This window comes from Lissotriton vulgaris, chromosome 7, assembly GCF_964263255.1.
Source record: "Lissotriton vulgaris chromosome 7, aLisVul1.2, whole genome shotgun sequence".
Classification (NCBI taxonomy): domain Eukaryota; kingdom Metazoa; phylum Chordata; class Amphibia; order Caudata; family Salamandridae; genus Lissotriton; species Lissotriton vulgaris.
Window position 1 is genome coordinate 1,290,389,432 of NC_141695.1, and position 278,652 is coordinate 1,290,668,083.

A 278,652-nucleotide genomic window follows, 5' to 3' on the forward strand; every position below is an offset into this window, starting at 1 on the left:
GCCACACTTCTCCACTAGAATACAGACCAAATGGAGATAGGTATGGGGATATTTGTAATGGCACTGCAGACAGAAATGGAATGGAGTGCGGTCCATTAGCAGCTTATTTTCTTAGTGAGCTGACAGAGTGGAAACTATGGAGTCAGGCGTGGCCCTTAGGGCGAGAGGTTATTTTTTAGATCCAACCTGTTGAAGATATTCGAGACGTAGAATAAACTACTCGATAGAAACAATATCGTTGAATGTAGATAACTAGCTAACGGAACGGAGGCCAAAAGGACTTTGTCGAACCGGAGCGAGAGGGAGTACATCCGAACCGCTTGGCGGAAAAAAAACTATCTAATGCTGGAGTCGATGCACATTGCAATGATGGCAAAGGGAGAAGTCACATTGCCTTGTGACTCGAAAATAATTCTTCAAAGAAAAACAACTTGCAATCATCCGAGCCCAACACTAGATGGTGGTCTTATGCAAAGCATGTTTATCTACAGCCACTCATGCCTCGAACATGTTGTTTCCCATTTTGGAAAACATTGGGGGGAGCATGGAGTGTTTTCCTGGAGGCCACCCTACACTTTTTCCAAATGGGAAGCTGACCCCACTGCAAATCTGATAGAAGTGCATTTGAGGTGTTATTATCTCAGTGGTTGTGACCACAACTGTTTCTGCAGAGCATCGATACACCCCATTGTAACTCTAAAATAGGAGATGCACACCCCTTTCATGCCCAAATGGGTTGCAAACTCCTTGCACGAGTCAGAAAAACGTTTACAACTTTTAAAATGGATATATTATATACCAATATATTCTTTGGTGGTCACAAAGCCTTTCTTTGCTATTAGGAGACTTTGCAACTGCAAAACGTTTTGTACATGATGCCCATGTTTCTTTTGTTATTGTTTCCTCTTTTTAAGAAGATTCATTCAATGCAATGTTAAAAACATGTAGTGGTAGACCTGTAAGTGTATACAATAACTAGCTCCCCCGCTTTAATGAAACATAGTCTGGGCATACTGAAAGTATCCTGCTTTGAAAGATTACATTTTATTTGTGTTACACATACAATTGTATATTATCTTTTGAAGAATTGCATTGGCTCTCTTTCCTCAGAACCATAAAACTGGAGCATCTCGCGAATCTTCAGGGCTCTGAATGGTTGTGTGTAGACCAAGAGGTCGCTCTTCCGGTGATACTTCCGACCCGGAGGGGCCCAAGACCAGTATTAAATTCAATAGTCAGGTGTCTGTGTTCGTGGTCCGCACTACGAACACAGACACCCGGGAGATACGAAGCGAACTAGACGTCTGCAGACGGTCACTTGCACGAGGCGATAGAGCGACCTCTTTCAGCCCTCGCTTAAGAATACTTGGATACGGAACGATCTAAATATTTTCTGACCATTATACCATTTCCCGGGTGACCTATAAGAGCGCATTACGCTTGTCAGCCAATTAATTCAACCCGACTATTGAATTTAATACTGGTCTTGGGCCCCTCTGGGTCGGAAGTATCACCGGAAGAGCGACCTCTTGGTCTACACACAACCATTCAGAGCCCTGAAGATTCGCGAAATGCGATGAAACACGTGTCGGCTGGTTGTTCTCAAGCTGTGATAAATTAAACCAAGACAACAAGACTTTTTTTGCCTATATATGTTCATTCTTTCGCATTAACTGCTTAATATTGTATGTATTACTGTTGTTCCTCTGCATCTAACTGCTAAATTGTTCAGGGCCACATTGTGACCTTCTTATACTCATTGAGTGTGTGCATAGGGTATGCCTCTCATTTTAACGTTGGATTAGTACAGCTAGCTGACTTCTCCTTTGGGTGGTTATATGGTTGTCCACTCACCCAGTTGCACCACCGTTCACTCTATCCTATAGTGCTTCTATTCTGGCAGTGCGCCCATTCTCTGACCTCTAAAAACCATTTTTTTCCCCATAAAACTGGAGCAGTCAGGGAAAGCAGGAATGCATAATGGAATAAAAATTTGTTGAGAGATGTGACAAATAGTGTAAGTCTGTAGCAATTGACCTGTTGACTCAAACAGAGCTCTCGCACACATGCAAAAGCCGAACCTGAAATTTTGAAACCATCGCTACAGTGTGGAACTGTTTCCTCAAACGCTTGTCAGAAAGCTGTTATAGTTAGGTCTCTGATGTTATTGTGTAATAATCATAGCTACGAATTGAGTATACTGACTAATCAGTACTATTTAATTCTGTGACACCATTACTCTTCCAGTTAAGACACTTGAACGCTGGACTTACATTTCTGTGGTGTGTGCTATCCTCTGGAAATCATACTCATTTACTTACTTGAATGGGCCTGTCTGTTGGCCTAATGTCTAACTGTTGTTCTACCACATTTTCCTTCTAATATTCTGATTACAAATATATGAAACACCAGGGGGAATTTAGTGCACTCAGTACATACCATTACTTTGAGGTGTGGAATTTACTGAGTGCCACAAATTCTTCTTATAGCGTGTTTATGCCCTCAAACTGAGGCATAATATGTGGATGCAACATTCAACACACCACAATATGCATGTCCGCCCTCTTTTCCTGGCTTTCCAACACCCCAGATATATTTTGCTTGATTTTTTCTGGTCAAAATATTTTAGGGGGATGGTGGGAAGGGACTGCAGGTTTGAAATAATTATTACACAACTCATAATTTCGATCCCTTTGTAAACTCCTGTTTCCCTGGAGACCGGAATTTACAATCTGAGTCATAATCAAGCTCTAAGACTCACAAATTATGGAACACTACTGTATTGCATGTGTAGCAAGTGGACCTGCTTTCTGGTCTATTTACCAATTAAGTTGAAATTCTGCATGCAGTGCTTAGTTCTCCAGTGCCTGTAAATATTAAGGCCATTTTGTTCTGCAATACTGCTTTTCCCTCTTGTACATTGTTTCCCATAAATCATGTTTTGAGGTAGAAGATAATACGGTGCTACTGCTTTTTGGTTGTGTTGTGATATTATAATCAGAAGCCTCTGTTGCCATGTAGTACAGTCTTGCGTCATACTTTTTGCTCTTTAGTACAGTTGCATAGTTTATACAGTTTTATATTATTTTACCATTAATCAGAAGTTTTCTAATGAGTGGGGCCATGTCAAAGCTGGTGTCTCTTTTGATGAGAATTCAGATCACATTTCCAAGTGAAGCGTTTGTCACACTGAGTACATTTATATGGTTTTTCTCCTGTGTGTATTCTCATATGCCCATTCAGATTATCTTTTCGACTGAACATTTTGTGACAGAATAAACATTCATATGGTTTGATTCCTGTATGTATTCGTTGATGCATAATAAGCTTTGCCTTACGAAAGAAGCTTTTTCCACACTCAGTACATACATATGGCTCAGCTCCCGAATGTGATCTCATATGCTGGACAAGCTCTTCCTTTAGACTGTAGCTTGTACCACACTCCGTGCATTGATATGGTGCCTGATTTTGATGTGCATCTGGGAGAACATTTTGAAAAACGAAACTGTTCATATTTCCCTCACATTCATTATCTTTGTTTGATATTTCTGCTTGCGGTTGTTCCCATGGTGAATCAACATGTTCTGAATTACTGAACTCACTTCTGCATTCAGTAGTTTTTTCCTTTTTCATTTCCTGTACATTTTCAGACCAAGGCTTGCTTCTAGAATGTATCCCCCTGTCAAATATCTGTGGTAGCTTCTTGCTTTTAGGCCCTGTACTAGCTCTTTGGAGTGCAGGTGGTCTGGCATACTGTAATAACTCTAAATCTTTCTTTTGTCTCTTCATTCGTCTGTCACCTGTTGGGTTGAAAAAAGAGTTGGTTATTAGCTTTCGTCATATACGTAAATGTCATTACAGAAAACACAGCATTTTAAAATGAGTCTCAGTCATGTGTGTGGAAATTAATTAGATTCCTAATTGATCATTATTAGTATCACCATACCTTAGTTTATAATAGTACATTCTGTTGAGTCTTGGTTTTAAATATTCTTATTAAGATTGTTTAACTTTGTTTTTGATGCTTGGGGACACCACAGGCACAATGTGTCAGTAGACAAACACCAGCTCCAAAGTCAAATAGGTGGGCTTGAACCTCCACAGAACGTCGTTCTTGCACCATAGCTAGGAGAGAGGTGGGCACAATCTGATCACCAAGTGATACAGTTAATCTATAACAAAATGGGTGGTGACTGGACAGGAAAATCACTTCTCTGAAAACAACAGGGATCTGTCAAAGCACCTATGCTGATGCAGGGGGCAAGATACTGCTGGAGAACCTAGCAGAGCTCCCAATATGTTGCCTACCAGACCTGAGAAATTATATCAAATACAGACAGAGCAAACTGGGCGGAGGCAGAGGTGCAAAGATGGAGAGACTTATACACACATTTGCCATGCAAAACACTGATTCTGTATCAGCACGGCAATTCCTTTTTTTGTTTTAGTTCAAATAAATTGCACAACGTTTTATAAGACAAAACATTGGAACTCCATGATAAATGTCTAACAGGCAAATTACCAGAACCATCGCGTACACATCCGGGGATCACAGGATAAATAAATCTTACGACTGTAAGGGAACTTCACGGGGAGGGGGTGGGTGTCAAAAGAAGAATTCGGCGGTGGGGGTACAAATATCTCCTCTGTAGCTGTTCCAGGGACCCCAAACCATTTATTTATTTATGTCATTTGTAAAGCGCCTGAATCACCCCAGGTGGGGTATCTCCGCGCTAAACCGAGACTAGGAGGGAGGCAGTGAATAGCAGGCAAGTGGGGCAGAGATTAGAAAAGCAGGGTTTTTAGTTTTTTTCTGAAAATCAGATAGTTGGTAGAAGTGTGAAGGTCCAGGGGAGTTTGTTCCAGAGTTTGAGGGCAAGGTAGGAGAAGGATCTGCCTCCCATTCTGGTTTGTTTGATGCGGGGTACAACAAGAAGGCCTTTCCCCTCCGAGCGGAGAGTGCGAGAAGGAGTGTATTTGGACAGTTTGTTGGTGAGATAGACCGGTCCCATTTATTTTAGACTTTTAAATACTATACAACAGATTTTAAAGTGTATTCTTTTGCGAATGGGAAGCCAATGGAGTTTACGTAGGAGTGGGAGAGAGGGGGTTCGGTGCGGGGAGCTCGTGACCAGACGGGCCGCCGTGTTCAGCACAACCTGCAGGCTCTGAAGGGCAGATTCTTTGGTGGAGATCAGCAAGGCATTGCTGAAATCCAGGCGGCTGAGTACTAGTGTGTGGATAAGAGTCTTTCGTGTGGAGGGGGGGGAGGAAATGGAAGACTTTGCGCAGCAAGCTGAGGGCGTGAAAGCATGCTGGTTTGGTAGCGCCATGTTCATCCATATTCAGGTTGTTATTAAGGAGAACTCCTAGGTTTTTACCACTAACTTGGGCGATGGGGCTGCCCGAGTTCTTCAGGCCACCAGCTGGGGGCCCAGCAAGTAGTGGCATCTTTGAAAAGCATGATATCTGTTCTATCTGTGTTAAGCTGCAAAAAATTGCAGCTCATCCAGGAAGAAATTTCTTTCATGCCATTACCAAATATTTCTTGAATGTTGGGGGTATTTTTGTCAAAGGACAGAAGAAGTTGGGAATCGGGGTAAACCCGATGTTCCTAAGGAGTGACGCTAGGGGGGCAATGTACCCATTGAATAGGGTGGGGCTGAGACACGAGCCCTGGGGCACCCCTTTGGTCACCATTGTGGTGTTGGACTTGAAGGGTCCGAGATTTACTGTTTGTGTTCTGTCTTTAAGGAAGTCCTTCAACCATTCAAGGGCAGCGTCCTGGACGCCTAATGAATGTAGTCTGTCTAGCAGGATCTGATGGGAGATAGTGTCGAATGCGGCGGACAGGTCGGGCAGTATGAGAATTACCGCACTATCTGCGCCGCCTGCATACGAATGTCATCTGCTACGTGAACCAAGGCCAGTTCGGTGCTATGCCGAGGACGGAACCCTGATTGAGATATATCGAGACAGTTAGAGGACTCCACAAAGGCTGAGAGGTGCTTGTTGATGTGTTTTTCCAGTAGTTTTCTATACAGGGGAAGCAGTGAGATGGGTCGGTAATTGGTAACAACGTTCGGTGGCAGTTTAGCGTTTCTCTTGATTGGCATAATCTGTGCAGCTTTCCATTTTTTAGGAAGTGTGCCTTGGCTAATGGAGTGATTGAGGATGGGACAAAGGGGCTCCGCAATTCGATTGTGCTTTTGGCGGGTATAAGATCTGTAGGGGAGCCAGATTTTAGTAGATTCTCTGTGTCTTGTGTGGTGAGAAGAGGGAAGTCTTTCAATGTGCACATACTGTGGGGATGGGGGGTTCCTTGTGTTGGGAGTGGTCTGGGGTTGGTGTTAGGAGAGGATATTTTGTTGTAAATTTCTTCGATTTTTTGTGTAAAATGGTCGGCAATATTGTTGCATAAAGATTGGGAAAGTTCTTCATCAGGGTTGCATGCTTTGGGATTGATCAGTGTATTGAGAATGTGGAACAAGGTTTTTGATGTGTTGTCCGCTTGCTCGATTTGGGTGGCTATGTAGTTTTTCCGAGCTTTCCTAAGATTTTTGTGATATTTATCAAGGGCAGATTTGAACTTTTCTTTGTCCAGCATGTTTTTAGAACGGCGCCAGAGTCGTTCAAGGTTTTTACACTTGCTCTTCTCTGCTCTAAGATCTGACGAATACCAGGGAGTCTGGAGACGGATGAGGGGCGCCACTGTTTTTTTTTTATGGGAATCAGGGTGTCTATAGTGTGTCTGACAGAGTCTTGGAAAGTCCTTAGGCGTCCCTCAACAGTGTCCGTGGAAGAGTAGTGGGGATGGGTAAAAGTTTCATTAACAAGCATTTGCAATGCAGTAGGTCTCGCGTTAGGAAAGTTTGAGTTATTTGTCTTGTACATGACAAATTTGTTATTTTTGAAAATTGTGAAATAGCTTTGTCATTTACAATGCTAATACTTTTATTTTTTGACAATGTGACACCTATAGTATTTTTAATGCAACATGTTTTGTATTTACGTGACTTAGAAGTATTGATTTTACAAATAACAATATTTTTCTTATTTTTAAATAATTAATACTTAAATAAAAGTTAGGTGGAGTTGGATTTGGATGGTGGAGTTGGATTTGGAGGGTGGAGTTGGAGGGTGGAGTTGTAGTTCGATGGTGTATTTAGAGGGTGTATTTAGAGGGTGGAGTTGGAGGGTGGATTTGGAGGTTGGAGTTGGATGGTGGAGTTGTAGGGTGGAGTTGGATTTTAAGGGAGGAGTTGGAGTCTGTAGTTGTAGTTTGCGGTTGGATTTGGAGGGTGTATTTGGATGTTGGAGTTGGAGGGTGGAGTTGGATGTTGGAGTTGGAGGGTGGAGGTAGACGGAGTTGGAGGGTGGAGTTGGATGGTGTTTTTGGAGGGTGGTGTTGGAGGGCGGATTTGTAGTTGGAGGGTGTAGTTGGGTGGTGGAGTTAGAGGGTGTAGTCGGAGGGTGGATTTGGAGGGTGTAGTAGTATTTGGATGGTGGTGGATTTGGAGGGTGGATTTGGAGGGTGAAGTTGGAGGGTAGAGTGGTGGGACGAAGAGAGGACGCTAGAGTGTGGGTGCTAGAGTGGCGGTGCATAGGGTGGTGGATAGGATGGTGGATAGGGTGGTGGCGGATAGGGTGATAGAGTGTTGGTGGAGATAGTGGTAGAGTGGTGACGGTAGAAGGCTGTACTGTGTGTGAGAGAGAGAGAGAGAGAGAGAGAGAGAGAGAGAGTGAGAGAGAGAGTGTGTGTGTGTGAGCGAGAAAGTGTGTGTGAGTGTGTGTGTGTGTGAGAGAGAGTGTGTGTGTGAGAGAGAGAGTGTGTGTGTGTGTGTGTGTGAGAGAGAGAGAGAGAGAGTGTGAGAGAGAGCGTGTGTGTGTGTGTGTGTGTGAGAGAGTGTGTGTGTGTGTGTGTGAAAGAGAGTGTGTGTGAGAGAGAGTGTGTGTGTGAGAGAGAGTGTGTGTGTGTGTGAGAGAGAGTGTGTGAGAGAGAGTGTGTGTGTGAGAGAGAGTGTGTGTGTGTGTGAGAGTGTGTGTGTGTGTGTGTGAGAGAGAGTGTGTGTGGGTGTGTGAGAGAGTGTGTGTGTGTGAGAGAGAGTGTGTGTGAGAGAGAGAGAGAGTGTGTGTAGAATGAGAATGAGGAAAAGGGCGAAAGAGAGCAGGAAACAAAGAAAGACAGTGATTAAGAAGTGGAGAAACGGAGACCAAAGGAAAGGGAGATGAAGGGTGAGGAGAAAAAGCGTAGAGACAAGCATTGGCCGTGAAAGTGCGTAAAAACACGAGCAGGAGATGATGGTGGCAGTGCAAAGCTGCAAGTAACACGAGAACGTTATTGTAAACAAGCTTTTGGCATTGCTGTCGGGGACGGGGCGGGAGCACATTGCTTTGAAGGCTGATGGTGGGGGGCGGGGGAGCAGCTTGGGAGGCATTCCATTGAAGTCTGGTGCGAGGCTGATGGGTTTGACGTGCACGCGTGTTTCACACGACTGGATCACATGAACTGCCTGTAATCTGCGCTTGGTCAAGAGTTTGTTTCGCCTACTATATACTCGCCTATTAATCCCTGCGGGATATAACAGCGAGACCTAAAAAGAGTGGGTGTGAGTTTGTGACATTGTCTGTGGCTATGGGTTACTGGAGAATTTTTATGTACATGCTCCCGAGGACCCATCAGGCCAAATGAGACTATCAAGTAGTCTGACCAAGTTAGGGGATTGGTGGATTTGTAGATAGTCTCGGAGGAGTTGGATAGTACCTCGTCCAAGGTGTGACCGGCAGTATGTGAGGGGGCATTATTCTTTTTTGTATGGCCGAGTGTTGCCATTTCCTTAAGGAAGGTGGTCGCTTCTGGGTCCTGAGTGTCCTCACTATGGACATTAAAGTCACCAAGGAGAAGGAATTTATTTGATGAAATTACGTGGGGAGCAATCAAGTCCATGAGAGTGGTAATGGAGCTTGAAAGAGGTCCAGGGGAGTGGTAAACAAGAGAGCCCTTCCAGCTCAGTTTGCGTGGAGGTCCAACCTGAATATGAGAATTTCTATTTTGTCACAGAGATGTTGAACTATTATGGTGGCTTTTATGGGGTCCTTATAAATGACAGCCGTCCCTCCACCAGTCTTGTGGGATCTGTCCAGTTTTATGATGCGGTAGCCCTCAAGAAGTGCCAAAGCAATGGCTGGTGTGGAAGAGGATTTTAACCATGTTTCTGTCAAAAATCCTATATCAGGGCGAGAGGTGGCTAAAATATCCCAGATATTTGTGGCATGTTTGGGAAGCGAGCGGACATTGACTAGGAAGCAGTCCCAGCTGGCTTTGATGAAGGTGTTGTTGTCCGTACGGTTAGTGTAGGGCTTACTGGATCCTGTGGAAAGGCTTTGGAAGCCGCAGTGGATGCATGAGAGGGGGCCTTCCAAAGTCAGGGGGAAGTTGTGAGGGTAGGCATGGGATCCACTGGCCAGGGTGGGGATAGGTGACCGGTCCCTAATTAGTACGAGGTCTGAGTTGGAATAGGTTATCCTAGCTTTTGAGTCAGAGGCATGAGCGGCATGGAAACTGGCAGAGTTTCTGGCTCCTGGCGATGGTCTGGCGCGAACAGGCGCAGACAGGCTTGCCTTTGGCTGCGCATCGGCCAGGGCATGGGTATTTGACATTTTCGGCAGAGGCCAGCTGAACTTTCCGTGGTGGAACGGGGAGGCGCTGGCAAACAGTGAAATTTATATTTTAAAAGAACAGTGACTCAGTTCGGCAGCACGATTCCAGAGCGCGCAACAATTAAAAAAATGGCAGTGGCGAGCATCGGAGGGGAGGTCAGGAGGGATTTAAGGCAACAAGTGGTAATAGGAGCGGATTACTTCCCAAACACTGACTACAAACCTCTAGTGCGTCCGCTGCGTGTCGGCCAGGGCATGGGTATTTGACGTTTTCGGCAGAGGCCAGCTGATCTGGGCTCTGACGTCACTTCCGGGTTGTGCGACACTCCCTCCACGCAATCAGAACTTTCCGTGGTGGAACGGGGAGGCGCTGGCAATCAACACAAGGCAGGTAAGTACAGAGTCTTAGCAGCGCAGTGTGAGGATTAAAACATGTGAAAACAGTGAAATTTGTATTTTAAAAGAACAGTGACTCAGTTCGGCAGCGCGATTCCAGAGCGCGCAACAATTAAAAAAATGGTAGTGGCGAGCATGCGAGCATTGGAGGGGAGGTAAGGAGGGATTTAAGGCAACAAGTTGCAATAGGAGCTGATTGCTTCCTAAACACTGACTACAAACCTCTAGCATGTCTGCTGCGCGTCGGCCAGGGCATGGGTATTTGACGTTTTTGGCAGAGGCCAGCTGATCTGGGCTCTGACGTCACTTCCTGGTTGTGCGACACTCCCTCCACGCAATCGGAACTTTCTGTGGTGGAACGGGGAGGCGCTGGCAATCAACACAAGGCAGGCCAGTACAGAGTCTTAGCGGCGCAGTGTGAGGATTAAAACATGGGAAAACAGTGAAATTCGTATTTTAAAAGAACCGTGACTCAGTTCGGCAGCGCGATTCCAGAGCACGCAACAATTTAAAAAATGGCAGTGGCGAGCGTGCGAGCATTGGAGGGGAGATCAGGAGGGATTTAAGGCAACAAGTGGTAATAGGAGCAGATTGCTTCCCAAACACTGACTGCAAACCTCTAGCGTGTCCGCTGTGCGTCGGCCAGGGCATGTGTATTTGATGTTTTTGGCAGAGGACAGCTGATCTGGGCTCTGACGTCACTTCCTAGTTGTGCGACACTCCCTCCACGCAATCAGAACTTTCCATGGTGGAACGGGGAGGGGCTGGCAATCAACACAAGGCAGGCAAGTACAGAGTCTTAGCGGAGCAGTGTGAGGATTAAAACATGTGAGAACAGTGAAATTCGTATTTTAAAAGAACAGTGACTCCGTTCGGCAGTGCGATTCCAGAGCGCGCAACAATCAAAAAAATGGCAGTGGCGAGCATTAGAGGGGAGGTCAGGAGGGATTTAAGGCAACAAGTGGTAATAGGAGCTGATTGCTTCCCAAACACTGACAACAAACCTCTAGCGCACTGACCACTTTCGAGGACATCCCCTTGCAAGATATACAGTTTTCTCCCTAAACATGCACCAATCTAAATTGTTTTCCCACACTTCCAGAGTGGGAGGTTGTTCAGCTCCACACAGTTGGGCTATATTACGTTTAGCAATCATAAAAGCAAGTGAAGCCCATTGCTTCTGTGAGGTAGTTAAGTCAGTCGGCTCCTAAATGTTAGGCAAACACCTCCTCGCCTCTGGCGAAAGGGAGATCCCCAGGACTCTATGCATTGTGTCATGAATGCTGCGCCAATATGTGGTGATGTGTTCGCACTCCCAAATGATATGTATAAAGGTACCAAGGAGACCACACTGTTGCTTGCATAACCCCCGTCAGAAAGTCCCATATGTACTAATCGTGGACCCGTGAGGTAGATCCTATGTAAAATTTTTAGTTGAACTAGTCTCAGGCGAGCTGGGATAGCGACTTCTCTTGTAGAGGACACTGCAGTCTGCCAATCTTTCTCGTCTAGCTCTATCCCATCCTGCATCCATTTGTCCCTAAGTGCCTCAAGGGGGTCAGATCTGTGGTTGATCAATTTTTCGTATATCAAGGAGATCGTTCTGTCGGGAAGGTGTCAGTCGAGTATCCTATCCTCCTGAGGAGAGGCCTCTGGGGGCCCTGTCTCCCCGGGAAGCGCTGAGAGAAGAGAGTGACGAACCTGCCCATAGCGGAAGTATTCGGCATTTGCTAGATCGTATTCCACCTGCATTTCCTCAAACTATTTAATTCTCCCCTTCCCCCAGATATCTTTGATCGTGGAGATCCCTATAAGATCCCACCTATCATACCCTTTTGTGTTCCAAAGTATGGCAAGTCTTTCGGAGTACCACAGCGGTGTGGCCATAGTCAGTTTATTCTTCCAGCCCAGCGAAGCTGTGGCATCATGCCAGATCTGAACCAAGTGTTTAGTTGGTCCTGTTAACGCTAGTTTATTTGGCCGAGAATATAGGGCTCTATTATATCTCCCCCGGGAAGAAGCCATTTATCCATTGCACAGCCAGGGTCATCCACCCGGCCGTAAGTGCAGTGGTTAATCGCCGCCAATTGGGAGGCCCAATAATATCTTTTGATATCTGGGAGGGCGATTCCTCCATCATACCAGGAAAGTGTTAGTTTGTGTAAAGCAATGTGGGGTATACCCTCCCACAATAAACTCCGCTGCAGGCTCTAATCTCACGGAAGTAAATCGGTGGCACCACATCTAAGGTGTTTTGCAGGGCGTAGAGAAAGCGCAGGAGAGCCATCATTTTAAAGAGGGCTGCTCTTCCCAACAACGAGAGGGGGAGCTTCCTCCAGCTAGAAATATCGCTCTAAGCCTCTGCAAGGGGGGGAAGGAGATTTCGGGAATACCTGACCGCGGGGTCCAGAGAGACGAATATTCCCAGATATTTGAACCCTTCTGTATTGATCTGTATGGGACAATTTCGTGGAGGGGTAGGTGGATCACCCCTCAAAACAAACAACAAGGATTTCTCCCAGTTGATTGAGAGTCTTGAGTTCCTCCCAAAGGAGGCCAGGACATCAAAAATCATGGTAAGGGACTTACGGGGAGAAGTCAAATAAAGCAATATATCATCTCCATACAGAGATATGCGGTCCTCTCATTCAGGGGACCACCGCATTCCCCTAATCGAAGGTTCCCAACAAATCCAGGCAGCAAGAGGCTCCAGCGCCAGTGAGAAGAGAAGTGGGGACAAGGGACACCCCTGGCGAGTGCCCCGTCCGAGCAAAAATGGAGCTGAAGCTCTATTGTTTACCACTACTTGAGCGAGCGGTTCTGTGTATAGCAGACGTATCCATCCGATGAACTCGGGGCAAAACCCAAACTTTGCCAAGACAGCCCAGTGATAAGGCCATTCAATTGTATCGAAAGCCATTGTTGCATCAAGAGACGCGATTATAGCTGGCTCCCAAAGAGTATGAGCTCTGGTCAAGACCCTGTGCAATCTACGTAGGTTCAGGGCCGTGTTTCTGTGAGGCATAAAGCCAGATTGATCAGGATGGACCAGATCGCTAATAACTTTTACCAGTCGATTTGCCAAGAGCTTAGCCAGAATCTTTGGCTCAGCATTTAAAAGAGAAATAGGCCTGTACGAGGCACAGTTCGTCTTGATCTTTCCCTCCTTTTGGAACATGACTATTGTGGCAAGTCTCTGGTCTCTAGGGAGGACTCCTACGTCTCTGGAGTCTACAAACATGTCTTTCAAGTAAGGTGCAAGTTTATCTGGCTTAAGTTTCTAAAGTTCGATAGGGAGTCCGTTGGGGGCCTAGCGCCTTACCAGAGTTTTACGAACGGATGGCCTAGGCGATCTCGTCCGCTGTCAGAGCACTATCCATGAATTTTTGATCTTCAGGTGAAAGACACGGGAGCTGTATGTCCCAGAGTTAGAGTTGGGAATCAGCTTCTGAGCGAGGGGAGACAGAGGTGTAAACCGCTTGAAAGTGGTCAGCGAAATTATCAACTATGTCCTGCGGTTCTGTAAGTCGTATCCCTTCCTGTGTTAGGAGCTCTGGGACTGGACGGCTGGCCCAGTCTCTCTTATCTAGCCAGGCGATAAGTTTCCCAGCCTTGTCCCCCAAGTCGCAGAGTCTGCCCTGTTGTTCCCTATCTGTGACTAACGCCTTATAGTCGTGTTGTTTCATGCTCAACTGATGAAGTTTAGCCCGTGTTACCCCCAGTTCCAATTCTCCCTCTAACCTGACTATTTCAGCCTCTAACTCCACCACCTCCCTCTCTCTCTCTCTCTCTCCCTTCTAGAACCCGCTATCAAAGACAGGGTTTGGCCTCTGATGACCGTTTTGAAGGCCTCCCATAATACCCAGAAGAGGACACAAATCCCACATTGTTAGTAAAATATTCATCTAGCGCTACGATGAAGTCTTTATGAATTTTAGGATTGCGTAGATACCACGGACTGATTGGGGCCACCCTTCCCACTCTGCCCCGAGTTGCAACTATGTGGATCCACAATGGGGAGTGATCAGAGATGCCTCTGGCCAAGTGTGTAACCTCTGTTATGTAGGAAGCTTGTACAGCAGGGACCAGACAGTAGTCTAATCGCGAGAGACTGTTTTGTGCTTCAGAGTGGAAAGTATATTGCTTTTGATCTGGGTGGAGTAGTCTCCAACTGTCGACTAGGCCCATTGTTTCGATAAAATCTGGCAACCACCTCATCGCCCGCCCAGTTTCCCGTGGGGGATGCCTATCCACCATACCAGAGACGACTGCGTTAAAGTCGCCCCCTAAAAGTAAAAGACCCTCAGGGAGTGAGAGTATGACCGTCCCTAAGTCTGCTAATGTTGTGCCCTGTAGCCCCGGAGGAACATAAATGGATAGGAAGATCACTTGTTGGCCCTCCAACGTGCCTGTGATTCCAATATATCTGCCACTCCCATCTTCCCACGTGGCAGTCACTTCCAATGGGAATGCCCTACGGATCAAGACGCCCACACCCCTGGAGCCTGACGTGAATCCTGAGTGTGCAACCAATTTGTACCCCATCCAGTGTAGAGCCTTGCATGAGTTTCCAACGAGATGCGCCTCCTGCAGTAGGACCTCGTCTGGCGCCTGTCTTTTGAGATACTGAAGGACCACACTCCGTTTATATTTGTACCCAACTCGATAACGTTCCAACTCAAAACCTTTATTTCTCTACCCCCATTGTCTACCCGGTACAGCCCGCAAAGCCCTGCATTACGTCTATTGGACCAAGTTACTGTGCTGATGCAACCAACAAACCACCCAACATGTAAAACAAACACCCCCCCCCCCGCCCATTGAGCTCCAAACTGCCCACTGAAAACCACAGAGTGCCTGTCGCCCCAAACATTTCAAAGAAAGAAGAAAACTTAGGGGGCCAGAGTTCCTGAGCTCCTGTCCGAGCCCCAGATCTATAAAATTGTCAGTCCTATTATTCATAATGTTAGCAAATTGTCAAATACCCTACAACCCCATCACCCTAGCCCCAGAGTCTCACCATCACCGTCCCCTTCAATAACCCATGTCCCAATTGTAGGCTAATTCAATGTTCAACAGGTCTCTGATTCAGGGAGTCCGATTGTCCGCATCACCACCTGCACCTCATTCCGTTGGGGCCCGAGCTTCCTGATAGTCAAGTCACACCGTCACTGCCTCCAGACGATCGAAGAACCATGCCAGACCATCCGATTTGATTCTTAGACGGACCGGGAACAACATTAAATATTTCAGGCCCCTTTCCCTTAAATCTCACTTCACCGCCAGAAAGGATCTCCTCTGTTTTTGCACTCTCTGTGTGAAGTCTAGGAAGAGTCAGATAGTCGCATTCTCATACTTGAGCGGGGAGTTGGCTTTCGAGTTCTGGAGGATCACATCCCTGTCGCTGTAGTTGAGGACTCGGGCCAGCATAGGCAGCGGGGGAGCGCCCGGTTTGAGACGGCCGCCCGGGATCCTGTGAGCCCGTTATATTAAAAAAAATGTGCTGAGGCCCTTCGGTTTGAGGTGATTGAGGATGAGGTCTTCTACAAATAGGTCAGGAGCCTGCCCCTCTGATCGTTCCAGCACACCCAGGATGCGAAGGGTGTTACGGCGGAGGCGGCCTTCATAATCATCCAGTTTAAGTTTGGTTGAGTTGCGGGAGGTTTGCAATTCATGGACTTCCTTTTGCAATTGGGACACATCTTCAACCAGGCTATTGGTAGTCAGTTCCACTTGCTTCACCTTCTCATTAAGTTTCCCCATATCTGCCCTTATAAGATTAATATCTATGGCCATGGAGTCCATTTTATGTTCCAGTGAGGTTTTAACGCCTGTGATAGCTTCCATGACATCCTTCAGAGAAAGCTCCGGCTTTTCTTCGCTCGGGTTCCCTCTCGCCGTTTCCTCTGATAATCTTCCCAGCTGCGCCTCTTTAGAGACCGTGTACCAATCCAACTTGTTGGCCTAGACCGCTTTCGAGTTCTTGGCACCAGGGCCTTTTCTGCAATCCATTTTATCAGAAATAGCAGGGTTAAGTTAGGAGCAGACAGTGAAGGTCGCCCCAGGCGTCTTCACGCGCTCTAACGCGCCTAGTACAGGGCCAATAGCCCAGTCCAGCACCCTGGGGGCGCTTAGTGGGTCAGCGTCAGAAGGGCCGTCTTCTATGCGCTACTCAGGCTTGAGGCATCCTCTCCACAGCACTCCTCACTACGCCCCCATCCAAGAAGAATCTTCTCCAATCCAGTGACAGTGAGTCCAGTCCACCAAAACAGTGCCTTTATCATCTCGAGGCTCACATCCGGGTCCACGTCCCCAGCCAGCTACATGCCACGATTCCCATTTAAGCAGTCATTCGTGAGACCAAGGCTGAAGGAGCTATCCCCAGCAGAGCAGTCAAGCCAACATTGCAATTGTCCCGGGACACATCACTCCACTCCCTTTGAGGGTGCGCTATAAGTTACTGACGTGGGAAGGAAGTCTCACCCTCTCACCTAATCTGTCACTTTCACCAGTTTCAGCCGCCACTGATCAGGGGGAAAAAATCAGGACGAAGCTCCTCGGTGTGTCCTGGATTTGCGCTGCTACCAGGGGGGGGGGAGGGGGAAACCGGGGCTGTAAAGCACCCCTCCCTGTCTTTTCGGGGCCCTCTGCCTCTGCACCAACACTCGCGGCCTTTTTGGCGGCCGCCGCCTCGGCAGCGTTGTCACTGCCCCCAAAGCTCACCTCCACATCACGCCCCCCCCTGCTGCAGCACTTAGCCCCGATCCGGGCTGCCGGAGTGCCAGCGAGTCGTCGGTCGGAGCGGCTGCAGTTTCGTTTTTGTGGCGGGCCGGAAGTCGCCTCGGCTGGGCCAGTGCCAGTACTTTGGGCCCAGGCTCTCAGGCCCCGACTAGGCCCTGGTTTTCTGATGGCTGTAACACCCCGATGGAGGGGGTCGGCCACGCCGGAGCCTGCGAGTTAGGTTGCTCGTTGGTTCCGGTGCAGGGAAATGTGCACTGGGCTGGCGGATAGGTATTCAGGATAGTCGTCAGGGCTTACACAGAGCGGAGCTCACATTCTACGCGGCCATTCCCGGTGCTGCTCGGCCACGCCCCCCAAATTACTAGTATTGAAGTGAAGTGTAAGGCAATTGACAGGTATGGCGATGGTACAGAGATTATGACATCAATGTGCCTAAAGAACAGATAAATAGCTGAGCGTACTTAGATGTTAAAGAAGAGAGTAAAGATTGGTGAAGAGAGAAAAGAGGAATGGAGTAGTTTCTGTCCTGTAACTCCAGTTCTGTAGTAGGGGTATCTCTGTTATAGTCATAATCTAGTGAATAGTCCGGCTCATGAGCGTGGACCCCGGAGCAATCAAAAATAATCTCTTAAATTGTCAAAAAACGCAGACCTGCACAGACACTTAAGAGAGAATTTAAAGACAGATAATGCAGCTATATCCACAGGCTACACTGTCCAGTACTTCAACTAGATATTCCACCAAAAAAACACAAACAGCACAGCCTGTCCAGTTTTTCCTCACAGAGAAAACTTCCCTTTTCTCACAAAAGCCTCTAGAATGATAGAGATGAAGGGGTGGACAGACAAGCCCCATAGGCTGCCATTATGTGGCTCAGACAGGGATACTGTGCCTTTAAGAAAACTTTCCAGAACTCTCTCAGTATCCCAAAATGCACAGCAGGTCCCTTTTACTTTCAGTTCTTTTTGAAGTCGTAACACGCCAGACCTGTAGCATTCCTCACATGAATATCTTTCTCCACCGGGGAGGAGGGCAGGCGCTTATGACTAGAACAGAGATACCCCATCTACAGAACTGGAGTTACAGGACAGAAACTACTCCTTCTGTAGTAGGGGATCGCTGTGTATAGTCATAATCTAGTGAATAGAATGACAAGCCCATCCCCACACCAAAGCGGCGGTGGAGAATAAGAAAAATAACACCACTACTGTGCGAACAGATTTCGCAGCGAAGCCTGCCCAACCTGAGCATCTGTACTGGCATCAGTGTCCAGGGTATGGACCGACTTCCAAGTGGCCGCCTTGCAAATTTCTGCAATGGGAACATTACGTAGCAAAGCAGTCGTAGCAGCTTTGCCCCTGGTGGAATGAGCCTTAGGTTTACCCCTTAAGGTCTTATTAGCTTTCTGGTAACACAATTGTATCCAGGACACAATCCACCTCGAAATGGACTGTTTAGAGGTATCAAGACCGGTCCTGACTGATCCATAATTGATAAACAATTGGTCTGACCTACAAATATCTTTGGTTTTATCCAGATAAAATGTCAACACCCTCCTAACATCCAGGGAATGTAGAGACCTTTCCGCTGGAGTTGAAGGATTCTGAAAAAACGTAGCTAAAGTTATGGTCTGGTTAACATGGAAATCAGAGATAACCTTTGGAAGAAATTTAGGGTGAGTACGCATTACAACCTTAGCAGCATGAAATACAGTATAAGGTTCTTGGCAACACAACGCCTGAATTTCATTCACTCTGCGTGCCGATGTAATGGCCACGAGGAACGCCGCCTTCCAGGACAGGTGCTGCAACGAAGCCTTATGAATCGGTTCAAAAGGCTCCTTCATCAATCTGGACAGCACCACATTCAATTCCCATGAAGGCGAAGGAAGCCGTACAGGAGGGAACACTTTCTTCAAGCCTTCCAAAAAAATCCTTGATCACAGGGATCTGGAAGGAGGTCTGTGAAGGGCATTTCCTGTAGGCAGTCAACGCAGCAAGATGAACCTTAATGGAATGAAAATTAAGGCCAGACTGCGCCAAATTTAACAGATATGGAAGGATGACATCTTCCTTACATGTTGTTGGATCATAGGCCCACATGCATCAAGAGTTTTTGCATTCGCAAACGGCGCAAATCGCAAAGATCGGCCGTTTGCGAATGCAAAAACCTTTTTTGGGTGCATCATTTTATTTTCATTTTTCGCAATTTAAGAAATCGCAATTTTTTGCGATTTCTCAAATTGCGATAGCATTTAAGAAATCGCAAATTTTGCGATTTCTTAAATGCTATGCATGATTTATTTTAATTTGCAAATTCGCAATTTGGAAGGGGAAAATATCCATGAAGTAAACCTTCATGGTAATTTGCGAAAAGTTTCAAAAATGCAAAAAAATGCCTTTTTTGAAACTTATATTTTACACACACACATGCCCTTGGGACATGTGTGTGAGTAAAATGTACTTACGTGACATTTCAGGGGTGCAGGGGGGGGTCCTTTGGACCCCCCCCTCTGCACCCTTGAAATTGCATTCTCATTTTGCGATTCCTTAATTGCAAATTCGCAAAATGAGAATGCCTTCCCATTGATTCCTATGGGCCTCTAGGCCCATAGGAATCAATGTAAAGCGATTCCTTATTTGCGATTCGCAATTAAGGAATCGCAAATAAGGAAAATTAAGAAATCACAAAAACTTTTGCGATTTCTTGATGCATAGGAATTTGCGATTCCTAAATTGCGATTCCTTAATTTTCGCAATTTAAGAATCGCAAATTCCTACAATGATGCATGTGGCTGATAGTTCTTGGACTTGCACCAGATGCAGAATCTCTTCCACTTGCAAGCATAAGAAGTCCTGGTGGGAGGACGTTTAGCCTCCTTCAGTATGTCCATAAAATCTTCAGCAAGATTCAAATGACCATATTGTACTATCTCAGGAGCCATACCGCCAAACTCAAAGACGAGAGGTTGGAGTGCACCATCTGCCCCCCGAACTTCGTGAGAAGGTCCGGCCGGCACGGCAGCCGTATGTGAGGAAGGAGAGACCGGTGAAGCAGGTCCGTGAACCACCACTGCCTGGGCCATTCCGGGGCAATCAGGATCATCCGTGCCCTGGACTGGGACAGCTTGATGAGCACCGCCGGAATCAGGGGAATGGGTGGAAAAGCATACAGAAAGCTGTTCGACCAGTTGATCCATAGCGCATTCCCCAGCGTCCCCTGCTGGCAGTACCTGGATGCGAAGTCTCGGCATTTAAGTTTTCAGCGGTGGCAAACAGATCTACGTCTGGAGCCCCCCACCTTGCGAAGACTTCTCCTAGTACTTCGTCGTTTATGGCCCATTCGTGGTTTTCCTGAATCAGTCTGCTCAGTGCGTCTGCCTGAACATTCTGCACACCTGGCAGATGGGTAGCCGTTATCGTCAGTCCTCTGGCTAGCAGCCAGTGCCAGATCGCCTGCGCCTCCTGCGACAGGGTGCGCGATCTCGAACCCCTTTGCTTGTTGAGGTAATACATTGTGGTCGTATTGTCCGTCTGTACAAGCAGAGAGTTGGTCTGGAAGGACGGATGAAAGGCCTTCAGTGCCAAGTGAACAGCTCTGAGTTCCAGGAAATTGATATGATACGTGGACTCCGTCGGGGACCACGTTCCTTGTATCTGTAAGTCTCAGGAATGCGCCCCCCAGCCGTGGAGAGAAGCATCCGTCACGATAGTCTGAGTGGGAATATTCTTGTGGAAGGGAACCCCCTTGAGGAGATTCTCCGCTGAACACCACCATTTCAGAGACTGTAGAGCATGCAGAGACAGTCGTATCTTGTCGTCCCAGTTGCCTCTCCTCTGGTCCCACTGATCCTCCAGACACTCCTGCAGCGGTCTCATGTGAAGCCGTGCGTGTGGCGTGAGGAAGATACAGGAGGCCATCGACCCCAGTAGAGAAGACACCGTCCTAATTGTTGTAGATGGAGCGGTCATAAGAGCCTGAGCCTTCCGAAGGAGTGATAATCGTCTTTCCTGCGAAGGAGACACGCTTGCCGACAGCGTGTTGGTGGAGGCTCCCAAGTACTGAATGCACTGGACCGGAGTCGGGACAGACTTGGACATGTTGATGTGCAACCCCAGTTTGTTCAAAAGAACGCACGTCCTCCGGAAGTGCGCTTGAGCTTCCGAGAAGGAGGAGGCTTTGATCAACCAATCGTTCAGGTACGGGTAGACAAACACCTTGTTCTACCTCAGGTGTGCCGCTACCACTGCCATGCACTTCGAAAACGTCCTGGGCGCAGACTTCAGCCCGAATGGCAGTACTGTGTACTGATAATGATTGGAGCCGACTTGGAATCGCAGGAACTTCCTGTGTTTCTGTGCAATGGGCACATGGAAGTACGCATCCTATAGGTCTATAGCACATAGTCAGTCTCCCCGTTGCAGCTGAGGGTAAATCTAATGTAACGAAGGCATGCGAAATTTCTCTCTGCGAATCCACTTGTTTGCTTGTCGCAAATCCAGAAGGGGCCTGAACTCGTTCTTGTCCTTCTTGCGAACCAGAAAGAACCGGGAGTACAGACCTCTTCCCCTTTGAGACAGAGGGACGTCTTCTATAGCCCTTTTCCTTAACAGGATATCGGCCTCTGCCTGGAGCTCGCGCAGCTGAAACTGCGAGCTGACCGGTGGAATTGCTGGAGGCGGGCTGGTGAACCGAAGACTGTATCCATTGCAAACAATATTCAGCACCCACTTGTCCTGAGTAATTTTTCTCCACTCTGCCAGAAAATATTGAACGCTTCCCCCCACCGGAGTGGGTAACGGATGACGGGGAAGTAACCCCTCAGGGCCAAGACCCGGCCGGGCCTTTGGACGCGGTGGCAGACTGCTGACCACCCTTGCCCTTCTGACGCTTCTGGAAGGGCTTCCTCTGGAACTGCTGCTGTTGTTGCTGTCCAGACTGCTGTCCTCGCCCTCTACCTTGCGCCCCATACCGTCTTTGGAACGGGCAGTAGTTTTTCTTCTGGTCCTTGGGCTTCTCCAAGCCCACCGCTGTCAGAGTCTCGGCCTCCGCCTTTATGCGGGCCATGTCGTCGTCAGCGTGCTTCCCTAAGAGGGTCTCTCCTGAGAAGGGCAGATTGGCCACCCTCTGCTGGGCTTCGGGCTTTAAAGATGCCAATTTAAGCCAAGCGTGGCGCCTCTGGTTGATACCATGGCAGTAACCATGGGCTGCCAGGAGCGACGAGTCCGCAGCTGCGCTGATGAGCTGATTCGACACCAGCAACCCCTCGTTCAGGATCTCCATAAAGTCCTCCTTCTTCTCCCGAGGGAGGAGGTCTGCGACCTGTTGGAGGGACTCCCACAGGGTCCGATCATAGCGCCCCAACAGTGCTGATGCACTGGCAGCCTTCATGGGGGTAGCGGCCATCCCGCATACCTTCCTGCCCGCTGAGTCCAACCAGCGACTCTCCTTGTCCGGAGGCACATTCGACGATGGAGTGGTGGCGTGCTGCTTTCTCGCCGCCGTCACTATTACGGAATCCGGAATGGGATCCGTCCGGAGGAAAGCCGGGTCCGTATCAGGTGCCTTGTACATCTTCTGCAGCCACGAGAGGACTGCCTACGTCACTGCCGGAGTGAGAAAGAGCTCCATTGCAGGTTCCACTAATCCTGGAACCAAGGGCAATAGAAGCCGAGACAGGTGCTTCTTGTGAAAAGTCTCAAAGATGACGGAGGTCGTGGGCGTGGGCTACGTCAGCTTGATGCCCAGCCTGTCAGCACCCCTCAGCAAGACCTCCTGAAAGGACACCACGTCGTCCACCGGGGATACCCTCGTCTGAGGGGATTCAGATAAGGTCGGAGAATAGTCCCTCGCACTGGACGATCCCATGCTGTATCGAGACCGACCCCTCCTATGGCGTCGTCTGGATCTCGTCGATGATCGACTGTGACTCCTGGATCTCCCTCTCTGTCCGGAGCAAGATCTGGGTCTTCTAGGCCTTGGGCGTTCCGCGGGTGCCTGAGGAGCAGCCAGTGTTGGAACCTGTGGCGGCGGCTTTACCGGGGACCTCAGCCGAGGTGCCCCCTCAGGCGGCGTTGGAAGGTGCGGCAGTGAAGTCGACCTCGGAGGCCTTGGTGGTGCACATGGTAGCACAGGAGAAGGGAACAGTGGCGGTGTACGTGGAGGCACCGGAGGTGGCAACTGTGGTGGTACACGTGGGGGAACCGGAAGAGGAGGAGGCGAAGGAGTGCGCGGCGGTGGCTCCTTTGGCAGTGGAGGAGGAGGACTAGGCGACCTCGGCTTAGGAGGCGAGTACACCTCAGAGTACACCCAACCCGGAATCCTCGTCTTCTTCTTCCTGGGCGTAGGCGATCGAGAGGCAGTGCCCACTGTCGGTGACGGACGTCGCCGTCTTGCCCCAGATGACCTGGAAGAACTCCTGGCTCCAGAACGCCTCCTGGAGGGAGATCTCTTCTTCTTATGCGCTGAGCGCCTCCTCGGCAGCGAAGAACGCCTCCGTGATGTCGACGAATGTCGTCTCGACGTCGACGACCTACGCCTCGATGACTGGCTTCGCCGTCTCGACACTGATCTCCTCGAGGTCGAACGTCTTCTCCGCTTCGACATCGGCGACCTCCTTCTCCACGCTGACCTTCGAGTCGACGGCGAACGGCGGTGTCGCCTCGAAGGCGAGGGGAATAGACCTCATCTCACCTGGACTCTGCTCAGGTTATAGGAGGCCCCGCACTTTCTGTCGGTGCCTCAAGCTTCCATCTGAGGCTTGGGGGTTGTAATGCGTACTCACCCCAAATTTCAGAGTCCAGGTGAGGTGAGGTCTATTCCCCTACCATTAAGGAATTCACAGTAGTCAAAGTGAGTCGGAGGGTGAAAGTCCATGGTTGCTACAGGTTGTACCGTATTCAACCAGTTTTATTATACTTTATTTTTCTGGTGATGGTGGTGATTTCTTTATTCCACTACTAGGAGTGCAACTATTATAAGAGCAGAGGCCCTGATGAATGCCAAGGGATTAAACACCCGTCAGGCAGAAACATGTTGGCCCATTTTTAGGCAGATATTTGTTACTGTCTTTTTTGCACTGTTCTGGTTTTTTAATTAGGAGGCGTGTCTTGTCCGTAGAATAAAGTTGTTACAAGGAGGACATTCCATCCTATTTTAAGTCACAAATTTTCCTGTTGCACTTGTCTACCTTACCATCAAAAGATCAGTCATCATGGACGGTTTATTTATTTTGGTGGACCAAATCCTAAAACAGCAATAAGGTGCGGTGTTGTTTGTCCCAATGATCAGGGGACCAGCGCTATATGCACCAGGGTTTGGCCAAATGATAGGACTGATCATTGAGTCTATTTGATGGAAACCCTATACTAATTGTTTTGGACTGGTCAGCCATATACGAATAACCTATGATGTACTGGTCTCTTCTATGCATGTAGTGCTCACCCTTCTTTTCTCCTTTTTTCAGAAATACACTGTCTCTATGTGATACATACACTCTGAGATCCTGTGCTCTAGAATTTAACTGGTAGACCCCCTGTGTTTGGTGTGTTGTACATTAAGTAGGAGCTGGGGATAAAATCAGGTGTGGGTCTTTGAACTATATATCCCTTGGACCCTCTTTCTAACTGTTGTGGTTTTTGTTTATACACAGAGATCCCCTACTACAGAAGTAGGAGGGCACAGTGAGAGTGACCAGAAGGCGGGGTAGCATCCAACTAGTTGGCAGAGTGAGTGACTTACAGCTATCAGGGGAGACCCATATAGTACGCAGTGCAACAGATATGGAGCTTTATGGTGGTTTAGTAGATTCAACATATTAATTTTTCCAAAGTTTCTTCTTTGGATAGAAGTTGGCAAAAAAGGAATTAATTGCGGTGTTTTCAACTATGCGGACGACACCCAGCCCATCCTCCGGATCGACAATTCCCCCCAAGCCAAAGATGTGGCACAAAACAGCATTAGATTCATAGTAAATTGGATGACCAGCAATGCACTGAAAATCAACCCTGATAAAGCAGAGGTTCTTGTGATCTCTACAAAGGGCAACCCCTGGAGCGCTCGTTTTTGGCCCCAGGAGCTGGGTGCTACCCCCACACCAGCCCACGCCGTGAAAAGCCTAGGCATTAAAATTGACTCAGAGCTCTCCATGGCTAACCAAGTCACCAGAGTGGCTGGTACTTGTACAGGGATCATGAGACAACTACGGAAACGTGTTCCCCCTCCTCTCAACTGCCTCCCTACAAACGATCGTATCGGCCACAATGGTCTCCAGACTGGATTACGACAATGCCTTATACTTCGGCCTTCCTCAAAAGCTTATCAATAAATTACAGGTGGTTCCAAACGACGCAGCCAAATTGATCTTCAGGCTGCCAAGACAGTCCCGTGCTTCCCCTCTGTTGTGCAAATTGCACTGGCTCCCCATCAAGCAAAGAGCTAAATTCAAGGGTCTCTGCATTGCCCACAAAGCGATCTACGGCAAAGCCCCGGCCTACGTTGAGGAACGCCTGAAGAACGATGTTCCGGGCCGTATGCTGAGGTCTTCAGAAGCCTGCCACGTTGCTACCCCAGGATGCAACACCGCATCGAAAGGGGGCAGAGCCATTTCGGTCTTGCTTCCGCAACTTTGGAACCAATTGCCAGACTACATGCGCAAGAAATCGTCTTTCCTCCCATTCAGGAAACAACTTAAAAGATTCCTGTTCAGGGAGGCCCTGGACACTGCGTACATGTACCTCACTGTGCAGCCATGCACCTGTTTCACAATCTATGGCAACTCTCTCAAAAGCGCTTAGAGACCCGTCCTGCTTAGCGCCATATAAAAATCAATTAACAAATTAACAAGAGTGTTGTCAGCACACCTTGTGAATGGGTTCGATACCCACCATGTATGGATTGATAGTTGGCTACAGTTTTCCCATAAATAAAGAATAAATTTCATTTCAATAGATAGTTAAATAGCTAGTAGGAGTATATCCTCTTAGAAGAGTGCTTGTAGTTTGTGGTAGAAAGCTCCCTAGTTTAGTGGATGCTAGTTTGGGTTTCCAAGTTGCATTTAGTATATGGGAGGTGAAGTTGCTTAAGTAATTCCAGAAACCTTTCAGTAAATAGCATTCGAAAGAGCCTGAGTTTGCGGTTGCCTTGCCTTTCACTCCAGCATCGGTTATGTTATGTTAAAATATTTATAAAGCTCATGGCTGTCCCAGCAACTGGGATGTCCCAGCGCTAGAGTTGACAAAGCAGAGTAGGCGAGAGAGAAAAGCTAATGGTCAGAAAATTGCCAGGTCTTTACGGTCCCTCTGAACACCCAGTGCTCCTGGATGTGTCGACTGGAAAGAGGCAGGGAGTTCCGAAGGGAGTGGGCTATTGCCCTAAATGAGCGTCTGCCTGCTCTAGCCCTACATACCTGTGGTACCCGGGCAAGATGTAGGTCCGCCGAATGCAAGGGATGGGCAGGGACATAGGGGAGACATAGCTCACGCAGGTTGCAGGGGCCATAGCCCATGAGAATACATAGGGTCTTAAAGTGAAATATTTGCTCCACTGGGAGCCAGTGCAGGCGGTGAATAAGGCCAGAGACAGAGCAATGCTTCAGAAGAGCGAAGAGAAGCCGAGACGCTGCGTTCTGGGCTTGCTGAAACCATTTAATCACTGTCTTTTTAGACCATCGTAGCAGCGAGTTGCAATTTTCTAGCCTTGAGAGTACGGTGGATTGAATTATCTGGCGCGTGCGGGAATCAAAAAGTCCTTAAATTCGCTCTAAGCAACATAAGAGTCCGAAGCAAGTGCCTGCCAATGATTTAGCCTGGGCATCAAAGGATAGAGCGCTGTCCACCAAGACACCTGAGTTCTTAACAGCTGTTTTAGCCTGCGGGGGCAGGCCTAGGGTGGAAGGCCACCAGTGATTGCCCCATATATGGGTATCCCTTCCTAGAAGGAGAATTTCTGATTTGTTTGAATTCAGTTGGCAGTCATGCGGAGATAGCCATCAAATCTTCTTGGAATTTTACAGGGTCCTGCATAGGGTCACTGGAAAGGGAGAACACCAGTTGCGTGTCGTCGGCATATGATACCAAGGTGATGTCGCACGATTTTGCTCAGTGCAAATTGCCAGATATAAACATTAAACAGAGTGGAGTTCAATGCAGAGCCCTGGGGGACCCCATAGCGTAGCAATTGAGTATTGGAGTGAACGGTCTGGGAAATGACTTGAAAAGTTCTATCAGCCAGGAAAAACGTAAACCAGGTCAGAGCTTTGCTTCCAATACCGATCTCCCGCAATCGGTGCAACAAGATCTTATGAGAGACCGTACTGAATGCTGCACTTAGATCCAGCAAAATCAGCTCCGAAGATCTGCCCTAGTCCAGTGAGAGTCATAGCAGATCAGTGACCGCTAGCAGAGCAGACTCCGTGCTATGCTGGGGTCTAAAGCCATTTTGGAGGGGTCCAGAATTGAGTTGGATCTAAAGCCATTTTGGAGGGGTCCAGAATTGAGTTGGATTCCAGGAATTTAAGGTAGCATTGACATGTGAATCCGTGGGACGGAAGTTTTCAGGCCTAGAGATGCCCAGCGTAGGTTTCTTAAGCAGTGGAATAACTTTTGCATGTTTCCAAGATTAAGGTTCTGAATCTGAAGACAGAACATAATAATTAGTTTCACTGATTGAATCATTAGGACTGTTTTAATCAGTCCTAATGTGCGTAATTTAAGAGAGCCACATATGCCGTCCAGTAACTACATTGAGCCATAGATAGGTATTTTATAAAATGTTAGATCAGATTATCTTTTCAGTTTAGTGGTCTAGTCTTGTGTAAATCATGGTCTTTGAGTAAGAGTTACAGCTTGGTTTAGAGCCCTTTTATAAACCTAGAATGATTGGGGGTAAGCAATACAACATTTTAAAGAAACTGTTTTCCTTTAGAAATGCTTTGTTAGATCAGGTTCATTTAGGGGTCTTGTTTTAGTTAGGGCACATTTTAATTTCAACAATTTGTCAAGGTTATTTAGACCAAATGAGCATTTACTTGACGAATAGGCTATGGTTTTGAACCTAACTCAAAATTACTTACTTTACAGTGCCAGTCTCTGTAGTGCAGAATTTTACCTTCTGTTTTGAGATTTGCGTTGTTCCGTAGAGAAGCTAATGAAGAGTGTTTCATTTTCCTTCCTAATATATAAACTACATATCGCACAGCCTGCACAGTCCTGATGAGGATCGACTATGAGTGTTCTGTGGTAATTGTATTCATTGTAATGAGGGAGGTTATAGTGAGTAAATGAATTCACTTTTGCTCTATTTCCAGACACACTGGAGAATTTGGAAGTGGTTGCAAAAGCCATTGTGTGCCCTGTCTTGCTAGAAAGCTGCCTGGTATCTGTGGACATCTTATTAAAGCAAATGGTTAGTGATAGAGTATCACAACCCTACCGATAGCCCAGCTATCTTATCTTCACTACTCTTCTGGTTTTGAAAAACTTTACTTTACTCTTTTCAAAATTTTGTTCATGAAATTTTCATGTTTATTCAGTTAATTTCATCTGATCTTTAGATCTCTATTCAGATTCAAATCATCAATCTTAATGTTCAGTTGTAATTTTTCAGCATTACATTTGATTATATAATTGTATTGTATGTCATACAAATATTATTAACATTTTACGGCGATTGTTGCTGAAGTTGGCCCGATGCATTTCGGAACCTGCGTCCCTTCTTCAGGGGCCTCTGTGAATTTTTTTTAGACATGCATCAATAACACATCCCGCTTATTCGCATGTTTACATTCAAAGCTACATAAGCCACTTTTAGGTTTTGAGTACACCACCTTGGTTATACCTTGATTTAAATTGTACATGATTTCATACTTTGGAATATGCCAAATTCATCAATGCGAATCACCTATATACATTCATCTCTAACAATGTGATTCATATGTACATTGTTATTTAGTTTGTACGATTATGTCTAATATTGAAAACCTTTGGTTTATTGACGATTGACACAATGAGATGCTACTGAGCAACGACTAAATTAATGGGGATACTTATTGTTACAGCGTTTTTCTAAAGAGAGCTACAAATGCCCAAAGTTTCCCGTGTACTTAATTGTTAACCTATAATGCCTGTTAGCATATGTTTATTATAGTGAAACACTCAGAAACCCGGAAACTAACTCACGGCGAGATACGCTGAGGCCAGAGATTCCTTTAAGGTGAGCGCAATGGCTTACATATGATCATGATATTAAACCGACTCGTATAAATGGATTTCCCTAAGTAATCAGTTGTTACACCACATTTTTCGTTTCAGACCACGAGCAATCTTCATGCTTATAAGGTATTTTTTTTTAATTAGCACTGCATGCTCACTCGCTTCGGTCGAGTTAGGCACAACGTTTTTCACGTTAGTCAGGCTCTAATAGCCTTTTCCTTTGTTCACAGAGTCACATTAGGCCTGAATAGTTTTGACTGTTTACGGCGAGATACGCGAGATACGCTGAGGCCATATATTCTTTTAAGGTGAGCTCAATGGTTTCCAAACAACCATTATATTAAACCGACTCGTAGATATGGAATTCCCTAAGTAATCCGCCGTTATACCACATTTCTCATTACAGACAACAATCTATTTTCCTGCCAAGAAGGTATTTTTTAAAATCAGCACTGCATGCTCACTAGCTTTGGTCCAGTTAGGCACAACGGTTTTCACGTTAGTTAGGCCCTAATAGCCTTTTTCTTTCGGTTACAGAGTCGCATTTGGTTTGAATAGTATTTACTGTTTGCAGCCAAGGCATACAGATTCTTCTTGTGAGTGTTTAACTATAATAAACATATGCTAACAGGCATTATAGGTTAAAAATTAAGTACACGGGAAACTTTGGGCATTTGTAGCTCTCTTTAGAAAAACGCTGTAACAATAAGTATCCCCATTAATTTAGTCATTGCTCAGTAGCATCTCATTGTGTCAATCGTCAATAAACCAAAGGTTTTCAATATTAGACATAATCGTACAAACTAAATAACAAAGTACGTATGAATCACATTGTTAGAGATGTATGTATATAGGTGATTCGCATTGATGAATTTGGTATATTCCAAAGTATGAAATCATGTACAATTTAAATCAAGGTATAACCAAGGTGGTGTACTCAAAACCTAAAAGTGGCTTATGTAGCTTTGAATGTAAACATGCGAATAAGCGGGTTGTGTTATTGATGCATGTCTAAACATTTTTTCACAGAGGCCCCTGAAGAAGGGACGCCGGTCCCGAAATGCATCGGGCCAACTTCAGCAACAATCGCCGTAAAATGTTAAAAATATGTGTATGACATACAATACAATTATATAATCAAATGTAATGTTGAAAAATTACAACTAAACATTAAGATTGAGGATTTGAATCTGAATAGAGATCTAAAGATCAGATGAAATTAACTGAATAAACATGAAAATTTAATGAACAAAATTTTGAAAAGAGTAAAGTAAAGTTTTCCAAAACTAGAAGAGTAGTGAAGATAAGATTGCTGTGCTATCGGTATGGTTGTGATACTCTATCACTAACCATTTGCTTTAATAACTATTATACCAAGGGGCAGGCAGCCCTATGATACCGAACAGCACGCCAAAGGAGAAAAACTCGGATAAAATTCATTTATAGATAACCACAAACTATATTCAAGAGGAGTGCCAGTGGCCACAATTTGTTGTTTTCACAAAAATCTGTGGACATCTGCCAGGTTTAAGCCCCTTAATCTCTTAGGCATCCTATGTTTCTTAAGAGTAATTCTAGGTGTTTTACAAGACTATACGAATATCATGTCAAAAGCATCAGTTTTATCAAAGGATACATCAGAGAGGAGAATAGGGGACATGCTTAAGAGGAAGTTAATAAGCAGTGATATCATAAGATTCATTAACTTGATACAACAACGCCATTTTATGAACTTTGGAGCCCAATATTCCAAGAGGTTCTTCATGTTATATAACAGTTTGTCTTTCTTGGTTTTATAGAAGGGTTAAAGTTAGCTCGAACCAGATACCAACCATATTTAAATCTGCTGTTTCCTCATATGAGACCAGTGTTGCTGTTGCAAAGGATATAAAGTGGAAGTAATTCCGTTTTTTTATTTTTTGAGTGTATAACCCAAGACTTTGCAAATCTCTTTATGGTACTCAGGATTGCTGGGATAACATTCTCTCCACCATAGTAGAAAATTAACACATCATCTTCGCAGGCTGACGCTGCCAGTATGCCAGATTTGAGAGGATGACAAATATTTCTTTGTTCTCCTTTATTGCATTAAGTAGACTAAGTAGGGGTTCAATTGCAAGTAGAAAGAGTAGGGGTGATAGGGGCAGCCTTGTCTTGTTGCTATTTAATAGGTGTGCATTAATATTGAGTCTTGCGGAGGGATTGTTGTAAAGTGCAAGGATCATGTTAGTGATGATGGCCCAGATTCAAACCATTGTCGCCGGCAGAAAGGTCCATGAAACCTTAACAAAGTCCTTTACTGCATTTAGAGCTAATGCGAATGATGAACCTGCTTTTTCTATAACACAACTAAACAATCTATTATTTTCTGAGTTTAGTCTGCCCTTAATGAAACCTGTCTGAGAAGGGTAAATACTTGATTTAAGGAAGGGTTTGAGGTAGGGGCAAGAATGTTAGCATATCTCTTGCAGTTAGTATTACTTAAGGATATGAGGCGATATATTTTTGGGTTGTCTGGGCCTTTGCATTCTTTTAGGAAGAAAATGATGGTTGCACTAGAGACAGTGCCATTAATTGAGCAAGTGTCTTTTTAAGGGGTTGAAGAGGGTTTTAAGTGTGTGTATTAGTGTATTGCACAAAGCGAGGTAGAAGGAAGTTGGTAAGCCATCAGGGCCTGGTGTCTTTCCGGGTTTTAGGTAATAGATGCTTTTCAAATTTGCAAGAGGGAAATTTGCTTATTAAGGGCATTCCTTGCTTGGGGTTTAGCATGGGTATAGGACATTTTATTGGGCATTGCATACATTCTTCATGAGTTGAACTGTAGTTTGTTTAATATAATGTAAGGTAGAACTCTTTAAATGTTGAAATAATGTCTTCTCCTTGGTAATTATAGTCCTTTTTTTATTTCTAATGGCTACTATTTTTTTTTGTATATTTGGTTTCTGGTAGGTGGCAAGAAGTCTTTCCAATAGGTTTTGTCCACCGAAAGAAAGCCCTTGGTTATTTGTAATAATACGGTAAGGTTTACTGGACATAATTTTGTTATGCTCATATTTTAGGACAGCTAATGTGCTCAGTTCACCTTTGTCATGTCGATTTATTAGGGATTTTCTAGCCTTCTAATGTAATTTTCAAGGGTTTTCATTTTTTGGTTATCTTACTTGTTTCTCCCTGCTATTAGGCTGATCATACTATCTCTTAGTGTGGCTGTAAGGGCCTCCCATTAGGTTTGTGGGTTGTAGCATGAGGGGAGTTATGTTCAAGATAATCCTTAATATTTTCTTTGATTAGCTCTGAGTAGTAAGTATGCATTAATTTTCCATAGTTTGACTTATACTGACATACGCGTTAAATTATACAAGACTGTAATGCATGCATGTCTTAAATTAGGATCGCAATACAAAATCATAGCTAGTACCCCACAGAGCCAACATTAAACAATAATTGAGGAAGCACAACATACACATCAATCTATGGTGCTAGAGAATCGATCTCATTTCATAATTTATAAATCTTCTTCATAGTTTTTCCGTTTTATGATAATCTAATCCATTTGGTACAAACATCATACAAACATTTTTTTTAATCCTCAAGGCACATGGCTTTGGGGATTTAAAAGACATACCACCTCCACATAAGCCCATAAATCATGTCTAGAAAGAATCCACACGTTTGATAAGAATTAGAAATAAGATTGGACTAGGCTGAGTGTAGTAATGTAAGATTGGTCAGATAACCCCATGCATTTCTTGTAAGGGGAAGAATACAGATTGATGCGAGTTACTCTGGACTTCTTGCCAGCAACTCACGTTCTGCTTAAATGTTTTGTTTCATGTTGTTTTTTTGATTTGTGTAGTCCTATGTAAATTTGTTTAATGTTCATACCAAATGGATTAGATTATCATAATATTGTATTACTATTCATCCCTTTCCATATATTAGGCAGCATTAGCTCAAACCCAATTGAGTTTTCATTAAATTAGGATCGCTTCACTGGTGGTTCTGAGGCCTTCCTCAAGTGGGAAATGTCTATCAGTACGTAATTGATTCTGGAAAACATATGATGCGGGTATCAACAGAATGTAAATTCCTTGCCCATTGGATTGGTAAGTCTCCAAATGTCTAGGTGTCGGTGTATTACATAGGTTTAACATTTGTTTGGGCAAAAGAAACATTTAGAGGTTCTATCTGCGTCACCATCCCATGAAAGGTTAACGTCTCCTCCTAGTATTAATCTGGTTTTGGTGGGATGTGAGATAGCTTTTTGTTGAAAAGGACCCAGGAATCAGGTCTGTCATAGGTTGGTGCGTATATGTTCATTACAGAGATTTTTGAGACTTGTTTTTGTAATGTAGTGAGTAGTCACCTAAGCTCATTATCTGATTCAATAGTCAAAATGTTTAGGCCCAACAATCTTGAAATGAGAGTTACCAGATTGTTCCTGTTCCTTTTCCTCTGTCCTTGGGCACAGGCAAAGTTATCAATCCAACCCTTGAGCATTCAGAGTGCTTCTTTGGTATCTATTTTTGTTTCTTGCAGTATTATTAGGTTTGCTTTCATCTCTAATAGTAGTCAAGAGTATTTTGCCATTTGAACGGATGGTTTAGACCTTTGTTATTCACTTACTTACTAATGCCCCTTATGCCTCCCGGCATGATTTGATTAGATTTTTTAGATTTGTTAGGCATACAAAGCATTCCCGAAGGATTCTCTCAGCAGCCACAAAGGATTGCAATTCTGTCTGTCTTAGGCAGGTTTCTGTACCGTGCCCCAGCAGTGGTTTAGGGCCTTAATTTCTGTTTCCACAGTTCGCTTCCAGGTGTTCTTTGGCCTGACGCTCTTCCATTTTCCCTATGGGGTCCAGTGGAGAACTGTTCTTGTAATGGACTCTTGACTGACAGGGGGTCATTTAATCGTAAGATGAGAGTGAGACAACCTGAGGTAAATCCAGAAGAAGAATAAGCATGTGGCTTTTGAGGGCTGGTTCAAAGGGAGTGACGAAGGGCTGTGAGGAGAGACAGGTGACTGAGCAGAGACCGTGTAGTGAGTGAGGAGAACCAATCAGAGACAAGCAGGGCAAAGAAAAGAAAATATGAGGAAAAATTAACATAAGCACACCCCTGATAATAATAAAATCCCATTCCTCGCCCCTGCTTTTTCTGACACTCCCTTCAGCCACTACTTAAATTTCAGTCACTCTCACACATAGGCCCCTAAAAGTCCTATGTTTGTGCACCGCATAAGCTGCAGAGATAGAGGCAAACAGCGCTTGTCTTTGAGAAGGCCCACTATTTCCTGGTACTTATTAATCTGCTGGTCTCTCTGCTCACAGGTTACAGATTTTCATTAGACGCGTGCAATGAAGAATTGGCTAACTTACAGAGCTTGGTTAATTGAGCAGAGCATCTCAAAAACACCAGTTTTGTCCGGAAGGCGTAAAACTGTGTAGATGGAGCAGAAGGCTGTGTATACAGTACACTGTCAATAAATATTTTTTGTTGGTTACCTTGAGGATATCTTTCTACTACAAGTATCCAAAATAAACACATCGTGTTAATATCACGTTCTCCCTTGGCTTGTGTGTTAGTAATCGGAAACCAAATTTACTTCATAAATAAGAGCACTGATGTTGCAATCCCTAAAATAAACAAAAACACAATATTGAGAATACCCCCAAGCCCCTTGCAGATTATTTAGTGAAAGGTAAAGCCTTTAGACCTGATGCAAATGCATAGTCTGGACTTAGACACATTCTACTCTATCCCACACATATTTACCTTCTTTGGTCCCACCAAATGCTCAGTGCGACACTAAACACATCAATATGTACTGTAAGCAAGAGATTGTCAGTCGGTGACACCTTTGTCACCTACTATTCCTAACTGGATACTTCTAATTAAAATATATATATTCATGGTCCAGTTGAAGACTAAGTATAGTCGAAACGCGAAGGCCGTCCTGTTGCTAATGCACATGGTGTTATAAAAGAATAAAATAATCTAAACTTACTGCTGCTGTGGTGCCTTGACTTCTGAACATAAGGTGGGAATCAGAAGATTCGAATATATATATATATATATATATATATATATATATATATATATATATATATATATATATATATATATATATATATATATATATATATATATATATATATATATATATTTTTTTTTTTTTTAAATGAGCGTAATTTAAAACAGGTTTAATATAAACTGAGAAGAGAGTAAATGATAGTGTAAATTAAAGCGATGTTCATGCCATTCTGCTTTCCATACAACGTGCAAAACACTTCTGTAGGTATATAAATACCAGGGCAAACCAGGCATCAGCGTATCTTTATACCTCTTAACTTTCGGATTATCCCACGAGTATCATTTCAAGAGGTTTTGGATCGTGAGCCCACTGAAAATAATGGAGAAGAAAATTGTGTTGTAGAGTGAAGGGTTTCTAGGTGTGTGCTCCCATTAATGTTGCTTGGTTGGATGGTGAAGATGAATATAATGACAGTGAAACCCTCCAAATGAGGGTGAGTTCAGAGGTTTGGTGTATTGCAGCAGTTCTCAACCGGAAGTCCATGGACCCCAGTCAGCGGGTATTAGCTTTCTAAATATTAGCAGATTTAAAAAGTATATATACATAAAAAAATGAAATTGTAAATTTGAGAATGCACTGCTAATGTGAAGGAATTTGAATTCCGATGTAAAAAATTAAGTCAGTATCTATAGCTTGATTTGCGTGAGCAGCACAAGACCTCATTTTACTACTAGGATCGCCCTAATCCATTTCTAGAGACTCTTCCCTCTTCCATCTCTCCCTAACTCATCCCAAACCTCCTCCAATCACTATGATCTCCAAATAAACGATTTCTAGAATCTTCCCTCTTTTAGTTCTCCAGTATTCTTTTCAATCCAACACACTCACATGTCCATCACTTAAATTAATTCATAGTTCCTTATACTAATTCACCACTAATCCCTTTTTGGGTTCTGGAGTAGCATGCTACTCGCCGAAAAGCACTTCGAAGCCTCGTCAGGGGTAGTAAGCGTTATAAAAGTACAATACAATACAATATATGTAAAGCAGTATATGCCGTGGGTGACCAACCCTCCCCACATGGTACGTCGGCCTCAGTAAATGCTTGATTTCCAGGTAACTCATATCTCACAAGTAGGCTGTAGAAGCAAGTTAGGTGTAGTGGCTAGAACAGTTAATGGGGAGTAGTTTTATAATATGAAATTCTAAATCCGACATGGATACATGTTTTCTCTGTATCATACGGTTTCAAGTTATGCCATGTTAAAACATAGTAAATGATTATGTCTCTTAAGCATAACAAATATTAGATATCCGAGTATCACAATGTGTTATGGCAGACATTATAAGTTGCAAAGTAGCATAAGCTTTGGTGACATTAACTTAACATGCGTATCTTATCTTGTCATAGTGTATCCTAAACGGATTCTGTAGAATTTGGGTGTAGTTTATATAGCGGACTTGCAGAAGAAATAATTTTGGGAATGATATTAATTGTAAAGGTTTAATTTAAGAAAATGTGAAGTTATAATGTGTTATAATGGTGAACTGTGTTAGACATGTGTTAGAGTTGTGGTATAGTTTTACTGAGAATGTGGAAATTTGAAAGGTTTTAGCTAAATGTTGAGTAGTGAAATTGACTAGCAGTGTTACTTGGGATTAGTGCCTTTTTGTGCTTTCTGTTGCAAATTATTTTGAGTTGGACTGGCCCTGCAAAGGAGAACTGGATCAAGAGTTCTTTAAGAGATTTTTTTTTGCGTGAAATGTTTTCAATTTTTTCACTGTTTTCTTTGAATGGTCGTGAAATATAACAATTTTGAAGCCTTTCCAATTGATCTGCTGGTGTTTCGTCATGTAAGAAATGATCAGAAACTCTTGTGCCGCATTTGTGAAACGGACTGTTTTGAGTATAGCGGGGGCCACGACTAGGAGGAGAACCATAATTCCCGTGATTGCAGCACTACTTGACTTTTGTCCACCTCTCACGTTTCCCGCTCCGCGGGAAACGCTTGCTGTTTGGGGGACTACTGGCCACAAGGGAGGCAAAACCACATCGCCCAGAAGACATCGGGGCCAGGAGGTACCTTCCCGCCACGCCCCCCCCCCCCCCAAGGTGCTTTAAATCCTGCACCATAGTACTAGAACAGAGCCACCCAATAGTCCCACCAGGACTGGGTAATGTAAATCATATAAGCTAAATGTCCGGGTAGGAATCATTCACAGTATAAATTTTACATTCAACAGTGTCATAACTATGATCACTCAATTAGAGAAGGTAACCGAGGGGTTTCAGCAACAACAAAAATGAATAGTATCAAAAATATATATTTATTTTTTGATTTTCAATCATAGAATTTTTTTGTATTTTTCAATTTTATCCAGAAATCAAAAGTCTGGCAACATTAAACCACCAAAACCATATATCACAAATCATATGGTGGCACATAAACACCTTTACCACATAGTGTGGACACAATAAAGGGACCACATGCACATTATTATATATGCAGCCTAATTCACAAAATATTGTTTCAAGTGAATTATACAGTATGGTTGTATAAAAGGTGTTAGGCGTCGACGTTTCGGTCCATGTTGGTCAAAAAGATCCGAAGGACCATCTTCAGGACAGAAAGAGTTGCACAGAGGTATCTAATACAAACATAACAACATGACAACATCAGTGAAACCCTAGGGTACACGGAGATTTTTTGCAGCTCAATACAAAGAACAAAGTGACAAAACACTTCACTAAGACATGACTAGTGAGGTTCCGTGACGATCGTAAGTGGTGTTTTCGACTCGTACGAATATGGTCGAGTCTGGTATCTACGAACCGCAAATGACGAGTTTAATGGGTGTGCGCAGTTTCGCTGTGCTAACCTAAACCGTTCGTTTGTTTCGTGGGCTTATACATCTGTACCCACGGGTTCCATCTTAGATATGGCATCCATTTTGTCTCTTGCCCTCAAGTAGCCAACGAACGGACGCTGTCCGCTTCGCGACCCTGGGATCCCCAAGACTCTTGCGGAAGACACGTTTCCTTTGAAAGTGTCTTTATGATGAGGGGGATGATACTGTAAGGCAGATGGCCCCGCTCGAGGCTCATCTTGCCGTGCCGGACTATTGTCTCAGCCGTGCATCTCATTAGGCACGTCTCTTTGATGCCTGTAGCTCGTGTTTCCCGATACCACCCTTTTACACCCTTTCCGATCTCCCCACTGTATCTGCCTTCCTCTACACCTGTTCTTGTTCCTTCTTCGATCTGTTTACTGCCGATTGGAATGTACTAATGGTGGGAAGATGGGTTTTTACAGTTGGGAACCGCCAAATGTTTCTGTACTTATGTTCCGGACATTGAATGCATCAAAGCGACCCCTCTCGGGGATAATTATGGGAACCAAGTTGTAAACCTTTGTGTACCATGTTAACCTATGAGAAAAATGTGTATAAAAAGGAGCGATCCACAGTAGCAAATGGAAGCAGTCTCTCAGAACCTACACCCGTTGTACTTCTTGTGACTTCTGTGTTTCCCTGCAGTAAATAAACCTCGAATCTTTGACGCCGAAGGAAGTGTCCCGTGTCTCTGTCATTTGTACGCCAGAACAGGTAACCCACGAAGGTTTCAGGTGTTGTCCCCTGGCACCGCTGGGTCTTAATAACCCAGTCCTTCAGTTGGCGCCCAACGTGGGGCTGCATCAGTGGTACCGGTCCAAGCCCGACGATCGTGAGGAACTTCGTGTGAAATCTCCGAGGGAAGGTGCACCCCGCTTCATCGATCCTGTTGTCGAAATAAGTGGCCCGAAGACTTTTCCCGCAAAGATTCCCGCCTCCTGACGGCTGCGACGGACTGCTGCCCTGACTGTTGACCTGTTTTGGCGCCTGGCGTAGACCTTGGTACAGCGAGACGATTGACGGGCCTTCCTGGTGACGCCATCGATCTTTGAGTTAAGTATTTGTGGGTCGCTCCCAGAGTCCTTAGTTGTGGTTGCTTAGTTGTTGCATGGTTCCATTGCATTTGTGGTTCTTAGTACTTGGTTCTTTGTTGTGTTATTTGACGTCTGCAGTCGCCAAAAACCGAGGGTTTTCGCTCTTTGCTGGGACTTGGTAAATCCCGTAACCCTTGACGTTTGTGAAACTCGGCTAGTGTGCAAGATGCCTGGTCGTAGTACTTTGTTCAGTTGTTTCAGACGTTGTGGTACGGATTCCCGACTGGAGGACTCGTGTCCGATACCTCCGGTTGGAACTCCAACTTATGAGCTTTACAGTAAGCATGGGTTAGGTCCGATCACCTTTAATGAATATTGGATTCGTTATACCAAAAAAGACGGTGTCCTTAGTTGGCCACCTCACGGTAGTTTCGAGACCCCCATTTTAGATAACCTCGAGGCTAAATTGTTCAAGAAAAAGTCAAGGCCGGCCATGTTTGATGCCTTTCGGTTGTGGCGTAAAGAAGCCCGACAGAAAGAGGTCAGACAGACTAAACGTAATCAGAGAGATGGTGTTGCTACTATTGTAAAGAGAGCAGAGCAGTTTCAGCGTGATAAGGAGGAAAAGGAAAAGGAAGTTTTTGACAGGCTTCAGCGTATGTCTATAGATAAATGTTATCCCGCTTTGCCAACGGAGTCGGATAAAAAGGAGGAATTAGTTGAGAATTCCTTAATGTCCTATCTTATGAAATAACCTCCTCCGTACGCACAGGGTACCGCAGCTCCTGTGATCCCACCTGCCCCTGCTCCTGTGCCTATTCCCCAACCTGTTCCTCAACCTGTACCCGTTCTTCCGACTGTTCCTGCTCCCTTGCCTGCTGCTGTTCCTACTGCTCCTCCGTTTGTGCTTCCACATACTCCTGCTCCCGCTACTGCTCCGGTTCTACTTACTCCTACTGCTTCTTCTGTTCCTACTCCTTCTCTTGTTTCTACTCTATCGTATATTTCTCCAACTACTCGACGTCGTACTCCTTCTGTTGCTGCTAGCTTCTTTAATTCTCTTGGACCTATTCTCGAGTCCGCTGGTTCGGACGGTCCTCAAAGACGTAGCCAACTTCCCGGTAATAGGGAACGTGCTGCGTTGTATAATATGGCGATGGGGTGGATGACGCACCCTTTTAGAAATCCTCCACGTGCTGTGCTTGATACGTTCTGTCAATTCAATATACCGACACAAAGATATGTTTTCGAAGAAATGTGCAAAGTTTTGCGTGACCAAATATCGGCTGATGCATCGGAAGATGTATTAACCGCTTTGACTAATCTACAGCTTCAGTTCTCGAGCGGAATGATAGTGGATACTAATGTTCGACGCGCTATTGAGCAATTGTTATCTCTTCGTCCCACTCCAATACCTCAAGCATTGTTTGTTGAGGATGTTGAGAGACAGTTAGATTCGTCTGGTCAGTTTCCTATGCGTGAAGTTCCGCCAGTGTGGATGCCAGATGATGCTAATGCTATTCCTATTGTCCTGCCACATTTCCAGAGAGTATGGATACATCTCCCATGGAAACGATCGGAAGTGTTACAGGTAAAGCAATCTTTGCCTGACCCTCGCAAAAATCCTGCAGGGTATTACAAGGAGTTGTCGCAGCTTGTAGACGCTACGATAATGAATCTTGCCGATATTGATATGCTGTTTGGCAATGTCGTACCGCAACCGGTTTGGGCTAAGATTCGTCAGGAAAACCATGCAAACGAATTAGGTGGTGATTGGGCTGCTCTTATTGCAGCAGACGCACGTCAAACTGGCGGGGCTAAACCTGAACAGCTCATCACGGCTTTGCCTCAGAGAATCATAGCCTTAATGAAAACGCTTATTCCAGCTATGAGGGTGAACTGGGACAAGTTGTCAGCTTGCCGACAGAAGAAAGATGAGAGTGTCTCCGATTTCTTTACGAGATTTGAGGAGGCATTCATTGACCACAGTGGTCAGGATATGAGTACCGAGGGTGGTCAGCGGTTGTTCGTGGATAAATTTGTTTCTAACTTATTGCCCGACTTGAGCAATAAACTAAAGAATTCTGAGAGTGCGTGGGCTGTCTCTACATCTGCTCAAATATTGGCTACGGCTCAGTATTATGAGAATAGGGAGAAAGAAGAGAATGACCGTGCTGATAAAAAGACGAAAGAACTTAAAACTAAAGTGTTGTTGCAGCAAGCGTATCCTCCGCGTTCGAATCAGAATGATTCGCAACAACGTAATCGATCGCAGCCGCAATCTAATAGGTTGCAATCTCGAAATGACTCCTCTTCGCAGAGATCATCGTTAGGGTACAATCAGTGTGCCTATTGTAGACAAGAGGGTCACTTAAAATTCAATTGTTCTGTTCTAAATGAGCGTAATAGTGGTAACACATCTAGAGGAGGTCGCGGTGGTTCTCAGCAGACATCACGTGGTAGAGGTCGTGGTGCTCCCAATGATCGTTCAGACAATTCGTCAAATTCTAACAATTGTTTTGATCAACGTGGATCATCGCAAGGACGATCTGCGCAGTACAATGTAGATGATTATTACGTCGATCAGGGAACTGACGACGGTAATTACTAGGACAGCCGTAGACAAGGAGAGGGAGTGGTATCAGTTCCGGTTGATCAGAGAGGGCCTTACGTCGCAGTTGCCACATCGGGCGTTGGTGAGCCTTTTCTGTTGGACACTGGTGCAGCGAAAAGTTCTATCATGCATTCGAAACTCCCTGGCGCACCTTTGTCTGGCTTAACAAATGTTTCCGTTGGATTTTCTGGCGCCCCTGTTAGCAATCCAGTTTCGTGCCCATTGCCACTCACAATTGGGCTACGTGAGCTTGAAGCTCCTCTGATTTTGTCCACTGGTTGTGGTGAAAATCTTTTGGGCCTGGATTTGCTAAAACGTCTGTATGCGACTTTGTATTGTTCTCCCGCGGGAGTAAAGCTTACGTTGGGTGAGAGAGTTGTCTCTCCTATGTATTTGTCTCTCGATAAGCTTCCACGGGAATTGAGTTCTCTTCCTGCATCTTTGTGGGCAGCAGGTCCCAATGACGTGGGCCTGCTCGACATCTCCCCTTATGTTGTTCACGTGAAATCTAATGTGCGATTGCCACGTATTCCCCAGTATCGTATCTCCCTTGATGGTGAACGAGCATTGTTGGCGATCATCTATGATTTGATCGAGAAAGATGTTATCGAGGAGACTCGGGGAAACGTGTGCAACAGCCCTGTACTGCCTATCCTGAAACGTACCGATCCTTCTAAACCACCTGTTTATCGTTTTGTTATCGATTTACGGGAGGTAAATAAAATTGTGATTCCTCAGTTCCCTGTTGTGCCTGACATCACGGCGCTACTGACTCTGATTCCAGCTTCTGCATCATGGTTCTCGGTGATCGATCTGAAGAATGCTTTCTTTAGCATTCCGATTGCCGAAGAAAGCAGAGACCTTTTCGGTTTCTCTCTTGGTGGTCGCAGCTTCCGGTTTAAACGTGCTCCTCAGGGCTACTGTGAAAGTCCATCTATTTACAGTCAAGCCTTGAAGGGTCAACTGGATGCGTTTGTGTTGCCGGCTGGTGCGGCTTTAATCCAATACGTCGATGACCTATTGGTGGCTGCCGATTGCCACTATATCGTTGTTGCAGCATCTCTGTGACTTGCATCACAAGGTGTCTCCTTCTAAGCTTCAATATTGTTGTCAAGAAGTAACCTACCTAGGTCACTTATTGTCAAAGGAGGGAAGAAGGTTGACCCCAGAAAGAATTGCAGCAATTGCGCGAATATCCGTGCCAACAACCCAAAGAGATGTGCGTGCCTTTTTAGGTATCACGTCATACTGCAGACAGTGGATTCCAAATTTTTCATTGTTAGCGAAACCATTGGTGGCTCTTACGTGCAAGGATGTTTCAACTCCTTTACCATGGACGGAAGAATGTCAGAAAAGTTTTTCTGAATTGCGTGATGCGTTGTGTTCGGCTCCTGTGTTAGGTACCCCTGACTACAGCAAGCCGTTTACACTATACGTTCACGAGAGGGAAGGTTGTGCGTTGAGTGTTTTAACGCAACCTTTCGGTGATAAGCAGCGTCCATGCGCATATTTTTCCTCGACCTTGGACCCGGTAGCTAGAGCATTGCCGAGTTGTTTAAGAGCAACGGCGGCAGCCGCGGTCTCCATCCGACAATCAGCAGGATTGGTCATGGATAATATGCTTACGGCGATGGTTCCGCATGCAGTTGACACTCTTTTGAATCGTACGAAAACTCAGCACTTGACGAGTGCGAGGTTGTCAGGGTACGAGTTGACGCTTTTGGCAAGTCACATTCAGATAAAACGATGTAATGTCCTGAACCCGGCGACTTTGTTGCCAATTAGTACAGAGTCAGATGAAGTAACAGCCCATGACTGTTACTTAAGGACAGAAGAGGAAACAAAAGGTCGAGTGGACCGTAAAAACACTACTTTGGAAGATCCCGATGGGACTTTGTATGTGGATGGTTCATGTTTTAAATTGCCGAATGGTGATGTGACGACCGCGTATGCTGTGGTAATGTTGAATACTGTCGTGGAAGCTGCAAGATTGAATCAGAACTCTGCCCAGGCTGCAGAGCTGATCGCTCTAACTAGAGCGTGCGTGTTGGCGAAAGGGAAACGGGTGAATGTGTTTACCGACAGCCAATATGCCTTTGGCGTCGCTCATAGCTTTGGACGATTGTGGAGAGAGAGAGGTTTTATGACGTCGCATGGTACGAAGATTCAGCATGGACAGCTTGTGAATGATCTTTTGGATGCACTTACGTTGCCTAAGCAGGTAGCGATTGTTAAATGTAGTGCACATCGTAAGGTGACGGATGATGTTGGTCGTGGTAATGCGTTCGCAGATGAGACTGCTAAGGAGACTGCCCGGAATCTTGGCACTAGAATGTATGTGACGAGTTCGGTTAGGTGGCCTACAGAGACTAGCATGTGTGAGGATACCATAGAGAGTGTGAGAAAGATTCAGAATGAAGCCACTGAAACTGAAAAGACGAAGTGGAAAGAGAGTACGGGAAAATTGGGTGTGAATGGTTGTTGGGTCGATTTGTCGGAGCACAAGAGGTGGATGTTGCCGGATGCATATGTGCTGGCTGTTGTGACAATGGCACATGGGTTAGCACATATTAGTGCGAAAGGTATTTGTAAGTTGTTGTCCCCTGTGTGGAAGAATGACGGTATTACGAAATGTGCTGAGAGATTGGTGAGGAATTGCATGATATGTATGTTGTACAATCCTGGTAAGGGAACTCCTACACCTCCTGGCCACTTTGCTCCCCCTTCATATCCCGTTGAAGTAATCCAGCTAGACTTCATCCATATGGAGAGATGCAATAACCTGAAATACGTTTTAGTTGTGGTTTGCGCATTCTCCCGATGGATTGAAGCCTACCCTCTTAAAGACAATACTGCCCTGTCTACTGCAAAAATCCTGCTGAAGGAATACTTTCCTCGCTATGGAATGCCTCGAATTGTATGGTCTGATAACGGAAGTGAGTTTGTAGGAAGTGTGATGAAGAGTGTGTGTAAGGGCCTTGGAATTAATCAAAAATTCCATAGCGCCAATCATCCCCAGTCAGCAGGTTTGGTTGAAGGGTATAATGGCACCCTTAAACTCAAACTGGCTAAGATTCAGGCTACGACTGGTCTTTCGTGGCCTGACGCTTTACCCCTTGCCTTGTTGTCAACAAGGGCGACAGTACACTCCCGAGTAGGGCTCAGTCCCTATGAAATAGTGTTCGGCCGTCCTGCGAATGTTTGGGGGGTTCCTAGACCGGGTGTATTTTCTAATCTTGAGTACCCAATGTTGATTGATTATCTTCATGATCTGACTGCTAAACTGAGGTTAATTCACCAACAGGTTTACGAAGCACTGCCGACGCAGACGGAGGGTCCAGGCCACCAGCTCCAACCCGGGGACTGGGTGGTTACCCGCAACTTTACCCGCAAAAAGAATTTGGAACCCCGCTTCACTGGACCCTACCAGGTCCTCCTTGCCATGAGAACTGCCGTCCGTTTGGAAGGGCGAAAAAATTGGGTGCATGCCACTCATACCAAGAAGGTTCCTATACCTTTACCGGCAGACTCGTGGGTGAGGAAGGGCATTGCTTCATCTGAAACCGAAGGACCACAGACTTTTGTACCATTTAGCGACGCACAGCCTGTCGGAGAATCCTCAGTGCAGCAGAAAGACATTGTTGAACATTTTTCATCACAAAACTCAAGATCAGAACAATCGACTGATCGGCAGAACTCTGTTCCCTCATCGGATTCTTTGTTTGACGAACAGACACGTCCTGGGAAAACTCGATACTTTTTGTGATCCAATACCAGAGACAAATAAAAACTCTCGTTCTGTCCCTTGACAACTGCATTTTCCCATTTTGCCACGATCAGTCTGAACACCCGTATTATTGTGATTATTTTGTAAAAATTGAGTTTCGTTCCATCTATGTGCTTTTACTTCCACAGCTAAGAGATTGTGAATAAGATACTTTTTTATCCAGGTGTACCGCAGGGCCGCGCGTGTACTTCCTTCTGGTTAGTAGGTCTTGGCGCTAGGCCAAAGACCGTCGGTTCCTGGGAACTCCTAGGGATTGACTACTGCTACACAGAACGAAGTGCGTCAAGAAACGTTGCGGGCGTTTGTAGGGGATGGCGTTTTCGAAGCTGATGGACTTGGAAGAAGCTCAGGCGCAAAGATTCAAACTTCAACAAATTATTTGTACCAAATGTTTTATGTTTCAAGTGTTCCTACTGTTTCTGACTGTTTCTTTGCTATTGGCGGGTGGGGTGTATTACATGATGTCGTACTTCTTACCTTCTGCCACACCTACTCCTACTTCTGAACCTAAATCTACCTCCACTGTATCCCCTCATTCTTTCTAGAGTGTTGTAAATTACTTGTAGAGCTTCAGCCTGGTGTATATTAGTGTAGAGACTTTCGATGTCAATTGTCGCCAAGATGTTATGATTTGGGCTAAAATGGACACCCTCCAATTTGACATTGGAGACTGCCAGTCTATTCTCCAACCCTTGGCAGAATACGTAGATCATTTCTTAAAACCATTTGTTACCACAACCAGGTCATTCACTCAAGATGGTAGAGATGTAATTGTCAGATTGGAGGGTGTCCATTTTAGCCCAAATCATAACATCTTGGCGACAATGGACATTGAAAGTCTCTACACTAATATACACCAGGCTGAAGCTCTACAAGTAATTTACAACACTCTAGATACTCGCACTCGGCCCCACCAAGTTCCTACTTGGTTTATTACTGAATGTGCAAGACTTGCTCTGGAAGAAAATTATTTTCTCTTCAACAATGACTTCTTTGCTCAACTGAAGGGTGTGGCAATGGGAGCAGTTTTTGCTCCCACAGTAGCGAATTTGTTTGTAGCAGATTTTGAGGAAAGAGTTATTTACAACAACAACCCCTTTGTATCGAATCTGGTTCACTACTTAAGATACATCGATGATGTCTGTATAGTCTGGGAGGGAAGTAAAGACAGGCTGGAAGAGTTCCACCGATGGCTCAATACGAAGGATGTGAACCTGCAATTCACCCTGGAAAGTAACTATGAGGCCTTGAACTTTCTTGATCTTAACATCATACATGTCGAAGGGATACTTGCCGTGAGGTTATATACTAAGCCCACGGCACGAAATACCCTTTTGAGGTATAATAGCCACCACCCCCGTAATCTACGGGATAATCTCCCCTTTGGTCAGTTCCTCCGAATCCGGAGGAATTGTACCAAGAGGGAAGATTATTTCAGGGAAGCAAAAATTTTGCAAGAAAAACTCGTGACCCGGTCATACCCATACCGGCTGGTAAAGCATGCGATGAAGCGTGCTTGGTTTTATGACCGTCAAGCCCTCCTACAAAAAAAGCAATTAACAAACCTTAATACCACATCAGATACAGTACCCTTAACTTGTGTCCTGACTTTTGGTACAGAATCCACAGAAATTACAAAAATCATCAAACGCAATTGGCATTTGATCAAAAAGGTTGAACCCCAACTAGCCATCCCTAGATTTGCCTTCAAAAGAGGAAAGAATCTACGTGACCATTTGGTCAAAGCCTATAGGGAACCCAAGATCAATACCCTAACTAGCATGTGGGGCCTGGCACCCATTGTCGGACATTTTCCCTGTGGTGGATGCACAGCTTGTGCGACCACACAAATAACGAAAACCTGCTGCATTAATGGGAGACAGATGACGTTGAAACATCATTCTAATTGCATGACCAAAAATGTGGTCTATTGTATCCAGTGTCCTTGTGGCCTTAATTACCTAGGAAAAACAACACAGGAAATAAGGAAACGGATAATACAACATCAGTCCCGCATTAGATGCAAAATTCAAACGGCGCCACTAGTTGAGCATTTTAATAACATGTCACATGCTCCCACTGATATGAAATGGTTTGTTATTGAGTGTGTAAAGGGTACAAGGAGACGACCTAATGTGGAAAAACTGCTTGCTCAAAGAGAGAACAAACTGATTTGGTTATGTGATACAGTAGAGAATGGGCTGAACACGCTTATCGAATGGCATTCATTGGCCACCTTAATGTAAGGGTCTTTCGAGTCTGGACTGTCACATACGGCTGTATGTGATAATGAATCATTAATCTAGATTATGAACCTGACTGGAGTAGAGGACGTTTTTGTATTTTGGTTTAGTTTTATAAGTTTTATTAGTCTGTTATTATTTCTTAAAATCTTCTCATTGTTTTGTTGTCACAAGACTAGTAAGCCTTCCAGACCACTCTGAGATGGCCGCCGAGTTCACTGTCTAAGTGACGTCATGGCGCCTAACGTTATTTACGTTGTATGCGGAAGTTGATGGTTTCCGCGATTGTACCCGGAGAAGACACACGGACTCCTTAGAGCCGGCGTCTCTTGGCCAGCAAAGTAAGTTTGAGGCATGATAGCACTGGATGTAAGGTAGTTCTGGCGTGTGCAGGTTCCTGATTATGGACTTGTCTGTTTTTCAGAGGTTCGGGCGGCCGCCAGAATGTAAGTGATCTTACGTGCACGTTTGGTTGTAGAACGAATTTTCCAGCTCACGCAGCGTTATTTATTTATTTATTTACTGATTTACAGAACGACCTGTGAGGCGTTTTGGCTTTATGTAAGTACTATACATTATACAGGTTAAACTTGGTAGTGCACGCTTGATATATGGGTCATCTCACTTTCAAGTGCATATATCTATAAGGTAGAACTTTGAACTTTCCTGGCATTGTAGTAATAAAGTCCTGTAGGCACTAGTCACGTGGTTCTTTCTGTGGCATTTTTCTTTGGCACATTTGTATAAGTGTGTTGGTTTACGTGCACTTGGTGGTTGTCTGAAGGTGCATGCCACACCTAGTCATGTCTTAGTGAAGTGTTTTGTCACTTTGTTCTTTGTATTGAGCTGCAAAAAATCTCCGTGTACCCTAGGGTTTCACTGATGTTGTCATGTTGTTATGTTTGTATTAGATACCTCTGTGCAACTCTTTCTGTCCTGAAGATGGTCCTTCGGATCTTTTTGACCAACATGGATCGAAACGTCAACGCCTACCACCTTTTATACAACCATACTGTATAATTCACTTGAAACAATATTTTGTGAATTAGGCTGCATATATAATAATGTGCATGTGGTCCCTTTATTGTGTCCACACTATGTGGTAAAGGTGTTTATGTGCCACCATATGATTTGTGATATATGGTTTTGGTGGTTTAATGTTGCCAGACTTTTGATTTCTGGATAAAATTGAAAAATACAAAAAATTCTATGATTGAAAAACAAAAAATAAATATATATTTTTGATACTATTCATTTTTGTTGTTGCTGAAACCCCTCGGTTACCTTCTCTAATTGAGTGATCATAGTTATGACACTGTTGAATGTAAAATTTATACTGTGAATGATTCCTACCCGGACATTTAGCTTATATGATTTAAATCCTGCACCAGCACCGTGTATCGAGGGACGAGCCGGGCGAAGCCCGGGCCAAGGGCGGGCCCATCTGAGCCCGTCAGAGACAGGAAGAGACTGGACTGGGCCATCCCTCTTGAGTTTTCCGTTCTTGTAAGACTTTCTTTGAAACGTGTTTAATCTTATTTTATTGTTTTTAAAATATCTGTTCTTTTTGTTCACATATTCTAGAACTTTGATACCGCCATAGGCTTAGGCTGACGGGATATGGCACCCAAAATCCAGAAAGGGATAAAGCTGGGGAATAGGGGGGGGGTCTAACCGGTACCCTAGATGCATTCATTACAAGGGCGGCTTCCGCATTGGAGAAGGAGATAGCCCTAACTGAACGCCGCTTATCCCTTGACCCTATGTTTTTGAGAAGATCTTCACTCGGGGGGATAGCTCTAGTACTGTCTCCTGATCAACCACCTTCCACCTGTGTTCAGCATGATACCATACCCCAGCAACAGCAAGATCTATCTACCATATTAGATATTAGTGGGCCAGAACCTAGTATTGACTCTTTTATGGTTTATCCAAGAGCTGTTTCTGGTCTTAGTAATAGCCCGCAAATGGCAACTAAGACAATGACTGAACATATTAATTCAGAACACACGTTTGACTCTGCCCCCAACCTAAAACGCAAACGCGGTGGAAAGCAACAGATAGGCGGAAGCTCTAAGAAGAAAAAAGTTGCTTCACCGAAAAGCAGGGACAGGATGATCGAGGATAGGACTAACAGATTATCGCAGGCTGAGGAATTTGATCTTAAACACCATAGCCCCCTTGATGACATAGTAGAAATATCATTTAACGATGACAGGAGTAAAGAGTGCTCGCTAGTAAACATCGAACACCTGGTTAAATCCCTTATTTTACCTTTAGTGGAACATTCTAAAAGGATAAGTGAACAGCTGGGATTATTGGAGAAAATCACCCAGGCTAACTCTGTTATGTTAAAGAAGTTGGTGGGAACTAAAACCTTACAAGATAGTACCACCATAACACTTACAGACGCGAAGTCCTCATTACCCAGTGAGAAGTCAGGTCAAAAAGTTAAGGTAGAACCTAAGATAGCTAGTGGGAACAACATAGGTAGGGTCACTCAGGCATTTAGACCCGTGGTAAAAGGAGGACATGCTGATAGTCAGAAAGATAGTTCCATGAAGGGGTTGGAGAAAACAGAATCGATAGTGGCAACGGATAAAGCGGTGTCACCCCTAAGTTTAGAGGCGTTTCCCTCCGCGCAACGGACACGCCTTGGGACGCGCCCATCCCGCGCCAAAGGAGCACCTAAGGAAAGCCCGTCTGCGCCCGTCAGCGTCCCGGATGCGGACGGGTGTGGACGTGGGTCTTCCTATTGGTGGTCTCTCCTCTTTCTTTTTCACTATGCGCTCCTATACTTCTGTGGAGCTCCTTTTTTCTTCGGGGCGAGGTGGCTACGTGTCGCTGCATTTTTCCTGGTAGGCGGGCTTTGAGAAAAGGCTGCCCTGGTTGCGGATGTTGTCTGGTCGGCTCTCATGTCGCATCCCCTGCGACCCTGCCAACTTACAATCCTTGCTCTCTTCTTAATACCAGATCTCTCAGCAGGCATTCTTTGGACATCCACAATTTGTTGACGGAGTCCAAGCCGCCCTGTCTTTTTTTAACTGAGACCTGGCTGGGAGAAAGTTCTGGCCCTGACCTAGCGAATGCCATTCCTACTGACTATGTTATTATCAGAAAGGACAGGGCCTTAGGAAGAGGCGGTGGGATCGCTTTTGTAGTTGACAAGCGCTTCCCCTGCGCCACTCTCCCCACTGATAATAATTCCGGCTGTGAGTCTCTTAGCTTTACCATTTCTCTATCCCCACACCAAGCCTGTGCTGGGCTTTTAATTTATAGACCTCCGGGTCCCATAGGCCTTTTTTCCGAGGAACTGCAGGCTGTCCTCTCTGTACTTTGTTTAAAATCCAATCATTGCATTTTATTGGGTGATTTTAATTTACACATGGATGATGGTAGTGATCTGGATGTTGTTAAGTTGTGGGACATTACAGCTCCTCTAGGGCTGTTACCGTATGCTTTTGTCCCCACACACAACAAAGGCCACATTTTAGACCAAATTTTTTCTACAGCTGCGATTTGCCAATCCCCCCCCCGATCCCTGTCCTATGGTCCGACCACTTTTTAATAAATTTTATTATTTCTCCTGTCATCACTACCTCCCCCAGACCATTGGAAGGCCCTAGAGGGACTGCTAGGGCTTTTCACCGGGTCTCCCCTGAAATACTGGCATCTGCACTCTCCATGCACCCTTGTCAAATGTCTGGTAGTTTAGAGGAAGATCTGGATCTGCTACATAGGTGGCTAGTGGACAGATTTGAGGAGTTTGCTCCCATGTCTACTCCTAGAAAATCCTGCAACCGCGCCTCGGCACCGTGGTTCACTCCTTTTCTTGGTGAGCTGCGCCAAGAGTGTAAAAAAGCTGAAAGGGCCTGGCGCCGCATGAATGATCCCAGTGACAAAAATAAATATAGGAAACTCATGAAGCTCTATCACTGCCATATTATGGCAGGGAAAAAAGCTTATTATGAGAAGAGAATTGAGGACGCGGCGAATAAGAGTAAAGACATTTTCCGCATTGTAAAAGATTTTATCTCCCCAACCTCGATATTGCCATCCCACTCCCACACGGAAGCATGGGTCCATCAACTTACAATCTTTTTCACCTCTAAAATTAAAGCTATTCAAGATACTTTTTCCCCTCTGAGTTCAGTATCTGTATCCGAGCACAGGCTCTCTCGGTTTCCATCCTTGGTAGTGGAAGGCCCCTCTCTTTCTGAGTTTCCTCCTCTGTCCCTACCTGCCTCTCTTGACCTTCTCACCCAGCTCAAGTCTGGCTCCCCGCAGGATCCCTGTCCCGCTAAATGCCTAGGAAAAGTAGCACCAGCCTTAAACTCCTTGTTTAACCCGGTGCTCAACATGTCTTTAAGCACAGGGGTGGTTCCTCAGGCCTGGAAGCATGCCTTGATCCTGCCGCTTGTCAAGAAGCCCAATTTGGATCATCTAATCCATGCTAACTATAGGCCGATCTCCCTTCTCCCGGCTCTGGCAAAGATGGTTGAGAAGCATGTTCACATCTCCCTCTCTGACTACATTGAGAGTAACGACATCCTTCACGATACTCAGTCGGGTTTTCGCACCAACATGAGTACGGAGACCGCTCTCCTTGAAGTTACTGATGCCATCCGGGAAGTTCTGGATTTAGGTGGAAAGGCCATATTAGTTATGCTGGATTTGTCGGCGGCCTTCGACACCGTTCCCCATGACGGTCTCCTTTTAAGACTCTGGGAGATCGGATTGCGTGGAGTGGTGTTGAAGTGGTTTGAGTCATTCTTGGCCGGCCGCCGGCAAACGGTCTGGGCGCCACCTTTCTCCGCCGACATGCCGCCATTGGAGGTGGGGGTGCCTCAGGGCTCTATCTTGAGCCCCACCCTTTTTAATATCTACATGGCCCCTCTGGCGGCAGTGGCGGAGTCGTTCGGTGCCCAGATCGTATCCTACGCTGATGACACCCAGGTCCTTTTCACCTGCACTAAAGGCTCTGACTTTGATGGTATGCGGATCAGGGACTGTCTGGGAGCGGTCTTTGACTGGTTTAAACAGCACAGTCTGAAATGTAATTCCGATAAATCGGAATTGCTTTTCTTGGGCTGCTCTCCTGATCAGAGATGGAAGGCCTGGTGGCCTCCTGACATGTACCCTCCGGCAGATGCCTCTTCCAAGGCGAAGAATCTTGGCTTCCAGATTGATGATGGCCTTTCCTTTGGGCCTCAGATTCGCGAGCTCACAGGGAAATGCTTTGGCATTTTAGAAATGCTAAGGAAATTCCTTCCAATCTTGTCCCTGGAGCACAGAAAGACCACAGTACAGGCTTTGATAGGCTCCCGCCTAGATTATGCGAATGTGCTCTGTCTGGGATTGCCAAAATTTCTTCTTGCTCGCCTTCAGCTAGTGCAGAACTTCGCTGCAAGGGCCATTTTCGGCCATCATCGAAGAGCGAGTGCATCGGAGCTGCTTAAAAGGCTTCACTGACTCCCTGTCGCAAGACGGATTACTTTTAAGGCGCTGACTCTTGCCTTTAAGGCACTACATCTTGCAGGGGCTAGATACATCAGAAGGCGTCTTGCCTTTTATCGGCCCTCCAGAACTCTGAGATCGGCCTCTTTGGCCATGGCTTCTGTTCTTCCCATCAGACGGGCTAGAATTGGAGGCCGCTCTTTTCGATACTTGGCTCCACAATGCTGGAACTCCTTGCCTGTCTCCCTTAGGAAAATCAGCAATCTACTGGTTTTCAGAAAGGAACTGAAGACCTGGCTTTTTACCCAGTAATTTTCTTCTGCTGCTCTGCATCTGCCCTGGATTGTCTCTCCTTCGGGTCTTTGTCAAAGCGCCGGATACTCCATGGAGTAGCCATGCGCTACAAAAGAGCCAAAATAACATAACATAACATAACATAACATAACATAACATAACAGAAGCAAGGGAACCAGGTAGAGTTTCAATCTCCCCCGGATTCATATCCATATGTCATTGTGTTGGCTGGTGTCCCTGAATGGAAGCATGATAGGGTTGAAACCTTTCATGAACTAAAAAATAAAGTCATGTTTTGGCTAGGAAGAAACCGTCCGCTCAGACCAGACCTACAAGGGGAAATCTTAAACGTAAGGAGAGTAAGCTGGTTGGGCTATCAAGCTACGGACATTGAAGGAGATTGTATCATAGTAAATTTTACAGATCCTAGAGTGGTACAGTTTATTGGCGGTTTTCCGAATTATAATACCTCTGGAGGTATTTTTTCCTTTGATTTAAGTTATTTTTATCCATCGGCTTCTGCCACATTATACGGGCAGAGGCCTTACAATCCACAGCATGGATTTAATAACCCCCTTCCAGGAAACTACCACGCTGCCCCTTTGGCCCCATTAATGAATAGAGGCTTTTCTCACCACTCTTATCAGGGTGGTAATCATCATTCGGCAGGAGGTGAATTTAATGTCCCAACTGGCAATTAATATGAACCCTTGTCAGGCCTTGGGGAGGTGGATTGACCAATTATGGAGAAGGGAACTCCTCTTAGCATTGTAAACAATGTGTTCCCTATATTGATCGCTGACCAGGTGATTTTAGACACCCTTGATCATTCATGTTCAACCAATGCTAGCAAGGAGTCAATATATACTGATAGGACTGGCAAGATTACTACAAGGGATGTAAGCCTGAACGATGAGACAGTGGGTAGTGATCTTGATAAGGCAGTGAACTCCCCTGGTGATCCTTATAGTAAGACCAAGGTCAAATGGTCGATTATCTTCTGGAACATCGCCAGACTCAGAGCCAAATTAGATAATCCATTCAGGGTTAAACTAATTAACGAACATAATGTTATATGTGTACAAGAAACATGGGCCAAGGAAGTGTATCATATTAATAGTTTCAAAACGATTTTTACCCCTGCCGTTGGCTCAACACACGGCAGAGCAAAAGGGGGGCTATGCACTTATGTTTCAAACTGTTTTAAATGTAAAAGACTGGAGACTTTTTATAATATTTGTTTTTACCATATAGTTGGACTGCATATGAGTAAAACCTTTCGTGTACTGATAGTAAATTTATACAACAATATCCCTTTAGCGGATATTTCTGCTGTCTTTAAAGCCATGAGACTTGAACTGAATAGCCTAATTTGCAACGAAAGTAAAGAATTTGTAGTCATATGGGGGGTGACTTTAATTGTGCCCTTTGCAATAGTGATGAAAAGGGGAGTTGCGGCCTTGTGGTGGATAGGGGGTTTACACTGGCACATTTTGAACACACAGTAACGGGGGATGCCTTAAACAAAATTCTGTTTATGAATGACTTAGGCTTTGTTAACAAACTGTGCCAGCCAGAGGTACCCTTTTCTGCAACTTTTACGGGTAGAGGGGTATTCTCGACAATTGATTACATCTTGATCTCCTCATGTTATGCTGACAGTGTTTCCATTTATTGTACGTTGGAATCCCCCCTTAGTGATCACCTCCCCATTAGGGTGGAAATACTAGACCCCGGTGCTGTTCCTACTAATGATGATACATCCAGGTTAAACTCGAAAGACGTTGATATCTCAAGACAGAATGGTTACGCCTTAAATTGGACAAAGGTTGCACCTGAAGAGTTTCTGTGTAATATAATTAAGGCCTGTAAAATGTGTTTCAGTGTTTGTTTGGATATGGATGCTGATAACACTGAAACTATTAATTGTTTCAGGCAAATCACAACATGTATTAAGAATAGTTTATGGGTCGAATTAAAGAACCCAAAAAGCAACAATAGGGGTTGGTTTGACTCAGCGTGCACCAAGGCATATTCTAATTTAAAACGGGCCTTGAGAAATCATGTAAGAGAGCAGAAACAGATCAGGGGCCTTCGTAAATCGTATAAAACACAGTTAAAAAAAGAGGAGGGAGATGCTGAAGAAGGAAGCATGGGAGGTACTGATTGAAGCTTCCCAATTAAAGGATATAACTGCATTTTGGAAGGCAGTCAATGCACCATATTTTAAGGATAACACTAAGGCAAGGATGGAGATTGCCATCTCTGAGAATGATTGGGTAAGCCATTTTGAAACTCTTTACAATACCCTGGCACCAATCGACGAATTATTGTCCGAGACGACTGAGACGGATATGACTAATTTGCCTATGAGCAAAGAGGGTCTTAATTTTACCCTAGACGAAGTAATTAAGGGCATTAATTTAAGCCAGGGGGGCAAGGCACCCGGCCCAGATGGCGTCCCAGTGGATATTTTTTAAAATAATATACCCTTATGGGCGCCACTGCTTACAAGAACTTTTAATGCGGCCAGCTCAGTGGGACTTGTAGGTACTTGGTATGAGTAAATTATAGTACCCATTTTTAAAAAAGGCGATAGGGCTAGTTGTTTGTCATACCGCCCAATCTCTTTGCTTGATTTGACAATCAAAATCATTGGTAGGGTTATCCTAAATAGGTTGCACCTATGGGCAGAAGAGCACAAGATTATTAGCGACCTACAATATGGTTTTAGAAAAGGAGTTGGGACCATAGATCAATGTCTCAATCTTTTTATTCTCCTTGAGAAATATACCAAGGCTAAGGGCGGCCGGATGTATTTAACCTTTGTGGATTTGACATCCGCCTTTGATTGTGTCACTCATAGCAAATTGTGGCTAATTTTAGCTTGGCTGGGTGTTGATGCCAATATTATTCAGTTCCTTAGAGAGTTGTATAATGGTGCCAGGGCCATGATTAGATACGGCAAAAAAGGGGAATGCACTAGAATGTTTAACATTGCGAGGGGAGTGAGACAAGGATGTGTCCTTGCCCCTGTCTTATTTAAAATCTATATTAACGACCTGGAGAAAACCTTGCTGCAGGACTGTCAAGATATGCCTATTGCATCACATCGTCAAATTCCAGCGCTTATTTATGCTGACGATGCTGTCCTGATGGCAAGGACCCCCGTAGCAAAGCAAACAATGATTTTGTCTTTTTGTACCTTCATGACCAATTTGGATCTGAAGGTTAATAGTGCTAAAACCTTTTGTATGAATTGTGGCAGGGGAGCTAATAAGAAAAATAGAACCATGTTCATTGGCTCTAAACAACTAGATCACACCACAACTTTCCCTTATCTGGGACTACAGTTTGATAACTCAGGGCAGTGGGGCAGCGCAGTGAAAAGTAGAAACCTGTAATTTGCCAAGTCAATTATGGCCCTAAAACTATTTAGTAAAAAGTTGGGGAAGAAACCAGTTAAGGAACTACTATGCATATATAAAGCCAGCTGTGTTGCGGTTGCAACCTATGGGGCGGGAATATGGGGGATGCAAATTATCCAGCCCTACAGTTAACAGAAAATGGCTTTCTGCGATATCTTTTATCCATCCCTGAGAGTATGTCCACCCATAACTGTCACATTGAACTCGGCTTGTCCTATTTAGATGACGTCATCAAAGTACAGCCGGTACATTTGTGGCACAGGGTATGGACAACTGACGAGTGCCATTTAAATCGGCACATTCTGGGGGATGCCCTGAATTTGGACTGCGTTCGTAGGGTGAAATGGTTGAGATATATCAAGTTATTTTTTGATAACATTGGTCACCCTGAATATTATGATGACCCCCCCATCAATGATTCATATCCCGAGAAAAGCGCTGAAAAAATTATGCATAACGTATTTAGAGAATCGCAGGGAAAAGACTGAGATCACTAAAAAAAATCGGTGATCTTCCATCAATTAATTTTAACAACGCAGGCCATTCAACCCTACCTAACTCTGCAGATGAAAGATCATTCCAGGTTTCTGCTTATTAGACTTAGATTTGGGATTTTATTTAGGCTGCTTAGCTTTCCTGTTATCAATGACTGGTCAAGCGGTATTAGTAAATGTCCATGTGATGATCTATCCACCCAATCTGACATACACATTTTATTTTTTTGTAAATTTTACTCAAGATCAAGGAAAAGGTGGATTATTCCCGTAATAAGGTGTCTTAACCTAAGACAGTGTCGACCAGCCTTTTTAGCAATACTGAAGCTTGATGATATTTTTACTGTGGCATCTGTTTCAACTTTTCTTAACAATGTCTTTTATACTCGAAATTGTATAATAATTTAATTTTTGTTTTTTGTACTGAGCCATTGACGTTTATCTGTTTGTTTTTACCTTTATTTTGTGCTAATTGTGTAATGATCTTGAAGGTTTTAAATGCTGTGTTTTTATGAACTTTTATGGTTATCTATATGACATAACCGAATAAAGTCTTTTGATCACCTCCATATATGCGTTAATCAGTTGTCTAAAGATAATGGCTCTGGGAGATGTGAGATTTTTCAGTTTGATGGTAGGTATTCTGTGTGCTCTAGTGATTTCAGTCTTGTTCAGTTCTAAAGCCTAGGGTCTGCCGCATATTGGATTCTAGAAAGACTGGTTTCTTCTTTGTTCTTTCAGGCAGGCCAAATATTCATAAATTTCCTCTATTGTTTTGGTCATCTAGCTCTACATAGCTTTTCTCAAGTAAAACAATCCTGTTGGTGATGTTAGAAAGAACTTTTCCTGTTTTTAGTTAATGGTCTTCTAGATCACTGACCCGGGATTTAGCCTCTGTTATTCTACCTCTAAGATCACTGAGGTATTTCCTTATGCCAGAGAGTTAGTTTTGCATGATGTCTGTGCTTGTTTTAGTTATCAGGGCCAGATCATACACAGAGTTTAGTTTTTGCATAATCAGCTCTAGGGAAGTCCTGCCATCCCTCTTTCCTTTTATCAGAAATCCAGGAATTGGCTGGTGTTGGTTTGATCTTTTTTACCCAGTTTTCATTTTCACATGAGTTTCTCTTTGGTACGTTCTTTACCTGGCCCAGGGCGGGATCAAAACTGTGCCATTAAACTAAATGGCGGGGGTAGGGCAAGCCGTGTGAACAATGGAGTGGGTGTGTCTCTGATCTCTGCTTCCTTCATTGCTACCCAGCAACTGCTATTGGTCATGACTCAAATGCGATTGGTGGGCTGCAGTGGGGGAAGGGTCATAGCTCCCTTCCAGCTTAAGTAACTGGGTCGAAGGTGTTATGCTCAGGGTCTGAAATAATTTATTTTCTACTAGAGCATGTTCCCTGAACTTTTGTATCATGACCAGCATGGAGTGTGTAATCCATGATATAAACACTGAAGCTGAGAAAGCAAAAACAGAAAGCAGCAGTAAGGAGGGAGCCTTCCTTGTAGTGTTTGATTCCAAATTGTTTTAGTACATTTTCCTTTAGGCATAAGGGGATTTGTGAGTGCCAAGTTACAACTTATGGAAAACAAACAATTCTGTAGTGTGAGAGACATACATCTGTCATACTGCAAATTGGAATCATTCTCTGTGTCTGCACTGGGGCAATCCAACTCTTGTTCAATGAAATCTCCATGCTGTGACCATGTTCTTATAACCATTTTAGAGATTCCCTGTAGGTGCTCAGATCAAGCCGCCTCTGTCTCTTACATTCCACACTGGCTCAGTTCAAAATTTGCCTCCTTTGTGCTCTTGACACTGCACCCTAATCATTTTTTGTAATCTAAATACCAAACAGCACAGTAGAATGCATTATATTACAATAATGTTTTCGTGATTTTTAGTATGTAAACAGGAGCGCCTATTTAAAATAATAAGAAACAATAACCACTTTCTTGGAGTATATTCTCTTTACTTTATAGCCGTTTACTTTATTTCTGACAAAATATCTTCTTCGTGTCTATATCATCTGTGCGATCCCATTCCAAGTGCATTCCGTAAATGAGGGAATTCTAAGCAGATACAGGGAATGCTGCAGTATTGTTCCTTGGATGGTAGGGTTGCCACCTTTCCCCCAGAAAATGACAGGTCATCTGTTCAAGTTTTTAAATTCTGCAATGGTCTGGACCGGATTCTTAAGCAGAACTGTATATGAAAGTGTGTGCATTTTTTTAAAATGCCTGTTCTGTCTTTGTTTACTTTCATTATCAGTCAGGGTGGATTAACACAGTTGTAGAACACACTAACATGTTTTGTTCTAACATTCACTGTTATTGTACTGGCAGGACATTAAAATACTGGTTGTGCGTGTAAAATCGTGTAGGTGGCAACCCTAATGGGGTGGTGTGGGGGTGGGAGGGGGGAGGTACCCTAATCACAGCTGTGCCTGCTTGCCTTGAAGGTTGATGCGTTGTGTGCACTATAAGAAAGGCATGACAAGCCAAGCTTTAGTGGGGAATTTGGAGGGGGCTCAGTTATTAAGGAAAGGGGATGAAACTGACCTAGAATTGTCTTTATTAAAAGGCAGATTTAAAGAGCAAAGTTTCCAAATTTTGCAAAATGTGTGGATCTCATTTTTTTAGTTATGGGAATACCTGTTCCAGGCTTTACAAGCTAATCCGAATCCTCTGAAACCTAATGTCTTTGTCTAGGGGCACTGTAAACAAAGTAAAACCCAATCTTGGGGGTGGCGGGATCTGGTGGGTTTTAACCAATTTTTCAAGATTAGAGGTAAGCTATTCCTGTTCTCCCAACCTTATCTGAGGTCTCTCAAAAGCACCCTTGAAGTCTTCAGGTATTGCAAATTTGTTCCTGTATCTTGAAACTGAAAGATAATTTGGCTAATGGTTACAGTTCGAAGTTTATTCACTATCATGAGTAGCAGCCCCAAATAGATCACCTTTCTAAAACTTGTTTGCAAATTAATTTAGGCTGCGAACACGGATGCAGTAAGTCTAGTTGGCAAAAGACTGATAATGTTCCTCACCTAAAGATGATGATTAAAGGTCATCAACCTGCAAGTCAAGTGCTCTCCTAAAAAATGAGGACACTGTCTAGGGTTGTCCTCCTACTTTCTGGAACAGTCAGAAGACTCAAGTTAAAGACATAGTATCCGGAATCTACTTAGACAGGGCACAGGGAAGAATGGGGAAAAGAAGTGAAGTATATAGCGATGTTTTTGTGATTTATAAAAAAAACTGCCTGTAATATGTATAGTCCTTTAACAAGTAATTGGGAGAATTATGCTGGAAAATTCACAGTTTCAGTCTGGGAAAAGGTAAATTTCAAGCCTGTGGAGGATAAGATATGCCTGGCATACCGCAAAGTATTGACATCTTTCATTTGTGCCCTTCAGTGGAAACCCTATGGATTTTTACATACGTGAAGTTTGTGCAACAAAATGCACCATTTGACCATGGTGTTTTCAAACTTTTCTCAGAAAGCGAAAATCGCCCACCCAAACCCATCTAATGGGAGCCAGATTTGCTTGTTTCACTGGTTTGATCAACTTCAATGCAGATCAAAGTGGTAGTTACCTCCCACCACTTTCAAAGTGCACCAGCCACCACTGACGCTTATTCTAAATCCATGTATCAAAGTGACAGTCGCAGGGGAAAAATATGCTTTTGCATTTTATTCTATAAGGCAATTTGTGAATTTAATGGAACCAATGTTCAAGTACAGTTAATTTCTAACTGTGGCAACCACTTGCTTTTAAATGCATGTGCCCAAAATGAAAGCCTTGCCGTCTTCCTGTGACTCATCGCCCAGCCCATCAACACCCTAGTCCTCTATTTAACCACCAGCAAGCAGGTACGCTAGGATGCTTAAAAGGGCATTATGGCAGTCTCATGAATTCAGGATTATCTTGTAGTACAAAAAAGATGTAGGACAATCTATATAACCCAGTGAAGACCGGTCACTGATGCTTTTAGTGTGTATGCCATGTGCTGATCACTCTTGGGTAGACCAAATAGACTATTTATCCTAACGCTGATCAACAGCCCTTCTGCATGTCACTCCTCTGTTGCTCCCAGGGAGTCCCAAAAGAGTGTATACTAAGGCTCCGTTTCTCTTGTTCGTGCTCAGGAAGTATTCGAAGTATTGTACATTGGCTATAGGCAGTCCACACCATTGCGTATCTCTTCCACCGCTGCAGGAGATTATACAATTTGCCAGAACTTTCTGTATCAAGATGGTGCCTTGAACTATTCCTCTCCCTTTTAGGCAAGATCAACTCAGCCAGATATAACAATAAATTAATGTAAAGTGCATGAATGTTATATTTCTCTCCTTTGTCCCTCATAATACACCCAAGTACAGCGAAGTGAGACAGAACAACAGCACCACTTTCGTAACTCATGCACAGCACCGACAGCACATTAACAGACTTGCTTTAGAAGACACTCAGTCTTCTAAACATGCAAATTTTCTGATGGTTTACAGAGCAGCTGAGCGCCAGTTTCCTCACCTGTGGGACGGAAAACATGTGTGCCCCCCTTATTGTTTTCGTGGTGGATGATATCGGGCTCTTCTTCAGCTTTTATGCAAAAGGAAATAATATCATGTCCTGTGAAACGAAATATATCCTGATATAATATAACATTGTGGAGGCATACAGATTTATTTAACAAGACATATTTTCCTTTCAGAAAAACAGATTACATTGGAAAAAAGACACTGCTTATGTGAATAAAAATGGATTGTCTAGTTTCAAAGTAGGATCTAGTGAAACATCTTCTCACACAATACAAGTTCTCTTCATTTCCAGACTGTGGTGATCAGCCTCGATATTATGAAGCAATGGAATGTTTGCATCTGGGAGTACCGCTGCTGTAGTCACGTAAGGAGCATTCTAGGATTGTCAATTGGCGCGCTCCTGAGGCGGCTCCGCGGCGGTAGGTCTTGGATGCGACTAGGAAAAATAAAACTGCAAGTACACAACTTACCTGGTGGTCCTGGTCATAAGTACTACAAAATATTTTGGTAACAAGCTAGTTAGAGCCACTGCGAAGCACCCACGCAACATTGCATCATCAATTGGCTGTCAGATCCAGTCCGGAGATGTTATGTGCCAGTTTTATACGGTATACGTATTTGTCAAGCAAAGCTACAGATGTGAGAAGATTCATGCAGTGCTAGCACGGCGGCTTCCGCGAGGCTCTGGGGGGAGCACTTGATTGTTCAACGCCTGGCGTTGGTGACCAGTTACACAGGAAGACTTCAAGGGATTCTGGGTTGAAGTGAGAGGCGGAGCTCAGTCTTCAGCAAATATCATTGGGGACATAAGGCATTCCCTAACCTCGCCTTCCAGGTGCCGTTTACTATTACTGACAGCATTACAGGTCGTTAGACCGCCATTTTAGGAACTGGCATAGCACTTGCTGGTATTTGTGGGAGTGTAAAACGCCTGCACCGCACATGTCTCAGTTTGGTCCTTCCCACGCATTTTGTGACAGGCCAAGTTTGATAGGGCAGTATTTCAAACCTATGTGTGTAGGGCTGTAAACTCCGATTTGAATGAAACAGATCAATCAACGAAAGAGTGCCAGGGAGTCTACAGAATGTGTTTGGTTCATGCTTTGTGAGGTGTGGTGAAAACCAGTGAAAAGCACACCTCTCTACACTATGGCTATGGCATAACAGTTAAACAGCCAGGTGTTAAAGCATGGTGACACGCCCACCGTTATATTTGAAAGCATGTTGAAGCACGGTGACACGCACACCTGTCTCTACGTTGGTTGTTAAAGCTAAAACACGGCGACATGCATACCATTCTGTATAGGCGTGTCAAAGCACAGTGACAAGCAAACCGGTCTCCTCGTTGGTCGTTAAAGTACGATTACTTGTACACTATCTTTATTATCATCACCACGGTGGCATGCTCACCATTCAATTTGAAAGCATTTCCAAGCCCAGTGAAACGCACACCTTTTTCTATGGTGGCAGTTATTGCACAGTGACTCCAACATTTTCCCATCACAACGGTGACACGCACACCTCATACAGACATGGGAATATTTTTAAGATTTTCTTATGTGTAACAGCAAAGACATGACGGTTTAAAGGGGTCTCCAACCTGTACTGTAATAAGAGCTACTTCTGTTAAATAAAAGTCGTCCTGAGCTACTAACAAATATTATCGTTGTTATGATAGTGACTACATCAGACAAGAAAACATTAGTGGACAACTTTTGTAACATTACCAGTAGCAAGGACCTTAGTGCATCAGACGTACTGTAAAAAAAAAAGCCTCATCGTGGGTAACACAACAGCCATAGCTGCAATGCCCATATTACCAACGTAACAGTGTTAGCAATGTCTTCCCAATGCAACATAATTTAGCATTGAAATATCAGAATCGAACATTTTTGGTTAATTCAAGTATTTTCTACGAATATCAGCTTATGAATTCTGAAAATACACATATTTTCAAAATGTCTATACATATATTAGTTAAACTAAACAACACCTCATTTAATAGGCTGGGCTGCACAGAGGGGTGCTACTCACTGGTAGCTGGAGATCTACAAGTAGCTCACGAGCTACTGGTTGGAGAAGCCTTAAACAATAGGCTCATCAGATGTTTAAATTCTAAGATATAGTTAGAGTGCTTGTACAGTAATGTTTTATGCATTGTAAGTGTATTCGACGTTGACCATCATTTTTTCTTAAGACACACACATATATATACACACACACACACAATTACACAATTATTTATTTCACTGAGTTTTTCGCTAAGTCTGGTGCAGTTTATAAAGAATGTGAAATACAATCTGTCAGCCCACAACCACTGTTTCTGGAATCACGGGGAAACCTAAAATTCCATGGAAACAGTGGTCCAATGCATTTGATATGTATTTAGGAGCCATTGGTGCATTGCGATTCAGAGCACAAAGAAACAAATGTTTACTATTACAATTCCTATGCTTTGGAGTAGGGAAATTTACAATTCCTATGGTTTGGAGTAGGGAAATTTACAAACACCTACAGGATTTACCTGTAGTGGCGGGGGATGCTCTTGATGAGTACCAAGAAGTTGTCAAAAAATTGAAGCAAGGTTTGATATTCAACATGGCAGAGTGGTACTACATCACAAGCTTTTTAAAAGAGGGCAAACACAATGTGAGTACGTGGACGCGTACATTAGTGCCTTAAGAAAACTGAGTTCACAGTGTCAATTTGGAATGCATACTGATCCGTTAATTAGAGATCAGCTTATCGGTCATTGTTGTGACAAATTGATTCAACAAAAGTTACTAACAATGGGTGACCCATCTTTAGATGAAGTCATTAAGTGTGGAGTTGGCACAATTATCATTGAAGAAATTGGGTGTGTCCACACCAGTAAAAGAGAGTGTTAATGTAGTCCAAAGTAAGGCACAAGTACGGGAGGATGTGAAACACAGCGAGAAAAACTTCTTTAAACGAACAAACATTTGTTTCAGGTGCGGCAACAACCCCCATAAAAGAGGAGGTAAAAAGTGCCAGGCTAGAAACATTACATACAGCAAGTGTGCTAAAATTGGACACTTTGCATAGGTTTGCCAAAGTGCTCAGGCAAGTTTTTCAAAAGTGGAATGTATGGTACAAGAGTATGTTTCTGAGGATGTGGACCAGAATTTGATGAAAGAGTTTCAGGATATGTTGTGGTGGTGCCTGAGATGAGGTGGTTAGCGGTAATCTCAACATGTGTGTTGATCCGTATATTTATGTCATGGTGGGGGACAAAACATTACATCTGTTTGTTGACTCAGGTGTGAGAATTACCATAGTAATTTTTTTCCATACAACATGGGTAGACAGGAAGTGGTTTGCCCCAACCCCGATTGAGCTCCGGTTTCATACGAAGGTAGGAAAAGAGATTTGGAGGGATTTATTGAAGAGGAGTTAGCGTTTAACCCCTTCAGCGCTGCGCAAATTCTCGCGCTGTGCTGAAGGTACTATTGAGCCAACGGACTCATGACAGAACGGTTCCGTCAGGAGCACAGGCCAACCGACGCTCATGACGGAACCGTTTCGTCATGAGCACCGAAGGGGTTAATGGAGGGAAATCCAAGGCAAAATATACGCAGCAGTGTAGGGCCTCAACATATAAGGATGGTGCCTTTTTGGGTTGATTCTCAAACTTAGTACTAGTGAATAAGTACTTGTGGTTATAGAGTTTTCGGCAGCCAATTCAATGGAAGTTGAATTTCCTACAGTTTTTCCGTCTGACCTAGGAAAAATTGCAAGGTTTAAACACATGATAAAAGTAAAACAGGGAGCATCCCAGTTAAACATAAAATAAGGCCTGTGCCATTCAGCCTACGAGATGACTTACAGAAGGAATTGATCAGACTAGAATGTAAAGGTGTTATTGAATCAAGAGAGACCAGTTTATGTTTGTCACCTTTCGTAGTAGCTCGTAAACACAATGGTCACATGTGGCTCTGCATAGACCGTAGGAGTTTGAACAAAGAAATCTGGGTGGATTCCCATCCAATGTGGGCAAAATTGTTTTCTAAAATTGATCTAGCGTCTGCCTACCATCAGGTGTTTGTGGAGGAAGCTTCCAGGCATTATACTGCATTTAATTTGCCGTTTGGCACATTTCAGTTCTGTCAGATGCCGTTTGGCTTGGCATCCACGATCTTGGTTTTTCAGTGCATCATGCAACAGCTGCTGGGTAAGATATGTGAAGTCCTTGTTTTTCAGGGTGACGTCTTGATTCATGCAAAGCATTTGGACGAACATGACAAAGTGCTGAGATCGGTTCTGTAGATTTTTCCTGAAAAAGGAGTTGTGGTGAAAAACCAGAAATGTGATTTTTGAAAAAAATACATTGAATTTCTGGGTTACAGTGTTTCAGGCGATAGCAGTGTCCCAAGACCTAGACTTGTAAAGGTGGTGGTTGAATGCCCAAACCCCAAAAATAAGGATGAGCTAATATAGCTACGCAGCGGTGGCTCTTGGACGTGACTAGGAAAAATAAAACAACAAGTACACAACTAACCTGGTGGTCCTGGTCATATGTCCTACGACACATACGCAACTGGGAAGGTAAGCAAACAAGGAACTTGCTCTTTACAACAAGCATTGGCAGAAACAATAGTTCTTACTATCTTCGCACATTCATATGGTCTTGAAAAGCTGGAATTAGCACTTTACCGATACAGGATGCCGTACCGTAAGCTTTTACCAGAGGTCCATTAAGTCAAGCACAAGTATCTGTGCCAGCACACTGCAGTACCGTACGTTACTACTAGAGGACCCATGAATAACACAGAAGTTATTGCTTTAGCAAACTGCACTACCATGAGCTGCGCAGTGAGTCTGACGCCAGTCTTTTCTATACCAAGATGCAGTACGTTTAGCAATTACTAGACTGTGCTTCCATCACTGCCTTCTCAATTTCAGTGTACCAGAGAATCAGACACCATTGAATGTATCATCTTGTTTAAAGTGGAATGGATAAAAGGTCAAAAATAATAGATTGTACTTTTATTTTGAGCAGCCAGATCATGGAGGGCATGGATTCAATGTATAATTCTGTATATTCACTTATGCATGTGTAGTAATTTTTGTGTGTTTTCTATGGCGTAAATATATAACTCAATCATGGATTTTGGCGGTGATAAGTCATTATGCTAAATTTCAGTGCATCTCCTCTATATTTTAGAAAAATTAACCCTATTATTATTATTGATAAGTAGTAGAAATCATGTGCATGTTCATAAGAGGTGAATTAGATTAAGGAGAGCAGTTCCTTAGTTGAGTCCTTGAATGTGCAATCCAGCAGCCAAAACTGTGGAAGGGGCAGGAGATTGATCATGAAGAGAGAAAGAAAGAGTGATCACGTCAAGCTTGATGTTCCAAGAAACATGCAAAGGGAGAGGTGGGACAGGAAGCAATGAGGTGCAGGCTCAAGGTTAAGAGGGAGAGAAGGATGAATACAGCTAACCTGATGTGCCGAACGTTGTGCAACACAAGAGGTGGAAGCAATGAGGGTTAGGCACCAGGGAAAGAATAAAGGAGTTGCATCAAGCCCAGCTGAAAGGAGGAGAGGAGAACAATGAATGATACTGGTAAAGAAGGAGGGGTGGAAGCAAAGGTAGCCTTGGAGAGCTAGGTAAAGCAACACACAAGATTAAAGATGAAGGGCTAAATACTCTCATGGAGTGCATAAAGTAAAATGTATAGAAACATGCAAAAGGAAAAGTAGTTCTCCATGGTCAGCATTGGTAATATAACACTCTTTCCTTCAAAACATGGTGACACCAAAATACTGTAGAGACGGGACCTACTCAAGAATAGGGATGAAAGCTACTGATTCAGAATCACGGAGCTGAGGAGATAGACAAGAAAGATATAGAATCATGAGCAAATGGAAGGTGCAATGCCCGTCGCAGCATACATTTAAGTATTGGTAACTGTAAGTCTGCGCTTTTGTTTTTACACCTAAATATTTGCCAATGAATGCATCTAAATTAAATCAAATAACATCACTGTAACACTTTGAGAGCAGACTGATAAGGTATCTGACCTGTTGATATCCATGAAACATCCAAGGAGAATTTACAACTTGTTTAGCGACCGATGTCAGCAAAGTAAACAAATCTGTCTTATTAAAAAAGGCTCTTGCTGTCCAAGGCCCACAGTATCAGACCTGAGGCATGCTTGTAACTTACCTAAGTTGGGGTCAGAGCCATTTTCTCCAACTTCCTCTCCAAGTTGATCAATCAAAATAGAGACAGACTCTTCTTCTACTCACAAAGAATTGACCATGTTGAGAAAAGAAAGGCACACAGAACATGTTAAAATAAATGAAATGCTCCAGAAAGTTAGCAAGATGAGTTTTAATGACTGCAAAAACTGAATTTTAAAGAAATATGTTTTTCAAAAGTGACACATTTTTATCTTGGTCATCAGGATATTGTGACCGGTGTGAAGATCTGCCCTTTCAAGCTTAGGTGGTCAGACGCAGTCTACATCCCCTGAACAAGACAGCTGAGACTTTCTGGGCTGATAACCGAGTGAACTCTCCGAATAAAATAATAATAATGCTGTGGGATGAGCGTATTTTTCTGAAGTTCCTAATATCTTTTGTTTGACCAACAACAAAAGGTCCAATTCACAAACTGCATTTTTTTTTATTGCAACAGTACTACTCACAGACTACAAACAGCTATTTACTATCCTATGTGCAGAGGTCTCGGCTTCCAGTGCAGAAATCTGCGAACAAGTATGCCTACGTATCTTTCTGTAGTAAAAGTTGACAGATGGGAGAGTGACTGGAAAATTAGAAATTCTTACTTCAAAATAGGAAGGGCTTAGGAAGGAGTAAGGTGGGTTTGAGGAAGGGTTGAAGACTGGGTTTAAGGAGGGGCCTACATCCACCCACAAAAGAGTAAGCCAGTTGATATTCGCAAATTCAACTTCTAAAGTTGCTACAGCCATAAAACACCCAAAACAGCCTTAAATGTACTCCAGCTTAGACTTGAAGTAACTCCAGGACCACACATAACCAACCACAGGTACCTCCACACTCTACCGTAGAAAATAATGGAGTTAGGGACTAAAAATAAAGGGCTGTAGGAAATAATGTTAAAATATTTTATTTTAAAAATGTAAATAAATGTAGTTTAACATCAGAACAGTTATATATATATATATATATCCAAAGAACACCTCTCCAACAAAGAAGCATGAGGACACAGCGGGGAGATTGTCGGGGGTTCTTTATTCAGCAGCTTTTGTGGCATAATGCATTTCTGCTCGCATGAGCCTTCCTCAGATGCCGTAGCTAAAACAAGGTGAGTCCAACTTCCTTCTTGTACTCCTAGGCCCTTCCCAATGTTGCGAGATCAGCTAGCTCCTCTGAATGTGTTGCAGCTGTAGTCTATTGTTCCGAACTACAGTTCCCACAATTCACCTCTCCAGTGAGACCAGGTGCGGAGCTGCGGTGTTGTCCTGAAACAGACGCTGAATTGCCAGTCAAGGGGGGAAGTTTGATGATGCGGCCAAACCCCGAAGCTTGAATCGAGAACTCCCTCGAGTCCCCAACGTTCTGCCCCCGAACACACAGTCAGGCTGGGCTGTGAATCGGTGATACCGTGATCCCTTTTCCCTGTGCAGTCACGGGCTGTTATGCACAGCAGACACCAGCAAGGCTTGATCCGGAGGCGATCCTGCAGATTCCGATAACTCGGAGAAACGAGTGCCACATTGCCAGTATGTTGCAGGATGCTTGTAGAACGAGGTCCTCAGAACACGCACTGGCAAGCGCGTGAAATATCCAAAGAACACCTCTCCAACAAAGAAGTGTTGGGGTTCTTTATTCAGCAGCTTTTGTGGCATAATGCATTTCTGCTCGCATGAGCCTTCCTCAGATGCCGTAGCTAAAACAAGGTGAGTCCAACTTCCTTCTTGTACTCCTAGGCCCCTCCCAATGTTGCGAGGTCAGCTAGCTCCTCTGAAGGCGTTGCAGCTGTAGTCTATTGTTCCGAACTACAGTTCCCACAATTCACCTCCCCAGTGAGACCAGGTGCGGAGCTGCGGTGTTGTCCTGCAATGGACGCTGAATTGCCAGTCAAGGGGGGAAGTTTGATGATGCGGCCAAACCCCGAAGCTTGAATCGAGAACTCCCTCGAGTCCCCAACGTTCTGCTCCCGAACACACAGTCAGGCTGGGCTGTGAATCGGTGATACCGTGATCCCTTTTCCCCGTGCAGTCACGGCTTGTTATGCACAGCAGACACCAGCAAGGCTTGATCCGGAGGCGATCCTGCAGATTCCGATAACTCGGAGAAACGAGTGCCACATTGCCAGTATGTTGCAGGATGCTTGTAGAACGAGGTCCTCAGTACGCACACTGGCAAGCGCGTGAAATATCCAAAGAACACCTCTCCAACAAAGAAGCATGAGGACACAGCGGGGAGATTGTCGGGGGTTCTTTATTCAGCAGCTTTTGTGGCATAATGCATTTCTGCTCGCATGAGCCTTCCTCAGATGCCGTAGCTAAAACAAGGTGAGTCCAACTTCCTTCTTGTACTCCTAGGCCCCTCCCAATGTTGCGAGGTCAGCTAGCTCCTCTGAATGTGTTGCAGCTGTAGTCTATTGTTCCGAACTACAGTTCCCACAATTCACCTCTCCAGTGAGACCAGGTGCGGAGCTGCGGTGTTTTCCTGCAATGGACGCTGAATTGCCAGTCAAGGGGGGAAGTTTGATGATGCGGCCAAACCCCGAAGCTTGAATTGAGAACTCCCTCGAGTCCCCAACGTTCTGCCCCCGAACACACAGTCAGGCTGGGCTGTGAATCGGTGATACCGTGATCCCTTTTCCCCGTGCAGTCACGGGCTGTTATGCACAGCAGACACCAGCAAGGCTTGATCCGGTGGCGATCCTGCAGATTCCGATAACTCGGAGAAACGAGTGCCACATTGCCAGTATGTTGCAGGATGCTTGTAGAACGAGGTCCTCAGAACACGCACTGGCAAGCGCGTGAAATATCCAAAGAACACCTCTCCAACAAAGAAGCATGAGGACACAGCGGGGAGATTGTCGGGGGTTCTTTATTCAGCAGCTTTTGTGGCATAATGCATTTCTGCTCGCATGAGCCTTCCTCAGATGCCGTAGCTAAAACAAGGTGAGTCCAACTTCCTTCTTGTACTCCTAGGCCCCTCCCAATGTTGCGAGGTCAGCTAGCTCCTCTGAAGGTGTTGCAGCTGTAGTCTATTGTTCCGAACTACAGTTCCCACAATTCACCTCCCCAGTGAGACCAGGTGCGGAGCTGCGGTGTTGTCCTGCAATGGACGCTGAATTGCCAGTCAAGGGGGGAAGTTTGATGATGCGGCCAAACCCCGAAGCTTGAATCGAGAACTCCCTCGAGTCCCCAACGTTCTGCTCCCGAACACACAGTCAGGCTGGGCTGTGAATCGGTGATACCGTGATCCCTTTTCCCCGTGCAGTCACAGCTTGTTATGCACAGCAGACACCAGCAAGGCTTGATCCGGAGGCGATCCTGCAGATTCCGATAACTCGGAGAAACGAGTGCCACATTGCCAGTATGTTGCAGGATGCTTGTAGAACGAGGTCCTCAGAACGCGCACTGGCAAGCGCGTGAAATATCCAAAGAACACCTCTCCAACAAAGAAGCATGAGGACACAGCGGGGAGATTGTCGGGGGTTCTTTATTCAGCAGCTTTTGTGGCATAATGCATTTCTGCTCGCATGAGCCTTCCTCAGATGCCGTAGCTAAAACAAGGTGAGTCCAACTTCCTTCTTGTACTCCTAGGCCCCTCCCAATGTTGCGAGGTCAGCTAGCTCCTCTGAATGTGTTGCAGCTGTAGTCTATTGTTCCGAACTACAGTTCCCACAATTCACCTCTCCAGTGAGACCAGGTGCGGAGCTGCGGTGTTGTCCTGCAATGGACGCTGAATTGCCAGTCAAGGGGGGAAGTTTGATGATGCGGCCAAACCCCGAAGCTTGAATCGAGAACTCCCTCGAGTCCCCAACGTTCTTCCCCCGAACACACAGTCAGGCTGGGCTGTGAATCGGTGATACCATGATCCCTTTTCCCCGTGCAGTTATGCACAGCAGACACCAGCAAGGCTTGATCCGGAGGCGATCCTGCAGATTCCGATAACTCGGAGAAACGAGTGCCACATTGCCAGTATGTTGCAGGATGCTTGTAGAACGAGGTCCTCAGTACGCGCACTGGCAAGCGCGTGAAATATCCAAAGAACACCTCTCCAACAAAGAAGCATGAGGACACAGCGGGGAGATTGTCGGGGGTTCTTTATTCAGCAGCTTTTGTGGCATAATGCATTTCTGCTCGCATGAGCCTTCCTCAGATGCCGTAGCTAAAACAAGGTGAGTCCAACTTCCTTCTTGTACTCCTAGGCCCCTCCCAATGTTGCGAGGTCAGCTAGCTCCTCTGAATGTGTTGTAGCTGTAGTCTATTGTTCCGAACTACAGTTCCCACAATTCACCTCTCCAGTGAGACCAGGTGCGGAGCTGCGGTGTTTTCCTGCAATGGACGCTGAATTGCCAGTCAAGGGGGGAAGTTTGATGATGCGGCCAAACCCCGAAGCTTGAATTGAGAACTCCCTCGAGTCCCCAACGTTCTGCCCCCGAACACACAGTCAGGCTGGGCTGTGAATCGGTGATACCGTGATCCCTTTTCCCCGTGCAGTCACGGGCTGTTATGCACAGCAGACACCAGCAAGGCTTGATCCGGTGGCGATCCTGCAGATTCCGATAACTCGGAGAAACGAGTGCCACATTGCCAGTATGTTGCAGGATGCTTGTAGAACGAGGTCCTCAGAACACGCACTGGCAAGCGCGTGAAATATCCAAAGAACACCTCTCCAACAAAGAAGCATGAGGACACAGCGGGGAGATTGTCGGGGGTTCTTTATTCAGCAGCTTTTGTGGCATAATGCATTTCTGCTCGCATGAGCCTTCCTCAGATGCCGTAGCTAAAACAAGGTGAGTCCAACTTCCTTCTTGTACTCCTAGGCCCCTCCCAATGTTGCGAGGTCAGCTAGCTCCTCTGAAGGTGTTGCAGCTGTAGTCTATTGTTCCGAACTACAGTTCCCACAATTCACCTCCCCAGTGAGACCAGGTGCGGAGCTGCGGTGTTGTCCTGCAATGGACGCTGAATTGCCAGTCAAGGGGGGAAGTTTGATGATGCGGCCAAACCCCGAAGCTTGAATCGAGAACTCCCTCGAGTCCCCAACGTTCTGCTCCCGAACACACAGTCAGGCTGGGCTGTGAATCGGTGATACCGTGATCCCTTTTCCCCGTGCAGTCACGGCTTGTTATGCACAGCAGACACCAGCAAGGCTTGATCCGGAGGCGATCCTGCAGATTCCGATAACTCGGAGAAACGAGTGCCACATTGCCAGTATGTTGCAGGATGCTTGTAGAACGAGGTCCTCAGTACGCACACTGGCAAGCGCGTGAAATATCCAAAGAACACCTCTCCAACAAAGAAGCATGAGGACACAGCGGGGAGATTGTCGGGGGTTCTTTATTCAGCAGCTTTTGTGGCATAATGCATTTCTGCTCGCATGAGCCTTCCTCAGATGCCGTAGCTAAAACAAGGTGAGTCCAACTTCCTTCTTGTACTCCTAGGCCCCTCCCAATGTTGCGAGGTCAGCTAGCTCCTCTGAATGTGTTGCAGCTGTAGTCTATTGTTCCGAACTACAGTTCCCACAATTCACCTCTCCAGTGAGACCAGGTGCGGAGCTGCGGTGTTTTCCTGCAATGGACGCTGAATTGCCAGTCAAGGGGGGAAGTTTGATGATGCGGCCAAACCCCGAAGCTTGAATTGAGAACTCCCTCGAGTCCCCAACGTTCTGCCCCCGAACACACAGTCAGGCTGGGCTGTGAATCGGTGATACCGTGATCCCTTTTCCCCGTGCAGTCACGGGCTGTTATGCACAGCAGACACCAGCAAGGCTTGATCCGGTGGCGATCCTGCAGATTCCGATAACTCGGAGAAACGAGTGCCACATTGCCAGTATGTTGCAGGATGCTTGTAGAACGAGGTCCTCAGAACACGCACTGGCAAGCGCGTGAAATATCCAAAGAACACCTCTCCAACAAAGAAGCATGAGGACACAGCGGGGAGATTGTCGGGGGTTCTTTATTCAGCAGCTTTTGTGGCATAATGCATTTCTGCTCGCATGAGCCTTCCTCAGATGCCGTAGCTAAAACAAGGTGAGTCCAACTTCCTTCTTGTACTCCTAGGCCCCTCCCAATGTTGCGAGGTCAGCTAGCTCCTCTGAAGGTGTTGCAGCTGTAGTCTATTGTTCCGAACTACAGTTCCCACAATTCACCTCCCCAGTGAGACCAGGTGCGGAGCTGCGGTGTTGTCCTGCAATGGACGCTGAATTGCCAGTCAAGGGGGGAAGTTTGATGATGCGGCCAAACCCCGAAGCTTGAATCGAGAACTCCCTCGAGTCCCCAACGTTCTGCTCCCGAACACACAGTCAGGCTGGGCTGTGAATCGGTGATACCGTGATCCCTTTTCCCCGTGCAGTCACGGCTTGTTATGCACAGCAGACACCAGCAAGGCTTGATCCGGAGGCGATCCTGCAGATTCCGATAACTCGGAGAAACGAGTGCCACATTGCCAGTATGTTGCAGGATGCTTGTAGAACGAGGTCCTCAGAACGCGCACTGGCAAGCGCGTGAAATATCCAAAGAACACCTCTCCAACAAAGAAGCATGAGGACACAGCGGGGAGATTGTCGGGGGTTCTTTATTCAGCAGCTTTTGTGGCATAATGCATTTCTGCTCGCATGAGCCTTCCTCAGATGCCGTAGCTAAAACAAGGTGAGTCCAACTTCCTTCTTGTACTCCTAGGCCCCTCCCAATGTTGCGAGGTCAGCTAGCTCCTCTGAATGTGTTGCAGCTGTAGTCTATTGTTCCGAACTACAGTTCCCACAATTCACCTCTCCAGTGAGACCAGGTGCGGAGCTGCGGTGTTGTCCTGCAATGGACGCTGAATTGCCAGTCAAGGGGGGAAGTTTGATGATGCGGCCAAACCCCGAAGCTTGAATCGAGAACTCCCTCGAGTCCCCAACGTTCTGCCCCCGAACACACAGTCAGGCTGGGCTGTGAATCGGTGATACCATGATCCCTTTTCCCCGTGCAGTTATGCACAGCAGACACCAGCAAGGCTTGATCCGGAGGCGATCCTGCAGATTCCGATAACTCGGAGAAACGAGTGCCACATTGCCAGTATGTTGCAGGATGCTTGTAGAACGAGGTCCTCAGTACGCGCACTGGCAAGCGCGTGAAATATCCAAAGAACACCTCTCCAACAAAGAAGCATGAGGACACAGCGGGGAGATTGTCGGGGGTTCTTTATTCAGCAGCTTTTGTGGCATAATGCATTTCTGCTCGCATGAGCCTTCCTCAGATGCCGTAGCTAAAACAAGGTGAGTCCAACTTCCTTCTTGTACTCCTAGGCCCCTCCCAATGTTGCGAGGTCAGCTAGCTCCTCTGAATGTGTTGCAGCTGTAGTCTATTGTTCCGAACTACAGTTCCCACAATTCACCTCTCCAGTGAGACCAGGTGCGGAGCTGCGGTGTTTTCCTGCAATGGACGCTGAATTGCCAGTCAAGGGGGGAAGTTTGATGATGCGGCCAAACCCCGAAGCTTGAATTGAGAACTCCCTCGAGTCCCCAACGTTCTGCCCCCGAACACACAGTCAGGCTGGGCTGTGAATCGGTGATACCGTGATCCCTTTTCCCCGTGCAGTCACGGGCTGTTATGCACAGCAGACACCAGCAAGGCTTGATCCGGTGGCGATCCTGCAGATTCCGATAACTCGGAGAAACGAGTGCCACATTGCCAGTATGTTGCAGGCTGCTTGTAGAACGAGGTCCTCAGAACACGCACTGGCAAGCGCGTGAAATATCCAAAGAACACCTCTCCAACAAAGAAGCATGAGGACACAGCGGGGAGATTGTCGGGGGTTCTTTATTCAGCAGCTTTTGTGGCATAATGCATTTCTGCTCGCATGAGCCTTCCTCAGATGCCGTAGCTAAAACAAGGTGAGTCCAACTTCCTTCTTGTACTCCTAGGCCCCTCCCAATGTTGCGAGGTCAGCTAGCTCCTCTGAAGGTGTTGCAGCTGTAGTCTATTGTTCCGAACTACAGTTCCCACAATTCACCTCCCCAGTGAGACCAGGTGCGGAGCTGCGGTGTTGTCCTGCAATGGACGCTGAATTGCCAGTCAAGGGGGGAAGTTTGATGATGCGGCCAAACCCCGAAGCTTGAATCGAGAACTCCCTCGAGTCCCCAGCGTTCTGCTCCCGAACACACAGTCAGGCTGGGCTGTGAATCGGTGATACCGTGATCCCTTTTCCCCGTGCAGTCACGGCTTGTTATGCACAGCAGACACCAGCAAGGCTTGATCCGGAGGCGATCCTGCAGATTCCGATAACTCGGAGAAACGAGTGCCACATTGCCAGTATGTTGCAGGATGCTTGTAGAACGAGGTCCTCAGTACGCACACTGGCAAGCGCGTGAAATATCCAAAGAACACCTCTCCAACAAAGAAGCATGAGGACACAGCGGGGAGATTGTCGGGGGTTCTTTATTCAGCAGCTTTTGTGGCATAATGCATTTCTGCTCGCATGAGCCTTCCTCAGATGCCGTAGCTAAAACAAGGTGAGTCCAACTTCCTTCTTGTACTCCTAGGCCCCTCCCAATGTTGCGAGGTCAGCTAGCTCCTCTGAATGTGTTGCAGCTGTAGTCTATTGTTCCGAACTACAGTTCCCACAATTCACCTCTCCAGTGAGACCAGGTGCGGAGCTGCGGTGTTTTCCTGCAATGGACGCTGAATTGCCAGTCAAGGGGGGAAGTTTGATGATGCGGCCAAACCCCGAAGCTTGAATCGAGAACTCCCTCGAGTCCCCAACGTTCTGCCCCCGAACACACAGTCAGGCTGGGCTGTGAATCGGTGATACCGTGATCCCTTTTCCCCGTGCAGTCACGGGCTGTTATGCACAGCAGACACCAGCAAGGCTTGATCCGGAGGCGATCCTGCAGATTCCGATAACTCGGAGAAACGAGTGCCATATTGCCAGTATGTTGCAGGATGCTTGTAGAACGAGGTCCTCAGAACACGTACTGGCAAGCGCGTGAAATATCCAAAGAACACCTCTCCAACAAAGAAGCATGAGGACACAGCGGGGAGATTGTCGGGGGTTCTTTATTCAGCAGCTTTTGTGGCATAATGCATTTCTGCTCGCATGAGCCTTCCTCAGATGCCGTAGCTAAAACAAGGTGAGTCCAACTTCCTTCTTGTACTCCTAGGCCCCTCCCAATGTTGCGAGGTCAGCTAGCTCCTCTGAAGGTGTTGCAGCTGTAGTCTATTGTTCCGAACTACAGTTCCCACAATTCACCTCCCCAGTGAGACCAGGTGCGGAGCTGCGGTGTTGTCCTGCAATGGACGCTGAATTGCCAGTCAAGGGGGGAAGTTTGATGATGCGGCCAAACCCCGAAGCTTGAATCGAGAACTCCCTCGAGTCCCCAACGTTCTGCTCCCGAACACACAGTCAGGCTGGGCTGTGAATCGGTGATACCGTGATCCCTTTTCCCCGTGCAGTCACGGCTTGTTATGCACAGCAGACACCAGCAAGGCTTGATCCGGAGTCAGATCCTGCAGATTCCGATAACTCGGAGAAACGAGTGCCACATTGCCAGTATGTTGCAGGATGCTTGTAGAACGAGGTCCTCAGAACGCGCACTGGCAAGCGCGTGAAATATCCAAAGAACACCTCTCCAACAAAGAAGCATGAGGACACAGCGGGGAGATTGTCGGGGGTTCTTTATTCAGCAGCTTTTGTGGCATAATGCATTTCTGCTCGCATGAGCCTTCCTCAGATGCCGTAGCTAAAACAAGGTGAGTCCAACTTCCTTCTTGTACTCCTAGGCCCCTCCCAATGTTGCGAGGTCAGCTAGCTCCTCTGAATGTGTTGCAGCTGTAGTCTATAGTTCCGAACTACAGTTCCCACAATTCACCTCTCCAGTGAGACCAGGTGCGGAGCTGCGGTGTTGTCCTGCAATGGACGCTGAATTGCCAGTCAAGGGGGGAAGTTTGATGATGCGGCCAAACCCCGAAGCTTGAATCGAGAACTCCCTCGAGTCCCCAACGTTCTGCCCCCGAACACACAGTCAGGCTGGGCTGTGAATCGGTGATACCATGATCCCTTTTCCCCGTGCAGTTATGCACAACAGACACCAGCAAGGCTTGATCCGGAGGCGATCCTGCAGATTCCGATAACTCGGAGAAACGAGTGCCACATTGCCAGTATGTTGCAGGATGCTTGTAGAACGAGGTCCTCAGTACGCGCACTGGCAAGCGCGTGAAATATCCAAAGAACACCTCTCCAACAAAGAAGCATGAGGACACAGCGGGGAGATTGTCGGGGGTTCTTTATTCAGCAGCTTTTGTGGCATAATGCATTTCTGCTCGCATGAGCCTTCCTCAGATGCCGTAGCTAAAACAAGGTGAGTCCAACTTCCTTCTTGTACTCCTAGGCCCCTCCCAATGTTGCGAGGTCAGCTAGCTCCTCTGAATGTGTTGCAGCTGTAGTCTATTGTTCCGAACTACAGTTCCCACAATTCACCTCTCCAGTGAGACCAGGTGCGGAGCTGCGGTGTTTTCCTGCAATGGACGCTGAATTGCCAGTCAAGGGGGGAAGTTTGATGATGCGGCCAAACCCCGAAGCTTGAATCGAGAACTCCCTCGAGTCCCCAACGTTCTGCCCCCGAACACACAGTCAGGCTGGGCTGTGAATCGGTGATACCGTGATCCCTTTTCCCCGTGCAGTCACGGGCTGTTATGCACAGCAGACACCAGCATGGCTTGATCCGGAGGCGATCCTGCAGATTCCGATAACTCGGAGAAACGAGTGCCACATTGCCAGTATGTTGCAGGATGCTTGTAAAACGAGGTCCTCAGAACGCGCACTGGCCAGCGCGTGAAATATCCAAAGAACACCTCTCCAACAAAGAAGCATGAGGACACAGCGGGGAGATTGTCGGCGGTTCTTTATTCAGCAGCTTTTGTGGCATAATGCATTTCTCCTCGCATGAGCCTTCCTCAGATGCCGTAGCTAAAACAAGGTGAGTCCAACTTCCTTCTTGTACTCCTAGGCCCCTCCCAATGTTGCGAGGTCAGCTAGCTCCTCTGAATGTGTTGCAGCTGTAGTCTATTGTTCCGAACTACAGTTCCCACAATTCACCTCTCCATATAAATAACAAATATAAATATTTTATTTTTAAATATTTGAATAACTTGTTTTAATTTCAAAGTAAATGTAAAAAATTTTAATAATCGAGTCCTTTCTATAAATACCTTCTAGGAACTTTTACTTCTTAATAGATATAAACATTTTACTTAAATGGACCCCTCCCTCCCTTCAGCGAAGCCATAACTAACTTCATTGCTCCCCACACTCTCGCCTCAATAGACTACATCCTCCTCGTCGACCTCAATTTCCACCTGGACAACCTCGAAGACCACAACAGCTCATCCCTACTGGAGAACCTGCTACCATCAGACTCAAACAACTGATCACAATGCCAACCCACTCAGCAGGACACATGCTTGACCCCATCTTTTCCACAAGTAACAACATCTCCTTCAGCTACACCTCCGAGGCACACTGGACCGACCACCACTGTATCCACTTCTCCTCCACCAAATGCACCGTATGCCACCCCGCCCACCGCAATCCTCGCAGATGCTGGAACAAGGTCACAGAAGACAGAAGACCAGCTCACCAACTCCCTCAGCAAGACTGCATCACTGATATCCACGGACGCAAACACCTCAGCAAGCAACCTCCAGTGCAAGATCTCAGATTGCGCAACACACTGAACCCCCTCTGGAAACCCTCAGTTTAACGACCCTCCAAGAAATCCAGCTGGTTCTCCCCCTCCCTCCAAGAGTCCAGGCGCACCTGAAGACAGCTAAAGAAAAGATGGAGGAGCAGCAAGATCACAGCAGACGACGCAGGCTTCAAATCCGCCGTCACCGCACACCACCGCCTCATCAGAACAACAAAGAAAGCTGCCATCCAGGGACGCATCAATGCCAACACACACAACAGCAAGGAACTCTTCACTGTGGTCAAATAATTCGCTAAACCCAGCACAGAGACAGCATACATTCCCTGCATCAAGACCTCTACAACAACCTTGCCACCTTGTTCCAACACAAGATCTACTACAACTTCGAAACCGAAGAGCAACCCACCTGCAACCATTGCACCCAATGGCTCCAGACCCCAGCAGATCTTAAACAACTGGACTACCCTTACCTCTGACCACAACCTCAGGATCATGAAGAGCATCCACTCTGGAGCTGCTAGGATTCATGCCCTCACCACATATTCAACCGAGCTGGCACCTACATTGCACGCGTACTCTGCCGCACCATCAACTGCTCCATTGAGTCCGAAACCTTTCCAGAAGACTGGAAACATGCAGAGATCAATCCCCTGCTGAAATAACTCTCTTCCATCCCACGGACATCAAGAACTACAGACCCATCTCTCTACTCCCCTTCCCAGCTAAAGTCATTGAGAAAGCCTCAATACCCAACTCTCCGAGTTCATCAAAACAAACAACATCCTGGACATCTCCCAATTGGTCTTCAGAAGCAACCTCAGCACCAAGAACGCTCTCCTTGCCGCTACAGACGACATCTGCACCCTCCTTGACTGAGGCAAGACTGCTGCCCTCATCCTCCTGGACTTCTCAGCTGTCTTCAACACCATCTTACACCACAACCTCTGCACAAGACTTAACGATGCCGGCATCCGCGACAAAGACCTAGAATTGATCAGCTCCTTAATCACCGGCCAAACGCTCACCGGCCAAACACAGAAAGTTAGACTCCCACCGTTCAACTCAGAATCCTTAGAGATCAGCTACGGAGTGCCTCAGGGGTCCTCCCTGAGCCCATCCTCTTCAACATCTACATGGTCCCACTTGCAGGCATAGCCAGAAGCCCCAGACTAAAGATTGTCTCCTATGCCAACGACACCCAGCTGATTATCTCCCTCACAGACGAGCCCACAGCTGCCAAGAGCAACTTCCACAATGGGATGAAGGCAGTCACCTCCTGCATGAAGGACAGCTGCCTCAAGCTTAACTCAGACAAGACCAAAGTCCTCATCCTGGGCTCCTGCCCTTCCGCCTGGGACGACTCTTGGTGCCCCGCAGCGCTCGGACACCCCCACACCCATGGACCATGCATTAAACCTCCGCATCATCCTAGACTCCTCTCTCTCAATGAACTGCCAAATCAATACTGTTTCGTCTTCCAAACACTCCGCCTGCTCCATAAGATCTTCAAGTGGATCCCCACCGAGTCCGGAAAAAGGTCACCCATGCGCTCATCAGCAGCAGACTCGATTACGGCAAAGCACTCTATGCTGGCACACCACACAGAAACTTCCAAAAAACTACAGAACATCCAGAATACCTCAGCCAGACTAATCCTGAACATTCCAAACCACAAGCACATCACCGGCCTTCTGAGAGACCTTTACTGGCTACCTGCCAACTAAAGAATCACCTTCAAACTCCTCACGCATGCCTACAAAGCCCTCCACAATGCTCGACCTGCATACCTCCCCCACCGCCACCCATTTTACACTCCCACCAGCCACCTCTGCTCCGCCCAACTGACCCTGGTCACCATCCCCCAGATCCGCAAGACCAAGGCTGGAAAAAAGATCATTCTCATACCTCGCTGCGAAGACCTGGAAATCCCTGCCTCTGCACTTCAGGCAATCACCATCCCTGCCGCAATTCAGGAAGGACCTCAAGACCTGGCTTTTTGGCTGAACCGTTTCCTCCCCACTCAGTGCCCTGAGACACTCACGGGTGAGTAGTCGTGCTTTATAACATTACTGATTAATTAAAAGTGGGTATTTTTTTTCAAGAAATATTTAAACCAATGATTTTAATTTTAATTATGTCATTAAAAACAAGGTTAACTAGGATGCCAAACTTCTCCAATACTTTGTTCTTGACAGAGCGTTCCTAGCTCCTGCCAAAATCGATCATTTTGTTTTCTCAGCATGTGCTAGTTGCCCCCGGAGCCGCCTCTCCGATGATAATTTATGTCAACAGGCTAGTCTTGCCTCCCACTATTGTCCTGCACTTATTGATCAGCTCGCACACACAACAGAAATTAATAGTTTACATAGCTGGGAGGTTGAGTGATTGCCGAGCCACATGAAAGAGCAAAAAGATACACAGTAAAACATTATTTGAAGCCACAAATAAGGTCAGTAACTGTTAGAATGGGACTTTTTAATGATATAAAATGTATTGTTATTAGTTGGTCAACTATGGGCTTTGTCTCATTTCTTCCCTAGTCTATATTCGAAGTTTGAGCCATCCATATCTATACATGAGAGGAGTTACGATAGCATAATTCTACTGCCATCTGGGTAAGATATCATTGCCAAGATAGTCTACTATTGTACGATACTAGATGGCCATGGACTTATAGACAATTCTAATTCTATGGTTACAGGCATTTTTATTAAAAAAAATGTTTTGTCCGGATACTGGAGATATCCGCAATGGCAATTTGAGGCGTCCCTACGATAAAGAAACTAGCTGAGATATAATTTCCCTTTTGACAGGATGTAAGTGAATATGAAAGTAGTGATACCTAGGGGATATAAGGTGCACAGTTAAGTATCACATGATATTTATCTTCTCACGGTGATGGTGTCTAAACCATTGAGGTCGGCTGACCCTGGATAATTATAACACAATCTTTTCTTTCCCCCTCTTTGGACTGATCTCTTTAGATTGTTTAACTTGGACCGGTTTGATGTCTAGACTACTTTTTTATATCAAAATTTTCCTGAAACTCTTTTCTGGAATGATTGTGTTTGTGGCAAAGATATATGGTTTGCAGTCACATATGAATGTCCATGCTGAGGTCTATAATGAACTAGTACTTAGTACATGTAACTTTACTTCTGAGTACAATGGTGATGACACTTTTTATATATTTTTAGGTCCCCTGGGAAATGAAAGGTTACATCTGGATAGGACCTGAGTAAGTGTTTTTTTACAACTCCAAACCCACTGAAACGCGCGTCGACCGAGTGCGTAGTCTCGTGTTTCACACTGAGACTGGATTATAGGCAGAAATTCCTTTCTGTCCCATAAAACTAAACTGTGTACAGATATTACATGAGTGAGATTGGATGATATGAATGCTTGATGTGTGACTGTGTATATTGAATGGTATCCAGGGGTGTTTTGTTGTATATACCGGTTTTGTAATTTTTCGGAGTGGATTTTTGTATTGACTTTGTAGAAATGCATTCATGACTATGAATTGTTTATCATGTATGTGTTTTTTAGAAATTATATGAATTACTGTGAAAAGAAAGAAAAATTGTCTCTTGATAAACGTGAAATAATGAGAAAAGAAAAATAGAAAGATAACTGCATTGAGAAAATAAAAGATACAATGAGATGACTTTTGTCTTCACTGTTGTACCTTAACATTGATTTATGAAGAATATGAAAAATGTTGTTGGGTAAAATATGATGGTCATTGGGGGAAACTTTAGTGTTGTGCTCATACTCCCCTCTTTTCCCTGACCTAGAAGAATTTCTGAGGGGGTCCCTTCATTCCTGCTTTTGAGGAAGTCACAGCGCCTTTGTCTTCAGTTTTATGCCCTGAAGTCGAGGTCAATGCCCAGGTAGAGTGTCAATCAGTGACACTTCATCACAGAGTGGGGTGGAGTCAGCAGACTCACTGACCCCATCCCACTCTGTGATGACGTTGGGAATTCTGCCTTCCATCATTGGATGCCAATGAGGGAAGGCAGCAGTCCAAAGCCTCCTAGAACCTCCAAGGTAGCGCTGCAGGTAAGTGTGTGTTTTTTTAAAATTAACGTTTGGTGCGTGCGTGCATGTATGTATGAATGAATGTTTGGTAATGAGTTGTGAATTAATGCGTTTGTGTGTGCGCGTAAACGTGTGACTGCATGGCTGTGAGTGTGTATGTGTGCCCCGTCTGCCACCCTCTCTCTTAATCTTTCCAGCTGCAACTACCACAGGGAGCTCTCCGCACCAGTGATGGAGCCCCCCAACCCACGTACGAAAAGCTACTAGTAGTACCTTAACACCTGTACATTAGGTTCAATCCTTGAATTTAAGGGGTGGACACACATAAGTCTACACTTTGTGGTAACTTTACACTAAGAAATTGTGAATATCAAAAAGTAGTAATGCGTATGCTACTGCAAAGAATAAGAGTATATGTAAACATGTAAATTTACTCAAGTGTAAATTTTTGTTTTTGAAAAGAGCCATAGATAGTCTTGCACATTAACGTTTAGGACCAAGGAATGCCCTTCCATTCATGTGATGACACCCGCAAATGGTACCAGTAGAATATCTGAAGATTATGACAATCGCATCCTCACCGCAGACCTGCGCCATCTCCAAAGCTAATAAATACTATTTTGTGCATTTTCTGCTTTTCTTCTAATTAGAGAGACATCACCCTGAACAATCTGGATTCCAGAAACAGCTATTTCTTTTTAAAAGGCAGTTAACAATTTTGTAAGGAGCCACTGGGTTAAATGATCCCCCTCTGTGAAATGCAGATGGTTTGAACAGTCATAAAAATCCTGGGTCTGGGCATTACTTATTCTCCTGAGAATGCTTGCTTTGGTACTAGTTTGCAATGCAGATATAAAGCTAACAGCACTAGGTTGCAAACCCTTTCAACCTCACCTGTGCCAAGACATCCGCTTCCTTCTACGTGCTGTGCATTGTTCAGATGGTGAGTCTCCTCTTTGTGTATCTCCAGTAAATCACCAGGATTGGTAGTTCTGGCACCTGCTGTACAAAGACAGATACATCATGATTTATTAAAGAGAAATTATTTCCCTTCTGCTTTTAGATTAATGTTATATATATTTTGATTCCTCGTCTGAGTTCCCTTGGTGAAACGCTCACTTTCTGCCCAAATATCTCAAATTGATTCTTGTTAGTAAGAAAATTGTGATTCTCGTCCTACTTAACTCCTAGGAAAGCCCATGGAGATGCCCTATGGCCAGGTACCAAGTAAGTGGTAATCTGAACAGGGAGTAGATTTGCAGAAGGGCAGGTGTGGAGGTTTGGGAGTATGGATGCATAGGTTATCGAAATGATTAGTAGAAGCAGTATGAAAGGGCTGGTTGCAAATACTCGGCGGAGAAGGGGCAAAAGCATCCTATGGCACCCTCTGCCTTGCCCAAATATATCTTCACTGTACCACAACTTCAAATTCTGTCACATCACTATCTTCTTTTGTCTTCTTTGCACTCCTGCTGCCTTCTTGTCTCTGTCACTTCGTTTTTCGATGAGACACTAAAGATGAACTACCCACAAAGTCCTATTGTTTAGTCATGTAAGATACACCATTTTCAATTTCCATTCACAAGGCTCTCTTTATGTGCTAGCGTTTCCTCAGTTCCTTCTCTTCATTCCCTCCACAGCACTTTGAGGCATACTAGGCGAGGTACAAAGCACGAGAGCCTAGTACTTTCATGTACAATGTAAAATAATTACATATCTAATGTTTATTTAAAGCTTGTCCTTTTGCTTCTCCTTCTTATTTATAATAGGCTTTCAAACAATTGGACTAGACTTAAATGTGCAATGCTGAGTGATTACAGGGACACAGGAGAAAAACAAATAAAAAAAATATAAAACAACTGACAGGATAACGAAAAATATATAAAACAGAAGCTAGTGAATCCAATTAGTAACAAAAAGTACCAGTCAAAAAGGAAAGATTGTTAAGAGGATGGTCAAAGATCTGCAATTATATTCTGTTATCTGTGTGTAATCCGTGGAAGAGCATTATAAGCTTTTAAAAAGGCTACATTATTTCTCATTATAGGAACATACTGACATCAGAACATCAAGCTGTGGATTGCATTAACATATAGTTTAATATTAAGTTTGCTTTTTCCCATTGATTATATTGAATAACGTACCACAAGCTGGATATATTTTTAAGATTACAGCAAGTCACATCAGATTTCCATACCTTCATAGAGTCACTCACATTTCAGACTAGTGCCTCTTTATGTTCAACAACATCTTAATGACATGTAATATTCTTGCAATGTGCAGTTGGGGGATGTCTTGTTTTAGATGTAGCGTATGCACAACAGCCATGTCACACTTTAACCTGCATGGCTTTTAATCTCCTTCCTATTAACATCAAATGTATTTTTTTCTTTCTTAAGTTCACCCTAACTTTCTGTATTAATTTTGTACCTCCCCCTCCCTTCCATCATACTCTCCATGTTTCATTTTTTCCGAATTTCGACACTGTGTTAATGTTACCCTTCTACCTTAACCATATCACTATGAGTTTTGCGGAAATCGTGATTAAGTCAGAGACTGGAATTACTGGCCGAATCATGCTTATGAGGTATAATAGTCACCTAAGGGATTTTCCCAGGTCAAACTCCATGAACAGCAGGCAACTTTTATCCTGGAAAGAGTGCACCACAGAATGAGGGAAAATCTGTGGAAATAAATGCACAAACACAGATGTCTGAGGTTTGTCCTCATTCTAGGGAAGGGATTTCCCCCTCGCAGCAATACCGCACCCTACTGCATTGGTAATAGGTAATTGCCGTTGTGGGATTTGTTACCTGATTACTGTGTTCTGAGCCTAAGTGCCTTTGGTTAATTTAAATATTACTGTCTCCACCTTACATATTTCACTGCCAATTTCTTTCCTCCTATTGTCTTCGGTTGATAGTCCTCCACGGACCACATTTCTTCATCTGCAGAGTCTCTCACTTTCAAAAAACTTGTAGTCTACCCTTGGTGAATCTTCTCTTCATACCACAAGAGTGTCTCTCTGTATTTCACATAGTGACATTCTTTTTTCCTGATTCAGTACTGGTCATTTTACCCAGATCTTTTGCTTGCTATTTTCAGCACCTCTCCCCTTTGGCATTTCTCTCTTTTTTTAGGTCTCGCCTATTCTATCCCGTTAGGTACAGAATAGGCGAGATTATAGTAAGCGGAAAAGTAAAGTCTACCTGGCTGCGGATCGGTTACAGTTCATTTGAGGTAGGCGCATGCACATCATCGCCAGCCACATCCCACACCATGCCTCGGCATCAGACTTCAAAGGAAGCCGCTCGCATACCACCATTTGTCTGAGCCTCGGCATCAGACTTCAAAGGAATCCGCTCCCAAGCCGTTCACCCGACCCCCCCCATCAGACTTCAATGGAATGCGCTCCTGCTCCCCCACCCCCACCACAGCAAACACAGTCTCAACCATACTTTCTCATTTTTCTTTCACAGTTTCAATACTTTTTAAAATGCACTTTGACCACTAGTGCAAACTATTGAACCCAGGGCCCTAATCGAGTCAGGCCCGAAATGGGCTCTTTCTGTGGGAAGTTTCTGTTATCTTTTCCTTCACTTGCTGTCGAGTAGGAGGAGGCAATCTGGAGCTTTTACCAATGTGCTGAGTTGGAAATCCGGCCTGGGAGCAGTGATGAGGACTGTTTTCGTCCCAGGCCTACATTTTCCTCCAGGGTTTGTTCAGACTGCGGCCTCACCTGCCCATGCAAGCTCCCAATATCGATCCACACCATATTGTGTGTAGTGCTTTCCCAATGCGCTTTTTACCCATAGTTGATATTTATGTGATGATAGCCTGTCAGTAATGGATCTTTGTGTAATGACGGTGTTCTGTACTTCCTGTTTATGGCAGCAGGTCTTCTTCATGCACTGGCAGGCTGTGGGTATTTTGTCGTCACGCGTCGAGAGCATGTGCACAGTTCCACTTCATGCGATGACCCCATGCCGTCCTTGTTCCATGCAATGATACCTTACCGGCGTAGCTCTCTGTGAGATGACTGCATGTTTCTAGTTCCTCTACGGGTGATGAAAGCAGTGGGTGTCTCACACTTTCTGCTTTCCCTCATGTTAGGGGGGTTTATATTTGAACGGTGCAGTCTTTGAGACTTATTGCTTGGTCTTTAGGGAGCTTCAGTCAGAGGTGGGCAGTGCTTTATTTTGGAGAAGAATACGTCCTAGCTCCGACATGTTTCTAATAATCTTGCTGGCGCTGTTGCAGAATGTCGGGGTTGCCAAATGCCACGGCCTTCTAGTCTGTATGTCACATCATGCCTGTTTATCCACCAGTATACCATTCCTGCACCTACCTTGGACACGCCTGGGTTCCTTTTCATCCCTGCGTTCTCCCTTTGCCACTTTTGTCTGTCTTTCTCTCCATCTTTCTTTCCACATTTGGGTCAAAGACTAATGACTAACAATGAGTTCCGTTCCCCAAAGAAGAGTGCCGGTGGCCCCACCCGCACCCACCGGATCACATGAAGCCCTGGAGATGGGGTGGTTGTGTTGGCTGAAACAGTCTGTGTTGAGGCCTCTGGCGCGATTGTGTGGAGCCCCCACCACCCCGTTGTAGCACTTTGCGATAGCGGGGGCCTTCCCTCTAACATATCACCTGGGTTTCTTATTTACTTTCATTTTCATGTCAAGGGCCGCCCAGCAGTCGCAAGTCTGGCCGCACACTAGATAACTTATGCTCCCTCACCTCCTCTCCTGGGCCCAAGGGGCTTTAAACAAAGCATCTCTCCTGCTTTGTTGGGCATCTCCTGTGGCCAGGAGAGGCGAAATCCCAGAGCTAAAAACTCCGCGATTTCTTTAAACATCTGTCCAGGTGTATTATCTTTGAACTCGTGCCAACCTCACTCTACCACTCTAACGCCCTGACTCTACCACCTTCACTCTGCCACTCTACCGCCCTCACTCTACCACCTTCACTCTGCCACTCTACTGCCCTCACTCTACCACCCTCACTCCACCACTCTACCGCCCTCACTCTACCACTCTACCGCCCTCTCTCTACCACTCTACCGCTGTCACACCCTCACTCTACCGCCCTCACTCTACTACTCTACCACTCTCACAGTACCACTCTACCACCCTCACAGTACCACTCTACCACCCTCACGCCCTCACTCTACCGCCCTCACTCTACCACCCTCACGCCCTCACTCTACCACTCTACCACCCTCACGCCCTCACTCTACCGCCCTCACTCTACCACTCTACCGCCCTCATGCCCTCACTCTACCGCCCTCACTCTACCACTCTACCGCCCTCACTCTACCACTCTACCGCCCTCACTCTACCACTCTACCGCCCTCACTCTACGGCCCTCACTCTACCCCTCTACTGCCCTCACTCTACCGCCTTCACTCTACCGCCCTCACTCTACCACTCTACCGCCCACACGCCCTCACTCTACCGCCCTCACTCTACAACCCTACCACCCTCACTCTACCGCCCTCACTCTACCGCCCTCACTCTACAACTCTACCGCCCTCACTCTACCGCCCTCACTCTACCACTCTACTGCCCTCACTCTACCACCCTCACTCTACCGCCCTCATGCACTCACTCTACCGCCCTCACTCTACCACCCTCACTCTACCACTCTACTGCCCTCATTCTACCGCCCTCACTCTACCACTCTACCGCCCTCACACACTCACTCTAACGCCCTCACTCTACCATCATGTCTAATTCACGCTCTTTTTTCTGCACACTCGTGTCCTCTTGTTTGTTCTCTCTAGCATCACCCTCATCACACTCTCCTAACGAGTCTTCCTTCTCCCGCATGTGACCCTACTTGCATCCTCTGGGCTCCATCTTCATTCTTTTCTGCTTTCCCCTGTTTCCGCCACGCACCCCACTCCTTTGTGTCTCCTTTCTGGCCTCTTTCCTACTTAACTTTTCATCCTTTCTCCTTTAATCCCATTTCCACCTTCTCACAACCCCTTCGAGCACTGTTATCTTAACATTTGTGTTTCTCTCTGTCTTATGATGTCTGCCCTGCCACCATTTACTTCGGACCCGCACCCTCACACCCTCACACCTCCTCACCCACTCTCACCCTCACACACCCTCACTCACCCTCACCCACTTTCACTCACCTCACACCCTCACCTTCACAACCCTCTCACCCTCACACCCCCTCACCCTCACACCCCTCACCCCCTCTCACCCACACCACCCCACACCCTCCCCCTCACAAACCCTCCCCCTCACAAACCCTCACCCACCCACCCCCTCGCACCCCACACACCCCCTCACCCACCCTCACACCCCCCTCACCCTCACTCCCCCTCACCCTCACAACCCCTCACACCCCCTCACACACCGTCACCCCCTCACACCCCCTCACACACCCTCACCCCCTCACACACCCTCACCCCCTCACCCACCCTCACTCACGCACACTCACTCACCTTCACCCCCTCACACACACCCTCACACCCCATCACCCTCACACCCCCTCACCCTCCCTCACACCCTCACACCCCCACACCCCCTCACACACCCACACCCTCACACCCCCTCCCTCCCTCCCACCCTCACACCCCCTCACCCGCACACCCCCTCACCCTCACAACCCTATACCCTCACTCACCCTCACACCCCCTCACCCTCACACACCCTCACTCACCCTCACACCTTCACCCTCACACACACCCACACCCTCACACACCCTCACCCTCACACCCCCTCACGCTCACACACCCTCACCCTCACACACCCTCACCCTCACACACCCTCACAACCCTACACCCTCACAACCCTACACCCTCACTCACCCTCTCACCCTCACACCCTCTCACTCACCCTCACACCCCCTCACACACCCTCACCCTAAATCACCCTCACACCCTCACCCTCACACACACACACCCACACACCCCCTCACGCTCACACCCCCTTACGCTCACACCCCCTCACGCTCACACCCCCTCACGCTCACACACCCTCACGCTCACACACCCTCACACACCCTCACCCTCACAACCCTACACCCTCACTCACCCTCTCACTCACCCTCACACCCCCTCACCCTCACACACCCTCACTCACCCTCACACCTTCACCCTCACACCCCCTCACCCTCATACCTCCTCACCCTCCCTCACTCACCCTCACAACCTCACCCTCACCGCCCTCACACACTCTCACTGTCACACCCCCTCACCCTCACGCCCCCTCACCCTCACACCCCTTCACTCCTAACACACCCTCACCAGCATAGCATAACAAAACACAGCATAGCATAGCATAATGAAACACAGCATAGCAAAACACAACAAAACATAGCATAGTATAGGATAGCAAAACTAAACATAGCATAGCATAACAAAACAAAGCATAGGATAGCAAAACAAAACATAGCATAGCATAACAAAACATAGCATAACATAACAAAACATAGCATAGCATAACAAAACATAGCATAGCATAACAAAACATAGAGCAAAACAAAACATATAATAGCATAGCAAAACATAGCATACCAAACAAAACATGGCATAGCATAACAAAACAAAACGTAGCATAGCAAAACAAAGCATTGCGTAATAAAACACAACAAAACATAGCATAGCATAGCATAGCAAAACATAGCATAGGATAGCAAAACAAAACATAGCACAGCATACAGGATCACTCACCACCACCACAGCATCACTCAGGGACACCACAACATCTCTATGCGCTACCACAGCATCACTGAACGACACAGCATCACTCGTTCGCAATCACATCACTCAGCGCACCCACAGCATCAATCTGTGCAACCATTCAACAACACCTGGTTCAAATATGTTCTCTCAATGTTTCAAGCTTTATTACAAATGTAACAAAAAGATGTTAATATTTCACTTCTGTTCTTGGATTTTCGTCACAGTAAAATACACTGAACATAATCTTCACAAAAGTTATTTACAAAAGTTTAAGCTATTGCCATTATAAATTACAATAACTTTTATTTAAGTATTAATTATTGAAAAAATTAAAAGCCATTGTTATTTGTAATATTAATACATGTAAGTCACGTAAATACGACACATATTGCATTACAAATGCTATAGGTGTCACATTTGCGAAAGTTATAACTATTGGCATTGTAAATGTCAAAGCTATTAATTTCGCTATTTTCAAAAACAAAACATAAATAAAAAAATTGGCATTTACAATACCAATAGCTCAAACTTTCCTAATGCGAGACCTATTGCATTGCAAATGCTTGTTGTTTGTATAGTGTCTCCATGATGTGCCTATATTATTGTCATTCTAGAGTGTCTCTTGTTTTAGTTTCCATTGTGCCTTTCTCTTTTTCACACCACTATAAACCAGATATTTGTGTTGTTTAGGTAGGTTATGGACTATTTTTGTTTTGCAAGTACGATTAATAGTAGAAAGATACATATATGCATTGGTCTACGGTGAGAGATAAGCATCTTACTTGGGAAAACATCCATTCTATGCCTCCTTGTACAATTCTGGATTTTCACGGGGCTCCGCTCTTGATTATCTTTAGCTCTTAATGAAAAGACGGTATTGGTAAGAATTGGACCTGATAATAGAAGAGAGACTACATAATTAACATTTCGGCTGCAGGTTGTAAAACTAACTGAACAAAGTAATAACAGTTGCAAAAACAAAGATGTCAAATCCTCTCAATCCCTCCGCTCACACTGTTAAAGCCTGCCTTCAAGGAACATCTCACCGCACAATAATAACCTTAACTAACACTTTCCACACTAATATGTCTCTGATATTCTGTTAATATAATAAATTTGTGTTATCCACCCCAAACTGTTATTATCCTATTGTCCTATGTTACTACTATGATGGACAATATTTTGTGTCAAACTTCTCAGCAGCTTATTGACAGATAAATAAAGCAATAATTGATGTCAGGATACACAATTCATTTGCAACATCCAGCAGCCCTTGGTACCAACAAGGGGGCCCGGGAGCACACCATCATAGAAGGTGAGCTGTGGGGGGGCCCGCACATGCCACACGCGATGCCCGCAGTAAGCGATGCCTGCAGTTAGCTCGGGAGGATGACCCCCGGCCCTGCAGATTACTGAGGCTAAAGGCCTATATCTTTGATGGGGGTGAGACTAGCGGCCTGACTCCAAAATGGCACCCGCAGGGAGAGAGCCTAAAAGACTTGTGGCCATGGGTCATTGAGATACAGACGCAGTGACCGATTAAGAGGCTAGTGGAGACACCCTGACCCCGCCACACTCACCAGCAAGAGCGCAGACTGCAGTGAAATGATACACAGAGCCACACTCCATGCCTGACTTTAAGATGGCCGCCTTGGTTCACAAATAATGCAATGTGCTACTGACATGGCTTCTACATACCAGATAGACACCATTACGTGCCTCATCTACGCAAAGAAGCCGCATACCGGAGGGGGAGTACACCGCCCCAGCGAAGAGAACTCACTGAGCTGCATATATGCCACCAAAAAAGGTATTTTGGTATTATTGTAAGCAGTTTCTATGAGGGCGCCTAAGCATTGGGTGCGCCAAAACAGGCCTCTACATGGATCGATCTATGCTCCCACCGCCCAGCTCAAACTCCAACCCAGCAGTCAGAATCACTGGATGCTTTTGATGGAACTATGATGACGCCTCCTGGGCGGACCCCAAAACTGTTTTTACCTACTGCGGAGCCCGAGCAACCTTGGCCGATGCCCGGTGGAGCTGTTCTATACAGCTACAGAGGAGTCTGGCCCCTTGTCCGTCACCTACCCAGCCGGTCATCTGTCATTGTTTTCCTTGTCTCCCCGTTTGTGTCTCCTTCCCTCTCCCTCTGACTCACTCTGTGATTCTTTGATTCAAACTGATGTTCCTATGTAACCCGTACCTCACTGGTTCAACGGATGTAGATAACAAAAATGTTTTTACCTACCACGGAGCCTGAGCAACCTTGGCCGATGCCGGGTGGAGCTGTCCTATGCAGCTATAGCGGAGTCTGGCCCCTTGGCCGTCACCTACCCAGCCGGTCATCTGACATTGTTTTTCCTCGTCTCCCCATTTGTGTCTCCTTCTTTTCCCCTTGGATTGAACGATGACGACCCCTGGGCGGATACCAAAACTGTTTGTACCCTCCGCGGATACCGAGCAACCTTGGCCAAAGCCCGGTGGAACAGTCACCTACCCAGCCGGTAATCTGACATTGTTTTTCCTCGTCTCCCCATTCATGTCTCTTTCCCTCCCCCTCCCCCTCCCTCTCCCTCTCCCTCTGTGATTCTTTGATACAAATTGATGCAACTATGTAACCTATAACTCACTGATCCAACTGATATAACTATGTATCCTGTAACTCTCTGATGCTCATGTAAAGCGCTCTGATACCTCCAGGTCTAGCCAGCGCTATATAAAACTTTGCAAATAAAATAAAAAATAAAATAAAATGTTACTAAATTTTACAAAATGCATAGGTTTAACACATTGACTATGAAACACATTTAACATCTAGACTGTGTAACGAAAGATTAGATCACAGAATCACACCAGATTTTGATACTGGTCTCCCTGATAGATAAATACATTCACTGTGCCGCAATGACTAGCAGTTTAAATAATTCAATGATCTGGTTTTTTAAATATAGCTACGTTATGAAAGAATTAAACAGTTGAACACTCTATTTTATTTTATTTATTTATTTGAGGTTTTAGATAGCACGAACATGACCAGTTGAGGTAGCCGAGCGATTTACACGGATAAACACGTTGCGTACAGTATAGGCATAGGCAAAATACAAGGATGGGGTTAGGGAATTGACTACAGTAGGATAAAAGTCAGAGCTAAACAGTACAGTACAAAAATCAGCGAGCGACATGTCAGTAATAAAACAAAGGGAACAATTGATACATGGAGAAGGCCAAGCAATACAGTAGATAATGCACAGAAACATAGGCCATGAAAAGGCGGAATGCACAATAAAGGAGAGTTAATGGAGGAATGTGTTCATTAGGAAGGTTTTGGCTTCCTTTTTGAAACACGGCAAAGTAGGAATTCTTCTGATGAAGGGAGATAGCGAGTTCCAGATTCTTGGTGCGGCCCCAGAGAATGGTGGGTTATATGTATTTACATTGCAGAAGCGGGGTGGCTGGAGCACACGGTCTCTGGCGGACAGGAGTTTCTGGTTCTCCCAGATATCACAATTTTCTGGGCAAGATACTTTGGGGTGTTCGTGTACAAGGCTTTGTGAGTGATGCAGGCAAGCTCAATCTGTATTCTGCCTTCAAGAGGAAGCCAGTTCAAGGCCTTCAGATGTGGTGAAATGTGGTCACATTTTTATGAGCCAGATAAGAGTCTAACTGCTGCTTTGAGGCAAGCTTTTAGCAGGGCCGTCGAAGTCTTTGGTAGGCCGAAGAGGGTAGAGCAGCCGTATTGAATTCTGGAGATGACTAACGCCTGAACTGCGGTTTTTAGGTATGCAGAATCAAGGAAGGGTTTTGGTTTTCTCAAGTAGCTCAGATGGAACCTGGCAGTTTTGGTAAACCAATTGATGTGTTCACGCATATTCAGGTTGCTGTCCAAGGTTATCCCAAGCGATTTGGCAGAATTCACTATGGTTGGCATGCAGTTGAGTGCTGTGATCAAGTTAATCCATTCAGGGATGTCATTGGATTTTGGGGGGGGCAGGCGGAGATGAGCAGGAACTCCGTTTTTTGGGCATTTAATTCGAGCGGGAAACAACACTTACAACGCAACTTTTACAACGCACTACCTTTACAACAAAACTTTTACAACGCAACATCCATTACAACGCATGCCATTACAACGCAACCATTACAACGCATGTCACTACAACGCATACCACTACAAAGCATGTCATAACAACGCAGTTATTACAACGCATACCTACACTATCCAACACTTACCCTACTGTTGCACCCCCTGGAGTTAGAATAGTAATTTTTACCCCTACACTATCCAATACTTACCCTACTGTTGCGCCCCCAGGAGTTAGAATAGTAATTTTTACCCCTACGCTATCCAATACTTACCATACATGCTATGTAATGGTATGCGTTGTAATGGTATGCGTTGTAAATGTAGTATGCGTTGTAGTGGAATGTGTTGTAAATGTAGTTTCAAAGAATTCTTTGTAATGGCATGTGTTGTAATGGAATGAGTTGTAATGGATGTTGCGGTGTAAAAAATGCGTTGTAAAGGTAGGCGTTGTAAAAGTATGCGTTGTAACGACATACATCCAATTTGAGCTGGTTGTTGGTGAGCCATTGAACAGTCAGATTCAGGGCATTGTTCAGATAGGTAATCTCCTCAAGAGGGTAGGGGACAGAGTAGAGCCCTGAAGGACACCAATAGAGATCGGGAAAGGAGCAGATAGGTTGTTGATGACTAAGAATCCCTGGGTGCGGTTCTGGAGGAAGGAACCAAACCATTTGATGACGTTACCTCCTAGGCCCATCCTGTGTTTGAGGCGTTCAAGAAGTTTCTTATGGTTGACGGTGTCGAAGGCTGAGGAGAGATCCAAAAGGATCAAGAGACATGTTTTGCCTTGGTCAAGGGCTAGGAGAGCATTGCCTACGATGTGGAGAATAGTGGTTTAAGTGCTATGCCCAGGCCTGAACCCAGATTGGAAATCGTCAAGTAAATTGAAATTAGCGCCGTGTTGACTTAGATTTAGCTGCACACCTTTCTCCAGCACCTTCACAAGAAGAGGAATATTCAAAATAGGTCTGAAGCTATCTGGAATTTTCAGGTTCAGAGTGGTTTTTTTTCAGGATGGGGATGACTTGCTCAGTTTTCAGGAAGTCAGGTATGGACCCTTGAAGAAGGGGAGCGTTGATAATTGTTGTCCAGATGGGAGAGATGAGTGGGGAAGTCGCTGCCAAACAGTTGGCGGGGAGAGGGTTGTTGAAGTGGGCGTTCGGTTTTAAGGAGGCTAGAATCTTTTAGATGGCCTGGTCATCATAAAGTTCGAAGGTGGACCAGTGAGCCTTGTTTTTGGGTGTTGTTTGAAGGGGACGAGAGGGGAGAAGGGCTCCAGTAGGAGGAGAAGGGCAGTTAGAGGTGGCATTGAGTTTGTTACCTAGTGAGTTGATTTGGGATGTGAAGAAGGAGGAGAACTCATTGCAGGCTATTAGGGATTTAGTTGTTTCTTTTGATGACTTCTCTAGTTTGTTTGATTGAAGTTTGACTATTACGAAGAGTTTGTGGGGTCTGTTCTTGGCATTTTCCAGTTCTGATTTGAAGAACTCTTCTTTGGACAAGAGGCTATTCTTGTTGGAAGTATTTCTGGCCGGGTGGAGAAGTTTAAGATGGGAGGCTGAGGGGTGCGGTTTCCAGTTTCTTTCTTTAAGTCGGAGAGCTCTCCTTTCGCTATTGAGGGGTACGCTGAACCAGGGGTTTTGGTCTTTGATTTGGGACCTTTTGAGCTTTAACTGGGCCAGATCATCCAAAATGTTAGTCATAGTCGAATTGTAGTGTTCTGTGAGGTCGTTGACCTTTGAAAGATTGGGGGGGTGAAGGTCGCACACACGGCGAGCTGTTAGCTTCTCAAGGACAAGGCTCTTAGTGTCTCTGAGCCAGCGTTTAGGTTTACCCGGTTGCCAAAGACATATCAAGCAGTAGTCAGGTATAGTGAAAGTGATGGTGTGGTGATCTGATCAGTCGCATGGCTCAATTGAATTCAGCCTGACCGCTGATGCCTTAGCGAATATTCAATCCACAGTGGCGCCTTTTGTGTGGGTAGGTAGGGTGCACGCCTGGGTGAGTGATTGGTCAGCGAGGAAGACTTTGACAGCGTTGACTTTGGAATCATTGAGGTCGTTCCAATGCATATTAAAGTCACCAAGGAAAATGTCATTGGAGTGGGGGGAGACCTTGGCAGTGATGATTTCCAAGAGGAGATCCGTGAAAGTGTTGTTCTTGCTGGGAGGTGGTAGAAGATGTGCAATTTGCATAACTGAATAGTGTTGTTACTAATGGAGAGAGCAAGATATTCACAGGAGTCCGTGGGTTCCGCATGGAGTTCTGGGACAAGGAGGTCTGAGCGGTAGATGCATGCAATGCCTCCCCATTTGTTTTTATTTGTCTATCAAGTCTAAGGATGTTATAGCTAGGTGGGACCAATAAATCAAGGTTAGGAGATGAGGAATCATTGATCCGAAACCAACGCGGATGATACGAAAACGCGAGGTACCTGTAAGCGGGACAATTGAATAACCCCACTACAGAGTAACAGGAGCTATCAAGACAGAGCACAGAGATTATAGGAGCAGTGCCTATGTCCATGAGAAAGCGGTACTTACAGACCATCTGGAGGAGTGGAGAGGGAATTACCATCTCTTTTTAACGTAAACTGTGATACAAAGACAGTGGAAATAGTAGGAAATATCTCCACTACTTAGAGTATTCCATCGTATAAGCTGATGTAAAAAGCTTGCACTACCATATTGAGAAGTGAGACGTGGAGCGCTTACAACTGTGAATAAGATTGTTTTTAAATTGTCCTGAGGAAGGTGGTGCGCACAGCAGTATCCACCGAAACGCGTCAACACTTTTTTAAATGTATTTTTACCTGTGAATTTTTATTATTATAATATGTTCTCTTTTTTGTACACGTCTCCGCATTAAATGTAAACTTGTTGAATAGAGGAGGTTTGCTCGGTGTACGTATTGCATTTATCTTAATGAAATATATACAATTGTATGATTAACTGATCAAAATTTGAATGACGTATTGCTTTTTGTCATCATAAATATAAAAATAAAATAATGAGACTTTTCCTTTGGCTACATATTTACCTTCTGTAGATTGTAAGTGCTTTTTGTGGTGTCACTTTTAGTAAAGATTTCTAAACAGCTGAATGAATGATTTGAGCGTTAGATGAACTCTACATGTCCACAGTAAGAGACCAGAGTGACGAAGGTGCAATATTGTTAGACAACCAAGGGAACCCCCCTTTTTTTACTTGATCTTTTACCCTGTTCCCTTGTGGTTGAGTAAGGGTGACTCTTTCTTTTTATACTGAATCATTGATCCACGACTCGGTTAGGAGAGCTACATCCGTTTTATAGCTTAGGACGAGGGCGGCGATGTCAGAGACGTGTCTCGCAGCTGAACAACAGTTAATAAGGAGGCCAGAGAGTGGAGCATTGGTACGAATGTTGTAAGAAGGGTGGTTAAACATACTTGTGCTAAATTGTTGCTGTTTACCCCTCTATTATGGAAGGATGATGATCTATTGGTGTTGTTTGCGATAGTGGGAATTAGGCAATCAACTTCCTTGTTAGGAGGACGGGGGCATCGTGGGAGGTCATGTAGGATGTAAGGAGCACTAGAGTTTCTTCCTCCGAGAGGTAGTTTGGAAGTTTGCAAGGGCAAATGTGTCTGCTGGCCAGCGGCATGGGGTGGAGGTCAGGGATGGTGTGCAGGGGGAGGGCTGAGTTGAGGGAGGGCTTAAAGGTGGCGATAGAGTGTTCAGTGTGGAGAAGGATGTTCTCTAATCTCTAAATCTGGGAACAAGTGAGATTATTACCCAAATGGGGTAGCACGGCTGAGCAGCAACTTTTCTGTCAATATTCTTTTTCTAAAGTTTAAATTTAAAAAATGTAAATCTCACCTGAAGAAAAAAAATATTTTTACTATGCATTAAAAATAATTAAAAGAAATGCACATCATAAATTAAAATTAAGTTGATTATTTTTTAACACAATTTAATGTTTTTTTAATTAAAAATAGGTTAATCATTATTTTATTATGAAATACTAAATATGTACTTTTACATTTATTTTACCATTTTATATATTTGTAATTATTTTAACTATTCTAATTTAATTTATCATTATTTAAAATGGGGTTTTATTTTGAGTCACTGCCTCCATTATTTTCTATGGGAGGATATTGCCGTACCAGTGATTGGCTATGTGTAGTGCTGGACTTACTACAAAAGTATAAGTTACACGTGTAAGTCACTACAAAAGTGGAGCTTTTTTAAATAGCAAGTTATAGTTAGTTGTATAGTACTAGCGTAGTACTACAAAACATACTACACTAGTACTACAAAACATACTACAAAGTGTAATTTGTAAATTAGGCCCAGTATGTTTATTCAGAAGACCAATGAGATGATAAAACCTGCTATCCTATTGAAATCATGCATGTCTGGATAATGAACGAAGGAACCAAACAGCACCATGAGATCATTATAAAATGTATTCACTGGCATACCAAAATCATATCTCAAAGCTGAAACTGTTTTGGAAAATCTTTAAATAGCAAATCAAGCATCAACAACTGAACTTTCCTGATCGACTATCATCCATTATCCCTTCCCCCTTTCTTCTCCATGCTACTAGATTCACCTTTTCCGCTCACTACAATCATCCATCTTCTATCCTCGAGCCGATTGATCTATGGAGACATATCACACTGGACACATCCCACATTAAAACCACAGGCATTAAAGGCTCTGAACACCAATGGTTCTCCTTTGGTTTATCTTTTTTTTTAAACCTTGGTTTACTGATCGCATATAGGATTTGCATTTATACATTTTGACATATTTGTAAATTATAACGATTTTACATTATTTTACATGAAGGAACACACTCAAGTTGAGGTTGAATACTCCTTTAGCCTATCGGACTGATCTTTCTAGGTGAAGTTGGTCTACATGAGGTCTTCACTGACCTCTCTACTAGATGGAGGCCCTCATGGGTCAGTCCTGGGTTCTCTATTTTCTCTCCACACCATCTCACCACACACAATTCTTCTCTACATTTCCTGCCATCTCTTCCTTCCGCCAATTTCGCACATCTGACTTTCTCAAGCAATTCAACAGGGATAAGCCACAAGGTCCCTTGTGTTGAACTCTGCCATAATAGAGATCCTCTAGATTCCATCTTCTTCTGTATCAGCACCTCACATGTAAAAAAATACCCTTATCTCCCAGCTTAACCTTCTTCTCCTCAGCTACAATCGAGATCTTTCAACAGACAGATGATTATGGAATTGTCCATTACTACCACTGCCACTGCAGCATACTACATAAAGAAGATAAGAAAAAATATTCAGCTAAGGCATTAATTCAATCACTCCTATATAATAAATTGAAATATTACAATAGCCTACTTGTGGCCATTTCTCAATATTGATTTTCCCCACTTGTTAAGTTGCTCAACCTTACAACCAGAACCTTATCCAATTTGCTCTGATATAGACTTACAACGGCCTTTCATAATGAGACTGTGTGGCCATATACAATTTGTCGAAAATTGCATTCCAGGAGGTCCACACAATTTACTGGAACTGAACTACTTTGCTTACATTCAGACCTGCCACACATATACCAAAACTTTACAACAGTCCAACCCAGAACTTCTAATTTCTAATTTAAAACATTTATAAAGCGCAGCGTGCACCGAACGGTTTCTTGGCGCTAGTGGAGGGTATTGGCTACAGAGACAAAAGTAAGAACCGGTGGTAGAGCCGGGCAGGGGGTTTACGCAGGGAATGCCTGTTTAAAAAGAAACGTTTTTAGTTCCTTACGGAAGGATACATAATGGGTAGCCGCACGAAGGTGGTCTGGGAGGGAGTTCCAGAAAGTGGGGGCCAAGGTGGAGAAGTTGGACCCACCCCACTTTTTGCGTCTGAAGCGTGGGATTTGAAGGAGGGATTTGGTGGAGGAACGAAGTTCTCTGGGGGGAGCGTATTCTTTTATTAGTGATGAAATGAAGGCGGGGCGGTGCCTTGTCGGGCCTGGAAAACCATGCAGGCAGTTTTAAACAGAGAACGTTCTTTAACAGGGAGCCAATGAAGCTCCCTGAGGAGGGGTGTGGAGTGGTGATAGCGTGGGAGTCCAAAAACCAGCCGGGCAGCTTGGTTTTGGACCAACTGCAGCCTCCTGAGACTGTATGCTGGTATGTCATTGTAAAGAGCGTTGGCATAATCCAGCCGTGATATCACTAGAGCAGCCATGATCATTTTGAGTGCCTGGGGGGAGAAGAAACGAGCGACAGTGCGGATAGTTCGGAGGGTGAGGAAGCAGGAGGAAACCACAGAGCTGATTTGGGAGTGAAGGGTAAGTTGATTATTCATTTTAACCCCCAGTGTTTTGACCGTGGTAGAAGGAGTGGGGGCGGGACCAAGGGTTGGGGGCCAGAAGAGAGAGTTCCAGGGACTGGAAGAACCACCGGTAAGAACCAACTCGGTTTTGTCCGGGTTCAATTTGAGATGGTTGTGGTTCATCCAGTCCCTGATGAATGTCATAGTGTGCTGAAAGCTGGAGACAGAGAGGGGAGAAGAGGATAGGTCAAAGATGAGCTGGAGGTCATCCGCGTAATTATAAACGGTGACCTCCAGCTGCTGAAGAGCGAAGATGAGGGGAAAGATATAAAGATTGAATAGTAGGGGAGACAAGGAAGAACCCTGGGGGACACCACACGTGACGGGGAGTGGGGTGGTTCTGAAGTCTCCTAGCCGGACCGCCTGAGTGCGGTCCCTCAGGAAGGAGGAAAGCCACACCAGGGCTGATCCCTCAATTCCAGCCGCCTTGACACGGGACAGTAAGATGGTATGGTCTACCGTGTCAAATGCGGCGGAGAGATCAAGGAGTACCAGCGCCTGGTGTTTGTTGTGATCCATACCCTTCCTGAGGTTGTCCAGGACTGATACCACGACTGACTCAGTCGAGTGCCTAGGTCGAAAGCCAGCCTGGCGGGAAGCCAGTCCCCCAATGGCCTCTACGTGGGTGCTGAAAACCGCGGTGACATAGCACTCCAGCACCTTGCCCAGGTAGGGCAGCAGGGAAATGGGGCGGTAGTTGGCTGAGATGGATGGGTCAGCGCCAGGCTTCTTAAGAATGGGCACTATGGTGGCTGATTTGAGCGTAGGGGTCACTACTCCCTGCGCTAGGGAGCTGTTAAGGAAGGTGATGGGAGGTTCAGGACAGGAGGAGTAGATTTGTTGGAGGATTCGCGCCGGACAGATGTCTGCCGGGGAACCTGATTTTACTTTGGGAAGTATCCCCAGGAATACCTCTTCAGTGAGGGGGGGATGGAGGTGAGAAGGTTTTGAATAGTAGGAGGAGAAGGGTCAACAAAGGCAGGCGAGGGGGGGGGGGATATTGGCCTTAATGGTAGCGATCTTGTCAAGAAAGTAAGTGTTTAGTTGGTTGCATAGAGGCTGGGATGGGGGGATTTGAGGTGAAGCCCTATCAGAGTAAGCCAGGTCCTGTACTATGCCGAAGATCTCCCTAGGCTTGTTTTCAGCAGAGATTATTTTTGTTGAAAAATAAGAGGTTTTGGCGGCAAGGATTGCGGTCTTGTAGTCGGCGAGTGATGTCAGAAAGAGGGTTTTAAGTAAAGGACAATAATTTTTCCTCCAGTGCCTTTCTGCCTGTCGAACGGACAGTTTAAGTTCTTTTAGGTGGTCATTAAACCACCTATTAGACTCCTTGGGTCGCCGAACGGAGATGCGACGCAGGGGAGCCACTGAGTCACACCCTCTAGCCAACCAGGTATTGATAGCGTTGGCTTGAGAGTCGGACGGAAGACCAGAGAGGGACGGGGTAGAATTCCGAAGGTGAGACGTCAGGGTGGGAAAGTCAACTCTGTTCCAGTTCCGCGCCCAGGTGTTTTTGGCGTGGGGGACTTTGGAAACCGGGTTGAGAGAGATGGAGAAGGAAATAAGGGCATGATCAGACCAAGGACAGGGGGAGACCGTCACCGGGGAGACTGGAAGATTAAGGGACCAGACCTGGTCAAGTATGTGACCATGAGAGTGAGTGGGGACAGAGATGTGCGACATAAAATTTAAAGATGTGAGAGACTCAGTGAATTCTTTCGAGGCTGTGCACTCAGAAGGGTCCGATGGCCAGTAATTGAAATCCCCTAGTACCAAGACCGATGCATAGTTAACCACCAAGTTGGCCAGTAGGTCTTGAAAAGCCGGCAAGAATAGAGGCAAAGACTGGGGAGGACGGTACATTAGAAGACAGGTGATGGGGGGGGAGAAGGCGAGGGAGCGAACTGTAAGGAATTCAGTGGAAGGAATGGGGGGAGAGGGGATGGTTTGAAAATTTAGTTCCGACCGAGCGATTATCGCCACTCCGCCGCCAACCCTACCCGCCGGACGATCAGCGCGTAAGGCCACGTAGGAGGGGGGAAGGGTAGCCAAGAGAACGGAAAGGGAAGAATCGCAGAACCAGGTTTCGGTCAAGAGCAGTAAGTCAGGCTTCTCAGAATCGAGCAAGACAAAGAGCTCATGATGGTGCTTGACCGCTGACCTGGTGTTAAGTAAGAGAATGGATAGTGATGGAGTAGGAGGAAGAGGGTCGGGTGGGAGAGGACATTGTGAGGGAGAGGCGGGCGGAGGAGACGGCAGAGTAGGAGTGGAAGAAGGTACAAGCCCTAGTGAAATAATGTGCCTACGGATAGAATCCGAAAGTGGCCAATGGCCTTGGAGGGCGGTAAGCTCCTCAGAGGAGTAAGAGATGAAATTGGCATGGAGTCGTGCCCCTAGCCCCGTCCGGCCGCGGACGGCCGCAGACGGGCTTGCCTTAGGCGCGCCCGCTGCGCACGTCCGCTGCGCGTTCTGTAGATGCACATTTGATATAGAAGGCCTCAAGGGCGGGAAGGGGGCGTGGCCTAGCGGTGGGCGTGGCCAGCGGCGAAGGACGCCGGTGTGAGGGGTCACGTGAGCGCTAGATCCGCTCCGTGATGCCCTAAAGTGCAATGGTGCTTTAGAAGGTAAAATACAGTTTTAAAAGTAATCAAGTCAAAGAATTAGCAGCAACAGCGTCTACTCCCGGCTTTCCGCCTCAGGAGACAACCCAACCGAGCGCTTGCTGTTCAGATCTAAAACATCTTCTTTAGTGACCACCTTCCAGTCTCTTTATAATCAAGGGTGCCTTGTCACAAAGGTAAATATACAATTGTGCACCTACATTGCCGCACCTAGTAGTAACTTAGTAACTTTACACTTTTAATGCCATTCACCATTTCAGAGCATAAAGTTCCACCTAGGTGCAGATTTATATCTCCACCTTTTACAAAAGTATTTACGAGCGTTAAGTTAATACTTTAAGTTTTCACATGTAGGTGGAGACCTCTGCAATAGTAGAGAAGATCTCACACAGGGAAAGAATAGAGAAAATTGCTAAATTAATAAATAAAAAAGATTCATGAAAAATTGTATATATTTTCTTGCTTGGAATTTTTACAATAAAATGTTAAACCACATATGTTTTAAATAATTAATTGATTAAAATATATTTACTGTTTAAATCATATTTAAGCATTTTTTTTAAAACAGTTACTTCATTTGATGTTATGGTGTATTATTAGTTTTTAAAACAATATAATGTATTTATTTATCTAGCATAAATCCTAAGTTGCAGAACAGGGGACCAGTTTATTAATTATACATTTTTACATTAAACAACAAATATATATTTATTTTAAACATCAAAATAATCTTATTTACCAAACATGTGTTCCTAAGGGGTGTTATTTTAAGTACGTGGCTCCATTGTTTTCCATGGGAGTGTGTTGTAGTACCGGCAAATAGCCATGTAGGGTGCTGGAATTACTCCAAGATTGGGCTGGATCACATTTACTACAGCTGCAGTAACTTTAGAAGTATAGTTTGTGAATATCAATGGGCTTACCATTTGTGGGTGTGTGTTTGTATTTGCATGTCCCTCCCTAAACCCCGGCTAATGCTTCCTATTTCAGAGTAAGTATTCTCCATTTACTAGACACTTCTACGCCCTTCCCACATTTACAACTAAAACATAGGGCCTGATTTAGATCTTAGCAGACGGGTTACCCAGTCACAACAGTGACTGATATCCCATTAGGGAAACTCGTCACCATTGTGACGGAGTAACCCGTCAGCCAAGATCTAAATGAGGCCCTTAGACCGACATGTGAGGAAATCTCTGCACCAGTGGTGAGAATTACGCACATAACAGATAGGAGTGCTCCTCACTCAGGTTAGTAGATAGTATTTTGTAGTTCATAGGTAGTAGTAATGTAGTATTACTTCACATGCTACAAAATGCATGTTGTGAATATGCCCCTAGGGTTCTATTGTCTTGATTACTAACACTGGAACCCACTGCACTCTCTTTTAAAATAAATAGAAAAACCTTCTTGTGTGATTAAAACAAATGAAAAACTCAAGACATACATTGGCTCTATAGTGTAAATAGGTGGATAGTGAACCGTAGTTGTAAGTTATCTGTTTTCGATACCAGTTATCACAAAATAGTACTTATGTACAGCACCTCAAATTCCCACTCTAGTTTCTTTAATACCCCAATTTGCCTATCGTACTATGCACAGCGTATGTCTTTTTGTAAAACATTTTTGGTACAAATGCCATTAAGATCATGCAACATAAACAACAGTTAAAACTTTGATAGATTTGTAAACAACATAACATTACCTAAGGAGATCAAAGCCTGGTGAATTTCCTTCATCACATTTGTGTAAAGTTCCTTCTGCCATTTATATAAATGCATCCACTCATCTTCAGAGAAATAGGCCGAAGCATCGTGGAAAGTATCCTGCACAAAGATGAGTTTGTGTTAAATCACCAAAAACATTCTCATTTCAGTGAAATATTCAAAATGAACATGCGTCCTGGTTTAAAGACTATTCTTCCTTGTATTCTCCCATCACTCTTATTTCTCCTCTTTCTCTAAAAACATACTGTTGCCCCCCCCCCCAAAACAAATATTGTAGGTCAGAAGGAGGAGAATGACAGTCTAAATCAGAGGTCTTCAAACTTTTTGATGCCAAGAGTTCCCTGTCAAAATCCTTTTGGCCCAAGGACCCCCTCCTGACAAAGATTTCTAGAACTGGATGCTCCTCATCATTGACAACTATCGACAACCATAAACGCCACCCAATTCCAACAACAAATCATTTTTAAAGTAGGACAATAATATTAAACAGTGTTTAGCATAGCAAAGGTCAGTGATCGTGGGGGCGTGGTCAAATGTGTGGCTAAAAACAAAGGGCCTCATATATGAAGAATTGTTGTGGGGCAGCGCCGCAAGTCTTCTTGCGGTGCTGCCCTATGCCAATGTGAAAGAGCAGGAAAGCACATTATTAAATATGGTACATTCCTGCCCTTTCCCCCTGCGTTGGCGCACATATTGCTGCCCTGCGCAAACATAGGCAGGATTGTTTTTGTGCAAGAAGGGACATCTTCCTGCACAAAAACAATCCAGAGAGGGGTTTTCCTCTTTCTAGGTGTGTTGCAAAATGTAGCAAACATGGAAAGTGCAAATAAGGGGGAGAAATAAAAACATTTCTCCCCGTTATGCCTGCTGTGTGGAGGCATAAGATTTTGGCGCTGCTCCAGGTTTACATGATTTTTTGCATATCTGGGACATCGTCAAAATCCATTGGCGTTGCGTGGGATCGCCCACCACAGTGCCCATGGAACGCCTAGTTGACACAGAGTAAGGCAATGCAGCGACTTACACTGCTGTGTCTTACTCCATATCTATGAGGCCATGCAAAGCCACGCTGGGTGACTTTGAGTCACCGCATAGATATAATTGAGATGCTTGCACTGCCGGAGCTTCATAAAGTGATGTTCCAGAGGCACAAGTGTCTCATAAATAAGCCCCAAAATATTTTGTTTCGTTTTTAGAACTTTCACAATTAGGTAGCTACATATAAAATAATGGATAGCTTAAATGAAATATACATTTTAAAAAGATGTTACTCAGTGGGAAATGTACCGTAGTACATTATGAAACCTCTATTAGTAATTGCACTGCAGAGGTCTGTGTCTGTAACCAGAGAGCCATAGATTTACATTTGGTTGGTGCAGTGGAGAATAGTGATTTGTGTAATTTTTTGCGTTACGAGGTCACAGCCTGTGACAGAAAGCACGGTGAATGCGTAAGTAATTTTTTTAATATTATTTTAGGATAAAATGGAGCTTACAAAATGTAGATTTTAGTAATACCAGTACATAAGTAATGCAATTAGTTTTATTTGCATAATTGTCCCTTTAACCCTCCTCAGGGGTACTAAGCGCTGTGTAAATACAGTTACAATTAAAAGTACGACTTCACAGCCCAGGTATTAACTCTTCCTACTACCACTGGAAAAAAAACATATCTTTGCAATTACAATGCTTGGAGTGATTACCGCTCCAAAGCACCCTTTACGTTTGAAGATTCACTCATAGCTGCATTTGCATTACATTCAGCCAAGCCTGGTGTGAAGGATTGTTTTACCTGTCTGCCCGGCCTCTTTTGTTCACAGCACAGGAGACTCAATTAACTTCAGCAACTAACGCAGAAGCATTTTACCAATCAGAATGTAGTGCCAGACGGTTCTCTTTTTCCAAAAGGAAAAGTACATTTTGGATTCCAGGCAGAAGTGAGGCCTGGAAATGTGCGACCCCCTTTCCATGACTCCAGGGCCCCCCTGTGGGTCACGCCCCACAGATTGAAGACCTCTGGTCTAAATGGATTGTTCGCTGGTCGCGCACACTTAGGAAAATCGTAAATTAAGTCTAATATTTATTAAAGTAATTAAATTGAAACATTTTTGAGATATTGTTTCTAAACCTTTATGTTCTATATTTTTGTATAGAGCAGCATTCATTGATTATTTTGCCACTTGTGGTCTGGTTATGAATCAGGCGGAGCAGTATGCTAGGACCACTGGCTGGAGTTCCCACATACGGTTTTCCTGGTTGTGGGAAGAACTGAGCCAAAATTATCAGCTGGTAAAACTGATTGAGGCTTTGGACACAAGAGCAGACAAGCCTTGTCAAACAATCCAATCCTTTTATCTTTGGCAAAGAGGGTCATTTAAAGCTTCCCTCTGTCAGACCTAAACTTCCCCTTCATTTCCTACTCTCTTCCCTTTACCCACGCTTTTCAAAGTAGCCTCTGTACACATTTACCATTTGCTGAGAGCCCTTTTGAAAAAATAAATATTAAGCTGAATACACCACTGTATTTCTGTGACCAGTTATTCCTCATTCTGAGGGGTTCCACTCAAGAATTGTACAATACTCAAGGGAGCGGCCCCCACGCTGACGTCTAGAGATATGATTTTGAAAACTGCATTCGCTGAAAAATAATATGAACTTTAAGTGAAAAAATGAACGACAACTACCAAAACGCTACTGGGTAATGGCGCTGTTACATGCAAGCAATGTGTTCCTACCCACTTTCACTGATAAAAGGCTCTCGTGAGCCACCCTCAAGCTGACAAGCTTTGGAACGCCTGCAAGCTATGAGCGGTATTATACCTGGGAAAATTGGCAGCATGTCCAGAAACCCGCAAATATTCTCTACTGATGAGAGAGGAATCCCGAAACACTGGTGCCTAGAGATACGATTTTGAAAGGCTACATTAGCTGAAAAATAATATGAACTTTGTGTGAAAAACTGAACTACAACTATCAAGATGCTATGGGGTAATGGTACTGTTACATGCAAGAAATGCGTTCCTACCCACTTTCATGGTCCTCAAGGGATGAGGCTGTGTTCTAAAGATAACTGAGCGTGCGAAATTTGCATTCTGCCAGTACAGTGAACTTATAATCAGGGCCATGGCATTGTTCTGGCATCGAATAAAGTGGTCTTATTCATGAGGGGCCTTAGCCTTGAGCTAAGCTCATATTGCAAGCAAAAGGGTTATACAATGGAACCTAAAATCCACACTGCTCTTTATCCAAACTACATCAGCTAACTAGGACTGCCATGGCTTTAAAGAATGTTTTAAACAGAGCTAAACATATGTTATTGAATCTCATCACGAAAGTATTGTAGGAATTCCCACATAACCTAGCCCAAAAAGAGCCATTTAAATTATGAATTCTTTATGTTCACTGGGACCAAGGCAAGCCTACAGACTCTAAATTCGATGAGGACCACTCCCTTTGCTCTGGATGAGCACAAAGGCCTTGTAAGCAAGAGCTCATTATACAAATTTTTCTGGTTATTTGCCAGTTTTTTCTTCTAAGGAAATCAAGTTTGAGTTACAGTTTGCCTACCTCTTTCCAGTACTTTAATGACATTTCTAAGAATCAGGCTGTGAGAAACAAACACAGCTGCTTTTATCTTCTCACACAAGAGCAAGTTTTGACCTCTTTCCTAGTACAGGGAGAGAAAAGGAAGCTTCCGAGAGGTCTTCGTCAAATATAAATTTCTTTGGCCCTCTCAGCCTAAGCGTGCCAGATGGTTTTTCCTACAGCATGATTCTCACAGAAAACTGGTGGTTAGCAACAAGGAGGCGGAAGAGGGCTTGGCACTTACTGTAAGAAGGGGGTGCAGCAGATGACAGGAAGCAGACAATCAGCCTCTTTTATATTAACGTGTTGAATTCCCAGGATGGTGCTGACCACGGTCAGCTGGAGGAATGCGAAGCAGTTCTCATGGATTTGGAAGGCATGGCACAGAGAAAGCTATTTCACACCGTCACACTAGCGTTCGGCATAACCCCATGCCTCCTGGCAATCGTTTGGTCCTGATGCTTCTCAGCACTATCATACCCTGATAACACACGAAACACCGTTCTGAGCAGTCCTGCACTTTCTCACTGTCGGAATACAACCAGCATTCAGTAACTAAGGCATAATGGCGGATTTGAAAGGAGCCATAATCCCCTTCTTTAGCCCAGCCTCACCCTCGTGTCAGAACCTGCCTGGAAGTCGTCTTTATTCCGCACTAGTTCTCCCTTCCCTCAAAATGTATGCCCATACCAGTCACATACTGATCCAATTCACACTGAGGATTTTTGTTTATCATTTCCTTTATAATAAACATTACTTTTGTGTCAACCAGAGGTGACTAATGCTAAACCTACACTCTTTCATGCTGTTCTAAAGAGAGTCTGAGAGAAAGTTAAAGTAAAATATGTGCACTTTATAACTCACATAGACCTTCAGAATTAAATTAGTGTAAACAACGTCACTTAGTCTAACCTAGTGTACAAACTGGGGATCAAGAAAGTCGTCAACTCTTTAGGGGCCCACACGTACCTCTCATTATGCACTTTTTCAGGTCGGATGTGTTGTGTCAAAACATGTGACATCATTCTCACCTCAGTACAACAGGGGTTGCGGATGGTTTACCACAGATTCTGAAATCTCAGGGTTTAGCACTTGTCTATAGTGATTTTTAAACAAATAAGACATATTAAACAACTGCAGATCATGAACGTTCGAGCTAGACAAATGCTACCCAGGCATCTTCCTATGTTTAGGCCATTCGGGATATCTCATGAACCTGCGGAGATCCTCTTTCTACACCGCCTTCCAATTTCCCAGAATTCACCTTGTGCGGCCCCTCTCGCTGAACATTCTAAATGACGTCAAAGATAACCGCATGTCATGCAGATGTCACCAGTTCAGCGCATCTTCAGTCAGACATTCAAGTACACCCAGAACGTACGTTATAACAAACACTCTCCACAGTGAAACGCAATAGTTAATCCGAAATAATACTAACAAAGTAGATTTGGCCTAAATGTCAACCCAACATTTTTAGGTCGAGCCTAGGCAGCACAAGCGCTGCTTTGCGAGGAATGCTGTATTCAACTATGTACTTGAAGCCCTGCCCACTCTACGCCCATATTTGTCATTGGCTTGGGTCACTGTTCTTCGTAAATGCTGGCTTCTGATTTGTTAATAGGCTTGTCAGTCCCTCCTTAGTACCGCCATGTCTTCATTTGTAACCTCCCATGAGGACTGGCAGCCTAGGACAATGCTGGCCGCTCCTTTGAAATGCAATAGGTCTCCCATTTACAAGACTGTGACTTATTGGCATTGTCAAAACACATAAATAAAAGGCATTGTCATTTACAATGCCAAAAGCTTAAACTCTACCAAATGCGAGACCTATTGCATTGCAAATTCTTGATGGATCTACTGTCAAGTTAAGAAACACTATAAAAATACTCTTAGTCTTACACTATACATACTCCCATTACTTGTATTAATCTGAAAGAATTTAAAAGTTACCCTGCTCCGACAATCACTGAAAGCGAATTGAATGCCCACTCTGGTCTTACACTGCCAAACGAATACCCAGGTTTACAGTTTCAATTGACAGATTTGGTTGTTTGTTTTGGGGAAGGTGCCTTGGACATTGCTTCTTCCTCTTCTTTATTAATTGTCTAATTTTGGTTGCTGTATAATGCCAATATTCATTAAAAATGTCACATGTGATTGCAGCTCCCTATGTCATTGTTTCCTTGTGGCCAGCCCTGGCTGTAATGCTTACAAAATCCTGACTTGTAAGACAGTAACAAGGAAGAGGGGTGAAGAACAGAAGTAATGAGTTTCTGGGTCAGTGTTAGATCTCCACATTCTCAGGGAAAAAATACCGACCTTTCCAGGTCTTTAGTTTGTAAAAAGGAAAGTCATAGGTACCTGGTTAAGAATTGCTTTAAAATTGCAGGGAATTCTTGGTTAGCCTGGCAATTCTGCCCTGCCCGCTTTATTAAACATTCTGGGAAAGCTCTTAAACACTTCTGTGGTGTTTTCTTCTCGACTTTGATGTTTTAAAGGGGATCGTATTCTGCCTTTTTACTTGTTTTCTGCTTTCACATAAAAATATAACCGCTCTGGTCGTACAACACTAGTGTTATAAAGATGAAATGATGGGAAGAAGACGAGGGGTAGCATATGAAAGATGCTTTATTAATCAGATGGTAGATATCAAGGGGGAACCCCACCAGGAGCAGCTCACTTGCTGCTCAGCCCGACTCCAACTAATCCTCACACACAAGCATTCCAACACTCCATTGTCACGCGCACCAACATTCCACTAACATGCTAATCCATTGTGCTTGGCAAGCATGGGTTCGGATCCCATTCTCGTCGCCAAATGTTATAAAGATGAAATGATGGGAAGAAGACGAGGTGTAGCATATGAAAGATGCTTTATTAATCAGATGGTAGATATCAAGGGGGGAACCACACCAGGAGCAGCTCACTTGCTGCTCAGTCCGACTCCAACTAATCCACACACTTACACACAAGCATTCCAACACTCCATTCTCACGCGCACCAACATTCCACTAACATTCTACTTATGGCTCAGCAGCAAGACCTACAACTAGTCGGCGGCCCCAGGAATACGTGATTGCAGAAGCCCAGGGTTAAAGGAGTATTTCCAAGTATGAGGGCCAAGAAGGGTTCTCTGTAAGTTGACATGTTTCGGTAAAACAACATTGAGAGCTCTCTGTTTCCCTGGCCCACGCACCAGTGGCTTATCTTGTCTGGCTTTCTTTTTTTTTTTTACTTTGGATTCTGGGATCTGTATTTCAGTTTATTCAATTATAGAATCGGGACTACAAGTCCCAGAATCTAAAGAATAATAGGACTGGGAAACGTTAGAGTTCTGAGCATAACTTGGGCAGGGTGTGGAGAGGTAGGTGTCAGGCTGGGGCGACAACAGGATGTACGGAATAGCCCAGAACTCCTCCAATCGAAAATTTTTGTTGGCAATCGTTCAGAAAATCGTAAATCTCATAACTAACCTCGTCTCCATGATGAACAGACATTATTCTCCGCTGAACTGGGAAGAAGGCTTTCCTAATCAAAGACTCCTTGCAGTGATGTCGTCTTCTGAAATCCTGGTTCTAATAAACTCCCAGGCAGAAGGGAGGCGATTATGACGTATAGGCTAGAAAAGTATGCAGCTTGCTCTATGTACACAATACACTACAAACAATCCTTTTTGTAGAACTAATAGTATATTCCAAAACAGAACAGGAAACACTAATCTCCAGGAGATGCGCAGCTTACAGCACTCACGTGACGCAGCGTAAGGTCACGTCAGAGACACTAATCCCCAGAAAAGCATTTGAATAGACGGACCCCCTAACCCGGAATGTCAATTGTACTTTCGTTTCTGATTAAACGGAAGGCCCGCTGAATGATGTCAGTATTTAGTGCACACTGTAATTGGATTTAAACTCAAAACCCAAGAAGACGTCATTAAACAAAGAAACTTTCTAGAATGGGTATTGTTGGATATTGTAAGAGACGTGGGACTGGGTAAAGTGATCTGTTTGGGCTATTCACTGCAAGTGCCATGCCTGCTCTGCAGCTCTTCCCTTGTGTCCCTGGCGTGAGACATCATAATGACTACTGTTCGGGCAACTCCTTACCCAGCTCCCTTCCAAGTTATTGATGCAGGTGAAATGGTGCTGACCCCGAGTCGGTGCAGTTGGTTTCACACTGTTGGCAGCCCCCCCCCCCCCCCCCTGTTTTCTTCTTCAAGTCGCCCATGCTAAGTGCATACCACTAGTTAGAGGGCCCATTAATGTTTAGGAGGAACATATCCAACCTACTCCAGAGATGTGAACCCGATCCTCTGCGTAATAGCCCGGCACCCTCAGGTTGATGAGACCGTATCTCACAAACTCCCAACCCATGCCCCTGCACAATTTACTCATGGAGACATTGAGCTTTCTCCTAGACTGTTCAACCGCGGTATTGTATTTGCCTCTCTCGACTCAAAGCGCACTATGATTCCTGACCACAGTACCCTTGCAGGAAGCACCAGCCTGGTTAATTCAGTTAGGCCATTCTTCATGTCCTCCAGCAGTTTCCACCTGACAAGAGTTGTCATATCATTAACCCCCAAGTGATTCACAATAGCGTCTCACTTTCGATTGCAGCGCCGCGCCAACATCTCATCCCAGGCCTTCCCAGCAAGACCAGCCTTGTGTTGTTCAACCATATCCCCTTGAACTATGTACGCAAACCTGCGCGTTGGTGGTCCCTCGTGATGTTAAGAGTGCTTGTTAGACCTGGCATCATTGCAGTGGGTCCCCCTGTATTTTTGCCTTTGCCTCCTGTTATTTGCTGTGTGTTGGACTTAAATTTTGCTTTGGGCACTTTGCCACTGCAAATGGTGGAGGTTTTAGGATAGAAATACCTAAAATAAAGCCATGTTGGGCTTAAAATGTCGTGAGTCTCCAGCCTGAATAGGGCCTGTTGGCCTGCAGGACCCAATCATAGTTTTTTTCATAGAGTTCTGGTACTTTTAGTCTTATTTAACGCAATATGAAACCAGGACTACAAGACCAAGAATTCTAAGAAAACTAACTAGTCACGTATGGATCCGGAAAACGTGGCAGCTCTGCTCTTTTATGCCAGCTGTTGCAAAAGTCACCATTACCACTGCAGTCTACATATCGGTGAAACAGTGAAAGGAACGCAAAGGAAATCAGATAAGAATCATTCTGCTGCCACTGCATGGTATGGTGCTCCCCCTTCCATTATATCTTAGCAGGAAACCTTATTTGTGGTGTCATCTGAAAATGCTTGTTGAGGAGAGGGGCAACTGTGATTCACAGGGCCCAGTTTTGGGATTTCATTCCATAATATCCCCTCCTTAAAATCTGGCCAGTGTATATAGCATGATTACTGCGTAATACTGTATTTAAGTTCCAATTCTTTTACCACCTATTTGAGTATACCTTCCTTGACTGTTCGCTATTGCCAGTTTTGAGAAATAAATTTATTAAATGAAAATCTCTGTTATCCAAATGGAATGAAATAGATGTAAGTGCTGAAATATTAATTGTAAATACCAGTATCCACCACGGATACTGCCAAGTAACCAACTTGCCAGGCCCTAGCCTTCCCTTTTCTTACATGTGAGTCACTCATAAGGTAGAAGATACAAGTTCAAGATCACACAACACAGGTAGCAATAATATCAAAATAAACCTTGATAGGACCCCTAACAAAGTGGTAAAGTTACTGTGGTGGGAAGACAAAAGGACTAGGGGCCATATGTATCAACATCCTGATTTGCAATTCTCAAATAGCGATTTTTTAGAAATCGCTATTTGAGAATTGCAAATAGGGATGTATGTAAAAAATCACAATTTTTTAGCGATTTCTTAATATTCCTTAATTGCGATTAGCAAATTGCGAATCACAATTAAGGAATACTTTCCCATTCATTTCTATGGGCTAGGAGGCCCATAGGAATGAATGGGAAATTTGAGATTTGCAAATTGAGAATAATTTCAAGGGTGCAGGGGTGTCAAAAGGACACCCTGATGCACCCCTGAAATAAGCATGGGTGCACATGTGGCGCACATACATGCCCTAAGGGCATGTATGTGCATCACATTGCACTTTGAAAAATGCAAAAAAGTGAATTTTTCAAAGAAATCACAAATTACCACCAACTTGAAGTTGGTGGCAATTTGCGATTCCTTAAGGCCAAATTGCACTTTTTTGGTGCTTCTTACATTGCATTTAAGGACTCGCAAAATTTGCGATTCCTTAAATGCAATCGCAAAATAAGGAATCGCAAATTTTGTGAATCCTTATTTTGCCTTAATACATACCATTTGGCAAAATTGCATTCGCAAACGCCGAAATTCGCAGAATTTCGGCGTTTGCAAATTTAATTTTGCTTGATACATATGGCCCTAGATGTGGTACAGTCTCTAATTTGTCTTTAAGACCTGTAACTAGGGTAATTTACATCTACTCTTTACTTTGAAAATAAACACTGTATTGTAAATGTGGGCATGGCTCATAATACAATCACAGTTCCCTGGGAACAGTAGTCCCTTGGCATTCCCAATCACTGCACCCTTGGTTGATTTGGTTTGATTGGAAAGTTAATGAAATGCATGCTCACTCAGGGAAAGGTTGACTTGCCACTAGCGCATAAAAAAAACAACAGGGAACCAGTCAGAAAAGAAGTGGCGATTACAAGGAGAAAATGTAGTTTTCAGAGATTTGTGGATTTTGAGCTGCTATTTCTCTGTCCTAAGTTTTTAGCAGAAGGGTGTTCCAATCGTTGGCTGCAAAAATCATGGTAAGGATGTGGCCTTCCATGCATGGAGTTAGGAATAACAATAGGGTGCAGGAAGGTCAGGTAAAAGTTGTACCTGAGTGTAGACTGGAAAAAGAGAAGCCATGGGCATCCTAGTAGGAAGGCTGTAGAGAGCTTTGTGACTGAAGCAGAGGACTTGAATGATGCCTGTAGATCGGCAGCCAATACATCTATTATGGGGAGAGTAAACATGGGCACACTTGCTAAGAGCTGCGATAAGGCACACTGCAGTTTTTTGAATGAATATTAGCTTACTACTTGTGGAGAAGTGTGGCTCACTGGTTAGAGGAGGCAGACCTGGAAGCAGAGGTCAGCCCGGGACCAGGGTTCAATTCCCGGCTCGGCGGGGTCTTGAGTCCTAAAAACGTCCATGGACTCGACAATTCTCGCTCCGGTGCCTACTCGATTCACGGGTTCACACTCTGCGACTCTGGGCAATAGCTTGCTTAATATCCACAACGGCGCCTCGCGGTGGGATGCCTGGCTTTCACCTTGCGGATACCCTGCCAGGGTTATCTCACAGGGGAATACCAGGATGGGTTCCCTAAGCAAGCGCTTAGAAACCGCTCGGTGATTTGCGCTATATAAATTCCTGTACATTTACATTTACTAAGCAAGTCCGCAGGCAGACTCACAAAAAGGGAATTGCAGTAGTCTTGCCTGGATATGATGAGTGCTTGAATCACAGATTTACTTGTTGCGCTAGACAGCATAGAGAGATAGTTTTCCCGATCACTTTCATCATCTGAAAACAAACAGAGATACGTTTATTGATGTGTGCCACTAAAGACAGATATTGGTCAAACATAATGTCTTAATTACGGTGGGGGTGTCGACTGTCCTTCAGCTGGAGATCGAACTTGAAGAGTTGCTAAAGGAAATGAGGTCCGCCCATTTAATCCCCCTGGATTTTTCACTTCCTGACTAACAATTTCGACTTTTGCTGTGAGTATCACCAACTGAGGCTCACTGGCGGTGAATTCTATGGAAATGGACTGAGAGTTCTAACCACCAGTATCCACCTTTTAAGGCAAGGTCCACTGAGCAGCTGAGTTAGAAGCTCTGGCCTAGTTACAGGTGAACATCTGATCACATGCATGTAAACGTGTGTGGGCTGAGCGCATGAGATTACCTCAAATCAAATCAAAATATCTTTATTCGGGTTCCATATATGAAAACCATAAAAGTACATAAAAACACAATAAATATTAAAAATCATTATTCATTCATTGTAGAAAAATTATTAAAACTATTACACATCATTACAGGTTCGTACGGTGCCTAATGCATAATTTTAGATATTGTGCCACAGATTTTGTCATCAAAGAATTTTCCAGGAGTTGCAGGGCTAAATAGGCAGGGCGACATCTACGGATGTTCATAACTTTTAGTAGTGGTAATATCCACCTCCTGCGTAGTTCCATATAAAATTTACAAAAAAATGTGACATGTATTGTAGACTGTGGAGACATAGAGTCACACGGACACACTGCAGTGTTATGAGTCCATACATTCTGAATGGGAAATAGAACCAAAAGATGATATATGTTAAGCCTGAAACGAGTGAGGAGTAACTTTTCATATTGCGACAAATGGTACTGTAAATAAGGTTGGATAGTTGGGACCAGCTGTATCATTAAGCATTGTTGTACTGAGGGTTTACCTATTTCACACAGCATTCGGAGTTCAGATAAATGTGACAGACAAAGTGTTTTTAGATCTTTTTTTGAAATGTCTGTTACAGATGGTGGGTCTTCAAAGAAGCTCGGACGGCCGATGTCAGTGAAAAAAGATTTTACATATGCCAACCATTTTATCTTATTCATATGGTCTAGTTTCATGCAGTCCTCTATTATTGTTCTTGTAAGGTGGCATTCTTCTCTGGCCCAAATTCTACGCCATAGCATGATAGGCTGAATCTTAATGATGTCCGATATATAGTGTACTCCGAGTTCAAGGTGACAACCAAATGTGGTGGTGCTTTTGGGAGCAGCCAATAAAAACTTTAGGAAGGAGTTTTCGATTTTTTGGAGTTGCTCTACATTAGTTGTACCCCAGACTCCTGCTCCAAAAGTGGCTGTGCTGATAGATTTTGCATTGTATATCTTAATCATTTTGTTGGGTGGTCTTTTTCCCAAACGAAGTGAAAATGCTTTTAAAGCGCCGACTGTTCTTATGAGGGCTAACTTTCTGGAGTTAATTGCCTCTCTCCAATTAAACGCCTCATCAATAGTTATACCAAGATAAGGATAGATGTTAGTTCTTTCAAGAGGCAGGTTGTCCACAAAGATTTTTTTCTCTTTGTTCCCTCTGTTGCCGATGTGCATTACATAAGTTTTCCTTATGTTCACTTTTAGATCGAGACTGGTCATAAAGGTACAGTAATTATTTAGGGCCCTCTGAAGCTGGACAGGTGTTCTTGCCAGTATTACCGCGTCGTCGGCGTATAGTAACGCTGGAATCTGTCGACGACCGGCTTCCGGCAGATCTTTAACGCCCTTGAGCAGTGCAGCCTCTAAACCATTCGTATAAAGTGTAAATAGGAAAGGGGCCAGCACGCACCCTTGTCTGACCCCTTTCTGAATTGGAAAGCTGTTAGTTAGTTGTCCTGCTATTCCATATCTGACCTTTCCCGTAGCGCCAGAGTATAGCTCACGGAGGATATCTACTATAGGTGGTTCTATCCCCATTTGTAGCATTATTGTCCAGAGCTTCGAGTGTCCCACACAGTCGAAGGCTGCTGTAAGATCGACATACACCATGTGTAGGCACGATTTCTTCGCTGTTACATATTTTCCTACAAGTAATGTTAAATTTAGGACTTGATCCACGGTGCTTAGCCCGGCTCTGAAGCCGTATTGGAGGTCTGAGAGTACCCCTTGCTCTTTTGACCACTCCTGAAGTCGATTTAGAAGTATACGCCCTAGCATCTTTCCAGTTGAATCCAAGAGGGATATGGGGCGGTAGCAGGTTGGACTGTCTCTGTTGCCTTTTTTAAAAATGGGGACCAGGATCGAGGTTGACCAAGAGTCAGGAAGGCCAGTGTCTTTTGCTGCGTTTAACACTTTAGTCAGAAGGGGAGCCCATAGTTCAGGTAGAATTTTGTAGAGGTCCATAGGAATAGAGTCTGGTCCCGGTGCTTTGCCATTTTTTGCAGATTTTATAGCATTAGTTGTTTCTTTGAGTGTGAATTGTATCTCTATCGGGTATTGCACCAACGGGAGAGGATCTTGAGAAGTTAAGTCTTCGGGCCCAATCTCCCCAAAAACCCCTGAGAAGTGCTGTACCCAGTCTTCTGCAGTTATAGCAACATCCAAAGAGGGGCCAGCATTATTATCAGTTAAAAAAGGAGTTTTAACTGTTTCCCAGAAGGATGTGCTGTCTTTTAGGGTACTGCTTTTTAGGAGTTGTTTCCAGAGGTTTACTTGTAACTCCTTTTTCCTTTGTTTAATTGCCTGTGCGTAAGTTTTCCTTAATTCGGTTACCTCTGCTCTGTTTCTTGGTTGTTTTGTTAAGGCTTTCTTTAAATTTGAGTATGCTTTTGTGCATTTTGTGTTAAACCACCCATTTTTCGAAGTATTATTTTTTTTGATGGGTCTGGTTAATTCTTGACTTATTGTGTTTGCTATTGCATAGTAGCTACTCATGATCTCTGCTGAGTTTGAGGAAGGGTCTAGACATTTGTCAATTTCATTCTTACATGTTTTAATTATTTTCACCTTAGTAAGTTCTTGATCTAAATTGCCCCATCTGAGGGTATACCCGTTTTTTCTGTTCAGTGTTAGTACTTCTTGGTGTAGCAAGCCGGGCTGAGTCTTTCCTGAGTTCTTTTGAGAATCTAGTTCTTGAAATATTATTCTGAGTGGAAAATGGTCGCTAAGTGCATTACTCTCCACTTCAAATGATTTTATGCGATTAGCTTTACTGCTAGATATCAGAATATAGTCAATTACCGATTCACAGCCTCTGCCATGAAAGGTAGGAGAAAACCGAGAAATGGGCGTTTTTAACATATTTGCAAACCCTATGTCTAGTTCAGCCATTGTGGCCTGCATATTGGTGCCTTCGGGGGTGTGAGAGAAGTGAGGTGTCGGGTTTTCATATTCGTCTGTAATCCCGCAAATGTGGGCGTCACTATTTTTACATAAGTGAAGATTGAAATCGCCTCCCCAAATTATTGTATGTGGAGTTCTGGCATATTTTATCTTTAATTCATTAATCTCCTCTATAATTTCTTTTAAAGCTTTGGACTGCTCGATTATAGTCATGTTGTTATAGAAGTTTATCAGAATATAAACCTCTTGATTAGATCCTTTAATGCTAATAATCTGGTAATTCTGGTGGAGTGTAACAGGAGTTACTTCACGACATGGCCAAAGATTGGAGATATATGTTGTTAAACCTCCTTTACTTCTCCCTGATGTTGATTTTGTAGCCTGGGAGAAGTATGTTCTATATCCCACAAGATGGATTGGGTTATTTAGCCATGTCTCTTGTAGACAGACTATATCGCTTGAGTGAACCAAGTCTAAAAAACTGCCTTCCATGTGTTTGGTTGCTAGTCCCGCCACATTCCAGGATAACAGGTTCCTGTCATGGTATTTACTAGAAATAGCAGGTGACCTTGGGGAGATTTGTAGCGTAGTTGTTGTTCTATTGCTGACATTAGTTATACTCTGAGGTACTTCAGCCTGTTTTACCATGGATTGGGATTTTGTCATTACTTTTTATTCCAGTTGTCTTGCTTTTGGTGTACCTTGGATATTGTTTGAGATCGTGGTCACAAGATGTTTAGCTGGTCTTTCAAAGCATGTTCTATTATTATGTGAGTTCGTCATAATACAGGGCTCTGATGATGGTCAGTCGACCATATCCAGGCAGCTATAACTGTTTGATGTTGGTATTCCAGCCCATGTATCTCTATGGGGTGGTTGTCGTGGCCTCCTACCATAGTTGTTCCAATCACCCCGGTCGTTGTAGTCGTGACCCCAATCTCCCTGGTGCCAGCTCGAGTGATTATTTCCTTGATCCCAATCTCCCTGATTCCAGTTTCTCTGATTGTTTCCTTGACCCCAATGTCCCTGGTTCCAGTTTCTCTGTTCGTGATCATGATGGTTCCAGGACCATTCTGGGGGGCAGTTGAAGTCATCAGGGGGGCGATTTTGTTGGGGGTAAAAGAAAGATAGACGTTTGACCTTTATTCCTCCTGTATTACCTAATGAGTCCCAGGAGCATATGTATTCCACAGCACGGGGATTTTCGAGATTGACAATTATGCAGTCTCCAGATATTGTTTTTGGTTGGTGACCTATCCATGAAACCCTTTTTGCAGTGGAGATTCTGGTAATATTATTTGGATGGTTTGGTCTGTTTATATTTAACCAATATCGAGTTTTATTTAATAATGACCAGGTTGGTTCTTCTGTGTCGTTACTCAATTCCGGAACACCTGTTAAGATGACAACAAAGGGTGCTGCTTCCGGTGGAAGGTTTACCAATTTTGACCGTTTTTTATTTGACCTTTCTGATTTATTAAATTGTCTCTGTGTCTGATCATAACCAAGGGTATTTGATGTAGGAACTGTAGAAGGAGTTTTTGCTGGGGGAGCTCTTTTGTCCGTGCCATCTGCACTAGGGAGTTTTCCTGGTGATTTGTTTTGTGTGCTTATAACTGTTTTAGAAGTTCCTTGAGAAATCTTGTTCTTTGGTGAAGATATCTGATTAATAGTAGTTTTTTTTGTTATCTCTACTGGATTTGCATTTGTATTATTTGTAGTAGCCATACTACTAACTGGTTGTTTTGGTTTATCTGTGGGTTTTACAATACTTGATGAGACCTTAAGTCCAGGCAAGTTTAGATGTTCTTTATTTCTCGGATTAGAAGTTGTTTTTGAGATAGCAACCAATATTGCTAATTGCTTTTCTATGATTTGTATACTTTTTTGAAGTGGTTGGAGCTGATGTTTGACTATTTCAGAGATTTCTTTTAGTAGAGAAGCTTGTGTTTTGGTGTTAATCACATTTTTTGTTATAGTACAAGCCGCCGGCTTCTTGTGAGTTTGCTTGGAATTGGATCTGTCGTTGTGAGCTTCAACTAGTAATACATCGGAATTGATGTTACTATTGGTTTCCGACGAGAAAGCAGTTTTATCATTGTTTGAATTTAAAGCGTTGTTTGAGTCACACATTTTAGTATGTGAATCTGAGTTTAAGTTTGCAGTGTCTTTATTTATTGATTTTTTATGGTGTTTTTCTTTATGATGTTGCACTTTGGAAATTGCTCCTTCCCTAATCCCTCTCGATTCACTTTGTGTGGGTTCGATAGATTTTCGCTGCGGGCTAGCAAAAATGTCAGGGGTCTGTTCAAGACCTTGACTCAGTTGTGAATCTGAAAATTGTAATGATACGGAAAGATCAACGATGTTTGGGATTACGTGAATGTCCGCGTTTGTTTCCAGATTTATAGATTTTTGCAATGGGACATTTGGAGTTTGTGCTTGTGCTAGCATTCCCATTGACGAGCGTCTAGCTTGATCTAGTTCATAGGATACTCGTCGGTCGATCAGCATTACCGTTTGGTCGATGGTTTTATTCACTTTAGTTATAAAAAGATCAATAGGACCAACAGTAGATGTCATGTTTTTCAGGGTTTTACTCCTAGAACCTCTGGTAGACATTTGTATGCTGATGGACAGAGATTACAGTAGTGAAGTTTGATTTCTAGTCAACACTTAGATGACTTTGTGAACACAGATTTACTTACTGAACCGGTTCTTGTTTTATAGAGGATCTTAGGGGGGTGGGCCCAGCCCAGTCTCCTCCGGTCTTCCCGCTCGCGTCCCGTGAGAGGGAACGGTGACACCCTTTATGCGCCTCCTGGCGCGTCGTGAAGGGGGTGTGTCTGGAGACCTCGAGGGCTGCCGGGAGTTGTAGGCAGCCCCTCGCCTCGCTCCACTCGGCGGCCCCGCTGTCAGGTGGAAGCAGACAGCAGGACGGCGGGAGGGGGGCGGTGGGAGGTCTCAACAGCACAGGGACCCGGTGATGTGGCAGAATCTTCCTCTCTCGTAGCGTTGCGCAGGTCAGAGTCACTGCGGGGCAAGTGTGGCGAAACAGCGTTACACTACCTCCTGTAACGGGGACGCCCTTTATGCGCCTCCTGGCGCGTCGTGAAGGGGGTGTGTCTGGAGACCTCGAGGGCTGCCGGGAGTTGTAGGCAGCCCCTCGCCTCGCTCCACTCGGCGGCCCCGCTGTCAGGTGGAAGCAGACAGCAGGACGGCGGGAGGGGGGCGGTGGGAGGTCTCAACAGCACAGGGACCCGGTGATGTGGCAGAATCTTCCTCTCTCGTAGCGTTGCGCAGGTCAGAGTCACTGCGGGGCAAGTGTGGCGATACATGAGATTACCTTTTAGCTCAGCCTGGTATCTGCACAGAGGCAGCCTGTTGCAGAATGCACTATTCAGGAATTGGTGCTGACCAGATGTAGTCCACATAATATGAGTGGGCATCCATAAAGGACATCTGCAGTGATTACTGAAAACTCACTGCATTTTATTTTATGGGCAATATCTGCACCACCACACAGTTTTGCTATCATTGGTCAAGGGATACCAGTCAGGTATCAATTTTAGGGGAAACAGTTACACAGAATACCCAACAGCAAATGTATGATATCTGTACTCCTCATAGCACTTGATGAGTTTTCATGGTTTCCCCATCCAGCCATAAGCAGATTCCAGCCCATAACCCCCCTATTGGCTCAAGTTAATTACTGTGCTGGCCAGCAGGAGAATCAAATGACTACCCCACACAATAGAGCCATTTAACAGTGCATGACCCCGTCCCTGGGAAATGAAAGGGTGAGGAGAAAATATGCATGTGTTAATTAAATCGTCACATTGCACCTGGTTAAGTACCAGCCCACATAAACAAAGGAGAAAGGCCAGACCCCTGGAGCCAAACAGAGGAGGAGTTCCACTTTCAACCGAGGACTAGAATTGGTCTCTTCAGGGCCAGTGGTCTCTGGAAACCAAGCATATAAAACTTCACCGGAAAAGATCACAATAGCCCCAGTGTGGGCTATACCCCTGGGGGGCAGCACAACCTCCCTTTGGTTCATTTAAATGGGTAGGTTGAGACCATTTGGCCCCCTCCTCAGAGCATACCTTGCCCATGTAGACCCTGTAGGAGAGTATGATTTGCTTCTTATAGTTACACCCACTTTTTGCTGTTGTTTCACTGCTTTTGACTTATTCTGGCTGGGATCCTGCTATTCAGGACACCAGCCTAGCTGCTTTCTCGTATAAACTGTTTGCATGCACTGTAAGTACACTCCAGATTGGATTCTGGGGTACCTTTATAAGTCCCTAGTATATAGTATACTATATACCCAGGGAATAGGAACCCCAGAGGCCTCCCAGGGGCTGCAGCATGTATTATTCCACCCCTGAGAGACCACTCAAATTGACACCACAGGTCTGCTACTGCAACCTGTGTAAGGTGGTGCATGCACTGTAGTAAGTGCTGGGCTTTACTTGCGCACATTGCTATGTTAGCATAGGCTTATTACAAGTTTAAATGCCATTTTACCTTTCTGTTGCTTTTGCACACAACACTATATGTAACTGTTGTTGTAAGTTAGGCTGCGTGAATTGCTTCACATGAGAATGGCTTGTTTTCAACGTCCCTAGACTTACAGCTCGACCTTAGTCTGCACAGTGAGTGCTGAAGCCTCCAAGGTTATCAAAACAATGTTTGGTGTTGTTCAGGCTGATCATCTCATGCACTAGACATAACATGAATGCAGTCGCAGCTAACTGAAAATCCTGGCGTCTTTAATACCACACTGCATACATGTTTTACACACTCTGAAAGGAAGCCTGTTTCCAGAGAGACAGAGAGCTACTGCAGATCCTGATGTGATTAACTTCTGCTGATCTTGGAGGTATGGAGTCCCCTATTCAAGCCTAAGAGACCTTCTATATTTTATAAAACATAGTTCCTAGTTAGGGAGGGTGGCATACTAGGTGCTATATAACCTGTTCCCACCATCATTATAATATGATTTCTCCTTTTGTGTTTTATGGAGTTGTAACAATGCTATAGTTTACCGTTGACAGTGGTTACGGTTTAACCTACCTATAGTTCAATAGGGGTTTTCAAGCTTGTTTGAGTTACTACTCTTAGTGCTACATTTATTTTGCATTGTACTTTTTATCTCCTGTGTCGCTATGAGTGACATCGAGATTCCCCAACATAGTAGGATGGCTGTCCGCAATCACTTGCAGACGTATGGCATCACTGTGGATGGCATGGCGTTAGTTTTCGTGGTGAGTGCTGAAGCGACATACCCGTTTGAGATTTTCTACTCGTGGGTTACCTTTCCTGCAGTAAATGCGGATTCTCAATCAATCAATCAATCAATAGTACATTTGTAGAGCGCGCTACTCACCCGTGAGGGTCTCAAGGCGCTGGAGGGAGGGGGGGTGCCGCTACTGCTAGAATAACCATGTCTTGAGGTGTTTCCTGAAGGTGAGATGGTCCTCGGTCAGTCGTAGGTGTGCGGGGAGGGAGTTCCATGTCTTCGCTGCCAGGTAGGAGAACGATCTTCCTCCGGTGGTGGTTCTGCGAATCCGTGGGACGGTGGCGAGGGCGAGGCTGGTGGAGCGGAGTTGGCGGGTGGGGGTGTAGAACGAGAGGAGGTTGTTGAGGTATTCGGGGCCCATGTTGTGGAGCGCTTTATGTGCGTGGGTGAGCAACCTGAACGTGATCCTCTTGCTGACAGGGAGCCAGTGCAGGTTTCTCAGATGGGCGGATATGTGGCTGTGGCGAGAGATGTCGTGGATGAGTCGTGCGGAGTCGTTCTGTATGCGCTGAAGGTGTTTCTGCAGTTTGGCTGTGGTTCCTGCATATAGGGCGTTTCCGTAGTCCAGTCGGCTGGTGACGAGTGCCTGGGTGACAGTCTTTCTGGTTTTGGTGGGGATCCACCGGAAGATCTTTCGGAGCATGCGCAGGGTGTTAAAACAAGAGGACGAGACTGCGTTGACTTGCTTGGTCATCGTGAGGGAGGAGTCCAGGATAAGCCCAGGTTGCGTACGTGGTCCGTCGGTATCGGTGCTGTGCCCAGCATCGTGGGCCACCAGGAGTTGTCCCAGGCAGATGGGGATTGTCCGAGGATGAGGACCTCTGTCTTGTCCGAGTTGAGCTTCAGACGGCTGTGCTTCATCCATCCTGCGACATATTTCATTCCGTCCTGGAAGTTGGCTTTGGCGGTGAGAGGGTCTTTGGTGAGGGAGAGTATCATTTTGGTGTCGTCGGGGTAGGAGATGATGTTGATGTTGTGTTTGCGTGCGATGGTGGCAAGGGGGCTCATGTAGATATTGAAGAGGGTTGGGCTGAGTGAGGAGCACTGGGGTACGCCGCATATGATCTTGGTGGCTTCGGAGCGGAAGGGAGGGAGGCGGACTCTCTGGGTTCTGTCGGAGAGGAACGATGTGATCCAGTCCAGGGCCTTTCCTTGGATCCCAGTGTTGTAGAGGCGGGTTATATGGGTGCGGTGGCAGACGGTATCAAAGGCTGCCGAGAGGTCCAGCAGGATGAGAGCGTCTGTCTCTCCGTTGCCCATCAGGGTCCTGATGTCATTGGTGGCTGCGATGAGGGCGGTCTCGGTGCTGTGGTTGGCTGGAAATCCGGACTGGGATGGGTCGAGTGAGATGTTTTCTTTGAGGAATGCGGTCAGCTGTTTATTGACGGTCTTCTCGATGACTTTAGCCGGGAAGGGGAGGAGAGAGATAGGGCGGAAGTTCTTGAGGTCTTTGGGGTCCGCTGTTGGTTTCTTCAGAAGGGCGTTTTAATTCTGCGTGTTTCTTGCTTCCGGGGAAGGTGGCTGACGTGAAGGAGCTGTTAATGATGTTCCGGAGGTGGGGTGCGATGATGGTGTCGGCTTTGTTGAAGATATGATGAGGGCATGGGTCGGAGGGGAAGCCGGAGTGGATGGTGTTCATGACGCGGGTGGTGTCTTCAGTGCTGATGGGGGTCCATGCGCTGAGGCTGGTGGTGGGGGTCGTTGGTTTGGTGGCTGGAGGCGGAGTCTGGGGTCCAAAGCTGTCGTGTATATCTGCGATCTTGCGGTGGAAGAATGTGGCGAGGGAGTTGCAGAGGTCTTGTGACGGTGTGATGTCGTTGTTGCTGGCGCTGGGGTTGGAGAGCTCTTTGGCGATGCTGAAGAGTTCCTTGCTGTTTTGGGTGTTGTTGTCCAGCCGCTCTTTGAACAATGTCCTTTTGGTGGTGCGGATCATCTGTTGGTATTCGCGGGTGGCGCTCTTGAGCCACCCGCGAATCTGGTCTGTTTCACACTTATACTCCCACGGTTGTGCCTCTAAACTAAATCCCATATAGGACACTTGAGATTCCTATCTCTGCATGGCAGCATCGCTTTTGGTTTAATGGCGACCTTCCCCAATCGGTGACGGCGGTTCGGTTGGGCCCTTTGTCCATTCCAGGGGCCACGTGGCTGGTCTTGGCCGGTTACACGCTGCATCCGCTTCACAATCAAGTCACTATAGTTGAGTTGAGTGTGCTCTATACCTATTTGGTCACAGTGCACCGGGCTCTAGTGCAATACGTTTCCCGCCACGTCCAGGCAGGGCAGCCTGGCGCGGCGGGTCAACCAGCTGGACCAGCCAGGATGAAAATGAATCCAGTCATGGTTAATTCGGTTATGGGCAAGCGGCCCCAAGAAAAGGATGATTTACCTTTTTGGATTGCTGAGAAATTTGACCAGCTGGAAGCAGTATTTTCTAATACGTCTCCTGTTGAGAAACACAGGATTCTAATAATTACTTTGCAGAAAGACTTAATACCAGAGGTTGCTGATTGTGAAACCTGGGGTAAGATGTTTGCTTTGGCACTCCATCTATGGCTGTCCTGCCCTCCGTCATTAAGCGTGTCCAAGATGAACACAGGGCGGAGGCGGCTGTTGAATTGGGAATGAGACTCGTTGGAGCGTTTGAGGTTGTTTCCGATTTCGTCCTTGCTAATGTTAAGGGGGATGCTGTGAGCTTCCAGGTGTCTAATGCTTTACGCGCAGTCCCCGATGCCGATAAGCCCCGGCAGTTACCGAAAATCATTGCTAATGCTTATAAAACCATTGGGCGCAATAGTTTGGGTGTTAAGCCTTTTGCTAAAACAGCAGTGCAGAAGCAAACTAAGGTGGCATCTTCTGATAAAGATGAACGCCCCTCCTTTTCAAAACAGAATTGAAATAAGAATAAAAAACAGGGGAAAAAGCAACAGAAACAGGGGTCGTTTCCTGCTTCGCCAATACCGGAGTCTAATGAGCACACATATGATTTGCGCGACCACACTAGTATTAAGTCGCCTGATCATTTTCAAGTTCCTGATCAATGTTCTCCTTGCTCTTTGCAGGATACATTGCAGTGGAGGAGACCGCAGCAAAGGTTGGGGTGCCCAGCAAAGCAGAGAGCAGCCCGCAAGACCGACGGTAAAGGCAAGCGAGACGACTCACTGCGTCAAAGACCCCAGTTTCAGACAAAGAAAGTTGCTGCTTTAACAGCGAGGTATGCCACGGATAGTGAGAACACAGCTTCGGAACCTGACATGGGCGCAGATGCTGTTAGACAGCGCAGCGGAAATTACAGTAGTGCGGGAAGCATTGCGTCCATTTCTGAAGGTGACAGCAACTGACACGGTTGTTACTGTTGAGACAGCTGACACTAGAGTGGCTCCCCCTGAAAGACTTTATGAAATAGTCCTTTTAATTGAAGGTGACATACAACGTACTATTAAAGGGGTATTTTGGGAAAATCTAACTACCTATGACATTTTGTTAGCTGAGTCTGACTGGCCCCCACCCTTCGTTCTGTCCGCTCCGCAAGGGGAGGAGGTAATCCTACCTGCTTTCGCACACACAGTGCCAAAGGAGCAAGTCCCGAATTTTGCAGAAGAGTGGGCTATGGTGCTTGCACCGGCGTTGCACCGTACTCAGTGTGGATGGGACAAATTTTCCCCCCGACATGAGATACCATTGCGGTCTATGCCACAGCCTCAACCCCAATATCCCATGCGACGTGAAGCGAAAGCTCCCGTGGCGGAAATCCTTGAACAATTGGAATATCAAGGTGTGATTGAAACGTGTGTGTCTCCTATTAATAATCCTCTTTTTACTGTGACTAAGCCTGATGGCTTGTACCGTTTGGTATTGGATTACTGGCACTTGAACTCTCATTGGCGGACCTGTGCGGTGCAAAATACTCACAGTTCTGCCCTTGTGGATAGTCTTGTGCGTAAGCATTTTAAAACCACACTTGACATATCCAATGGCTTTTTTAGCCATAACCTGTCCTCTCTTAGTAGTCAATGGACAGCGTTCACCTTTGGCGGTAAACAGAAACAGTTCAGAAGATTAGCTATGGGCTATAAGAACAGTCCAGGCGTCTTTGCTGCCTGCATAGTCTCTCTTTTAGAGAGACTCGACCCTGATGCATTTTCGTATGTTGATGACATTTATCTCACAGACGACGAATTATGGCCGCATCTGTGTCGCGTTGACCGCATCATTTGTATGTTTGTGGACTTCGGTTACAAATGTAACTTTGCTGAATCACATATTGCAGAGTACACAGTGTTGTTCCTGGGCTATGACCTCAACAATGAAGGTCGAGGTTTAGCACCTCACTTCTTGGAGAAATGCGCACTGCTGCGCGCTCCAACAACCCTGAAAAAACTACAATCTCTGCTGGCTTTTTAAAATTTCGGGCGTATCTACATTCCCGAATATGCTCAGCGTATCAAGCCACTTTATGCCTTGGTACAACCTACTTTTACCAAATCTTGCTGGCTGCCTGAACATTCTGCAAATTTGCGATCTTTGCAGTCTGATCTTCTTGAATCTAAATTCTTACTGACTCGTGACAACCACACAATCCTGGTGATAAGAATTGTGCCAGGCGCAGTTGGTTTCACGTACCTGATTTTTAATGAGGATGACACAGTCCCTATAGCTTACAAGTCACACTTGTACACTTCGGCTGAAATGCGGTTTTCCACTGTGGAAAAAGTTTTGACTGCAGTGCAGATTGCTATTCTGAAAGAACGGGCACTGTCGCAGGCGAAACGCATGTTGGTTGTTACATCGTATCCTGCCTTGGAGGCAGTGACAAAGGCCAGTGTATCGAATTCGAAAGCTTTACACCCGAGGTGGATACAATGGGCCACGTCTTTGACATCTCCGGTTGTCACGTTCATCTTTGACTCCTCTTTGCAAACACAAGAGTTCTTGCAATATAAATTTGTTCATCCTGCTCCTCTGACCATGTGCCCGCTGGAGGACTTCCATTATATCATATACACTGACGGATCGGCGCAGCCGACGACGGTTTCAAACCATGCTTATTCTTCGGCCTGCCCAATAGTGGTTGGTACTATGGTGAATGAAGAGTTCAAGTCCGATGTGGTGCATACACAGACATTAGGGGACTGTACCGCCCAAATGGCAGAGCTACGTGCTTTGGTGCTTGCGCTGGAGTACGCAGACCCTGTGTGACTACTCTTGTTGTGAGTGACTCTTACTACTGTGTTAAGTCTTACAATGACAATCTATTCTTTTAGACTCAGAATGAATATCGCGATTCCAAAGGTAGCACGTTTAAACACAAACTGCTTAGGTTTGAGTGGCTGAGCTTAAAGAAAGGCTCTTACTCGTGTTTGTAATTCATACACTTGGTCACCAACCCGTGGGTGTACACTCTGTTAGTAACTGTCTTGCTGATGAAGCACCGAAGATCGCAGTAGTGACATACTTAGTAGTAGCAGTTACACGCTTCAAAAGTAAGATTGAGGATGACATCTTGTCAGCTATTGCCGCAACAGAGAAGGGAGGTAATAACCCTAGAGGTTTCCCTTCTAAATACTTGTATATTTTAAGTCCTGATAAAGTTCCCTATGTGAGAATTAACAATGTTGGTGACATGTTGATTCCCAACGCGGACCTCAGGCAAGCCTTGATAACAGCAGCTCACGAGGGTATGGCCTCGGCTCAGACCGGTGTGTCAGCCACTGTATCTCTCCTTCAACAGCGTTACTGGTTGCGCGGATTGTACGAACAGACGCATGATTATGTCCTTCATTGTGACATATGCCAGCAGATTAAACCTTCAACTGCTGCGTGCCCACCAGAGACACAGTTGTACATTTCTAATAAACCACTTGGGTGTGTTTATTTAGATCACTGCAGTCCTTTGTCCTCTTATACTGCGTATAAGTACATTTTAGTTGCAGTTGATTCGTGCACACGCTTTGTTTGGGTGTGGCCACAAAGGAGTACGATGCCCGCACTGTCATCAGGGATATGCGTGTCTTTGTGGGAATTTTTGCATGTGGTACCTTTCACTCGGACCAGGGTCCAGCGTTCGCCTCCAAGGTGTACAAGGATGCCATGGGTTCATTGGGGGCCCAAGTCAAATTTTCATCTCCATACAGGCCTGAGGGCAATAGTGTTGTGGAGCGTATGAACCGTGACTTAAAGCAATCCTTGACAGCTAAGGTGTTAGGTACAGGCCGGAACCTGCTAGCCCATCTCTATAGCATGCAGTGTGCACTTAATAATCTCCCTAGAACAGAGCTTTCCAAACTCTGTGTCGGGACACAGTACTGTGTCCCCTACCATGTGTGGTGTGTCGCGCGATGATGCATAGCTGCCAAGGTTTTAGATTGCCATTTGTGAAGTTTTCATAATTTCAGGGTTATGATGACTGACATTTCAACAAGTATGAGAGACACTTTCTCCCGAGGAAAGCAGCAGCAGCAGAAAAGCTGGACTCTTTGTTTTCTTTGTTTCCTCAAAGTGTGTTGACAAGATTTTCAATCAAGTAGCCGCTACTTGATTTAAAAACTTGTCAACACATTAATAGTTTCTTGCCACTAATTTATAAAAACTGACTAGTACAGTTTAGCTACTTTATAAACAGTAACAATTACTTAAAAGTCAGAGTGCTTGAGGTGATTCTGTGCTATAGATATACATATTTTATCTTGAGAAAATGCTTAGCCTTTCCATGCTGGCGCTGTGCTAAATCGCTGCAGGAATTCAGTTAATTGAGGCGCCCAATTTATTGAGTACTCTTTCCTTGCATGATGCCTGTCCTTGAGGAAAAGCATCGAATATACACAATTACAGGTTTTTCTGTGTTCCCTATTGTTCATCAATAGAGTGACTTAGGCCGCTGTTTCAAAGACTGTGTCCTGTAATCAAAACAGGAAATTGACTCTTTTAAAATAGTATACCGGGGGCGTGGCGAGGATGGCGGCATGAGCGGACGCTCTGCTCTGGAGCTCCCGCCGACTGCATTCTTTAGCACCGGCATTTGGGCCTTAACAGCGTCAGTCGGCCTGAATTGACGGAGGGGATCGACCCGGGTGCTGCCTGTGGTGCTTCTGGTGGAAGAATCGGAGCAGGGAGGGGTGTTGCCGCCCCTAGGTGTGCTGTAGGCCGGACTGGGCGCTGATCGGTGCCGAAGACAGCCAGAGGGGCCAGAGTGGTGAAGCGTGGCCGGCGCCGATCCACACCGTCCTGGACGGGTGGTTTTCGGGACCGGAGGACGGTGCGGTGAGCGGGGCAGCTGCAGCCGCGGTGTGGCCGCGCTGAGGAGTCACCCTTTCCCCCCCTACCCGCCCGGTGCTTGTGGCCTGGCGGCGGCCTGGACCTAGCCGCCATCTTGGAATTGGTCCGCAACTCGCGCCATTACGGTAGACACCGCAGCGAGGACCTGAGGTGCGGCGGACTCTGGACTTGGGGGCCCTGTTGGTCGTCCGGCTGCGGGGGGCCCGGTGGCGGCCTGTGGAGAGGCCTAGTGGAGTGCCTGGAGGTGGTGTGGGCCGCCATCTTGAGTATGGCCGGCCGTGCTAGGGCCGGGCTGGCGGGCCGTGGCGCAGAGGAGCTGTGCCGTGGAAGTGGAGGATGTGGGTCGGCGCACGATAGCCTAAGGGCGTCCCCGAGATCGTGGAGGAGCTCGAGTGTGGCAGAGCCTGGCACTGCCGGTAAGGAGGGCTGGAATTGCTGACTGGGGCAGTGCGACGAAGGAACCCGGAGACCACCGGGGGCGGGACGGGGCCCCTTTCTGCCTGGCGGACTGTGGAGGCAGCATGAGGAGCCTGGCTGTGAGGGTGAGAGCGCAACGCTAGGAGAGACCACACTTGGGGAGCCTCACCTGGATCACAAGTGGGAGGCTCCGGTGCAGGAAGAGACATTTGGGGTTTCCTGATCTGCCTCATCTGTTGGGCCTGCGATACCTGCTTGGGGCAACGACGGGGAGTCCCCCTGACCCTGTGAGAGCGGGCGGCAGCTGCGGGAGGCTGTTGGGGGTTTGGCTTTGACCAGCGCGAAGAGGAGTGCGTTGCCCCCCTGGCTGAAGACGAGAGGTCGCGGGATTGACAGAGGGGACGAGGCGGTGTGTTGTGGAAGCTGCGACTCAGAGACCCAGTGCTAGGCCCCCTGGAGTAGCGACAGATGGCTACCGAGCCAGTAGCGAGTTGCGGAGCGGGCAGTTTGATGACCTGCGGAGGGGGGCTGCGGCACTCCGGAGAGCGCCTTCCCTACAACTAGGGATTGGCCTGGCAGAGGCGGCCTAGTGCTCAGCAGCGCAGAGCGTCTCAGCAGTGTAGATCCCTTTGTGGAGGGCTAGTAGCGTGCCTGGGCCCTGGAGTGACGCTGAAGCCGAGAGAGTCTGGTGGGTGCCCTTTGGAATACCCTGAGCACGATATGTCCACCACGATGGTCCGAAAGACTTTGAAGGACCTGTTTGCCAAGGCTCAGGCGAACCAACAACCCAAAGACCCAAAACCCAAAGTTTTGCATTAGGGGACCATACTTTCACGATTTCTCAATGTATGCCCCTAACGAGAGCCAGGAAAGATTTTTCCACTCAGCCCTTAGTGAGGCTACTGCCACACCGGATCATCATATTCTGTTGGGAGAGGACCTGAATTTGGTGTTTGACAATGTCCTGGATAGGTCATGTCAGCGCGCCACACAGACCGGTGCGATCTCGGCAGAGGGATTAGCACAAGGCTGACGTAGTTACGAGAATACAGCGCACCATAGCCGATTACCTTTCTCACAACAGCAAATCAGATACCACACTCGCCACGCAATGGGCGACATTGAAAGAGGTCTTGCGAGGAGAATTTATTGCCATGTCAGCGGCAGATAATGTGGAGCATAGTCGCAAGCGCGAGGAGCTCAGCCAACGCACGAGCCAACTGGAGCAAATGCACCAGCGCACGGGGGCCCCACGTATTTGGAGGCAGCTTAAGGCAGTGAGGCAGCAGTTGGCAGCCATTGACCAGGACAGGGCGGAATTTGCAGCATTGAGGCTTCGACATACATATTACACGGGCGGGGATAGGTGTGGGAGATTGTTAGCTCACAAGCTCCGCGAGACTCGCCAATGCCACTTGGTTCGGGAAATACGCCGATCGGATGGCAGCTGTGTGTCTGATGACCCTAGTATCACGGCGGCATTTAGCGACTTCTATACTGACCTGTACGCCAGCTCCCCTTTGAGCGCCTCGGAAGCTGAGGCCTTTCTCGCCTACATCCCCCTGCCTGCCCTCACGACAGAACAGGCTGAGTATCTGGAGCGAGACATCCGTCCAGAAGAGGTCATTACCGCTATATTGTGTCTTAAAGTAGTCAAGACAACGGGCCCGGATGGGTTTCCTGCACTGTTTTACAAGACCTTCTGTACGCAGGTCGCCCCTCTTCTCACGCGCCTCTTTAACACCTTCTCGGAGCCCGGGGCGATACCGGGGGATCTACTCCAGGCTCTTATAGCTGTGATCCCTAAGCCAGGGAAAGAAATGTCGCAATGTGGCGCCTATCGCCCCATTTCTCTACTTAATGTAGATCTCAAACTATATACTGGGATCCTGGCATCTTGACTGGCGCCCCATATGGCTAGCCTGGTTGACCCAGACCAGGCAGGGTCTATTCCAGAAAGGCAAACTTCGGACAACACTAAGCGGGCTCTACATCTTATTGAGAAGGCGACCCGCATAGGTGGTGATTTTTTAATGCTGGATATTGACGACGAAAAAGCGTTCGATAGGGTGCATTGGCCCTACTTAGAAAGAGTCCTTGAGAAAGCAGGTTTAGGTGCAAAATTCTGCACGTATGTGCTGAACTGTTACAAGTTCCCGATGGCGGTGGTTCGGGTAAATGGGCACACGTCCCCTAGATTCCCCATAGAGAGGGGCACCAGGCAGGGGTGTCCTTTTGCACCCCTCCTCTTTGTACATGGAGCCCCTAGCCCAGAGGCTGCGACCTAACCCGCAGGTGGAGGGGATTAAGTTTGGGGGCTTTGTTCATACAGTAAGTCTTTACACCGACGATGTCTTACTCTCCTTGTCTAATCCACGAGATTCCTTACCTGCCTCTGGCAGACCTGGAACTATTTGCGCAATGCTCTGGCTTCAAAATCAATATGAGCAAGTCTGAGGCCCTGGATTTATCTCTGATGTCTCCACTCGAGAACACTTGCAATGTTCCTTCCCTATCCACTGGGCAACGGGGGCGATCCCGTATCTGGTGATTCAGCTGGCCCCTTCGCTCTCGGACACAGTTACGATCAACTATACTAAGCTGCAGTAGAAGATTCGACGGGAACTTGGGCAGTGGAAGCACTATCCTCTGTCATGGCCTGGCAAAATTGCGGCGATCAAAATGACAGTCCTTCTCTAGATTCTATATTTATTCCGTACTATTCCTCTCCGGCCACCGCCGGGTTGGATAAAACGGACTCAAGCGGAACTGGCCCAATTCATTTGGAATGGGCGTAAACCGCAACTTAAGCTAAGACTGGCGATGCTCCCGCCGGAGGGGGGGACTTGGATTCCCGGACCTTTAGCTTTATTTTCAGGCAGCTCAACTGCGTCTCTTAGTAGAATGGAGTAGGTGGGAATCCGAGAAACATTGGTTGTTTTAGGACCAGGCGGTGGCTGGCCGCCCGCTACAGGAAATCCCATTTCTCAGGAGACAGCATCGTCCCCCCAACCTATATGCGCCCTACATCACGCGGGTTCCCCTGGAAGTTTGGAACCAAACTAATGTCAAACATGAACTCACTACTTTTCCATCGCCACTTACTCACCTGATGGACAACCCGGATTTTACACCAGGTACCAACTCTGTGGCCTATGAGAGGTGGCCACCGGCTGGTTGTCGATGCCTCTTTCATATGTACTCACCGGAAGGCGTGATTTCATTCACGCAGGTCCGGCAATCACACGGACTGCCGGAGATTGAGAGGATGCGCTACCTCCAGGTTCGTCACTGGGCACTTAGTGAGCAGGTGCGCCCCGTAGCGGATAGACATCTTTCACCCTATGAGCGCTGGGTGATCACCCGCATGACAGACAAGAAATTAATCTCAGATTTGTACAAAATGCTATTGGCTAGGTATACGCATACATATAGTGCTGGTAAGGCGCTGTGGGAAATAGAGTTGGGCAGGACGCTTAGCGCGACACTTTGCATACCACATGGGGCTCACCGACACTCTCACTAAAATTGCAACCTATTGGTATTATACTCCGGAGCACCTCCATGCAATGGATAAAACCAAGGAGGCGACTTGTTGGCGGGGCTGCGGGCAGATGGGTACGCTGGTCCACGGCCTATGGGATTGCCCACACATTCAAGCATACTGGAAGCAGGTGTTAGATGCGGTTGATACGCATTTTGAGACTGAAATCCTGCGCTTCCCATCCTATGTTCTTCTGAGACTCCCAAATCCTCTAATATATCCTTTGGGCTCTCGTAGGGGCCGGCTGATTGCTATAGTGCTAGGGTCTGCCTTGCAAAATATTCTTGCACACTGGCGCACCGCACATATTCCTGCATTTACTTGCTGGCTTCACCGTCTGTGGCATTCCTTGGGATGGAAAAGCTCTCTCTCACCTTAGCCGGGGGGGATCCAAGTATGTAGAGTTGTGGCAACCCTTCTTGTCCCTATTGGCCTCGGAATTCCATGAAGTCACATGCCCCCGGTACCTCCGGCTGCTTTGCCTCACGGACACTGGAAATTCGAAGGCGGATTGAGAATTGTCGGTATGAATGATATGAGTGGTGGGAATGATGGACTTGGAACAGGGGAGGGGGGAGGGGTGTTTGTTGTTTCTTTCTTATTTCTACCTTCTTGCTATAATTCCAATGTATGCATGGCCTTTTGTGCTGCAGAATGGCTCGCATGGACACAATCACCTCTCTCGACATCATTTGTTGCTCCTTTTTCTTGTTTTCTTAGCGGCAATGTGCTAACTACAAGTGATGATCTTGTTTTCTATGTGCTGCAACTTTTCAATTAAAAAGATTTAATACTAAAATAGTATACCAAGCTTGTACTTTGTTTACTTTCTTTTATATTAATCGCTAAATTACACAACAGGGCAATAGGAGGTTGCAATTCGCATTACTCACAATTGCTACTTTTATATAATGATAATGCCTACACTTGATAAAAAAAATCCAAAATATAGACAGTTTTACCTTCCTTAAATGAGATATCTGACTGAAAAAGGAACGTTATCTAGCCATTATTTATGAAAATTCATATTTATGTGTAACCTGTCCACATTTTGATTATTGTTTTTGTATGGATGACATATAGTTATGTACCTAGGGCTAAAATAATATGAGTGGACAGTTTTCTTGTTGGAAGTGTGTGTTTTTAGGATCACCTCACCACTGATCGTTTTCTGAGTGTAAGAAGAAAGGAGTTGGATCATCAGTAACAATGAAAACCCACCTCTTCCCTCAATAATTCTGCCACTCTCTTTTCCTTTGACTTGATTCTCGGTTGAGATTTTTCAGCAATCAGCGCGGGGATACACAGTTGTGCAGCCATGCGCTTAATAAATGTTTTATTATTAATGTTTGATATAGTGCTGCACATCACACTTCAGTTTCTTAGCAGTGTAAAAAACAAGATTACCCAATTTCAGATACTTAATTATAATCTATCTTCGCAAGATTTGAATTCACAATATCCAGATCGATATCCAACACTTTTTGTTAGTGATGAGTGTTTAGTTCTCTGCCACATAAAGAACACTAATTTCATTGTTCAGTTCACCTTGAAGCCTCATGTTCTCTGGATTCCATCACTGAAGTTCGCAGAAACCTCTGAATCTCTCAGGATTGAAAATCTTATTTTCAACACTAGATCACTTTGAACATAATGATAATTATTTTGGGGTCCAGGGAGTTTGCAAATCTTCAAGGATTGTAATATATTGTATCAAAAAAGTGACACTATCTACCTGTGAGTTAGAAACATCATTTCCTAGTTCCGTGCTTCACGATGTATCTTACAAACAAACTTAATAATAAACTATTTCATAGTAACTTTCATAAAAGGAATATTTTGCTAAATATATCAGTAGAAAGAGTTCGCAGTCAAGATGGTGTTGTGCAGAAATAAGGTCTTTCAACCATGGAGTGAAAGGACATGAAATATACAGTGTAGAAACTTAAATCTTGTTGGCATCATGCACATATTCTCCTATGCATTACAAAATGTATATTTACTCATTTGATCAAAAAGAAAATACCAATGTTTTATTATCAAGTATGAATGTTGCTTTACTGTGGTTTGCAGCTTCCAGTAGCTTTGAATATTGTTGCCATTCTTCATAGATCAACCAACAAGGTACCTACTTTACTTTCCCTGCTTCGCTTCTGGCTTTGTGGAAGGGGAGGGACGCAGCATATAGATTGGCTGCAGCCTACTTCTTCTCAAGTGCAGTAGCAGAAACATTCCTGCTGCCACACATCTCTTTTCAGCTTTTCATGTTTAAATAAAAAAAAGATTGTCAGCTTTGCAGTTTGCAAAGCACTGAAGTTTAAAAATACAGCGCAGTAAGCCCTCTGACAACTTTGCACAACCCTACCTAATAAATAATGCAGACTTTACAATTATCTATCCTACCTTTCTATGCACATGTTTATTAAAACACACAGTTAAAAACTGAGTTATGGTTTTGACAAAAGTGTAAAACCAAAGAAACTCACCCGTTATGGCCATTCTCAACCGGGCCTGGAGTTTTCTCCCATCTGTTTTGAGATCATCCAAGCTTTTTCTGAGATATTCCTTTTTGGCCATTCCAGCCTCTAGCAGTGTTCCCTGTAGTGGTAATACTTCCAGCATTCACATCTCCCCCTTAATGGACTGCAAACTGTCAGCGGGGGATTTGATCAGTTTAATCGAGGATAGGTACTAGTAAGTTTAGTTGGCCCTGTGAGTGAGTGTGAGCCTGCCGGCACAGCCTTAGCTCACAGTGCGAGAGGAAAAGTTTACTGAAAATCGTTAGTGAAATACTGCACTATGCCCTTTGGTTGCCTACAGCAAAATTAAGAGAACAAGGTTTAAGATTTTAAGTTAAAGGTGTAGAATTAAAAAAAATACAGCTTTGCGTTATGGGAGCTATTGTTTATGATGCTGTCCTCAAGGTGCATATAATAATTTTGAAGTTGTGTTAAACTTTCATGAATAGATTGTTAATAAAAAAAATGCAAAGGCTAGGGCCAGAGGAAATATACAAGTATGTGGCTGCAGTGTTGAGCAATGAGGTACGGTCCTACCTTCACCTTGTCCTTGTGTCCTAATCCGCCTGTACATATCCAACCCTTATCTCCCATTCCAGTTACTACGGGAAAAACTTGAAAGAAGATAAATTTGACAGATTTATTGATTAGGGGGGGGTCAAATCACAAAGGTATCATAAACATGCATTTCCAGCCTAAAACTCAAGCCATGGTTAGCCTTTTAAATTTGGGAACGCCCAAAGCTCGTACATTTGTGGGCATTCTCAAACTCCAATCAAAAACTCTCCCACCCTGGAAATGAAATAAATAAAGCAAGAAACAAATCAGGAGACAAACAACACCAAAACAAGAGGCAAAAGAAAATAAGTGAAAAACACATTAACACCCAGTTTTGCCAGTCACTGTCTTTGTTAGAACAGATTCACAATTGCTTTATTTACCTTCCTGCTTTCTATAATGTGCTTGAAAATGCACCATTTGCCCACTTTTTTCAAAAATTTTGCAGGGGAGAACCCCCGAACCCTTCTTAGGTGGTTCGGGCTCGCTCGCTACACTGCTTTACTGTGTCGCGAAATGATGCATGTCTAGAAAGTGTGTCACCAACATGAAAAGTTTGGAAAGCTGTGCCCTAGAAGGTCTCTGGGTGGGCGGACCCCATACAAAATGCTCTTCGGCATCAAAATGTTTGTTCTGGCCCTTGAGGGTCTAGACATGGTGGCGTCTGCCGCATCCTTTGACATAGATGTACATTGTACTGTGTTACAGGTCCTACAAAAGACCAGACACAGTCTTGCAAAGGAACATTTGCCCTCCGCATCTGATGCTGCTCTTCAGATTCGGGTAGTTGGCTGACTACCCCGAGTTGGTGATCTGGTCCGAGAGAAGGGGGAGAACAAGAAGGTGTTCGGCCCCTCATATCGTGCAATGGTTCCTGTGCTTGGCGTGCAGGGTACAAGAACAGTCATTTTACCACCACTTCCTGGTCGTAAAGAAAACAGGTACATCTCCATTGACCATGTCAAATTACAGCGAGTGGGCGATTCCTCTTAGTATGACTCCAGCGGACTCTTCTTGTCCAGCAATGCTGAGAAATTCTGTTTTGTCTCCAGCGAGTTCCACCAGGCCTGACTTGGCCTTCGATATGCTTATAGTTACTGATCCTTTATTTAATACACCGGCTGGTGATCCCCTTGTTGAGACAGAGTATACCTACCCTATAGACTTGTCGATGCCTGATTTGCAAACATCTGCAGTTAACCAGTCAAGCTTTTCATTTGACACTGACTCTGTTGCATCAAAGTCCCCATCGAAAATTTTGATTTTTGCTGTTTGGTTTAAGAAACACTTTTTAATACCCCCTTGGACTTACATTTGGCTGGTGCTTTAAAAAACTTTTTGTTCATGTCGATTGGATTTGTGATATATGTATTCCGTTTGGTGAATGGACACTATGTTAAAGGAAGAACTTGAATTCGGTTAATTGATGGAACTTTGGCACCCCACTCCTCATCTCACATCATGAAGAGGGACCAGACTTTTGTTAATATCACTGCTTGGCCCGTTTTAGATGGGATTTTATGGGATGCTGTAAGATTTCAAATCCATGGCCCCACAGAGGTTATTAATGTTCCAAATGTACTACGTGTTTTAATGGGGGATGTGTTCAAACAAAATATACACTCTGATAATTGGGATGTCCAGGCCATAGAGGCTCTGTTTTCTGATTTGAAATATTATGCTGCTTTTGATGCTGAAGATTTATATTTGGACTCAGCAAATTATGCTTATTTTGTTACCAGCACTATGGCAACTATTTTCTGCACAAAGCGTACACATTTAGGAATGTGGTTAATCATACGCAATGGGAGCATTGTCCAGTTCCCGTTGAGGGCAGCTCAAAAACTCTTTTGAACAAATTTACATATTTTACTGATTTTAATCAGTCAAATCCTGACGCATTATTTTAAGATGACTGGCGAGTCCTCTTCCAAAGTTAGACTTACCCACACTAAATGATTATATTCCAAGTCCTTTCTTGACCAATTAGCAGTTGGGAGCTATAAACTGTGGAAAGATACTATTGATCTTAAATCTGTTTGGGGTTCTAAAGACTGGCAGGTAAAAGGCACAGAGGCTTTGCATCATTCATGCCTCATCCCAAACCATATGTTGTTTTTGAATTCAACAATTTCTCAGACAACCTCCTTTGGATAGGCTACGTCTAAAAAATTAAATGCTCCCTCTCTTCCCGATTTAGGGGAATACCCTTCATGGAACAACCACACTGATTTATCCTTAGTGAATTACAGTCACTGTTGCTGAATTCCTCTTTTAATATTTCCAGTTTTGACTCCCAAGGTTTGTTGTTATGGCAAAAAAGTTTGGATTTATGCCAGCATCGTTTTCTGGGTCTGACCCCTGGCTATACACAGGTGAGAGTAGATCCCCGGCTTCCAAGTGATCATTCTGTTACTACCTATTCGGTAGACAAGTTATGTCAGAACTGGCTCAGACATTCCACCTTGGCGTCAGTCAAACGCTATCTATCCAAATTAACTGAAGATGTTGATCTGAATGACTTTGTTAACAGCCCTGTGGGAGGCAGAATGAAACAATGGGTATATGCTGTTTTCAATGAAGTTTGGAAACGGTCTCAAATTGAAGCAGCGTCTAGATTACGTGAAACAGACCAAGCAAATTTAGAAAAAGTGCTTGCAGTTCAGCATCAACACCCTTTCTTCCTGAATTTACACATTAGACAATATCGTTTCTTCTGTTGTTGATATTGTCCAGGATGAAGTGTCTGTTTTGTATCATGGTCAAAATCAGTTATATTCCATTATGCATTTTGCTTGGACATTACAAACGTTGAAGGCCGGTAAAGTGCTTTGCGACTACATGAATACTTGTTTATTTTTACCATTTAATTTGACTGTAAAGCAACAATTCATGTCGATGAAAGATGCAGCATATACACTTTTACATATTGAAAAGTTGGAACCGTTGCCTTTTTCTGTTGCCGAATCTAATTCAGCTGTATGGCTTATTCATGGTGTAATAATATTGCCTTTTCCGCTATTTAAATTTGATTCATGTATGAAGTACTATGCCATAGGCAGAAATGAACCTTTGGGTAGCGCTTATCTCCATGAATCTTGGTCTCTGCCATTTACCTAGAGGTGCCTGAGGGAGGGTAAAGAAGTTTATTTGAAAGGTGAAGATTGAACTTCCACACCTGATCACTCATTAGTATGCAGGAATATCCAATTGCACGGCTCTTGAAATTCAAACGCCCCGAATTTAGCATGCATTTTAAAAGGAAATCCTGTCCCAGCAATAACCCTGACTTTCACGTTGCTAGCAAACAGTAGTTATTTCCTTTAAAATATTGAAAACTGGTGAGGTATGCTGGCAGGAATACCGTACATTGTGACTGTTTCCCAACGTGTAGTCTGCTGCAAAAATGTGCGTTTTCCTCCTCCACATGGGAAGCTAGATGTATCCATCTGGCCTTCCATTCCAACCTTGAAAGCAGAGTTCAACAAGATGAGTCAAATAAGGGCTCTTTTGTCTCAAAAAGAAGTCGCCCTTACATCTTCGCTTGAAACATTCGTCCTTCATGTGGCAAACACTCGCACCGAGGTACATGCCCTTTCAAATACTGATCTCCCCCTGCATTTCAGGGCTTTGATTCACACAATCTTTAATGCCTCATCGACCACAGGCTTGGCGCACTTTTTTAAAATTGTAAGTTCTGGCCTTGTGACTTGATTCCAAACTATATTTGGTGTGATACTGCCATTTTTTCATTCTATTTTTTCCAGCCTCTTCGGCGGATTACCATTAATTCTCACCTTGGCTGCTGGTATACTGCTTTAAATTTGCTTGCTCAAAAATGGCTGCACAATCTGTGCCCCAGGACAACATGCCCCGGCTGCTCCAGCTTCGTAACCGGATACTTGATTACTATGGAGCGCTCTCGCTGGCTGAATTGAGTGTGGCGTATGGATTATCTTTCCGGTTCTCGTATTTTACATGTGTGCAGCCTGTCTTCCATTGCCTGGATTGTAGTATTGAATGGGCTCTGGATTTGTGTCTTTGCAACACGGTGTCTGCTAACCCGGATTATGATCTACTAATGAGTCCCTTAGTTGCTCATGAGTTAGACTGTTCTGGTATTGGAAAAATGGCCTGCACAGCGGCACATGGAGTCCTAGGAAATTGGAACATACGGTCTGCAGCCCATGATTTTCTTTCATGCAGTTATCTCGAAGAACACCCGAGTTGTCCTCTGATGGTGCTAGAGGCTCCGGCTGTCGAAGAACATGTGTGCTCTTTCCTTTTATTGAATTGGATGGCTGAAATGTTTTCGCATGAGAACAATGACTTCCTCTTGGAAGCAGTTGCAACGTACTGAGCTTATACACTTTTGGATTGAAGTGGTTTCTACTTAAGGCGTATTTTTGACTCATGATGTTTATCTATATATTTTGCTCAATTCACATTATGCGCCTTGAACACTATACAGCCCCTGCAACATTTTTTGATTGCTGATTCGGAATATTACTCCCAATTCTACTGTTTAGCAAAAATTTAACTTGGTTCTGCATTTCAAATTGCCGCCCGTTCTGTCCGTGTTCCGATCAAGGGAGGGTGTAGTGAGGGCTGGGCCTTACCTGCGCACATTGCTATGTTAGCATAGGCTTATTACAAGTTTAAACTCCATTTGACCTTTCTGTTGCTTTTGCACACAACACTATATGTAATGCTGTTGTAAGTTAGGCTGCGCGAATTGCTTCACATGAGAATGGCTTGTTTTCAACATCACTAGACTTACAGCTCGACCTTAGTCTGCACAGTGAGTGCTGAAGCCTCCAAGGTTATCAAAACAATGTTCGATGTTGTTCAGGCTGATCGTCTCATGCAGTAGACAAAACATGAATGCAGCTGCAGCTAACTGAAAATCCTGGCGTCTTTAATAACACACTGCGTGCATGTTTTACATACTCTGAAAGGAAGCCCATTTCCAGAGAGACAGAGAGCTATTGCAGATCCTGATGTGATTCACTTCTGCTGATCTTGGAGGTATGGGGTCCCCTATTCAAGCCTAAGAGACCTTCTATATTTTATAAAACATAGTTCCTAGCTAGGGAGGGTGGCATACTAGGTGCTATATAACCTGTTCCCACCATCATTATAATAGAATTTCTCCTTTTGTGTTTTATGGAGTTGTAACAATGATGATCGTAGTATTTTTAATCATATGTCTGCTTATGCTTTCAAAAATACTGCATCTTAGAGCACAGGGTTACAATAAATATTTTAAACTTTATTGTGTCTCTTTCTTTACCCATGTTGTGGACTGGTATGAGAATATAACGAAAGAGTAATCTTGATTCCTACCATTCCTGAGAGTAAACTAAGTAGCATGTTCTGGGTTGTCTAATCATTGGTACCTTTGCTATAGGACGAAGAGCTAATGTGACACTGATGCTAGTCAGTTAGGGGTTCTAGGTACTGAGGTGATTTTTTTGGTCCACCACAATTCACTGATGTCCTGGGTCTCTGTGCACAGTTCTGTGTGTGAGCAGAATACCTGCAACAGCACCCTTTACTTAGATATAGGTTCACGGTATCTACCTTATCACTGCACATATAAACCTTATGGCAGGCCTTATCAATCCTGAAGGCAGGGTGAGGGTTTTGTGTGAGAGGGTGCCCACCATGCATGAGCAGAGCCCCTCTGAAGCCTTCGGAATCTATTCTCCGGGGTTGTTGTGATGCAGCCAACCATATACTCTTAAGTGAATTATAATCTTGCTGTAAGTGCTAACTTTAAAACGGCTGCACAGAAAACTCCTGTGTTTGGTGTCAAACACCTTGGAATCATACCTCCACATCAGTAACTGGTGTGGGAGGTATTATTCCACCCTCCTAGAGGGAGAAATATGATAACACTGGTACACCCAGTACCAGCTTCTCGACCCTGGCATCACAAGATGGATGCTGCCAGCCACTGACACAAGTCCGCCCTCCTGCTGCTGGACGAAACTCCGGCAGGGGAAGGCAGGACACTAGGTTTCCTGTCACAGGGAGGTGTAACCACCTCCCAGACAGGCTTTAGTGTATTGGGGCTGGGTGGGTGCACTCCAACAGTGCTTTGATGTCTGCACTGGGGGCACATTTGATGTCTTTGTGCATAGTCCAGCTCAAACCGGTTGCAGGGGCTATCAGCTCCTGCTCTGGCGCGAAACTTGACAAAGGATAGGGGTGTAGGCACTCCTCTGTCCTGACCCTCCCATAGGTGGGTCCCCAGAGTTTGTCCCACCCCTTCCTTGGATATAGAGTAGGAACCCCTGGCTACAGGACTTTAGATTTACCTGGACGAACCTCTGCTACAGAAACCAAGTACTTCGACGATCTACACTGCGCTAGATGACTGAAGAATCTCCCTTGGAGTAAAGGAGTTACTCCCCTGCTAAGCAGGCACCAAAGACACATCTGAACGGTTTGCAACTTCGAAGCTCCTGAGGACTCTGAAGACTTTTGCAACACAGGAGGTGGGGTTCTAAGCATCCCTGAGGTCAACTAGTGTGCTCAGAAAACCTGAGACCCATGGCCCTCGTGGGGACCATGCAACTCGAACCACTGGGCACTGTGCCCATTTGCAGAAGCATCTGCTTTCAGCGACCCCAGAAGCTGTGCTTTGGGCTACTTGTAGTCCAGACCTCGAGCAGTGATTCCACTGAAGAGTACCAGCCTACACTCCACAAGTGTTCCATGGGCTGGTATTTTGTGAGTCCTCTCGAGGTCCCTTCGCCATCCCTGGTCCGTTGGCCTGTGGGTCCCTGTGAAGGCAGCTTTAACTGTCAGTGGGCTTACCTGGTTGCTCCAGACGTGCCCTGACTCTCCATCGCTTGGGGAGTTCCCTGGACCTTGCTGGTCCTCACCGAAACATCTTTTCCCTGACCGCATGGGTTGCAGTTGCCAAGGCTTGTTTGTGTTCAATCCGGACACTGACCCCCCCCCCCCCCCACCCCACCCCCACCCCACCCCACCCCCCCCCCAGCACCCAACATCCTTCGTGGGACAGCTCGCCTGCGGACTTTGTTCATTGTTGACATCTCCTGATCCCTGTGACTCTGCAGAATCAAGCTTCACCTCTTCTCACCTGAAACACCTAACATCGGTGGGCATTCGTCTACCGAGCCCCTGGTCACTGGCAAGTAACCCAGACTCTGTCCCCTCTGCTTTCAGGTTCTTCTCAGCTCTGATACAGACTTGGATCACACCGGACACTTTTCCTTTTCACAACAGCTGCAGTTGCAGCATATCGCCATTAAAAATGACGAAGATCCCCGACACTATATGACACCTTTGCACCCTGCTTCCCTGGGTGAGGTGACATGAATACTCTGGTAGTCACAAGGGTGCTGGCCTTAGAACCTTCTGTCTGAAAGAGTTTGCTCAAAGTCCTCTCCTAAGTGTCCTTAAACTTTAAAATTCCAACTACGACTTTTCCATAGGATTGTACGGAGTTCGCGGCTGTGTTCTCACACTGCACGCGTCCCCCGTGGGTCCTCTGTGTCACTATCTTGGGTGGTTCCTTGGGGTACCAGCGATTCTACGTGCTCTAGGCACTGTGTCTATTCAAGTCGTGGTTGTAATACCACTTTCTTAGTATATGGTTCTGTCTCCCCCTGGAGCCCGCTGTGTATTGTGCTATTTACTGTTGTTCTAGTACTGTAATATTGTGTGATTTGTTCTCTAATCTCATAAGAGGTTAGTAGAGGGTGTTTAGTAATAAATACATATATTTTATATATACCTTGTGTGGTTCTCCTTTCATTTGGTCATTCAGGAGGTTATAGACTGGTAAAGCAAGCTGCTTTACATTCCTTCAAGACTTAGCCTGAAGTCTGCTCGCCATAGCTACCACTAGGATAGCTTTCAATATAGGTTGTTTGGACTGGTAAAAGGTGCCCACTATAATTAGTGGTCGGCCTATACCAGGCCAACTGCTCACAGACCCCACGCCTAGGGGCTGACACAAATAGTAATTGTCCCAGGGAGTGCATCTCTGCTGGACAGAAGAAGATGAGCCCCACAATGTTTCAGCAGTGAGGTAGTGTGCCTCACCTGCTCCTCTACTCCGCGTCTGGAGGGTGCATAAAGCAGACAGCTGACATTCATTGTCTGGACTGGCAGTGAGTGGGAGACAAAAGCATATGGGGCCAGCTCCTGAGCACTGCACTAAGAGTGCATCGCGCATTTGGGGAGCCAGCAGGCACTGTGGGGGCTACAGGACTCCCCCGGTTTGCCCCAACCGAAATGTTGGGTGTGGGTACCACATGTGGAATGAGGGAGGCTGTAATGCTAAATATGTGTGGTGCAATGCTAAATTGAAAAAGAGAAAACAATCCCTGTATTCCTTGGTAAATTTGCTCATCTAATATGCATGCCTCAAGAATGACCCCAAATCCTCTGAGTCGCTTGAAAATTAGCATAATGTCCATAGCGGGCCCAAGAGTTGGCAGGGGAACAACCAACGGTTTTAGAGTGTGTTCAGGGGGCTTCCAGAGGTGTAGCAACTCCAAGGACAATACTAGCAAAAACGGCCCTAAGTCTCCCTGGGGTTTCATTTATATCCCAGGGAGAGGTTTCTATCTCTTCAAAAAAACTAGCAGAGATTAGACTTTTGCACATAGGCTGTGGATTGCAGGGACACCTGTTGGTTGATGTTGAGGTTGCAGTGGAAACATGTTAAAAGCAGAAGAAAGACTCATGTACACATTGAATTAAATTACATTGATAATGCTTTATTTACAAATGACAATATTAACAATGTAATGGTATATGGTTTAAACAATGTTGTGAACATGTTTTATTGAACAGCACAAGGTAAACAGTAAATCATTGTATGTTTGAATGGTGTTTTACATATTTTGAAATACTTCCTTGATAACCCCAAGGTTAATAGCGATTTATGACAGGACTTAATGAATGTCATTGTAAGTTGTACTATCCTTATTGATTTCAATGCGGTTATATTAGTTTATTATGACTTTATTGATGTGGTGACACCCTGACAAAGCCAGGCGGAGTACTTTTCTAATATTAACACCTCCTTATACTGTGTATAATATAGATGGTGGTATTGTGACTATAGAGTTCAGGGCTTGCTAGGAATGTGAACTGTTTTTTGGAGTCACCAAAGGTATTTCCACCTACCAAAATGTACATATATGTAAATGAATACACAGTATTCTGTAGTGTGTGTAATATAGTACTTTCCTTTTTATAAGAAAAAGCACTGACTGCACCAATGATTTGTTGGGTGTTGTTTGTTTCGTTTTAGCAGACTGGGGTGCTAGCCTACATCACCTTTTCTCAGTTGGCTTTGCCACCCTGACAAAAGAGCCACAATGGAGTATTTAGTACCAGTAGGGGAACTTATTACTTGTGAAGGACTCGCATCCTTCACATCGAACAACCCAATTGCTTACATTTGCGGAAGACAATAACCTCCATCTTGTTAGTATTTAGCCTAAGGGAATTAGTCTCCATCCACTTGGCCACTGAGCAGAGACGATTCTTGAATCGATCGACTTTTTGTAGCCTGTCCAGATCACCGTCAGGGCTGAGGATGATCTAGAAATCATCTGCATAGACGAAGAACCTAAGGTCATGCGACACAATTAGCTCAGCCAGTGGACATATATAAGGGTTAAATGGCGTAGGACGAAGGAGGAGCCCTGCATGTATTCTTTTTCAATACAGAACAAAAGGGGCCAGTGTTAAGGCCTGGGTATGATCCTTGAGACATTAGGTGAGCCAAGTATGGGCTGTGCCTTTGACACTGGTACCATGGAGCTGGTTTAAGAAGATGTTGTGGGATACCATGTCAAAGACAGTAAACAGATTGAGTAGGATGAGAGCAGATGCCCCCCCAGATTCGAGCCATTCTGATGTCACTACACACTGGGACCAATATGGTTTCTGTGCAGTCTTCTGTGCTAGTTTGAAACTGGGGAATCAGGAGACATGAAAGGATACATGAACAGTCTCATGATTTTATTCACTAATATGTAATACTGTGGTAAATATATAGTCTTAAGAGCAAATAGCAGTGTTACACTTTGCTAAGGTAACACCAGGGACTCTACGATCAGCGCGGGTCAGACTGCGCCTTTAGCATAATTATCGACGCATTTGTGTGGCGTTTTTTAAAACTCCCCGTTTTGTCATTTGCTTTATTTTACTTGTCTTTTCCCCTGTTTTTAGGTGTCCACTTTGCACACTTGCACCATAATTGTTAGTTCACCGCTCTTTAAGCGGGTCCCCTCCCTTGCATTACCGACTTAGCGGCCATATTGGGGGAAATCGGGACGCCTGGAGGCGCCATCTTTGTTTACGCTCTAGTATCCAGCAGGACACTCGAGAGCTGTATTTAAGATGGCCACGCTAGTGCGCAGCGGTAGCGCGCAGTGGGAGCGCCGGTCGCACGCCGGAGTCATGCCTGAGTCCAGCCCGTCTGCGCCCGTCCGCGCCTGGTCGGGCCCAGGGGCTGGATCCTCTGGACTATTCTCCAATTCGGATACTACTCCAACCATTGTTCATAAATATACCGGTGAGGAACTCAAACAACTGAGGCAAGCTCCACACGCCGACTGTATTTCGTGTGTCCTACCAGCGCATAATTTCATATGCTCGGGCTGCGTATTTCATATGGGAAAAATGTCAAGGTGCAAAGGAATGTCTTGTACTCAAGCACGCGGTAGGCTGAGGAAAAATACAATTGCCCTGGCTCACCCTCCGCTGAAATTTTGGAATATCAACTGTAGGTCCCTCCCCAAGCACAAGTTTAATATTCACGACTTTCTTGTCGATGAAAATCCGGATGCTGTCTTTTTAACTGAGACCTGGCTCCACGAGAGCTCTGGGCCAGACATTGCAGCCGCCATCCCGAATGGCTATGTAATCATGAGAAAGGACAGAGATACAGGCAAAGGGGGGGGGGGGTATAGCTATAATTTTTAAATCTTTGTACACATGCCAACTTGAAACTTTCCCTCTCCGTGGAAGTGAAGCTGCCCTTTTTAAGCTTACGATTAATGCCCAATTGACTTTGTCGGGTATTTTGATATATCGCCCTCCAGGTAATGCCAATTCCTGGGTGTCTTCCCTGGATGAAGCTCTAGCTCCTTTGATGCTGAGGGTGGCTAACTTCACTATTCTTGGAGATTTAAATCTTCATTTAGAAGACTCGTCCTGTACCTCAAGTCAACATCTCTTATCTGATCTCGAAGTCCTTAATCTCTTATTGTGTAACTTCGGACCTACTCACTTTGCGGGTCATCTGTTGGATCCAATCTTCTCAAATCTTCAATATGATTGCTCACAGAAAGCTCGCCCTTTGGAGTGGTCTGACCATTATGCTGTCTTTTTCTCTCTGCCATTAAACAAGACCAAGGTCGGGAGCAGTAAAAGCAAAGACGTGCAGATACGTCGTTGGGGTAAACTCGATACCATTAAGTTTAATCGGCATCTTTTAGGGTCTCTTCCAGATGCTGATCGGCCCGTATCAGAGCTCAATGATGTGGTATCCAAATGGCTGAGTAATGCAGTGTACACCATGCTTCCTCTGACATCGACATCGAAGTGTTCCATGTCACATCGTCAGCCTGTGCCGTGGTTCTCAGAGGAGTTGAAGCTTCTTCGGGCCAACTGTAAGGCACTTGAAAGGAGATGGAGGCGTAACTATTCCGTCTCGCGGAAAGTGGCCTATAAGGAAGCCCTTAGAGGTTACAATAAGCAGTGCAAAAGTGCGAGAGCTGCTTACACTGTGAACACGGTAACGCAAGCGCAAAACTGTCCCCGAGTTCTGTTTTCTGTTGTTAAGAAATTAGCAGGAGCTGATACCACTCCAACTCCCCCTCCCTTGGATGAGGCTCAATGTCAGTCGCTGGCGGAGTTTTTTATTTCTAAGGTTGAGCGCATCTACGATTCCTTGAGCTCTCCCCCTTCGACAGAGAAATCCCTGACTGGACCTTTATTGTTGCCCGAAAGTCCTGTTATTCCAGTGAAGCTCACGGAATGGCAACTGTTCGATGATGCCTCTTTCCTTGCATGCCTGAACAGTGTGAAATCAGGGTCTCCTCGAGACTCTCTACCTGCTAAGATCATGAAGATGTTAGACCCAAACCTGTATCAAGTATTTATAAATTTGCTTAATGCTTCTTTAAGGGAATCTCATGTACCCCAGGCATGGAAACATGCGATGGTGGTGCCCCTCCTAAAAAAGGCTGGTGCGGATGCCTCTAATCCTGCTAACTTCAGACCCATTTCCCTGTTGCCCATCTGTTCGAAGATCCTAGAAAGGCACATCAAAACTCAATTGAATCATCTTGTAGAGAGTTCTGGTTTTTTACACTCTTCCCAGTCTGGCTTCCGAGCCCACTATTCCACAGAGACTGCGCTTCTAGGAGTTACGGAGAGTTTACGACACGGTATCGATTAAGGTGAAACATCTGCACTCATCCTGTTGGATTTGAGCGCCGCGTTCGATACCGTGTCCCATTCCATCCTCCTGAAATCTCTCCGTTCCCTGGGAGTGGCAGGTCCAGCTTTAGCCTGGATTGCCTCCTTCTTGAGAGGGCGTGCCTTCCAGGTTTTTTCGGCCAAAGCGACATCTGCAGTTTGTCCATCGGCTTATGGTGTTCCCCAGGGGTCTATACTCAGCCCCTTACTGTTTAACATCTATGTAAGACCCCTGGCCACCATTGTGGAGGAAGCGGGGCTGACGCTATACTCCTATGCTGACGACACCCAAATTGTCTTCTCTCTGTCTGGCAGTGCTGATAACAGCCCTTCTGCTTTAAGGCTCGGCCTGGTATGTGTGGCTGAGTGGATGCAGAGGAACTGTCTGAAATTAAATGGGGAGAAGACAGAAGTGGTGATACTGGGCAAAAATAAAAATCTATGGGGCCCCCAACACTGGCCTAGCGATATGGGACCACTTCCTCAACCAGCTACAGTGGTGCCTAATCTTGGTTTTCTTGTTGACGACAAGTTATCTAAGAGGCAACAGGCTAAAAAGGTTGCCGCGATCTGTTTTGTCACCTTAAGATGGCTACAGAAAATCTTATGGATGCTGCCCCTCTCCACTCAGACAACTGTTGTCCAGGCGCTGGTTGTTTCCCGCCTGGACTACGGGAATGTTCTCCATTTGGGAGCTGATGTTGCAACCATTAAAATTCTGCAGGTAGTCCAAAATGCGGCTGCCCGATTGCTTCGGAACGTTCCCAGGAGAACTTCAGCATCGCTTGCTCTGCGGGACTTACACTGGTTTAAAATTTCAAGCCGGATTAAATTTAAAGCCTTATGTTACCTGTTTAAGATCAGACAGGGCACAGCCCCGAAATACCTACAGAACTTAGTTCAACCATATAGGACACACTGCACCCTTAGATCTTCTGGCAATGGAGACTTTAGTATCCCGAGATTTATACTTGCTAGAATGGGTGGGCGATCTTTCGCTCATTTAGGCCCCAAGCTCTGGAACACCCTACCAGTTGTCTTAAAATTAGAGAATAATCTGTTACGTTTCCGGAAGGGACTCAAGACTTTGCTTTTTGAGTGATCTTTGTCTTTAGTTAGCCCCGCTGTCCTGAGTTTTCTGGTATTACCTGATATGTTCTTTTCTTCTTCAGTCTATCCCTAGGGCCGGGAAACCCACTGTGGGTAGCTGTTGCGCGTTACAAGTTAAATAAATAAATAAAAATAAATAAATACAAAATTACACTCTCCTACCTCTTACCATAACAAACTGTTTTATCTTGAGCAAATCCTACTCTCCTTATACCTCCATTAGAAAATGTGACAATATTTGAGCACTTTGAAACAGGTCTATTGGAAAAATAAACACCAAATACACATTCCAATACAGTACACCATGCATTCACACTGTGAAGCTTTTTTCAAGGGCAAGTGGAAACATTTTGTATATGTAACTCTCAAGCTGAGCCTGTTCCTGAAGTCCCTAGTCTCATATTCGGATGACACCAAGCTTATTCTTTCCTTGTCTGCCTGGGAAAAGAAGGGCTCTGTAAATTTTAAGAACTGTGTGACTGCTATCGCGAAATGGATGCATTCAAACTGCTTGAAGCTGAAATCTAATAAAATGAAATTCTCCTGTTGCGAAAATGTTCCCAAGAATGGGGTGGCCACTGTTGGCCCAACTTGCTGGGGTTGCCAAGTTAATCATTAAACATTTTGGTTAGTGGATGGGCAACTCTCTATCTTTTGAGCCACAAGTTAAAGCCCTGACCTCAAGCTGTTTTGTCATATTAAGTAGCCTTAAAAACAGATAGGATTTTTTTGCCCATGAGTGTGGAAGATGATCACCCAGGGTTGAACTATGTCATGCCTAGTTTACTGTAATATCTCGTATCTGGGTACCACTTTGTACGTGAAACACAGATAGCAGTCTTGCTGCCGCATTCTGGAAATCTGCTATGTCAGTAGTTAAAATTCAGTTACATTTATCTGCAACTCCGCACTCTGCATTGGCTCCCTGTGGGGAAGCGTGTCCAGTTTAAAGCACTGTGTGTGGCCCATGAAATTGTGAATAAATTGGGTATACACGACTGTTATCCTTGCTCCTGTCTTATCACCCTACAAGGGCGTTAAGATCAGTACACCTCAATCTGGCTGTGGTTCCTTGTTTTGAACTGGCCACAAATGGGAGATGCTCCATTTGTGTCATAGCCCCGATGTTATGGAATAAACTGCCCATTTATCTAAGAAAAGTAGCTAATCACTTCTACTTCAGGAAGCAGTTGAAGACTAGGCTGTTCTCGCTTGAGGATGGTCTTTATGTTGGGTAGCAGCAGCAGGCGCGATGGGAACCCCTAGCTGGGACAGTAATGCACAGTATGAATCCTCTTAACAATACCATTGTGCAGGATCCCTCCTGTGCCACACCTCCTTACACCCAGCCACCAGCAAGGACCTTCTTTGCAGTTCATATAAAACTGAAAGAGTGAGACTTGGGCACTCTTCTAGATTAGGCCGCCTGAGGTGCCTTGCTAAGAACCTGTAATCCTTCTCCCCTCTGGCTTCACAGACGAGGGTTGAACGGGACCAATCCCCATAGCTTGTTTGAGTCCCGATACCCCTCTCATTTTAACAAGGTAGTTAGCTACATGAATAAATTGACCAGAGTAGACTATACTAACCTTTTTTAACACACATCACCTCACGCTCACTACTTAATCACTTGGGCCCCTCACACTCACTCGATCAACGGCCAGGAACAAAAGATCTCCACTAAAGTGTAGCACTACGTGCTACCCGTCAGGCATTGCAGCGCCGGCTTGACGCTGGAGCAGGAAGCCGATGATGACACGAGACAACTTGCTGGTGATATGACAACAGCCGTTAAACCAGCCTGTTGTGTGAGGCATCCCTAGTTACGACAAGGGATACCTTTCCCTGACTTTTTGTATATATCCGTACTTAGAGAGAGGAAGAAAAACCACCCTACTATACTAACACTACCCCTTAGGGGAACTTTGTGCATCTTTTTGGATATAGTTTGACGGGACATGCACACTGGACCCCTATAAATATTGTCCCTTTTATGTCCCTCCCTGTTGTTTACTATTGCCCTGGAAGTGGCAAGAAGCAGAACATTTGGTACCCCTCAGCAGGTAATTGTGGGAAGCGACTCAGACCACTTAAAAGAGATCATACCCACAGAAATCAGGATGGATGTTCACCCTAAGCAAATGCAGGAGTTCTTGGGGGGGGGGGAGGGGGGGGGGGGGGGGGACCTTAATCGGCTTCTCTCCAATGCTAGGCCCAGCACCAAGGGAGAGCAACAAGATGCTGCTTTGGAACCTCACCTGGTGAAGGTTGCTTCAACATTTCTGAAAAATGCCGTTGGGGCAGTTCCTTAGCTGATGCTCACTGCAGACCTATGTCTTCTTTACCATAAGTATGTCTTTGGTTGGTTGACAGTGGGTTTCTAGTTTCATCTGCTTTGTGGGCGTGGAGGTAACTGGCAGATGGGTACTTCAATTTCCAATCTGTCCAGGACAGGATTATAAGCCGCAATGTCTGTCCTTTTGATCTGTTGTCTGCTATTACATGGTTCAGTGATGCACACTTAGCGGGTGCTATAAGAGGCGAATATTGACAGGGTCTTCAGACATGATCAAGCTTGATCAACAGCGTATTTGAGATCATTTTTCCAGGTGATACTATGCAAAGTGTGCCTGTTTCTCTTGTGCGAGAGCGGGCAGCAGTTTCACCAGTTAATGGAGCCTCTTCATATACAAAATTCTTTCCATGTGTTCAAAGAAAAAAACATTAAAAGCAGAAATGCACATTATTGTTCAATGTAAAGTGACATATTTTTTCTGTACAAATGCAAAAGTTTACACCTGCCCTAATTTCCCCTGTAGAAGACCACACTTGGGTATTCAATGAAATGTATGACTTGAGGGCTTCAAATGTAGGGGTAGATCTTAAATACTACAATTGTGCTCAGCCTTTTAAAGTTCATTCCTAATTAATTATGAGGACATCAACTGCTTTCCAATTTCAGGAATGAAATGAGTTGCCATCTCTCAAGTGTGTGTAGGGCAGCTATAGACCCTACCCCTAAGTAGTGGAGTACGTGTCACACAGACGATGCCCTACGTAAACACCTGGACACTTGAAATATTCTTATCTCTATGTCCCTCAGCCTCTCTCCAGCCACCCTTTTCAGCTCCTCCTCCCTCTTAATGACTATGGGTTAGAGTTTGGCAGATGGTTTAGTACATCACAATTATGACAATCAATATTTCCCTTTATTACAAGGTGTAGGAAAGTAGGATCTGCTTTTATGGTTACCCCCACTTCTTGTTTGGTGCTAAGATGTTTTTGACTAGTCTGACTGGGACCCCAGCCTCTCTGCCTTCTCCCCTTAATTGTTATGTTTAGTATTTAGGTACATCCCAGATTGGATACTGAGGTACCCTTGTCAGTCCCTAGAATACGGTATTAGGGTACCCGGGGCATAGGTACCCCAGAGGTCCCCCATGGGCTGAAGCATGTTTTATGCCACCCATGGGAGACCATTCAAACTGTAACTACAGGCCTTCCATTGCAGCCTGTGTAAGCTGGTGCTAGCACCACTAAAGAAAGATATAGGTTTCCTATAGCTAGGATCACTGCACTTAAAAACCTATAATTCACCCCTATAGCAGTCCTTTGCAAACCTAAAGGCAGGATGCTTGGTCTAATTGTGAGGGTGCCCCTGCATGAGCAGGACACCCCTACAGCCTACGGAGTCCATTATCCCGGGTTGTAAGGGAAGCAGCCATATACCATATAGAGGGGCACCGCATAATTATGCAATGACCACCTCAAAATTGGCTGCTACGAATCCTCCATGCTTGGTATCAAACATGTTGGAATCATACCCTCACACAGTAAACGGTGTGGGAGGTATGATTCCTTGCACTTTAAAGGCCCTGTATTAGGTTACAGTGCTCCCGGTACCAGTCTTCTAGACCAGGACAGCACATGGCTGCCGCCGACCAGAGACACGGTTCTGCCCTCCTGCTGCTGAGCCAAATTCGAGCAGAGGAAGGTAAAACAATAGGTATCCTGTCACAGGGAGGTGTAACCACCTCCCAGACAGGATTTAGTGTAATGGGGCTGGGTGTGTGCGCTTGCCAGTGCCACTCAGTCTGCATGAGGGACACATTTGGTGCCCGCCTTGCATTGTCCAGTTCAAACCAGCTCAGAGAGCCGTTGGCTCCTTCTCTAGGCTGAAACTGGACAAAGGACATGGGCGTATCCTCGCCACTGCCCAACTCCTCCCAGGAGGGAACCATGAATCGTTCCAACCCTTTCCTTAGGGTACTTAAGGGCTTACCTGGCTGTAGGTCCCTAGATTGTTCATGGGACACAATTCAATTCAGACACCACTTCAACTTCTACCGTCTGGGCACTCTGGACTTTGCTGGACTTCGTTTGGGCTCGATTTTGTCTCCCTGCTTGTCTGCTGCATTGTCTGTGCCGGTGCACCATACAGAAAACTTCCAAGGCCAGTGGGCTTCCAAGACACCTGAAGGAATTTCCCTTGAAATGAAGGAGCCACTCCCCCGTATCTGCAGGCACCGCAACTAAGCGGACCGCTCTGCTGATCCTGAGCTCCCACGGACTTCAAAAGGCTCAGCAACACAAGTGATAGTTCTTCTCATTCCTCGAGACCTGCCCTGCCCTCTCACCAAGTTTGAGGCCAGTATCCCTCGTCGGAGCCACAGTAACAGAACCCCTGTGCACGGCGCCAACTTGCCGTTGCAAAGGCTTGTTGGCTTTCTTCCACCAAGATCTTCGGGCTCAAAGTAGCTCCAACCTCAAGCATCTCCAGTGACCCAAATCCTCATCCACCCCATATTGTTTGCACCGTGGCCTGCATCTTTTGGTGAGCCGCTCGGGGTCCATGTGCGACTCCAGTGCCTCCGGCCTGTGGGTCCTGTTGAGGCGCTTCTTTGATTTCTGTAGGCTCCCCTGATTGCTTGGGGCCTGCCCTGACTCTACTTTTTGTGGTGAGTCCCCTGGACATTGCTGGTCCCGACACTGCACCTTCTGCACTTTCCATGTTGATTGCAGTTGCCAAGGCTTGTTGGTGCTCCCGGCGGACAACGACCCCTCAACTTTCGACTTCTGACGTGGGGCAGCTCGTGAGCGGCTCCTGGTCTTCCACAGCGTCGCCAGGTCCTCACAGCTGCAGAGTCAAGGTCACAGTCAACTCTCCTGCAAGTCCCGACATCGGTGGGCATTCGTCTTCCGGGTCTCTGGGTCACTTCTGAATGACATAGACTCTGTCCCCTCTGCTTGCTGGTACTCTTCACCTTGAGTCCACCTTCGAAATCCACTGGACACTTTCACCTTCTCCAGCAGCTGCATTTTCCTGAAGTCCTCCATTGGGTCCGACTGTGGTTTCCAACACTTCTTCACACCTACGCACCCAGCTTTCCTGGTGTAGGTAACATGGGTACTTGGGTATCCACAGGTGGGGTGGCTCTCCAACCTTCCACAGGGTTTCTTCAGGGTCCAAAGCGAAGGGTCCTTTTTCTTTAAAATTGCAACCGCAACTTACATGTTGATCAGTATGGAGAACACGGTCATGTTCCCACACTGTACACGATCTATGTGGGGTTCCTAGTCACTCACCTTGGGTGGTTCCTTGGGTCCCCAGCAACTCTACTTCCCCTGGGCATTGTCTTGACCCAAGTTGTGGTTTGCATACCACTTTCTTAATATATGGTTTGGTCCCCCCGGGGTTCACTATGTATTTTGTGATATTTACGCGATTTCTATTGCAAAGAATTGTGTGCATTGTGTATATCTCTGTAGGAGATATCTACACGTGTTAGTAAGTATTATATACTAAATACATATTTTTTTTAATACATTGTGTGGTTCTTTTTCATTTAATCTAGAACTATAAGATTGCATTCTGGTAAAACATGCTGCTTCACACTCCTTCTGGACTAAGCCTGAAGGCTTCCCCCCACAGCTACCACTTAGAGACCTTTCTAAGGTTGTCTAACACCACTAAATCAACATAAGGGTTGTCTGGATTGGCGCAGAGTGTCCACTTCCATAAGTGTACATCATATACCAGGCAGGCTTCTCACACTAGGGCATTAGATCATATGGCACTTGCAATAAGCTGGATATCTGTCACGTTTGTGTTGAAGTAATCCATCTGCCAAACTCTAAATCAGACCCTATCTCCTCTCCTACCAACATGTCATACTAACTCTGACATCATGTAGTTCATGCACTGGACGCAATCAGATGAATCTTATACATTAAAACCATTTCATCAGCAATGTATGCGTTTGTCAGATGTTGATGAAGCATTTCCAGGGCACGTTATGGTTAAGCTTCCGAGGTGAGGAGGGCTGCAGCACTGCTGGCAGAGACGTTCTACACAATTGAACATTTTTTCTTCCTGCACCTCACAGAGGACATTTCCCCCTTATTTTAAGTTATGGGCCAAGTCTGCACCTACATAACGAAGAGTGGTATGTGAGATTAGTTACCTCACTCATGCTTGGAGAGCTCTAAAACTTCAGAACATGTCCTCATTGATCCCGATGAAGGCCACACGACTTGTAGGGGCAACACTGGGCCGAAACATGTCAACCGCTCTCTAGGTGTTGTGGATCACTAACTCACCCACTTCAACACCGCCATCTTTTTTAACCTTATCATTTTTCTGTTCAATAAATCACCATCAAGTGATAGGCCCTATGTTGACACTATTCACCTAACCACATTGGCGGAGAATCAAGATATACTGCATAAAGTGGTTCTGTGGTTGAGTGTCTCCAATAAAATCCCCTTGAGACTCTGGTTTACTGGCACAAGTGATTCATTCTCCTTTGATCTTAGAATTAATCTATTTGCCAAACTCTAAATCAGACCCTATCTCCTCTCATACCAACATGTCATACAAACTCTGACATCCTGCAGTTCATGTACTGGATGCAGTCAGATAAATCTTAGATATTAAAACCATTTAATCAGCAATGTATGCAGTTGTCATATGGGCATGTTATGGTTTCAGGGCATGTTATGGTTAATCATAACAACCACAAAGGAAATATATTTCTCATACCCTTTATTCAGATTAAAAGTCAAATACACATATCATTGTCACAAGTTCGCAACATTTTAACTGGGTATTGGAGTATCAAACACACTTTTTCCGACTAGTAATTCGGGTAGAAACATTGTATGAGGCTTTAGCATCATTCCATCTGTTTTTTCTAGCAGGTGACGCTCCCTCAGTGTAGAGAAAAACTGCCCATTCTCTGTCCCACTCTTACTCTGCCATACATCTCCTACCTGCTCAGAATACAGCTTTCCGTGTGAGTTTACAATCAAGATAAAAAATAAAAATAAAAAAATCGGTCCCACATACTAATTTCTCATTTCACGGTTGGACTCGTAATTGCACGATAGTAGGGCAATTTTACTGGGCGGAAACGGTAAAATGTCATGCAGTTTAACCGCAGATCTTTTTCAGTGCAATTCGTAATCAGGCTCATAGTGTTCTAGATGTCTAGCAAAGTTTAAATTCTAATTTTCAAGGGGAAAAAAGGATGTGATCTCATTCTCCTTGCACTCAGGCTTTAGCCATACCACATCAATCCTCCCACCCTTGGCAAAAAAGGAGGAAGGGGTCTCTGGGATACTCTCTGAACATCAATCCTTTCTACTGGCATATACTTAAAACCCCATGGTGGTAGAGCGGAGGTTGTTCACCATTAGGCTCTCCCATTATGCTCATAGTATTACGGTCTGTGCTTCACCACATGGGGAAATGGCTTTAGGTCTTAAATTTGAACTGTGTTTCTATATGTCGGTGTTACGTCTTAATTTTCCTGGACTGTGTTTGTATGTGTCGGTGTTTCATCCATTTTCTTTCGACTCTGTTCCCTTTGAAGAGTTCCTAGAGTCTTTAGCATAGCATGCATATACCTCATACGGATCCTAAAGAGAACCATGAGCACATTTATATTGAGGGCATTACTATTCATCCATGAACTTCAAACAAAAACATTTGCTCTGTGGATTACAGCCACCAGATATAGATGAATGTTTGTCCATTGGCGCATTCCTTCCAAGAGTGCAGATTAACTCATTAAGACCATAACTATTGTATCCGGGGTGAAATGCCATCTAGGTTGTAATATGTAGCCATTGACATAACTGAGTGGGGGAATACCAATGTCCCTTCTGTAGACAGTCATTGGATTAGTAGATAATTTATCTTGTCTTTCCAAACATGTAAGGAACTTGCCATTAAGGTTTAAGTCCCAAATAGTAGTACATCTTCCTTCTATACATTTTGCAACATTTATAACTTCATGAACCTTCCAAAGGAGGATAAGCCTCAAAGTGTAGTGCACAGGCCAAATGGGATTCATCCTACAATTCCATGAGAATGCCAACACCATATCTTGCTCTCCAGGCAGATTAAATATAAAAGGTCTGGAGGAATGGCTCAGCCGAAAGGTTTTATGGCACTATACAGCTCACCCTAGAGCTTTTTCCTAATGGCATCCTTCGCTGAGCTAGCGCAAAGAGTGCTGAAGTTGTGCTACTTGATAACAAGCCTTGAAGTATGGGAGGTTCAGCCTCCTACTCTCACGAGGTAACTTCAGTATCTATCGCCTTAATTGACTGCAAGATCCTGCCAACACCAACTTAATTTGATGTCATTCTTTAAACATTCTTTTAGGCAAAAAGGTATATTCAGACTTGGAGAATGTAAAGCCATCCATGATAAACACGGGTATAGGCCCTCTGAAGACAACTTCCCAATGTGCTGATCCCCACTTTGACTCTGCGGTCTTCTTTCAGTGATGGCTGGTACAGTAAGATTGGTGGGGTGGGGGAGTGAACAGACGATGACGAGGGAAAATGCAATAAAAAGAAAAGAAAACCACTTACCATGCGCTTGCTGCATCCCCAACTTGACAATGTAGCTTATTTATAATTTAATTTTTTAATTTTATTTTCTCTCGTCGTCTGTCGACTCCCACACCCAGCCCCGCCCCACCGCTCTTACCTGCACCGGCTGTCACTGCCTGCTTCTCCACAGACTTTGCGGATTGTGCTGGGGAAAGACAGAGATAGAGGCTGTAGAGGAGGGCACACAATGAGCCTTTTCCCTTACCTCCTCCTTTTGCTATCTCTGCCACTGGAGCCTTGGAACGTGGAGTGGTGGAATATTCCTCAGCTCCTATCTCCAGCTGCTCTGCCAAACAAAGAAAAAGTGTTTGGCAGAGTCCAAGGAGGATCAGGGGATGACTTCTGCCCACTTACAAAGCTCCTGCAGTGTGCGCTGGCAACCGTCAGGCAGACACACAGCAGGATCTTGTGAAAAGCACTCGTGCCTCAAATGTATAAACCCATACGTCTCCCAGAACGCTGCTTCTTTTTTTTTTTTTTTAATCAGGGCATTCTGACCTTGATTTGGCGGAATTTGCCAATAGTCTTATAGCCTGACCTAGTTGGTATACTGCCAATAAAAGGTATGCTTCCCTGTTGTATACCCTCGCCGGGATGGGACTTCCTTGGCTGGTATAGCCCGCTACAGTGGGCAGAAGGCTATGTTACAATTTTTGCTAAGAATATATTTCCAATAATAACCAAAGGAGAAGAGTGACCCACAACAGAAATGATTTTTTAGAGCTGTTCTATAATCTTATCACTATTCCTTCCTAATAGCTCATTTGCAGTTACATTATCTGAATGCCCAAATGGCTAACTTGTTCACTTTCCACAGTTGCTTTATCTGCATATCTACCCAACCCAAATGCTGATAATGTATCCTGCAGATGTTATTAGTTTCTAAGTCCACTAGAGGATCTAAATGGCTTTTAAACCAAAGTTAACACCTCTGGAAGATGACTAAAATATGCAAAACTAGCTGACATATGCCAGGATGTGCTGCCATGGTCTTACAAAAAAGCACAATATCTTGCATAATACTGTTAACATATTCTCCAAATGCCCTATGTACCTAGAATGTGCCATCATGTTCTAGATAATAGGTTTTAAATAAGTATTCTTATTATTGAAGATACTAATTATAAGGGTCACATAACTGTACAATTTTACGTATTCTTTGCTACCTCTCAAATTAATGGTGTGGCATCCTTTCGTCTCCATATAAAGTTGCAGCAAGGGCACCTCAGAAGGATCAGCGTTCGTGCAATCTTTCTTCACTGTGTAAATTTGTGGCAGAGTGATATCAACTAATGATTACTTTTATTGTCGACTTCTATTTCAATCTCACATAATTTATAAGCTATCAATGAGTTTATGTTTGATATTATTTATCATATGGTAGCTGATGTCATCAATAACGAAGTTATTAAATTATAATTTGAGAGGTCAAGCAAGTGAAGGGGTGGAATTAGAAGTTGAGTAATTCATGATAATTTCAGTGCAACTAGATTTTTGGACTGTGACCATAACTTTACTTTAACAGGGATTGCAGGGGAATTTCCATGGATTTTGGTAAATCTTTTTAAGTATTGTTATTAGCTATTAACTGTAATTCACGTTATTGCAAGTATTTTTGGTTTTGTATTGATGTACTGGAACAAGTATCTAGAATTTGCTTCCACCCCATCTCCAGAGCCCATCAGGCATGGCCTTTGGCCCTGTCCCCTCGGCTTGAGTGTAGCCTTCTGATCAGGTATGGATCCAGTCCTATACACTTAGAGTCCACTAGGGATGGCTTTCGGTCTTACCCATAAGGCTCAACACATAAACAGTAAGGGTGCCCATATGAGCCACAAGGTACACCACAGGTTAGTGGGATGATTCTAGAGGGAGATTCCTAAATGTTTTCACACATTAATTCCAGTTAGAGAGACAGGGTTTGATCCAAGCCGTCTCCACAATCGTAGCACCCTAGTTGGCCGCAACAGGAAACAAGCATTTACAATGCAATGGTCTCTACTTTGTTAAAGTTAGAGCTATTGGCATTGCAAATGTCATTTTTTTCATTTCCTTTTTTTAACTAATAAATATATGGTATTGTCATTTACAATGGCAATAGGTAAGCATTAGAGAGTAGTAGAAAGTATTAGCAGTGATTAATAGTTAGTAGAGAGTGACTAGTTGATTAATAGAGAGTATACTTTTATAGATTAGAGTAAGAGTGAGTTGTAGGCAATAGTAGTTAGTGAGTAGTGTAGATTAGTGGAGAGTAGTATAGAGTGAGTAGTAGATAGTGTGTAGAGAGCGTGTAGGAGTTAGTGAGTAGTAGTGAGTAATGAAAAGTACTAGATAGAAATAGATGTAGTGTAGTGAGTTATAGATAGTATATGGAGTAGTATATCTATTTAGTAGTGTAGCGAATGACTTTTAAAGTAGAGTATATATTAGAGAGCAGTAGTTAGTACTTTTTAGTATTAGAGTGTAGTAGAGAGTAGTAGAGAGTGAGTATAAAATTGGGGATAGTGTAATTTAGTGAGTTGTGAGGAGTGTGACTTGTATGTAGTAGAGAGTAGGTAGAGGGTGTATTAGAGTGTGATTAGTTGAGTCAGTAGTAGAGTGTGAATTGAGAGTATTAGAGAGTAGTAGAGATTGAGTAAAGTGTGAGTAGCTTACAGTAGTAGTAGAGTGAGTAGTTAGTAAAGTGTAGTAGAGTATTAGATAGTTATAATACAGAGTATTATAGTGAGTAGTAATGAGTAGCATTTTGTAGATATAGTTATTAGAATAGTTTGAGTAGGGTATTATAAACAGAGTATTAGAGAGTTAGTAGTAGAGAGTGAGTTGTAGAGTGAGTAATAGTGAATAGTAGAACGTTTTATATAGTGTGTAGTAGAGTAGTAGTGTGTACTATAGAGTAACAGGTATTAATATTGTAGAAAGTTAGTTGTATAATTATTTTGAGTAGTAGAGAGTGTATAGTAGGGAATTATTAGTGAGTAGAGTAGTAGAGAGTATTAGGATTATGGTATTATAGAGTATTTGAGTGAGTAGTATAGAGTATTTGAGGTGTGGCGAGTGAGTAGTATATTGTGGATAGAATTATTAGTATAGTGTGAGTAGGGTATTATAAACTGAGTAGTAGAGTACAATGCAACGGTATCGCCTTTGCAAAAGTTAGAGCTATTGGCATTGTAAATGACAACATTTTTATTTATATGTTGTTTTTGAAAACAGATTTATAAAAAAGCATTGTCATTTAAAATGTCAATTAATAGCCTAAACTTGCCTAAATGCAAGACCTATTGCAATGCAAATGCTTGTTAAACTGACCAATTGTTTTGTCTTTGCTTCAGGGAGAAGGGAAGATAAAAACAGTGTGTGCACCAGAGAAAGACAGAGAGTGAAGTAACGTGGAGACGAAAATGAAAGAGGGCCAAGGAAGAGTGGCAAGGGAGAAAACAGAATAGAAAAAAAGAGGATAAGTAAGAAAGAGAAAAGGCAAAGAGGAAAAAATAACAGAGAAAGAGAAAGTGAGATAGAGAGAAAGAAAGAAAGAAAGATGAGAGAGGGTTAGTAAGAAATGTAGCAAGTGTAATTGTTATTCAGCCACACACAGAGCCACACACACACACAGAGCCACACACACACACAGAGCCACACACACACACACAGTCTCCCCACACACACAGAGCCCCCCACACACATACAGAGCCACACACACACACACAGAGCCACACACACACACACACACACACAGAGCCACACACACACAGAGCCACACACACACACACAGAGCCACCCCCCCACACACACACACACAGAGCCACACACACAGAACGGGTCAAGTGACCGCTGCAGAACTTCGTGTGCAACGCGTAGGGCTTCTCAGCTTTTCACTATTCAGAGGTTCCAATGGTATTAAGTGACACTGAAGAAGGCCCTCTGCTTCTTCCTCCTTCTATACCTGTCATCCAGATGACCAATGCCAGTGAACTACAAATCACTAATGCTCTATCCAGTGAGACACTAGCATTTGAAAGAAAGACAACACTACTCACAAAGCTTGTTCCTCATTCCATCATTTTCAGACCTTCCTTCCATCTCTCCTGGGCCCCCTTTCCCCTCTCTCCTGTGTGCAAGTAATTAACATGGCGTAATGTAATATCAACATTTTATACCACAGATTTGTGCACCCTTTTTTACACACCCTCATGCACATTTTAATATAAGCATAAAAAATACCTTTATAGTGCGTCACTGACTGTGTACACTCCTCACTCATTAGTCATACTGCAGGGACATCTGCAACGTATTTGTGACAGAAAACCCGCCCTATCCACCTCCGCCACTCTCTCCTAGGTGACGTTATGTAGGAAGTTCCAGGCCGACTGGCTCCCACGTGCCTGCACATTCACAGTCAGGCACGTGGCGCGCGCAGCCGTATGACCCGAAGCAATACGTGCGCTCCACAGTTGCCAGCGCCGAAGGCCTGCTTTGCTTTACAGCGCATCTGCTCTGATCAGCTGCAAACGGGTATTCCTCTTTCAGCCGTAAGCTCTGATCTCACAACCTCAGAATGTGAGCCTCTCTTCTTTCTTCGTCTTTCACTTCTCCTATAACAAGCATCGGGTGAATGAATTTTCCACATGGAGTTCTGTTGAAGGAGGAGGGATTTAAAGCGGGAGAATGAAGCAATCTAATGCTTTAGACTAGGGAGTCCTCCGCCTAAATCAATTCTCTGGGCAGCATATATGTCCTATGTAATGTAAGGGGTGCCTATGTTAAGCGCTCCAATACCTTGGGGTTGTGCAAGGGCTACATACAAGTGCAAAGCATCCCTGCTTTCGTGGATTGTGTCAGATTCTTCTCACTGCCACCAGGAGCCAGTTATGAGAACTACAGCCAGCTCTGCGGACGGCGGTATCTCTGTCTGTCTGTAAGCCTTTCTGCGGACGGCGGTCTGTCTGTCGGTCTGCGCGCAGGCCACACTCGGCTGCGATGTTAGCGCTGCAGCGTTGTATCGTGCGCGCACTGTCCTGCAGCGCTATGCGTCTGCTGGTGCTCATGCTGGCCTTGCAGCGCTACACAATAACGAGTGCTGCTGTCCTCCCCGCTCAATAACTCTCCTTCTATCGACAGACAGATACTGCGATTGTCCCCTCGGGCCACCGCTGCAGGTGCATTGACCCGCCGATCTACCTGGCAGCACACGCCGCTCACACGTCTATGGTGGGGCGAGAGGCCACTTACCCGGTGAAGGGCCGGTCATTTGCCCCCTCATTCCGCCTCGGCCGCACCCAAGGACCCCGTCAGACCGTCCCGGCCTTGAATGTAGATCAATTGATCTGCCCGGGGCAGAGAGTACACTCGAGCGATAGAGAGGAGCGGCGAGGATAGAGTGTACCGAAACCATAGACAGGAGAGCCAGAGTGGGCGCTCTGACCATAGAGCTGAGGCAGGCAGAGCGGAAACCTAGACAACACAGAACAGCGCCAGCCAAACCCCGTCCTTTTCAGACTGGGGGGGGCGTGTTTCTTTAGACTTTCTTTCTGTTGATTGACTGAAGACGTCACAGAGAGAAAGAACATGAAAAAACACGCCCCTCAATCCGAAACGGATGGGACTTAAAGTGACAGACAAAGCTCTTCTCCAATGGCTGGCCACCGTTTAGGAAGCCAGCCAATAGAGAAGAGAGAGCTGGCTTGTTTAAGCTCCATACTAGAAGACATAAAATCTCGCCAGCGAGACTGTGCAAGCGCAGCCTACGCTAGCCGAGACCTAAAAATCAAAACACATTTTCAATTTTAATTTCTGTTCATGTTACAGAGGTAGGACAGATGACGCCCGACTTGCCGCTTTTTAATAGTAATCTACACAGAGTAGCGCAACAGAAGAAATGGGCACAATTATGCGTTTTTGGGATTAGGCGAACAGAGTCCTGAGAGAAGTGGCTTGTAAATGTGTTTATTTATGCGATGTGCAAGGGAATTAAGAATATACAGATAAGCGGCTAGAACAAGATCACACGATGTACTCAAGCTAAGGAGGACAAGATTGCACCACAAGCCTCCTAGTTACGCACATGTGTGAAATCTGACACGAAAGAGAAAAGTTCAACAAGTCACCAACATACGAGCTGCATGGTGCGCGTGCGCTCGTGTGACATCTGACACATAACAGATGACACACTGCGCACCGCGGCTCGTAACCGCAAGCCGTAGGCAGATACAATTCCTGGGAAAGGTGGGACATGCACCCGCCTTTGCCCAATTGCGTGCTGTCTTCAGACACAAAGCCCAATAGGAACAAGCATTAGAAATGCAATAGGTCTCAGATTTATTTGAGTTAGAGCTAATGGCATTGTGAATGGCAATGTCTTTTAGCCATGTGTTATGGAGTGTATGCCTGTGGTGTGTAGTAGAATTATGTGGGTTGGATTGGAATTGTAGCAATGGTGGCATCCTGCGCTTTAGATGAATATGTTTAAAAGTAAAGTGCACCATACTGCGATTGCTACAATAGTTAATTGTGGATGGGTTAACAATTGATGTGTGCACTCATGGCTTGTGGTGTGTGTGCCTGTAGAAATTGTGCACTGATGGCTGGTGGTGTGTGTGCTTGGTGGAACTGCGCACTGCCGGCTGGAGGGGTGTGTGCCTGTAGAAATTGTGCACTGATGGCTGGTTGTGTGTGTGCCTGGTAAAAGCGTGCACAGCCGGTTGGAGGTGTGTGTGCCTGGTGAAAGCGTGTGTGTGTGTGGTCTTATGTGTGTGGTCTTATGTGTGTGGTCTTATGTGTGTGGTTTTATGTGTGTGGTTTTATGTGTGTGGTCTTATGTGTGTGGTCTTTTCCTGCGCACTCACTCTTACTCTGCAGTCATTCTGCACTCAGTCTGCATTTACTCTGCAGTTTTTCTACACTCACTCTCACTCTGCAGATATTCTGCACTCACTCTCACTCTACACTCATTCTGCACTCATTCTCACTCTACACTCATTCTGCACTTATTCTGCACTCATTCAGCACTCACACTCTGCTCTGACTCTCACTCTGCACTAATTCAGCAGTCACTCACACTCTGCACTCACTCACACTCTGCACTCACTCACACTCTGCACTCACTCACACACACTCTGCAGCACTCACTCTCACTCTGCAGCACTCACTCTCACTCTGCACTGCACACACTCTCCACTCTCACTCTGCACTCACTCTCACTCAGCAGCACTCACTCTCACTCTGCACCTTTTTTTTTTTTAAGTTGGCAGTTCTGTGTTCAAGTGCCACAACCAGTGCTGTGAAGCAAAGTTGCAGATGTGGTTGCCACAGACCCTTTTCTTAACATCAGTCCCCAGTTTAATTCTAGTCATGACCTTCTTCTCTCTAGCTACCTGAGACACAAAGCAGAGAACATAAAACACTCATGAAACTCCCACGATAGTAAAATTGTGCATGTTTACCACCACCCTTAAACCAGGGCTTCTGCCACTCACTCCACCTTCCCTGCAGCCGTCACAATAGTACCCTTCCTCAATCCTTCCCTTGACGTTGCATGTTCACTCTCCACCCCCATTTTACTTGAACTACTCACTGTAAAACTTATATTGTGTACACCAATGTGTCGGGAATATTGCGGGGAAATAAAAGGTGTTTATCTTTCTCCCGTTCAAATTTAAGCCGAATTGAACAGGTGCAAATTACTAACAAAATAAATAGAAGCAATCTATTTGCTACAAAGTTGTAAAATTTTATATCATTTTCTCTTTTAGGTGTAAAACCATGTTCGCATTGTGTGTCCTTGGCCACTCGTTGAACACTTATATTTTACAAATGAGGTGATTTTGCAAGTACAACTATTTCTTCACTCTTTTCACTGGTGGCTTGCAACGTGAACATATGCAAGTAGAGTAAATTACGCACTTTAAGAAGACTTGCAGGGTAATTTAGGTCACACCCATGTTACATTTTTGGGTTTTGCAAATTGCTGCCTTTGCTTATTTTAAGTCTAGGTTCTGACAGTATTGTCTATGGACCTCTTGTTAACCATATACGTGGAGTAGGCGTTGGATCTCTCCATTTAAACCATTTGCTTTCTTCAACCAGCTTCTTGCAATCATTGGCCTATGACATTGTCAGTCATGTGTTGCAACAGCCCAGTGGAACATTCATGACTCACCTAATGGCACAGGCTGTTTGGAGGTACCCTGCCTCCTCTTGAGTGCTTGAACTGAACTACATAAGGGACTATCATACAACTAGAGCCCTCTCCCCTCTTTGCTGGATCCTTTTGTGTCTTGTTCTAATGTGCTAATGCTTTATACATTAGCATATTAAACCCAGGCCTATTGACTTTACTAACGGTTAGTATTGGTGGACCCCAATTCAAGGACAAAGAAAACCTTTGCGAATCTGCCTCATGGTTGCTACTAACAAATACCTATTTTAACATTTCATATGGTATGGCAGAAGCCCCACAGAACCAACTAGGAAAAAAAACTTTTAACCGTGGATTTTTTACCACAAAATTTCACTCTATAGTCTCTAGAAATATCCATTTTTAAAATGTACATTTAAAGAACTTTTTATTTAAATGATGCATCTTAACCCCAGAGAGTCCCAAAATGTTCCCTAATTAAGTCAGTGGTGTACACAAACTGAAAAGGACTTACAGTGGTTACAAGTCATGCATTGCACTGGTGAGCAGATATACAATATTTGTATCCCTGGCAGTGTACAACAAATGTCTACAACGGACACATTCCAAGCATTAATGGACAACCATAGCGGTTGTGCTATTTTTGTCACAATAGTATTTGGGACCATTTGTGGATATGTCAAAATAGTGACTGTAAAAACTTGAAATTGCGTCAGCAAGTAGACAGAAAATAACCTGAAAACGGTCAGGGCATGACCCAATGTAAAGATGTCAACAATACGTGAGATGGTGGGCTTTTCTAGGTTTGAGGAACAGTATACTTGCCGAACATGTGACAATATTATAATTTTTTTAAAAGGACAAAGCTTCGAGACACTTTCCATAGTGTAAAGCATGCCACTGCAAAGAAGCACCAGTACATAACCTGAAGAGTGCCATGACAGAGTAGAGGAAGAGCTTGAACATACACCAAAGAGTGCATGGTATAGCCACAGAAGTGCCGGAGAAAGCACTGAATGAAGACCGTCAGGTCCGAATAGAAGCATAAAGCCCAAGGAATACCTGGGCATACCCGGAACTGGTATGGTGACAAAACAGACTGTGCTTCAGTCACCAACTTCTGATGGCATTGGTGTCACCACTGCCTGCACATACAGGATATGTACCCACCCACCAATGCTACGCATTTCAAAACATGCCACTAAAATAGAGTATGACAACATTCGCAGACTCCTGGCAGCACATTCCCAGAATACACCAAGAGTGCAAAAACAAACAGTAGAATGTCAGATCAGGAAGAGTGCCAGGGCACTTCAATGCAGAACGCCAGGCCACATTTGGAGGAGTGGCCCTTGCAGCAGGGTTCCTGGACATACTCAGAGAGGGCCTGGACGCATTCAGCAAACTTGAACATGCAGTCTTCCATTTCAAGCTGTGTTCTAAAGCTTATCCAGCCCATCCAGAAGTGAGCATGGAGCTGTCTGGCTAGGCTAATCTCCTCTTCCCCTGGAGATAAACAGGCCTGAAGGTACCGGGCAGTAACACGCGAAGCCAGCAGTGCTTTCTATTTTTTTCTTCACCGCATCGCTAAAGCCCAAATAAAAGTGTAAATTACGGGCTATTGAGAAAGAAGGAACAAACTATCCCTAAGTTTCGCTTTTAACACCCCTTCAAAAACATTACAGGTATTTACAAAGATGAGGTCACAGGTGAAAAAGTTGAGGCTTCTCGCCCTCGGTGCCCCCTTCGTTCCACAAACTACTCGACACAACACTCGAGACATGAGAAACTCAGGGGGATCGCACTTGTGCCACCATCGTAATGTTCAAACTAACCCACGCAGCAGCCGAGGGCTGTCAAGGGAAACGGATAGGTGACTGTTGATGCTGTGCCACGACAAGTCCCTGCAGATCCCTCGGGCTTCCCCTCCCCTCTGAAAGATGTTAGAAAACTTCTCTTGGCTGCTCCTTCCTGACTCCAGGACCGTACCAAGACACACGCGGGGGGAGTGGTACATGGAGGCACGGTGGCAGCGCAAAGTTATTGTGAAATTTACCTGTGGCGCTCAGGGAACTTCCAAGATCCACCAGCCCAATAGTATCCGGCTCACATTCCCATCACCAACGAAACCAAGGACTTCAGGGCTCTGGCGCACTCAGTGAGCGGGCGGAGGAGGGTCCCCTGCAAGGCCCCTCCTTTCCCAACGCCCCTAAAGATTATTCGGACCACCCACACATTCTCTTTCGCTTTACTTTCCCTTCCTGCGTCCCATGACAGACCCAGGCTCGGCCACTCCCAGGTGCTGCCTTCACACGCGAGTCCAGTCCCTGCTTTACAGCCCTTACCACCAGCCGGGCCCTCCTTTCAGCTCCCACAGAGGCCTGAAGAAAGGACGAGGAGCCGCATCAACGTGATGCCTCCGGGGCCCGTTCGCTTCAAGCTCCTCCCTGGCCCACAAAGCCTCAGTCCCTGGAGCAAAGAAGTTTAGATAGTGAGCTGGGCCACACTATCTCACGGCCCTCGCTGCCAGCGACTGCACTGTCTCTGTGAAGGGAAGAGGAGTGTTTCCCCCTCCCAGCCCATCTACTTGAGGGAAAGCAGCCGATCTCCAGGTCACAGCAGCTGTGAAACAAACCTTGCTTGGAGGGAAACACCGACCTGCAAAAAGTAATACCCGCCTACGCCCCAGCTGAAGAGGTTGAGCTAACACACTGGAATACTGAAGAAACAGCCACAAGAGGAGCCAAAACATATGGCAGCTATTAGCAGAGACGGCTTGGAGATTTATGGTAGCATGCCATGGGCATACTTCTGTCCTGTAGCTGGTATGCCTATTGCGCAGATCAAAATTCCGTTTTATACTTGCTAAAATTCATGAAATGTCATAAATCAAACTCTTTACTTTAAGGGAGTAGTACCTCTTCTCAACAAGGAGCAGGGGATGCAACCATGTTTCTCTGAGGTCAAGCAGAAATGCCTCAGAGAAACGTTCCGTCATTTTCGGATTCGGGGGCGTGTTTTTCCTTTCTCTCCTCTTCCCATTGGCTGGAACGTAAAATTCTAGCCAATGGGAAGAGGAGAGAAAAACTAAAAAACACACCCCCGAATCCCAAAAAGACGGGGCTTAAATGGACAGACGCTCCTCTCCTCCAATGTCTGGCCTCCGTTTAGGAAGCCAGCCAATGGAGAAGAAGGGCGGCTTCAAGCCCCACTCTGAAAAACATAAGATCTAACCGGGGAGACTGCGCAAGCGCAGCCTACGCAGGCCGAGACCTACATATGTAATTGCAGTATCCACAAATTCATAGGAGACATCAAATCTGGCACACAGTGAGGCCGCCATCTTGAAATGGGTCATGTAGTTTTAAAGACTATGGAAAAAATAACCTGCTGTCGTTAGAATATCCACAGGTTTAAACAACAAAGTAAAACACTCTAAATTCTGAAATAGGTATTGGGTGCACTCGTTTTGGGTGAAGTCAGGGCAGTGGCTGGGCACAGGGTGTAGCTTGTAAAGTGAATTTGAGGAATGACAGAGGGGACAGTGCACCACAGCTGCTGTGCTCAGCCAAAACCATACATATTGGCTTTGGCAGACACTGTAGTGGGGCATAGAATGTAGAAGAACGTCCAGCTTCTGCACAGTGGCTTTAGGGGCACATTTTTTAAGTATGCAAAAACACTTACATTTGCCAGATATGGTTAGCTACACAACATCAACTCTCTTATCACTTGCAACATCACCTTCGTCATCCGAGATTATCAGTGACATCACTGAGTCTGCAGCCTTGAACATTGGCCTGGCCGAAGGCTAGCCTGTACTACACACTGCTGGGTAAAGTCAAGGGACTACACAAATAGGCTCTGGAAAAATGAGTTCTGAGGTGAGGGACTTTTTGGCGATCAGGTTCCGCACCTACACCACCTGGGCATTGTCTTCAGATTTGCCCATAACCTGAAGAGTGCCAGGACAGAGTAGAGGAAGAGCTTGAACATATACCAAAGAGTGCATGGTATAGCCACAGAAGTGCTAGAGAAAGCACGGAAGACCGTCAAGTCAGAATAGGAGCATACAGCCCAAGGAGTACCTGGGCATACCAGGAACTGGTATGGTGACAAAACAGACTGTGCTTCAGTCACCAACTTCTGATGGCATTGGTGTCACCACTGCCTGCACATACAGGATATGTACCCACCCACCAATGCTACGCATTTCAAAACATGCCACTAAAATAGAGTATGACAACATTCGCAGACTCCTGGCAGCACATTCCCAGAATACACTAAGAGTGCAAAAACAAACAGTAGAATGTCAGATCAGGAAGAGTGCCAGGGAACCTTAATGCAGAACGCCAGGACAAATTTGGAGGAGTTGCCCTCGCAGCAGGGTTCCAGGACATACTCAGAGAGGGCCTGGATGCATTCAGCAGACTTGAACATGCAGTCTTCCATTTCAAGCTGTGTTCTAAAGCTTATCCAGCCCATCCAGAAGTGAGCATGGAGCTGTCTGGCTAGGCTAATCTCCTCTTCCCCTGGAGATAAACAGGCCTGAAGGTACCGGGCAGTAACACGCGAAGCCCATCAGTGTTTTCTATTTTTTTTTCTTCACCGCATCGCTAAAGCCCAAATTAAAGTGTAAATTACGGGCTATTGAGAAAGAAGGAACAAACTATCCCCAAGTTTCGCTTTTAACACCCCTTCAAAAACATTACAGGCATTTACAAAGATGAGGTTACAGGTGAAAAGGTTGAGGCTTCTCGCCCTCGGTGCCCCCTTCGTTCCACAAACTACTCGACACAACACTCAAGACATGAGAAACTCAGGGGGCTCGCACTTGTGCCACCATCGTAATGTTAAAACTAACCCACGCAGCAGCCGAGGGCTGTCAAGGGAAACTGATAGGCGACTGTCGATGCTGTGCCACGAAAAGTCCCTGCAGATCCCTCGGGCTACCCCTCCCCTCTGAAAGACGTTAGAAAACATCTCTTGGCTGCTCCTTCCTGACTCCAGGACCGTACCAAGACACACACGGGGGAGTGGTACATGGAGGCGCGGTGGCAGCGCAAAGTTATTGTGAAATTTACCTGTGGCGCTCTGGGAACTTCCAAGATCCACCAGCCCAATAGTATCCGGTTCACATTCCCATCAACAACGAAACCAAGGACTTCAGGACTCCGGCGCACTCAGTGAGCGGGAGGAGGAGGGGCCCCTGCCAAGCCCCTCCTTTCCCAACACCCCTAAAGAATATTCGGACCGCCCACACATTCTCTTTCGCTTTACTTTCCCTTCCCGCCTCCCGTGACAGACCCAGGCTCGGCCACTCCCAGGTGCCGCCTTCACACGCGAGTCCAGTCCCGGCTTTACAGCCCTTACTACCAGCCAGGCCCTCCTTTCTGCTCCCACAGAGGCCTGAAGAAAGGCCGAGGAGCCGCATCAACGTGATGCCTCCGGGGCCCGTTCGCTTCAAGCTCCTCCCCGGCCCACAAAGCCTCAGTCCCTGGAGCAAAGAAGTTTAGATAGTGAGCTGGGCCGCACTATCTCACGGCCCTCGCTGCCAGTGACTGCCCGGTCTCTGAAGGGAAGCGGCGTGTTTTCCCCTCCCAGCCCATCTACTTGAGGGAAAGCAGCCAATCTCCATGTCACAGCAGCTGTGAAACAAACCGCGCTTGCAGGGAAACACCGACCTGCAAAAAGTAACACCCGCCCACGCCCCAGCTGAAGAGGTTGAGCCAACACACTGGAATACTGAAGAAACAGGCCACAAGAGGAGCCAAAACATATGGCAGCTATTAGCAGAGACGGCTTGGAGATTTATGGTGGCATGCCATGGGCATACTTCTGTCCTGTAGCTGGTATGCCTATTGCGCAGATCGAGTTTCCGTTTTATACTTGCTAAAATTCATGAAATGTCATAAATCAAACTCTTTACTTTAAGGGAGTAGTATCTCTTCTCAACAAGGAGCAGGGGATGCAACCATGTTTCTCTGAGGTCAAGTAGAAATGCCTCGGAGAAACTTTCCGTCATTTTCGGATTCGGGGGCATGTTTTTCTTTCTCTCCTCTTCCTATTGGCTGGAATGTAAAATTCCAGCCAATGGGAAGAGGAGAGAAAAACTAAAAAACACACCCCCGAATCCCAAAAAGACAGGGCTTAAATGGACAGATGCCCCCCTCTCCTCCAATGTCTGGCCTCCGTTTAGGAAGCCAGCCAATGGAGAAGAGGGGCGGGTTCAAGCCCCACTCTGAAAAACAGCCAAACTGCGGTACAATCACTAGTCATACCTCGAATAGAATACGGCAGCATCGCCCTCTGCGGTCTCCCCCTAGCTACTACGGCACCCGTAAGAGCCTCTCTAAACGCCGCAGCGAGACTCATCACTGGATCAAAAAAACACTCACACATTTCCCCTGACTTCAAATCCCTGAACTGGCTGCCTTTTGAAGCCAGAATACATCTGAAAATCGCTTGCTTGACGCACAAGGCTGTCCACCTGAGCTCACCTAGATACCTCGCTCAGAAGCTGACGATTTCTAGAGGCTCCAGAAACACTAGAGGCACAAACAATCTTTTGCTAAAGCCTAAAAGATTCCGCAAGGAAAAAACCTATAAACGCTCCTTCTCAGGGATGGCACCCAGGATTTGGAACTCACTCCCTCCTGAAACCAGGCTCATCTCCTCTACCATACTTTTTAAGAAAGAAGTAAAAGCTATCCTCATGGCTAAATGCACTTGAATTACTACTGGGGATTAACTTCAAAGACTCGATACTGAACTGTACTACTTGTTCGAACCCTTTGCATTTTTGTATGACTTGTGAAATTGACTTACCTGATTGTTAATGATATCACTTAACTGTACTTTTATCACTATTGATATATCTGTTTATATATTCTCCCCTCCTCTGTAAAGCGCTCTGATATCTGCGAAGATCTTGTTCGCGCTATATAAAACTTTCAAAATAAATAAATAAATAAGATCTAACCGGGGAGACTGCGCAAGTGCAGCCTACGCAGGTTTAAACAACAAAGTAAAACACTCTAAATTCTGAAATAGGTATTGGGTGCACTCGTTTTGGATGAAGTCAGGGCAGTGGCTGGGCACAGGGTGTAGCTTGTAAAGTGAATTTGAGGAATGACAGAGGGGACAGTGCACCACAGCTGCTGTGCTCAGCCAAAACCATACATATTGGGTTTGGCTGACACTGTAGTGGGGCATAGAATGTAGAAGAACGTCCAGCATCTGCACAGTGGCTTCAGGGGCACATTTTTTAAGGATGCAAAAACACTTACATTTGACAGATATGGTTAGCTACACAACATCAACTCTCTTATCACATGCAACATCACCTTTGTTGTCAGAGATTATCAGTGACATCACGGAGTCTGCAGCCTTGAACATTGGCCTGGCCGAAGGCTAGCCTGTACTACACACTGCTGGGTAAAGTCAAGGGACTACACAAATAGGCTCTGGAGAAACGAGTTCTGAGGTCAGGGACTTTTTGGCGATCAGATTTCGCACCCACACCACCTGGGCATTGTCTTCAGATTTGCCCAGTGGGCAGCCCCCCAGAGCAGACATGCCACATCTGAATTTAATGCCCAGCAGACTCTGCAGAAAGGGTACAGAGTGCCGGCCTGCAAAGAAATCCCACTTGGCACAGCCCAAAACTATGCCCAGTGGGCTCTTGGTTAAGAGTCTTGAGTGCAGGACCTGGGTAACAGCAAAGCTCAATATCCAGTGCCCAACGAGCATAGCTGATGGCATGTTTAATGGGACTTGCGAATTAGGTGCCAACAACGTGGCGTTTTTCAGTTAGCCAAGCTCTACATTTAGGTGAATTGAGCCAAACTCAGTTAAGTCTTGAGATAGGGACACTGAGTGCAGAACCAAGCCTTATGCTCAGGCACTGCTAGACAGGACCATCACAGGCTGTGACGTCTGCACGGTTTCTCTCTCAACAGAAGCGTAGGCTAAAAACCAGACCATGTGTCCTAAGCACAACAGGAGCAACCAAAGCAGTCTGGCCAAGGTACCCCTTCTACCTCTTCATATGGTCTAGGCAAGAGCCAGGTGGGTAGCCAAAGATTGAGCCCAGTAGACTGTGAGCTGCAGTATCCTTGAGTGGCTTCATTGACATCACTGATAATGGCAATGGTAATTTGATATATAGTGTTACCAATGACGATATTGATTTAATTTATGAGCTGATCTGTAACATCGAGCGTGAAGTTATGAGTAGTACGTTTGAGAGAAGTTGTGGTTGTTTTACTAATCATAACTGGCACATTTTTCGGTTTTGGGGACAATAACATAGCAACAATAATATTCTTCAAACGGAAGGATTTTTTTTAGCAGGAGTTTAAAAAATATGTTTACATGTGTATGTACCCACAAACACGCAAGAAACCATTTATACAACCTTTTCCAAAAAATTAAATGAGGCCTGTGAAGTAATACAGAAAAAGAACATCCACAGCTAACATTCAATACTTTGATTTCTTTGGAGGAGGCCCAAACTGATTATGCCTCATGCGTGATGTTAGTAAAGGTTCATTAGAGTCTAATGAGCAGTCCTCCTGTGAGGGAACCTGCACATTCTGCTCACAAGGGAAAACATCAGCAGATTTAGAGGCATCATTTATTACTGCTATGGTCTGTTTCTCGTTGGGCACTTTTACTGTTTGAGCAAGTATATCTTTTATAGCTTCCATACACCTGGTGTTATTTTCAACGCAGTCTTTTAGAGTACCATGCATTGAAGTCAACTCGTTCTGGATGTGCACATTACTTTTTACACAGCTTGTGACTGCTTTTGTCAAATTATCAATACTTTTCTCTATCTGCATCAATGCATTTAAAGAAGACACATTGTCTAGATGAGAGGTCCTGTGGTGCTTTTTCATAGTTACTGTGTGGCGGTGTACTAAACGATTCATTGTCTGCATCAAAAGGCGCTGCTGTTCAGTATTATGCGCTAGTTTATCTTGAAACTGCAACGTTTGGTCCATATTACATGCATTGCTTGTTTGACTGTCCATCGACCTTTCAAGCATCTGACCAATTCCACCTACTTGACCCTTGCAATCTACTCCACCCATTTCACCCATATGATAAATGTCATCAAGCTGCCTATGTAGAGCGCCTGCACTCATTGCAGAGTTATATCCCATTCCGTACCCTTGTGCCCTCTGACCCATTCCACCCGATTCGTACTCTCTGCCTGGCAAAGCATCTTCAATTGGACCGATGGCCGAAATTTTCTCAGCAATGTTAACATTTCTTGCTGGGTAAACATCTTTCACTGCCCCAGATTTCCCAGCAACATACCACTCTGGCATGATTACGTTATTGTCAAAGTCAACCACATGCTGCACATTCCTCAGAACTTTTGTACTTGACGAATAATTTCCATCACTCTCTCCGACTTCCAAAATTATAACTTTGTTCGAAGTGTCCGCCATACTTTTCTCTTCAGGCTTAACTTCCAAAGAGGACTGTTGTGCAATCAATACTTCCTGCTCTGTACCCGACTGGTCACTTGATGGGGCATGGGCTGTGAAAAGGAAAACTCAGTGAGATTGGACATACAGTGAAAGATATTGAAGATTACGTTTTGTTGCTTCATAGAAAGAAGGGAAATAACTGACCTGGCTGTTCCTTTTCTGAAAGTACTAGGGCGGCGGTGTCCATTCCATCTATTTCGTTCATACCAGGCAGTTTCATCGTCTTCACCACTTTCATTTCAACTTTGCTGAGGTTGAGCACCAAGGGGTACTTAGCCTCAAAACCTTTGGAATGCCACTGTGCCAGTGCCTTGCTATAATCTTCACGCACTTTCTTGCGCAGGTCATGCCATTTTTTTTTAATGTCAATCAGACGGCGTTTGGTGGTGGATGTAGCATTTATTTTCTGCAGGATACTTTGCCAGATACCGTTTTTAACAGGGAGGGAAGTACAATGGGACTTTCCACCAAATAATAGTTCATAGTTTGCTACAACCGAGTCAACAAGCAGTTCCAGTGAGTGTGGTGAGAACTTAGCCTTTCTTTTTCTACATGCCAAAACACCAGCCATGATTCGAACCAATAAGTATCTCACAGGAAAATTGCCTTTTTCACAACTGTAACAAATAAGTGGACTTCAGAAATGACCACTGCGTTGGCTACTGCCACATTAATCTTCTGCATGAGGCTTATGCACCTTAGAAGAAACAGCATCTAAATTTAGGACGCATTATTACCCAGTAACGTGCATCGGCCTTTTTCCTTCAGATGTTCGATCAACCATGTGTCAGCATGCTGGAAGGTAAACAGTGAGAATTAACATATTTTCTTTTAACCAGAAATGTTACTTATGTCTACAAAAGCTTACAAATACATGGCACTCATATCCTTCTAAAGTCATTGGGGGTGGCAGTAATAATAAATCAAATAATAAGGCAAAACTAAGTGTTACACTTCCTGTTTATTATGCCATGTGTCATCTGTATGCCATAGTAATTTCTGAAATCCTTTGCTTTCAAGGTTATCTTTTGTGGGGCTGCTCCCTAAAGTACCTCAGACCATCAATCAACAAAAATGTTTTGCATACATTTTAAAAATATCACTTATTTCCTTTCACCCTTCACATAGAGCAAACTTTTCTGATTGTGTATACAAAAGCATTACGTTTCAAACATATTACAAGGAATCATATTAATGTAGAATTTGTACAGTATGCATTATTCTTCTCTCACGCATATTTGAAAAATTGCATACGTGGGTCCTATTGAGCCTGCTATTGCTTTGCCACTGGTCTGTATGTAGATAAGGGAGATATATATATATATTTGAGTAAATTATTGTTGAGGTTCTCAGAAGTGTTGAGCATGTTTAGGACTGGTCAGAGGTGATGTAAGTCAAGGTACAAGATGCAAGCACAGGTTGGTCTTGATGGAGACTGATGCATACTTGCCAGACTGCATTCTAAGAAATTAGGTAGGTTGGCCGATAATACATAGAGGCACTAAAAAGGTACATCAGAATAACTGATACATGCTTATCTGAATTTAGGCATTCATACTTTGTTGCTCCCCTCATAGAAATGTATAAATTGGTGCAACACTAGCAGGGTGACAAAGTTCAGTGGGGGGCATCCATTAACAGTGGCAGCTCACAGTTATGGGTGTTGGGGCTCTGCCCTTCCTTTTTTAAGATGTACACTCTCTTTTCACACAAAAAATAATGCTGATACAGGTACCCTCACTTTGAAAAAAAGGTCAGGCAGTGTGAACGAGTGATGGAGTGAGGTGGCAAAACAAAATTTTGTGTACCCCTCGTGAAATCAATGTTCCATAATGTTAATATTTACTAATAATGTGTTGTGGTAAAATAATCAACAATAGTAGAAGATGCACACACATGCACACATGGGATTACTAAATTTGCCTGCATGAAGCAAAATAATTAACTAATATGTGTTGTTACTGTGATGTGAACTAATGCACAGCTTAAATATAAATAAACGCAGCTTAAATGTGCTTATTGTACACTATTTTGTGCTAGAAAGTCGTCGGATATGCGAGTATAAAACACATTTATGTGGCTTATTTGCTAGTTAATAACTAATGGGGAAACATTAGTAAGGTGGGAGGTAAACAGAAGGGCTTCGGTTCCATATTTGACATGAATTTGTGTTTGTTTCTATGATAGTTCCAAAAGTGGCCTCTGAGGCCTACCAAAAACATGGCTGCTCTGGTAAACTGCAAGCAAGTGCTGGACTGCGCATGCGCGCCCAAAGCCTGCAAGCGAGAATGAATTGCCTGTGCTCGGATGGGAGGTTCAAGGCTACCTCGCCCTGGAAGCTAGGATGGTTGCCAAAACATGGACGTTCGAATGTTATGAACCTGGGAACGAAACCCAAAGTTGCAAGTCAAGGAAGTGACTAGGCCAGAGACTGTCCTAAACAATAACCCTTTACAAAATCGCCGATTCACCGTGAATATGATGCTGTAATGATGAGGAAACACTCATCTACCCCAAATTTGGCCAATCAGAACCCAAGTTAGTGTTGTTAGATACTTTTTATATAGATTAAGTTAGGAAATTAGTGTATAAAACCCCTGATTTTGCTTAGAGGTATCGCTCTTTTCGATTTCTTCTAGAAGTGCTGTCGGATTGCAGATCGAATCCTGGATGTAAGAACTCTTTGATTTATTGCTTGTTTTTTCTTTGCAGGACTGAAGGATAAGATGAGGGTGTTAGTTAGGGATGTTAGGAGAGAATGAATTGGAAACTATCTGTCTTTTGCTAAACTTTACATTGACTTCTGAAATAAATGTCTATTTTCCGAGCCTTTAAATAAAATGATCATTTTTGAAATAAAGTTAAAGATTTTACTGAATAAATAATTAATAAATGCCTAAATGTCAGACATACTTAAAGTTTGCTTTAAATAAAAATTAGATAAATGGAGAATTAAAGCTGGTCTTGTATTTTCCTACGCTTGATTTTCTTTCTAGCATATCCATTGCCACTATGGTGGTGTGTCTGAACAAGATGGTGTTTAATGAAAACCATGGCAAATTGTTTTAAACTATAGGTGTGAATAATAATAGTTATTTTGGTTTAGACACTCCGCCAATGTTACAGCATTACTCCTTTATGTTTCACCAAAGCCCTGAAGTTAAACTAAATGAATAAAGAATGTGCACAGTGTTATGGGCCCCACTGGTGAATGGATGTGCGTTTGGATACTTTAGGGTAATGGTGAAGTGGATTTAGAATTTATTTTTGGAGGCCCGCTGTAGCACGAGCAGCAGACAGGAGTTTCTCAACCCACGTCTAACTGTGCCGGTCAGATTTTGCAGGCTGACAATGTTACAGTCTTCAAAGCCTTAAATTGACACCCTGAAGCGCCAACCTTTTGATGATGCATTGCAGACTCAGTTAAAATCAGTCTTGAGCACTCCTGCCTTAAGCCATGCAGCACCAAGGGCTGAATTAGGAGGGAGCGCTATTTGCTGTAGAGTAATAACGCAGATTTATGGGATGAGCGTAACCATGCATTTAGTACTATTTTTGTCGCTCAAAATGTACCAATAGATGAAAAATGCATTTTGCACTAAGATACCAGCACTAAATGCACCAGAACATGAACAGCAGCAGGCACAAGCGCTCTATTACTGTACTCTTGTGGTAGGCGTTTTTGCTTCAAATCATATAATTTTGCTCAATCCTACACTGGATGTCCATCATTAGGGAAGCCTGCCTCACTCACCCAACACGCTCCAATCTCATCACAGGGTGGGGGGATCAGTAAGATTCACCCTACCCTGCTCTGTGACAACTGAGGAAAGGAGGGTTTAATAAAACAGGAAACTCAAAGCCTTTGTAAAGCATTAGGACGTCTTGTGAACGGACTTCAGTCACAGTTACAGGCTCAGCTCCCAGATCCATGGTTATATTGTGGAGTATTTAGTTACCCATACCAGCACTGGAGAGAGTCTGCCATCACTGACAGATGGAGAAGACCCAGGGAGCTGAAGACTATCCTGTCTTGTCTGCAAATACTTAGGGTTGTTGTTCTATATTCCATGTACGCTTCACTACTTTTTAAAATGAAAAACAAAATGAAAATGACAGCTTTGCTCTGAGATTTCCCTTGGCTGTCTCAGAGCAACACTATAATGTTCACAGAATTTTTCAGTTAATTTTCCATATTGAAAAAGTTGAGTACTTGCAGACAATATTTATCCTGGACATCTATCGGACAATGAAATTATAGTATCAGAACACAATCTTTTGTCTGTGCTCACTTCGTACACAAGCATGAATTGGATCCCCTTGAAAACTTTCAGGGAGCACTAATGAGAGGTACACAGTCAGGGCTGGTCTAACTTCAAGGCCACAGCACACAGTGCTTCAGATCTTGGCTCAAAGCACTGAGGTGGGCACACTTAAAGATCTTGCTGAACTTTAGCAGTAGCTGGGGGTGAGATTGAACAGCTGTACCCACTTCTTCTGGTGGCAGGTTGTCGGACCTGGCCATTTTTTCAGGGTTATCTCCAAACCTTTTGCCTTCCTCCTGTATTTTTCTGACCCTCTTTTTGTTGGCTTTAGGACTCTGGGCACTTTATCACTGCAAAACTGTACATGCTCTCCTTTAAACATGGTATGATTGGTTTACACCTATTTGGCATTTGAAAATTAACTTTCAAGTCCCTTGTACAGTCGTATCATATATACCCAGGGCCTGTAAATTAAATGCTACTAGTGGGCCTGCATCGCTGCTTGTGCCACTCACAGAAGTAGCCTTTCAAACCTGTCTCAGGCCTACCACTGCAGAGCCTGCATGCACAGTTTACTACCACATTGACTTGGCATTTAAAGTTACTTGCTAAGCCAGAAACTCCCCTTTTACTACACATAGGTCACCCATAAGGTAGTCCCTACATAGCCCAATGGGCTGGGTGCTGTGTACTTAAAAGGTAGTACATGTGCCTTTATTGTGTGGCATGTCCTGGTAGTGACAAACCGTCTATTTGGTTGCTCACTGCTGCAAGGCCTAGTCTCATAGGCTGGCATTGGGAATTCCCCTATAGGTACTTAAGTGGTATTTCCTGACATGAATGGAGTAGCGTCACCTTGTTTGGTATGTCTGGAATAGTGTTGATAAATCCTGCTTATTGGTGTAGGTGGATCTGTAATTACTATTTTAGAAATGGCAATTTTAGAAAGTGGTATTTCTTTTTTTTTAAATTTATTTTCAAATTTTCTTATACATCTCGTATACATAAAGAATGCAGAGTGGTACAATTTCAAATATCAAGTCACATAGCAATCGTCACATATATAGAGTCTCATATAATGTAGCTCAATTGCTTGGCAGCCTAAGTGTACCTAATAGCAAATGTGGATTTCTTCAGACTCATCAGTCCACCCCATCCCCCCCAAACCCGCAAGGACCATCCACACCCAGACCTACACAAAGGAAAAAGGAGAGCAACCAAAAGAAAAAAAGAGCATTAAACATAACCAGCACTTATATGGTATTTCCATCAGTGCACATATAGGGAAGTTTTGGAACATACAGACAGTGAGATAGTAGCACATTCATCCTACCCCCTCTGGCACTATTCCACTTTCAACCTGAGATGCAGATTTCTGGCGTTCACGTTCAATGTATGCCTTGTACGGGCCCCATATTTTCTTTGGGCGCAATGAACTTGGCATTAGGGAAGAATATAGATCACAGTTAACGTTGCAATAGGACAAGCTGCGTAACCATTTCTGAAGGGTAGGTACAGTACGTTTGCCCCACAGCAGCGCTATTTCCCGTTTGGCCAGTAATAGCTCTAGAGCTGCAAATCTCCCAACTTTTTTGGGGAAATTAACTGTATAGCCCAGGAGCGCAATATCTGGTGTGAGAATAAGCATGAGCCCCATTATATCTCCTAGTGTGTCATGTATTTGTTCCCAATATGTCTGTAGTTTGGGGCATGTCCACGTAAGGTGGGCAAAGTCAGCTTGTGGAGCGGAACATTTCAAGCAGTGATGGGGTCTGAAGGGATCAATCCTGTGCGCCATGGCCGGAATGTGATATAAGCGGCGGAGAGATTTGAAGTGAATAAGCTTGTGCCTGCTGTTGAGGGAGACTTCTCTGGTTACCTTGTAGCACTTTTCCCATTGATCGTCTGTAATGGGACTATCTAGGTCTTGTTCCCATGAAGTGCGTATTTTAACATCAGTCACCAGTCGCAGACTAGAACATGATCTATACATTTTGGAAATGAGGTCGGTGCCAGTGTCGCTCTCAATAATCAATGTGAAAGGGGTCATAGGTGCGGGTGTAATCGGATAAGTGGGTAGCACTGCTCTCAATGCTGAACGGACGCGTTGCAATATAAAGGTATCCATGACAGATCTGTCTTGGAACCGGGCCTCCTCTGCCACTGAGAAGATATGATACTCAGGATATAGATCCCCTACCTTTGTGATGTTGAAGTTAATGTGCGCTGTACCAGTATTTCCTCTGTGATGGGGAGCCATAGAGGATTTGGAAGTGGTAGAGCCGGAGAATATAGAGTGTTAAGTCTTAGGAAGTCTCTGCAACCTGTCCCATGCCCAGCTAGTAGTGGAGACGGTTTGTATGTCGCGCAGGTCTCTGGGGATGCCCTTTGGTAACACAGAGGATAACTTCAAAGGAAGTACAAAATCAGCCGCCGGTCGCAAGAATGGAACACGAGCATCTGGGTGATACCACGCAAATGCATAACTACATTGAACCACTAAGTAATAGAGATAAGGATCAGGCACCCCGTAGCCCCCTCTGTCACTCGGAAGAGTAAAGATCTGCCAACGGGCACGAGGCCTCTTACCCCCCCCCCAAACTAGTCGTATCAGATGGGTGCGCAGTTGCAAAAAAAAATTCTTAGTGAGAGGGACGGGGATGTTATTAAATAAATCCCAAAATTTCGGGAGAAATATCATTTTAAGTATAGCGACCCGGCCAGCCATTGACAACGGAAAAAGCAGCCAACGTTCCACCTATGTCTCCAACCTGTGCATCGCCTGCCCATAATTTAAGCTGATAATATTAGCAGCGTCTAGGTGCACGTAAATGCCAAGGTATTGAGTCGCTGCACCATTCCAAAGGAAATTCACAGTCCCAAGGGGTCATGCTTTCTGTTAATGGGAAAATTACAGATTTGTGCCAGTTAATGCCTAGTCCTGAAAAGTGGCCAAACCAAAGTATTTCCCTTACGATTGGTTCAAGGTGGTCCTGTGGGTGGCGCACATAGAGAATGGTGTTGTCTGCAAAGAGTGAGACTAATAAAGGCCCTATTTTAAATTGTTGACCCCGTGGAGGTGTCGCTCTTGAAAATGTCTTATCAGAGGGTCCATGGCTAATATGAATAATAGGGGGGAGAGAGGACATCCCTGTCGCATGCCATGTGTCAAAGAAAATGGATGTGAGAGTGTGCCATTAATACGGAGTCTAGCCGTTTGGTTGGTATACAACAGAGGTGGCCACGAATCCCATTGGCATCCCCATGCGGCGCATCACCGAGAAAAAAAGAAGGCCACTCGAGAGAATCAAATGCCTTCTCAGCGTCTAATAAGACAGCCGCAGCAGTCACTTTTGGATCAATTCTGTGAAGGACAGTGAAGAGAATCCAAAGATTGAGAGAAGTGGAACGGTGTGGGAGAAAGTGGTATTTCTCTGTGCTTATAAATCTATGTGCTTTGCAGCACGACTCCAATTAACGTTTGGGCCTTTCCAGACAGCCATCATACAGGGAGCGTTGGGTGTAACAAGGTTGAATGCATTCAGCCGCATACTGAATGGCCTTGCTGGGCTGGCAAAAAGGGAGGAGAGCGCACCTACATTTGTATAGGCTGTTGCCTGACCTCACACAACGGGCTTAGTTTCCCCCCTACTGTACGTTTGGAGCCAAGGCTCAGTTGAAAGGGGGTGTTGTGCACTTCTAAGGTTTATTTTGCACGCTCTTCGGGGTTCCTGAATACGAGATTTAAGTTGGCATGTTGTACTGCCAACATATATCTTACTGCAGACACAGATGATAACATATACAATAAAAGGTGGATTAACAGTTTAACAGACAAATGTCATAACTCTTTTCAGTGTTGTACAAGACATTTTTTTATTTTATTCACGCCCAGATGACACACATACATTCACCACAGGTCTAAAAACTCATAGGCCGTCTTAGCCAGGAACCAGTCCTTTACCGTGGATAGGGTGTAGCTTGGATAGAGAAATTCCCTGATCGTTCTACTTCTCTTGTATGTTATGGAGGGTTTATTGGAAATCAATGCACTAACCCCTGAAACCCTTTCAACAGTGAACAATGTTTGTTCAAAATCTCGAAGACTTCATGTTCAGTTTAGAGTGTGTTGTAATGAAGGACAACCGATCCTTAGCTTCTCACTTTAGTTTAACCTTCAGGCTACTACTTCTACTTACTCCTTTGACCTTTGATGACTGCCCTTTCCAGATTGGCTGTCTCATACCGCTTGAATTTCAACTTGTTCATGGTCTGATTTACATGCTGTATTCTTTCTAAAGATGGTACTCTGTAGCTTTCTGCCTGCTGTGTAAAGCTCCACATCTAGGAATTTTATCCAAGTTTATGACATGTTAAGTGTGAACGTTACATTGAATAGATTGTTATTCAGGTAATCAAAATAAGTTCTCATCTGACTTTCCATTCCTGTCCATACAATAATCACATCGTCAATGTAAATTCCCCAGTAGAAAACTTTCTTGGTCTGTTCTGCTGCTGCTTGAGCCCAGGCATAAGTTTTCTCTACCCAGCCCATAAACAGATTCTCATACGATGATGCAAATTTCGAACCCATGGCCATGCCTTGGAGTATCTGAAACCATTCTTTGTTATATAGAAAAACATACCAAATAGCATTCTTAGCAAAACAGGGGTCTTACTGGATATCCTCCCAACCGGACTATAGCCCAGTTTGGCTGTCTGTAGAAAAAGCGATTCTGAAGGGGCTCAGCCCAAGCGCCCTACTCACTGTCAAACCCAGCCCCACCCTAGGCCCAGGTCTAATATTCAAAAACATGAAAATGGCTCTCTTAAAAGTCAGTAAATATTTACCACATCAATTCCGAAATTCACAGTGGGAGTCTTTATGGCACAACACAACCATCACATACAAAGGGAAACCTCTCAATTACCAAGCCTGGATAGACAAGGGCGTCATATTCCCCCACCAACTCGTCGGAAACGCCCTACCTCTAACCTTTCAATAATATTGAATTTTATAAATTCCTACACATTAAAGTAGCTCTAGCAAAGGCTAATCTGAAAGATGCCACTCCTTCACTCCTAGACTTATTCCCCTCCCTTAACAAACAAGGACACCAAGTCTCTAGCTTGTATAAATTAATGCGTTCCCAAGCGTCCTCCCTAAATCCACCCATCCAACAATACTGGGACTCATTCTCCTCCGTACCGAACTCGGACACGATTTGGGCCAGAACGTGGGAATCCACCACCCGCCACAAAATATGCCCTACACTGTCTCAAACCAAGTTCTGGCTTCTACATAAAGCATTCTGGACTCCCAGGAGGTTGTTTCTTCATAAAATCAAGGACGATGACACGTGTTGGAACTGCTCAGGGGTGGGTGGAGATCTGGAGCACCTAGTCTTCAAATGCCCCTGTGTTATCTCGTATTGGGACAAGATCTTTGGTTTCGTGAAGGAAGTCCTCCATATTACTCTACCAAGAGAATTCTCGTCGCTTGTACTAGGTTTTGCCAAAGCCGTCACTCTCAACGAAAACGATAGAGCCCTACTGGACCTGCTGCTGACGGCTGGGGTTAAAATCATACTTAACAACTGGGAAAGCACGAACAAAGCCTCCTTTCCTCACTGGTTGAACTGGGTATCGTACTTGAGAGGTGCTGACAATATATCCTTGACCTCCTCCCCGTGGAGACCCCCATCGAGGAAAATCTGGTCCTCGCTGGACACTCATTTTGATACATACAAACCTCCTTGAATCTTGTTTACAAGGCCCAAGAGCGTGTCATCACACAATGTTTCATACTGATTGTTAGCCAATCTATGTTTTTGCACATTCCTAACCACAGAGTGATGACTCCAGCTCCCACATGTACTACAGGTTTGGGTTACGAAAATGTTCAGCTTATGTAGCCTCTGCGATAGTGGGGTGGTGCCTAGCTCCTTCAAGGTCAGGCTTTACATGACACCAGTTATCATCGGAATGTATGTGGACATTTTAAGGGTATCTTATGTAACGTGATGGACTCATTGTTTTATGTTTTATGGACTCATTTGCATTATTGGTGACAATTTTCTGTATTCCTATTCATGTGACTGTAACTATTCGTACTGAACCGAATATTCCTGTACTGATGATTCTCTTTGCAGCTCCTAATAAAAAATCTTTTGAAATGTTATATAGAAAAACATTGTTGGTCAAAATTAAACCAATCCCAACAAGCAACATGTTATTATGTGCAAAGTAGTTGTCTTTCTGAGTTCTGTAATGGGGTTACCACGCAAGGACTGTCTTTGCTTTGCTTGTTTCGCTTACGGTCTGCATGATTTTAATTTCTTGTTGTTTTTCTCCCCATGCTTAATGTTAGTTGGAATGATTTACCATGAAACCTTGGATTCATGCATCACCGATATCACAACAATTATGATTTTTGAAGGAACATACTAACTGAAGTCCACATAGAATTCTGTTATAAGGAACTACTTTTGCATGTCTGTAAGTCAGGGCATTTTAGAGTACATGAGTTTGGGTTTGATATCTATGTGGGTGGAGTACTTGCATCCGAAATTTGCACCTTTGGGCACTTGAGACTGCAGGGCGAACAGTTTTGACTGTGGTATAGACTCTATATGACCATTCTTGTAAGTTACGACCTTTATTTTTACATTATAATGGACCCTTGTGTTCTTCATTGTGCGCTGTGAATTTTGGCAGGCACTAGTGGATGGATGAAGCTGATAGGATCCTACATTGGAGGTTTTAGTAGGAGCTTGTGGTCAAACTGTACTAGCAAAATGTGAGGCAGGATGCACGCCTCTTATCATGTTTTGTCCTGCTTGTTGTTTCTCTTTCTCTTTAGGAATGGTGTTTTAGGGGCGATTTTGTCTTCATTTTGTAACTTCTTGCACTCTTTCATTAATTATTTGGGCATGTAGTTTTTACCCTACACTGACAGGATAACGAGTACTATTTCAGGGACTGCATAATATGCACTCATTGTAATATTTGACCATTGACTGGTTGGCAAAGTCAGTGTTGGTTCATATTGTGATGTCTCTAACAATATAAACTATATATTTTCATATAATCTGTTAGGGGTCTCTTTTTGGTGCATTTCTTGTGTTTAACACATTGCCTCTGGGATATGCCTGAATGCTATTGCAAAGCTACCAAGGGGATGAGCAAGGGTTATCTTTGGTGTGTGATCTACCTGTCCTGACTAGAGTGGTGGGTTCTGCCTGGCTTAGGGGCATACCCTAGCCAATCAGAAACCACATTTCTAACACAAGTGTTTCCACAGGCGACATCCATGCATCAAGATGAGTTCAAGTTCACTGCACACCGTAAGACAAATCATTAGAGTCGCACTGACAGAAAACTAATATGCGGTCATTTTGCAGCATGACTATTTATGCCCCAGAACCAAATAAATCTTGTATAAACAGCCTAATTGTTCCAAGAAGTGTATTCAATTTGTCTGGGCCGGCCCATTGCTACAACCTTCTCAATGAGTTTGAGTTCTCACAGTCTTGTGGCCACAGGTATTCAGTCATTTTAAAGTGCTATAAGGCAATTATATAGTGCAGGTTTAGTGTATTGATATATAAGCTGATTCCTAATCCTCTTTCCCTGCCACCAAATATTTAGGTCCGTGATCCTGTACCTCTTCAAGTACCCAGGTGATTTTAGTAGCACGTACATAACCTTTTATAGCACTTCGTGCCACACTGCAGCCGTTTCTAACAGGCACATGCACCAAAACTTTTTGCGAATGCAAACGGTGCGATTCGCAAAAATCGCTTTTGCAATGCATGAAACAACTTTCCACTCGCAATTTAAGAAATTGCTATTTTTTTGCGATTTCGTAAATTGCATTTAAGGAATCGCAAATTGCGATTCCTTAAAGGCAATGTAATAGTGATTTCGCTATTTGGGCCCGCTATTTACCATGGAATCATACCACATGGTAAATAGCGAAAACTTTGAAAAATACACTAAAGTGTATTTTTCAAAGTTGTGGGTTACACACACACACACACACGTCCTTGGGACATGTGTGTGTGAAACATATGTGCACAGATCAATTTCAGGGGTGCAATAGGGTGTCCCTTGAAATTGCATGCGCAATTTTGCGAGTTCCTATTGGTACTCACAAATTCAGTTTGCATTTTCCTATTCATTCCTTTGGGCCAGTAGGCCCATAGGAATGAATGGGAAGTCATTCCTTATACGCGACTCGCAATTTGCGAGTCGCAAATAAGGAGTGTGTAGGAATTGCTATTATTATAGCGATTCCTACATGCATAGGATTTTGACAGTCCTTAATTGCGAATCCTTAATAAAAGACTCACAAAATCCTAGCTCGATGCATTAGTCTTTAAGTGAGTTAAATGACAGCTATTACTATTACCAATGTATTGGCGCTCAGTCTACCAACTTTGAAAGAACGCAAGGCTGAGTCTGCCTTCCTAGGATTTTAACAAGTGATCTTTAGATCAATGTAAATGGCAGCATCCAGTGTTAATTCACAGAGACCTAATGTTACTCTGTGCTATTTGGTTCCGTGTTGCTTTGCAAAAACTAGTGTTGTATGTAAAATATGACCATTACCTTTTGGGGCTGTAAAACAACACTGACTTTTGCATAAAAAATGAGTTAAATAATTTGCATACATTCTTTACGGCCAAATGCAACCTTACAGTAATGTGGTTATAAACAAGTTCCTTGCTGCAAATTTGCACACAAAGCAGGCATTTTAGGCAGTCATGCCCCGGACTTAGTGTTACTATGTGAGGTTTGTTGGTTTAGAGCAAACATTCCCACTTGTCAGTTCTTGCCCACAGAAATAGTTTTGTGGCTCTGCATGAAAGCATTCACTCAGATGAAGACATATTTTATTGTTATGGTGCAATCGCTGACTTGTGTGGCAGTGGATACATTTATGAGCCTATGAAACTTCCCAGCCTGCTAATCAGACAAGGCATGCTTTCTATTTATTGGAGAGATATAGGTGTGTAGGCACAGTGTCTGTATGTGAAAGATGCATGCAAAGGATTCTGCGAAGATCCTGCGTACGAGAGATGCTGGGAAGTAAGGGAAAAGGAAGAAATAAAGGGCAAGGGATAGAATTGGTCTGGGTTGAAGCTAAAACATAATTCAGAATGGAAAAGACAGTAAGGAGGAGATATGGGATTAGATGGAAGAAGGAGAAAAAGTACATGAAGATGGAAAGGTAGGTAGGGAAATTTATAGGAAACAGACGGTAAGGAGAAAGGGGTGGCAAGTTGGAGAAAGAAGAGGTGAGACAGAAGCAGAGCTGGAGGACAGAAAGACAAAGGACTGAAGAAAGATGGTGAGAAGTGAAGAAGGAGCGATAATGAGAATGAAGAAAAGATGGTGAGAGAGAGGGAAGCCGCATAAACAGCTGTAGAATATCTGGCAGACTGTAACAGAATTTCCTTTAAAACCAATAATTGTTTAGACAATTTTAATTGTAATATTTTGTACAATACACCAGTTTGGCCTCCATTTTGTTACGTTTTTTTGGGTTGAGAACCCCTAAACCCAGCGGAGTCTTGCCTCATTAGCTCAGTGATTCAAAAAAGGGGGTGGTGATGAACAGAGTGTCTGAATTAAGCAGACCACTCTTACCCAGTCCAAAGATCAGGGCTTGATCCATCACCGTTTTTTAGCTCACTGCACCCTCCCAGCTCAGAACTTGGCTATATGCAAATTAGTCTGCCCTGGCCCAGTGCATCATGGGAACAGGGCAGACCAAACTACCAAGCCAATTCTTATACTGGGAAGGAAACAAGCTACCGGGGACCGGTTTCTGGCATTTCAGCCGTCTTCGGCCCGGCTTGCTTGAATCCTGATGGTGCAATGAGCTAGGGACTCACATCTGAGTATACCCTTCCACGCTTATGGTGGACAAAAATGATTAAAAAAAGGGGGGTGGCGATGAACAGAGTGTCTGAATTAAGCAGATTACTCTTACCCAGTCCAAAGATCAGGGCTTGATCCATCACCGTTTTTTAGCTCACTGCACCATCCCAGCTCAGAACTTGGCTATATGCAAATTAGTCTGCCCTGGCCCAGTGCATCATGGGAACAGGGCAGACCAAACTACCAAGCCAATTCTTATACTGGGAAGGAAACAAGCTACCGGGGACCGGTTTCTGGCATTTCAGCCGTCTTCGGCCCGGCTTGCTTGAATCACCACCCCCTTTTCTGAATCGTTTTTGGCCACTATAGGTGTGGCAGGGTATACTCAGACATGAGTCCCTTTCTCACTGCACCATCAGGATTCAAGCAAGCCGGGCCGAAGAAGGCTGAAATGCCAGTAACCGGTCCCCGGTAGCTTGTCTCCTTTCTGGTGAAGAATTGGCTTGGTAGTTTAGTCTGCCCTGTTCCCATGATGCACTGGGCCAGGGACACACTGATTTGCATATAGCCAGGTTCTGAGCTGGGATGGTGCAGTGAGATAAATAACGGTGATGGATCAATCCCTGATCTTTGGACTGGGTAAGAGTGGTCTGCTTAATTCAGACACTCTGTTCATCACCACCCCCTTTTCTGAATCATTAGCTCAGTGACATTTAGAACTGGGATTTATGCCTCACCAACTTCATATTTCACCAGCCACCACTGCTCGAGTACACTTTTTTTTTAATGTATTTTATTGAGTTTCAAAAAAATAAAACTGACAACAACGAGACTCCGTGCTGCATCACCACATTGTACAGTACTCTCATATTCAGCATATAACCATCAGCACATTCACTGAAGTTACAAAAGACTAATGTACAACTTCATGTAGGTCCCGTTCGCTGGCTTAAGCATTTTAGGTGGATGAACGATGACCCAGCACATTAAGATGAGCAACCACAGAAAAACAAGAGCAGCCTTTGCAAAGAAATAAGTGAGGGTGTCCCTTCGTCACATACAATCTAACCTCATGCTTATAAGGATGAACCATTAATGTCACAAGCAGATGTGTACTGGTGAGTGTTGAACAATTTTCAGATGTTTTTGGGCTTGTTACGTGGAGGAAGAAGCTCGCTAAAGATCTCTGTCTGCATGGAGTAGCATGTCATGTCGTTCTTCCATTGTGCGAGCCTGTGGAGAGAGCTGCGAAACCTGTTAATAGCAACCCTACGCCTGGCCATCAGCATTCCCATGTCTACCAGCCTACGAACCCCCTTTGGAATTAGCTTGGAGTAACCCAACAGTGCCACCACCGGGTCCGGATCAAGGGAGAGTTTCGTGATCAGGGCAACTTCCTTGAAGACCAATACCCAGAAGGCTGCAATGGAGGAAGTCAGTCAACTCTGCCTTACATTGATCACAAGACGCACTCTCCCGTAAACCGTACCTGTGTAGCCTCTCCGGTGTGTAGTATACCCTATTTAGGTATTTAAAGTGTACCAGGCGGTGTCGGCCAGCAAGTGAGATCCTCTTTGTGCTGGATAAACAATAGGACCACATACGGTCCGCGATTTCTATTTTCAATCCCTTTGCCATTCTAAGCGTGCTTTGGTGTAATGGTTAGCTCTTTATGACGTGGATGATTTTTAAATGGTCGCAACTATGTGCTTTGGGGGTTTCGCCCTTACAGTGAGAGTCAAGGCTACTAGTTCAGGTGGTTCTAAGTAGTTGTCCCCTAATAGTGCGTGTCGTATTATGTGAAATTGGAATCTCGTCAACATGGTAAGTTCCGATTTGTCAGTAGCGAAGTCCTCCCACTTTTTAGCAACTCTGCCGTCAAACAACTCCCCCACCTCACGTATACCCAATGCTTGAAGAGCTTGTGTAACTCCTTTCTCTTTGCAGGGGGGCAACCATATACACCAGTCTAATAAAGCTGATGGGGAATACAGTAGTGCGTCAGCCTGTAATTGTAATAAATGGTGCCAGGCATGAGTTGTGTCATTTACAGAATCTAATATACAAGTCCTACGATCTGCAGCCTGGAACAACAGAGCAGGGCAGCCCCCATGCATCCAATAGTATGCATGTGAACACGGTGCAGCCCTATAATATAAATCAAAATCCGGCGCACCTAGCCCCCCCCCCCATGGAATCTGGAAGTACGAGAATCTTCCACTTCACACGTGGCTGCTTACCTGCCGCCGCTAATCCAACCATCAATGAGATGAGATGGTAAAAAAAAAGGCTTGGGCAGCACCATGGGAATATTAATAAATAAAGACAGAAGTCGCGGCAGCACCACCATTTTCATGAAGGATAATCTGCCAAGAAGGGATAGCGGCAGCTTTATCCACTTCTCAACATCGTCTTCCAGCTTACTAAAGGTCGTCCCATAATTTTCTTTAAATACTGTGTCAGAGTCAGAGTGTATTTTAATTCCCAAATATCTGACAGCGTCTGTGGTCCATTGCAGAGGATAGTCAATCTCAAAACAAGGGGTATTTGGTGTGAGAGGAAAGATGATAGACTTTGACCAATTGACGTGCAATCCCAAAAGCCCACCAAATCGCACCACCTCCAGAAGAACAGCCGATAGATTAGATTCCGGGTGTCTGGTTTATAGGAGTGTATCATCAGTGTACGTGGACACTATACTTTTTTAGCGCGGGAAACTTATACCACGATTTTGATGGTATTCCCTCAACGCACAGGCCAAGGGTTCTGCCACTAAAACGTAAAGCAATGAGGATAATGGGCAGCCCTGCCTCATCCCTCGGGTTATGCGAATGGAGTCCGTCACTATATTACCTATCTTTATAAGGGTAGTGGGTTTGCTGTAAAGGGTACCAACCAGTTGCAAAAAGACTGAGCTCACACCCATCCTAGTTAAAACGTGCTTCATGAACGGCCACTCCACAGAATCAAATGCCTTCTCTATATCTACGAAGACCACCACAGGGGGCGTTTACGGCTTGATATGTTGCAAGGCACCAAATACCGTGCGCAGACTGCAAGTTAAATTTCTGCCAGGGACAAACCCTGCTTCTTCCGGTGCCACTAAGATTAGGACCAGGGGACCAGCCTGTTTGCGAGGATCTTTGCAAATATCTTCGTGTCCACATTAAGCAGAGACAAAGGACGATACAATGCACAGTCCTCCGAGGATTTTCCTGGCTTGAGAAGTGCAACTATTACTGCCTCGGACATGGACGGTGGCATGTGTCCCGTAAAGCACATATCATCAAAGAGCGTGGTCAGCTGCGGGAGCAATAAATCTATGAAAGCCCTGTAGAATGCGAGGTGAGGCCATCTGATCCCGGAGCGCTACCCGACCTCATGCTAGATAAAGCGAGAAGGGTTTCGTTCCTCTCTATGGGCCTCATGAAAAATTCCCTGTGTGTGTTAGTGAGCCATGGGAGTTGTATGTATGACAGCTATTCAATGATCTCCTGATCTGTGGCAGTGTTCCTAGAGGCAAATAGTTCAGAATAATATTGCCGAAATCGATCAGCCACATCAGTTAAAAGCTCACCCTCAGTGGACCTAACCCACACTGTATTCAACGTTTCTCTACGTTTCCTAAGTAGGTGCGCTAAAACAGACCCAGGTCACTCGCACTCGTTATACGCCCTGGCAGTGACATATTTACCCAGGTGCTTGATCTCATCGTCAGCCGCCGTGTTGTATTACCTAATAACTCCGCAAGCTCCCTCATCTGAGCCATCTATGCCAGTCTGCAACCGTTATTCAAGATTCTTAATTTTCCCCTCCAAGTCCGTAAGACGTTTACGTATGGAGAAAAGGACCCAAGTGTTTTGAGATAGTGATCCCCCTGATATAAACTTTGAATGCCTCCCAGACAACTTGGTAATCATCCACAAAACCTACATTCTTTTCAAAAAAGGTCTCAGCCACAGCTAGGTCCTCCTGAAAAACGGAGTCTAATAGAGAATAGGGAGGAAATCGCCACGTGAATGGGGTATGTGTCTGCTAGGTGCGTTCAGTACCAATAAAATCGTCGAATGGTCAGAGAGTGTTTGTGGAAGTACTTGATAAGATTGGACCCCGACACAAAGTGACCTGGCTGCTAGCCAATAGTCGATCCGGGTATGCAAGTTATGATAAGCAGAATAATGAGTATAACCATCAGCGTTCGGGAATTTCAAACACCATACGTCGGCCAAACCAAATCTAATCAGCATGCCTTCAATCTCTCTGGCTGCAGCAGTAATATTCGTCTCCAGCGTACTGACCTGTCCAATGCAGGACTCCGAACTAGATTGAAGTCACCACCCCCCCCCCCCTCCCAGTTGGTGTCCCTCACCATAGTTGCTCATCGTGTTCGCTAGCGTCGTAGAAAATTCTGGGTTATCAAAATTTGGGCCATATATATATATTAACAACAAGCAAGTCCATTCCCTTCCCACAGCACCTAGAGATTACGTATCTACCATCTGAATCAGTAAACAAGGGGCTGACGGTGAGTGCAGACCTAGGGTTGATCGAAGTAATTGCCCCGCGCGCATGTGTGGTGAAGCCAGCTGCATGAATGTTACCTAACAGGCCTCTGCACCGCAGCATAGGGGAATTAAGCGCGAGATGAGTTCCTTGTAGAAGTGCCACATCAATATTGTGTCTTGTAAGGTACGAGAGGACTTTACAGACTTTTCTATGATCGTTCAGCCCCGAACGTTCCATGTGAGCGCTCTAAGTGTGTCCGCTGGGAGATCTCGACCACCCCCTCCACGTGTGTACTAGGGTCAATCATCGTTGCCTTACTTCAGTAACGTGTTGTGCCACGGTATTATGCAACAAGTGAATTTTTCTAAGATCATGTGTACTGCAGCGTCTGAGCCACAACAGCCCTCCTCCCCCTACCCACATCAAGATCCCCCCAACCATCCCCCCAGCCAGGACCTGACGAAACAATACTCCTAGTTCCTCATGAAACAAAACATACATTGCAATGCTGTGAACCAAAATAAAAGAGAACTGTCCCACCCACAAAAAACCAACAATGACAAAACCCCAAGTGTGTGTAACACGTGTAGGCGGAGGTTGCCAACTGTGTCTCGTCGCCCAAATGGGCAACAATCTACGGCCTTCCAGATTCCAAAAGCATATTTTATGCATTAACCAAAGGCTCACACACCCTGCCTATGTAATATCCATGTAACCCAGTGCACAGCCCACTGAATCCCTCCACCAAACACTAAAGGGGCAGGCCGGTTCGATCAGCATACGGTAAAGTAAAAGATAACTGTGCCACGTGAATGAGTGCAACAAAAACCCCCCTGCACCCACAAAAAGGATGTTAACATCAATAGACTGGTTGCGTAAGGCGCTTTCCCCCCCATTATGTAAATCTTATCTGTACATCAAATGGCAAGTTCAGTCCTGTTCCTCCAGGGAGCCGTCAACCGCTCCAGTCAAGGCCTCCCTATCAGGGGTACATCTCCGCTCCTTTGCCCAGTCCTTTATGGCTTTTTGCGGCATCTTAGGGTCCGTGAAGATATGCGACCTGCCCTCAATTGACCCGCAGGTGAACCGGATACAGCATCGTGTAATCAATGTTTTGATCTCTCAGCTGCTTCTTGAGTGATACAAACTGGCGACGTGCTTCCTGCACCTTCACTGTAAAATCTGGGAAGATGGCAAGTGTAGACCCCTTGCAGTGCAAAGTCTGTTTCTCCCATGCGCTTCTTAACGCTGCGTCTCCATCTCGATAATTGAGTAGCTTTGCTATTATGGGCCTCGGAGGAACTCCAGGTGCTCCAGGTGCTGGGCGCAGGCCCAATGAGCGGTGTGCTCGTTCGACCACAAACATATGCAAGAAGACGTTCGAGCCGAGCAGCGTGATCAATAGTTTCTCGATGAACTGCTCCATATTGCCAGTAGAGGTCGATTCCGACAGGCCAAAAATTCGCAGGTTACTTCTCCGAGACCTCGCCCCCAAGTCCTCTGTCTTGCCCAGCAACACCTGGAGCACTCGATCCATACATTTGTGGCCGGTGTCCATGTCAGTCTGTGCCTCCTCTACCTCCGTGATGCGTCGCTCCGCCATGTCAAGGCATTCAGCCTGCTTCTCCATCCTTTCAGACATCCGGTCCATGCCGTAAGAAAGGGAGTCAATCTTCGTCCCCAATACCGTTTTAGCGAGTTTTGCAGTCTTTTTTCCATTGAGACCAGCATGGACTTAAGATCACCCTCATGTGACTCACATTTTCGCTCTTCGTCCTGCTCTTTTCTCTGGCTGTCCGAAACCGCTCTCTGGGTTTGCGTTGTTCAAAAGACAGCTTCTGTTGTGTTTTGTCAGTCCTGCCCATTGCAGCACGCCACAGTAGGACCTTTCAGGACCGGAAGGAGCAGCACCACCACAACTAGGAATTAAGCAATGCGGATCAGAGTTAGGCCAAGCAAAGTGGGGCAGCAAAGGATCACAGTTTGTCGTCCTCTACACCAGGGCGGCAGTCCAGCACACCAAAACAGAGCAAAGGGCACACAGCTGGCAAGTTCGGGGCGTCTCTGCAGCACAAGGCCCTACCACTCCGCAGAGGGGCCCGTATATATCAGCGTACCACCTCAGATGTGCAGGAAATCGGTTTGCGGGGATGTGGCTCCGGACAAATGCAGGATTCGAGTAGGACAGTTTATTTGAAATGAAGAGCTCCTCGCTCAGGCGGCCATCTTTGACGCCGTAAGCTCCGCCCCCCACTCTTGATTACACTAACAAGTATTGTTCTGGGCACAAAGGTGTCCAAATAGATACATAATGAAAATTATGGTTTAACAGTATTTACTTTAATAAGAAAAACTGTACCAAGACTAAAAGCATAATCAGAGAAATGAGTTTTGCCTCTAAGATGCCATTATCATCGTATTGATAGAACATGAGTATAAGTGAGCATGAGAGGGCAGTTATGGCACAGTCAGCACAGATAGGAAAGAATCAATCAATCAATCAATCAATAACAGAATTTCTATAGCGCACTGCTCACCCGGTAGGGTCTCAAGGCGCTGGGGGGAGGGGTCCGTTACTGCTCGAAAAGCCAGGTCTTGAGTTGCTTCCTGAAGGAGAGATGGTCCTGGGTCAGCCGAAGGTGGATGGGGAGGGAGTTCCATGTCTTGGCTGCCAGGTAGGAGAAGGATCTTCCTCCGGCGGTGGCTCTGCGAATGCGTGGTACGGCGCAGAGGGCGAGGCTGGTTGATCGTAGCTGGCGGGTGGGCGTGTAGAAAGTCAGGCGGTTGTTGAGGTATTTGGGGCGTAGGTCGTGGAGAGCCTTGTGTGCGTGGGTGAGGAGTCTAAATGTGAACCTCTTGCGGACGGGGAGCCAGTGCAGGTCTTTCAGGTGGCCGGAGATGTGTTTGTGTCGGGGGATGTCCAGGTTGAGTCGTGCGGAGGCGTTCTGTATGCGCTGGAGTCTTTTCTGAAGTTTGGCTATGGTTCCGGCGTAGAGGGTGTTTCCGTAGTCCAGACGGCTGGTGACGGGTGCCTGGGTGACCGTTTTCCTGGTTTCGGCGGGGATCCATCGGAAGATCTTTCGGAGCATGCGCAGGGTGTTGAAGCAGGATGTGATGAGACGGCGTTGACTTGTCTGGTCATCGAGAGGGAGGAGTCCAGGATGAAGCCCAGGTTACGGACGTGGTCCGTTGGCTTGGGAGTGGTGCCCAGGGCAGGGGGCCACCAGGAGTCGTCCCAGGCGGAGGGCGATGATCCCAGGATGAGGACTTCCGTCTTGTCTGAGTTCAGTTTCAGGCGGCTGTTCTTCATCCACTCGGCGACGTCTTTCATCCCTTCGTGTTGGCTGGCGGGGTCGTTGGGGAGGGAGAGGATTAGCTGGGTGTCGTCGGCGTAGGAGATGATGTTGAGGTTGTGTTGGCGTGCGATGGCTGCGAGAGGGCTCATGTAGACGTTGAAGAGGGTTGGGCTGAGTGATGATCCTTGAGGTACGCCGCAGAAGACTTCGGTGGCCTCGGATCTGAAAGGGGGAGGCGGACTCTCTGGGTTCTTCCGGGGAGGAACGAGATGATCCACTCCAGTGCCTTCTCTTGGATTCTGGTGTTGCTGAGGCGCTGGACTAGGGTGCGGTGGCAGACGGTGTCGAACGCCGCAGAGAGGTCCAGGAGGATGAGGACTGCTATTTCCCCGTTGTCGAGCATGGATCTGATGTCATCGGGGGCTGCAATCAGCGCGGTCTTGGTGCTGTGGTTGGCTCGGAAACCGGACTGCGAGGGGTCGAGCGATCCGTTCGTCTCGAGGAAGGCGGCAAGCTGTCTGTTGACGGTCTTCTTGATGACTTTGGCAGCGAAAGGGAGGAGCGAGATGGGGCGGAAGTTCTTGAGGTCGGTGGGGTCCGCTGTTGGTTTCTTCAGGAGGGCGCTAAGTTCAGCATGCTTCCAGCTCTCCGGGAAGGTGGCGGTGTTGAAGGAGCTGTTGATGATGTCCCGGAGTTGGGGTGCAATGATGGAGTCGGCCCTGTTGAAGACGTGGTGGGGGCAGGGGTCGGTAGGGGATCCGGAGTGGATGGTGCTCATCGTGCGGGTGGTGTCTTCTGTGCTGACCGGGGTCCAGGCGCGGAGGGTGGTGGTTGGGTGCGTGGTCGGCGTGCCAAAGCTGTTGTGTATGTCGGCGATCTTGCGGTGGAAGAACGAGGCGAGTGAGTCGCAGAGGTCTTGCGAGGGAGTGATGTCGTTGTTTCCGGCGCTGAGGTTGGAGAACTCTTTGACTATGCTGAAGAGTTCCTTGCTGTTGTGGGTGTTGTTTTCCAGCCGCTCTTTGAATGTTGTCCTTTTGGTGGTGCGGATCAGCTGGTGGTGTTTGCGGGTGGCATTCTTGAGGGCAGCCATGTTTTCTGTGGTCTGGCCGTGGCGCCAGGCTTTCTCGAGGGTGCGGCAGTTCTTCTTGGAGTTTTTGAGTTAGTCGGTGAACCAAGAGGCTTTCTTGCTTCCGGGTCTGCTGGGAGGGTTCTTCAGTGGTGCGAGGTCATCTGCGCAGTCGGTGAGCCACTGTGTGAAGATGCGGGCTGCTTCGTTGGGGTCCGTTGTGCTGGTGGGAGGTTTTTGGCTGAGGGAGGTGGTGAGCTGGTTGGCGGTGATCTTGCTCCAGCTCCTGCGGGGAACCTTTTGCGGGTGGTGGAGGTTCGTGGTTCTCCTGAAGCTGAAGTGCATGCAGCGGTGATCCGTCCAGTGTAGTTCAGTGGAGTGGCCGAAAGAGATGTGCTTGCTGGAGGAGAAGACGGGGTCAAGCGTGTGGCCGGCGTAGTGGGTGGGGTTGTTCACCAGTTACTTGAGTACGAGGTTGGCGAGGTTGTCCAGAAGGGTGGTGGTGTTGCTGTCGTTGTTGTTCTCCAGGTGGAAGTTGAGGTCCCCTAGGAGGATGTAGTCAGAGGAGGTGAGGGCCTGCGGGCTGATGAAGTCTGCGATGTCTTCGCTGAATAGTGTGCGTGGTCCTGGGGGTCTGTAGATGAGGGTGCCTCCGAGGGTCGTTTTTGGGTCGGTGTGTATCTGGAAATGGAGGTGTTCGGCAGCGGTGAAGGTGTCGTCAGAGTTGGTCGTGATGCGGATGGTGTTCCTGTGGACGATGGCGATGCCTCCTCCGGTCTGGTTGACGCGGTCCCTCCGGGTGATCTTGTATCCGTCCGGGATGGCTATGGCGATGTCTGGCGTTGAGGAGGCGTTCATCCAGGTTTCCGTGAGGAAGGCGACGTCTGGTGATGTTGTGTCGAGCAGGTCCCAGAGTTCGACGGCGTGTCTGTGGACGGAGCGGGTGTTGAGCAGGAGGCACTTGAGGTGGTTGGCGCTAGTGCTCGGCTTGGCGGGTGCGTTGCAGGTCGGGAGGCAGGTGAACTTGCAGGCTTGGCAGGTGAAGGGTCCATGGGTGCGTTTCGGGGTGGCTCGGTAGCAGGCGGGATTCCGGTCGGGTTTGAGTGCGTTGAGGGTGGCGGCGTCGTATGTCCATCGTGTGGGCTGGCATCTTCGGGGGCCAGGGGTGATGGCGCTGGGCGCGGTTCAGGCGTAGACGGGCTTGCCTTCGGCGCACAATCGGCGCGCCCGCTGCGCATTGACGCTGCGCGTGACCGCGTGCTCTATATGAGGCGAAGTGGGAGGGAGGAGCAGCTGGGAGCGGGGCGGGGGTACAGAAGGGAAAATGGGGGCTGGGCCGCCAGGGAGCAGTGGCGGGGAGCGGGGGGGGCACACCATAGGGGACAATGAACAATCAGCACAATATCACTAAAAGCACAGTATCACATTACCAGCAGAGAGGCAGAGAGTAAGTACAATCACGAGGGGCACGAAAATGAGGACAGGAGCAGCTTAGAAGAGAGAAAAGCAGCGAGGGGGCACCGAGGTCACAGCTGGGGAGCCGTGTGGCGTGGGGGTGTCCTGGGGTCAGGGCACACTCCCCTGCGCCGTGCGGGCTCTATATGAGGACAAGTGGGAGGGAGGAGCAGCTGGGAGGCGGGAGCGGGCGGGGGTACAGAAGAGAAAATGGGGGTGGGGCCGCGAGGGAGCAGCGGCGGGAAGCAGGGACTGGGGGGTTAACACCAGAGGGGACAATGAACAATCAGCGCAATATCACTAAAAGCACAGTATCACATTACCAGCAGAGAGGCAGAGAGGAAGTACAATCACGAGGGGCACGAAAATGAGGACAGGAGCAGCTTAGAAGAGCGAGCAGCAGCGAGGGGGCACCGAGGTCACAGCTGGGGAGCCGTGTGGCGTGGGGGTGTCCTGGGGTCAGGACACACTCGCCTGCGCAGCGCAGGCTCTATATGAGGACAAGTGGGAGGGAGGAGCAGCTGGGAGCGGGGGTACAGAAGAGAAAATGGGGGCGGGGCCGCGAGGGAGCAGCGGCGCGAAGAGGGGAGCGGGGGGGGGGGGAAACACCAGAGGGGACAATGAACAATCAGCACAATATCACTAAAAGCACAGTATCACATTACCAGCAGAGAGGCAGAGAGGCAGTACAATCACGAGGGGCACGTAAATGAGGACAGGAGCAGCTTAGAAGAGCGAGCAGCAGCGAGGGGGCACCGGGGTCACAGCTGGCGAGCCGTGCGGCGTGGGGGTGTCCTGGGGTCAGGACACACTCGCCTGCGCCGCGCGGGCTCTATATGAGGACACGTGGGAGGGAGGAGCAGCTGGGAGGTGGGAGCGGGGCGGGGGTACAGAAGAGAAAATGGGGACGGGCCGCGAAGGAGCAGCGGCGGGGAGCGGGGGGGCACACCAGAGGGGAAAATGAAAAATCAGCACAATATCACTAAAAGCACAGTATCACATTACCAGCAGAGAGGAGCAGAGGAAGTACAATCACGAGGGGCACGAAAATGAGGACAGGAGCAGCTTAGAAGAGCGAGCAGCAGCAGCGAGGGGGCACCAGGGTCACAGCTGGCGAGCCGTGCGGCGTGGGGCTGTCCTGGGGTCAGTGTGCATATGTCTGATGTTTATAAAATGAGCGTGCTCTTGTACACCTGGTTCAGTCTCTGCTTTTAACTATACCATAGTGGACCATTTGCTAACAAAAGCTAACAAGTTCTCTGTTATTTGATGGATGGAGAAAGTTAAGTTGACGTGAGAAGAAATTTAATATTGCAGTGGCATTACAGAATGTCACAAAGCAAATTATTTTAGATAATACATGATTAAAGAACAGGGGGGGAAGTGCAAAAGAATAAAGAGAACATTAGACTGAAGATGTTAAACAAGGAAATAGACGGTGGTAAGTTCTGATATGAAAGGATCTCATTCAAGCAACTGCTAATTAATGAGTGTGACTCCATGTGGGTTATTTTTCTGCTGTGCTTCAACAGAAAGTGAAAAAGAAGTAAATTGACTGTAAAATGATTAATTCATTCACGTAGTAAGATTGTAACTAACAAGTTATTCTTTCACGCAAACACATGAGAAAGCATTTATGGGTGTGGAGGTAGGTTATTTTCCACAATGTATCTTACCATCACTAAGTTAAAAAAAAGGAAGCTGGTGCAGAAGACGGACATTAATAAGACCTGATGTTTTAAATACCTGAGAAATCATTATGAGACTAGATCTTGAGTACTAGAGAAGATTTTGCTGTATATCATAATGGTTTTATAATCGGAAAGTTACGTATGCATTATAACATATTTGCATGTTGATCTTACTAAGTGGCAGAGGATGGTGAAAGACTGTTGTGACTCAAATCCAAGCTGCTAAGAAATGCTCCCTACTCAGCCCCCACTTACCGGCAGTCCAGTGCCTCTCTTTACTTCTCCCGGTCTCCAGGACCCCGCTCTTCCTGGGCGGGGCACGGCCCGATTCTCGGCTTCCTCCCTCCTGCGGCTTCCCCGGTCTCCAGGCCTCGCCTCACTCCACCCGGGCCCCCTCCTGCGACTTCGGTGCGGAGCCAGCGAGGCTCCGGACTTCCCGCTGCCGGTCTCGTCCAAGGAACTTGCGGGGCTTCCCTTTCCATTTGGGATTCCCGCCCACAGTCAGGCACAACGCTGCCTGGCTTCCTGGTCGCTGCGCAATCGCGGCAGCCATATCTTTTCGTTGTCCTGGGTCGCGGCGGTGATTCGTGGTGGATGCGGGGTGGGCTCCTGCTTTTAAGTAAGGCTCTAGTGTGCCGTGGACACCCGCTAGGGAGCGTAAACACACAGCGTGGGCACCCGCTCTCGTTTAAAAAGAAGGCAGAGACCGCGGGGTGGGCTCCCGCTAGAGATGATGAAAAAGTGGGGCAGGCACCAGCGAATAAATAAATACAAAAGCGGGGTGGGCTCCCGCGATGAGGCAAGACACCGGGGAATCACACACGCTGGGATTCCCTCAGGGCATGTTGATTCCTCAGCAGTGCGCTGCAGGACACCAGCTCCTCTCTTCGCCTGGACAATTAAAATATAGCGCTCACCAGGCGCTAGAAGGCAGGAAAGCAGGGGCAATGCTGGGCAAGATCAACAGGCAGTAGGGCAGCTCAGCAATACAGAGTAGCAGTTCCTAAAAACAGTCAAACTCAGCAAGGTGGCAATCCTCCAGGCACAGCAGCCTTCGCTCCAGCATAGTCTCTTCCAAGTCCAATAGAAGCAAAGAGTCCTTGGCGCAGCCAGGCAGGCCAGCACGCAGGGACCCTCAGGAGCAGCAGCTGGGTCCCGCTGCGGTTCCTCCTGGCAGAGTGACCCCTCCAAGTCAGCACAAGCACCACACTCTCGTGGGGTCACAGCCCTGTATTTATACACCCTCCTGCCCTGCTTCTAGAAGGGCGCAGAATCTTCTGGAAGGGTCCTGGAGGTTCCAGTTCCAACTGGTTTTGGGGGAGTCTAGAGCACTTTGTTTACCAGGCTTCCCTCCTCCCTTTGTGAGCTGGGGCTTGGTAATCAGACACACCACAGGGGGCCAGAGCCAGCATTGTACAGGCAGGCACAGACCTATTCAGGACAGGGGACTTCTCCTCCCACTACTCCAATTGCAGATCTCCTCTTCAGCCTCACACTGACTCACCCTGCCCTCCCTGGAGCCACCCACACCTCATCAGCCCCGGTCACTTCTAGACCAGGCAGGCAGGCACACAGAAATGCCAACTTCTAAAAGTGGCATTCCTAAAATAGGGAAAATAAATCTGCGCACACCATTGTGCAGCATTTATTATTTCCATTCCACACATACAAAACATGCAATACTTATTTTGTTTCGTTTAGGAGTTATCCCATAAGGGGGGGGGGGGTCCAATGTTAGCCTATGGAGGGTAGAGAGCACATGCACTTTGCACTGCTAAACAGTGCAAAAGTGCCCAGAGTCCTAAAACCACCAACACCATGTTAGAACAAGCATTGGCATAGCCAATAGGTCTCGCCTTTGGGACCTTATAAGTGTTTAGCCATGCAACACTTGATGTTGTTGCACCAAGGATATTGTGCTGGATAACTAAACACTTATAAGGTTGCAAAGGCGAGACCTATTGGCTATGCAATGCATTTTATTTTGGAGCTACTGGGAGATTAAGTGATTTGCCCAGAATCACAGGATGTTACTTATGTTTTGCCGCACAAAAATACATATCCCTGAAAGCAGTAATGCCCTTGGCTATCTAAAAACAGCTAGAATAGAGTAAGGGGCTGCACATAACATGGGACCTGCGTGGCAGCCATGAGCATTGCGAATGAAGAAAACTTTCACGTAGGTTTTTTAGCAACATGTCATTTTTAGGTTTCGACCTGGTCGTAGCACTGCGAAGCAGTGCTCCGCCAAGGCGAAAGCTATTGTTTACACTATGGGGGACTTGAATCCGCCCCTTCTTCCATTGGCTAGCTCCATAAATGGTGGCTAGCCATTGGAAAAAAGCGTTGTCAATCACGCTTTCCCTGTGAAAACGCGATTCGGGGGCGTTCCTGGGTCTTTTTTAAGCCCCGCCCCTTGATGCTGTGTGTCCCGGGCCGCGCTGTGATTGGCTGCCGGCCCGGGACACCCCCGTGACGTCATTCCCCGGGCCGCGCTGTGATTGGCTGCCGGCCTGGGACCTGACTTGTTTTGTATCGTAACTGCCTTTATATTGGGTTTAGAGCAAAACTTCTGAGGCGTGCGGTTTACGAGTACTTGACGTCGTTCTGACTCTCAGCACATTCTACTTCCACTCAAAACCCGTACTAGGCAGTCTAATTTTCTGTTAGAAGCAGGGCAAGTGTGGGCGTGGCCACACTTACGGGGCAGGCGCACAAGGCAGCAACAGTCAGATCAACTGTCCACCGAGGGGACGCAGTCATGCTGTCCCTGCTCCTGGCCGCGGTGCTCGCCCTGCTTCTGTTCGCGTGCTCCTGTTCGCCGTGCTCCTCTCCTCCTGGAAGAAGAAGAAGCACCTGCCCCCATGTCCCGCGCCATGGCCCCTGCTGGGCAACATGCACCAAATCAACAAGTCGGAGCCCTACGAGACGCTCATGGAGGTGAGAGACCGGAGTTGTATGCAGCTCATGGAGGTGAGAGACCGGAGTTGTATGCAGCCTCGCCGAGGGCGTGGTTGAGTCTGTTTCCCGGCTTTCTCACGTTTGACAGGTTAGGGAACTTGGACCTAGAGAGCGAGGGAGAAATTGTGTTATCTGCCCAGGATCACAGAGATCAAGGCAGGGTTTTAAGTGGGCCGGGTCTCTATCGGGTTCTCCAAAGTTGCCCTCATGCAGCAGTAACGCCCTTTACTGGGATGTAACTTCAAGAGACTCGTTATAGTACTTTCACAGTCTCAGCATTTTAAAACGGAAGCATATTCAGCATTATATACGACGAAGCCATAGCTGTTGATTATTTACATTATGGAACTAACAAGCATTGACAAGGCCAATAGTGGTGGCTTGTTGTAGGTGGCATGTTACTTAGTGTGTTATATATCTGGACGAAAATTCAGAAGCAGCAAAATACTAGTCGGCAGCGCACGGTGTTAAGCCATGTAGAAAACATGGGGGTAATGAGGCGGAAGGTAACCGCGTTGTTTCTTAAATTGGATTTCCGTGTTTACAAGTAGGGTATCTTGCAGGATGACGGCGTGCATATGCTGCAGAAGTCAGTCTTCAGGTCGAAGGAGTTTGGATACTACACTCCCAGAATACACAATAGGTACGTTACCTATGCACACATTTGAAACCTAAGAATGTTGTCTTTTTAGAGTGTAAACCACGTTTTCAAACACAGTCTGAGACTGAAAGAATGAAGAGTCGACATAACCTACTGAGCATTCACACGTGTACTGTGTACCGGTGTTGTGGGTTGGCATTGTAATCAAATATCCTGATATGACCTGGAGCAGATACAGCTACCTCAGGCAGGCTGCATATGACAGGCCTATGAAGGAGGCCAATAGAAAGAAAACAAAGCTAATAAGTAACCGCCCTTAACGTTTGGACGTTCACACGCGGGCTTTTTATCTATTGTTTGTACGGAAAGTTTTCACACGCCTTACTGCTTCCGATCATACCTTTATCCAAATTCCCCTACAGCTCTGCTTTTGAATTTGGTCTGTGCGTTACGTTTTCATCAGCAACGGAGTCTAAATGCACTGTGACACTCTCTTCCGCTTTTCTGACTCTAAAGCATTTTGTATTGTGTTAACGTTAACTTTTGATCAGTCTGGCTCTTTTTGCAACATAACACGCTGTTATACTTTGCAACCTTTAATAAAATATCCTTTCTGTTTGCGATATATCTCAATGTGTCATTGCAATATGACGCACTCTTTTGTTTCACTTTCCATATTGTTTTTTTATTTATAGGTAAGTTTGACAGCAACCTAGTTGTCCAAACATAATAGATTCCTTTATTTGATGGTTTTGTGAGGGAAAGAGTATCGCCTGTCCTAGGATGTTAGTGCACCATTACACACTACATCTAACACATTTGCAATTGGAACATTTTTTTAATGTTAATACAGGTAAAATACCTTTGCACTATTGATCCCGCCATTAAGTTTTATTTCTGGACGTGCAGCAAATGCAGCAACATACTTCCCCAAACCATGTCTAAGTGCACCAATACATGCTCTCCCATTTCCTTCACCATCATGGATTTTTATTTTTAATGTATGTAAAATTACTTTGCACTATTGGAGCGCTCGATTATTTGTGGAGTTGCAGCCATAACAGCAATAACCTTCCACAACCAAAAGTTAATTTCTAAGTTTATTAGAGTGTGTGCGACCACTTGTCACCCGCCTTAGGCTCTCACTGCACCATCACAACACATAGAAGATAATACTTATGTTACAAGCAAACCCGCTTGGTATGGTAATGGCGCTCTCTCTCTCGTCCCCAAATCTAATGCATTTTCGTCATCGGTGGGTCCCACAGTGTAACTGCACCATGAAACTGTCCCCAAATTTAAGTAGCTTGTTTTATGTTTGCTGTAATTTTTAAAGCAACATACATACAACAATCTTAACTTAATAAAACATTTTATTAATAGCTCAGCGGAATGATTTCAAGCAGAATTGCCACTAAGCGCACCGTGACACGCTTTTCCCATTCTCATTTTACAATCCTTTTTTTGTGCATTTATGATGACTTAATACACTTTCACCTGTAAGCTCTTTCTCTTCACTCTAGCACTCACTTATCACTCACAAAATTACCCACCTCCCCGCCCCAATGTTCTCTCTCTGGCAAATGTTTAAAATGTCAGTATCTCCACGTGCCTAGTAACCCCTTTATTTTCCGGCGGTCTCGCTTCCAGGTGTTCTCTCAGCTTCTCAGGTGCCCAAACTTGGTAGAGCTATATCTTAATTCCTTCTATGCTCTCTCTTTAGTTTAGCCACGCGTACTATCAGTGTCTACCAGTATCTATTATTCCCATAATAATTTTCCACTGCAAGTCCTGCCACATAATTCAACTACAAACAAAAACGCATAGGAAAGTAAAAGACATTTACAAGATAAATAGCTATAACTCTAAAACATGCGAAACCTATTGCTTTGAAAATGCTTGTTTGGTTATGTTTATAAACCGCTATTATCCCTGCTAAGGGAGCAATTCGCTTGAGAGGGATGAATGTTGATCATATGTAGCGATTAGAAAATTTGAGAGGGACCCCTTTAAGCTATCAAGGGAATTGAGGTACTTGTAACGAACAAAACAGGATTCCCTTGACCCAACAATCAAGAAATAGTATGGATACAGTGGTTAACAATGCACTAAAATATTGAATACAACGTTCTATATATTACAATAGCATTTTATTATTAAAATAGTTTTTTGGTTTTGTACTAATTTCATTGTACACAATGTAAAAACTGCCTACGGCTTACACAAATATAACACAATAGGACCAATCCTTACTTTATCCAATTAAAAACATATAATTCACATAAAAATCATTACTAACACATAGCAATTATGACCAGCATAATCGATACAGACACAAATGTAAGACACAATGCTTGTCAAATCAAAGGTTACATCAGACCAGATTCAAAGACTCTATGGTTAATACATGATTCAATCCATATTTAACACGTTTGTGTCAATCCTTTAGATTGTACTTTTTACAGCGTTGACGCGTTTCGATGGCTTCCAGCTTATCACACCATCTTTTTCAAGACACAAGAATTTTTTCTGTCTCTGTATAATTTCAATTGCTTTGTTATTTTCCTCCCTAATTGAAACAGATATACATAAAATCAGGGAATGAATATATACATGTTGCATTTATCAGTACAGTTCATTATCCTTTCCTGTACCCTCATTTCTTAGCATAGTATGTACAGGTATCAAAAGATATTCTAAATACATGATTTTACCTTTGACAGAGAGGTCACTCCACCCCTTCTATTGCCTAGGGTTTTAACCCTCCCCCTGCCTTAGATATTCAAAAGAGATACTCCTCCTACGATGGTTGTATTACGCCTGCATTCTAATTTAATTTAATCAAGAATCAAAGGCAAAGTTTGCTATTTAATACCTTGTTTCTCAGGATTTATATATTCTTCCTTCAATTTTTCATTCAATTGTTAAGGCGTCTCACTCGTTTTGCTCGTTTCAATTTTTGAGTGATATATCGCTTCTTTTAATGCAAAAAACAAGAGCACATAGAGCAGACCCTTTATTAAACTCTATTGCTACCCTTTTTCATGTATAGCCTTGTGACCCCTAACTGATTTCAATTTTCCCCATTTATTGAGTTATACCCTTTAGATCCCAATATGGTTATCTCACCTTGTTTTTAAATTATTCCAAGGCGCAACATGGGCTCAGTTCGTAATTCATGGAAATAAAATCTGGCTCCCCGCCTACGTAGCACACGTGTGTAATTCGTAGCTTCTGCGTTTTGCAGTTCTAGGAGAGATATATAGTATCCTGTAAATACCTGTAACATCCACCCACTACTGGCCATTTCGCATATACGACTTCCTATTTTTACCTTAGCAGACATGTGCTCGTATTCCATGTGTTATATCTGGGAGGATCCCTAATATTGTGGCCGCCCGGTTGTTTGACCTTGGATATTTAGGTCCCTCTTTTGGGTCCTGCCGCTTAAAAGGAGACCACAAAAAAAACAGATATCAAAGGATTACCCAGAGTTCAACTATTTTAGGTTTCTCACTATTAGGTATCCCCGTGCTGAATGTCAGCACCCTTGCCTCACCTTAAAAATGACAATATCGTCTCTGACGTCCGAGTGTCGGGTCCCAAAAAAATCCACCAAACACTCGAATGTTTGCCTTGTATTTAACTTACGTGAAGCGTTAACTGATTGGTTCACATTCTCGCACCGTTCCCGCCTCACTATTCTATGCGGACGCCTGTTTATTGTTTGTCTGTCCGATCTCATAGTTTCAGCACTCCTACTGGCCGATGCTATCACACGATCTTTATCTTCTTGCTCCAATCGAAGTACTTGCCTATACTTGGCGACTAAGTCGCGTGTTACTGCAAAGTGAATTCCCTTCCAATTTTATTGCTCCTGTTATCTATGGTGACAACGTACACGGCACAATGATGATTGCATGCACGATCCAACCACAGTTCGCATTATCTATCATAGAACCGCGTGATATTACATTGTACGTCCCATTCCAACTGTATTTTACCCGTTCCCATGGTGACAATGTTCACTGTACTAGGATTGCTACGTGCAAGATCTATCCTCATCCCTTATGTCTAACTTCCATCCTATATTTACGCACCGCCCGATAAAAGTGCTGATATGCATACCTTATGAATTTATATCTTAAATGTATTCTCGAACACCTCGTTACTATCGAGATTTTCTAAAGGAGTAATGGACTACCCTACATCCCTCCAACGCTAAAAAAAACTGTAATGGGTGCCCTGGTAATGTCCCGAGTGGACTATTGCAACTCACTCTACTTGGGCACAGGAGAAAAACAACTGAATAAACTTCAGGCAATCCAAAATGCCGCAGCCAGGGTTCTGTTAAATCTACCCTACCGCCACCCAACGTCCAAAGCCAGCAAGGAACTTCACTGGCTCCCAGTTAGATCCAGAATACAGTTTAAGGCCCTCTGTCTGGTCCACAAATCCTTGTACGGCACGGGACCAGACGACCTGTCCAAACTCCTCCCTCGATATGTGCCATCGCGTACGTTAAGGTCAGCCAATCATGATCGGATACGTCAGCCAAGAATAAGAAGAATGCGATGGGGCGGCAGGTCCTTTTCGTACCAAGCTTCCAGACTATGAAACTCTCTGCCCCCTGCGCTGCGCTCACAAAAATCCAAACAATGTTTTAGAAAGGCACTGAAAACCTGGCTTTTCTCCTCACATTAAGATCTGCTCTCACTGCTCTCCTCGTTACTACAGCGCCAAGACGCCTCGGCATTCGAGCGCTTTATAAGTACTTCAGTCAGTCAGTCAGACTACATTATACTCTGTCCCTCTAAAGCATCTGGTATAGTCACTGCATCCTTTATTTTCATTGGTGAGCAAATTCGTACTTATTAACGACAACTACTTCACAAACCTGGGAATAAACACCATTATATCAATACATTTTACAATATCTCAGGCTGGGGCCCTTCTAATATTACATTATATATTTAATTATTTTCTTCTCGTTATACTCATTTTTTCTAATGTATAATAGACCTCATTCCCTTAAAAAAGTTATTTGTAGATTGATTATTGCTCCTACCATCTATGTTTGTATAATTCTGACCCAGTCTTCCCTGGAATTGAGGCCTTCCTCCATTGTGCTCAAATAACACACGAACCATTGTTCCCTTTTCTTCCTCTTTTGGTACAGATCACCTCCCCTTCTATTTATCACAATCTTTTCAAGAACAAACCATTTAAACTCATTACAGTCTAGGCAATAGAAGGGGTGGAGTGACATCTCTGTCAAAGGTAAAATCATGTATTTAGAATATCTTTTGATACCTGTACATACTATGCTAAGCATTGAGGGTACAGGAAAGGATAATGAGCTGTTCTGATAAATGCAACATGTATATATTCGTTCACTGATTTTATATATATCAGTTTCAATTAGGGAGGAAAATAACAAAGCAATTGAAATTATACAAAGACAGAAAAAATTCTTGTGTCTTGAAAACGATGGTGTGATAAGCTGGAAGCCATCGAAACGCGTCAACGCTGTAAAAAGTACAATCTAAAGGATTGACACAAACGTGTTAAATACGGATTGAATCATGTATTAACCATAGTGACTTTGAATCTGATCTGATGTGCACTTGGATTTGACAAGCATTGTGTCTTACATTTGTGTCCGTATCGATTATGCTGGTCATATTTGCTATGTGTTAGTAAAGATTTTTATGTGAATTATATGTTTTTAATTGGATAAAGTAATGATTGGTCCTATTGTGTTATAATTGTGTAAACCTTAGGCAGTTTTTACATTGTGTACAATGAAATTCGTACAAAACAAAAACAAATTTAATAATAAAAAGATATATATATATATATATATATATATATATATATATATATATATAGAGTTGTATTCAATATTTTAGTGCATTGTTAACCACTGTATCCATACTATTTCTTGATTGTTGGGTCAAGGGAATCATGTTTTCTTCGATAATATGTAGTGAGCCAGTCACAAATAAACAGGAAAGCAACAATGCAACTTTGAGCAGCTGCGCAATGGGTGGGGAAGGTTAGGCGCTGCTGTCACAAGCTCACACAAAGTGGCATGAATTATTTTAACATTAAAATGTATGACCTTACCAAATACTTTCACTTGCAAGAAGCATTGTGGAACTTACCTGCACAGCGTCAAACATACGTTTGACAAACTGAAGTACAAGCTTCAACTTTTAAATAATAAGAAAGTTAAGTCGCCAAAGCGACACCGTGAAATTATTTTGCTCTAATTTCTATTGAGTTTGTTTAGAGGAAACACTGATATTAGCCTCACAATCTGAAGAAACCAGAGCGTGCACTTTACCTAATGCCCCACGAACACCAGGCTTATTTTTCTTCGCTTCCAACTCTAACCATCGCCAACCAGAGAGATAATTGGGAAAGCTGGGTCTGTTGTGATGGACAGGCCAGGGTGCCGCGTTGGGAGGATCTGTCTGGCTACACCTCGCGCTAAGCTCCTGCGATTGGTTGCACCAAGCATCATGGCTATCTAATACTGAAGAAATTGACCTCCGCTGCACTGGAAGCAGTTGCTGAGCTGCCCCGGAAAACATTGCTCAGCCACAAGGGGACCGACACCCCAAAAAACTGTGTGTCCCGAAACTTTGCAAGCCGGAAACCTGCTGCCAGCTGCGTCTGCTGGCAAAAGGAGCGTGAGAGCTGACTGGCCCGGGAAGATACTACTCCAGCATCAACAAGGGATTTGAATTCCGCGTGCTGGCAGAATATGAAGAAACACTACAGCTGCAGAGTAGTGCAGAAGCCTGTGCCGTATCAATGTCTGAGAAGACGTCGGTGTGTTTTGGGGCACAGGAACGGCCGGCAGAAACCCATGAGTTGGTAGGAATGCCAGTTATATTGTCAGGTGATGAGCATATGGTTGGAGGCGCTACAGAGGACTATGCCATATTTATCTCTGAGAAAACTTCAGTGTGTTTTGGGGCACACGAGTGGCTGGTAGAAGCCCATGATTTGGCAGGAAGTGCCAGTTCTAGTGGCAGGTGATGAGCATATGGCTGAAGGCGCTACAGAATCTCAAAAAGAGCCCCGGGCAGCCAGAAGTCGGACTACAGTGCTTTAAGTGTGACCAAAAGGGCCAAGTGGAGCAGCGCTGGAAATGGAAAACAATGTACCTCCTAAGAACGAGCATGCGAGTGGTGTGCACGTGTGCGCAACTGCGTGACATCTGTTTTGCATTACCTCGCAGGCATCTGTGCAAGATAATTGAAAACAGATGTGGCCCGTACGGGTAACCACAAGCAATAGGCAGGACATGCACCGGTATTTGCCCAATTACGTGCTTTCTTTCTTAGAAAGATGCATGCGAAGCCCAATAGCCTGTGAGAAAAACAAAAGCACATGCACAAGCGTGTGGTGAGCTTTCGGAAGCCCCTTACTAAAAGTCTTGCAAGCAGCGCATGCGCTCTGCTCTAGGCTCGACCTAAAAAAGGCTAGGAGGAAGGCAAAAAGTTCAGGGATGACCCTGCAAGAAGGGCCAAGTCCAACATTGACCCTTTTGCCACTGAATGTTTAGTTAAGATAAAATAAATTGTGTGGAATCCCATTTCCCACAATTTGTTAAATGTACTATTATATCTACACAGCACTCTAAAGAAACTGATTACCTTTTCATTACAACTTCCGATCTGGAGAATTTTCATATTAGACTTAATGATAGATTTCCCGAATTTAATATTTGTGTAAAAGGAAGTGTTTCTCTGTGAAGAGTCGAACATGACAGATGGGCTATCTGTAAAATATTCACTACAGCTGCAGGTAGTATAATCTTTAGCGGCTAGAACTAATTAAAGCTTACAAACTGCTTAGACTGGCTGAAACTCAGGGGTGCACAAAACTAGGCCGCCTAACTTCTGACTTTCTTAATTTTTTAAAGACCAGTATCTATTTGAGTCTTTCCTTGATGTTGTTCAACCATCCATGGCAAGGAAGTTATATATACAATTCAGATTGGGTTCCCAGACGGTTCATGCATTTACAAACAAATGGTCAAAAGCTTCTCCCATTGGATGTCCTGCTTGTAACAGCCAAGAAGAGTCAACCATTCGTGTTTTCTTCTTTTGTCCTGGCTATAATGCAGCCAGGAGGCATTGGCTCGAACCACTTTGCAGGAACTTGGGGTATAGGGAGTGTCTGGTGGCCTATAGAGTTTTGAGCCTATAGAGTTTTGAGAACTGACACCCATCCTCCGATTGTCTTTGCTGTGTCCAGTTTCCTCAATTTTATGTGGCATAGGCGTCGTATATTTTTAAATTCCCCCTGCATATGTTAAATGTCCTCTTTGTATTTTCTACTGTTTTAACACCATCACTTTATAAAATCGTTGTTTTAACTTCTTTTTAAATGTTAACATCTTTTTTAACTGTTATGAAACTTGATTAATTCATTTGTATTCTGGTCATATTTTATAATGTTCATTGATGTTTTTATTGCCCAAATACAGTGATGTATGTATTATATTTTCTGCTTTTATGGTCTATAATTACTGAAATAAAGCTTGAAAATGGAAATAATCTTTAGCACCTTCAGACGTTGCTTACTTTAAGCCGATAGTGTCTTTTTTGCCAAGTGTTGCAAAGACTGTACACTGTTCTTAGTAGACACTTTTTAATACTCTATGGTGTGTTTCTCATTAGCGTTTCACTGTCTGCAGACAGTCTGGTACAGGGTTAACTCTCTCCATACAGTGATTATTGTTTGCAGTACCCACTTCTCTACCCATATCAACCTAATTTCTTAATGTTGGTTCAGTGAACGCCAGGGGTCTGTTTCAGTTAAAAGCTGTCCATAGCAGGGCATTCCTTTGGAACAGACGTTCAGTATTTTTATGAACTTAGTTTTCTCAGAACAGCTGTATATAGATTTACCACCATGTGCAAATAGTGTTTCTCATGTATTTGTGGATTATTGTTCATGTGAACATTGCTACCTGTAAAGTGTATAGTATAGTGTCAAAAAGGCACATAACTAATGCTTTCTACACCAAAGGGAGTTGTTTCTGTGATGGCATTAATGATGGCTCATGAGCTATTTTGTACTTGCATTCAGAACTGTAATGCTATAGCTGTTTATAGAGCATGGTGTACAAAATAAGCTTGGCTGATGTCATTAGCGATGTCATTACTGTTGTCATTTTAAATGTCATGAGTGATGTCATAAATGATGTCATAAAACATGTCATGAGTGATGTTATGTTATGTTATGTTATTCATAATTTGTATAGCGCACGGGCACCCAGAGGTTTCATGGCGCTAGAGAAGAGGAAGATAGTGAGCAGTAGCCTAACCGTGTGCTTGTTTGAATAACCAAGTCTTCAGTGCTCCCCTGAATTGCATTAGATTGGTGCAGCTGAGAAGTGAGAGGGGAAGTGAGTTCCAGATCTTTGGGGCCAGATAGGTGAATCGGCATCCGCCGAGGCGTTTCTTTTTAAAAGGGGGCAAGGTGAGGAGAGACAGGTGGGCAGAGCGGAGATTGCGAGTCGGTTTGTGTCTGTTTATGAGATGGTTTATGAACTTGGGGCTTTTTCCATGAAGAGCCTTGAAGGTCAGACAGCTTACTTTGAAAATTATCCGTTGGGCTATAGGTAGCCAATGAAGGGTGGCTAGCAGTGGTTTCGCCGAGCTCCTGCCGTTACATTTGAATATTAGTCTGGCCGCTTGATTTTGCACTATCTGCAACCGATTGGAGAGAGCCAAGGGCATACCTAGATAGATGGAGTTAGAAAAATCAAGGCGGGAAAGGACCAAAGCGATTACCACCTGGATGAGGGCGGAGTGTGTGAGCAGGTGAGCGATTTTCTTCATCTTCCGTAACTGGAAGAAATCTGAAGAGATCACAGTTCCCACCTGACTTTTTAGTGATAAATCAGTGTTAAGGGTGATCCCAAGACTTTTTACCGATGGAGAGGGAGACGGGGGAGATCCCATAGAGGGTGGCCAAAAGTGAGGGCCCCAGCTAGTTGCGCTTTTACCCGGGAGTACCAGCTCGGTCTTTCCGGGGTTAAGTTTTAGATGGTCCGTCTCCATCCACCTTTGGATGTGCAACATAGTGGCCTGAAATTCTTCGACGGCGTCTGAGGAATTTAATGGGAATATTAGCTGCAGATCGTCTGCATAATTGTATATGGTAACGTTCCTGTTTTTTAATGAATGCAGCAGTGGTTTGAGGTATAGATTGAACAGGAGGGGGGACAGTGATGAGCCCTGCGGGACGCCGCAGATGGTGGGAAGTTTGGGCGCCGTAAAGTTCTCAAGTTTGACAGCCTGGTAACGGTCATTCAGAAAGGACTTAATCCAACCAAGGGCCGTGCCTCGCAGGCCGGCCTGTTCGACACGGTGTAATAAGATGGTATGATCCACCGTGTCGAACACTGCCGACAGGTCTAGAAGCACCAAGGCCTGATGTATGCCCTTGTCGGCATTAGACCCCATAGTGTCCAGGACCGCTAGGATCACCGACTCAGTAGAGTGCGCCTGGCGGAAGCCGGCTTGATTGGGTTCTAGGAAGTCGGATGTCTCTATGAAGCCCGAGATACAGCTAGCTACATGGGCTTCTAGGATCTTAGCACCAAAAGGGAGAAGCGATATGGGTCGATAGTTTGAGAGGTTGGAAGGGTCGGCGCCTGATTTTTTTATTAATGGGACCAACGTGGCGTGTCATATGTGAGGTCAAAAGCAGTGCATGGCATGGGCGTAAGTAATCGTTAGCTCTCGTACCTGTAATGCTAATAGTATAGGAATGCACAAATAACTGAGTTACTTAAATCCGACGTTACCCCCTCTTAAGGGCATCCTCCACTCTGCAGCCAGAGTAATCACATGTGCAAGCCAATTTGACAGAATCACTCCGGCACTCAATTCTCTAAAATTGTATATTCATGAAGCTCTTTCTACTTACAAGATTGCATGTCACACCTGTAAGGTCTAACACAACAGTGCCTCCCCGCCCCCAAACAAAACTAGAGCTTTCTGGCAAAACCAGGATTCCAAGAAACAAATATAAAACACTGCACTTCAAAGAGACCTCCATTCTCAAATGCTCCACTGATTCAGTTGCACCCACCGTGTACCTCACCCACCAAACTTGCACGCGAACATATGCAGATAATCGCCTAGTGGCTTAATTATGTATCCCATTTCCGTCCATAATACGTAACTCTCAAATAGCGCACTTTCTTTGTATGTTAGAGCTATGGCTTGTTTTTTTCTGTTGAAGAGAAACCATCTTTCTATTCTGCTATTGTACACTGATATTGTAAATTGGATCTCACTGTACAGCATTCTATCACCCTGCTGGCAATGCCAGAGCAAACACTACTTAATAAAGATAAATATTACGACAGCATCAGCATTTAACATAATTCCCATCCCCATGCGCCCTGTTCACTGGTTCTGTGTAAACAAAACTTCAGACCTCCAGAAAAGGAATAACAGTAATCATAATGCCCCTGAAACCAACGTAATTGTAATATACTACAAAGAAAACGTTAACATACCGAAGTGCGAAGCCAGCGCTTGCCTTTTTTCTCAGTCTGAAGGTTGGATGGGCTCCGGTAATCGCCCTTCTTTTACCTCTATTAATGTCTCGCAGAGGACACTGGTTTATTTTTTCTTCTTTCCTGAAAATGCTAAATGGATAGCACTTGTAGGTTAACAAAGGCGAAAGTCCTGTCTCAACTTTGCGCATGCGCAATTGCAGCTCCCAAGGTGAGTTCGCGCGAGATCTTAGAAGAAGACTGCAGTTCGATGGTAGACGTGTATTTTGAATGAATGTTGTGGATCCGTAGTATGGTCTTGCGAGCAAGTGTTAATTCTGAGCTCTGTGCTCCGAAAGGAAGGCCGTTGTGTTTGATTTCTCTGTTTTTCTTCGAATGACAGCTCGCCTTTTTTTTCTCAGTGCTATCTCTGCTCAGGAGGAGCTGCGCATGTGTGTTGTTCATATGGCGGAAGTTGCTTGTGTTCGGAGATAGTTACTCTCCTGATACCGGCTTTATCGAGTGAGCATGGGATGGTGTACCTAGGCTTTTTCTCTCTAGAATTGTCTTAATGAGGTAGAGATGGACTTTGGTGTGTGTCACTCACTCGTAACCAGTGCTTTAATTGGAAATATATAAGTGTAGGTACTCTGTTTAAAGGGCCTGTTTGCTCTCGGTACTCTCACATTATAATGTGCTGCATGCATACAAAAAGTATGGGAACTGTGATGCTGCATACAATGGGGGCGGGGGTCTAAGGTGTCCCTAAAAAAAAAAATATTCTGTAGTTGTTTTAGTCTTTCACTTTCAGGGAGCGACATATAACATAACTTGCAGCTTAAAGTAAAATGTAATAAAATAAGTTAAGGCAGTCAGCGGGAATTCTATTGCAGGACAGGAGGCTCCGATTATGCTAGTCTCATTTCTTTATTTAGAAATGCCCAGCAGCCATGTAAAACTACAATACCCAGAAACACTTGGGTAACAACCATAGAGTCTGTAATATAAATAGCCATGAAGACAATCCCACTTCCTCTTTCTTTGATGCTCCGCAGCCAGATAAGTGCTTTCCTTCTTATTGTCATTGATATTTGAATGTATTTACGCTGTTTTCATTAGCGCTGTGCTCGCGCTTGCTGCCGCGTTTGGTTAGCGCTTGGTTCGCGCTTTTGTTTCGCTTCGGCGCTTTTTACATTTCATTGCCGCTTGATTTCCGGGTTTGCGGCAGGGAGCGTGTGTCACCTCCCGGGTCTGGGCGCGTGTCGCCTGTGTTCCCGCTGTTTGTGGAGAGGAGCTGGGGGCAGAGCAGCCTCGCGCGTGTCCAGCGCAAGCTGCTCATTGTCTGTGGAAAAACAACAGGTGATGGACCGAATGTGGATCAATGTCACACACTCACCCCAGTCCAAAGATCTGGGCCCAAATCCATCGTTTTTTTGCACTCCACACCACCCTGGGTTAGACAATGGCGATATGCAAATCAGCTCTGACCCTGTGCCCCATGAGAACAGTCCAGTCCGAACTACAAAAGCCATGTCCTTCCCAGAACGGAATCAAGCATCCGAGGACCGGACCGGTTTCGAGGTAACACCTCTCATCAGCCCGGCTAGCTTGACTCCAGTGGTGTGGAGTGCCTGGGACCCACGTCTGGGCATCCCCAGCGCACTTAGGGCGGAATATGCAAAAACAACAGGTGATGGACCGAATGTGGATCAATGTCACACACTCACCCCAGTCCAAAGATCTGGGCCCAAATCCATCGTTTTTTTGCACTCCACACCACCCTGGGTTAGACAATGGCGATATGCAAATCAGCTCTGACCCTGTGCCCCATGTGAACAGTCCAGTCCGAACTACAAAAGCCATGTCCTTCCCAGAACGGAATCAAGCATCCGAGGACCGGACCGGTTTCGAGGTAACACCTCTCATCAGCCCGGCTAGCTTGACTCCAGTGGTGTGGAGTGCCTGGGACCCACGTCTGGGCATCCCCAGCGCACTTGGGGCGGAATATGCAAAAACAACAGGTGATGAACCGAATGTGGATCAATGTCACACACTCACCCCAGTCCAAAGATCTGGGCCCAAATCCATCGTTTTTTTGCACTCCACACCACCCTGGGTTAGACAATGGCGATATGCAAATCAGCTCTGACCCTGTGCCCCATGAGAACAGTCCAGTCCGAACTACAAAAGCCATGTCCTTCCCAGAACGGAATCAAGCATCCGAGGACCGGACCGGTTTCGAGGTAACACCTCTCATCAGCCCGGCTAGCTTGACTCCAGTGGTGTGGAGTGCCTGGGACCCACGTCTGGGCATCCCCAGCGCACTTAGGGCGGAATATGCAAAAACAACAGGTGATGGACCGAATGTGGATCAATGTCACACACTCACCCCAGTCCAAAGATCTGGGCCCAAATCCATCGTTTTTTTGCACTCCACACCACCCTGGGTTAGACAATGGCGATATGCAAATCAGCTCTGACCCTGTGCCCCATGAGAACAGTCCAGTCCGAACTACAAAAGCCATGTCCTTCCCAGAACGGAATCAAGCATCCGAGGACCGGACCGGTTTCGAGGTAACACCTCTCATCAGCCCGGCTAGCTTGACTCCAGTGGTGTGGAGTGCCTGGGACCCACGTCTGGGCATCCCCAGCGCACTTGGGGCGGAATATCCAAAAACAACAGGTGATGGACCGAATGTGGATCAATGTCACACACTCACCCCAGTCCAAAGATCTGGGCCCAAATCCATCGTTTTTTTGCACTCCACACCACCCTGGGTTAGACAATGGCGATATGCAAATCAGCTCTGACCCTGTGCCCCATGAGAACAGTCCAGTCCGAACTACAAAAGCCATGTCCTTCCCAGAACGGAATCAAGCATCCGAGGACCGGACCGGTTTCGAGGTAACACCTCTCATCAGCCCGGCTAGCTTGACTCCAGTGGTGTGGAGTGCCTGGGACCCACGTCTGGGCATCCCCAGCGCACTTAGGGCGGAATATGCAAAAACAACAGGTGATGGACCGAATGTGGATCAATGTCACACACTCACCCCAGTCCAAAGATCTGGGCCCAAATCCATCGTTTTTTTGCACTCCACACCACCCTGGGTTAGACAATGGCGATATGCAAATCAGCTCTGACCCTGTGCCCCATGAGAACAGTCCAGTCCGAACTACAAAAGCCATGTCCTTCCCAGAACGGAATCAAGCATCCGAGGACCGGACCGGTTTCGAGGTAACACCTCTCATCAGCCCGGCTAGCTTGACTCCAGTGGTGTGGAGTGCCTGGGACCCACGTCTGGGCATCCCCAGCGCACTTAGGGCGGAATATGCAAAAACAACTGGTGATGGACCGAATGTGGATCAATGTCACACACTCACCCCAGTCCAAAGATCTGGGCCCAAATCCATCGTTTTTTTGCACTCCACACCACCCTGGGTTACACAATGGCGATATGCAAATCAGCTCTGACCCTGTGCCCCATGAGAACAGTCCAGTCCGAACTACAAAAGCCATGTCCTTCCCAGAACGGAATCAAGCATCCGAGGACCGGACCGGTTTCGAGGTAACACCTCTCATCAGCCCGGCTAGCTTGACTCCAGTGGTGTGGAGTGCCTGGGACCCACGTCTGGGCATCCCCAGCGCACTTAGGGCGGAATATGCAAAAACAACAGGTGATGGACCGAATGTGGATCAATGTCACACACTCACCCCAGTCCAAAGATCTGGGCCCAAATCCATCGTTTTTTTGCACTCCACACCACCCTGGGTTAGACAATGGCGATATGCAAATCAGCTCTGACCCTGTGCCCCATGAGAACAGTCCAGTCCGAACTACAAAAGCCATGTCCTTCCCAGAACGGAATCAAGCATCCGAGGACCGGACCGGCCTAAGTGCGCTGGGGATGCCCAGACGTGGGTCCCAGGCACTCCACACCACTTGGAGTCAAGCTAGCCGGGCTGATGAGAGGTGTTACCTCGAAACCGGTCCGGTCCTCGGATGCTTGATTCCGTTCTGGGAAGGACATGGCTTTTGTAGTTCAGACTGGACTGTTCCCATGGGGCAACAGGGTCAGAGCTGATTTGCATATCGCCATTGTCTAACCCAGGGTGGTGTGGAGTGCAAAAAAACGATGGATTCGGGCCCAGATCTTTTGACTGGGGGAATGTGTGAAATTGATCCACATTCGGTCCATCACTTGTTGTTTTTGCAATTGCCGCCCTAAGTGCGCTGGGGATGCCCAGACGTGGGTCCCAGGCACTCCACACCACTTGGAGTCAAGCTAGCCGGGCTGATGAGAGGTGTTACCTCGAAACCGGTCCGGTCCTCGGATGCTTGATTCCGTTCTGGGAAGGACATGGCTTTTGTAGTTCAGACTGGACTGTTCCCTTGGGGCAACAGGGTCAGAGCTGATTTGCATATCGCCATTGTCTAACCCAGGGTGGTGTGGAGTGCAAAAAAACGATGGATTCGGGCCCAGATCTTTTGACTGGGGGAATGTGTGAAATTGATCCACATTCGGTCCATCACTTGTTGTTTTTGCAATTGCCGCCCTAAGTGCGCTGGGGATGCCCAGACGTGGGTCCCAGGCACTCCACACCACTTGGAGTCAAGCTAGCCGGGCTGATGAGAGGTGTTACCTCGAAACCGGTCCGGTCCTCGGATGCTTGATTCCGTTCTGGGAAGGACATGGCTTTTGTAGTTCAGACTGGACTGTTCCCATGGGGCAACAGGGTCAGAGCTGATTTGCATATCGCCATTGTCTAACCCAGGGTGGTGTGGAGTGCAAAAAAATGATGGATTCGGGCCCAGATCTTTTGACTGGGGGAATGTGTGAAATTGATCCACATTCGGTCCATCACTTGTTGTTTTTGCAATTGCCGCCCTAAGTGCGCTGGGGATGCCCAGACGTGGGTCCCAGGCACTCCACACCACTTGGAGTCAAGCTAGCCGGGCTGATCAGAGGTGTTACCTCGAAACCGGTCCGGTCCTCGGATGCTTGATTCCGTTCTGGGAAGGACATGGCTTTTGTAGTTCAGACTGGACTGTTCCCATGGGGCAACAGGGTCAGAGCTGATTTGCATATCGCCATTGTCTAACCCAGGGTGGTGTGGAGTGCAAAAAAACGATGGATTCGGGCCCAGATCTTTTGACTGGGGGAATGTGTGAAATTGATCCACATTCGGTCCATCACTTGTTGTTTTTGCAATTGCCGCCCTAAGTGCGCTGGGGATGCCCAGACGTGGGTCCCAGGCACTCCACACCACTTGGAGTCAAGCTAGCCGGGCTGATGAGAGGTGTTACCTCGAAACCGGTCCGGTCCTCGGATGCTTGATTCCGTACTGGGAAGGACATTGCTTTTGTAGTTCAGACTGGACTTTTCCCATGGGGCAACAGGGTCAGAGCTGATTTGCATATCGCCATTGTCTAACCCAGGGTGGTGTGGAGTGCAAAAAAACGATGGATTCGGGCCCAGATCTTTTGACTGGGGGAATGTGTGAAATTGATCCACATTCGGTCCATCACTTGTTGTTTTTGCAATTGCCGCCCTAAGTGCGCTGGGGATGCCCAGACGTGGGTCCCAGGCACTCCACACCACTTGGAGTCAAGCTAGCCGGGCTGATGAGAGGTGTTACCTCGAAACCGGTCCGGTCCTCGGATGCTTGATTCCGTTCTGGGAAGGACATGGCTTTTGTAGTTCAGACTGGACTGTTCCCATGGGGCAACAGGGTCAGAGCTGATTTGCATATCGCCATTGTCTAACCCAGGGTGGTGTGGAGTGCAAAAAAACGATGGATTCGGGCCCAGATCTTTTGACTGGGGGAATGTGTGAAATTGATCCACATTCGGTCCATCACTTGTTGTTTTTGCAATTGCCGCCCTAAGTGCGCTGGGGATGCCCAGACGTGGGTCCCAGGCACTCCACACCACTTGGAGTCAAGCTAGCCGGGCTGATGAGAGGTGTTACCTCGAAACCGGTCCGGTCCTCGGATGCTTGATTCCGTTCTGGGAAGGACATGGCTTTTGTAGTTCAGACTGGACTGTTCCCATGGGGCAACAGGGTCAGAGCTGATTTGCATATCGCCATTGTCTAACCCAGGGTGGTGTGGAGTGCAAAAAAACGATGGATTCGGGCCCAGATCTTTTGACTGGGGGAATGTGTGAAATTGATCCACATTCGGTCCATCACTTGTTGTTTTTGCAATTGCCGCCCTAAGTGCGCTGGGGATGCCCAGACGTGGGTCCCAGGCACTCCACACCACTTGGAGTCAAGCTAGCCGGGCTGATGAGAGGTGTTACCTCGAAACCGGTCCGGTCCTCGGATGCTTGATTCCGTTCTGGGAAGGACATGGCTTTTGTAGTTCAGACTGGACTGTTCCCATGGGGCAACAGGGTCAGAGCTGATTTGCATATCGCCATTGTCTAACCCAGGGTGGTGTGGAGTGCAAAAAAACGACGGATTCGGGCCCAGATCTTTTGACTGGGGGAATGTGTGAAATTGATCCACATTCGTTCCATCACTTGTTGTTTTTGCAATTGCCGCCCTAAGTGCGCTGGGGATGCCCAGACGTGGGTCCCAGGCACTCCACACCACTTGGAGTCAAGCTAGCCGGGCTGATGAGAGGTGTTACCTCGAAACCGGTCCGGTCCTCGGATGCTTGATTCCGTTCTGGGAAGGACATGGCTTTTGTAGTTCAGACTGGACTGTTCCCATGGGGCAACAGGGTCAGAGCTGATTTGCATATCGCCATTGTCTAACCCAGGGTGGTGTGGAGTGCAAAAAAACGATGGATTCGGGCCCAGATCTTTTGACTGGGGGAATGTGTGAAATTGATCCACATTCGGTCCATCACTTGTTGTTTTTGCAATTGCCGCCCTAAGTGCGCTGGGGATGCCCAGACGTGGGTCCCAGGCACTCCACACCACTTGGAGTCAAGCTAGCCGGGCTGATGAGAGGTGTTACCTCGAAACCGGTCCGGTCCTCGGATGCTTGATTCCGTTCTGGGAAGGACATGGCTTTTGTAGTTCAGACTGGACTGTTCCCATGGGGCAACAGGGTCAGAGCTGATTTGCATATCGCCACTGTCTAACCCAGGGTGGTGTGGAGTGCAAAAAAACGATGGATTCGGGCCCAGATCTTTTGACTGGGGGAATGTGTGAAATTGATCCACATTCGGTCCATCACTTGTTGTTTTTGCAATTGCCGCCCTAAGTGTGCTGGGGATGCCCAGACGTGGGTCCCAGGCACTCCACACCACTTGGAGTCAAGCTAGCCGGGCTGATGAGAGGTGTTACCTCGAAACCGGTCCGGTCCTCGGATGCTTGATTCCGTTCTGGGAAGGACATGGCTTTTGTAGTTCAGACTGGACTGTTCCCATGGGGCAACAGGGTCAGAGCTGATTTGCATATCGCCATTGTCTAGCCCAGGGTGGTGTGGAGTGCAAAAAAACGATGGATTCGGGCCCAGATCTTTTGACTGGGGGAATGTGTGAAATTGATCCACATTCGGTCCATCACTTGTTGTTTTTGCAATTGCCGCCCTAAGTGCGCTGGGGATGCCCAGACGTGGGTCCCAGGCACTCCACACCACTTGGAGTCAAGCTAGCCGGGCTGATGAGAGGTGTTACCTCGAAACCGGTCCGGTCCTCGGATGCTTGATTCCGTTCTGGGAAGGACATGGCTTTTGTAGTTCAGACTGGACTGTTCCCATGGGGCAACAGGGTCAGAGCTGATTTGCATATCGCCATTGTCTAACCCAGGGTGGTGTGGAGTGCAAAAAAACGATGGATTCGGGCCCAGATCTTTTGACTGGGGGAATGTGTGAAATTGATCCACATTCGGTCCATCACTTGTTGTTTTTGCAATTGCCGCCCTAAGTGCGCTGGGGATGCCCAGACGTGGGTCCCAGGCACTCCACACCACTTGGAGTCAAGCTAGCCAGGCTGATGAGAGGTGTTACCTCGAAACCGGTCCGGTCCTCGGATGCTTGATTCCGTTCTGGGAAGGACATGGCTTTTGTAGTTCAGACTGGACTGTTCCCATGGGGCAACAGGGTCAGAGCTGATTTGCATATCGCCATTGTCTAACCCAGGGTGGTGTGGAGTGCAAAAAAACGATGGATTCGGGCCCAGATCTTTTGACTGGGGGAATGTGTGAAATTGATCCACATTCGGTCCATCACTTGTTGTTTTTGCAATTGCCGCCCTAAGTGCGCTGGGGATGCCCAGACGTGGGTCCCAGGCACTCCACACCACTTGGAGTCAAGCTGATGAGAGGTGTTACCTCGAAACCGGTCCGGTCCTCGGATGATTGATTCCGTTCTGGGAAGGACATGGCTTTTGTAGTTCAGACTGGACTGTTCCCATGGGGCAACAGGGTCAGAGCTGATTTGCATATCGCCATTGTCTAACCCAGGGTGGTGCGGAGTGCAAAAAAACGATGGATTCGGGCCCAGATCTTTTGACTGGGGGAATGTGTGAAATTGATCCACATTCGGTCCATCACTTGTTGTTTTTGCTCATTGTCTGTGGGGCACGCCGGTTACAGCGCATGCACGGTGAGCATTTCTATCGTTCCTAGCATTCCTCGGGACGGGGCCGGCTGACTGTTCGTCTTTGAGACAACAACGCCCACGGCCTCACAGCTGTACCCTATTGACGCCGGAGCTTGAGGAAAAGGCCCCGGTTGTTACTTGAGCATAGGTTTTGCCTAGATTGAGGTTTTCTTGTTGCCAGCAAGCCCTCCCTCCACCCTCTAACATTATTTTTGGTGCAGTTTGACTGCTTTGTATTGCTTTCTGCGGTTTTTTTTCACTCCCCCAGACTTTTGCCACTGGCAAACCGGATTTTTTCAGTCACCAAGTGGGCATTACTATCTACACTACATGTGTACCATGAGTGAGTCATATTATTACGATGAGGAAGGTGACTATGAGGAGGAAGGGTCAGAATTCCTGGAGCAGGACTTGGTGGAAACATCTAGACAAAGGGGTTCATCATTCAGTGAATAAAGCGCTTGTTCGCGCCATTACCCCCCTTAAACGCCATTTAACCAAATATGCACAACAACAAGGTTGGGTGCCTGCGTCAAAAAAATCTACAACTTCTACAGGCAACCCACATGCCTCTGACTTTCGCAGGTTAGCTCAAACCTTATCCTCTTCCAAATCCAAATCTTTCGCAGATGAGGCGGACAGTGATGACCAACACTCTTCTTCATCCTCAGAGATTATTCCTCCTCCGCCAAAAAAGAGAAAATGCAAGGAGCATTTCATGGATGCCCCTACTCATCCTCCTGTGCTAACTTTTGAGCCGGCTGATATTGTACATCAGCATTCCACTGTGTGGCTCCCTTCCCCTGCTGTGGCGGAGTATGTGCAACAGCATATCCGTCAGCCATTTGAAAAGGAGGTTCGTGCACGTCTCCGGTCAGAGGGTCCGAGACCTGATTTGGCAGATAATCTAGCAGACACACCAGAGGTGGATTCCACCATGGTGAAATACTTGAAAAAATTCGCAAAGGACCCTAAGAAGGGTTTGGATCGGTCCTGGCGTGCTTGCCAGGACAAAGTTTTGGATCTCCTTGGACCCCTTACCAAAATTTTAGATCTCGGCTTTGTGGCCAAGGAATCCTCTACCATGGTAGACCCCGATGAGTTAATTGAATGGGCACAGCGGGCGATTTGCCAATTAGGAAACGCCAACTGCACCCTCTCTAGTGAGAGACGGAGGTCCATCCTCCTCAAACTCGACCCTAAATTGGCAGAGCATTCTGCATCGGAGTCGGGGGCTGCAGCGCAGGGCTTACTTTTCGGTCAGCCTTTTTAGGTCTTGCTCGAGACCTATTGCTGCCAAGTTGGGTTTCAAGGGACATAGACCTGGGCACGAGCGCCGATTGCACATCGTGGACGCGCATGCCCAGCCTCCCGGAGCCGTGCACATCACCTGTCCCGCAGGCAAACCAGCATTCAGACAAGAGATGGCCACGTGCAGCACGCTGTTCACACACACATACACACACAGGTACACACACACCCTCCCTCTCTGCCCCCCCCCCACTCACCGGCTCTTTCCGCGATTCCCTCTCCTTCTGCAGCGGGTCAGTATCTGCAGCAGGCAGACTCGGAGGTCGGCTAACTTCTCCGGCGATCCGATGTGCACGCTCACACCGACGTGCGTTCCCACTGCGCTGCTTCGCGCCCGGCGAGCCTCAGCCTGTTACATTAGCATTCCCGTAGTTGCACCAACCTGACCAAAAACAAATACAAAAAGCACAACCATTGACGTGTGGAGCGTGGTCAGCCGATGATCAGTACATGCCTAGAATGACCGCGCAAGCGCGGACGGATAGTGCTCTTTTATTCACAAACCTATAATTTAGCGAGCGCAGCTCATCCGTGTGCTGTCCCTTTAAAGAACAGTGCATGCGCATGCGCCGTGATCCAATACGCTGAAGTCTGTGAACAAGATCCTTGTTTGCGGCTGCGCTGCCGTCACACCTCTGTTTACCCGTCGTGTTTCCTATCTCACACCTGTGCGGGTCACGCCATGTCCGCGCCGATGTTTCCAGGATAGAAATCTATAGCGGGAGCAGAAATGGTTGTGTCATGGTGGTGAGGTGGAGGAGTGCACTAGGTACGGGAAAGGGAACTTTGCCGGGGGAGTCAGGACAGGAAAGGCACCCACCAGGGAAAAGGAATGCAGAACAGTGCATATAAAGTGGTGTTTGAAGGTGCTGCTATCCATTGCCTAGCAAGCTTCTTGGTTGGTGCATCGACCTTCACGGAGGTTGCAAACACCTGTGCACTCTTCAATGTGTTGCTTAAGTGAATAAGCACTAAGGCGTCAAATGTGTTGACTCCAGACACTTTGAAAGAATGGAGGGTGTTGTATGAGAGCAATTTGCTCTTTACCGAGGTTCCAGTATGCATTGGATTTTGTTTTTGTATTGGCCCTGTTCCAAAATTTCATATTCTACTGTTTGCTGACCTACCTGGTGCTAAATAGTAATAGGTTCTGAATACCATATCACATAAATCATTTCCTCACTCCATATTGGTAGTAGGAGTGCTCCTGTCTTACTGAGAGGTGGAGGAAACTGCTTTATAACATCACAAAATGCATGTTCACCCGTGGGCAACTTAGTGCTGAATAACAGATGCTTATTGTTACCCAACTCTATGGTACTCATTTTATCGATCTCCGAATGATGAAAGGCTGAGTGGACCCGCCGGAATTTGAACCTGCGACCATAACGTCAAACAGTCACCTAGAGTGAACGCATTAGTCCACTGAGCCACAAGATCCGGGGTTAGATGTGGGGGGGAGGAGATTCTTCAGGAGTGTGGCGTGATTGCTAAATGTTCGTTTGTTTCCCTCAAAGGTGGATTGTGGCTATTTCCTGCTCTAAACTGTGTTCTGTGTGCTCGGTCCAATGTCCTTTAACCTCATAGCTGCTACGAACGTTCAGCACCCAGTGCTGAACGTTCGAATAACGAGCGCTGGCCCGTCGGCCAACGGTCGTGCGCAGCACTGGGGAGGTAGCGCTCGTGACGACCGTTGGCCGACGGCAGCGCTTAAGGGATTAAAAGTGGAGTGTACATATATATAGTACGTATGTATCATGCATTTAGAATATGTGCTTTTGGTAGTCTCTATCAAAAGTACAGTGATGTATTTTTTTTTATTCTAGTGGAGTTTTCTCGTATCTGGTGTCAGTGTTCAGTGTTGGTGTGAATTGTGTGCTGCTGTTTGTACGGACTCAGTTTGGGTGGTGATAACCGTGGTTCTCTCTTTTGCGTGAGGTTACATTCTCTTTGTCTGACTAAGTTTATGTTCTTCAGATGAAGGCAGTTGCTATCGAGTGGTCATTAGCGAGTGTGTACCTATTATATGTGTAACGTGTTACTGTCACCCTTTACTACCAGTTGCTGAGGAGTAGCTTTTCGCAAAGGCCAAATGTTTTTTTTTAACGTTAATTTAGCGGCTGCCAATGCTTGTTGAGAGATGTTTTCCCTTTCCTGTCAGCATGAAATTGGACTATTGGCAGATAAGGGCTTCCTTTGTGCAAGTGATACCTCGGGTGGAGCTGTGAATCTCGTCAGCCTCTCACCCGAGCGTGTGATCCTTTGCCTGTGCCTGCTGAAATCCTCACCTTTACTGTGAGTGACTGCGCAGCAGTACTGAATTCTTGTCCCTTTCGCTCTGTCCCCTCTATCTCTTAACTGTCCCCTGCTCTTGCCTCTGTCTGCCATATCTGTCCAGACTTCCATATATATCTTCCTTCTACCCGCCTCACAGTGGCTCTGTATCTCACTGCTTTTCTTCATTCACCCCGCCCCACCTTTCCTACACGTATCTCTCCACTTTCCCTTCTATCCAGTCTCCAGTGATATTTCCATTGTGCACTATGTCTAGCTCACCACTTCTCTCTCTTTTTTTCTACTACATTACGTTAGGCCCTTTTTGTCCCCTTTCTTCTATCCCTTCATTTCACTCTTCCCTACGTGCTCCCATTCTCCCCTCAGTCTTTTTATCTTTATTTACAGTTCACACATTTCTCCTCTTATGGTTTTCCTCTGTCTTTTGTTCTTTCTCTCCGGACCAACTCCTCTTTCTCTGCTCTCTAGGCTCTACATCTCGCTCCGGAACCTTTCCATTCTCCCTTGCATCTCTGAACCCTCTTCTTTTCTCTGTACTACCTGTTTTTCTCCACTCTTTCATTTGCTCTTCACTCTTAATCTCTATTCTCCCTTGCATTTCTCTGTTCTCTTAACTCTTTCTCTCCTTCCCTTATCCACTGCGTCTCTCCGCACATTCCTCATCTGTCCTCTCCCTTTTATCTATCCATTCTATGCATTTTCTCTTTATTCTTACATCTATCTCCACTTTGTCTGGTGTATCTCTCCATTCTTTCATTCCATATCCTTGTGACGTGTAGCTCCGTCGCCTGGCTCCCTTAACTGTTTATAGTGTAAACACTGAGCCAGGCCCAAGGCAAGTGCAGGAAGAAAAATCTGTGTGTTTGACCTGTTGAGTAAACTGCTGCCTAGACCCTTTGTACTCCGTAGAGGGCTTTTTAAAAACTGGGTTCCTCTTTCTCCCCCTACCACTGATGGATATTAATGTTACTGTTTTATATTAATCTATGTACCCCTTCTTCCCCTTCTTGCCCCGCTCTTAATGCGGACATGATTCTTTTCCTTGGAACTGGAATAGATTGTACGGTATCTATCTATCTATCTATCTATCTATCTATCTATCTATCTATCTATCTATCTATCTATCTATCTATCTATCTATCTATCTATCTATCTATCTATCTATGGCCCTCCCTTTATCTATCGCCCTCCATCTATCTATCTATCTATCTATCTATCTATCTATCTATCTATCTATCTATCTATCTATCTATCTATCTATCACCCTCCCTCTATCTATCTATCTACTTCACTCTATCTATCTATCACCCTCCCTCTATCACCCTCCCTCTATCTATCTCATTCACTCTATCGCCCTTACTCTATCTATCGCCCTTACTCTATCTATCTATCGCCCTTACTCTATCTATCGCCCTCACTCTATCTATCGCCCTCACTCTATCTATCGCCCTCACTCTATCTATCGCCCTCACTCTATCTATCGCCCTCACTCTATCTATCGCCCTCTATCTATCTATCTATCTATCTATCTATCTATCTATCTATCTATCTATCTATCTATCTATCTATCTATCTATCTATCTATCTATCTATCGCCATCACTCTATCTATCACCCTCCCTCTATCTATCTATCGCCCTCACTCTATCTATCTATCACCCTCACTCTATCTATCTATCGCATCACCACAGCATCTCTCAGCACCATCACCGCATCACTCAGGGGCACCACAACATCACTATGCGCTACCACAGCATCACTGAACACCACAGCATCACTCGTCACCACCACATCACTCAGCGCCACCACAGCATCAATCTGTGCAACCATTCAACAACTGGTTCAAATATGTTCTCTCAATGTTTCAAGCTTTATTACAAATGTCACAAATAGATGTTAATATTTCACTTCTGTTCTTGGATTTTCGTCACAATAAAATACACTGAACATAATCTTCACAAAAGGTATTTACAAAAGTTTAAGCTATTGCCATTATAAATTACAATAACTTTTATTCAAGTATTAATTATTTAAAAAAATTAAAAGCCATTGTTATTTGTAATATCAATACATCTAAGTCACGTAAATACAACACATATTGCATTACAAATGATATAGGTGTCACATTTGCGAAAGGTAAAACTATTGGCATTGTAAATGACAAAACTATTAATTTCGCTATTTTCAAAACCAACACATAAATAAAACATTTGTCATTTACAATACCAATAGCTCAAACTTTCCTAATGCGAGACCTATTGCTTTGCAAATGCTTGTTTGAAGGAGCTGCCACAATTTGTGAGTACTTTTAGTAGCATTGATAAAGCCCAGGCCTCACTGAAACGGGCCATGCGCCCGGTTTTTACCGGGGCCGGACGAAACAGGGGACGCTCGTCCGGCTGTGGTCAACAACCACCCAACCAGAGAGGGTATCAGTCCCATAGAGGAGGTCAGCAGGATTCCGGCTACGCCCAGCGCTCCAATTTCTATCCTTCCAGAAAGGGCCGTGGCCAATACAAGAAAGGACTCTCCGGTGGCACCTCCGGCGGATATCAAGATTCCGCCACTTCAGGTGAGCTTAATTCCTGTATGCAGTGTTGTTCTGGGGGGCAGGATACGCCATTTCCTAGACAATTGGCGCTTGATCTCCAGCGATGCATGGGTGCTGGAGACGGTTCAGGGGTACAAAATCGAGTTTTATCAACCACAAAGTCAGTCCCATCCCCCCTTTCCCCTTTGTTTTTCAAAACGAAATCAAGAGTTCATCACAGAGGAACTCAAGTCACATGTCTTAAAAGGGGCGATTGTGCCGACCGTACGTCATCCAAAGGGGTTCGTCAGCACAGTCTTCCTTGTGGAAAAGAAGGGAGGAGGATCGAGGTTAGTACTCAATTTGAAGGAGTTCAACGGGGGAGTGGTCTATCGCCACTTCAAGATGGAGGGAATCCATCTGTTGAGGGATCTTCTACGGGAACGGGATTGGATGGTTCGTCTGGATCTCAAAGACGCTTACCTGTCTGTTCCAATTTTCCGTCCGCATCGCCGGTTCCTTCAGTTTCAGTGGCTGGGCACTTGGTACCAGTATCAGGTTCTGCCCTTCAGTCTTTCGTCAGCACCTTGGTGCTTCACGAAACTGTTGAGGCCGGTTGTGGAGTCGCTTCACAGTCGGGGGGTTCGCTTGATCATTTATTTGGACGACATCCTCCTTCTGGCGGATTGTCCAGTCAAGCTGATGTCTCATCTGGAGTGGACCATCGAGCTTCTCCAGTCTCTCGGATTTCTAGTGAATGCTCCCAAATCTGTGCTACATCCCACTCAGGTGATCAATTTCTTGGGGTTCAGGGTTAACTCCCTCACATGTCAACTTCTTTTGCCCAATCAGAAGATTCGGTACATCAAACGGGAATTGACTTCCGTTATTTCGAGTCAGACTGTGTCATTGAGATCGTTAGCATGAGTTGTGGGTCTCTTAGCTTCTTCTCTGCAGGCGATCTTCCTGGCTCCGCTGCATTACAGAGCGTTGCAGCGTCTGAAGATTCGTCATCTTCAAAACGGTCTCCGTTATTCGGATCAGGTTCCTCTCTCGGAGGAAGTGAGATCAGAGATGCAATGGTGGTTGGATCATATGGAGGCTTGGAACAGACGAGCCCTCTTCGGATCCACGCCGGAAGTAGTGATCGAATCGGATGCCAGTCATTGGGGCTGGGGGGCCCGCTGCGGTTCGATCTCGACGGGAGGCCGTTGGTCCCCAGGAACTCTCGCTCCACATCAACTGTTTGGAGCTGCTGGCGGGTTCCTTCGCAATCCGGTGCCTTTCACCTCTTCAGTCCAACTGCTGCATACTTCTCCGGATGGACAATGTATCAGCAGTTCGGTACATCAACAAACTGGGGGGACTCGGTCGAAATTACTGGCGGAGATTGCCAAAGAGTTTTGGCATTATTGTCTGCAACACAGGATCACGGTTATTGCGGAGTACCTTCCTGGATGCCACAATCTAGTTGCCGATTGGAACTCGAGGTACCTGAAAGACTTCAGCGACTGGAGGCTTCATCCTCGTGTGTTTCGCCAACTCATTCGGGCTTGGGGCCCTTGTCAGATCGACCTCTTTGCGTCCCGCCTCAACACCCAACTCCCGCAGTTCTTCAGTTGGAGGCCGGATCCGGAGGCTCTTGCCACGGATGCTTTTCTTCAGCCGTGGCCGAGGTCCCTGTGTTATGCGTTTCCTCCGTTCATGATGATCCCCAGGGTTCTGGCTTACACAAAACGCTACCAGACGGAGTTGATTCTGATTGCTCCTCTGTGGAGGGCTCAGCCGCGGTTCCCGGTTCTCCTGGAAATGGCTTGTGCAATTCCATTCATTCTTCCTCAGAAGTGGAATCTCCTGCTAGATCCGCTTCAGAATCCGCATCCCCTGATTCAGTCAGGCTCTCTCCTTCTTCTGGCGTGGCGGCTTTCGGGGAACGCTGGGCGGTCCCAGGCCTTTCTGCAGACGCTGCCAAATTCATCATCAACGCCTGGGCCCCTGGTACTCACAAACGTTACAGAGGCTCTTGGAAACGTTGGAGTGATTGGTGTGTTCAACGGCAAGTTGATCCAACATCAGCTGAAGTCTTTTTTTAATGGTCAATTTTTTGGCATCTTTGTCTTCTTCTGGTTTGGCGTATCGCACCGTGAACAATTTCCGTTCCGCTATTTCTGCGGGTCACCTTCCGGTGGACGGTAAACCGGTCGGGGAGCATCCTTTAGTGGCTAAGGTACTCAAGGGTATTCGCCTTGCAACCCCGCCACGTCCCAAATATGTTTCATTGTGGGATGTGTCTATTGTTTTGCGTTTTTTGGAGGCTTGGCCGCTCAATTCTTTATTATCCCGAAAATAACTGTCGGCCAAGCTTACTATGTTGTTGTGTTTGGTTTCATGCAAACGGGTGTCTGATAGCCGGGCACAGTTTTACCCCTGAGGGCGTCACGTTTCGTCTCTCCAGGCGTACCAAAACTAATACCTCAGTTATTTCTTACCCGTCTTTTTCTGCGTATCCAAAACTCTGTGTTTTTCAGTGCCTTAGAGATTATGAGGTAAGTACATCTCTCTTTCGCTCTGATATGCAAGGTCAATTATTGATTGTGTTGCAGAAGCCCTTTCGCCCCGTTACCCCAGCTACGTTGGCTAGATGGGTACGGTGGCTCATGGCGGAAGCTGGCATTGATGTGTCTGTGTTTGGGGCTCATTCTGCACATGGTGCCATGGCCTCTAAAGCCTTCTCCTTGGGAGTTACATTGTTTGATATTATGAAGGCCGCTGACTGGTCATCTGATTCTGTTTTCAAGTCTTTTTACTTGATAATGTTGCTTCTGTGGTGGTGAATAAGCTTTAAACAAGCATAATCTGAGCCTCCTGTCCTGCAATAGAATTCAAAATTTGCAAACATTCGTGACAAGAATTTTCAATTCTATTAAGGACGAGGAGGCGAGGATTATCCCACCCATTGTATGTACATTATTGTTACTGATAAATGTTCAGGAATTGATTCATGTTCAAATGTTACCATTGATTTGTTTTTCTACCCACCCTTCTTTGACATGTTCCTGTGTATACTGGATGTGTATTACGGTTCTGTGTCTCTTTTCAGGATCTGATCCCAAGTGACGTCTCTGCAGTGCGGCGTGGATGTTCCTGCCTTCTTCTTTGAGGATTGTGTTTCCTGTTTTTTCCTTCGGCCGTTGCAGTGCTGAACTTTCCTTCGTTGCCTGGACTGGGGTTTGCAGTTTTTTACGTTGACTTTTAATGTACTATTTTCTGGTATCCTGGAATAACTTCTCACCAAAGAAAGAGGAAGTGGGATTGTCTTTATGGCTATTTATATTACAGACTCTATGGTTGTTACCCAAGTGTTTCTGGGTATTGTAGTTTTACATGGCTGCTTGGCATTTCTAAATAAAGAAATGAGACTAGCATAATCCTCGCCTCCTCGTCCTTAATAGAATTGAAAATTCTTGTCACGAATGTTTGCAAATTTTGAATTGTACTATAGTACATTATGATGATAGAGCGTGCAGGTAACCCGACTAGGGTCTTACCAATACTCGCCTGGGCCCATAATTAAAAAAGTCATCAATTTTATATACCTCAGACAGGTAACCCACGCTCTCGTACCAGCTTGTGTGTATACTAATTCCTATACCAGTAACTTACCAATCCTTGTCACTAGATACCTAAACACGATGAATCAGGGAGTTAGATAAGGAAAAGGCAGTAAAATACCATAACATTTGCATTTATATAATAACCACAGACTCAGGGTAGGTTCAAACTCTTTATCTAATCATCATCATCATCATCATAAGTCATAAGCCTCAGGTTAAATGCAATCAAACTATCAATAACCAAGATCAGAAACAGCGTATAGCTATGTATAAGATAGATTATGCCAACCATTTAGAAATTTTGAAAAAAAAGGAAGGTGGAAACAAGGAACATGCTAATTTTAGAAAACAGACTCTCGCAACTTGATTAAAGGAGGGTAAAGAAAGGGAACATACTAAACCCAAGAACTTTCGTAAATCATTGGCAGTTTGAAAAGAGAACACAATTATGCAATTCGAGAATCAGATTTAGCACAATAAACTATAGGGAAGGTAAAAATTGGAACACACTATAGATTCAGCTTATCTCCTTAGAGGGAGGGTATAAAAGGAACATATACTATAATAGAAACGATTTAGCATTGACTAAAGGTGGGTTAAAATTGGAACACGCTAATAGTCAGTAAAACATGAAAATCTCATTTATCAAGGGACGGGAAAGACAAGGAAAATATGCAATCAAAGCTTTGCAAATTTCAGGGAGGGTAAAGAAAAGGACGCGATTTAGAAAGACAATCACCCACACAGATTTATATTTACCTAGAACAGTGTGAAGACCAACCCTGGCCACGGGTCAGTTGGAAAGGACAGGAGAAACCCCAAAGACTTCAGTGCCAGTAGGCAAGCAGGTGCAGCTCATGGACCATCAGGACGGGATAACCCCGGAATTTGGATCAGGACCGGATCACCAAAGGTTAAGACCAGCATCCGCAGTTTCGGTTGCAACACCTGCGCTACTCCCTCTCTGCAAGGAATCTGCCAAAACCCTGATTGGGTTACAACTTTCACCAACAAAGTGCTTCGCCAGCACTTTCCCTTTCCCAAAAACCCCGATTGGGTTCTCAAACCTCCCGACAGAGTGCTCCGCAGCTCTCTGCTCTTAGTCACCTATTGAGTGCGTTGGGTCAGCGACAGGTCAGCTAATCAGACAAGTCGGACAATTTCTCTAGCTAAACCTACGCTAGTTATCCTGTTTTTCAGGTCAGTGTACCACCCCCCAGTGTTGCAAGTGTAAGGATCCCCAATTTTGATTGGACAAAGGAGGAGGACAGGTCATCGCACCACCTAAATTTTGGACTTTCTCAGTCTTCTTATTTAAATTTTGTCTACGCCCATTAAATTTCAGGTTCCCATGACATATGCCTTTCGGTTAACAATGGTGAATTTAACATTAAATACAATGTAATAATTTGAGTACAGTTTAGCTTCTTCTAGCAGGTGAGAGTTGGTCTTCCCAGGCGCATCTTGGCTGTTGCTGCCATCTGGCTGGGATTCAATGCCATAGAGTTCATCTTCCCTCTGCCGAGTGACATGTGTGGAAAGGATTTTCAAAATGGAGTAGTAAGCACCTCCTAGGCCCACAGAACACGATACATGAAAAGTAAAAGAAACAATTTAGAACACAGAAATAAATGATTACACTGTATACCATGAGTCTCTACACTATACCCATCACTTTAATATAAACTATAGCATTAGGATTAAGCAGAACGAACAGCTTAGCAAAAGCAGCAGTGCAAGCTTCTCGCATGTGAGAGCACATGACAGCCATTTTAGCACTAGTGCGCAGATGCGAAAGGGTTCCCTCCAAAACTGCGAGTACGTCATGTCACGTGGGTATGACAGACACATGCGCAGTAGAAATTCCCGCGTAGCAGCAGCCATATTAGATGCAAGCGTATTAGAATTAGAAAACACATAAGCAAGCTTCTCTCGGATACCCCATATAGGTGTAAGATGTGCGAAATTAGTAGAACAAACAGGTTGGTTACTTCGTTATATGTTATTCGAGGTTCATGAGCACGAGCAAGTCGCTTCGTATGCAAATCCTTGCTCCATCAATCCCCTCTTTGATGATATTTTATATCATCACAAATTAATTAAACAGATGCCAACTTTTCACATTTCACCCATTTCAATCTCTTCAAACTTTCTATTCTGCTTTTTCTCATTATTTCTATTTGGATGAGAATGTTTCATTTTTTTATAAATCTGGTTATTCAATTCTTCCAACTACAGTTCTTCAATGTTTCTTTTTACTCCTCGCTGATTCACAAAATATTTCTTCTTATGTTTTCGACATTTACAGTAAATTATTATCCCTAAAACTATTAAACTTATCCCCGCCATTGGCATCAGTATTTTACTCACAAGACTTGTACCTAGATTAGAAAACCAACTACCTACAGAGGAGAGACCATCAGTCAGTCTCCTCCAGGCACTATCAACCTCCAGTGGTTTAAGCTCTCTTTCCAAATTAGTGATGTTTTTCACATACTTCTTAATTTCAACACTTTTGTCTGGAATGTAAGTGCAACTCTTTTGCCAATAATGTGTCAAGAGCAAGTCGATTTTGTAAAACCATAGATCTGATCGCAACCAATTCGGTATTGACCATCAGGAAACCTCCAGCAGTGTCAGTTGATAACCGATCCACTACTGTTGACAATTTGTAAATTCTGTGTGTATTCAGAGCCACTCCCACTATAGGTATCAATGCACTAAACATATCACCTACTATTTCTCCAAAACTTTCTCTTTTGCTACGTACTAATCCGTTAGTTCCTCCATTGCTTCCAGTAATTTTATCCACATGGTATATCTTTGGGAAGACGATACCAAAATAACAGCTTCCATACCAGTGATCTGGTAATTTGAAATAAGCCTTGTTCCCACATATATAATAAATTCCGGGAAACACAGGTTCTGTCTCATCTTTGAAACCCCAACCCCCGATTACCTTATAATTGTGCTCACATTTACTGGAACCAATGAATACGTTGTTATAATAACTAGTCATTTCTCTGTGAAGACAGAGGTTCCCCTTCTTTTTGAAATCCAGCAACATAGCAGCATTAGCTCCATCATTTGAGGTGCTCCCTATACTTTCAGCCCATTTAGGTTTTTTCTGATTCTTGTCATTTGCTCTTCTTTGGAAACTCTCTCTTCTTTTCTCTACCATGTTTAGAAATATCTTTTCTTTTTCGTGTAATAGACATGTTAAGTTATTTCTGTGTGCATCACCTATATCTATTTTCCCTACGGTTAGAAAATATTCACTCATATAACGTGCTACATCTCTAGTAGTATGAACAGGGTTTAGGTTTCTACATACAGGAAGTTCGGAAAATATCACATCTGAGTTAGAATAATAATATTGTAAGGGTCCTTTCTTGTAAAATAAGCTAGTTAGAATACTACAGGAAATTCCGCATGTTAGCGGCAGGTGATGATATGTCACACCCTAAGCTACTGAAGTGGGCAGCTTCATGCAGACATAAGTCTATCTCCATTGCTTCTACATAGTGTACTAAAAGGTTTGCAAATACATTTAAATGAGTTCTGTTTTTGATTCTATTATAGTGCAGTCCTTCCTCATCTGGTGCATCGAAGTCTATTTTAGTTTGTCTAAGGCTAAGTGCTTTCTCTTGTGTATCTACTCTTTGTGGTGTATCTTTTGTTTGCAACTCTTCTGTGTCCATTGTCACTGGCTTAGTAGGGTACAGATTAGTATCTTTACTCATCATGTAAGGAATAGTTATGGTTAGTCCTATCCAAAGTATAAGTACTAATGCTACACTACATAAACCTACTTTGCAGCATGTTCTTAAACAATTTCTTTTCGGTCTTCAGTTAACAGTTGACTCTGCCATTTGGTCTAAAGATGTCTCAACCCCTCTTTGAAACTTCTACACAGTCTTTACCCTGTGCAACACTCAGGTGACTCTTACTTCTTCTGTAGTTTGATCAGCAATCAATTCTTCATCAGTCTCGTCACTTATCTCTAGGTTTTCAAATTCTTCCAAAACGATGTAGGTCCACTCGGGCCCTTGTACTTGTTATTAAGTATTTTTAGTCGAGGACGACTTCTGGGTTGCATCACAGGTGGCTCAGTTTGACTTGTGACCTCATCCACTTGTTCAGGCTCTTCATTAATTTTCTGTAAACGCAGTCTCAGTCTTTTAACATATCTAGGCAATTTGTCTCCTTTTATGAGTCTTTTAACTGGCACTGTGCTCTTGCCATCTTCGGATGTTCTTTTATTCTCGCTCAGTTGTGGCACATTGATGTCAGTGTCTTCTTCTTCTTTTCTCTCTATCTGACTAGTTCCAGGTCTTACTTCGGTTTCTTCTGCCTGGTTACTAAACTGGCCTTGTTCAGGAATCTGTTGGATCTGTCTTTTATCTGTTTCACTTTCTTCGTCCTGAACCCAATTATCTATTCCTACCTGGTCCTGCTCAAGCTCTTCGAACTCTTGATCTTCTTCCGCTTGAGTTTCCGCCCTAGTTTCTATCTGTCCCTTTTCAGATTCAGGAGTTCTGGGTGGAGTATGGATTACTTGATCTTTCCCTATCTGGTCCTCCTCAGAATCACTTTTGACATGGATTTCAATGACCTGAGTATCTTGCTCTACACCTGTCTCATCCTCGCTATCACTCTGTCTGTCTAAATAAGTTTGACTTCTGGTTCGAACATATTCTGCAGGTATGTCGATTATTGGGATCCAATCATCTTGACTGGTGCTCGGTTGTTCTTCTTCAGCTACTTCAGGATCGATCCCTTGAGACCCTTCAGCTGCGCAACCTTCAGCCTCAGTTTCATCCGTTTGCGTCACCTTCTTCGTGTGACTGACATGGATCCAGTGCGGAACTCCTGCACACTTTACTGCTGTGGTGGTGATCAGAATTACTTGATGTGGTTTACTCCACCTGGGGGTAAGGCAAGACGTTTGAGTATGTTTCTTAAGGACAACCCAATCCCCTGGGTTCAAGTCATGAGCTGGAGTTGCTGGTCTGGCGACAGCGTCTTCTCCAACCTGGCGAGAGATAAAACGCACTTGGTCAGCCAGTTCTTTGCAGTATTCCAGTACTAAATCATCAGATATATTTAGCAGTCTGTGTCCTGGCACCCATGCTTGCCGCATTGCTCTTCCCATCAGTATTTCATGGGGACTTAAGCCTGTGTTCCGGTCTGGAATACTTCTAAGCCCCATCAGAACAAGTGGCAGAGCATCTAGCCACTCCAATCGAGTTGACTCATACATCTTTCCCAATCTTGACTTTATAGTGCTATTCAATTGTTCTACCACTCCAAATGCTTGTGGGCGATATGCACAGTGCAGTTTTTGCTTAATTTTGAATGCTTCACAAATTAGACCCATTATTTCACTATTGAAATGTTTCCCTCTGTCAGATTCAATTGTTACTGGAAATCCGAACCGTGGGATAAGCTCTCTAAGTAGAAGCTTAGCCACGGTGATGCTATCGTTCTTACATGTGGGGTAAGCTTCCACCCATTTTGAAAACAGGCAGACAATGACAAGTACATATTTTAGTCCTCGACAAGGGGGAAACTGAATGAAACCAATCTGCAATCGAATAAAAGGACCTTCTCCCTTTCTAATCTTTCCTGGCAATACCACTGTTCTTTTCCCTGGGTTCATTTGCTGGCAAATCAGACACCTCTGGCAGAGTGCTGCTGCTATGTTCCTGAATTTCGCATTAAACCATGTTCGTCTGAACAGACGTATCATAGCATCTCTTCCCAAATGTGAATCTCCATGAATCAACCTAGCCATAGGAGCAAGCAGACAGTTGGGTAGCACTACTATTTCGTCAAGGTAAACAATGACACCATCTTCAGCCCTTCTCTTACACCCTAATTTCCTCCACTCCTCCTTTTCTTTTGGTTCTGCTGCATTCTGCAATTCTCTCACTTCTTCCCATGTATCCACACCATCCAGTAACATAAGTTGGCAGCTGTTTCCGCCCACCTCAACCTTTTTGTTTACAGCCATTTTGTATTTTGCACTGTGTTGGGCTAACTGGTCAGCATATCGATTACCAGCTGTCACTTTGTCATTGCCAGATTTGTGAGCAGCACACTTGACCACAGCCACTTCTTTTGGCAACTGGATTGCTTCCAGTAAATCTCTCACATATTGACCATTTCTGATGGGGGTACCTGAAGAAGTCAGAAACGCCCTTTGCATCCATAATTGGCCATAGTCATGCACCGCCCCGTAACCATACTGACTGTCAGTGAATATGGTTACCTTCCAATTTTTCCCAAATTTACAGGCCTTTGCCAGGGCAACCAATTCGGCAATTTGTGCAGGCTTGAATCCTGGTAAATAGGATGCTTCCACTGGGCCTCCCAAGGTACACACTGCATAGGCAGCACTTAAACCTCCTTCCTCATGTCTCATGCATGAGCCGTCAACAAACAGCTCATAGTCGGACTCAATCAGGGGCTCCTCTCTTATGTCGGGCCTTGGCTTTGTACTATATTCAGTCAGATCAATGCAGTCATGCTCAACTTCTTCCTTAAGTTCTGCACTGTATGAATTTGGCAGTAGGGTTGCTGGGTTCAAAATGTTGCACCTAGCAATGGTTACATTTCCTGCACCTACAAGGATTCTCTCGTACTTAGTCAGCCGACTAGGTGTGAGGTACTGAGTCTTAGTTAGCAAGATTACAACTGCATGTGGAACATATACGGTTACAGGATGTCCCATAATAATGGATTCACTCTGCTCAAGACTCATGCAAGTTGCAGCTACTGATTTCAGACAACCGGGTAATGCGGCGGCCACTGGGTCTAGTGTGGATGAAAAATATGCCACAGGTCATCGCACCAATCCATGAATCTGAGTCAAAACAGAAAGTGCACAATTATCTTGTGTGTCACAGAAAAGTGCAAAATCTTTCGAATAGTCAGTCATTCCCAATGCTGGAGCTGTACACAGGCAGTTTCTCAAAATTACAAAGGCAGTCATGCTTTCATCATACCACTCTACTGGATCTTTGGCTCTTTTCTTTGTCATTTGTATCAGAGGCTTTGCAAGGACTGTGAATCCCACAATCCATTGCCTGCAATATCCTACGACTCCAAGAAACATTCTGACCTTTTTTTGTGTCTTGGGCAAATTCATGTTTTTAATTATCCTGATTCTTTCTGTGGTAACTCTCCTGACTCCTCTCTCTATCTGATGTCCCAGATATTTCACGGAGGTAGCACAAAATTGCAATTTCTCTGGGGACACTTTATGTCCTCCTTCACCCAGATGATTCAGTAACGCAATGGTATCGACAACACAGTCTTTCCGTGATTTTGAGGCTACCAAAAGGTCGTCTATGTACTGAACCAAGACTGATCGTCCAGGTAGCACTAACGACTCCAGGCACTTTTTCAAAATCTGATTAAAGATTGAGGGGCTCTCTGTGTACCACTGAGGAACACGATTCCAAACATAGACATGACTGTTGAATTGGAATGAGAAAAGAAATTTGCTATCTGGGTGAAATGGGATCAAGAAAAATGTGTGGCATAGGTCAATGACAGTAAACCATCCAGCTTCCCACGGTATCTGATACAGAATCACTGCAGGATTTGGCACGACTGGACAGCAAGGGACAACAATCTTATTAACCTTTCTCAGGTCCTGTACTACTCTGTACTTACCGCTGTTTTTTTTTAATTCCAAGTATAGGGGAGTTACATGGGCTGCTCATTACTTTTTGCAAAATGCCTGCTTCCAGCAACCGTTTTGTTTCTACTGCAACACCTGCCCTTATTTCTACACTCATTTTGTACGGTCGTGTGTTTGGGTAAACTGCGTCTTCTTTTATGGTTACTTTTATTGGGTCAACATTAGCCATTAATCCTACATCCTTTCCTGTAAGGTCCCATACTTCTGGTTTTACCGTCTGTTGCAGTTCTTCTGGTAAGTCTTTTATTGTCATCCTGGCATGTCAGTTTCGGGTTTTGCTAACATTAGTTTGTAAATTCCATCTTCGTCTGGGTTCTGAATTTCAACACCATTTGGAGTGCAAAAGGTGGTGCAATTCATTTTGCACAACAAATCTCGTCCTAGCAGGTCTACAGAACTTGAGTCACAGACTACAAATCTATGCATTTCTTTAAAATTGCCTATTTTTACTTCCATTGGTTCTGTGACTGGGGTACTAATCTGTTTATTAGAAACGCCCACTACTTGGATTGCTTCTCCCGAGAGGGGTAGGTTTGGAACGTCTGCTGTTCTCACAGTAGAAAGGGTAGCTTGCATCAGTGTCCAACAGGAAGGTGACATCATTTCCTTCAACCTTTCCTTCAATGTATGGGCCTGACTGGTCTACCAGCAAGGAGGCGCTAAGCACGCACTCCTCGTCCTCCCCCCTCAGGCACCGTCAGTAAGGTTCTTCACAAAAGAATGTGTCATTCAAAAGAAATTGTGAGGTTGATGCATCTCTTCTTTCCCTTCCTTCCCAATTCTGAGTCTCTACATTCTGTTGTGCTTTGCTCCGATAATTTGGCATAGGCGCCGGGGGTATCAGGTTCTGTGTTACCTGTTGCTGTGTCTTCCATGGCACCTCAGGCTGCGTCTGTGGATCTAAATCATTATTTTGATCACATTACCATTCTGCACAGCCTTACACTCGTCTTTCCAGTGCCCCAACTTGCCACATCCGTGACAGGGGAACTTATTTTTCGCATCTTCTCTATTGAATTTTCACCTTGGCCTTCCCCCACTTCCATCGCCCTTATTCTGATTAGTAGTCATCTGATTTAACTGTTGCTCTTGGTGCTCTGCTAATATTACTTGTGCCTACATGACCTTTTCTTTCAATTCTTTCCCTTTTTTTTCTAGCTCATCTTCACAATATTTTGCATATTTCAAAACCTCTTCTATGGGCTTAGCTTGCCAACAAATTTTATTGTCTTTAATCCATTGTGAAATTTCTGGTCTTAATCCTAGCACAAATCGATAGATAAAATGTGTCATGTCTTTCATGTCAATGTTGTCTAATCCACTGTATTGTTTAAAGGTCTGTAGTAGACGTTCATAATATGAATGCACTGATTCGTCTTTCTACTGAGTGGTTCTATCTATTTTCATCCAATCTGTCTCTTTTTGCAGGCACCTTTCCTTTCAGGTAAAGTATTACCTGATTATATTTCTTCATTACATCCTCAGAAGGTGCTCCTGTCTTCAGGTCTCTTGGGTACTCATCACTAGGCCAATCAACAGCTACTTTGCATTCTGTCCACAAATCTACGGGAACTACAATGTCAAATAAGCCATCTAAGTCTTTCAAAAGACACTTTGACACCTTTACAAATCTCTCGACCTGTCTGTACCATTCTACAGGCTTTTCTCGAAGTTTTGGTAAATCATTTGTAAATGACAAAATATCCTGTCGGGACCATAGTACTTCTCGCATGGGACATACTTTTTCTACCTTTTCTGCTTCCTTTAAAACATATTCTGAAGCCATTTGCCTTGATCAAATTTCTTCCTTTTTCTTTGCCCATCTTGCTTTCCATTTCTCTAGTTCACCCCATTTTTGCATTAAATTCATCAGCTCTCTTATCTGCACCTTTTTCCCCAACACATTCATGTTTTCCAAATCTTTGTCAGAGAATTCTACTCGGTAGGGTTTCTGTAATACTTTAGATTTACCAATGTCGATCCCCATGCTAGCTGCTGTGTCCATTAGTTTTTCATGAAACACCTTTGTATTTCTAGTAATGCTCTTACAGACAAACAGTAATTCATCCTCACTAAGGGTATTTAATCTTTCCAATCCCACATTCCCAGCCATCATTTTTTCTATTTCAATCCTTAATTTATATATGTCTAAGGGCTTGGGCTGTGTCTTTGGTCTCTCTATTTCTCGTGTCCATCTGTCTATCTCTTCAGGAGTTACTACAGTGGCACTTCTCGTACCCGAGGAAGTCTCTATCTGTACTTCTCTTGAATATAAAGGAGTGGTTTTCCTCATTGAACCACCTTCAGGTTCCCTTATTGGTAAATCCATTAAGGATATCATTGATTCACATTCACTTGCTTGATCATCTACTATCAGTGGTTCTTTTATTGGCTGTACCATTGATGCAGTTATAACGGGAGTCTTTGGACTAGCTTGTTTATCTCTGTACAAAGGAACAACTGGGCCAATAGTTACTGGAATTGTCAAAGCCTCAGGACTTGTATTTAATTGGGAGATTTTCTGAATTAATTCACTTCTCTGTTTATTTAAAGCTTCTCTTTCTTGTAATACCCTTTCGATGGAGGTCTCATGTATCACTTGCGGAATTAAAGGTGGCTTTAAAGACGGGGCAGTCGGGTTCGATGTGCTTGACCCTTCATTATAAGGTGGTCTAAAGAACGGGTTGTTCGGATTTACTATTCTCTTTTCTTCGTTATAGGGTGGTGGATTTTTCATTAATATATCCTCCATGTAATCATCGTCTGAATCACCACTAGTCATCAATTGTTTAGTTTTCTCAGTCCTTTTCCCTCCCACAGGCTCCTCTACAGTCAGTACAGGGTAAAGCCCTTCCACTAACATATTTTGTCTCCATTGTTTCATTTGTTTTTCTTTTGAATCTCGTGGAACATTTGGGTAAAATGTACTTAGTCCTTTGTCAATCCTAGGTCTGTCTCGGTCAAAAGCCTCAATTTCCCATTCTTCTAATGCCTCATATTGCGTCAATCTAGGTTTGGGATGTAAATTATTCATTCGAGTCCTTAAAATTATTCCATTAAAGGTGCCTTCTAAGGTAAATTCCAGAATCCCATCATCTTTCGTATATTCCACCCAGTTTTCTAACCATACACAGGAATGGTATCCCCTGTCAAACACCATGAATGATGCAGGAGTATTCGGTGGTCGAATAATAACTCCTTCTCTAGTTTTAATGGGCTTGCCTTTTTTTAAAGTAGTTTTTAACTTTATCCACAATGGACAATTTTCTCTTACTTCCGTACATATTGTTAGGTCTGCCCCTTAACATCCGTTCCTTATCCTTAGCAAACCCTAAATATCTTGGATCAGGTCGATATTCTGGATGACTTGGATACCACATATATCTCGTAAAAATTCAAATCGTGCAAAAATACTTATTTCTGTTTACTAAATGCTTCCAATACTAGCGCGTCTTTTGTTTCTCGACTACCAACCAACATTGCGGTTTCAAAATAATTTCAACCAATGGGTGCGCGGCCTTTCTCGTGAGACGAGTTCTCACGCTCCTGCGCTCACCCCTCCTTTACAATGCTATCTCAGCTACACGCCCTCAGTCTTGACCAACACCAGCGCGGCACTGAGTGACGTCCGCGCAGCTCCGCAACTGACTCCCTCCTTCACAAGGTATTTCGAAAACTAAATTCTTTTGAATCTTTAAAGTGCTAATTTTATTATTTAACAACAGAAACACATTCGCCACTGTACTCGAGTGACTAGATTTGAAAGAATTTTCTTTTACTGCAAGTAAATCCCTTCCGTTTACTTTTCATATACTACGAGTAGAACCCTTCCGCCTACCCTTCACACAAGCATTAGAGAACCTGCTACTCCTCCAGACTCATCAACTCCGGGATATATACTGAGGCCAAAGTTTCACCAGCGAACCCCTTTGCTATCAATCAAGCTTAGACGAACCTGCTACTCCTTCCGTGTGACCCTTACTAGGTTATATCACAATAGAAGTTTTGCCAGCGAACTCTTTGCTATCACTTATTCATACATTCATACAGAAAACCCTAAATAGTGCTTCCGGTTCTGCCCAACCATGCACTAACTTCCTACAGGTAAGTGGCCTCCCCGCGAGGTGGCTTTTATCTACCACCCGCTATTCTGCCCCCGGGGATTCCAGACAAAACATATAACGGGTACGAACGATTTTGGTTAATACATAAACTTCAATATAGCAGCATCAAATAAACATTTAAAAAATAGCACACATTTGATCGATCAATAAAATATCAACTTTAACCAACTAACTAATTGACTACCTAATTTTAACTAATCCCTAACCATACTACTGCTACCAAGAAATAAATTGATAGAGCGCGCAGGTCACCCGACTAGGGTCTTGCCAATACTCGCCTGGGCCCATAATCCAAAAAGGTCATAAATTTTATATGCCTCAGACAGGTAACCCATGCTCTCGTACCAGTTTGTGTTTATACTAATTCCTATACCAGTAACTTACCAATCCTTGTCACTAGATACCTAAACACGGTGAATCAGGGAGTTAGATAAGGAAAAGGCACTAAAAATACCATAACATTTGCATTTATATAATAACCACAGACTCAGGGTAGGTTCAAACTCTTTATCTAATCATCATCATAAGTCATAAGCCACAGGTTAAATGCAATCAAACTATCAATAACCAAGATCAGAAACAGCGTATAGGTATGTATAAGTAGATTATGCCAACCATTTAGAAATTTAAAAAAAAAGGGAAGGTGGAAACAAGGAACATGCTAATTTTAGAAAACAGACTTTTGCAACTTGATTAAAGGAGGGTAAAGAAAGGGAACATACCAAACCCAAGAACTTTATTAATTCATTGGCAGTTTGAAAAGAGAACACAATTCTGCAATTCGAGAATCAGATTTAGCACAATAAACTACATGGAAGGTAAAAATTGGAACACAATATAGATTCAGCTTATCTCCCTAGAGGGAGGGTAACAAAGGAACATATACTAGCATTGACTAAAGGTGGGTTAAAATTGGAACACGCTAATAGTCAGTAAAACATGAAAATCTCATTTATCAAGGGACGGGAAAGAAAAGGAACATATGCAATCAAAGCTTTGCAAATTTCAGGGAGGGTAAAGAAAAGGACGCGATTTAGAAAGACAATCACCCACACAAATTTATGTTTACCTAGAACAGTGTGAAGACCAACCCTGGCCACGGGTCAGTTGGAAAGGACAGGAGAAACCCCAAAGACTTCAGTGCCAGTAGGCAAGCATGTGCAGCTCATGGACAATCAGGACAGGATAACCCCGGAATTTGGATCAGGACTGGATCACCAAAGGTTAAGACCAGCACCTGTAGTTTCGTTTGCAACGCCTGCGCTACTCCCTCTCTGCAAGGAATCTGCCAAAACCCCGATTGGGTTACAACTTTCACCAACAAAGTGCTTCACCAGCACTTTTACTTTCCCAAAAACCCTGATTGGGTTCTCAAACCTCCCGACAGAGTGCTCCGCAGCTCTCTGCTCTTAGTCACCTATTGAGTGCGTTGTGTCAGTGACAGGTCAGCTAATCAGACAAGTCGGACAATTTCTCTAGCTAAACCTACGCTAGTTATACTGTTTTTCAGGTCAGTGTACCACCCCCCAATGTTGCAAGTGTAAGGATCCCCACTTTTGATTGGACAAAGGAGGAGGACAGGTCATCACACCACCTAAATTTTGGACTTTCTTCGTCTTCTTATTTAAATTTAGTCTACGCCCATTAAATTTCAGGTTCCCATGACATATGCCTTTCGGGTTAACAATGGTGAATTTAACATTAAATACAATGCAATAATTTGAGTACAGTTCAGCTTCTTCTAGCAGGTGAGAGTTCGTCTTCCCTGGCGCATCTTGGCTGTTGCTGCCATCTGGCTGGGTTTCAATGCCATAGACTTCATCTTCCCTCTGCCGAGTGACATGCGCGGAAAGGTTTTTGAAAATGGAGTAGTAAGCACCTCCCAGGCCCACAGAACACGATACATGAAAAGTAAAAGAACCAATTTAGAACACATAAATAAATGATTACACTGTATACCATGAATCTCTGAACTATACCCATTACTTTAATATAAACTATAGCATTAGGATTAAGCAGAACAAACAGCTTAGCAAAAGCAGCAGTGCAAGCTTCTCGCATGTGAGAACACATAACAGCCATTTTAGCGCTAGTGCGCAGATGCGACAGGGTTCCCTCCAAAACTGCGAATACGTCATGTCACGTGAGTATGACAGACGCATGCGCAGTAGAAATTCCCGCGTAGCAGCAGCCATATTAGATGCAAGCGTATTAGGATTAGAAAACACATAAGCAAGCTTCTCTGAGATACCCCATGTAGGTGTAAGATGTGCTTAATTAGTAGAACAAACAGGTTGGTTACTTCTTTATATGTTATTCGATTTTCTTGAGTATGAGCAAGTCGCTTCGTATGCGAATCCTTGCTCCATCAATGAAACTAACAGCTAGGGCGGTCAACCTCAAATCTGAGAAAATGGGTTTGAGTCCCTGCAACAACGCTCAACATCCTGTGATTCTGGGCAGATCACTAAAACCTCCCCATGCCTAACAAAAATGAATGAGTTCGTCTGTAACGGAACTGGTGCTCATGTAAAGCGCTCTGATACCCGGTACCTTCGGGTCAAGTTTGCCCTATATAAAACTCTGAAAAAGTAAAAAAAACTTCAGAGGTCTGTGTGTAATTAGACAACCACAGAATTAAATCTGGGTTGATGCACTGGAGAATAGCGGTTTGTGTAATTGTTTTGCTACAAGGTCCCAGCCTGTGATAGAAAACACTATAAATATGTAAGTCATTATTTTAAAATTGTGTTATACACAGTATAAGATAGACTGCTACAAAATGTGGAAAAAGGTTTAAGATAAAATGTTTCCAAGATTTTAGTAATGCCCAGACCGTACATAAATATATATTTTTATATAACTGTCCCTTAAAAGCAGGCACTTCGCAGCTTAGCTGGTAACTCCCTTGACTACGACTCGAAAAGAATTCATTTTTGTCATCACAAAACTCCGAGTGATTCCATCGATTAAAACCAGTACTGGCTCCCAAGCACTCTTTACATTTGCCGATTAACCAGCTGCGCACCTTTGCATTTCTTTCAGACAAGCAAACAGTTTGGCAGGAAGGCTAGTTTCTCTATGTGCCCATCTTTGATATCACTGCAGAGGAGAATCCCTGAATAACACTTCAGCTGAAACATTTTAAAAATCGGAATGAACTGTCCTGTGACAGTTGCCTTTTCACAAAAAGTAGGGGAACGGCTTCTCATAATTTAAAAAGGTATGGGCATGTCGTGAACTTCTGATCCCACCCACTTCGACCAGTACTGAAAGGTGCTGGTTCTCAGCCCTACTAGACAGTACTTGCCCATTTTAAGCACTGCTCGTGACCAGTGCAATGAAAAGGAGTGATAGAGGTGTACTTCTGTGGGTGTTTCTCCTCCTGCAATCGCAGGTTGTAACTGAGACATTCTACTTTATAGATTACGCTGAAAAGCATGGCAGACACATCTGAGCAGGCTTAAAATACGGTAAGTAACCCACTCTGTAAAGTTGCGCATTGAACACCTTGCATTATCAAAATCTACCACGCACAAAAGGTTTTAGATTGGTAGAAAGTCTCTGCATGGCAGACACATCTGAGCAGGGTTCAAATAAGGTAAGTAACTCACTCTGTAAAGTTGCGCACCGAACTCCTCGCATTATCGAAGTCTACCAAGCACAAAAGGTTTTAGATTGGTAGAAAGTCTCTGCTACTAACAGGCCAAGTCTGCAATGCAAATGTTTCTCAGAAAATCTTATATTTCATTGTACCTTGGAGATTTTGAATATTTAAAATGGTTTTTGAATTTCATATTGAATTATGCCTTAATTTTCAGTCGGACTTGATGAAGCAGATAAACTGCTGAATCCCTACTTGATCCTTCAACATCAATATTTGACACTTTTTAACAGAAAACGACAAACTTGCACAATTAGTGCTGATTTTACGTTGAAGAGTCTTGAGAAATAGATCACTAATAACTTAGTTACTGCATCGTAAAAGCATGCAGAAAAGAGTAGACAAAATGGAAATTGCTCATTTTTGAATAACAGATTTGTGCTTAGTAAAATTCCATTATATTCTTTTAACCCTTTCGCTGCTAGGCCTTTTTTAGGTCTCGCCTACGTAGCAAACATGCTTTGCATAGGAGACCTTTTAGCCATCGTACAGCTCTTTTTCCAAGCACATACTCGTGGCGGCATACAGCTTGCGGGAGTGCACAGCGGTGCGCCACAAGCACGAGTATGTGCTTTGAAAAAGAGCTCTCCCCAGCGCGCGCACCACTTGCGGGTGCACTGCCTCTCTCTCCCGTTACAGCCTGCACGTTTTTTTTAAAACTTTCATCGCGAAGCGCGCGCGCACTTCTTTCTTCTAGCTGGCATCCTCTCTTTCCTTCCTTCTTCCATTTCCTTTAATTGCCGTAGTATCACCTTTGTTCCTTCTCTTCTCTGGTGCTTCTTTCCTTTCCTCCTTTTATTTTTCGGTCCCTTGTTCCTTCCATCCTTTGTTCCTCCTTTTTTTGGCCCTCCTTCATTCCTCATTTCCTGGCCTTATTGCCTTTGGTTCTCCAATCCTCTCCCTCTCGTCACTGATTTCTGTTTCCCCTCCTTTCGATCTCTCACTTTTCTCTGTTTCTTTCTTCCTTTTCTCATCTCCTTTCTTCTTTCTTTTCTTCATTTCTTTAAGAGCATTTAAGTTACTATTAGGCTGTAGCTCTGGATGGATTTCATTGGTTAGATGTAGCTCTTAGTGGATCTCGTATGCATCTTAAGATCCTTGTAGACCACTGCGCAGGCCGAGGAATATTCTAGTGTGCTACACATTGCCAAATACATCAGCGATGAAGCAGATGACCCCGGCTTTCTTTCCTCGCTCACAGCATCCAGACTGTCCTATAGTACCCTCCCTCCAATTGAGACCAGGGTGTACGAATTCTAAGTTCAACAAGGAAGCCCCATCTGTGCACCACAGCACACTCGAAACACTGTCTGGAATGTTTTTAATGACACATTGTCTTTTGGAGCTGTGCTGCAACGTGTATATTGTGTGGTGTCCCCTCTGTGCACAGGACAGGAATATGATACAAGTGCCATTTTAGTATTGTGTTATTATAAAAATCTCAATAAAGAGCAATTTAAACAAAAGTCGCTCTCTGTGGTAGCTGCTCAAATGGTACAGTCTTATGTTAGAATTATCTGATGTAACAGAGACGTCATTATATGTGATGAGTTGTGTGGACAGTTGCCGAAGGAAGGCTGGAGTGAGGAAGCGAGCAGTTGATGGCTGACGAAATATACTATTCTACCAGAATAAAGACATCTTTATCTACAGATGGCTGATCCCAGTTTACTGCACTGGTAGCGAGCTTAAGGACAAGGACCTGGTGTGTTCCTGGCTTACGGGTCCCTTGTCATCTCATAATTCTCAACCTCTCTATCCACCTCTTTCTCTACCTCACCTGCATCTTGCTGTATCATCCATTTCCCTGTTTTGCTAACCCTTCTTTACCTCTCTACTTTCTGTCTGCCTCCCATTAACTTACTCTTAGCTCCTGTTTGTTTTGCTTCTCTACCTCCCACCTCTACTCACATTTCCCTCCTTCATCTCTCCCTCTTGTTGTAAGTTAACTCTCTTTACCTGAGCAGAGACTAAATCCCTGCCCTTCTCTCTAACTTTCTTCTCTACATACCACACTCTGTGACTAGCTGTCACTTCTCTATACCACCCAATACATTACTTTCTCTGTCGCACCTTTCTGTCCCATGTCTCATTCCTTTACCTAAACACTCCTTTTTACCTGTCTATTTATTCATGGCTACGTACCTACCACACTATTGCTCTACCTTTAAACTCTCTCTGTACGTCACACCTCTCTTTCAATAAACCTCAGTGCCCCACAGCACTTACCTCTCATGACCTCAACCTGCCACCTCTCTTCGATCCTACCTCTAGATCTCTAGCTCTCTGCCCCTCTCTTCTCCTCAAGTGCCTCTCTCTCTCTCTCTACTTTCTCTTATTTCTGCATCTTGCTGTTCTGTTTGCAGCTCATCCATTTCTCTTTTATTTACTTCATCTCCCTCTTAATTTCATATCTCTTTATCTTACCCTTTCTATCATTTTTGCCATCTATACTGTGCCTTTCTCTACCTCTCGCATGCACCTTTCTACCTCACCATTCTCTCTTTCATTTCTCTCTCTGCCTCACAACTCACTGCCTCGTCTCTCTCTTCCCCACCTCTCATACACTATCTAGCCTCTCAGTTTACCTCACCTATTGGCCTTCTATGTCTCTCTTTTTATTGATGTCCTCTTTCCCTCGCATTTCCCATTATTTTATTCCTTTCTCTCTACAATGCTCTCTCTACCTCTTCCACTCCATTCATCACTCCCTTTGCTTTTATCTCTTTCTATCTCTTTCACTGTTTGTGTTCATTCTCTCTGCTTCCAGTGTCTCGCTCGTTTAATATATCTATCTTACCTCTGTCTCTCTCTCGCTCTCTCTCTCATTTCACCATTCTCTACTCCTCCCTCGCCCTTCCTCTGCATTAGGCTAATCTCTCTACCTCATCTGCACCTCTTTTATCTCTACTTCTTATATCTTTCTATTTTTCATCCCACCGGCTCTACCTGCCTCTCTGCCTCGCTACTTTGTTTACCTGACCTGTCGTTCTGTGCTTCACCTTTCTATTTGTGCTATCTCATTACAACTCACCTCTCTTCCTATCTTCTCTCTAGACCTTGCCCCTCGGGTTGGCACCTTTCTTACCAGCCTACTATTAAAACTGCATGCCAGGCCTCTAAAAACAAGCATTGGCATAGCCAATAGGTCACAACTTTGGGACCTTATACGTTTTTAGCCATGCAACAGTTGATGTTATTGCACCAAGTATATTGTGCTGCATAACTAAATACGTTTAAGGTCCCAAAAGCGATAGGCTATTTCGGGGAGTTCGCGCTTAGGCCTCTGTAGCTTTTTGTCCACATAAGTTATCCATGCCAAATTTGTATCCTTTTCTTCCAACATCATGGGGATTTTAAAGGTACCCAGGGTTAGCCAAAATACCGCTACATTTTGGAGTTTTTGGGTAAAATAGGGAAAAAGTGCGGTAGAAGAAAGCGTCAGTTTTTCCCTGCAAATGGTATCAACAAATGTTTTGTGGTGCTGAAATTACCATCTTCCCAGCTTTCAGGGACAGGCAGACTTTTGTCAGAAAACCAAACCTTTCTACACAGTTTTGGCATTTTACTGGGACATAGCGTAGGCTTCCTATTTTTTGTCCTTTCAAACTCCTTACAGTTAGTGGTAGAAATGGGTGTGAAAGCAATAATGAATCCTGGAAAGCTATACATTTCTGAAAAGTAAACACAATTCTGAATTCAGCAATGTGTCATTTGTGGAGATCCTTGAAGGTAATCTTTTATAGAAACTAACAGTTGAAAATAAGAAAAATTGATAACGAGTTGAAGAAAAATACCAATTTGTGCCAAGTGTTTCACCTGTAACTTCTAAGTATGACAGATGTTTGAAAGCAATATACTGTTACATCCGATGGACTTGTATGTTCACCAAGAACTCGGGGAACCCAGAGCAAATAACTGAGCTGTGTCTTGCAATGGTTTTTCATTGTGTACCAGGTATATAGCAATTCATTTGGCAAACTATAAAGAGTGAAAAATGGGAATCGAGGACACCTATGTATTTCCAAAATGGGAACAAAATATAGAGTTTAGAAGTAGTAGTTATTTGCACATCTCCGAAATTATGGGTCATACTAGCATGTGAATTATAGAACATTTTTTAAAGTTTTTTTTAAACACATTTTTTTACATTTGGAAGGCAGAAATGCATGGAAAATCCATAGGCAATAACAGTTGCTCTACAATTCTGTGTTCCCCTAAGTCTTCCAATAAAAATGGTACCTCACTTGTGTGGGTAGGCCTAGCGCCAGCAACAGGAGACGGACCAAAACGCAACGTGGACACACCACATTTTTACAGTGAAAACAGACTCTTTTTTTGCAAAGAGCCTAGCTGTGGATTTTAACCAGAAAACGTAGCAAACCTATACATTTGTGAAAACTAGACACCCAGGGGAATGCAAGATGGGGTGACTTGTGTGGCTTTCGCAAGGTTGTATTATCCAGAATTCCTTGCAAACCTCAAACTTTGTTAAAAAATAAAACCATTCTCACATTTTGTGATGGAAAGTACTGGAATCTGCATGGCTCTACTAAATTCCACCCACCCTGCATTCCCCAAAGTCTCCGACAAAAATGGTACCTCACTTGTGTGGGTAGGACTAGTGCCCGCAACAGGAAACGGGCCAAAATGAAGGATGTACGACGTTACGACGCATGGTTTTACCACGCGTACCTTTACAACGCGTTTTTTACAACGCAAGTCGTTACCACGACTTGAGTTGGAGGGGTGTGGACTTAGGAATTTTTTAATTTACTATTCCAACACCAGCCTACATACAGTAGGGAAGGTGTTGGATAGTAAATTAAATTATTCCTTGTCCTGTAGCGCCCTCCAGCGCAAGTCGTGGTTACGACTTGCGTTGTAAAAGACGCGTTGTAAGGGTACTGTGGAGTAAAATTTGCGTCGTAAAGGATGTTACCCCAAAATGAAACATGGAAACGGCACATTTTTACAGTGAAAATTGACCCTTTTTAAAAAAAATGCCTAGCTGTGGATTTTGTACCGTAACTCTGCCGGCACCTAGGGAAACCTAGTAAACCTATACATTTTTGAAAACTAGACACCCAAGGGAATCCAGGAGGGTGAGACTTATGTGGCTCCCACCAGGTTCTGTTAACCAGAATCCCTTGCAGACCTCAAACTTTGTAAAAGAAAACACATTTTCCTCACATTTCTGTGATGGAATGTTCTGGAATCTGCGTGGATCCACAAACTTCCACCCACCCCGCATTCCTCAAAGTCTTCCAATAAAAATGATCCCTCACTTGTGTGGGTAGGCCTAGTGCCCACAACAGGAAACGGGCCAAAACGCAACATGGACACACCACATTCTTACAGTGAAAACTGACCCTTTTTTTTGCAAACTGCCTTGCTGTGGATTTAGAACCCTAGCTCTGCCAGCATCTAGGGAAACCTAGCAAACCTATGCATTTTTGAAAACTAGACAACCAGCCAGAGGAATACAGGAGAGGGTGACTTGTGTGGCTTTCACCAGGTTCTGTTGCCCAGAATCCCTTGCAAACCTCAAGCTTTATAAAAGAAAATACACATTTTTCTCACATTTCTGTGATGGGAAGTTCTGAAATCTGTGTTGATCCACAAACTTACATCCACCCCGCATTCCCCAAAGTCTCCTGATAAAAATGGTACCTCACTCGTGTGGTCAGGCCTAGTGCTGGTGACAGGAAAAGGGCCAAAACGCAACGCGGACACACCACATTTTTACAGTGGAAACTGACCCTTTATTGCAAAGTACCTAGATGTGGATTTTGAACCCTAGCTCTGGCAGCACCTAGGGAAATCTAGCAACCCTATACACCCGGGGAAATCCAGGATGGGGTGACTTGTGTGGCTCTTACCAGGTGCTGTTACCCAGAATCCGTTGCAAATCTCAAACTTTGGAAAAAGACAAAAAAAAAATTCCTCACATTTTTGTGATGGAAAGTTCTGGAATTTACGTGTATCCACAAACTTCTACCCACCACGCATTCTCCAAAGTCTCCCGATAAAAGTGTCACCTCACTCATGTGGGTGGGCCAAGTACCCGCGACAGGCAAGGGCCCAAAACGTATTGTGGAGACATCAACATTACCTATCTGTGAGAAGTTGGCCTGATTTATGATGTCTCCAATTCTGGGGGCACCTTGTATCAGTCCAAACAATCCCTTATGGTGGTGGTTGTAAGTCAAACTTAAAGACAAGTTTATCTTAATGGTAACATAGACTAAGCAGTCTTAAACTTAACTAAAGAGGGCATGTGAAGCCAGCTGTTTTACCATATGCAATCTTGTAATATGAAATGAAAGGACACCACACAAGTTATATATTATAAAAATATATGTATTTATTACTAGAATAATCCTCTGTACTCTTTATGAGTGCAGAGGCACAAGCGTTTAAACAAAAGCACAGTTAAACATTCAAAAGTTGCACAATTTTGGATAGGCCCGGTGGCTACTCAAACCATATACAAAAATAGTGGTATAAGTACCACCTCTCGAACAATGGTAAGGCCTAGGGCGTTGTGAATCGCTGGGACTACACGGGACTAGCAGTGATGAAGTCGGGAAAGGCCCGCGGGACACGGGTGCAGTGCCTAAAGCACAAGCATGCACCAATGCAAAGTCAATGGCGCGTAAAAGTTATCGAGTTACTGTTTTGGAAGTCTTCCGACTGGAATAGAATTACCACACTTTAAACTAGGACACTAGAGGTGTAAAGCACTACAGGAGCACCGGTGTTAGTTCGTTACCTCACCCACAGGAAGCGGGTGCATAGGTGCCAAAGTGCGTCAGGTTTCGTCGTGTAGATCTATTGTGCCTGGAGATGAAGATGCTGCAGGTGGCCAAGAGAGAAGAGTCCGGTTGGATCCAAGGGAGGATCGAAGATGTAGAGTATCTGAAAGCAGAGGGGACAGAGTCTGGGTCACTAGCCAGTGACCAGCATGGAACCAGGCGATGTCGGGCGCAATCAGGTGGTTGTCGTGAAGCTTGACTCCGCTGCCACGTGGACTCTGGGGCATCGACGATGACCAGGAGTGGAGCACGAGCTGTCCCACGAAGGTTCTCGCTGTCGGCGGTGTCGGCTTCCGGATCGAAGCTAACAGGCCTTGACAAATGCAACCCACGCAGGATTCGAAGATCGCTTCTTACTCGGACCAGCAAGGTGAGAGCGGTGGCTCCTTTTCAGGGGAGCGAGGGCAAGTCTGGAGCAACCAGACTAGCAGTGTAAATTTCAAAGTTAGTCGGTTCTGGGACGACAAGCCAACGGGCAAGCGACCGGACCAACGCGTCGAGCAGGAAAATGCAAAAGGGCCCCACGCAGCACTCGATGAGTGTGGAGGGGAGATCTTCGGTGCACAAGCTGCTCGGGGCTGGGGCTTCTCAAACCCTAATGCACAGCTTCGAGGGTGCCTCGGGAGCTGCACGGTCAGCACTTCGCAGTCTTTCCAAGATGGCCGGCTCCACGCTTCACGTCGCCTCCACGGGTCTCAGATTCGCTGGGACTGTGGATCGGGCTGTTGGAAGTCAGGGAAGCTGGGTCTTGTCGATCTCTGTTGCTCGAGTTCCGGCGGGAACTGCAACAAAGCAAACCGTTGGGCGCTGGATGGTGCCTGTTTGCACAGGGTGGTCACTCCTTGACCACAAGGGAGATTCTTCAGTCTTCCACGTCGAGTGGGATGTCGAAGGGTCCAGAGTTCTGTATCAAAGTTTCGTTCAGGATAATCTACTGCTCCTGGGCACAGCTCCTACCTTTATTCCAAATCAAGGGGCTGGATTACCTGCTAGGTCCCTCCTGTGGGTGGGACCCAGGAAGGGGGTGGTTACACCCCTTTCCCTTTGTCCAGTTTCGGGCCAGAGCTGGGACTGGAGTATCCCAGCACCGGTTTGAACTGGACTATGCATGGGAAGCCTTGTGCTCCCCAGGCAGTGTCTAGTTTCATTCAACCCTCCCTGCTACAATCCACTATCTCCTGTCTGGGGTGGTGTAACAACTCCCTGTGACAGGATACCATTTGTCCAGGCCTCCCCTGCCGGAGTTTCGGTCAGCAGCAAGAGGCCAGACTCGTGTCTGTGGCAGCAGCATCCATTTTGTGATGCTGGGGCTTTGGTTAGATTTAACAGCGTTTAAGCAAAGTAACATGTCTTCTCCCTCTAGAAGGGTGGAATGCTACCCCTGTCGCCAGGACTGGCGAGGGGGTAGTATTCCAAAGCGTATGGCACCTTACACAACACTTTTTGATACTCTCTTATTTTGTCACAGAGTAAAGACCGGGAACATTCCCGAATCGTGGAGGGGCAGCATTTTACACCCAATATATAAATCTAGGTCTCGCTCTGACCCCAACAACTACAGGCTAATAGCCATAGATGTGGAGGCAAAGATCTATGCGTCAAACTTACTGGTAGAACTGGAGGCTTGGGTAAGCAGCATAGGGCTAATCCCCCTGACTCAAACAGGCTTTCGCCCAGGAATGGGCACCCTCACCAACTTATCTGCAATAACCCTACTAGCAAAAAGGGCAATCGACAACTCTAACTCGCTGTATACTTGTTTTTTGGACTTAAAAGCGGCCTTTGATGAAGTGCCAAGATCCAAACTCTGGGCCAAAATGAAAGCCTGGGGCGCGCCGCCAAAGCTAATGGGAGCAATCAGAGCTGTATTCAAAGACCTGGGTCCAAGTGAAAAAAGTAGATGGCCGATGCCTGACAAAGAAATTCTGCACACTCAACGGCTTAAAACAAGGCTGCGTATTGGCCCCCTGCCTTTTCAACATTTACACCGCTGACCTAGAAAGCGATCTACGCTCTATTCAGGGAGATCCACCAAAATTGGGTAACTTACCCATAATGAGTCTACAATACGCAGACGACATTGTGCTTTTGTCACAAACTCCTCTCGGCCTACAACGTATGATCTCTAAGCTTGCGTCATACCTCTCGAATGCACAACTGACAATAAACCTTAAAAAAACAAATGTTTTATGTTTCTCTGGCTCTCGCAAGAAAAGAAAAAAAATTGTCTGGAAGATAAACTCCAGCATACTAACTCAGGTAGACCAATACAAATACCTGGGCATCCCACTGGATCATCAATTAAAATATAAACAGCACTTGGAACAGGGGAAATCAAAAGTCAAACAGCTCCAATTCGCCTTTAAAACAGTCCAAAAATATCTATGCGGAAATTCCACTGCCCACATTTTAAAGATCGTATTGTGAAGACATCAAAATTACCTATCACAAAACAACCTGGTTTTGCAAGGGGGGCCATCTGGGTTTTTGGCTCCGGGCTTGGCAGCCATCTAGGGAAACCTACCAAACCCACACATTTCTGAAAACTAGACACCCGGGAGTCCAGGAAGGTAAGGCTTGTTACTCTCAGGCAGCCCTGGTCAAATATTACTGGCGAATGAGGACAGCTGAAGACAACACGCTAGCTCACCACTGCTGGGAGGAGGTTGAAATACAATCAAGGCACAAAAACTCTATATGCCAAATTTTAAAACAAGCACTTCTATCACTAAACCTGGAGGAAGTCTGGCAAACGCCTATGTCATACACCGTTAAAAAAAAAATCACAAATCTACAAAAAATGTATTGTTACAAACCGATAAAGCCTCACTTGCCGGTAAAAGTCATACATGGTAGGTGATGCCAACTTACAAGCAAATGAAACCTCAACCCTACCTGCAAGAAAGCTTCAGAGACCACTATAAGTGGAAACAGACTCTACTGAGACTGAGTTCTTTTTCGAATAAAGATCTTACTCCAAAATGGCTACAGACTTGGCCATCCCTGGACTGCCTCCTCTACAGTAACGGAGCAGAGTCACTATTACATCTATTATGCATCTGCCAGGTATTACATAATTTAAGGACGTCACTCTTAAGGCCAATCTTAAGAGAAACCCTAATCCTGACTTGCAGAGCGGCCATCATAAAATGCCTCAGTGGTTCCTCAGTCCAATTGTCTTGCAAGACTGTTAAATTCTTGTCACTAGCAGCACAAGAACTGGAAAAGAAAGAAACAGCACAAAAACTTGGAAAGAAAGGAATAACAATATAGGAATTTGGAAGAAGGTCATAAAGCAGTGGGCCTAAGTCTTTTTAGATCTTTTTTGTACTCCCTTTCTTTCAAAGCTTCTTTCTATGACAAGGCTTACTCTTTAAAAAAAGAGACATAAACACGTTCATACCAGTAAATATTCTGGGATAGAAAGCCACAGTGACTTAAGCAAGTGGAAAGGTTATTTGTGGCAGTTTTGCACTTTTCTCCTTCCCATTTTCCTTTGGCATTAGTACTTTGTTTACAATAGAAAGCACGGGCATTTTTACATTGCTGCTATAATAACCTGTTGTACCTTGGTACCATATCACTTTAGGGTCACGACTACTAAAAATGTTTTACTGCAATTTTTATTCTGTATCTTAATTCTGTTGTTTTCATCATGGTGGTAAGTCCCACCTGTAGGAGAGTGGGGTCTGCAATCCTATGGTCACCCCTGATTTTTGCTTTTTGCTTCACTGGTTTACGACTTTCCCTGGCTGTGGGCCTGCTAATCAGACCCACAGCCTAGCTGTTCTCTCTCTAAATTGACACGTGTACCTTAGGCGCATTTACCAATTGGTACTGGGCCACCTTATCAGTCCCTGTATCCAGGGCATAGGTGTACCCAGGGCCTACCAGGGGCTGCAGCATGTATTATGCCACCCCTGGCTGGCCATCCAAATCTGACACAACTGGCTGCACGACAGCTGGGGCAAGGTGGTGTAATCACCCTTTGCTTTAGATATAGTATCCCTATATCTAAACCTAAAATGGACACATGTATTCCTATCAGTCACTCCTATGGCAGGCCTTAACAATCCTGAAGGCAGAGTGCTTGGAATCATGTGAGATGGTGCTCTGGCATGAGCTGAGCCCGTTTGCAGCTTGCGGAACCAAGTCCTAATAGCTGTTCCATGATAACGCGTACCATATACTCTTAAGTGCATTATAATCCTCGCGGTTATTTGCCAACTTTGGTATCGCTTTATCAAAACATGTCGAGTAAGGTGTCATACGAATTGGAATACTAATCCCTCGCCAATTCTGGCGACGGGGTTAGCATTCCACCTTTCTAGAGGGACACGACATGTATGTAACTGTGAACCCCGGTTAAAGTTAACTCGAGCCTCAGCATCACAAAATGGATGCTGCCACCACAGACACAAGTCTGACCTCCTGCTGCTGGGAGTCCTTCCAGCGAGGAGAGCTTGGACAAAGGGTTTCCTGTCAGGGGCGGTGCTAGCACCATCCCAGACAGGGTTTTGTGTATCCCAGGTAGGCAGGGCTGAGAGGAAGGTGACTGCAAGTGGCACCCCGGTGCTCACTGTGCATATGCCGGCTCAAACCAGTTCCAGGGGCACACCAGCCCCTGAGCTGGGGAAAGTCCGGACAAGGGAGAGGGGTGTAACCACCCCCCTTCTGGTCCCACCCATGGGCAGGACCTAGTCGCGTGCCAGCCCCTTTTTTTTAGAATAAAAGGTAGGAGCGGGCCCCTTTCTCAAATTAGATAATTCTGAATCTTGAACTACTTTCCACGAAAGGAACTCCTGATACTTTCTGAAGACTCTCCCTTGTGGCTAAGGAGTAGCCACCCTGCACCCGCAGGCACCATCTAAGCATTGCGGTTTGCTGTAAGTCCATCCTCCGGATCCAGACTGCCCAGCTCGACGAGACCTGGATTCCCTGGCATCTCTGACCTCTACCTGCATCATCAGCCCAGCTGAGATTCGTGGGTGTGACGAGACCTGAGGGACCGGCCATCTTCTGAAACTGCACGACGCTTAACCAGCACGACCGCCGAGGGATCCTCGAGTGAGTGCTTTGGGGTTTGAGAAGCCCTAACCCTGAGCAGCTCCAGCACCGAAGTCCAGCCCCCCAGCATCCACGAGATCTGCGTGGGGCCCTTCTGCTCTTTGCTGCTAACCGCGTTGTCCGGTCACTTGCCCGTTGGCTAGTGGCCTTCCTGACGACGTACCACGACGATTACACCGCTGGTCTGGTTGCTCCAGACTGGCCCTTGCTCCCTTCCAAAGGAGGAGCACCCCAGACCCTCCTGGTCCACTCCAGACTCCATCTTGACTCCACCGCGTGGGCTTGCCTTTGCCAAGGTTTGTTGCCCCCATCTTGGGTCCAGCATCGCCGACAGCAGAGACCTGCGTGGGACAGCTCGCACCTCCAGCCTGGTCGCCGACAACGCCTCCTAGCCCGTGTAACTGCAGAGTCCAGCGTCGCCCACTCACCTGGTCGAGGTGACTTCATCCGGTGCCATCCTGGTGCCCACACAATCACTGGCTAGTGATTAAGAACTGAGTCTCCTCTGCTTTCAGGTCGTCTCCATCACCGATCCAGGCTTGGATCACACCGAACTTCTTCACTGGTCGCCTGCCAGCAACTTCTTCTTTCAGGCTCCATAGACTACAACGAGGATTCCCTATGCAGCCGCAGCCCCTGGGCTAGGTAACCCGAGCATTTCGGTGCTCCAACGTAGGTTCACTATCTAAGTGTCCAGATCCTTTTTCGTTTTTAGTCTACCTAGTCGGATTCGTCCGGAAACAGTGACTTTAGAAATACTAGCCTCCATAGACTTTGTCCCGCATCCCGCGTGAGAGTGCACACTCTTCACCCGATCTCCCTAGGCCTCCTGCTCCTAACCTTAGGGTTCTGTAGTGTAGTCCTAGCGATCCTGAAGCCTCTGGATCTTGTTACTTACCTGCTAGTATTTCGCATTCCACCTTTAGAGTACATGGTTTTTCGTGCCCCTCGGGCATTTGTGTGAATTGTGCAACTTGAAGTATTTTCGTAAGAGTTTTGTATTGTGCTTAGCTCCCTGACTCATAAAGATTTCAGGGTAGACTTGTTATAAATAAATATCCTTTATTTTCATAACAACTTGTGTGGTGTCCTTTCACTTGGTGTTCAAGGGGTATATGTGATGGTAAAACAGCTGGCTTAACACGCCCTCTAGAGTTTAGCCTAAAGACTGCTTTTGTCCACGCTACTAGGATAGCTGGTCTATAAGGTTGACTTACAACCAATCATCAATAAGGGTCGTTTGGTATGATACACAGTGATCACTAGAATAGTGAGCACTATATATCAGGCCAACTTCTCACATTGGTGTGCAGCGGTTGGGATTTGAGCTTGCTGTTGTTTTACCTTGCACGTATCCTAAGAATATCATTCAAAAGATCACATATGTACCCAGGTACATATAACTTAGCTTATAATTCTCTGAGTTCTACTGAACCAGCTGTCGTAGTGTAACAGGGCTTAGCACACCCTGACTACAACTCTTAGCAAGGGATCAGTAGGCAAACAAATAGTGTAGGTAAGTGCACCACTTACACCTCACTAGAAAAGCATGTCTACCACAGGAGGGAACACGGAGGGCCCCCTTGTGGTTGATGACCTTCCACAGGTCACTTCCAGATATGCAGCTCTTAGTTTCCAGGAGATGAGACAACTGTGTACCTCCAGGAAACTAAAACAGGGTTCTAACCCTACCACTCCTTTTCTGATAGGTCTCTTAGAGACTTATGATGCCAGGAGGGCTTCTAACACAGGCCCCCCTAATCCAGATGGGAGTATGACCCCTTAGAGGGAACCCTTGGGGACCCTGACCTCAACCTCAATGGATCAGGAGTTGTCAGGGGATGAGGCAGACAAGGGTCAGGTAGTAGTCAGTAGGCTCACCAGGACCAACTTAAGTATGCATGAAAATGGACTTGGGGGACCCCCAGGCCCACTCTCAGGCAGACTTAACATTGGGAGTAGACGAGTTAGGTCTCATTCCAGAGGCTCTAACAGATCTATTCATACCAATGGCTCTCAAGCATCTTCTCACAGAGGGATGACATCCCCTCAGAGAAGAGAGCATGAAGGTAAGAGTAGGGAAGTCAATCTGAGGATTGAAAGGGAAGAACTTGCCCTTGCCAAGGAAAGACTTGCCTTTGCTAGAGAGCAGAAATTGAGTGGGGCAGACCCCACTGGTGGCAGCATTATCCCTAGAGATAAGGTCAGGAGTTTTGATACTAGACACCTGAGTAAAATAGTGCCCCCCTTTAAACAAGGGGATGACATCCACAAATGGATGACTGCTTTGGAGAGGGCCTGCACTGTCCAGTGCATCCCCCAGAGTCAGTGGGCAGCTATTTTGTGGCTCTCCTTTGAAGGCAAAGGCAGAGATAAGCTCCTCACTACTAGAGCTGAGGATGCTAACAATGACCAAGTCCTGAAAAATACACTGATTGATGGGTTTGGCCTAACAACTGAGCAGTACAGGTTGCTGTTCAGAGACACCCAGAAAATTCAGTCTCAGGGTTGGGCTGACTTTGTAGATTGTGCCACTAAGGCTTTTGAAGGCTGGTTACTGGGAAGTATAGTTACTGATTATACAGGATTGTATAACTTAATTATGAGAGAACAAATCTTAAGTAATTGTCAAAATCAGTTGTTGCATTAGCACCTTATTGACTCAGATCTGACCTCTCCCCAAGAATTGGGAAAGAAGGCAGACAGATGGGTCAGGACAAGGGTCAAGCAGCAGAACCAGAACCAGGGTGGTGGCCAGAAGAAAGCAGACCAGAAGGGTAATGAAAGTAAACAAAATGACCAGAAGTCTTCAACAGGGCCCCAACAATCTAAGGAGGGTGGGTCCAAGAACTCCCAGAAAAAGAAGATCAATGGTCAGAAGAAACCATGGTGCCAATACTGTAAAAGTAATACTCACTGGTTTAGTGATTGCACCAAGAAAGGCCCAGCTCCTACCACTACAGCCCCTAAGGCACCTGCGACCCCTAGTTCAGTCACTAGTGGTAGTGTTCCCCCTAAGACTTTAGTGGGTTTGACATTGGTATCTGAGGCAGGCTCTGATCTAGTCAGAGTACCTACCCAGGCTGTTCTTGTTTGTACTGGGGACATGGATTTGACCCCTACAATAAGTCCCAGTACTCTGGGCAAGTATAGACAGACACCCTTAATCAATGGAAAATTGGCTCAGGCCTACAGGGACACTTGTGCCAGTGTCACTATGGTGACACCAAACTTTGTGGACCCTGATTAGGTAATACTAGGTTCAGACTACCTAGTGACCAATGCTAGCAATGTCACTACCACCCATAGTATGGCACTTGTTAATTTCTCCTGGGGAGGGGTAAATGGCCTCAAAAGGGTTGTTGTTAGTTCAGACCTCCCAGTGGACTGTCTTTTGGGCAATGATTTGGAATCCTCCCAGTGGTCAGATGTGGAGTATAGGACTCATGTGGAGATGTTAGGTTTGTCAGCACATGTCCTTGCTGCGACTAGGTCACAGGCCAAGAAATGCCCAGCTGAACTAGTGCTGGATCCTGGAACAATGGACCAGACACTAACCAAGAAGAAGAACAGTAGGGTTAAGGCAGTGCCTTCCCCCTTGCCTCAAGGAGACGATCAGCTCTCACAGGAGACTGACCCAAAGACCCCAGAAGGAACTGTCCTAGAAGAACTTGAGCTTGAACAGGTTGAGTTTCTTGGGACAGGGGGACCTTCCAGGGCAGACTTGAGCAAGGCACAGTTAGACTGTTCATCTCTTGAGACCCTCAGACAGCAAGCTGCTGCTGAGGCTGCAGGGAATGCCACAGGTGCCCATAAAGTGTATTGGGAAGATGGACTCCTTTACTCTGAGGCAAGAGACCCCAAGCCTGGTGCTACCAGGAGGCTGGTCATCCCCTTGTCTCTGAGAGGTTTCCTTCTCACCTTGGCCCATGAAATTCCCCTTGCAGGTCACTTAGGCCAGAACAAGACTTGGGACAGGCTTGCCCCACACTTTCACTGGCCTTATATATCTGAGGACACTAAGGAGTTTTGTCGCTCATGTGTCACCTGTCAAGCCAGTCGCAAATCAGGTGGCACAACAAAGGCCCCCCTTACACCACTGCCTGTGGTGGGGGTACCCTTTGAAAGAGTGGGGATTGACATTGTTGGACCAATGGACCCCCCAACAGCATCTGGGCACAGATTTATACTGGTGGTAGTGGATCATGCCACCAGGTATCCAGAAGCCATTCCACCTAGCACCACTACAGCTCCTGTTGTGGCCAAGGCCCTACTCTCAGTTTTTACTAGAGTGGGGTTTCCTAAGGAGGTTGTCTCTGACAGAGGTGCAAACTTCATGTCAGGATACTTGACTGCTATGTGGAAGGAGTGTGGTGTCAACTACAAATTCACCACCCCCTATCATCCACAGTGCAATGGGCTTGTTGAAAGGTTCAACAAGACCGTCAAAGGGATGATAAAAGAGTTACCTGAAAAGCTTAGGCGAAGATGGGACATCCTTTTACCCTGCCTTTTGTTTGCTTACAGAGAGGTCCCACAGAAGGGGGTTGGCTACAGCCCTTTTGAACTTCTGTTTGGGCATCCTGTAAGAGGACCCTTGTGTCTTGTGAAGGAAGGATGGGAGCGACCTCTCAAAAAGCCTAAGCAAGACATAGTGGACTATGTACTTGGTCTCCGCTCCAGGATGGCAGAGTACATGGAAAAGGCATCTAAAAACCTTGAGGCCAGCCAAGAACTCCAAAAAGCTTGGCATGACCAAAAGGCTGTCCTGACTGTGTATCACCCAGGACAGAAGGTGAGGGTGTTGGAGCCAGTGGCCCCAGCAGCTCTCCAAGACAAATGGTCTGGACCCCATACCATCATTGAGCAAAAGGGAGAGGTCACCTACCTGGTGGACCTTGGAACTCCCAGGAGCCCTCAAAGAGTACTTCATGTGAACAGGCTCAAGGCATTTGTCGACAGGGAAGACATGAGCTTGCTCATGGCTACAGATGAGGGACAGGAGGAAGAGAGTGACCCTCTCCCAGACCTGCTCACTCAGAACCCTGATGATGGGTCAGTAGATGGTGTAGTCTTTTCTGACAGCCTCTCTGAGCATCAACAAGAGGATTGTAAACAGGTTCTTCAATCCTTTAGACAAATGTTCTCTCTGACACCCAGTCAGACAAACTGGTGCACCCATGAGGTGGACACTGGTGACAGTCTGCCTATAAAGAGTAAAATCTACAGGCAACCTGACCACGTCAGGGACTGTATCAAACAAGAAGTACAGAAGATGTTGGAATTGGGAGTCATTGAACCCTCGGAGAGCCCTTGGGCGAGTCCTGTAGTTCTAGTGCCTAAACCTCACACCCAAGATGGTAAGAGAGAGATGAGGTTTTGTGTAGACTACAGGGGTCTCAATGCTGTCACTAAGACAGATGCCCATCCAATACCAAGAGCAGATGAGCTCATTGACAAATTGGCTTCTGCCAAGTTCTTGAGCACATTTGACCTGACAGCTGGCTATTGGCAAATCAGGTTAGCTGAGGATGCCATGGCCAAGACAGCATTTTCTACCCCAGGAGGTCATTACCAGTTTGTGGTGATGCCCTTTGGTTTGAAAAATGCACCTGCCACTTTTCAAAGGTTGGTGAACCAAGTTCTCTCTGGGCTGGATGACTTCTGTGCAGCATATCTAGATGATATTGCTGTCTTTAGCTCCACCTGAGAGGATCACCTGAGGAAAGTTTTAGAGGCCCTGCAAAAGGCAGGCCTCACTATCAAGGCTACCAAGTGCCAGATAGGGCAGAGTCAAGTTGTATACTTGGGCCACCTTGTAGGTGGAGGCCAAGTTCAACCTTTGGAGAGCAAGATACAGGCCATAAAGGACTGGGCTCCTCCAACCACCCAGACACAGGTCAGAGCTTTCTTGGGCCTGTCTGGTTACTATAGGAAATTTGTCAGAAATTATGGAACCATTGTGACTCCACTTAATGACCTGACAAGTAAGAAAATGCCAAAGAAAGTTCAGTGGACAGTTAGCTGTCAGAAGGCATTCGGTGACCTAAAGCAGGCCATGTGCACTGCACCTATTCTCAAGAGTCCAGACTACTCCAAGCCATTCATTGTCCAAACAGATGCATCTGAGTTGGGTGTGGGAGCTGTTCTTTCTCAACTGAATATTGATGGTCATGACCAGCCCATTGCTTTTATAAGTAGAAGGCTGACCCCTAGAGAGAAACGTTGGTCAGCTATAGAGAGGGAGGCCTTTGCTGTGGTTTGGGCCCTGAAGAAGCTGAGGCCATACTTGTTTGGCACTCACTTCAATATTCAGACCGACCATAAGCCCCTCTTATGGCTAAATCAGATGAAGGGTGAAAACCCCAAACTTCTTAGGTGGTCCATTTCCCTACATGGAATGGACTTTACAGTGGAGCACCGCCCAGGGACTGACCATGGTAATGCAGATGGTCTCTCCCGGTACTTCCACTTAGAACAAGAAGACTCACCTGGTCAAGGTTAGTTTAATGTCCCTAAGTTTGGGGGGGGGGGGGGGGTTATGTAGGAGAGTGGGGTCTGCAATCCTATGGTCACCCCCGATTTTTGCTTTTTGCTTCACTGGTTTACGACTTTCCCTGGCTGTGGGCCTGCTAATCAGACCCACAGCCTAGCTGTTCTCTCTCTAAATTGACAGGTATACCGTAGGTGCCTTTACCAATTGGTACTGGGCCACCTTATCAGTCCCTGTATCCAGGGCATAGGTGTACCCAGGGCCTACCTGGGGCTGCAGCATGTATTATGCCACCCCTGGCTGGCCATCCAAATCTGACACAACTGGCTGCACGACAGCTGGGGCAAGGTGGTGTAATCACCCTTTGCTTTAGATATAGTATCCCAATATCTAACCCTAAAATGGACACATGTATTCCTATCAGTCACTCCTATGGCAGGCCTTAACAATCCTGAAGGCAGAGTGCTTGGAATCATGTGAGAGGGTGCTCTGGCATGAGCTGAGCCCGTTTGCAGCTTGCGGAACCAAGTCCTAATAGCTGTTCCATGATAACGCGTACCATATACTCTTAAGTGCATTATAATCCTCGCGGTTATTTGCCAACTTTGGTATCGCTTTATCAAAACATGTCGAGTAAGGTGTCATACGAATTGGAATACTAACCCCTCGCCAATTCTGGCGACGGGGTTAGCATTCCACCCGTCTAGAGGGACACGACATGTATGTAACTGTGAACCCCGGTTAAAGTTAACTCGAGCCTCAGCATCACAAAATGGATGCTGCCACCTCAGAAACAAGTCTGACCTCCTGCTTCTGGGAGTCCTTCCAGCGAGGAGAGCTTGGACAAAGGGTTTCCTGTCAGGGGCGGTGCTAGCACCATCCCAGACAGGGTTTTGTGTATCCCAGGTAGGCAGGGCTGAGAGGAAGGTGACTGCAAGTGGCACCCCGGTGCTCACTGTGCATATGCCGGCTCAAACCAGTTCCAGGGGCACACCAGCCCCTGAGCTGGGGAAAGTCCGGACAAGGGAGAGGGGTGTAACCACCCCCCTCCTGGTCCCACCCATGGGCAGGACCTAGTCGCGTGCCAGCTCCTTTTTTTAGAATAAAAGGTAGGAGCGGGCCCCCTTCCCAAATTAGATAATTCTGAATCTTGAACTACTTTCCACGAAAGGAACTCTTGATACTTTCTGAAGACTCTCCCTTGTGGCTAAGGAGTAGCCACCCTGCACCCGCAGGCACCATCTAAGCATCGCGGTTTGCTGTAAGTCCATCCTCCGGATCCAGACTGCCCAGCTCGACGAGACCCGGATTCCCTGGCATCTCTGACCTCTACCTGCATCATCAGCCCAGCTGAGATTCGTGGGTGTGACGAGACCTGAGGGACCGGCCATCTTCTGAAACTGTACGACGCTTAACCAGCACGACCGCCGAGGGATCCTCGAGTGAGTGCTTTGGGGTTTGAGAAGCCCTAACCCTGAGCAGCTCCAGCACCGAAGTCCTGCCCCCCAGCATCCACAAGATCTGCGTGGGGCCCTTCTGCTCTTTACTGCTCACCGCGTTGTCCGGTCACTTGCCCGTTGGCTAGTGGCCTTCCTGACGACGTACCACGACGATTACACCACTGGTCTGGTTGCTCCAGACTGGCCCTTGCTCCCTTCCAAAGGAGGAGCACCCCAGACCCTCCTGGTCCACTCCAGACGCCATCTTGACTCCACCGCGTGGGCTTGCCTTTGCCAAGGTTTGTCGCCCCCATCTTGGGTCCAGCATCGCCGACAGCCGAGACCTGCGTGGGACAGCTCGCACCTCCAGCCAGGTCGCCGACAACGCCTCCTAGCCCGTGTAACTGCAGAGTCCAGCGTCGCCCACTCACCTGGTCGAGGTGACTTCATCCGGTGCCATCCTGGTGCCCACACAATCACTGGCTAGTGATTAAGAACTGAGTCTCCTCTGCTTTCAGGTCGTCTCCATCACCGATCCAGGCTTGGATCACACCGAACTTCTTCACTGGTCGCCTGCCAGCAACTTCTTCTTTCAGGCTCCATAGACTACAACGAGGATTCCCGACGTCTTTTGAACCCAATGCAGCCGCAGCCCCTGGGCTAGGTAACCCGAGCATTTTGGTGCTCCAACGTAGGTTCACTATCTAAGTGTCCAGATCCTTTTTCGTTTTTAGTCTACCTAGTCTGATTTGTCCGGTAACAGTGACTTTAGAAATACTAGCCTCCATAGACTTTGTCCCGCATCCCGCGTGAGAGTGCACACTCTGCACCCGATCTCCCTAGGCCTCCTGCTCCTAACCTTAGGGTTCTGTAGTGTAGTCCTAACGATCCTGAAGCCTCCGGATCTTGTTACTTACCTGCTAGTATTTCGCATTCCACTTTTAGATTATATGGTTTTTCGTGCCCCTCGGGCATTTGTGTAAATTGTGCAACTTGAATTATTTTCGTAAGAGTTTTGTATTGTGCTTAGCTCCCTGACTCATAAAGAGTTCAGGGTAGACTTGTTATAAATACATATCCTTTATTTTCATAACAACTTGTGTGGTGTCCTTTCACTTGGTGTTCAAGGGGTATATGTGATAGTAAAACAGCTGGCTTAACACGCCCTCTAGAGTTTAGCCTAAAGGCTGCTTTTGTCCACGCTACTAGGATAGCTGGTCTATAAGGTTGACTTACAACCAATCATCAATAAGGGTCGTTTGGTATTATACACAGTGATCACTAGAATAGTGAGCACTATATATCAGGCCAACTTCTCACACCACCCTTTTTATGATTTTAACAAATCAAATAAAAATATTATTATCATGAACTAAAATTCACCTAAGGCTTGCATTTACTTTCTTGTGCTCAATTCTCTTCACATGAGGAGGCCTCATACATTTGCAGTGTAGGATGAAACTACTATGTTTCCAGAGGCAAGTTCCCATGCACATACCAAGACTATTTGGGACTAAATTGATACAATGGGAAAATCTGCCATGAGAAATTGTCCTTTTCAACTTACTCGTGGTTCTTTACACAAAGCTGAATGTTTATAATTATACATTTTGAATACTTCAACATCTTATGCAATGAACTCCACCTTTTTGTCATAAAAATGTGTCTTGTTAATACTACATGGCAGCCATCCCAAACAAACTAAATAATGGACTAAGTGGTCTGATCTGATGCGGTGACCCAAGAGGTGTCACCCCAGAACTGGGAAATTATATTATCTGATGATCAGACATTCATTCATTCACATTCTTTTTGCCACCTTTCCAATGAGATTGCTTCCTATCGGACTGAGAGACAGCTTTTGGACTTGCAGACTCTCCTGGATGGTGCATACTGTGTGTGCACTATTTCCGGACTTCTTTTCCCGATGGGAGAGAATCTTTGAGCTAACATGATCCATGTCCTTTCCCGAACTCTCCTTCTAGAACTTTGGTAATTGATGGCCGAAAGAGATACATTTGATTATTCTGTGCTCTTGACTTTTAAACCATACAGTGCTATAGATTAAAACAGTGTAAGAAGTGTTTTAGCCCAAGGTATCCTTTATACAGGGAGTGTTACAAGTGGATGGTGAACAACCCCCTGAAATTTAATTCTCCGAAACCGAGGAAGAATGGATGAACTACCAGCACACACCCATTTGGTTCAAGGAACTAGATCTCTCACCATCTGCTTCAAATGAAGTAAGAAATTTCAGTTATCATGGACTCTTATTTTTCTGGCCTCTCATGAAGATCAAGTTACAAAAAGCATCTTCTGCACAATGGAAACATTCTGATGGCTCTTTCCTGACCCAGGCTTTTCGTAGAAGCATCACCCTCGTTATGTCTTAAGTAGAGTTTCAAATGGTCTTTATCTTGGGTCCTCTTCCTACTCTGAAAATGGCAAAGGATCCAAAATGGTGAAGCAAGAAAGCTCCTACATTTGTGTCAACAGGAATGTATCACACCAATGCTGGAAGCTATTCATTCGCTCCATATAGCCAGTTGCTTTTCCTTTATGACTGTCTACATCACCCCGATGATTATCTAACTAAAAAACCAATTGTTTATCCAATCAATGTTCCAGATATACAGAACACTTTATTGTAGGCTGGTGCCTCACCTGCTCACTTCTCACAAGAGGACGAGATGTGTTAGTAAATTCTCCTTCTTTGGTACACAATTATGGGACTCCCAGCAAAGACAACAAGCTTTTTAAGATCACCTAAAATTCAGGAAGGTAGTAAACACCAGGCTCTTTGTCAACTAAGAATGCTGAATCACACTGACTAAAGACAAAATGGCAACTTTAGAGTTTGGCAGATGAAGTTTACTGACAAGATGGCATAGGACATTCCCTCCGGCATGCCAGGGGACCGCCTTTTGCCAGATTTAGAGATGTCTGCCAGCTTCACAAACATCGGTCTACATTGTAGGAAATGTTTGACAGATTTTACTAGCAACAATGACAACCAGCTGTCAATCTTTTTTAAAAAAAATGGTTTTTCAAAAACGCTAATGACCACCTCATCCTTTGAGTTTTCTCTCAGGGTGTGGAGTTTTTTTCCTGTCCCTCACTACTGTGGTTTTCCTGGCTGTAATGGACAGCAAAAAAAAGGCATTACGCCTCCCACCATAAAATGGGCTGACAGTGTAAGTATTCTGTCAGGAGAGCTGCCAATGGAATACCTATGTTCTGCCTGCATCTAAGTGAGGCAGACGGGCCGAAGGCTTGACAGGCAGGGTACTCTGTCGCATTTGCAGTAGAGTACAC

General features: G+C 45.4%; 2 protein-coding genes across 2 annotated transcripts; both read right to left on the reverse strand.

The window, feature by feature from the left end:
* Positions 1-1,019: 1,019 nt before the first annotated feature.
* Positions 1,020-113,567, reverse strand: LOC147703511 (uncharacterized). The gene is made up of 8 exons (XM_086931880.1): positions 113,309-113,567; positions 106,230-106,350; positions 92,238-92,348; positions 84,648-84,755; positions 68,023-68,097; positions 61,821-61,919; positions 1,951-3,800; positions 1,020-1,120 (listed from the first exon to the last, which is right to left on the reverse strand). Exons 1-7 carry the CDS (start codon positions 113,330-113,332, stop codon positions 3,127-3,129), a joined length of 1,212 nt encoding a protein of 403 aa, XP_086788006.1. The 5' UTR covers positions 113,333-113,567; the 3' UTR covers positions 1,020-1,120; positions 1,951-3,126.
* A 65,713-nt stretch (positions 113,568-179,280) lies between these two features.
* Positions 179,281-221,870, reverse strand: LOC147703512 (uncharacterized). The gene is made up of 3 exons (XM_086931881.1): positions 221,737-221,870; positions 180,595-181,245; positions 179,281-180,500 (listed from the first exon to the last, which is right to left on the reverse strand). The coding sequence occupies exons 2-3, from the start codon at positions 181,019-181,021 to the stop codon at positions 179,431-179,433; spliced, it is 1,497 nt and encodes a 498-aa protein (XP_086788007.1). The 5' UTR covers positions 181,022-181,245; positions 221,737-221,870; the 3' UTR covers positions 179,281-179,430.
* Positions 221,871-278,652: the final 56,782 nt, after the last annotated feature.

Bases quoted from the DNA above. Each gene is read 5' to 3' on its own strand.
- LOC147703511 (XM_086931880.1), bottom strand. From the start codon at position 113,332: ATGTCTGTTCATCATGGAGACGAG. The intron at 84,756-92,237 runs GTAAGATGCTTA...GTCTTTGTACAG, and splicing joins TAGAATGGATGTTTTCCCAA to CAGGTGCCAGAACTACCAAT. The intron at 61,920-68,022 runs GTAAGTTACAAG...TTCGTTTCACAG, and splicing joins TGGCTCTGACCCCAACTTAG to GACATGATATTATTTCCTTT.
- LOC147703512 (XM_086931881.1), bottom strand. From the start codon at position 181,021: ATGGCTGGTGTTTTGGCATGTAGAAAAAGAAAGGCTAAGTTCTCACCA. The intron at 180,501-180,594 runs GTCAGTTATTTC...TCCTTTTCACAG, and splicing joins TTCAGAAAAGGAACAGCCAG to CCCATGCCCCATCAAGTGAC.